The sequence below is a fragment of the Tenrec ecaudatus genome, chromosome 6, assembly GCF_050624435.1.
Source record: "Tenrec ecaudatus isolate mTenEca1 chromosome 6, mTenEca1.hap1, whole genome shotgun sequence".
In the NCBI taxonomy this organism is placed as follows: Eukaryota; Metazoa; Chordata; class Mammalia; order Afrosoricida; family Tenrecidae; genus Tenrec; species Tenrec ecaudatus.
The window spans coordinates 23,185,002-23,473,359 of NC_134535.1; the positions used below are offsets into that span (position 1 = coordinate 23,185,002).

General features: G+C 43.9%; 2 protein-coding genes and 1 pseudogene across 2 annotated transcripts; 2 read left to right on the forward strand and 1 right to left on the reverse strand.

Annotated features, from left to right (window-relative positions):
- Window positions 1–26,754: 26,754 nt before the first annotated feature.
- On the reverse strand, window positions 26,755–27,447 carry ASCL1 (achaete-scute family bHLH transcription factor 1). Its single transcript, XM_075552709.1, has one exon. It carries the CDS (start codon window positions 27,445–27,447, stop codon window positions 26,755–26,757), a length of 693 nt encoding a protein of 230 aa, XP_075408824.1.
- Window positions 27,448–35,927: 8,480 nt separating this feature from the next.
- On the forward strand, window positions 35,928–36,247 carry LOC142450746 (complex III assembly factor LYRM7 pseudogene; annotated as a pseudogene).
- A 26,538-nt stretch (window positions 36,248–62,785) lies between these two features.
- On the forward strand, window positions 62,786–149,528 carry PAH (phenylalanine hydroxylase). The gene is made up of 13 exons (XM_075552710.1): window positions 62,786–62,836; window positions 69,364–69,471; window positions 88,914–89,097; window positions 108,022–108,110; window positions 121,257–121,324; window positions 132,996–133,192; window positions 135,292–135,427; window positions 136,826–136,895; window positions 141,375–141,431; window positions 144,625–144,720; window positions 145,231–145,364; window positions 147,648–147,763; window positions 149,485–149,528. The coding sequence occupies exons 1-13, from the start codon at window positions 62,786–62,788 to the stop codon at window positions 149,526–149,528; spliced, it is 1,350 nt and encodes a 449-aa protein (XP_075408825.1).
- The last annotated feature ends 138,830 nt before the right edge of the window (window positions 149,529–288,358 follow it).

The following is a 288,358-nucleotide window of genomic DNA, read 5'->3' on the forward strand; positions in this document are numbered from 1 at the left end:
CCATAATCGCCCAGAGACCACACGGAAGGATGGGGTTTAACCAGGATTTTTATTTATTTATTTATGCCGCGATTGTTGCTTGTTATTTTTGTTTGGGTTTGTTTTGTTTTCCCTAATCTGAGCGGAAAGAAAGAAGCCGGGAGATCTGGGCTTTGAATGTTGTAAATGAGCCCCTCTCGGCTCCTTGCTCCTCCGCAGCACTCCGCAGTGAGATAAGGCCCAAATGGCATTTGCCGAACTGTTCCCCTATCTCCCCAGCGATCCGGCCCCGCGCCGGCCCCTTGGTAACAGCTTGGCAAATCTGCAAAAGGAATGCGACTATATAGTTTGTGTGTGGACGCGGAGTTATTATGGTTTCCAAATTGCCTAGCAGGTCATTAATCAAAGGCCAAGATAGGCAATCGCAGCAGCAATGGGGTGAAAGCGCCCAGCATAATGCCAAGCGAAATCATCTTTCACAAGCAGCCCTTGCCGGCGCAGATATGGAAGGGGCCGAGAGAAGGGGAAAAATCGTTCCCCTTTTAGGAAAGAAAACTTCTACTTATCTTTGATTTGCATTCAGTCCTCCCTCAATAGTCTGTAAGCCTGTTATTTAATTCATTTTGGTGGCAGGGCCCATCACAAAGCAAAAACCCTAAGCGAGACCTAGGCAGCCTGTGACCTCCAAACCCCCTGTCTTTTCTTGTCAGTTCTATGTCATTTGTGCCGTTGAACTGCACCAATGTGAAACGCTGACCTCTTCCATAGACAACCTTATTCTCCCCAGTGAAAGGAAGCCGAGCCGAACCACTCAAGCGGGAGATGGCAAGAAAAGAGAAAAGTGGTTCACTCCTAAATCAATTTCCACAGCCCACCCAAAACCCACACACGCATCGAATTTGTATAAATTAAATTTTTTTTAAAAAGCTCAATGGTTTTATAAAGAAGAGGGCTCCAAGAACAAAATTTTTTTTAAAAAAATATGAATCGGTGAAGAAGAAGAAGAATGGCCATGGGAAGTCTCCTCCCAAGAGGGCCCCAAGAGAGCTGTGGGGACACACACACCCCTTCTTCTTTCACACCTGGGACTCCCTGAGATGGTTTGAAAAGAAAAGGAAAATGCAGGAATAAAGTCCTGGCCAAGACAACAAAAGAGAAGGCGGGGAGAGGGGTGGGGGTGGGGTAGTGGTGGCCTGGAGGGACCAGACAAACAGGAGGTAAGTTATAGGGCCTGAGAAATGCTCTGCGGGAAGCTTGGGAGTGTATATATGACCCGCTTGCATTGTGCTCTTTGACTCTGTGTGTATGTAGACTTGGGGCTTCTGGGTGCTGTGTCCCCACTGGGCCTCCCCCCCCCCCCAATTTAGGACTCAAGGATACCCTGTAACTTTGGGTTTCTTTCTTTCTTTTTCTTTATTATCTCATGCCATGTGGATCCCTTCTCTTAGGCTAAATTCTTTCCCATCAAAACCACTTATCAAACAAGCACATGATGTTTTTATCTGTTATGATCCTCTGCTATAGATATACACATCATAATCTGTATTAAATTTTCCATTAATTGAGTGCTATCTTAAGAGTTTAATAAATCAATGACAGTAGGTATGAAATGATAGTCCATCTTAAAATGTATTGCATAGCATCCTGCATTCAAATACGCATTTCATTCAACACCTACTATGCTTCTACACTAAGCATGGAGGATATAAAACACAGTCCCTTTCCTAACTACCTAACATGCCTACAAACTGCCAACTACCTAACCTGGCAGGCAAACAGAACACAGAGGCCCTTCTTTCAGAAACAAAACGCAAAAGGACAAACGTGAGCATCTCGTTAACACCGGAAGTCACATCTCTGGAATCTCCACACCCATCATTTCTAGCTATCTGAATTTTCTCAGTGGAGAAGGAAAGTTTCAAGTCAGTTTGCTTTTCGTTATATACAGTTCTGTCTGTTTTCTAGCCTCCCTGGCGGTAATCCCAAGTGTGGCTCAGGGTAAGTGTTAACTGTGTATTAAAGTTTATCATACCTGGAATGCCTGCTAGAGAGATTAAAATGCGTAATTTCCTAAGAATTGCAGGCCTACAAGATAAAACAACAAATTGTATGCAAAACAATGTACCGCTTTCAATTGCTGACATCATTAGACTGCCAGGGAGGTTTAACTTCCTGACATGCCTAAAGAGTTAAAAAAAATGTCTCCTTCCTGTGATCTGAAAATTTAGGCATTCGCCCTATTATGAAGAGCTTGATAATGGATCATTTTGCTTCAGTTAGTGTTGAGGTTGGGGAAACACTGTTCGGAAAGAAAAGATGACTCACACGTTATTAGAGTGGAGCTAGAGGAAGCAGTGCGGAGTGCCCAGCTTTTTCTTCAGAGCTTTGCTTCCGGAGCCGCACAAAGCTCAGTGTAACTCCTCGGGGTCAATATGCGACATTCCCTCCTTTCCAGCGAAATCAGCTTACCAAGAGTGGTTTGGGCCGTTCTGCCTCATTCGAAACACAACGCAAAGGTCTTTTTCATCTTACCGTTTCTTCTTCTCTGGAGAGAAAAGTAAGACTGTGATAGGAGCAATTTTAAGAACGACAGCAGCGTGCATAAACAATCCAGAGAAAATGTGATATGCCTGTGAAGTCCAGAAAGACTTCCCGGAGGAAGCGCCATCTGATGTGGGTTTGGAAGGTACATGAGGACTTAAGACCAATACCCATAGATAGGGCAGGGCAACTGTAGGGAGAGGGGTGGTAAGCAGAATGGGTGCAGAAAGGATCTGCCCTTTGGTCTTGTGAGGTACAAAGGTGGTGGAACTAGGTACTAGGGTGGCTGGAAATCAATCAGGCTGCTCACGGTAGCCAAGGTCCTCAAACCTTTTATCAATCAGTCCTCCAAACTGTAGCTCTGTGAGAATGGCCACCATGATTTCTCATGCACATTGCATCCACCTTCCCTAGCGAAGGATTGCACACATAGTAGGAGCTCCTTAAGGACGTGTGCAATGAGTAGACTCACTACGATTGTGGCCCGTGGGGAACTCAAAGACGCATTTGAAACATGAGAGCAATGCGGCCACATGTCAAGGAGATCTGGTTGGTGGCCGTGGTGTGTTCTGCATGGCTCTTCAGAGTACTCTGGTGATCGCAATGTGGAGGGTAAATTAGAATAATCAGAACAGGAGATTATATAAGAGACAGAGGGCCCAAGTCAGGGTGGGGTGGGGTAGAAATGAGGTCCTGAACAAAATCAGAATCCCTGAGGTTAAGAAAGCAGGAGCTGCTTAAAGAGCCCCCGCCAATATAGACTTCAGGCTAGGAGGGGTAGCTCCTGGAATTCCCCCAGGACCAGTGGGAAGATAGTAATAAAGGCCAGTGGACAGACCTGGAATTATGTATGTTCTTTTCTCTCTTTTTTTTTAATTTTTATTTTTTCAGTCTTTTGTTTTCTTTTTGTTTGGTCTATGTCATTGTTGGTTTGCTTACTTATATAAGCTAGGTATGGGAAGCAAGCTCAAGGAGAAAGCAACATGATCAACAGTCCCAGAGTCACTTGGTGGGGAGAAAGTGGCAGGGGAAGGGTGTGGTGAACAAACAATGCCATAGACAGGGGAACAACCAGGAAATTAAAATCATCAACAAGGAAGATATAGAGGAAGTTAAAAGGAAACAGAGGAATGATCTAGAAAGCAAAGTTATGGATAGAGGTGTAAGCATCGGTGTGTGCATATAGTTATATGGCAATACACTGAGGTAGTGGACAAACTTTGGGTCTCGGATCATGCCCTCCCTCAATACAAGAACACTTTGTTCTATTGACCTGGCATTCTGTGATGCTCACCCTCCTGGTACAACCGCTGAAGACAACAAAATGGTGCATAAGAAAAAGTAGTGAAGAAAGCTGATGGTGTCTGGCTATCAAAGATATAGCATCTGGGGTCTTAAAGGCTAGAAGTTAAACAAGTGGCCATCCAGCAGAGAAGCAACAAGCCCACATGGAAGAAGCACATCAGCCAGTGCGATCATGAGGTGTCATGGGGACCCGGTAGCAGGCATCAGAAGACCCATAACAGATAAACAATCTAACAAACAAAAACACATTGTTGAGAAAAAGGGGTGTCAGAACAGAAACCCAAGCCCCATTTGTAGACAGTGGAACATTTCCCCACAGAGGGGTCACAGGGGAGGGATGAATCAACCAGGGTGCAGTAAAGCATGGATGAAACACACAATATTCCTTTGGTTCCTTGATGCTTCCTCACCCCCCACCATCATGTCCCTAGTCATGCCTCTCATTTCGGACTAGACCGGAGCATGGACATAGGTATAGATAAGAGATAAGAGCTCATGGCACATGGAATCCAGGAAAAAGAATGAGACTAGCAATACCAGAAGAGCAGGGGGAAGTGGGAGACAGGAAGGGAGGAAGGGGGAACTGATCCAATGATCAAAACTTAACCACACACACCCCTCCATGGGGAAGAACTACTGAAACCATGGGGGAAGGGAGGCAGCGGTCAGTGTAAGATATGAAAACAATAATAAGTTATAATCTATCAAGGGGTCACAAGGGTGAGGGAGGGAAAGAAAAAAGAGGAGCTGATCCCAAGGGCTCAATAGAAAGTAAATGTCTAGAAAAGAATGATGGCAACAGATGTACAAACATGCCTGATACACTTGATATATGGATTGTAATAAGAGTTGTAAGAGCCCCCAATAAAAGGATCTTTTAATTTAAAAACAGCAGGGACTGAATGGAAGAGATAAATAAATGCAAGGCATCTTAAAAATTCTGGAAAGAAAGAAAATATGTCTAAACCATAGTACTAGCTACATTTTTGCATCACCTGCTCAGTATATGCTTCCTTCAAGTTCCAGACGTTGTAACAGGCAAAATGTCTCCAAACCCAATGGATCTACTCATTTGTCTGAAGGAAAGAGTTCAATAAATAATTGGAATATTAATTTTTCTCTAGACTTTTCAGATCGCATTTAGCATCTGTCAGATGAGGCGGGGGTGACTGGGTGTGGGGGTGAGGGAGATGGACAGCCTAGGGAGCATATTTGGTATCTGTTTGGGGCTATTGAGTGGGTGACGATGAATATCATGAGCCAAGATTTGGAAAACATATTTGTTTCAACAAATACGTATTCTTTTGATATGTCCTTTTTAACAGATATTTTCTCTGCCCACTAGGTGCTTACATGGGACTGAAAGCCTTTCAAACCAAACTTTAAATTCATTGTCATCATATTGATCTTGACTCATAGCGACCCTTATAGTATAAAGCACAACTGTCCCTGTGGGCTTCCAAGAGTGTAATTCTTCATGGGATCACAAAGGCTTGTCTTTCTCCTGTGGATGGCTGTGAACTGCTGACCTTGCAGTTAGCAGCTCAGTGCTAGGTCACAAGGGCTCCTTTGGAGCCTCTCAGAATAGAAAGAAGAGATGATAGATAGATAGATAGATAGATAGATAGATAGATAGATAGATAGATAGATAGATAGATAATAGAGAGATGTGAAGATGGAGGTGTGGATATGAATATAGATATGGACATGGATATGGATCTGAAAATGCAGTCCAAAGTCCAATACATTGCTAGACTGTGGTCTTCAAGGCAGATACAAGGAATGAAGGGAACTAGTTAGAGAAACTAGTTACAAACACTTTCAACTGGTCTTGAAAGTTTGAAATTCTTTGCATCTTAGGAATGTTACTGAGAAAATACCTTTTGGAAAAATGTGTCCAGCATTTTCTCCACACGTTCCAATCTTTGCTATTTCACCTGGTAGCCATGACAACTTGGGCAAATCATGATCAGCCCAGGGGGTTGAAGAAGACCCTTAAGTTACTTCTACCTTTAAACCTTCAGGCGCTACACAAATTAAATTGATGCCACTGTGCTGAGAAATCTGACTTCATTTTACAAACAAATAATGAGAACTGAAATAATGGGGACCAGATGCAGGCTCTGGGTGTGGCCTCTGAATTGAGGTAAAGTGGTGCCCTGAGCAAAATACATTGTAAAAAAAAAAAAAAGCTTTGAGTCCTTTGAATGATGTAGCTCAGCTCTTTGTTTCTGACCCAATATCCACCCTTCCCCTTTTTTTCCCTTGCAAACAGAATCTTATTTGTGTTCCAAGTAGCAAGATTCCTGGTTTAAAATTTCAATTCCTGACTCTCTTGTCCTTTATGACCTAGTTTGGACCCAAAGGGATCTGAGTGGAACCTACTGGAGGAACTATTGGAAAGTGTTTTAGAAAAAAGGAAGATTCAGCGAACACATACCTTTTATTGTTTATTCTCACCTAGGAGCAGACATGATACTAGAGAGAAAGAGAACGTATTCCTGTGGTGACTATAAGGCAGCATGCCACGTGCTAAGCTTGACTGAGTGGAAAGCCAGGCAGCTAACATGTCCCTGCTAGCATTGTGTGCCATCCATCAGAACCCTACATTCAAACTTCTAGCTCAGACACAGGCTTATGGATCAAGCAGTCAGCCAGTTACCCAAACCCTGCTTCGTACACTCCCATAGGCCGGGTTCTCAACCTGCGCCTTCAGACCTCCTTCTAAGTGGCCAAACCCTCCTTACCATCACACAGTGATGGATACACCACTTTCCCTGGAGCTGCAAACGTGAACAATGACAGTTTCCTGCCTGCTAATACTCACAAAACTAATTGGACATACTCTAGGTTTCTCTCACTCTCCCACTTCCAAGGAGTCAAGGCCGACTCATAGCAACCCTGCAGGACAGGTAGAACTGGCCCTGTTCCTCTGGTTCCTTTCTGAGACTGTCACTCTTTATGGTACGAGGAAGCCCTGCCTTTCTCGCGAGGATTTAAACTGCTGACCTTGTGGACTGCAGCCCCAACGCACAATCACTAGGCCACCAGGGCTCCAACTTTTAGAAATGCGTCCTTGTAGCTGCAGGGTCCAAAAGGCATGAAACACTTAAGAAGCACAATTCCTATGGGCTGCATGAATGTAAGAAGGAAGGAAGGAAGGAAGATTTTTCCATCAGTGGGGTAGTTTTACCTCTAAGATAGCTAGTCTACATCTGGGGAGTAGTCATCAGTTTCCTTGGATTGACTCTTCGGCCTTCCTGAGTCACACAGAACCATCTATCTATAGGAGCAACAGAAAGAAACCACACTCTCTGATGAGTGTGTGATTAACATACCCTCTGGAGAAGAAGCTAACACACAGACTCCCAGAATAGGCTAAGTGTCCTTCTGATGCCATCTTTGCAGGGAATGATGAAGCTTGTCCTAGGTGTCTCAGTGAGGCAGGGCTGAGGACAGGAGCACCTGGGAGATGAGGCATGGGCTTCACGTGAGCAACAGGAAGGCAAGCGATGGAAGAGTGTGCTCCTCCCCACCCTCCTCCACCCATTCCTGCCTGGAGGGCGTCTCAGTAATGCTTAGAGAGTCAAAATAAGATCAGAGTTGACATGTTATTAACCCCCTTACTGGGAGACCAGGAGATCTGGTGGCTCAGTGATTAAACATTCCGTTGTTAATCAAAAGGTTGGTGGTTTGAATCCACCAGCTGTTCCACTCCAGAGAAGCGAAAGCAGTCTGCTTCCATAAAGATTTACAACCTTGAAAACCCCATGGGGCAGTTCTACACTGTCCTATTGAGTTGTTATGAGTCAGAATCACCTTGAAGGTAGTGGACAATTGGGAAACAGCTCCACAGTGATGCTCCCAGTTACCAGAGGCAAGAGAACCAATTGACAATGGGAGAAGATACCTTTCTTAAGCTCAATAGAATGACTGTTCTCTCCACCTTCGTCCATTCCCATGCAAGGGTCAAAGCACCGTTTCCAGTACTGACTCACTGCGAGCATCGGAATCTCTCTAGCGCAAGATTGGCAAACTGTGACCTGCAGGCAAGATCTTGGTTTTTGCAAATAAAGATGTAATGGGCTAAAGCCACACTCCTGCTGTCACATATTATGCTTGGCTGCTCTTGCTCTGGAGCCCTGGTGATGTAGTGAGTTACACATTGGATACACTAACCACAATGTCAGTGGTTTGAAACCACAAGGTGATCCAAAGAGAAAGACGGGACTTTCTACTCCTGGAAAATTTTACAGTCTTGGAACCCTACATGGGGCAGTTCTCCTCTGCCCTATAGGATTGTTATGAGTTAGAAATGATTCCATGGTCGTGCAAACTCTTGGACCCCTATGGCAGAACTACATTAAATCCATATATACTCGAGTATACGCCTCGAGGCACCTAATTTTACAACAGAAACTGCATTAAAGATGTGCTGAAAAGCTCAGCTTATACACACGTATATATGGTATCCATCTGGTCCAGAAGTAGTTTGCTGGTGCCTTCTCAAAAGGCGCTGAACCCTTTTTGATGTCTGTTACTGTTCTGAGCTCGGTTTGGTATGGTTTGTGGTTGTCAAGAATCTGAGGAACTTCTATCTTCAGAATTTTGACAGGAAGGAGAGCCTCGCTGGAGGAGTGCTTCCTCCTGCTGCGGTTGGGGATTGAGCACGTTCTGTAGGTGGCGTGATTCTAAATATGCCTTTTATTCTTTTGGTACTGCCTGTGCCATTTGATCTTTGGCCCATTGAATTCTTCAGTATTTCAACTTGAGACTTGTGTTTCATCTTCAGTCCTTTTGGCCTCAGAAGGACCATGTATGTTCTCTTTTGGTTTTCTAAATCCCGACCTTTGTACATTTTCTTGGAGTACTTTGTCTTCTGAAGCCACTCTTTGAAATTATCTCACAGGTGTTTTGCTTCACCATTTCTTCCATGTTTTAGTTTAAGTGTTTTAGTTTCTACTCTGTGTTCAACAAGAAGGCTAAGAGTCTCTTCTGACATTCTTGTTACTTTTTTCTTTCTTTCTTGGTTTTTTTTTCCCAATGACCTCTTGCTTTCTTCGTGTATGATGTCCTTAATGCCACCCACAACTTATTTGGTCTTCAGTCGTTGCTGAATTCATCAAATCTGTGCTTGAGATGTTCTCTAAGTCCTGGTGGCATATACGACATGAAAATTTACTTTGGCTCTCATAAATTTATTTACATTTTCTTCAGCTTCAACTTGAACTTGGCTTATGAGCATTTGATAGCCTCTAGCATTGTTCAGACTAATAATACCAAGTTTCTCCATCATCTCATTCCACAGATATCACCTCTTGGAATCCTGTGTATGATCTTCAGTGAGGTCTAAATGGAGAGCCATCATTTATATTACAAAAAAGTATATTTACATTGAATAAGTTGTTGGTGCTACATAATTCTCTCATGTTATCTCCACATCACTTATATCAGCAAGGTTTTCTTTTCCAACTACTGGTCCGTTTTGTTCCAGCTTTCACACCCAAATCAGTACCAATGCAGCTTGAATGCATGTTTGATCAACTTCAGTCTGTAGAAGTTGGTAACAATGTTCACTTTCTTCATCTTTTGCATAGTGGTTGGTGCTTTAATTTGAATACTAATCATATTAATTTATCTTCCTTGTATCGATATCTCCCTTCACTGACAATGTTGGATCTTTATTTCAGAAGGTTTCATCTCATTAAGAATATGATTATCATTGGCATCCCATGATGCACACCTTCCTGACACGATCACTGAAGACAAATGTGTGCATAAGAAAAGGTGAAAAAAAGCTGATGGCGCCTGGCTATCAAAAGATATAGCATCTGGGGTCTTAAAGTCTTGAAGATAAACAAGCAGCCATCTAGCTCAGAATCATCAAAGTCCACATGGAAGAAGTGCACCAGCCTGTGTAACCACGAAGTGTAGAAGGGGCCGGGTATCAGACATCAAAGAACAAAAAAATCATATCAGTGGGTGCCCACCTTCCTGATATGATCACTGAAGAAAAATGTGTGCATAAGCAAATGTGGTGAAGAAAGCTGATGGTGGCCGGCTATCAAAAGATATAGCATCCGGGATCTTAAAGGCTTGAAGATAAACAAGCAGCTATCTAGCTCAGAAGCAACAAAACCCACATGGAAGAAGCACATCAGACTGTGTGGACAAGGTTTCAAAGGGATCAGGTATGAAACATCAAAGAACAAAAAATCATATCACTGTAAATGAAGGTGACTGCAGAGTGGCAACCCAGAGCCCATCTGTAGGCAACTAGACACCCCCTTACAGAAGAGTTGTGGGGAGGAGATGAGCCACTCAGGGTGTAGGATAGCAATGATGAAACACACAACTTTCCTCTAGTTTTTAAAAAATCATTTTATTGGGGGCTCAGGCAACTCTTATAAGAATCCATACATACATCCATTGTGTCGAGCACATTTGTACATTTGTTGCCATCATTATTCTCAAACATTTGCTTTCTGCTTGAGCCTTTGGTATCAGCTCCTCTTTTAAAAAAATCATTTTATTAGGGGCTCATACAACTCTTATCACAATCCATACATACATCAATTGTGTAAATCACATTTGTTCTTAAATGCTTCCTTCCCCTACTATCATGATCTCAATTCTACTTTACAAATCTGGCTAGACCAGAGGATGTACATTGGTACAGATAGGAACTGGAAACAGGGAATCTAGGACAGATGACCCCTTCAGGACCAGTGGTGAGAGTAGCAATGCCTGGAGGGTGGAGGGAAGGTGGGGTAGAAAGGGGGAACTGATTATGAGGCTCTACAATAACCTCCTCCCTGGGGGGTGAACAACAGAAAAGTGGATGAAGGGAGATGTCAGACAGTGTAAGATACAACAAAATAATAATAATTTATAAACTATGAAGGGTTCATGAGGGAGGGGGTCGGGGAAGGGAGGGGGAAAATGAGGAGCTGATATTAAGGGCTCAAGTAGAAGGCAAATGTTTTGAGAATGATGATGGCAACAAATGTACAAATGTGCTTGAGATAATAGATGGATATATGGATTGTCATTTGAAGTGTATGAGCCCCAATAAAATGATTTTAAAAATTAAGATCATGAAAAAATATATTTAATTAAAAAAGAATATAATTATGGCTTATGATTTTCTATATATGAACCCAGGATAGGTAAATCTATGTAGACAGTAACCGAATTTGTAATTGCCTAGGAGCATGGCAGGGGTGGGTGGGGACACGGGAGTGAAGTACAATGTGTGCAAGCAGAAAAGGTTGGTTGTTGTGGAGGGAGAGGAGTCAGGATGGCGTCCAGGTAGAATCACCACCCAGTGAGCCTGTTGTTAGACCAGAAAATGGAAGTATTGATACCAGGAGAGTGGGCGGAAGGTGGAATAGGAGGGGAGGAAGGGGGAACTGATGACAATGATCAACACATAACCACCACCACCACCCCCCAGGGAGACAAAGAACAGAAACGTGGGTGGAGGGAGAGTAGCAGTCAGCGTAAAATATGAAAATGATACTAATTTATAATTTGTCAACAGGTCATGAGGTGGGGAGGGCAGGAGGGGGAGAGAAGAGGAGGTGATGTCAAGGCCTCAGCTAGAAAGTCCATGTTTAAAAAATGACGATGACAACATATATACAAAGATGCTTGATACAATTGGTGTCTGGATTATTGTAAGAGCTGTAAGAACTCCCAATAAAATGATCTTTAAATTAAAAGAAGAAGAAAAATGTTCTGAAATTGATTGTGGTGATGATTGCACAAATCTACTTAATATAATTGAATGATCAAAGTATATAATATGTGAAGTATATCCCAATAAAATACAACAAAAAGAAAAAGAATATGACATATGGAAAGAAGTCCAAACTGCATTGAAAAACAAGGCTTTAAGAATCGAGAGAAGAAAAAAAAAGAATCGAGAGAATAGTGATTGAGATGTTGCAGCAAATGGATGCGACACTGGACGGACTCACACACCTGCACCATGCAACTTGAAAAGACAGCCAATGAGAAGAGATCCTTACATCCGTCCATTCCGAAGAAAGGTAATCCAATGGAAGGTGGAATGATCTAGCAACATCCCTAATCTCATACACAAGTAGAAGTTTGCTGAAGATAATTCAAAAGGGTTACAATGGTACATTGATAGGAAACTACCAAAAATGCATGCCAGACTCAGAAGACTCAGAATATGGGATATGATTGCTGATGCCAGATGGATCTTTGCTGAAGGCAGAGAATATCAGAAAGATGTGTACCTGTTTAATTGACTCTGTAAGGCATTTGTGTGGATCATCATAAACTATTGAGAAGAATAGGAATTGCAGAACATTTCATTATGCTCATGTAGAACCTATACATTAACCGAAAGACGGTTATTTAAATAGAATAAGGGAACACTTAACGGTTTAAAATAAGGAAAGGTACTCATCAAGTTTATAACTTTTCACCATGTTTATTCAATCTGTATTCTGAGCAAATAATTTGAGAAGCAGGCCTATAGGAAGAGAATGTAACACCATGCTCAGAGAAAGACTTATTAAGAACTGCAATATGCACGGTACACCTTGTTTACTGAAAGCCAAGAGAATATGAAGTGCTTTCTAGTGAAAATCAGACTATGGCCTTCAGTACGGATTACACCTCAATGTGAAGAAAACCAAAAGCCTCACAACTGGACCAATAAGCAATAGCGGAAAAAATAGAGAAAGCAAGAAATTGTCCAAGGTATCATTTTTTACGTGGCTCCACAATCAACGTCACAGGAGCAGTAGTCAAGAAATTTTCGTTGGGCAGTCTGCTGCGAAATATTTCTTTAACGTGTCAAAAAGCAATGATGGATGGCACTGTGAAGACTAAGGTGCTCCTGACTCAAACCATGGTATTTTAAATCACCTCATATGCACGTAGAAGATGGACAATAATTAAAGGAGATGAAAGAAAGAATTGAATATTGAATAGACCATAGACTTCCAGAAAAAAAAAATCTATCTTGGGAGTACAATGAAAATCCTCCTTAGAAGGGAGGATGCCATGACTTCATCTCACTTACTTTGAACATGTTTTGGGAGGAACTTGTTCCTAGAGGACATGACATTTGGTAAATTAGGTCAGAGACGAAAGAGATAGATTGACATGCTGGCTGCGATAGTGGATTCAAGTGAGGCAATGACTGAGGATGGTGCAGAATCAGGTAGCATTTCATTCTATTGTGTATACATGGTTTCTCTATGAGTCAACATGGACTTGAGGGCACCTAACAACAACAACAACGTCCCCTAGAAGTATAAATACTGACAGTACTAGATACTTCTTTCCCAGTCTTCCCTTACATCTACATTGTAAAATGCTTTCCCAACACCGTCTCAGTAGTTCGGGGCATCAAGAAGCAGAGGCACTGGAGAATCCAGCTTTCAATACAATGGCATATGGGGCTAGAATAAGAAGGAAGATAGAACTTTTTTTTTTCAATTTTACCATTTGATCAAGTTGGTAACTATAATCAACTGGTTTCCAGGACAATGGCACCATGATATGGCCACTTGGGGGATCCAATTTCTAGTGCTAGCAATGAGGAGCCCTGGTAGTGGGGTCATTATGCTCATGGTTGGTAGTTCAAAGCCACCTTGAGAGAAATACTGGGCTTTCTACTTCCATAAACACTTACAGTCTCAGAAACCCACAGGGGTCACTATGAGTCAGCATTGACTCAATGGCAGTGAGTTTCGTTTTGCTTTGTTTTTAGTACTAGCAATGATGGCTGTAGGAAATCTGGTGTCCAGAGATCAGAGGGAATAGTAACTGTTCTGGGGCCAGAGGGATGTCATTAACTTTGGATTTGCAAGCTGCCCAGCGTCACCCTTTGCCACCAATTTTCTGAGCCAGGAATCTACTTCCCTAGTAATTCTGTGAACTTCCCAAAACTCTTTCAGTACATTTTAGTGTTTTCTCCCTATATTCATAAATTAATCCGTTTTTGTTTTTTTTCCTTTCTGTTGTTTGCAAGGAGCTCTGGTTGATTGAGAGTACCTCCCCCTTTTCTTTCAAAAGCTCGGCAGCCGTTTGCAGTGTACAAATCATCGTCACATAACCTCCATCAGTCTTATGTCCCCTCGGTGCAGTGCATTTAATGAGCCCTAGACAGACGAAGCCACTGCAGTTAAGTGAAGTTAAATGATCTTCCTGAGTCAACACTGGTGCTACGGCCTCTTTTCACAGCACTGGGCGGTTCCTTTCTACAGTGGCATCAGAAAGAACTCGCTTTACCACAGCCTGCCCATGTTCATGGCTTTGCCTGATAAATGAAAGACAGCCTCACCCCCTCTTCAGAACCAGCAGAGGGCCCAAAGCGCTGTTAATAATACCTACCAGCATCTTGTCATTTTTTGTTTTGTTTATTTGTTTGATCTCTTTTATTCCAGTCCAGGTGGCTGTGTTTTTTTTGTTGTTGTTTAAAAAATGGCATCACGTCATTCGCAATGCTCTGTTACCTGAGAGTAGGAAGAGGCGTCCCTGGGCCTTATGGCCGAGTTTAATCTACATCGTCACAGTGTAATCCCATTGAAATGGCTTCCCATTGCAATCAAAACCGAATTTCACACTTTCCCAAGACAGGGACCGCTTGGCTCTTCCCCAGACTAATCAAGAGCTCCCCAGGCAGCCCAGGCCGATGGAAATGGCTTTTTCGTCCAGGTCAGCAGCAGGTGGTGGGTCAGGCTAGGAACTCCACATGAATGAGAAGAGGCTGCAAAGGGTGAATCAGAGTCAAAAATAATCCTCCTCCCTCGCCTCCAGCAGACGACCCTGGAGGGAATGCAGCCCCTGCAGCTTTGGAAAAGCGTGTTTGGAAGATCCATGACCTTCACGAGATGGAGGTTTGTAGCCTCTCTGTAAGGGTGGTCAATCAAGTTGCTGGACTGGCTTATCTTTCCCGAAGAACTGCCGTTATAGATCTCGGCCCACAACCTGCATCGTGTGGCCCTGACCACAGAGCCGCTCGAGTATCACCACCCAAAACACAGACCTTAAGAAACCTCCCTCGTGTAGTGTAAGGAGCCTCATGTATTGTAACAAACTGCTGCTATAGATAAATACAAAATAAAAGTTGAATGCCGCTAGTGATGTAAGGCCAGCAGCATGACAGAATGAGATGCCACTTTGTCAGCAGGGCACCGGTGGGTCGGCCTTAGGTTGGTTTGTTTAAAAGGTGATAACACTTTGTGTTAGTAGAGCCTTGGGGAGTCTTGAACTCTAATCACTGCTAATGAATGACAACTAATTGAGCCTTTCCGAATATGGTCAGCAACTGATCAAAAGTATATTTTCTTTGATGAAGTCCTTTTCCTTCAACACATCTTCCCTTAGACCGTCGTTGTGGCTGTGTACAATTGTTTGGGTAGAAGATTTCCTATCACAGGATTTATTCACATCTGGCACAAAACAAAGCAAAACCCCAAAAGCGGGAAGCTTCATGTTAGAATAGGTGAGTGGTGGAGGTACTCTTGTACAGTTGAGAAGCCCGCCCTCAGAAAAGAAAACGCACGGCCAGTGAGTTGATTCCAAATTATCTGACTGCCATCCAGTGGTTTCCTCCTCCTCATGACCCTATAGGTCAAATGTTTACATTCAGCACACATTTAAAATGAGGATGCACACGTATATCTAATGATTCAGAAATCGATGGGCACTCAAATGGTGACTATCATACCCCATGAATTGTAAAGAATAGAGCAATTGTAAAGAAGGTCCACACAGGGATTGGGGATAACTTTGAAAATATGTGCTGAATTAACACGGAATTGGTTTCTGTTGGTTTTTAACTAGAAAAGTATATTATATTATATGATGTTGCCCCTGGGTGGCGAACACAGCTAACATGCTCCACTGCTTACGAATGGCTGGTAGTTCAAGGTCACCCAAGATCATTTCAGTAGAAAGACGTAGCAACTGCTTTATAAAATCAGCCATCAAAACCCCCATGGAGCAGTGCTACACTGAGAAACATGAGCTTGTCGTGGTCAAACCCAACTCCATCACAATTGGTGTCAGATATTGTAAACACTATATAAATAACTGGATGTTTATTATAGTTTTCCCAGGTTGATAGAGTTCTAGATTCTGGCTATTTTTTTCACTTATGTATATTACATTACAGATAGATTGCCCCATTAATAAACACAAATCTACAGCATAATTTAAATCTGCATTATATAGGCCTACCATTATTCCCTTGAACGAATAATCCAAAGTTAAAGTCTCTGATTTTTTTCAGCATTATTAAATTCACACACCCACACACAATACCCATCCTTGGCTGTGTGTCTTGGAAGGTTGTCTGATATTTTTTTCTAAGAAAAAAGTATGTAGAACTATAATGTATGGATAACCATATACATTGGGCTGGTAATCCAAAGGTCAGCAGTTCAAAACCACCAACCATTGTGTGGAAGAAAGACCAGGCTTTCTACTCCCATAAAATGTCACAGTCTCAGAAACCCACAGAGACAGTTCTATCCTATCCTAGAAGGCCGCTATGAGTGAGAATCCACTGGATGGCAGTTGAGTGTGGTTTGGTCTCTTGTCATCAGCAAGGAGCCCAGTAGAGCAAACAGTTAAGCACTCACCTGCTAACCGAAAAGTGCTTGAATCAGGCTGATGGAGGCCAACAAAGCACTTCTCAGAGGAAAGATCTGGCAATCTGCGACCCTGATGATTCCAGCCAAGAAAACCCTCTGGGAAATTCTGTTCTCCCAAATGGCTCAATGGCACCGAACAGCAGTATTTTCATTTGTATAAAAGAAACTGAACTGTGAACGGCCCAGCCTAGTTCTCCCCAGAGGGCTGAGGATTGGGTCTTTTTGTTTTACCCCTCAGGAAATTTCAAGATAAAATAATTGATCACTGGGTGATCCAGAAATCACCGTTGGCTCCATCACTAGTGTTATACAAATTTAATCGCTTTCATCCCAGCTATCTTTTAAAAAAAATATTTGGACTAAGGGGTGCTCATAAGGCTGATGTCTGTTTCAAGTACCGCTTATTTCTGCACTGATTCAGACAATATCAGTTTCGTGAGCGAGTCCACCAGAAGAAGACTTTGTATTTAAATCCCTCCCTATTTTTGGCTAGGTATCTATTAAGTAATGATCATCCAGGGAGGAGAGAATCTCAGTGTACAACGTAGTCGCCTGTCTTCTGGAAGATGAAGAAGACCGTCCAGAGAAGAGGCAAGAAGAGACCTGTGGGGAGATTCTAAAAGAGTCCTGCTGCTGAGCATTCCTGCTTTCTGGAAACCAAAACATCCCTACAAGAAATGGACAAGGAAAACTGTGGTCCAGAATAGCTGAGCAGCTACAGCAACGTGCTTAAATATTCCAGCACCTGTAGCTTTTCTTTCTAATTCTTCCCCTTTCTTTCTTTCTACTTCTTCTTTTTTAATGGGTGGTTTTAGATTTGAAAGGACTTGCTGGTGGGTGAGGTCAGAGAGAGGAGTTGATAACAATCCTGAAAGTTTGAGGGTTGCTACACATTGAAATACTATCACTTATGTCTGATGGCATCCCTTGATTGTTGACTAATGGTTTTCCGCTGTGTGTGTTTTGGTCTTCATTTTTGGTGTGTGAATCTCTACAGAAGACTGCGAGTATACGGTTGCTGGGAGGCAGGACCATGGCCAATTCTAACTCCCTGGGCTTACTTCCTTAGGGGGCAGACTCAACTTCTGTGGGTTTCAATGTTCTCTTTCCATAAAAGCCTACTGATTTCCTCTTGCCTCACCAGGAAGCAGAAAGGTCAAATCACTGTGCTCTTCTTGGAAGCTGACTTGGATTGCTCACTTCATGCCTGGCTATGTCTACCCATACCACTAGAAGTCTCCTGAAGACCTACTTGTGTACCCAGTCTCTTCATGCCTCCTGGCCATGGGAACGCTATAGAATGGTAACATAGAATACTCCCTGATGACGTAGCATGCCCCCTCCCCGGATGTACTAGCATACAAAGCTGCACACAAAATAAAAGACCAACTCCTGCTTCATTTTCAGACACCTTGCCTTGAGCACGCACTATGGCTGGGCACCATGTTAGATTTACTTGCATTGTTTAAAATATTCTGTTCTCACCGAAGCCCTCCCCACTTACATAGAAGAGGAAATCCAAGTTCAACTCTCTAGCTAAATGGCGGGGCCCAGAGAATCCCAAATCAAATGTTTTCTGAAACAAAATTCTGTTCAGAGAAAAGCAAAAGGGCCTTTCTAGAGAAACTCTCCTTCCCTCCCTCCCCTTTTTCCTTCCTTCCTTCCTTCCTTCCTTCCTTCCTTCCTTCCTTCCTTCCTTCCTTCCTTCCTTCTTTCTTCTGTGCCCATAGGATTTATTGTCAAGTATGTAGCAGATATTACTATAAACACTGGGGATACCCTTGCTATGCAAGGAAGATTACAAAAACCCTGCTGGGAAGTGGAAAGCATTGAGGTGGTCTCTGGTTCTTATTGCAGATACTAAGGACAGGATTCTAGTGGAAAGGGGATGGGTTTTGAAATCAACCAAGCTTGAGTTCAAATCCTGGCATGTTCACTAATTACTAAGTAGCCCTGGATAAGTCAGATAACCTCTCTGAGTTAAGTCCTTCAGTTCATTTGTGTTTCATCCATCTGGTAAAAAATGCAGTGTCCCCGTAGAGGACTGATTGCACCGGTTATGATGAAAGAAATGCTTGACACTGTGGAAAGTGCCTAGAGAAGAGGAGGATGTAGCCACTCCTGGGTATCTTTTCACCATTTCCATGGCAGCAAAGGTTCTGCTAAAATGGCCTCCACCTGGGAGACCTGTCCATCTGCCCATCCCCTGTGATCTCTCCCAGATACCCCTGGCTGAGTCTTAGAAAGTAGAAGCTCATGGCATCCTGGGGCCACAAAAACTGCACTTGAATCTCCTTTGGCCTGCACATCTGCGCTTCTCCTCTGGCTGACGCTTCATGGGGTGGAGGGCCAATTCGCCTTGGCAGCTGCTATTTGCAGTGGGCCTGGCGGGCTGCGAGAGGAAGGCCTAATGTCTTCTGACAGGCGACCCCTAATTGTGGGAGCATTTCTTCTGGGCCTTTCTGTGAAATTCTGACTTAGGCAAGCAGCATAACAAAGTGCTAGACATTGAGTGTGGCTTGCGCTAAACTGAGCTGGGGAGGGGGAGGGGCGGGCTGGAGGAGGAGGGGTGGTGGCCCCTAAGGCTTGGCCCAGCTTTATTCATGAAGACTTTCAGCTGTTTTTGTCTTTTAACTAACCTTTGAGTTTGATCAGAGGGTTGGCCGGCCTCCCTTTCTCCAAAGGCCCTGCTGGCACCTGGACAATGGGGACCGACTGTTTTTCCTAGTAAAGAGAGATGGCTGGGGGAGGCCAAGGGCTGTGTGTCCTGGGGGGAGTGGAGAGGGGGCGGCAAGCTATTTGCAAGAGAGGGAGAGCTGACCGGTTTCACTACTGCCCCAATCTTGGAGCAAGGGTGGCTAAAGATGGAATTCCCAACTTTTCCCCACAAGCAGTCACCTGCTCTGACTGACTTCAGGCTGAACAACTTTATTCCAGAACGTGCACCCAGTGGTTTTGCCATTTGTTTTCTAAATACCACGCCTCCTGTCCCCAACTCATCTTCCCTGCCCTCTCTGTCCCCAGCCCACGCCCTCTTTCCAAAGGGACTATGGGCTGGAGCAGGGCCCCAATCCGAAAGAGTTGGAATTTTGAAATTTTTGATTGTTAAAAATTGATGAGGAAAAGGGAGGGGGTGAACACGAAGAAGGGAGCCGAGGACAGGGAAGCACGTGGAAGAGAGGGGGGACATAAGCCGGTGAAAGGGCCAGGCGCCCGGACCTCCCCAAACCGCCGCCCGCTGGCCACCTGGGCGTCAGCGGGGCGGGGCTTCGCGGGGAGCTAACTGAGCCCCAACGCCCCAGCTCCCCCTCGCTGCCTTCCGGGCGGCCTCGGGGTCGCTTGGCGGCTGCTCCACAGGACTCTGGTTTCTGGGCAGTGCGGCGCGTTTCAGGCCCTCGCCCTTTCCAAGGCCCTCGCCGAAAGTGACGCCCTTTAAGGAGGGCGAGTTGGCCCGTTAACGTGTCCCCCAAATAGCCCTGATCGCCCGCGGCGCTTCCACTGTGGCTTTGTGAGCACCGGCACAAGGGACTGGGGAGCGCGCAACGCTCAGGGCGCGGGTTCTCCTCCCGGGTTCCCACGCCTCTGTCCAGGCCCGCTCCCATTCATCCCTCTCCTCCGCGCGGGCGCCTTCTTCCTTCCTCCGCCTTCCTCCTCGCGCCTCTCTCCGCCGCTCCCTCTCTCCTCTGGCCCGTTCCGTAGCCTCAAACTTCCCTTCCTCTCTTCTTTACCCTTTTCATTGCATCTGTCGGTCTGTCTAGGTCTCTCCCCTCCTCTCCTCCTTCCCTCTCCCCCTTCCTCCACCTCTTTCTTCCTCTCACCTCTTAGGACTCACACCTCCCTCCAGCCCGCCTGGCCCGCGCCCCCCAGTCCCCTCCCTCGACCCCTCCCCCCATCAGGTAGCCGGGTCCCTGGCGCGCGCAGCTGACAGCGGACGCATGCCTGCAGCCAATCGCCTGCCCGATGCGCTGCGGCTTGAATAGATCTTTAAGCCTGACACGCGCTCCGGCCCGCGCTCCGCTCGGCAACCTGCTTCCTGCCATTAACCTACACACCCTCTTTTGTAACAACCTAATCTTGTACACAAAGGGCGAAGGAATAGAACTTGGACCTGCGTTTGCGCCAAGCCCGCCTTCGCCTTTGCGCCGGCAATGAACGTCCGCGGCCCTCTTTCACCTCCCTACTCAGCGCTGACTCTGGAGAACTTGGAGTTTCTGGAGAAATCCGAAAAGGATCCTTTGGGGGTCCAGGAGGGGAGAGGGGAAGAAAGAAGCTCAGATGAGTCTCAGCAACCCGAGCGGAAACAAGGTCGCAGACATTTAGGATCCTGGAGAAGCATGCGCCATGTGTGAAGTCCAAGTTCCCATTACATACCCCTGGGAGAGCCCCTTCTAGACCATACAAATTAAGGCAGGTGGTAAAAATATGAACTAAATTTAGCCGTTGGCCCGCCCTTTCTGAAAGCCCTGCGGATGTGGCTGAGGGAGTGGACAGGTGAATGCATGGGTGCGCGGACAGCAGAGACGTTTTTTGTTCTAAATGGTGGTAAGTGCTCACCTTCCCCCCCCCCCCCCCCGCCAGGTTCAGGAAGATCCGAGAATAAATTAGGTCTTGCATTCAGATCGCCAACAACCATTAGCAGATCCGTTGCTTTTCATTCATCTGCTGTGCCTGCCTGTGATACCGGGATAGCCTGGATGCTGCTATGGTGCCCAAATGATGCCACCAGCCGTTCCCATACCTGGCACATAGATTTCAGAGGGTCTTTCAGAATAAGACAGACTCGGAAGAAAGGCCTGGAGGTCTTAAATTTTTTAAGTCAGTAAAAAGCTTATGGATCATCACAGAACACTATTCAATCCACTTGCTTTGAACATGTCATTAGGAGGGGTGGATCTCTGGAGGAAAGCGTCGTGTTTGTTGGACTCATAGAGCTGGCTTGGCACAGCAGCTTCCGTGTCACCAGCCTGGGGAATAAGTTTCGGGCCCAGCAGCATTTCCGTTTGTTGTGCCTACAGTCCTCCTGAGTAGGATGTTACCTGACTGCAGCGCTCTACATCTTTCAGTGATGTTTGTAAGGGAAGGCATTTCTATCCTCAACTCCCAGAAAAGAAGATGTAATTGATTTATAAAGTTTCAAAGGGACCATTCATGAGGCCCCACCCCACCCCCACACAAATAAGGATGTGATCTTTGAGATTTAGGCGCTAGGCAGAGTTAAGACATGAAATTAGCCTACTGCCTAAGAGCCCTCTAAGTCCCTGAAAACGGAACACAAAATGTGTGCATCCAGGAGGTCCTGTTGGGGGAAGAGCCAGTGTCTTGGTCAGGGGCAGCAGGAGCAGAGGGTGCAGTGTACAGGGGTAAGTGGGAGCAGTTGAATGGAAAGACAGAGATGTGGGTGGGTTTAGAGCACCCACATGATTAGCAACAATGATTGCCTTGGACCCCAGCAAGAACTGAGAAAGCTCCTAGGAGAAGCTTCTCATAGACCACAGAACAGAGTAATTGCCAAAGCAACTGAGGGAGAAGGGACATAAGTGCCCTGGTTCATCACCCTTCTGACTTGCACTCTCCTGCTGGTGCCATCCACTGGCCTTAGCCAACAAGAGGCTGAGGGAACCCTAGCTCCCCAAGTAAGGCCAGCCTCCTGGAATGCACAGCCAAGCCTGCAAGGGTGGAGAGAGTTCATCTGAAAGAGGAGAGGTGGGAAAGGGACCACTGGTGCCAACTGATCAGACTGGACCACACCACCCCTCCATCCAACCAATGCATCTGTCCACAGCCTGGGAAGCAACAGATAGCCAAAGCTCCTGCCCTCCCCTGTTGTGTATGCCATCTAGGAGGGTCCATGGACAAGGACCCTGTGGACAAGCAAGCACACAATGCTGTGTGTTCACATAGCAGTGAAATCCAGGCAGGACCCCAAGATAATGGCTAGAGAGTGCCTGGAGGGCGATCAGGGAAGGCTTCACCAGGAAGGGGACTGTGACTTAAGACTACCTGGACTTTTCTGGGTGTCTGTCTTCTTTCTTCCATGGTTCCTGTGTGGAAGCCTGGAATCTCCACTGATCAGAAGGCCTCCACTGACCAATCCTCAGGAAAAATGAAAGACAGACATAACAGCTACATGCACGAACATGTGGATCCAGCCTGTCACGCAGTCTCCCCACAAAGACGTTTGCTCCCTCCTGTAAAGCCATTGTTTCATCTGGGAGCAGCTTTGCACACAGGAACCTTGGAGCTGAGCGGGGAGGACAGGTGTGTGGGACAGTTTCAGCATCCCCCTCCTTGCAAGATAGCAAGATGCGCAGGGTCCTCTCTTTCTCGGATCCCACCCCTTGGATGTTCCAGACTGGGGACTGAAAGGTTTCTACTCTCTTCCCAGAGGGGCTGCTGATCTGAACTTACCTCCCTGTGTCCTTTCTTCCCTCCACACACACCTCTCCCCAAGTAACAAAAAGACTGGGTCCAGCCTGCAGTCAACAGTATTGTATTGAAGGCAGCACCTAATTTTTGCTTTCTGCTTTATCCCCTCTCTCTACTCTTCATCCCCCTCAATTTCAGAGGTGCCTCCAACTTTCACACAGTGGCCTGCAGCCCACTGATTGGCTAGGTTAGGTCCCTCCGTCAAGGAAGCCATTGCTGCTCCTTTCCTCAGCACCTCCACGCCCTCCCAATACCAGGCCTAGGGCGAAGCAGTGATTACTGGCCGCTGGGGTCTACATTTTGTATACTTCGCTGGCTGCCCAGAGCCTGGGCAAAGCCCGCAGCGCAGCCAATGGGCAGCGGTGATTTATGGAGCTGACTAATGCCTGCTGAATGCGGCCTGTCAGGGCGCTCTGAATGGCTTCCCTTCACCGCACAAACCCAGGCTTTGTGTTGCTAAGCGATTAGAGCAGATGTAATGAGATTTTGCCCAATCCTTGCTTTGCCCTTTCCTAGTTTCGGCAAAATTGTGTGTGTGTGTGTGCGTGTGTGTGTGTGTGTGTGTGTGTGTGTGTGTTTGTGAATTTTCCGAGTTTGCCTTCACTTTGTGGAAAACAACAGCTAACTTTGCCTGGAGTTGACTGAGACTGGAGATTCCCCCATTCAGAAGTGAGTGAAAGGACACCTGTCTGTCCTCACAAGGAGGAGAGGAGGGACCCCCCCCCTTTGTAGGGACTACAGCATTATACTAATGTTATGTTCCTAGCCCATAGCCCTAAATGACTCGCTAGACTTTCTTTGCATACTTACCTGGAAACTTGCAGAGGAATAAAAAGCAAACGAAATGGAATGTGCAGGAGGAGCAGGCCGGCCAGGAGAGCCCAGGTCTGTCCTGCAAAGGAGGAGCTGCAATAAGGGCAGGCCTGCCCCAAGCAGGACTTGCCTCCAGGAAGCTCGGGATTGCCTTGGTGCTGGCAGAAAGTCCGATTATTTCTGGCGAGGAGGAATTTACTGATTTTTTTCCTTAATGACGCTCATCTCTTTGAAAGGGATTGAGGTCTCAATGTGCATTCTATAGAGGGTCATTTAGCAAAATGACATCAGACGCTGTGTCGTGCTCTGCGCATCGCGGCTTAAAAAAAAAGATTATTTGGTGCCGCTAAATGGTATAGATGTACCAACACAGACTAGATTTTTAACTCTGGAAGACGTGCTGGCTCCCCGCTCTTTGTTAGGTTTTGTAAGATGCATTTTGCGCTCGCCTTTCCGCTTGGCTGGAGACACGCAGACAGAATCTGCAAGTACTGCAGGCGGCGAGCGAGGAACCCGCCAGAGGCGGAGTAGGATTCTGATCACGTCCCTGCTAACTGACAAGAAGCGAGCCAGCCAAAAAAACCCACTAATTTCTTTTTGAATCTTGGTAATTGGGTACTTTTACACGCAGCTCACGCTATTCGGATAGAGTCACAAGCTTAGATGGGCCCGAGTCTCAAAGAGACCACACATCTCTGGGTTGTTGTTCTGGTTGAAATGCATTTCCATCTAACACCTTCCCCAAGGAATGTATAGCATTCGTGCCTCTTACTGAAAATCAACAGGGACAGTGGGTGGATTTGGAGGTAGGGGCAGAAGATGTGCCTGGAAGTGAGAGGAGAAGAGGACACCCACCACAGGGAGCTCCCCACCACACACACCCCAACTCTACCCCCACCACCACTACCACCCTTGCACCCACCCCAACCTTCCATTATTTCATCCACCCTTTGGCCAGAGGGCACAAGGAGAAACTCAGAATGGGCCCCCACCGGATTGGAAAGGGGTACAGAGAGCCCCTCTCTTTGCCGTTCACGCTTTGGGGGAGGTTCTTTTTTCCCCTTAATGTGCAGTGATTTTTTCAAAGGATGTTGCGACCATTAATCAAGGCCCGTGTATGGTCTTGCTAGGAGTGAATCCGCCAGAAGGCAAAGTTTTGCTTGTTTGGATTATGCCCCTAAATGTACTCATTTGCAACACAAAAGGGAAATAGAAAGTGCTGTTACCTACACATTTTCCCTCTCTACGTCCACGATAGAGGCCTCAGGAAGAAGTCATAGCCTGGTCCTTGTTGCCACTTGGCAAGTTCTGCACCACCCTCTTCTCCCCATCCCTCCCTCCCTCCCTCCCTCCCCTTTGGCCTTTCAATCACAACTGAGCTAGAGTATTGGAGTCAAAGAAGGCTTGGAGGCAGATGATGATTTTCATTTGTAAAAAAGAAAAAAAGTTTTATTATGAAACTAGTTTGTATAAAACAGGGTTATATACTTTGTGTGTGTGTAAGTTTGTAATAAGACAGTAAGGGCGGGGGGGAGGGAAGAGCAGTGATAGAAATTTCCCAAAAGGCAACCCATCAAAACCAACTGGCTGCCACTTTGCGTTTGGACAGTAGCTGCATAAACTTTGTTCTTCTAGAACAGTGTTTAATAACATCATTAATACATTAACAACGTTTCTATAAAGTAAGACACATTGGTGCTGAAGTACATCTGGTGGTCTTTGGACCTCACCTGTGAGGAGAGGTCTTTACAAAACCACGTCCGGAAAATGGCCAGTGTAAAGTGAACTACACATCTAAAATATGCAGAGGTAATAGCATTACATGTTAAAGTATCAAGATATACACATTTTAAGCCATTTGTACAAAAACTTCTATAAATTTTTCTCTCTTTCTCTCTTATGTACAAAAATATCTTAATATATCCCCAAACTGGTTAGGATAGATACAAATAGAGTTCTCTTATAATAAAAAAACCACAAAAGATTGGAAGCATTCTATGATGAAAATGATAGAAAAGATGGTGTGAGGGAGGGCTTGGACTTGGGGTCCTGGAAGAGGAGTAAGATTTCAAAAGACTGAGAGTGCCACATGGTTTCACTGTAGACAGGTGTCCCTAGCTTATTGGGATGAAACACCAACCCATTTCTAGAACTGAGCTTTGAGAAAGGGGTGGGGGGAGAAGTGGAGACCCCAACTAAGTGCTTTCAGCTCTGGGGTTAGTAGTGGGTGGGAGTTTCAGCAGGACACATGCTGCAGCCTTTCCCTATGCAGGGAGCCCACTGGTTTTACACACAGATGGCAGGGTGTGCACTGTCTCTGGTCCCAGTCACTCCTGTTACTCCGTGAATGAATGTTTGAAGCTTGAAGCGCAAAGATGCTGTTCTGAGCGCATCTGTGTCCTCAGAGTCTCGCAACTCCAGCTTTCCTTGCTTAGCGCCTTTGGGGTGGGTTGGCTGTTTTCTGCTGCTGCTTCGCTTCTCCATCTTTTATGTTTGTTTGCTTTTCCCCTTTCCTCCCTCCCAACGTCGCTGAGGCGAAAGCAGGTTCTCTCACCCTATAGCATAAACGAGAAGAACACAACAGGGTGGGTTAGTGTGAACTTAGAGGCCAAGTGGTTGGGTGGGATGGAGGCTTCAGGGAGGGTCTCTCAGGTATCTGGCCTCTTCCCACACCTCCCAGTTCTTGGTTGGGCAGCGTCTCCCCACCTCCACCCTCCCCTCATTGCTCTTCCAGGGAGATCTGGACAGAGGCCACTCTTGGAGGCCACTGCTGAAACTAACAGAGTCGGATTGGAAATCCACAAACTTGGCAACAAATCCTTTACATCAAAATCCCCCTCGTCTCCCTGGAGACAGCCCCATTCCCCGCTCCCCTCCCCCATCACCACACACACACACACACACACACACACACACACACACACACACACTATGGAGGAAGGGAAAAAAAGGATGGAGACAAGAAAAGTTCCTCCAAGCACACCTCAAAGTGCCACCTACCTGCTTCCAAGTCCTGTGGCACCAGGGCCTGGCCAGGCCGAACCCCTTAGAACCAGTTGGTGAAGTCCAGCAGTTCTTGCTCCTCGGGACTGAGCGGGTCGTAGGACCCCTCGTCGGAGGAGTATGAGGAGACCGGCGAGCCGGCCATAGAGTTCAAGTCGTTGGAGTAGTTGGGGGAGATGGTGGGCGACAGGACGCCGGCCTGGAAGGCGGCGCTCACGGCGTCGTGTTCGTCCAGCAGCTGCTGCAGCGCGCGGATGTACTCGACCGCCGAGCGCAGCGTCTCCACCTTGCTCATCTTCTTGTTGGCCGCGCCGTTGGGGACGTGCTCCCGCAGGGTGGCGAAGCCCAGGTTGACCAGCTTGACGCGGTTGCGCTCGCGCTCGTTGCGGCGCGCCACGGCGGCCGGCTGCTGCTGCGGCAGGCTGTAGCCGAAGCCGCTGAAGTTGAGCCGCCGCTTGCAGCGCATCAGTTCGGGCGAGGCCGAGCGCTGCCGCTTGACTTGCTTGGGCGCTGACTTGTGACCGCCCCCCGAGGGCTGGCCGTCGGCCGCGGGGCTCAGCTGGCGCGCGGGCGGCGGCGGCGGCTGCTGCGGTGGCTGCGAGCTCTGAGCGGCCACCGCCGCCGCCGCGGCCGTGGCGAAGAAGCAGGCTGGCGGCGGCAGGAAAGGCTGCGGCGGGGCCGGCGGCTGGGGCTGCTGGCCCGCCGCGCCGCTCTCCATCTTGGCAGCGCTCTCCATACGCAGCGGTGGCCAAGGAGTCGCGGACACGCCGGACGCGAGCGGAGGGCGCGCGGGAGGGAGACACGGACGCGCAACTCGGGGGGGCAAGGACAGAGAGGCAGACAAGGAGAGAGGGGCAGGGGGAGCCCGGAGGGAAAGAGTCAACTGGACCAAGCCCGGGGAGACTGGTCCGCGGGGAGCGAAGAAGGTGCAAAGGCGGCTTCCCTCCTCCCTCCCCTGCGCCGTCCCCCGCCCCTGCGCCCGGCCCGGGTTGGCTTCGGGAGCCTCGCGTGGCGCTCGCGTGTGAGGCTGCCGCCGGCCCCCGCGGCTTGCGGAGGGGGTGGGAAAAGGTAAGGACCGGAGAAGACGCGCACGTCGGTGCCCAGCGCGCTCGGCCCAGTCGCCCGCTGCCTGGCGCCCCCGACGGCCGCGCTCTCTTGCGCCGGATCGCGGCCTCTCCCGCCCTGGCTCCGATGGGTGTTTGTTAGGTTGTGACCCCCCTTTCTTTCTGGGGTCTTCTTTCCCTCGCCCTCCCCGGCCGGCTCCCTGTCGCCTCGCACGTTCCCTGGCTAGGAGTGAGAGAGTGCTGGGCGGCCCGAGGGCGGCCGCCTTTTCAATGGGACACCCAGCCCCACGCGCTGCCCTGGCCCCGCCTCGCCCCCCACTCCCCGCGGCGGCCGCGAGCGCCGGTCGCCCCCACTACCCCCTCCTCTTACCTCCTCCCCCTCCCACCCCCGCCCTAAGCTCCCCCTCCTCCCGCCCGCCCCCGCCCGGTCCGGGAGCCCGCTCCTTGCAAACTCTCCATTCACTCGGGTTTGTTGTTGCAGTGCGTGCGCCTGGCGCGTGCCGGACTCGGGCTGAATAAACAGGCGGCGCGCTCGGGGCGGGCTGCAGCCAGGGGGTGGCTCCCGAAAGCGGGGGCGACGGGTTCCTGGAATTGGGGTGCGTGGGTGGAAAGGTTTGGAGTGGCATGCACGGAACTTGGAGCTAAGCGCAGGGAAGGGTTTGGACAGAGAAAGTGGCCCAGGATTGGTTCCGTAAGGAGGTTAGGGGGACTCCATTTTCCGTTTCCTTCTCCCCACCTTCATTGTCTTGGGGCTGTTCATGGTCTTTAAGGGACGGATGCAATTTTACAGGGTTGGGGTTTAAAAAGAGGAGGGAGAACTCTGGCCAGGGTCATGGGAAAATATCAGGAGTATGCTCAGACGTGAGTTCTAGTCCAGACTCCTCCTCTCCCTAGCTCCGCTGCCCTGGGTTCAGGGATGTACCCTCTCATTCTCAGTTCTTCTCCGCGGTAACAGATGGTTGGACAAGATGGTCCCTAAAGGGCCCTGGTAGCGCTGTCTGGCGAGAGTGGTGGGTTCAGTCCCACCAGCCGCTCTGGGCGGGAAAGACCGGGCTATCTGCTTCTGCAGCGATTTACAAAGACTCTGGCAACTCAGCCTGAGAGCTCTGTGAGTTGCAGTCCACTAATGGCAGTGGGAACCAAACAATGTTCTTCCTAGAAGCCTTGGTGTCGCGGAGAAGAAGCATGCGGCTGCCAACCAAAAGATTGGCGGTTCAAACCCAACAATTGATCCGCGAAAGGAAAATGAGGCAGTCTGCCTCCATGAAAACGCACAGCCTTGGAAACCCTATGGGGCAGCTGCATTTGGTCCTATAGGGCGTCTAAGAGTCTGGAGTCTACTCCGTGGCAACTAGAAGGGTCAATTCCCTTCCATCTCCGAAAACGATGGAGATTTCACCCACAACTGAGCACAGAACTGAGCGCAGTGAGGTGAGAGGTGGTTGTGATCACAAGTGTGTGGGGCCAGGAAGACGTCCATTGGACCGGCTTTCCCTCCTCTTGACCGGCGGGGGCGGGGGTGGGGGTGGGGGGCGGGCCGAGGGAGGGCGGGGAGAAATGGGGGGCTGGCAACTCTAAGATTCCACTAGGGTCTGGCGGCAAAGACTTCTGACTCAGGGTGGGCATACTGGCCCTTGGGGCCCGGTAAAGTTTGCCCCGTGTTCCGCCCAGCTGCAGGCACCTCCGCAGCCTTGGCGCAGCCTTCATCCCGCCCCAGGCGTGTGCCCGGCGGCCGGTGGCAGGCGACTGGGAGCAGAGCCCGGCGGGGCCGCGTGCTGGTGCTCAGAGGGAGGGAGAGAGGGGGAGGCGCTAGCAGCCTTCTCTTGGCTGCTTGGACAGCGCCCTCCCAGGCGCCCTCCCTGGGCCCTTGGCCCTGGTGCTTGCTGGCTTGAGCCCCATCCAGCTACCGGGCGCCTGAGGACGCTGCTTTGTGGGGAAAACAGACCAAGCCAGGAGTCACATCTCTGCCTACCTAGAACGGGGACGTTAAGGCTGTCCTGCCATCTTGCCTGGGGAGAAGAGGGCAATCCTTGACTTGGTTTGTCCAGCAGAAATCGGCACCTTTATCAAACCTGGGCGCAGGGATAAAGGTGGTGCGTTATCCTAGTAATCGCTTCTGACTGCACGTTCCTTTGTAGAGATGGACATTTTCAAAGGGCCCCTGGAGGTAGCACATGGAACTGCCCTGGCTGTGTGTTCCCAGACTTTCCAGCAACGGTACACATGGATATGAATTGCCAGAGCCTACTCCATGTGCACTGCACACCACCTGCCTTCCCCCTCCCCCTTGTGTGTGAGCCTTCATGTGCTAGCATGCACCTACACACACCCTGATTGGGCACACGAATAGAAGTGCCTGTGTATGAAGCCAGGCATGGTAGAGGCTCTAGGTATTGGTTTTAGCCCAGCAGAGAAGGCAGCGGGTGCATGGATCCTCTCAGTCAAAGTCAACATTCTCCTCTGTTCTCCTTCTATGCGTACACTTATCTCCAAGAACCTAGTATTTCTCCTCCCCCACTCCATCCCAACTGGAATAAATTAAAACAATACCCCACCATCACCATCACCACCGTGCTCCCAGACCATCTCTGCCATGGACACCTCCTTCTCACACTCCAAACGAGAACATTCTAGAATTTTTGTGCACTGAGAGAAGTTTCCCACTGGAAGTGGTTTTCTGGTTGTTTACACCAAGCGAAATCCAAGGATGGAGGCTCAAGACCCAGAATTGGAATTCTGCCCTTGACCCTGCCACTTAGAATAAGAGACTTCTTCCTTGGTCCCCTCTGGAGAGAATTGTCCACATGTGCTCCCATGAGCAGGAACATCAGAACCAACCCATCACTGAAACACCTTGCCACATTGTTGATTCGGCCCCATTGTGGCCCCATAGGACGACAGACAACTCTGCCATCATTTCTGAGGCTTTACTCTTTATGGAGCCAGCCTGCCTCTTTTATTTTCTTCTAATTCAGAGTCTCTGGTGGGGTTAAACTGCCAACCTTTCGGTTATTGAACAAATGTGTAACCATGGCACCACCAGATGTAGGTAGGCCTGAGTGACACGTTAGGTGGGATTGGCATGGTGTGTAGGCTCTGAGGGTTAAGAGCAGTGTGAGCTTGAGCAAACCCTTCCCTCCTGGAGGAAGCTCTTGGCTCCCTCACTTCTGCCATGCTTCCAGCTGTGGGACCAACATCAAAGACTTGTGCTATTTCACTGAGGTGATGGATGTGGAGCACCCAGGAACAATTCCATCCACTGCCCTTGACTTATTTCTGACTCATAGCAACTCCATGGGATAGAGTTAAGCTGCTTCAAGCCACCAACATCGGTCCGTCAGCAGTCCAGCACTGTATTCATCAGGCCACCAGGGCCCCTAAATCTAAACACTCCCTTCCATTGAGTTGATTCTGACTCCTATTGGCCCTGCAGAACACAGAAGTGCCCCCCATGGGTTTCTGAGACGGTAACCCTACAGGAGTAAAAAAACCTCATCTTTCTCTTGTGTAACATCTGGTGATTTCTAAGTGCTGACCTAGAACCAGGCAGTAGAGTTGAGACAGCCAAGCTCATTGCTCTAGCTGCTATCCGCTCTCCTAGCACCTGGGGTTGGCGATGCTCAAAAATCCCAGTGATAGACACAGAAACAAAAAATTCAAACCCTAAGCAGAAGCAAATGCGATCCAATACGGATATGACCCAAGCTGTCCACTTGGGAGGACTAGGTGGTGCCACTAGCTCTGGACGCCATGCCTGTTTTCTGTGACCTCTCTGCCATCTGGCAAAACCCACCTGAGCAAGCCCTAGAGGCTTTAGTTGGCCAGGGCCCTTGGCCACCATTCCATTTATCTGAAGTGGGAGGAGCTGAAAGTGAACTTGCAAGAGGAGGGTCTGGTGCTTTCATCCACCAATGAGCACCTTTAGGGAAATGATGCTCCCATTGACCATTTCCCCAGGCTCTTAGGAGGATTAAAGTAGGTGCCATTTGTGGACTCCTGAGTCTACGCAAACACACACACACACACACACACACACACACACACACACACACACACACACCCCAGGGACTGCCTTTTAGTTTCTTCAAGTGAGCACCATCCAGGCAGGAGTTTGTCAGCTGGCCCTTTGATGTACATAAAAATATAGACATTCCAGAAAATGAGGGTTCCATTTGCTTTTTTAATACAACCTGGGCCTTCATTTCTGCACTATCTGAACCCTTCAATTTGTCCACAAATCCTGGGGCTCAGCCATACTGTAGAGCATCCTTCCACAGAAGGATCTGCAGGGGGAGACGACTTTCCTAGGCCATGTAGAAAGCTGCTGCCTGGACACCCCAGACACCTGCATTTCCACTCATAGCTGTAGGGCAGGGCAGGGGCACCTTTGCCCCAAAGCTGTCATCAAGCTCCAGAATTGTGTACAAAATGCCCCTGCCTCTACGTTGGCGATGCCAGCGCACCCAGCAAACCCTTTGGAGAGCAGTTCTTCTCAGAAACGCACAGAAATGACTCCACAGCCATGGGTCAGGTTGCAAGAACTGAGCCCTGAAGCAGCCTGGAGGCATGCTGAGAAGTGAATATGCAGAGTCCCCCTTCCCTGTCCCCTGTACTTGCTGTGTCAAGGAGGGTAAAGAAAGGGGCTGTCTACAGCCCCCAAGCACATTGCGCCCAAGCAAACGCTGCTGCCCAGCCCGCACTGGGTCTGTTCAGGGGCCCCCAGAGACCAAACCACTTTATTTGTCTTGGCTCCGCTTCTGGCTCCCAGCGGCCAGGCCTGCACCTGCGTTGAGGAATCTGGACTTCTAACAAATCTATCCGCTCTTTCAATATGTCTTAAAGAGGGAGGGGGTGGGGGCGGGGGGCGGAGTAGACCTGGGAAAACAAAACAACAAGAAAGCACAAACGATTATTTTATTGTGGCTTTTTGGTTGGAAGGGGTGGGGGCCGCGCGGGTGTGGCTGGGAGATGGGGGTGGGGTGGGTAATTTGCAGCCACCCTGACCAGTCAGTCCTTTTGAAGTTCTCCAAATAAGGAGAAGTAACAGCTAAGTCTTTTGATTATTTTTTCTAAAGCCCCATTTACATTATGATTAAATACCTTCCTCGGATCAGCATAAAGAAAGTCGTTCATCTATTAGCTCTCCAAAGAATCAATACATTCTCAACTTGTGGAGGATTTGTTACACTCAATTTTCTTACAGCAACACAGCTCTCTCCGTCTAGGCACATGGCTCTGGGGTCCCTCCTCCCCCCACCTCCTCTGAGAATGAAAATAAAGTAAAGGTCTTTCATGGTAAACAAAACCAGCTGATTCTTCACAGAGAACCCATGAATAGCTGGAGAAGAGAAAAAAAATTACAATAAATGGTGCATTTTTTTCTCCCTCTACTGGGTCTAGTATTGAAAGATCAGGGCAGTATTCAAACAGAGGCCCATTTTTTGCTCAGCAAGAGAGTTTAGAAAAGAAGCGTGGGGTCCATTCAGCGCTCTCCCCCCTTCACAAGCGCAAGGCTCCGTGAAACCCATCTTCCATGCCTTGTCTGAGGATTCCTGCGGACCAATTAGCGCTTTGTCGCCCGGCTTCTTTGCGGCGTCTTGAGCGGCGAGGACAAGCGCTCTCTGAGTCTCCCCTTATTTTGACCACTACAGTCATTACCCAGTGTAATAATTAATATGACAACTGGACGCTCCCGCCTGTATGGAAACACCGCAGCCGCAGGCGCGGGCGGGCAGTGGGTGGTAGCGAGCGGCACAGCCCAAGAAGCCACACACACAAAAAGGGGAATGAATAGCGTGGAGAGAGCGGAGGGATGAAGATGAAATCGTTGGCATAAGGCACAGGGACATAAAACGGACTGGGAAGGGGAGGGGGGCAATTAGAAGAGGGGAAGGCAGCGAACCTCCCTTCCCCCACCCCAAGAAACTAAAAAACCACCCTGAAAAGGTTAACTTATTTAGAAATTGTAGTTTGTTAGGGATTTTTTTTGTCTATTTTAAAAAATAGAATCGTGGGCGCAAGTCTCCAGCTTTCAATGCAACGCTTTCCCCTCAACTTTTCGGACCCATTTGGAAAGGAGGAAAGAAAGGAAGAGAGAGAGAGAGAGAGAGAGAGAGAGAGAGAGAGAGAGAGAGAGAGAGAGAGAGAGAGAGAGAGAGAGAGAGAGAGAGAGAGAGAGAGAGAGAGAGAGAGAGAGAGAGAGAACAAGAACAGATGGCCTTCCCCAGACTAACACAAACTTTATATTCTCCCTGCAGGTCCTTCTGGAAGGTTCCCCTGATCCTCACGCAGTCCCTGGCCCCAGTTTTTGTCTCTTGCTGGGCCCTCTGTCTTGGGAGATGGCAATTGGAGAGGAGGAGCCTGGCTGGTGTTGGGGTGTCTGCCTCCCCAAGGGCCGGATTCTGGGGTGAAGGTATTTCCTCATTGCCTGCAACTGCCACTGACCGGAAGACCCAAGCACTACCACTCCCCTAGGTGGACCAGGTGCTGTGGGGTTCCAGGGTCAGAAAGGCTGTCCCCTCCAAGCAACCGGTGGACAAACTGGGCGCTGAGCCCCAGCCCTCCCCGGGGGGTCCGGTGCCACCGCCTCTGCCTGCCCGCAAGTGCTCCTGGGGCTTGGGACCCACTCTGAGGCTGCATAATAAATAATTAGAGGGTTTAAGCACATTAGCCACAGCTCATGCTAATGAGCCAGATAAGGGCTCAGGCTAACCTAAAGTGACAGTCTGCATATAGGGGAGGGGACTACTATTTCCCCCCACCTGATAGCCTTCTCAAATTCATAGGTCCCCAACCTTCCTCCCCCAACCTCTGACTTTGCTCTTTTCCAGTCTCACTACCCTCTGCCACACACCCCACATCACCCTCTTTTGACCCTTTCAGGGCCCTCCTTCCCTGCCATTGATTGTGACACCAGGAACACCCATCTCTTCACCCCTGGTACCCAAGGCTAACAAGCCCACAAAGCTAGCTGCCCTCCAAGTCTTTACCTAGGACGGAGGCCCTAAGGCTCCCTGCCCTTGGAAAGGGCCACTATGCCTCAAGGCCAAGGAACTCTGAGAAGCTTGGAGGGACTGTGAGCCTTTAGGTGCTCAAGGGCGTTCTTGGGGGTGGGGGGTGGGGCAGCCTTGGACCTGGGCAGAGCACTCAGGGACCTGGAGCCCTGGCTCTCCTGAAATGCTCCTATGGCCTCTTGAAAGCAGGGGCAGTCTGTGGCAGTGACTGAGGTCAGTCGTACGTCTCCATTGTGTGGCCACGTGCCCTGTGTCCATCACCACCTTCCCAAAGTCCAGCTCAGCCTGACTCCTTGTGGAGGGGCTGGGGAATAACTGGTCTTTTAATGCAGCCTGGTGACCACCTTGACTTAGGCCTGAACACAGGCCCTTAAACTAGGATAGGTTTGCTCTGGACAGGTTAGGGAGCAAGGAGTGAGTGGGGGGAGGGGGGAGGGGAGAGAAAGTTGGGGGAGTGTTTAACCCAGAGTCCGCCTGAGAAGCCACACCCCCAAGTCAGCTGATGAATCCTTTCAACCTTCCCAGGGATTCCTCCCTAGAACAAGTGTTTGAACTAGTGTTTGCAGATTCACCAGAGGACAAGGCTAGTACCTGATTTTCTTTTTTGTTTTTGTTCTTCAAAGGCAAGACAATGCTTTCTAATAATCTTTGGCTATTCACTGACAAAAAAAAATCCAGAAAGAAACAGCAGCAGGGGTAAGATTAAACGACAATATTCGTAAAAGACTTAAAACAGGTCCTGTGGTGAAGTGGATCTGCCTTGGGCTGCTAACTGTAAGGTCAGCAGTTTGACACCGCCAGCCTGCTCTTCAGGGGCTTTCTGCTCCTGTGAAGATGTATGCTGGGTCTCAGACACCCACAGCAGCAGTTCTATGCCCTGTCCTCTAGGGGTCGCTTTGAGCTGGATTCCCCTGGATGGCAGTGTTTTTCGAATTCGTCACTAACCCCACATGGGTACCTGTTTGTTAATCACATGAGAACAAACATTACACGTATGGGCTATTCATCTGAGGGGTTGAGAATGTCATTTATAGCTAAAAGCAATCAAGTTTGATCTGCTCATCGCTCCAGCAAGCATTTATAATAAAAGCCACAATAATCGCCTCCAATAAGAATTCCCGCTCTGCTTCAGGAGAGCCATGGGTCAGGCGGCCAATGTTTCATAGCTCTTCAAAACATTGCGCAGGACCAGACAACAAGTTTTTAAAATGATGTCAGAGCACTAGCAGTGGCCAGGAAAAAAAAAAGATAAATGAAGAATTCTAAAACAATAAAAGGGAGACATCGCCTAAGAAAATAGAAGAGTTCATGAAAATAGGGTCTGCTGTTGAATTGTTACTCAGAAAGTCTGCTATACAAGGTTATTCACGCAGACCACAAGACACTGAAATTGGTTCCTAGAAAAGACCTTCTTGTAGAAAATGTGCCCTGCTGTGATTCACCAACTCAGAAACAGTGACTCTACCAGGATAGGGTCAAGCAGTTGTACTGTGCGATTTAGAAATATAGAACACTGGGGGAAAACCAGAAAGAATTCCCAAGTAGTATCAATAGTCATGCGTTGGATGATTCACAGGAAGGTTAGCAGTTCAAATCCACCTAGAGGTTCCTGGTAACACAGGCATGGTGACCTGCTTTCCAAGGGCCACCAGCCGTGCAAAGCCGTCCAGGCAGCTCTGTTCTGCACACACCTGGGGTCACCATGATTTCAGTCGGGATCGGTGTCAACTAACACCACCAGCTACAATAAACTTGTAGCTTCACAGAAGAAAACAAAGCAAAACAAAATAAAACTAAAAAGAAAAAGATCTTATTGAAACAGTGGGACAACAATAGGACATCCCGCCCCCCCCCATTCCCCCTCCCCTGCACCTCCAGCCACCTACTAAAGAAACACACAAAATCAGCACTACCCTGAAGTCATCCAGTCCCTCTTCCCCAGTAGGTCACCCCAAGCTTCTCCTATATTACAAACCCACCAGCAACTAACAGACGCACAACCTCCTTTAAGGCCTCCAAACGGACAGGGAGAGAGGGAGCCACTTCAGACAGTTCATGTTCTGGAACTTTCTAGCTCTGTGACCTTGGGCCAGTTGCTTGCATCTCTAAAGCAGTTCTCCGTGTACGAAAACGAGCAGGCACAATATCTTTGCCTCCGGGGGGCTCACCATATGGTGTACTCAGTCCTGGCCCACAACACTGCAACAACCCCATCCCCTCCTTGCCTCCCTTAACAAAAAGAAAGACAGAAGTGAAAATATCTTTTCCTCAAGATGGAGCAAATGTCTCTTGCGCAGCCTGCTCTCTTTGCTGTAATAAAAATCATGGCTCCTGGGGGTCAGAAGACGGTGTCATGGATTCAGCGTGCTATTACCCCATTCTGGGTACCATGGCAAGACTTGGGCTGTGGTAGCATCAGGCATTCCAGCGCCCAGAGGGTGAAACGCCTCACTCTCACCTTCTGGCGAGGAATGCCTAGGCAGAGTTTTGCGGGTTGTGTGGGTCGCTCGCCACCTGGCGGTCATTACTAGAACTGCAGCGGTAACTGTGAGCCTCCTTCCTGTCGTATATTCCTGTGAATTCTATTCCATGTAATTCAGGTCGATTATAACGCAAGGAGCTGCCTGATGGCGTCCCCCACGACACATATATTAGAAACATCCGAGGTGCATGTAAATCTCCATCCCAGGCTCGCCAAATTAGACTGGCAACGAATTTGTTAAGAAGTTGTACAGTGCTTCTTGTGTAGAAGGAAGATTAATAGCCACTTTCTTATAGGTGTTTGGGTGATAAGACACAGAGCCCATCACTCAAATATATGAAGAAATGTTCTCTTTTGATAAAGACACCACACTAGCTTGGTAATGGGATGCTCTGCTGGCTTCTGAGGGAGAAGAGATGAGACGAGTTAGAACGGGCATGGTCTTCGCCGCCAGGTGCCGAGGGTGGAAGAAACTAGCAATGAGAAGCTCAGGACAGTGTGAACATCTTTCTCAAGCTCCATCGTGTTTTGCTTCCCTGGTTTCTGTAGCTTGAATCTCCAACCCCAACTTGAGAAATGGGGGCAGCATCTAGAACTCTGGCTCCTGCATCTTATGTCCTCTTCCCCATACTCCGACTCCCTCCCCTAATTCTGACCATCCTCACGTCTGGTGCCCCCCTCCAGCCTTCTTTTCCAAGCTTTATTTCTTCCCACCCTGGTCTCTGCTACCCAGTTTACAAAGATGAATTGATCGTCTCATAAACCGATAACTTAGAAAGTGCTTGCCGCTGTGGGTGGAATAGTGCCTCTCAAAATGTATGTTGGGGTCCTGTTTAAAGAAACTGCTACAAAATTATAAATGAGAAAAAACAGGAAGAAAAAATGAATATGTCATCAGAACAGAAACAAAGGAAAATTGTTCATTTAAATAAACCAAACAAAAAACAACCCTACAAATTCCAGAAAAAGCAGCCCGTGTTTATTAATTAATTGCCTAGCAAAGATCTATCATACCTCTTTCTGTCTCTTTTTGGTGCATACCTTTTGATGAGTCATAGGAAAATTTACTGTGTGTACTGAGAACAGAAAGATAGCATTATGTTTATTCTTCTAGCACATAGTAATTGGGATTTTAAAAAGCCTTGCTAGTTTGGATGCTGAAGCCATGACTTTCATCTGAGTGCATTTGCTATTCGAGCGCCCAGAGGTTTGGGTCATACAACCAGAAGATCCTGATAAATTAGGTTGCACATAATCCTCATTAAAAACAGAACCCCCAAAGGGTAGTCTCTGTGTCTCATGACTGATTATCAAGTTGATTCCAGGCTGTCTGTTCCTGTAAAGATTTACATTCTCAGGAAGCCTACTCCGTTCTCTGTAGTGGAATCGACTTGATGGCAATGGGTTTTTGTGTTTCCTTATTTATTTTCCGGTTTCAGTTTTACATTCCTGGCTGAGTCCCTGAGTCATGCAAATGGTTAAGGCGTTCAGTTCCTAACGGAAAGTTTAGAGGTGTGAGTCCATAGGCACCTAGGAAGAAAGGCTTGGCAATGCACTACTCCTCCCCCCTTCCCGCCCCCGAGATCAGCCATCGAAAACTCTGTGGAGCACAGCTCTGCACCCACACACGCGGTCGCCATGGGTTGGCGTTGACTCCAAGGCAACTGGCCTCCTTTTTGGCATTTATATTCCTGACAAGGAAATAAATTCTGTTTCAGCCAGGAGGTGATGAGAAGAACTGAACCCCTCAAAGGGCACTCTGAAGATCTCTGGCCCTGAACTTTGAGTTAGTGGGCTGGGGGGCGGGGGCCTGCACATCCTCCCTAAACAATGGCTTCCCTATGCAATGGAGTGACAGCACGTGCACCAATATGTCCCCTGCACGGAAACCCAATGCAGCTGCTGTTCCCTGTCTACTTAACTGGAATGCTAAGACGTCGGGGCCGGCAGAGAGGAGAAATGTGATGGAACCAAGAAGTGAGATGGGGATCTTAACCGAATTGGGGCTGAAATATCGTAATTTTGTAATTTTTACAATATTACATGGCTGGGTAGAGGAGTTTCTAGGCTTCCACCAGCGGCCTGGAAAGGGCCCATGTGGGTGCAGGACGTAGCATTTAAGCGTCAGTAACTTCACCATGAGGCCGTCCCAGTGCTTCTTTAGTAGTCTATAGACGCAGGTTGAATGAAAGAAAGGGTGACTCATGCAAGATCAAATTAGTCTAGGACTTACTTGGACATGGAAGAGCTACAAGAGCCGAGGCAATCAATTAAGGACTCTGCTTCTTTCCTCATTTTCAAAATGAGCATAAAAACTCTCACAGATACGCCTGTGAAAATGCCCCGTCAACTGAACAGCAGAATATGTATAGAGAGAGACTGTTTAGAAAGACAGCGCTGAACAGCCAATCTGCTTCTTTGGCTCAGACTAACTACATGGTTCCGTTGGAGCGAGTCCCAGGGAATTCCAGACATGACCACAAGAGAGCAGTGTTGCAGAAGCCATTGACGGGGCCAGGTGTTGGTGGGATCAGTTCACCTGGGGCTGCTAACCGCCCGCAGTTTGAACCCTCCCGTCATTCCACTGGAGAAAGAGGAGCTTTTCTGCTCCTGAAAGATTCCCTGCCAAAGAGGTCCTGTCGATGCCCTCTGAGCGGGCGCAGACTGAGTGGTGGTGAGCTGCTTTGTTTTGCTTTGCTTGCTTGTTGTTTGTTTGTTTGGGGGATTGTGCAATGACCCAGATGTAAATACCTGAATGGCGCAATCGGTTAAAGTCCCCATTATTAAGGGGAAGCTTGGCAGGTCACACCCACCCCAGGCCACCTCAGAAGAAAGATGGAAGGCCGACTTCCTGGTGGTCACAGCCTTGAGGACTGTGGAGTGCAGGTCGACTTTGACTTTGGCTGTGGGGGGTCGTCATGGTAGGGACCGATTTCATTGGGTCCCACAGGGACAGTCCACGTAGGGAAGTCTTCCAGAGGACAGGGTCTCAGGGAGCCAGCGGAAGAGGAAGGAGGCTCGAAAACTCCCAGGGAAGAGGACAAGGGGGTGGGACTTCTGTGCTCCAAGGTGATGTCTGCTCAGTGATGCAGGGTATCTCTGGGGCACAATGTTTCAACGGAGACCAGCATCTTAGAGTGTAATCACCTTTGCTCACTATCACAGCGTCAATGCTGGCTCATAGCGACCTCTTGTGGGCTTCCCCTAAGACTGTAACTGTTTACTGGAGTAGAGAGCCCAGTCTTTCGCCCACAGAATGCTGATGGTTTTGAACTGCTGACCATGCAGATTGCAGCTCAATGCTTAATCAGTACACCACCAGGACGCCATAGATTTTTTCTAACAACAGGGTTGTAACTTATCTCTAATTAGTAGAAGCTGAGTATATAAAGCAGTTAGACTTCTCAGTGGCTACTTATTTGCCGGTTTGGGCCATCTAAACAGTAAGTGGCTGTGTGTTGGTGTTGGCACCTTAGTGTGCCAGAATGAGGACTAACATGTGCCTGACCCAAGCCACAGTATCATCAGTCCCCTCATGTACATGCAAAGGGGCCTTTGGTGGCACAGTGGTTATGAGTTGGGCTGTGAGTTGTAGCCATCAGTTGGTCCTTGGGAGAGACGGGGCTTTCTACTCCTGCGAACAAGTTTGGCCTGGGAAACTTCAGGGAGGTTCTGCTGTGCTCTCTAGAGTCACCACAGTTGGCATTGGTTTGATGGCAGTGTCACTTGATGGAAAGTGAATGTTGGACATTGAATAAGTAAGACGGAAGAAGAATGGAGCAGCCTAGAAGAAACAGCCTAGAATGTTCCTTAGAGGCAAGGGTGGCGAGACTGTCTCATACATTGGACATATTGTCATGAGAGACCAGTCCTGGAGGAGATAATCCTGTTTGGCAAGTCAGAGGGGCAGCGAGGAAGAGGAAGGGCCTCAAGGCTATGGGTTGGCACCAAGGCTGCAACAGTGGGCTCAAGCATAGCAACAATTGTGAGGATGGCATGGGAATGTGCAGTGTCTCGTTCTGTTGTGTTTAAAGTCACTATGACTTGGAGCCGACTGGTGACACTTAATAAGAACAACAAAGAATGGTTAAAAAATACACCCCAAAACCTAGGAATTCAAAAAGGAGAAGTAACTTTTCCAAATGAAGCGAAACACGTATGGCTGGCAGAGGGCCTCACTCCCGTCAAATGACTGCTCTACCTGTGTGGCAGGGCACAAGCCGACGAAACACTGTGCTCTGACTGGAATGCTTGCGTGATGCCAATGGTGAGCACAGCTTGTGGCTAACTGGGAATTTAGTGGAGATTCAAGTCCACCCAGAGGTACCTTGGGAGAAAGCGTGATGCTCTGGCTCTGAAAAATCCGCTATGGGAAACCCTGCACACCTGGGGCCGTCACCAGGAGGAGCCACAATCAATTCAAGGCAACACTTTTTGTTCTCAACAGGGTTTAGCCTGTCGCTCGCTCAGGCAGACAAAGCTGACACAGTGACTGAGACAACCGCTTCTCCAAAGCAAACTGTTCAAGTCACTCTTTGGAGATTGACCGTGTCAGGGTCCCTTCCGTATCACAGGGTTCAAGGTGCCGCGTCGCTGTCGTTCCTTGTTCGGTGCCATCGGATCAGCTCCCGTATCTAACGATCCCGTGTGCAACAGGGCACCTCTCCTCCGGGTCCTGCGCCGTCCTCACAGTGAGTGTTCTGTGCACGTCCGTTGCTGCAGCCACTGTGGTAATCCATCTCGTGAGGGTCTTCCTCTCTGCCATTGACCCGCTCTTTTTACCCAACAGGGTGCCATGTAAGGAGCTAGAAAGCCCTCTCAGGGCCATGATGCCAACATCTCAGGGTTTGCCAAGTTAGGTAGTCACAAAGAAGATGAGGTAAACACAAGGACATGCAAGAGTTCCCCCAAGATCATGTCTCTGCCTCACCAAGACATTTGAGTACCACACGATAGGGTGCATTGTCTGCCTCAGCCATGCTCTTCCTTGAATTATTACTTGATGAGTCATGGTTGACATTACCAAGACTTTGACTTACTGAGGCCTGGGGGGAAGAGGGACAGTGGTCCATGACGGAATCTGTGAGTTTAAACCACCCTTCCCTCCCACAGGAGTCCTGCTGCCTGTTCAGAGCCAGGAAGGAGAGATCCATGGGGAGTTTCCCCAACTCTGTCATGGAGGCCCTCTGGCCTTCTGTCCCACAAGGCCATGTGATCTCAGTTTTCTCACACATAAGCGCAGGGAGGCTAATACAAACTTATTTCATCAGGCAGTGGAAGTGATTACACTAAATAAACAGACAACATACCTCCCCAAACCCACACATCTCACTGTCATCCAGCAGATCCCAACGCAGAGACACCCTATAGGGCAGGGTCAAACGGCCCCTGGGGGTTTCCGAGGCTGTACATCTTTACAGGAGTAGAAAGTCGTGTCTTCCAACCGCAGAGGGACTGGTTGGTTTGAACTGCTGACTGTGTGGTTGCTTGCTCAGCTTGTAACCCACTATGAAATGGAGTCCATCCTTAGGCGTTAACAGCAGCTGCAGAGCTCAGGCTTCTTCCAGAGGGCCTGGGATGGACATGAACAAGCTGAAGGATTTCTCATTTATGTCCACAAAAATACAATATAGCTTTGGACAAAGTTTCCAGCAAAAACAGTGGTCTGTTTCTTGTTTTTTTCTACACCCTAAATGTACACTTAAGTGGAAATGCATCAGGACGGAGCCTCATTCCTAACCCACAATCTAGAGAAAACTCTGAGATGGTTTCCTTTCTTCTGGGCCGTTTGTCTTGTTTGGTAATTGATTAGTCTGCTTGTTTATAGTTGAGTCTCCAATAGAACATGAAATCACTGAGAGGGGCTGCCTTGACTTCCTGCTCGTCAGTTCCTGCAACAGTGCCTAGAGCTTAGCTCCCGACGCTGCACATACTTGTTGAATGACAGCATTCAGCGATCTCACGCTCATGCTGCCGAGAGGGGATGCTCATAGAGTGGCTTTGGTGAATATATATTTATGTTCATTCAGGAAAACGTTGAACACAGAAACTTGATTTAGCAACTGATTTTATTATGACCTAATGCCAAGTCTAAGTTCTGCTACAAATTCCTGGAAGAGCCAGCCTTAAATCATATTTCAATGACATCCATGAGTTCATGCAGCAGTTGCATCTGCTTTGTATGGAGAGAGGTTGATAGGGATCTTCAAATGTCTGTGTGGTCTATGCAGGGAAAATTGTACTAAAGAATATAACATAGAACTGAGATTCTGAAGAAGCTAATGCACTGAGATGATTTTATTGGGTGAAATTTCCTGTTTTTTTCCAATGAGATAATCATGCACGGTTCTCTAAGTTCTGATGGGAAAAAATATAGTTCTCAGGCATATGCATCCATCCCAAATATCATTCACACATTAACTAGATTGTTAGGATCATACTTAGTTATGAGTGGCAGACTATCTAAAATAACAGTGGTGGGTCTTTATTTTTAATTGCTATTTTAAAGTTTATTTTGCTTCTAAGAGAGATTTCAAAAAAAATTTTGAAAAAATTCATTATCTTCGAATTCCATTTTTCCACGAACTTTTGGAAGTCTCCTTGTACACCAGTCTACATTGACACGGCATCTCCTGAAGTTGCGGTGCTTCATGGTGTTAAGAACCAAGCTCCCTCTGTCTTGCTCCATCTCTATGTTTCCTTTAAAAGTAGGACACCCATTCTTCAGTTTACCTCATCATTCAATATGACTGCTCCCACTCCAAGCAATATGTCTCCCATCCCATCCCATCCCATTCCATCCCATCCCATCCCATTCCACCCCATCCCATCCCATCCTATCCTATCCCATTCCACCCCATCCCATTCCACCCCATCCCATCCCATTCCCTCCATGGTTTCCATAAGGAGAACATGGAAGAAAGGTGTACCTTTTTGAAGACCACCTCTGAGATGTTGCATAGACTACTTTTACTTATTGATCAGATACTCTTTATGCTTAGCTGCAAGGGAGGCCGGAAAGTGCAGTGGTTAGCAGGGGAAAGTCTGGGCCTAGTTAGCATGAGGAGCTTCTACCTCCATGCGAGAAAAGAAAGAGAATAAGTTAACTCGGTGCACACACTTTCTTCTTTGTTAGGTGATCAGACAGTCCTAAGCAGTAGCATAAGCACTAGACTGACGTGGTAGCCTTCCATAAACTTGGTGAGTCAGGAAACTCTGAGCACGAGTGAATTTAAATGGCTTAGTCCTCAGGTCACACCAGGCAACTTGAGAGTTAGATTGACAGTAGAGCTCCTTCTTGCCGCAGTTCCATGGCGGGGCTCTGCAGAACGAGCTCCCAGCTGAAGACACTTGCCTGTGCGCCTCTCCACGAATGAGAATAAAAGCAAATCTCAGAAAGAGGAGGGAAACTTTGCTATTTGGAAAATCCTTGGCGATGAAGATGCTCCCTAACTTAATTATTCAGGATAGGAAAAAGCAAGCAAACAAACAAACACCTTCCCTCCGATCTCCAGGGGAAGGTGCCATCTCGAATTCCCAAGGCTCTGTGCTCTGCAACCACCCTTAGAAAGATGGTCCAGGCTAGACAGACTGTCATGGAAAATCGCCCTTTCTAAGTTTTGCATGAATGTGTGAACCTGCTAGATATTTGATGGGATGTCTTCTTTTTTTAATTTTAGAAACGTACCAGTCTAGTTATTATTCCATCATTGGAAATGGAGAATTCAATTGGGGAGGATGCACCCTGTGAAATGCTCTGTCATAGCCGGAAAGGCAAAGAGCTACATTTACATTCAGCCTTCGGAACAGGTTCTAAGAACATGGTTGAGAGACAAATGTAAGAAAGTATGGAATAAGTAGTACATCAACATTTACACCATGAAAAATACATTCACACCCCCCCCTATGCGCACACATTTCTCATACTTTGTTAATTCAAGGCTCAACATCAAACCTACTGGAAGAGTTGCTCTTGGCAAAGAGGATTTGTAATTGGGAATGGAGATGAAAGAGAATGAATAAATAAAACCTAGAGTGGGGCCTTGTAGATTTTGATGACGCATCATAAACCCACAGATTATGATTAACTCAGCCCTCTGGGCTCGATGCTAAATATTAAAGATCTGATAACATGCAGTGATTGGGAAATCCTCAGCCTCCAAATCAATAAATGTTAGCTCGAAGTTTGTTAGGTTTGCAAAAATACACATCCCATGACATGGTGTCAGCTGTGACATGGTCACCGTAGTTTATTGCTCTACAGGTGAATTGTTGAACGGTCCTAGGCTTGCACTAGCTCTCTTCCATTTCCCTAGTGCTCAGCACCACCCTTGTTAGTAATGGGGACACATTCTATTGCATCTACATCAAACAGGAAGATAGTTTACAAATCATCTATAAAAATTCACCTCACCAAAACAACCAAGTCACATTATGTGAGTGCCGGGATGCTCCACGTGGTTAAGTGCTCAGAGGCGAACCTAAATGTTGGAGACTTGAGTCTACTTGGAGGCATCGCAGAAGAAAGTACTGGAAATGTATTTCCCAAACATCAATCACTGAAAGCCATAGGGGACACAGTCCTATCTTGAGTTACATGGGGTTTCCAAGAGTAGGATCCAATATGACAGGATGTGGAACTGTGTTACTTTATTTTTTGTCATCTCCACCATTTGTTGGTCACTTTACCAGACTGTGGTGACCTGCCTGTTGCTGTGATGCCAGGGACGTTGTCATCAATAGTTCAAATACCAGCAGGCTCATCCAAGGCAAACAGATTTCAGCTGAACTTCAACACTCTGAATAAACTAAGAAGGAATGGCCTGTCTCCTTCCAGGGAATTACTCACTGAGAATCTGACTAGGAGCAGAGCATCTGCAGACATAGGCCCGAAGTTGCGCCCTCAGGTTGGAAGACACTGAAGGAACAAGAGAGCAGCACTCTCAGAGTAGAGTCGAGCACATGATGTGGATGGTGTGAAGCTTCGGGAACCTTCATCTGCTGATGAGGCATGACTCAGAATGCAAACAACGACAGCTGGAAACACACATTAATAATCAGAAAGTGGAATGTATGAAGTACGAATCTAGGGGAATTGGAAGCCATCAAAAATGAAATGGAATACATAAAGATTGACATCCAAAGAGCTTGTGGGCTGAAATAGATGGATCTGGACCACTTTGAATCTGAAAGTTGTGTGGTCTACTGTGACAAGAATGAGTAAATTCAAGAGGAATGGCATTGCATTAATTGCCAAAAGAACCCTTCAAAATCTGTCTTGAAGTACCATGCTGTCTGTGATGGATTATTATCTATAGCCCTACAGGGAAGTGCAGTTAGTAAAACTACTGTTCATATCTACATACCAAATACTAAAAATGGTGATGAAGAAATTGCATATTCTACCAACTTTATTTTGAAATTGATCAATGCAATTAAGATGCATTGATCGTTTTATTAGATTGGGTTCCCCAGAGAAACAAAACCAATGACATATATATGTAGATATACATATATATTTGCTTGCATATATGTGTGCTAACACATACACATATATTCACACATACATATATAAGTGAAGAGAGAAATTTGTATCAAGAAATGGCTCACACAATAATAGAAGTGAGTAAGTCCAGTCTGGTTATCCTGGAGGATGACAAACCAGGAAGCAGGAAGACCACAGGCAGATGGATACAGAGGCAGATTAATCCTTGTTTAGCAGGTCAGCAGGCAATATGGTGGGTCATTGGCTCAAATTCAGAGAACTGGAGATTAGTGAGACAGATGCAGGATCCAGACCAAGCAAGAAAGAAGCTACCATTCCCACACAGTCCATCATAGGAATTAGGCCACATCCCCTAGGAAACTTCCTTTCCAAAGTGTCAGGGCTGTGACCTGAGTAATGGAGGGGGGTGCAGTCTACCCTAATCTTCTTGTAACTGCTTGGCTGCTTACAACAGATCCTATTTTGGGATCCATTACATTATGTTGCACAATATTGCGGGGATTACTAGTTTTAACTGCCAAACTACTGCAAATCCTGATACACCTAAGTCGACATAAAACCTAACTCTCCCAATAATTATTGGCGATTGGAATTCAATCACTGGAAATAAAAAGGAAGAAACAGTAGTTGGAAAACATTACTTTGGTTGTCAAAATGAACCCAGAGATCATATAATAGAATTTTTCAAGCTCAGCCAATAATTTCTTCATTGAAAATATCTTTTGTCAGGAACTGAATCGGTGACTGTACACATGGATCTCTCTAGAAAAAAATGTATATAATCTAATTGACAACATATATGGGAAGAGATCACGGAGAAGCTCAATAGCAGCAGACAAAGTGAAGCCAGTGCTGACCGTGGAGCAGACCATCAGCTGCTCATACGTAAGTTCAAGTTGAAGTTGAAGAAAAACAAGAGAAGTCCACAAAAGCTAGTAAGAGTTGAGCATATCCCACAGGCCTTTTGAGAACACTCGAGAGCAGATTTGACCTATCAGACACTAGTGACAGAAGAGCGATGAACTGTGGGATGGCATCAAGAGCATCAGACACGGAAAGACGGGAAAGAAACAAAGGGTCAAAGTGGATGTCAGCGAAGACTCTGAAACTTTCTCTTGGATGTGGAGTAGCGAAAAGGACGGGGAGAAAGGACTAATTAAAAGAGCGGAACAGAAATTTTCAAAGGGCAGCTCGAAAAGGCCGAGTAGAATATTAGAATGACACGCGAGAAGATCTGGCTTGAGAAAGCCCCAAATGAAGAACAACGTGAATGTCTCAAACCGAAAGAAGGGAAAGAAAATAATTCAGACTCTGAGTTACAACACTGAAGAAGTCTATAGGTAAAATCATTAAATTATGCAAGCAGCATCAACAGACAATGGAAAGGATACACAAAGTCATTTACTAAAATGGTTGATACTCTGTCAAATCAAGAAAAAGTCTATGGTCAAGAACTAATGCTGCTGCAGGAAGAAATCCAGGCTGCCCTGGTGGTGTTAGCCAAAAACAAGTCTCCAAGAATTGATGGCGTAGCAATAAAATGTTTCAGCAAATCGATAAAGCACCAGAAGCCAGGAAACTTGGCCAGCTGACTGGAAGAGAACAGAAACTGTATCGATTATAAAGAAAGGTGACCCAACAGGATTTAGAGATTATCAAACACCATAATTCAGATCACATGCAAGTAAATGTTTTTTTTCCTGAAAAATCATTCAACAATGGTTACAGAAGTAGATCAGCAGAGCGCTACCAGAAATTCAAGACTGATTCAGATGTGGATGAGGTGCCAGGGATATCGTTGTTGATATTAGGCGGGTCTTTGCGGAAAGCAGAGCCTGCATAAAAATAGTTGTGTTTTATTGATTATGCAACGCCATTTGATTATGTAGATTGTAACCAATGATGGACAACAGTGAGAAGAATGAGGTCCCCAAATACTTCATTGTATTCAATCAAAATCTGGACAGGGACCAAGAGGCAGTCATTTGTCAAGAACAAGGAAATAGCACCCAATTTAAAACTCAGGAAACGTGTGTGACAGCATTGTATCCCTTCACGATACTTATCCAATCTGTATGCCGAGCAAATGATCTGAAAAGTTGGATACTATGAAGAAGAACATGGCATCAGGATTGGAGGAAGGTTTATTAATCAACTTCCACAAACAGATGACACACCCTTGCTTCCTGAAAGCAAGGACTTGAAGCACTTACTTACAAAAATCAAGGACTGCAGCCTTCTGCATGAATTACAACTGAATATAAGGAACTCACCATGAACTAATATCATGATAAATGGAGAAAAGATTAAAGTCAAGGATTTCATCTTGCTTGGGTCCACAATCAATCTTTATAGAAACAGTCAAGAAATCAAACAATGCATCCCACTGGGTAACTGTCCAGAACAAAAACTCTTTAAAGTATTAAGAGCAAGGATGTCATTGAGGATGAAGATGGACTTGACTCAAACCATGGTGTTTCCTATTGACTCACAAGCATATGAAAGTTGGACAATGAATAAGAAAGACCTAAGAAGAATCGGTGCATTTGAATACTACTGAAAAGTATCATGGACTGCAAGAAGAATAATGACATCTATCTTGGGAGAAGTGCAGCCAGCAGGCTCCTCAGAAGTGAGAATGGCTAGACATCGTCTCAATGTTAGGAGAGACTCGTCTTGGAAAAAGACATCATGCTTGATAAACCAGGTCAGCAAAACAGAGGAAGACCCGAAATCAGGCTCAAACATAACACTTGTGAGGATGGTGAAGATCCAGGTAGTTTTTGTGCTGTTGTACTCAGTGTCACTATGAGTTGGAACTTACTGAACAGCTGTTTAACAACAACATCAACAACCTGCAAACCCAAACCACTGCCCTCAAGTTGATTCTGAATCATAGCGAATCTATTTCATTGAATTTTCAAGGCTGTAGATCTTTCTGAGAGCAAACAACTTTAGCCTTCTGGTGAGTTTACGCACCAACATTGAAGTTATCAGTCCGTTGCCTGTCACCAGTGTCTTATCCCATAGATAAATATCTCTTTCTCTCTCTAATAAAAAGAAGGAAATTGTTTTTTTCTCTGAGGTAGCAGACAGTTCAGTGCGCTCTCTTTTTCAACCTAGATCTGGGGTATTTTAATCTAAGAATGGGATGGATTGATGATTCCATTTTGAATTAGTGTAGAGAGAAAATAGATATGATATCATTTTATAGTGCTGAAAGTCTCTGTGGTCTTCTTTTCAGAAAGGAAAGAAAGGATATTTAAGAGCCAGTGCCCCCGAGTTGGGTGTTACATACTTTGACCTGGGACTTTTATTTAAACACCCATGTTCAGTTTCCTTATCTATAAAAGGGGCATGGGTGTGGTAGTTATATAATCTGGTGTCAATTTGAGAGGATTATGAGTGAAGGGGGGGAGTCTGGCCTGTCAATCAAGATATAACCAATGAGGCCTCTGTGTGGGCATGACCATCTTCTGAGAATTCCTATATTTCCTTCTTGGATGCAGAAGACACTTCTCTCTCTCTGCTCACTCCCTGAGAGACGCTCTACTGACAAGACACATGGTGCTATGCTCTGAGAGCTGGAGAAGCCACATGGACCTACCCTGATTAAACCAGCCCTCTGGATCTGGAGAAGCCATGTAGAGATCCCTGCCAGTGCCGAGATGCTTACAACACCACTGGATCCACAAGACTTTCAACTCAGTGGTCTGTGATCCTCCTGCATTCGGCATCATTGCATGTGTTTCGTGAGTCTGAAGAGGACTTTATGAATTGGTATCAGACATATGAGCTAATGTTGGGCTTATGGATTTGATCTGAACTGGGCTGGGACGTTTTCTCAATATTCAATTGCTCTTGTATATACACCTCTTTCTTACATACACACAGATGTCTCTGAATTTTTTTCTCTAGTCTACCCAGACTAACATAATGGGTAATTCATAGATTTTTGTGAGGAGAGGAAATGAGATCAAGTACAGTCTTCAAAATGTCTGTGGTAATAATGTCTGTGATTACTATATATATCGAGACTAGTCCATAAATTCCTCTTTAGACTCATGCAGCCATGCAATGATGCTGAATGCAGGAAGATCACAGGCCAGTGGGTGAAAAGTCATGGGGATCCAGTGGTGGTGGAAGTATCTCAGCCCTGGTGTGGGTCTCCACATGGCTCCTCCAGTTCCAGGGCTCTGGCTGCTTCAATGTAGTTCCATGTGACTTGTCAGCAGGAAGATGAAACAGAGAGAGTGCCCAGCCTCCAGGGAGGAATACAGGAATTCCAGAATCCTTGGGAGAAGGCCAGGCCCACACGGAATCCTCATGGGCTATGGCCTGATTGGCCGGCTAGACTCCACCCCTTCACAAGTTAACAGGAGATTATGTAAGTGCTATACCATGCATGGGTTTTAAAAATGTTTTGAATCCAAATGAACGCATCCTAACGTGCTATAACATGTCTGAATAGGATCTGGTTTGAGGTCCAAGGAGCGATAAGACGTCCGTTAGAAAAGAGCCTCTCTCAGAACAACATGACTCATGCTAAAATTAAAGCAAGAACAAATATCAAATTTATGATGAAGTGTGAGTGGAAGAATGGTGAAATCATTGATACTTTATAGAAAGTTTATGGGAACAGCAGTTCATTAATGAATAACTCTTTTTAAGAAAGGATAAGATGACGCTGGTGATAAAACTCAAATTGGAATATTGTCTGCACCAATTTTCAAGGGCATATCTTGTTTGTGCCCTAATTGAAGACTGACAACTAATAGCAGAAACAATAGCCACCATCACAGACATCTGAATTGGTCCAGTTTACAGAATTCTGACTGAACAATTAAAGTTAAGCTTTATTCTTGATGGCTTCCAACACTATTGGGCTTCAAACTGTTGGGATCTGCTTAGGATGAGAGTAGAACTTTCTATGGAGATTTAAAACAAGTGGGATAAAGATTCTGAAGCATTTCCTAGAAGAATTTTAACAGGAAAAGAAACATGGCTTTTCCAGTACAATCCTGAAGCCAAATTGCAATCTGGATGATGGTTACCAAGAGGTGGAATTGGTCCAATCAAAACAAAAGGAGACTGGTCTAGGGCAAAGGCCAGAGCAACAGCAGTGTTTTGGGATGTTCAAGGCAATTTTGCTTGTTGACTTTCTGGAGTGGTAAAAAAGAATAACATCTGTTTTTTATGAAAATGTTATTTATGAATGTTATCCACAGCTTAGCAGAAAATCACCCATGGGGACCTTCATCAGAGAGTCCTTCCCCACTAGGGCAATTCTGCTCATGTCTGTCATCTAATAAAGACAACTTTAGGAGCGTTTCAGTGGGAAGTCATTAGATATCCGCCTTATAGTCATGATTTGGCTCCTCGATTCTTTTCTAATCTTAAAAATGCCTTGTTCAATTATAAATGTAAAGAACACTGAATTGACATGGTTAACTTCCTTCTTTAGTGATTGTGATCATTAGTTTTCTTGTGCCAATATGACACCCATAAGAAGATACCGGTAGAGTTTAGCCTGTCAATTAGGTAACAGCTTGATGACTTCATTTGGAGGTGCCACCAAGATAAATGGCTCTCTGGAGGCGGGTGACTGTCTCTTTCTGCTTTCCCCTTCCTGTTGGTGAGCTAAGCTGAGACCTGTTTGAGCCCTGGAGATGGGCGCACCACCAGTGGATCCACAGGACTTTGCACCGACCAGCCTGTGATAGTCTGCATTCTGCATCATCATTGCTTCTTACTGTATGAGTCCGAAGAGGGACTTATGGACCTAGTATTGGACTTATGGACTTGATTTGGACTGGGCTTGGATGTTTTCTTGATATATAATTGTTATTGATATAAAGCTCTTTCTTACACGTATATGAATATACTGAATTTGTTTCCCTTGTCAACCCAGACTAACACATCTAGTCCATTGGGACTGGGGTTCTAGAGAAACAAATCATGAAGATGGGGTGTGGATGCTTGTTTAACTTCTGGTTTATGGTAGTTTTTCTTCATTGGCTAGCTGGAGATCAGATATGTCCATGCAGTTTACTGGGCTGTTTTCTGGAAAGAATATGGGAAGTTAAAGTTGTGATTCTTTCCTTTGGTTGTTGACTTCGGTTATTCCTGTTTGAAATGATAAAAATGAATGTGATTAATGTAAATTTTGAGCTCAGGGGGCAACATTGCTCCTTGAAGTTCTCTTCTGAAACCATGCTGCTTCGTCACAATGGCTGACAGAAGGCCTCACTCTGGCTTGATACAACCAGAGGCCTAAGGCCAAATTTCATATGAATGTGATATTTTAGATGAGAAGGGTTGAATTTGACTGTTTAAGCCTGTGTTTAGCATCTTACTCTACTAGATTTATACTGATTTCTTCTGCCTGTTGTTATGTCATAAAAATGATCATTAGGAAAAATGAAGATAGTTTATAAGCCCATTGCCTTCAATATTAAATTAGAAATTTAGATGGGTGTGGACATGCCCATTTAAATTAAATGGACATTCCTACAAAGAAGGTTCTGAAAATATAAGCCCCACCCAGTGCCTTGAGTTCTCCAGATATTTCCATTTGAAAATAATTGCTGAGAGAGCTGTTGACCCATAGAAGAAAGAATTTTTGAATTTTGAACTAGTGGTTTGCACCTGAAGCTGGAAAATATTTGGAACCATGAAGAAACTCTCCTCTCTAGGACTGAAAGTTAAGAGATCCTGCAGGCAGCCTGAAAAAGCTCACTAGGTTACCACCTGGATCCACTTGAGTGGACTCCGGAGTAAAGCAGCAATAGAGAGATAGGCTTAGTCTAGCCACCGATACCCATGGACCTGGTTCACAGTGACAAGAGTGGGTTGGCTGGTCTGAAGTTCAAAGAATTGTGTGAAACTTGAGCCTATGGCATGACCTAGTCCAAGGGGACTAGGGTTGTGGAGAATTTGTGAAGGGACCCATGGTCAAAGGCAAGATGACCAGTGGGCACCTTGATGAGGCTAAGCAAGGTGACTCACATTGAGTTGACCAGATAGACATAGCATTATTGAATCTGTTAATTGGTACATATTGCTACTGAATTTATGGAAGGTCTCTAATTTGATTTTGCTTATGGATTTGAACTCACAAATTCCAACTGGAATGAAGATTCTCCACATCAAAGAGCATGCTTGTGTTCTCAGAGCACTGGGTTAATACAAGTGGGCAATATAGAAATTAGATACCCCAAATGGGGAGGATAAAGGCATAAAGTGGCTGGCTTATAAAATTTCATGGGTGAGGGGATATTTTGATATGATTATAGTATAGGTGTTCATATTACTGTAATTGTTAGGTATTTTTGTTTTGTTCACTGACAGAATATATTTTAAATAATTTTTATTGGGGGCTCATACTGCTCTTATCACAATCCAACCATCCATCCATCCATCCATCCATCCATCCATCCATCCATCCATCCATTCTGTCAAGCAATTTTGTACATCTGTTGCAATCATCATTTTCAAAACATTTTCTTTATGCTTGAGCTCTTGGTATCAGCTCCTCATATTTCTCCCTCTCTTCTCCTTGAAACCTTGATCGTTTATAAAATGTTAATATTTTTTCATGTCTTATACTCACTGATGATGTCTCCCTTCATCCACTTTTCTGTTGTCTGTCCCCCAGGGAGGGGATTATATGTAGATCATTGTGATAGGTTTCCCCTTTACCCACTACCATCCCCTTTCCCTCCTGGTATGTCTACTCTCAATATTTATCCTGAGGGGTTTATCTGTCCTGGATTCCCTGTGTTTCCAGCTGTTATCTGTATCTGTCATGTACATGCTCTGGTCTAGCTGGTTTTATAAGGTAGAACTGGGATCATGATAGTGAGGGGAGGAAGAACTAGAGGAAAGTTGTATGTTTCATTGGTGCTATACTGCACACTGACTAGCTCATCTCTTTTTGTGACCCTTCTGTAAGGGGATGTCCAGTTATCTACAGATGGGCTTTGGGTCTCCACTCTGCACTCCCCTTCATTCACATTGATATGATTTTTTTGTTTACATAAGGCTGGCAAAGTTTGGCTTGTATGCATTTCAGTTTTATTGTGTTAAGCACAAATTTTACTTTATTATGTCGTTTAAAATTTATATATAGCTAAAGAATTGTGTATAAGTGCCAAGTTGGCAAGTAGTGGACTGTGATCGGTTTTATGTGCCAACATGGCACCTGAAAAAAGATATGGGTAGATTTTAACCTGTCAATCAGGTTACAGCTTGATGACCTTTTTTGGAGGTGTCACCATGATAAAAGACTCTCTGGAGGTGAGTCAATATCTCTATCTGCTTTGCCCTTCCTGTTGGGGGGTTATTGTGGCACCCGCTCAAGCCCTGGAGATACGACCACCACCACTGGATCCACAAGACTTTGCACCCACCAGCCTGTGATAATCTTACATTCTGCATCATAGCTTGTGACTGCATGAGTCTGAAGGGGGGACTTATGGAGTAGTATTGGACTTTTGGACTTGATCTGGACTGAACTGGGATGCTTTCTTGATATATAATTACTTCTTAATATAAAGCTCTTTCTTACCCATATTTGAGTGTCACTGAATTTGTTTCTCTAGTCAACCCAGCCTAATATAGTGATAGATTAAATGATTGGTACCATTGCATACAAAAGTATTTTGAGAGCTTATGTTGAGAAATAAAGTTTATATTTTGTATTTCTTTTGAGTTCATTCCCCCAAGTTTATATTTTTTATTTCTTTTGAGTTCAAGTCCCCTTGTACGTGGAGAACTTGGAATAGCGTGTAACACATTATGCATGTGTATAGGAAGCTATTGCTGTTTGTGTTTATTTATTGCATGCCTTTGTATTGTCACCGTCATTCCTCTCCTAGTTCACCAGCTACTCTGAGGAAAACTAATTTTTGGTCTACCACTTTAGAAAAATACTGGACTCAGATAAGGGTAAAGCTGTCTGTCTGGTGGGTGGAATTCAAGGTCTCGGGTTTCTACATTCAGTAACAATGAGCTTCTGATTACCATGTTGTTGCTGTTGTGCAGTGCGACCAGTTGGCTTGGCCTCATTTCACCCCTAGGAACAACAGAACTACACACTATCTGGGCCTGCACCCTCCTTGCAGTTGTTATGCAAGAGCCCATTGTTGCAGTTACTGTATCAATGCATCTTGTTGAGGGTCTTTTAGTTTTTCACTGGTCCTCTTAGTTTACTAAGCATGGTGTGTGTGTGTGTGTTTACAAGCATCGGATCTCTCCTGATAACATACTGAATACATGAGATGGAAAGTTTCTCCACCGTCTATAGAAAATATTAATCAGAACACTGGCACTCCTTTTGGATAAAAATGATACCATAACTCTCAATGTATTTTCAGCAGCTCATAAGAAGCCTGGTACACTATAGTATTTAATGAAATCTACAAAACAATTCTTCTAATCTGCATCTTAGAGACAAGGAAAACACCACCATAAAGTGCCATTAAGTTACTTGACCAGAGGCACAAGCTAGTCAGGAGTGAAACCAGGAGTTAATCTATTCATTTTAAATCTATTAATTTAAATCCATTCATCAAAATCTGAGGGGTGTGTGTGTGTGTGTGTGTGTGTGTGTGTGTGTGTGTGTGTGTGTAAGCTGGACCATGAGGAGTAATGGGAGGGGAGGGGTGGATATCTAGCAACCTGTACTATTGGCTTGTTTTTCTTCCAGTCCACTACCCACTTCTGGGCAAATATTAGGCAGGCACTCAAGGCCTTGAGGTCCCGGGCTAGTGCAAACAGTTGGCTTCACCCACTGACTGAATGCTTGGCAGCTGGAAGCCACTCAGCAGCTTTGTAAGAGAGAGGACACTGAAAATCCCTTCTTAAGCAGTTTTAGGGTACAACAGAGATCCTATCTCAAAATAATTTAAAGGGAACATTTATTAAGTCTTCAAAAGACAAAGACACAGATATGTCATCCTGATGAGGGAGCAACCAACACGAGTTTAAAACGGCATCCAAAGCCTCGTTGAGACACCAGGCTGGGAAAAGGAAATTAACCCAAAACCATGATTGTTGGCAGAGCAATGCATCACAATTACAGGTGGGACCACAGAAACAAAAGTAAAAACTGGACCATGATTGGGACATGCACATCATCAAATAGAAGGGCTTACAAGATTGGTCCAGGGCCTTCTGATCAAGGAAGTCAGGGTGAGACTGATAGGGCATGCCTCATGACTATGCAACTCCCTGTACCATCTCCAGGAGACCTGGTGGCATAGTGGTTACAAGTTGGACCACTAACTACAAAGTCAGCAGTTCAAAACCACTAGCCAGCTCTGCAATAGCAAGATGGGGTTTTCTGCTTCCATAAAGAGTTTCTGAATCTCACAGGGGCAGTTCTACCCTATCCTATAGGGCTGGTCTGAGTCTGCTGCATGACTCAGTGGCATTACATTTGGTTTGGCTTTTGGTACCTTCCCTTGTAATGACATGCCTAGGCACACTCCTAAGAGAGGCTGGGGCTAACTGGAGGCAATCCTCTCTTCCAGGCATTCTGCCTGAGGACAAGACTGTCTACTTGGTTAAGGCTCAGAAAGTCACGGATTGCTTAATTTATGGGGTGTGGGCCTGCGGGGGCTCTGCAAACAGATTTTCATAGCCTTTTGCAAACCAGGATACTCAGAATTTAAACTCTAATCCAAAACACAGTTCTACTCTGTAATGTCAGGTGGTCATAAGTACGAATCCACTTAAAGGCAACTTTTTTTTTTTTAGGTCAAGACCTTGATACCTTTGTTTTTTCATAGTCTTTTAAAATCACTGGCCTTGCAAGGTTGTTTTATATTCTGTTTTTCCAGATGGAAACTCATTGTCCTCATCTGAAAACGAGGTTGCCAGCACCCTTTCTTTCTACTTGTGGATCTAAGTGAAATGAAATTCTTGGCAACCTTGATCTTTTCTTCTTTCTTCAGGGTGTTGTGGAAGAGGGATGCGCACGAATAGTGCAACAGTGAGACATTGAGGGGATGGCCATAGGGGCGTTGTCGTAAAGTGTGGATGAGCTGTCAAGTGTGATTGAAGTTGTCAGGCGTTTTATTTTTATTTGGATCCATAATCAAAACCCGTGGAAGCCGCAGGCTGGAAATCAAACAACTTATAATATTGGGCAAATCTGCTACAAAAGATCTCTTTTTGATGTCCCCAAGCAAGGGCATTACCTTGAGCACTAACATGGGCCTGACTCAAGGCATGATATTTTCAATGGCCTCATAAGCATATGAAAGATGGACAGTGCATAAGAAACAATGAAGAAGAATTGATCTCTTTGAATTTTGGTGTTGGTGAAGAATATTAAATATAACATGGGCTGCCAGAAGAACAACTCCATCTGTGTTGTGAGAAGGACAGCCAGAATGTTCTACAAGTAAGAATGGCAGGATTTCATCTCACATATGGTTGTCATGTCATCAGGAGGGTGTAGTCCCTGGAAAAGGAGGGCATCACGCTTGGAAAAGCAGATCATTGAAAAAGAGGAAGATCATCATTGAAACAGACTGATGCAGTGGGCACAGTAGTGAATTCAAACACAGAAATCATTGTGAGGATGGGGCAGGACTGGGAAATGTCTTGCTCTGTTGCACTTAGGGTCTTGCTATGAGTTGAAACTGACTTGATGACACTCAATAGCAACAGTAACTTAAAAATGTTTTTATGGTGAGTCAGGGGAAAGTTTATAGAGTATATTACCAGTTTTATACTAAAAAACTCATATACACTTTGTTTCAACTCATCACGGTGATGTCCTCAATTGTACCATCCACTGCTCTGCTTTCTCCCTGTGTTTCCTGTTTCTGTTCCCCCTCCTTTCCTAACTTTCTGAACTTTGTCCTTGGGTAAATGATGAGCCTCTGATCTCACCAAACCAAACTCACTGCCATCAAGTCAATGCTGACTTGTATTGACCTTAGAGGTCAGGGTAGAACTGCCCCTGTGAGTTTCCTAAACTTGAACTGTTACAAGGAGTAGAAAGCCCTGTGTTTTCCCCTCAGAGTGGCTGGTGGTTTTCAACTGCTGACTTTGCAGATCACAGTCCAACACATAACCACTGTGCAGCCAGGGCTCTTGATATGATTGATTATTCTAGAACAAAGTGGGTTTCAGTCCTGACCCGAAAGGACACAGAGGGCCATAATCTCAGAGGTCCCCCACCCTCTCTCTGACTAAGAAGACTGATCTTTTTTATAATTCGGAGTTTTGGTCCACATTTTATCCCACTCTATCTAGGGCCTTATATTAGATCCTCTTTTCAGAGCACTTGGAGCTGGCTGCCTGCCACCAACCAGCTCTTCAGGTCTCAGGCTTGTAGAGGCTGGTGGTTGTGTGGCCCATCAGTTCATTGGACAAGTAATTTCCTTATGTTGTTCAATGTCCGCCATGCTTCTTAGCTCCAGGTGGGGAGAGGTAAATGACCACCCCTTAAGTGCCTGTGCTTGAGCTTTCAAAACCCCAGTTACTACTCACCCAAGTGGATGCAGAATACTTTCTTTGTGAACTGTGGTGTGCCAACTGCTCCCTTGAGAACCTCAAGACTATGATTCTGATCCCCCAGAGCCAATGACTCATTCACCCAAGGGATTTGGATATGTCTATTTTCCTCCAGCCACATTAATGGGACATTTACAACAAAGATAAATACACATAATTATCCTCTGTGAAATATATACAGTAGGTGTGTGTGAGTGTGTGTGTAGGGATTACTTCTACCCTTACACAGCTGCTCAGTCTGTATGTCTGTCTAATAGTTTATCATTATTGCAAGATAGTGAATACAAGTGAGGTAGTTAGTTTATTGTGCCTACCTGGCTGATAAACACATGTGGGATTAATTGAAGGGCGGAGAGATAAATGGCTCAGCAAGCCTTGCCTTTTTTGTCTCTTGCTCTTTGATCATCGGACCAGTGTGCAGCTGCCTTGCTTGTTCTTTGCCTCAATTTGCAAGTTACACTACCCGTGGGACACCTAACCCGTGGACTGTGTCACTGTAATTTGAGGTTCCTTCAAGACCTGCTTTGCCACATCATTGGAATTTACATCTCTTGAGCTGGGAACTGCTGGACCCTGTCATCTGGCTGACTGTTGGTGACCTGCCTTGCTGTTTTCTGCCTGTGCCTGGATAGCCTGAATTGCTCTACAGAGGGCTACCTGGTGACCCTCAAGACTTGAAGGACTTCCAGTGTCTCACAGGAGTGAGTTGCACTGAGCCATTTGTACTGCTTTAGAACTTAATGAATGTTTATTTCTTATGTTATATATCTATCTGTATAAATATATATAAAATTATTAGCATTCTGGTTTTGTTTCTCTAGAGAACCCTGTCTAACACAACAAGAATATTTGCCTCCATTGTCTTTCACTCTTTCAAATTTCCCAATGTCTTGCCCTATCTCCACCTTTTACTTGTTTGCCTACTTCTGTCTAATTGAATATCTTCTGCTTTATTCAAGTTAACATCTTACTACCTGTGAATCACCGTATATACTCGTGTATAAGCCAAGTTTTTCAGCACAAAAAATGTGCTGAAAAACTGGGCTTCTGCTTATACACGGGTCAGTGGTACCCCAGCATGGTGTAGCATCTCGCGGGTGATTGCCATTCCTCCGCTGTTCATTCAAAGCCCCGCTGACACTGCAGGGCTTTGAATGTTTGTTTACTCACATCTAACCAATCAGAGCCATCCTAAGACGTGGATGGCTCCAATCTGCAGAAGCACCTGTAGTGATTCACTTACGCTGGCAGCTGAAATGGTAAGGATGTGTCTGTGGCTGCGCTCCATCTCTCCTCTCTGGTCTCTGTGTTAATTCACATCCTTCATTTCCCACCTTGGGCTTATACTTGAGTCAATCAGTTTTTCTGGCTTCCCAGGTAATAAGTAGGTACCTCGGCTTATACTCGGGTCAGCTTATATTCGATTATATACTGTACTTTCCCTCCCATCCCTCAAAACCAAACTAAAGTTACTGCCATCAAGTCAGTGCTGATGCTTAGTGATGCCCTGAGGATTTCCAAGACTGGGATTTCTACCATGGAGCAGCTGGTGGTCTCAAACTGCCAGCCAAGTGACTCACAGCCCAATGCATAACCACTACACTACAGGGGTTCCTGTCTCTAGTCATTGCTATTGTCTAATGTTTTGTAGCATTCCATTGTACATATTACCAAATGTTTATTGCCCCATTCTTCCACCACGGGCCTTGAGGTTGCTTCCATCTTTTTGGTATTGAGGAGAATGCTGAGATGAACATGGGTGTGCCTTAACCTATTCATGCTGAAGCTTGTATTTCTTGAAAATATATACCAAATAGTTGAGCCCTTGACCCAGTGGCAACCCACTGGCCCGAAAACCTCAGGGTTGGCAGTTCGAAACCACCAGCTGCACCAGATGAGTCTTTTTACTCCTGTCAACAGTTATAGTCTTGGACACCCACAGGGCCAGTTCTACCCTGTCTTTTTGTTCACTGTGGGTTGGCATCGACTCAATGGCTGTGAGCATTTTTGGAGAGGGATTTCTGGGTCATATGTCATTTCTATTGTCAACCATTTGAGTAAGTGCCATATGATCTTCCCCAGTGGTTATACTGTTTCACAGCTCCACCAGCCATGCATGAAGGCTCCACAGCCTTTGGGCCCTCACCAGCATTTGTTGTTTTATTTTCCTTTTTATAGACTTTGTTCTTGGTGCTTTGGTGAGGTGGTATGTCGCTGTGGTTTTTGATTTGCATCTCTGAGATGGCTCATGATTGTGAGCATGTTTGTTGGCTGCCCGAGTGTCTTCTTTGGTGAATTGTCTATTCATGGTCCCTGTCCATTTTCTAATTGGACTGCTTGTCATTTTCTCATTGAGGTACAGCAACGGATTTTTTTCATTTTACAAGGTTTTCTTTTCTTTCTTTTTTTAAAAAATCATTTTATTGGGGACTCATACAACTCTTATCACAATCCATACATACATAAATTATGTAAAGCACATTTTTCCACCCATTGCCCTCATCATTCTCAAAACATTTGCTTTTCGCTTTGGCTCTTGGAATCAGCCTCATTTTCAATTTCCCCTCCCCCTCCCTCATGAACCCTTGATAATTTATAAATTATTATTTTGTCATATCTTGCACAGTCTAACGTCTCCCTTCATCCACTTCTGCTGTCCGTCCCCTATGGAGGAGGCTATATGTAAATCCTTGTAATCAGTTCCCCCTTTACACCCCCCCTCCTCTATCCTCCCCCCTCCTCCTCTATCCTCCCCCCTCCTCCATCCTCTCACTGTTGGTCCGGTTTGGTTTCTGATTCTTCCACTCACTGAGAGTTTAGGTGGCAAGAACTGTTCTAAATGTTTATTGCCTTGCCTCAGGTACCAAATTGTTAAAACAACCCAGCACAGTGACTCTGCCATTCTCCGTTGTTAAACTAGCCCAAGGCCACATGACCGGCTTCCCATACAATTGCTCTCCCCTTTCCTGGCTCTTTAGTTGCTGTGCTCAGCATTCACCAATGTCACCTGTGACATTTTTAAAGTCAAAGTTCAGAAAGACAGTTTGTTTAGTGAACAGAAGGACAATAAAAAAGAAAAGAGAAATTGAATTTTGATTCTGTTTCTATAGGGAGGAGGAGAGGTTGCTTATAATTTACTTATAATTATTATCACCAAATTATGCCAGTTGAGTCCTAGAAGTGCCAAACCTGTCTATTGCAGAAAAAAAATGATGCCGGTGTGCTCACCGCAGGCTTGCAGTCGTGAGTCACTTGCTCCCCTTGGGCACCCCAGAGGGTGTGGTCAGAGGAGGACACAGCTGCCATTCACCCGCCCACCAGAGGGGGCGTTCCAGGGCGTGTGTACATCTGCAGCAGGAAACACTCTGGAAACCTCTCTTCGCCTTCTTAAATCCAGGTTCAAAACCTCAGCACCACCTGCTATTTGCCAACCTTCTGAGGACTGATCCTAGAACCGGAACCCTCACCGGGGAGCCAGCATGTCAGCAGTGGTCCGAGGCTTGGGCAGGAAACTCTCTGACTTCGGCCAGGTGAGCTCACCGCTTGGGGAGGGAGCTTGACCCGAGGGCAAAAAGGTCTGCCGAATGTTGGTGTTCTCAAATTCCGTCAACTCACCAAGAAGTCTGAACTCATTTGAAGATGATGAAATATTCAGGAAGTCGGCAGATAATATATGCGATATGGTAGAAATGCCATATGACCCGGCAATCCCGAACCACGGTTTCCAAGCTGTCTTGTAAGTCTTTCAGGGGGAAAGGGCACTGAGTTTAGGAGTCAGGGATTTGACTTCTGGAGTATCCATGAAGTAGCTGTTTCTGCGGACAAGACATTGCCTCTCTGTTACCCATCATCTCTTCTGAAACCCATGGAGATGGTTCTTAATGATTTGAAGTGGGGATGGAAGTTCAACTCGATCTGATCTTTCAGTATTTGCAAAAAGACGCTCATTCAGGTAGTGAAGTGGCAACATTGTGAGAAACTGTATATTACTTGAAAGAACGCTGGTGGTGGAATAGTTAAGAACTTGGCTGCTAACCAAAAGGTCTGTAGTTGGCAGCCACCAGTGGCTCCGTGCAAGTATGCTTCTTCCATCGAGATGACAGCCTTGGAGACTCTGTATGGCAATGACTCTGCCCTTTATGTTTCCAGTGAGAGGACAACACTGGAGAGTAGCGATGGTTTCTTTGTTGTTGTTGTTTTTATATGCTCCTTTCACCTTTGGAAAAAATCAAGCTGGAAGATTACCAGGGGAGTGAATTAAACTAATCTGAGGGGAATTGAGAACATATTAGCCCCGTGGGATACAAAGTTATTGGAACCTGGAAGGTGAGAGAATCCCACACATGCTCAAGCCCCGGGTGTATTCACTCCTTCGGGATTTGTTGTTCATTTCTCTGTATTGAAATTTGGAGGATAATTTGGCTGCTATCCTCACCCAACCCCTGGAATTGCCCTCCTGGGCTCAGATTGAGATTCACAGCTCATATTCCTGCGGTGCACTGCGTCTGCGGTCCTGTGAATGGTTGGTGAGCACTTCTGCAGAGGAAAGGGAGAGGCTGGTGAGGAAGGGGCTCTTGATCTGAAAGGTACACTATCCAAAGAGACTGCCGAATTTCGGACTGACTTTAAATTTGAGCATCTTGAGAGACAGGTGTCCTTTGAAAATGGTAGGCAGGTGTTTGGGAGGCAGTAGAATTTAGTGTCCAAAAGGAACCACACCGAAGGCAGACCTGTAAAATGGACACGGCGTAGCTGCAAAGGGACTGAATGATCTTTACTATTCTTTCCAGCTTTCACATCCTGCCCCAAATGAAATCCCACACTTTATGCCTACCTGAAGCTCCCCATCCAGATGGATGGCAAACACGGACAGAAGGCAGAGAGTGGGAAGGACCCGTGGTGTACTGAGGGCGTATGCTATGTTAGACGCTTCACACAGAGGATGTGGTCAGCAGCCCTACGGAAGCGTGGCTCAGTCCTTCATCCAGCAAACATGTGCCGAGCACCTGCTAAGAGCCAGGCACATCTGAGAATTCTGTGATGCAAACCACACAGTCTCAGGGAGGAGATAGATGTTAATCAAATGGACATGCGATTTCAGGTACAGATACATGTTGTGAAGGAAAATAGAGCAAGGTCAGGCGATAGAAGATGAAAGGAACTTGGAAATCCCAAGTAAGCAGGATGAGGTCAACAGTCAAGGACAGATCTGACTCCAATACCTGCCCTTGCTTTTTCCCTTAGTGGCTGCCTCCTGTAGATAAATGCTGGAATACAGTGAGGTACACTGTGCCCTTGGCAGGCTGTCTTGTCTTACACAGCAGAATTGTGTTTGTGCTATTGCACATAGCAATATGCACCTCCTACCCCGGCCCCCTCCAAAAAGCGCTTGAGTATCAGTGCCCTGAGAATGCAGTTGCCCAAACAAGTGGTTTTTAAATCTTGAAAATTGCTCTTTCCCACAGGTAACAATACATTTGCTAGACAGCACCAAGGAGAGTACACTCCAATTTAACTACATTGCTCAATGATAAACACAACATAACATTTTTTCTTTCTTGCTTCAAAGGAGAGCTATTTTTCCCTGCTTGAGTTCCTTGTCGCTACCGTTTACCTATCCTAGATCTACCTGTGTTTGTAAGTAAACTGTCTGTGAAAAACAAATACTGTCTAGATTATTTGGGCCAATTTCTTCCATTTTCTGGGAGAAATTTGCCCAAGAGTCCACGAGTGGCTGGATCAAGGCCCCTCAGCCAACTTCCATGAGTTTCTTTTTGTTTTAAAACCCTCAAGCTTTGAAAAAGGGGTCCCTAGGAAACTATCCATGCTGATTCGAGCCCACCAGACGGGTCTTGAGAGAAAAGTCCAGCAATCCACTTCTGATGAACCAGCTTCTGAAAACCCTATTGCATGTAGTTCTACTTTGGCTCTACTTTGTCCCACACAATGTTGCTGAGAGTTGGAATGAACTCTGCGGCAACTGCTATTGTCCTGGTCCAGTCTGTTAGTGGGTGATAGAGCAGGGGCTTTGGACTTATTGGAACTGGATTCAATCCCAGGCACTGCCATTCATTAACTATATCCTTGGGTAAGCCATTTAATTGCTGAGCCTATTTCTTCATTTACAAAGGGGACTAAGAACTGGACCCAACTAATGGGATTATTCTGAGGACAGAAGGAGCTATTATTACATGTAAACCCTTAGAATGGCAGTGTCACCAAAGAGAGTCATTAGTTGTAAAAATTCCAGCTATGAATCCTTGCAATTCGTGAGTGCTCTTTGAACAACCAGCTCCATACTGACTATAAATAATATAGCAAAGAGCAAAATATCATCATCTGGGAAATGTGAGTTTTCAGACACATTTGGGGAAAATTATAATTGAAAAAGAAATAGGCCACGCTTTTCAGTGGTTCTCAACATTTACCAGGGCTCAGAATCATCACATTCTCTCTTGGGCCCTTGTTTGCCAATCTGTAAAAGAAGACATTTGGGTTAGAGGATATTCTAGAAGGACATTTCTAGCTCTGAGAGTCAATGATCAGTTCCTGTGTAGGCGTCAGAAACCAGACGGAATGCATGGATAAAGGAGTGGTTGAGAGCACCTAGACCAGTGTTCTCAACCTGTGGGTTGCGACCCCTTTGGGGGTCAAACGACCCTTTCACAGGGGTCACCCAAGACCATCGGAAAACACATATTTCTGATGGTCTTAGGAATCAAGACACTGCTCCTCTATCCTTCGCCAGGCAAGTCCGCCCACATGCAGATATGCCCACATACAAGTACCCAGCGTGAAGACTGTTACCCATGCTACACCATGCTTCAAGACAAAATTTCATTATTTGTCATTAGAAATAAATATTGCACAATATAGAAGGATATATCATTTTTGTGATGAATCACTATGCTTTAATTATGTTCCATTTGTAGCAATGAGAATATATCCTGCATATCAGATATTTACACGATGATTCATAACAGCAGCAAAATTGCAGTTATGAAGTAGTAATGAAAATATTTTCATTTGGTTGGGAAGGGGGGGTTCACCACAACCTGAGGACTTGTATGAAAGGGTCATGGCATTAGGAAAGTTGAGAACCACAGACCTAGACTAAAGAGTAGGAAGGTTTTCTAAGAACCTTAAGACCCAAGGATCTTTGAGGAAGGAAGGAATCCTTGAGTGACGCTTGGGAGAATTCTGAGTAGAAGACTGACATAAATGATAGGCCCTTAGGACTGGATCATTGAATTCCACCCAAAGCTGGTGTTGAGTGGAGGCAATAGGGGGTGGGTGGGTAGGGGAGAAAGTCCCAACTCCAAGTTATTCCTGGAGACTTGGCTGTACATGCACAGAATTGTGAGTTTCCTACCACAGGTAGTATCTATGAAGGTACATCAGGAATATATTGCCTTTCTTAGAGGTCAACTCCCTCACTGCCATTGATTCAATATTGACTCATAGCGACTGCCCTGTGGGTTTCTGAGACTGTAACTCTCTATGAAAGTAGAAAGCCTGGTCTTTCTCCCAAGCAGCTGCTGGTGGTTTTGAACTGCCAACCATGCGATGGTAGTCTAATGCTTAACCATGACACCACCAGGGCTCCATTAGAGGCCAACAGGAGGAAAGAATGTTTCTAAATCAATCCGAAACAGGGGAATTGTTTATTACTTCAGGAAACTTGGAGAGGAAAACTTGGAGAGACTAAGGGCTGACTGTTCCATGGTAGCTGTGAGGTACCAATGAGTAGGTTCCTGCATAAAAGTCCTGGACACAAAGGAACGAAACAGTGTAGGGCCTCCACCGCTCTCAGCCGTCATTGCTCCTTAGCTGGAGCCATTGTTACAGCCCTGGTGTCAATCCATCTCCTTAAACGCCTTCCACTCCTTCACGGCCCCTCTTACTTTACCAAACATGGTGTCCTTCTCCAGGGACTGGTCTCTCCTGACATCATGTCCAAAGTATGTGAGATGAAGCCTCACCATCCTTGCTTCCAAGGAGCACTCTGGCCATACTTCCAACTTTCATATGCATATCAGGCCACGGAAAACACCATGGCTTGGGTCCTAGCCCTCAAAGTGACATACCCCTGCCTGCCAGCAGATTTACCCAGTGCCACGCATCCCTGGATCTCTTGACCTCTAACTGAAGTTGTCAAGGAGTTTGTCTTGCTGGGCGCCACAATTAGTGTTCGTGAACGCAGCAGTCAGAGTTCTTGGGTAGGCAGAAGAACACTAAAGGCAGAGACATATCTGCGCCTCTCACGCGGTTCAGAACAGGGAGAAGGGAGCTAGGGTCTGACATAGGCTGGGATTTAAATACAACACGGGCAAAACAGACTACTGGTGTCACATGACCTGGCTTCAGAGGTTGGCTACACGTCTTACTATCATTTTGGAAAAGTCTCTTACCTCTTCAAAGCCTTACTGATTTCATCAATACAACTGGTGACTGGGTAGATGATAAAACCGACTCCCTAGGAATGCTAGAAAATGTCAATGAAATAATCCAAGTCAAATGCTCGTTATAGGGCCTGGGACGTAGTAGGCCTCTAATAAAAGGTAGACTTGAATTTTTAAAAAGAATGACATCATGATCCAAATAGAGTTCACAGTCCTGATTCACTTAAGGCTCTCCGCCATCACAATTGCTGAGAATTTTAGCCCTTTACCCTGCCCTCCCCATTTCCTGTGAGGGCCTGCAGAAAGTGAAATGTTCTGAATTGAAAAATAGTTTGTCTTAAAGGTCATCGATATTCGTGGGGCGCTGATTATTCTGTGCTCATGAGAGTCTGCTCAGCAGAGCCTCTTCTCATGGAGAGATGTCGCAGCCATTCTATTAACTTCATTAACTTGATCACAAGAGAGCAATTGTTATGGGTATGTCCTTCCTTCCTGGTTGTAGGCACATCCTGGCTATTTGTATGCACACGTAGATTTCCAAATACTCCTTTAAGACGTTCGCCCCATGTCTAGAAGCACGCGTGCACGAAGTGTTAGCCCCTTGACACCCTTGCTCTTTCATTTAAGGCGTTCACCTTATGGTGTGCTATTTGTTTAATTTTATATATGTGTGACTCTTTTTTCAAAAATTAGTGTATCCACATCTGAGCACATGGGAATGTGCTTAAGGCTTTTCTGAGATATTTTTGTCAACGACCAAGACGGCTTCCTGTGTATTAATCATATGCCAATTATTTTTATTATTTCTTTTGAGTTTCTATTTAAGACGTTTTTAATCTTCTTCTTTTTAAGATTTCAGTACTGTTTTGATAGGTCTCATTCTTAGTCATAGGAGCCCTGGTGATTTAGTGTGTTGGGAGTTGGACTGCTAACCGTATATTCAGCAGTTCAAACTCACCACTAACTAACTCTGGGGTAGAAAGGTGAGGTTGCCTGTTCGCGTAAGACTCGCAGCCTTGGAAACTCCAAAGAGTAGTTCTGCTATGTCTCACCACGTGGTTTCTGTGCGTTGGAATCGCCTTCCTGGCAGCTATTTGTATAAGGAGGGTATCAGCATTCTTTTACAGACTAGGAAACTAGAAAGGTAGGCGCGTCACTCTACGTGGCCCAGCTGGTAAGTAGAAGAGGATTCCAACCCAGGTCTTTGGTTTCAAAAGCTGATGTGTGTTTCCATTTTGAACACTTTCTGTACTGTGTTTCTCAGTGTTTTCCTGGGATACTTTTTGAATCAGGTCATAGCACTCTAAAGGATGTTTCTGTAGTTCTCAAGTTTTTTTGTGCATCTAACTATTAAGCCATGTTGTGAGTTTCGGTTGGGTGAAATATTGTCTTATTCATCTTTGTATTTTTAAAAGGCCTAATAGTGCCAGGCACTTGGTCAATGATGACTGAACAGTGTCGAATTTAATAGGACTGGCGGGTGACCTCAGTGAATAATTGAAGCTACCTAACATTGAAAGTCTGACCTTGAGGGCCAATGATCCATGGGTCACTTCTTTCCTCTCAGCACTTCGGTCCTTCTTATAGATCACCTTCTTGGTGATGTCAGTGACAGGCATGGTCTAATTTCTAACCATGCCCCTCTAATCCTGTAGGAAACAAGCTATATAGAAGACCACTCCACTCAGAATGAGGCCGTATCATTAATCTTCTCTCTCAAAGAAGAAGTTGGTGCCCTGGCCAAAGTCCTGCGCTTATTTGAGGTAAGTACACTATCCGTCCTTTGCTTTGGATACTGTGTTATTTCATAGTTAGACACAGTGACAAAACCATAGGATTTGGTGTTGGAAGACATCATTTTCCATCTGGGCTCTTACATCCACTGGCTGCACAACCTTAATCACCTCAATCTGTCTGAGCCTCACTTTCTTGATTAATAAAAAGGTGATACCTGCCTTGGCTACTTCAATGGGGTTTTGCGATAAGAGGATGTGCTTTGCAAAACAGCAAATGAGGATACCTACTTTGCTTATGACCGTCGTAGAAAGACTGGAGAAGCAATGGTCACTCACCAAAACGATATTGATCATCTGCTTTATGAGAGGCTCTGGTGGTGCAAACAGTTAAGTCGTTGCCTGCTACCCCCAAAGCCAGCAGTTCCAACCCACCGAGCGGCTCCATGTGAGCGAGAGGGACACCTGGCAAACTGCTTTGGTAAAAGTGACAGTCGAAGCTCTGTCATTTACTCAATGGCATGGGGTCCCTTTGATGAACAAGTGACCTGACAATAGTAACCCCACCAAAGTCCCTGCCACTGAGTTGATGTCAACTTATAGCGACCCTGCAGGACAGCCTAGCAATGCCCCTGTGAGTGTCCAGGACTGGAGCTCTTTTCTGGAACAGAAAGCCCTCTTTCTCCCGAGGAGCAGCTGGTGGTTTTAAACTGCTGACCTGTGGTTCACAGTCCAATATGTGACCAGTACACCCCCAAGGCCCAGATGTCAAAGCATAGAATAAGAAGTAAGACAGTTCTTTACTTCAAGAAGCTCAACGTCAAAGTGTATTCAAGAAAATAGTTAATGTTCTTTGTGACTTTGGTAAATATCTTATAATTAAAGGGAGGCCATGGTGAAGTAAAGGTGGAAATCTTGGGTTAATGTCATTTTATTGTCCTTTTGATTTTGTCCGGTTGATTGTTGTAAGGCGTGTATACATCCGAGATGTTATTCTTCCCCTCCAAACCTGTGTATTGTTGGGTTTAAAGCTAAGTCAGAGGAGTGAGTACATTTCCAGGAGGGAAGAGTAGCTAAGGGCCATAATCTTGAGATTCCAAGTTTCCATCAGACCAGGAAACCTGGTCTCTTTTATGATTTGGGGCTTTGTTCCACTTTGTTCTCCCATCTACTCAGGACCCTCTTTTGTGACCCCTTCCAGAGTAATTAGCAGTGGTAGCTGGGCACCATCTAGTTCTTCTGGTCTCAGGGCCAAGGAAGCTGAGTTTCACTGTGGTCCATTTGTCCTCTGGATGAATTGTTCCCATCAATCTTCTATTTTCTTCACTCTTATTTTATGGTGCTTTTGTGCTGCCTACGGGGACTAACAAAGTGCATGCAGGTGGGGCGGGCACCACCGGCATCTGGGTGGACACTCTGCTGCTCAGCCTGGGTGTGATCCAGAAATAACAGGTCCAGTTCTCTTTTGGGCACTGGATGTTTTAAGAGACGGTGCCTATGTGCCATGCAGAAGTCTGGAGGTTCCTCTCCCCACACTAGTGGGCCATGTCAGTGAATTCACAGTACAGGTAGCCACATGGTAAACCATAATCGTCTGGTCCTGCACTCAGCTCCGATCAAATCAGATTTTCCACATTTAATTCAGGCAAAAGGCTTATTTCCAGTGCGCCATCTGTGATGTGCTGTAAGACATCGCGTCTGGCTGAAAGCTTCCCCGCACTCACCACAGACATGGGGTTTCTCTCCCATGTGAAATGTCTGATGTGCTGTAAGACATCGCGTCTGGCTGAAAGCTTCCCCGCACTCACCACAGACATGGGGTTTCTCTCCAGTGCGAGTGTGTAGATGAGCGCTGGGACGTTCTGTCTGGATGAAGCCTCTGCCATGTTCACCACGGACGTGGTGCTTCTCTGCAGTGTGAGTTCGCCGATGAGCAGTGAGACCACTTTCCTGGTGGAGCCTTCCCCACATTCACTGCACACACAGGCCGTCCCTGCCTCATGAGTTTTCTGATGCTCCTTGAGATGTGGTTCACTGTGATAAGCATTGCCACATGCCAGGCATGGAGATGGATTTGTCCTTGATGAGCTGTTTCATAATGTGCAGTGAGTCTGAATACTTGTGGAATTCATGCCCACACCGACTGCACTCATGGGTCTTATCTAGAATAGGAATGAACTGATGCTCACAGCGGAAAGAGTTGCTGATGAAGGTTTTCCCACAGTTATCACCTATGCCTGGTTTCTCAATTTTGTCAGATTCCTGATGCTGAGTGCATTGTGCCTTCATGCTACTGGGTTTTTCACACTCAGCGATTTTCATTTCAGTACAAAATTGCTCTTGTTCAACGTACAGAAAGGTTTCTCATCTCCATTGAGCACAACTGACTTCTTTATTTTGCTGCTACTGCTCCGATTTAATGCCAGAATGATTAAATCCGATTTAACATTTTTTTTCATGCAAGCCAAGTATGTCATCCATTAGAGGAAAATTATTTTGGTGCCGATGAAGAGTATTTTTCAATGTATTAAAGTTATAGCATTGTTAGGCTTTGTCCACGCTTCTTTCATGTTGCCAGTACTCAAGCAAGTGATCATCAGCTTTCTGGATCTCAATGGAAACCACGTTGCTATAGTTTTCCAACATCACATCCTGATAGAAAGTCTTCTGAGCAGGGTCCAGGAGCTGCCCTTCCTCCCAGGTGAACTTTACCACCACATCATTGAATGTCAGTGATTCCTGAGCCTGGGTCATTTTCTTTGGTCCTCAGGATATTGCAGGCAAGTGGGACGCTCTATGTTTGTCTTATCTCGATCAGCTCTGATGATAGTCACAAATTTCAGTCTCTCATGAGGACAACCCAGAAATAATAACAAAACCAGGCACTTCTTCCTCTTTCCTCTAAGCTGTTGGTGATGCACAATCTACAGGACTTACTTCCCAAAGGTCCTACAGCTCCACCAGTGCACAGAATCCTCTTCAAACTCTGGATTCCTTTTCTTAGTCAGCACATCTATTCACATTTTGGAACACAGTCTGGGAAGTGCTGGTTGAACTTTAATCAGACATCTGACCTTCACGTAGCTGCAAACAAGTTTCCTAACTCAGCTTTCTCTGTAATCCTTTGCTCATGATTTGACTGGGCTGTTCCCCCTGGGGGACAAGTTGTTCATTTTTTATCCCTATAGTCAAATTTTCAGCAACTCCTATTGGTTAGAATCAGGGTTAGTTTGTTGGTCAGAACTGTGCAAGCAGAGAGCTCAGTAAGGGTTTGGCTATGGGATGTGGCGTGGGACATGAGCTAGGTATAATGCTAGTCCGCTTAGAAAACTATGTTGTTCTCAGTACTCTGTGTATAAGGAAGAGGAGAGGCATGGCTGGAGCTGAGAGTGGAGGATGCACAGTGGTTGTAAGAAGAGAAATGTCATTTTGAGGATCCAGTGGGACAAGCATATTCTCTGAGCAGCCATGATTCTCGTAGGGAGCAAGGGCCGAGGACGGTGACATCTCTCAGTGATAGGGCATGTATAGATATCACCTCAGTCAACCCCATATAATATGTTGTTGTTGCTAACTGTTAGGTGCTATAGAATTGGTTGCGACTCGCAGTAACCTTTGCACAATGGAACAAAGCGCTGCCCTGTTCTGTGCCATCCTCACAATCAGCACTACGCTCGAGTCCATTGATGCAGCCACTGTGTCAGTACATCTTGTCCAGGATCTTAGGGGGCTATTTTCATCATTCTTGTTTCAGAGAAAGAAATGAAGGCTTTGATAGGTTAAGAAATTGGCCCAAGGTTATGCAGCTAGGAAAAATCCATCCTGAATTTGTTGTTCGAATTCAGACCAGAGTCACAACATAATGGACTGAGCTGAGTGAAAAATGCAAGTGTGAGTCCTCTTGTTTAATAAATGCTGTTAAATTTCAGTAATATAAAATATTTCCTTTCTAAAGCGATCTCATTCTCCACTGGCCATGGTGGCTTTTGTTTGCTATTTAATGTCATTCGCCCTTCTCTTGGGCACGTATACAGCCTTCCATCCTCCCAGTTCCCCTCCTTCTGCCTGCTGCTGAGTCATGATCCTAGAGATGAAGCAGTCTGTCTCCCCTTCTCATGGGTCTAGCCACTCATCCCTTTACAGGGGACCCTCAAGTGATTATGAAATGCATGCTGGGATATACTAGGTACCTGAAGGGGAATGGGTGAGAGAGGGCTCTTGCTGAGTCGCCACCACTGAGTCAGTAACCATCATTAGTTATAGAGGGTGGCTATAGAATATGGCTTCCCACTTAATACTCATTGCGTCTAATCACTGCTCGGGACAGAGGGGCATGGCCATGGTCCCAGGGTGCCAGGAGTCTCAAAACCCAAGAGCCATGCTGGGAATGTGGGGTGGCAGCTCTAAGCTTCCAGCACATACATCATTATCCCATTGAGTTTAATAACCATGAGTACAAGAATGAAGAAAATACTCTAAAACTGATTGTGGTGATGATTATACAACTCTCCTTCATATGATTGAATTATTAAATTGTATGATTTGTGAATGATATGCCAATAAAACAGTTGAAAGAAAAAATAATTGCAAGACCATGACTATAGAATGTGGAACTCTAAACACAGAACTCTCTGAGCCCATAAGGCCAGCTCTGGTTTCGGACCTTTCACCAAGTCTGCTTCGAGTTAATTGCTGTCTTCTCAGAAATCTTCAGAACTTTAACGATAGCATAATTTGCTTTACTAACTAGGCCAATTTCTCTTTCTTTCTTTTGCGAAAGCCTTTTCTTGCATTTTTATAACAGTGGTCTTATACAATAATTGCCCTTTTATGATTGACTTATTTAATTCACCACACTGTTCTCCAAGGTCATCCATGTTATGTAGATCCATTGTTATTCCTTAATGTTTATTGTTTTCCATTGTGTGTCTTTACCATAGTGTGTTTATCCATTCTTACACTGATGGCCATTTAAATATTTCCGTCTCTTGTGGGGTTGTGATGAACATGATGTGCATGTATGTGTTGAGGCTCTTATTTCTCAAATATTTATGCCAAGCAGTAGGACTGCTGGATCATATCGTGCTTTGATTTCCAACTTTCGTAGGAATAACCATACCATTTCTACTTCCAATTTTTGTAGAAAGAAGTACAGCGGTTGAACCATTTTTATTAAGTGTGCCCATTTCTCCTCTATTCATGAGGATAATATTTCTTATAGATAAAGACACTGTCTCAGTCATCATTATATTTTCTTTTTTTAAAACTTGAAATACAACTTTATTCCAAGGAAAAGGAATGGGAATGACAGTTAACAAACAAAACATCACCACTGAATATTGTGATGTGACTGTAGCGGTCTTGTATTTGAATTTCAAGAAAGAAAAATACGTTCCCAAACAGCTAGATATGTGGGTCCAAACAAAAAAACAAACAAAAATGGTTTTTAACTGCCACACTCACTTCTAAGCCCATTCATCTCCTTCAGCATCCTAAAGATGAGCACATTCTGCTTAGCTCTGTAGTAAGAGCGGCAAACACGCTACACCACGGACCTCACAGGACAGTTGCCTACAAACCAGGCTTATGACGCTGGCCTCCAGCTTCGTCCTTTCACAGGTTATCATGTTCATCTGGAAGAGTGGTTGTCTGTGCAGCTTCTAAATCATGCTCACACTGTACTGCCAAAGCTGGGTCCCTAACAACCTTGGGGGGGTGGGGGGTGGGCAGGAGCAGGCCTGGCAACCAACTCCAAGTCAGGCTCTCCAATGAGTTTTCCAGCAAGCCAAAGGAAGGGCTTGTCAAAGCTGTAGTTACCTTTGGTAGAGATGTCATAGGACCTAAGGTTCTCCTTTCGGTGGAAGACAATGGATTTTGCCTTCACTTTCCTGTCCTTAATGTCCACTTTGTTGCCACCCAGCACGATGGGTATGTTTTCACATACTAGAACCAGATCCCTATGCCAGGTAGGCACATTCTTGTAGGTAACCCTTGAGGCTACGTCGGACATTATAATGGCACACTGGGCTTCAATCTAATAGCCATCTCTCAGTCCTCCACATTTCTCTTGACCAGCTGCATCCCACACGTTGAATTGAATAGGTCCTCTGTTCGTTCAGAACACAAGGGGATGGGCCTCAACACCCAAGGTAGCTACATACTTCTCAAATTCACCGGTCAGGTGACGTTTCACATATGTCATTTTCCAGTACCACCATCACCCACCAGTACGAGTTTGAACTGGTCTTGGGGTTTTTCTTGGGTGGCCATCGTGATGGGTCTTCCAGAAGCATCTCTGGGTCACATCTGACTGAGTCATCATTATATTTTCTATGGGTCCAGAGTCATATATATGTATGTGTGCTTCAGAAATCATGGAAAATTTTAATTAAAAGCTAATGCAGTTTATGTATACATATACACACATATTTGACTAAGGTGTGCGTGACCCAATATTTATATACAATCATGTATGTCTGTATGTATATTAGGATCTCTGGAGAGAACAGAAAGAATCCACAGAGTCACCGTAGCATAAAGAACTGAGTGGTACTCCACCAGTTCAACGGCACTGAAGGGAGCAGCTGCACTGAAGCCATTAGTCCCAAACCAAGGTTTCAGGAATTGATGAAAGACCAATTGAAATGTTTAAATAAACTGATAAAGTACTGGAAGCACTCACTCGTCTTTGCCAAGAAATTTGGAAGACAGCTTAACCAATGATTGGAAGAGATTCGCATTTGTACTTATTCTAAAGAAAAGTGACTTAACGGAGTGTGCAAATTATAGAGCAATATCATTAATATCACATACACGTAAATGTTGCTGAAGATCATCCAACAATGGTTGCAGCAGGGCATTGATAGTGAGCTGCCAGTCGTTCAGACTGGATTTAGAAGAAGATATAGAATAAGGGACAATGTTGTTGCTGATGGCAGATGGATCTTGGCTGAAACAGAAAATACCAGAAAGATTTTTTTAAAACATTTTATTAGGGGCTCACACAACTCTTATCACAATCCATACATATACATACATCAGTTGTATGAAGCACATCTGTACATTCTTTGCCCCAATCATTTTCAAAGCATTTGCTCTCCACTTAAGCCCTTTGCATCAGGTCCTCTTTCCACCCCCCCTCACTGCTCCCCCCTCCCTAATGAGCCCTTGATAATTTATAGATTGCTATTTTGTCATATCTTGCCCTATCCGGAGTCTCCCTTCCCCCCCCTTCTCTGCCGTCCATCTCTCAGGGAGGAGGTCACATGTGGATCCTTGTAATCCATTCCCTCTTTCCAACCCACTCACCCTCTACTCTCCCAGTATCGCCCCTCACACCCCTGGTCCTGAAGGTATATCCACCCTGGATTCCCTGTGCCTCCAGCTCCCATATGCACCAGTGTACAACCTCTGCTCTATCCAGTCCTGCACGATAGAATTTGGATCATGGTAGTTGGGGGGCGGAAGCATCCAGGATCTGGGAGAAAGCTGTGTTCTTCATCGGTACTACATCACACCCTGACTGACCCATCTCCTCCCCTAAACCCTTCTGTGAGGGGATCTCCAGTGGCTGACAAATGGGCCTTGGGTCTCCACTCTGCACTTCCTCCTTCATTCACTATGGTATATATATATATATATATATATATATATATATATATATATATATATACACACATATATATATATCAGAAAGATTTTTTGTTGGGTTTTATTGCCTATGCCAAGGCAATCAACTGTGAAGATCAAAATAAACTACGATAGGTCTAGAAGAAAGGGAATTCCAGAGCATCTAATTGTGCCATCATGAGGCAGCTGTGTGAACAGAACCAGGGAATATCACATGGTTTAAATTCAAGAAAGATGTGCCTCAAGGTTGTACCCTCTCACCATACTTACTCAATCTGAATGCTGAGAAAATACTCAGAGAAGCTGGATAATATGAAGAAGAATGTGGAATCAGGATCGAAGGCAACCTTATCAATGAATTGTGATATGCAGACGATACAACCTTGATTGCTGAAAGTGAAGAGGACTTGAAGCACTTGCTGATGAAGATCAAAGATTGTAGCTTTGATTATGACTCAATGGTAAGAAGACCAAAATCCTTGCCACTGGGCCAATAGGAAACATCATGATAAATGGAGAAAAGGTTGACGTTGTCACGGCTTTCATCTTGCTCGCATGCACAACCAATGGTCATGGAAGCAGCAGTCAAGCGATCAAGCAACACATTGCATCGAGTAAATCTACTACACAACACCATTTAAAATGTTGAAGAGCAAGGATGTCATTTTGAGAACCAAGGTGCACCTGACCCACACTATAGTATTTTCAGTCACCTCATATGTGTATGAAAATTGGACACTGAATAAAGAAGGCCAAAGAAGAGTCAATGCATTTGAATGATGGAGCTGAGGAAGAATATTGAAAGCACCATGGAGTGCCCAAATAACTGACAAATCTGTCTCAGAACCAGTACAGCCAGAATACTCCTTGGAAGCAAGAACAGTGAGGTTTTTTTGGACACATTGTAAGGAGAAACCAGTCCCTGGAGCAAGCCATTATGCTCAGTAAAGTAGAGGGTCAGTAGAAAAGAGGAAGGCCTTCAACAAGATGAATGGACACAGTAGCTGCCTCAATGAGCTCAAACATAGGAACAAGGGTGAGGCTGGCATGGGCAGGGACAATGCTTCCTTCCATGTGTATAGGGTTGCCATGAGGCAGAGCTGACTTCATGGAGCCTAACAACAACGGATCTCTGGTGGTGCTCTGAGCTAGATCATAGACTGCCAAGAGCAAGGTTGGTGATTCAAACCCTCCCGCCTTTCCAAGGCTGGGACTGCCTGCTCTGCTAAAGATGCATAGCTTCAGGGTAGGGTCCCCATGAGTCAGCATCAACTCCATGACTGTGGGTTTGGTTTTTGGTTCATGAGTGTATGTTTATATGTAAGGATCCCTGATGATACAGAGGGCTAAGTGCTAATAGACATACTAGCCATTGCAATCCACCCAGCCCCTATGCAAGAGAAAGACCTGACACCCGGCTCTCATAAAGATTAGACTCTGGATAGCCTCCTGGGAAGTTCTTTTCTGTCACGTGGGGTTGCTCTGACTTGGACTTGAGGGCACCTATCTATACACGCATATGTATAACATATATTCATGCATATCATTATATATACTTCTATGTAGTCCTCATCCCTATAGTGTTCAATCGAGATGGGAATTAGATTTAAATAGGAGCAAATGAATTATGAAGTTTGGATTGTTTTATTCACCTTTCCTACATTTATAAAAGAAGTATTGTGTTTGAGTCAATAACTTTTACCCTGAGGTTATTAAATTAAATTTAATCTGATTTCTCAATGGGAAATAAAAAAAATCTGCTCAGTGATGAACAAGCAGCTCATCTGAACAGAATACTTTCTCAGTGATAAGCTGTTTATGAGAAAGAAAATATTAATAAAGTGCTGCTGTGTAATTGTTTAACCTTCCTACTAGACAGCTCTTTGACATTATCTCCTTGCGAAGTTGCCCTTTAGACCCAAGTCATAGTTAATAAAAAGTAAATAGCAGGTTTCCAACCTAATAAATAAACAAACCACAAGTAACTAAGTTACCAAGGCAAGATGAAAAGCACTCAATAGCTGTGTGTGTGTGTGTGTGTGTGTGTGTGTGTGAGATCTGGCACGCATTGCTGCTGTTAGGTGCCATCGGCTCCTAGAAACCCTAAGTACAGTGGAGTGAAGCGCTGCCCAGTTCTGCACCTTCTAGCACATAGTAAGAGCCAGGTAGATGATTGTTATCCCTACTTCTTTGTGCCATTGTTTTAGGGGGTTGTGAACCAACCTTTGATAGACTGCCATGATTGGTGTGTTGCTGTGATTTTTGGTGGTTTGCAGGAAACCATGCCATTGGTATTTTAAATTCCAGTAGGTTTTCCCAAGATGAACTGGTTTCAGAGGAGCTTCCAGACTAAGAGCAGACCTTAAAGAAAGAGTCAGCAGTCCACTACCGAGGGATTGGTCACTGAAAACCTATGGATAGCAGCCCCAAACAAACAAACAAACAAACAAACAAACAAACAAACAAACAAACACACTAAAAACCCCAAAACCATTGTCCCTGCAAAATATATAATAGCAGGTAAAGTGGAGAGAGAGCAAAAAAGAAGAAGGCCACCAAGGAGATGACTGATACACAACACTGGGCTCAAATATAACAGCGATTTTGAAGAGGCACAGGGCTAGGCAGCACTTCATTCTATTGGACACAAGGTCACTGTGAGTCAGAACTGACTTGACAGCACCTCTCCACAACAAAACAGCATGAAACACCAGGGACCCTTAAATTCTTCGGTCTTTGAAACATAGTTGAAGGACTATGATTATTTGCCTAGAAGAGAGAAAGATAAGGCGAGGGCCATAAGGCTGTTCTTGTATGTCACTGAGTCAGTATTGACCCTACATGTCAAAATCGAACTGCCCCATGTGGCTTCCTAGCTTGTGATCTTTCTGACAGTATAGCACACTGGTGTAGCAGACTAAACGTTGGGTGGCTAACTGCAAGGTTGACAGTTCAAACTCACTAGCCACTCTTTGGAAGAATTATTTCAGCCTCAGAAACTAGGGCAGTTCTACTCTGTCTGAAAGGGTTGCTATGAGTTGGAATCTACTCAAGCAAGTGGGTTTAATCCTTATGGCAGCAGGTCCCAAGGTCTTTGCTAGAGTCCAGCAGCAAGTGGTTGGCAGTCTAGCACTTAACCATTGTGCCACCAGTGCTACTTGAGGGAACAAAACAGTTTCATGGAAACATTTAAAAGGCTGCCATGAAAGAGGAGTCCTACTTCTTTTCTATGAGTTCAGATGCAAAAGGACTCTGAGCGGAAATTACAGGGAGGTATGTCTGACATCCCTTAAAGGTAACATCTCCCCTGTAGGAGGCTGGAAGGCATCAATTTCAAGTGCTGCTCCTGCCAAAACAAGCAACAAGCAGCAGAGCAGAATCCAAGCAAAGATCATTGTAGCAATAAGCTTTCCTTAGTAGTGACAAAGGATAAAAAATAAATCTAATTCTTCCAAGGTTGGCAATGGTGGGTGGTAGGAGGGGGCGGGGGACCATTCCATCTGAGGGAATCCCCTGCCTGCTGCAAGGGTGCTAAGTACTGCCACAGTTACCGCTGCTTACCGGCAGGACCAGAGGGCTCTTCCGTTAGTCCTCTGCAGCACAGCAGTGATCTAACCAGGACAGTTAAGCAAGCCTTACGTAGAGTCACTAACAGCAACAGCCATGGGAACCTACACCATTCAGCCATACCAACTCAGTGCTAGGTGTGGAAGCTTTCCTAGTCCTCATGGCCAAGAGCACATACCAATGCATCACACATAGGCATGCATCACTGCTCCGCAGAGGAGGAAAGACCACTCAAAAAGTGGCCAGCTTTGACATCTGCTTGAAAGTCCTCTTCCTGGCATGAATGGCATTGAATTCACCATCCCATGAAGAGACAGTGTTGTCTGTCATGGGAACTGTGGCCTTATAGACCTCAGCTGGGAATGGTGTCAAAGGGAACCATACGACATGAGCTTTGATCTTTATAAAATATCATTGGGACAATCCTTAGGAGAAGAGATATAAATATGTGGTGTTGACGTGGGCTGGGTGATGGGAAGAATGAAGCAGATATTCCAGTGAATTGAAGTCAAATGATTAGAAAAATACCCCAACCCCTAAAACTGGATAATCTGCAAACATCCCACTGCCCCTCCTGAGGTGTTCCAACCCTCACGTCTATGACCATTTATGTAAACAGCTTGTGTAGCTCTGTGTAATTGTAGCCTCTACTAGCTCATGCTAGCTAGTATTCATGCCTTACACTAAGTACATCTGCCACACTCCTTAAATGTTGAGAACCTAGCATGTTGCTTTGAGGTGCACTTGACCCAAGCCAAGGTATTCACAATCGCCTCATGTGCATGTGAAAGTCGGACACTGACTAAGGAAGACCAGAGAGGAGTCGGTGTATTTGAATGATAGGGCTGGTGAAGAGAGAGCTGTAGATGGCAGAAAGAACAAAACAAATCTGTCTGCATAGGAGTACAGCCAGAATGCTCTTTGGAAGCAAGGATGCCAAGACTTTGTCTCATGAACTTTGGAAATGTTATCAGGACCAGTTCCTTGAGAAAGACATCATGCTTGGTAAAGTAGAGGATCAACCAAAAAGAGGACAATACTTAACAAGATGGATTGAGACCGTGGCTTCCTCCTGGGTTCAGCCATAAGAACAATTGTGAGGCTGTGGCAGGACTCAGCCACGTTTCATTCTTTTGTACACAGGGCCCCTTTGAGTCAGATCCGACTGTACGACGACAATAGCTCAAGCATCATGCCTTCATAGCAGAAGAATCTCCTGGGAGTTTTTGTTTCTTAGGAATAGGCGATGAAATTAAAGGAGGCGTCTTAGAGGAGGGGTGGTAAGTTGCAAAAAAGAGGTTTTCCTTTCTCTGCCCACCTCCACTAGCACCTTCTGATAGATTCTCTCAGAGAAGGAACAAAGCTCTGAGCATGTTTGAGATCCAAGGATATAATCCCTCCTTGTTGTTATTGTTAGTTGTCATAGAGTAGGCCCTGACTCACAGCAAAATTGTGTGTAACAGAATTGGGCAACCATGCTAAGGGAAGAAACCATGGTGTCCGTGAAGAACATTGACAGTGCAGATTTCAGAAGAACAAACAGATCAGTCTTAGAGCAAGTAGAGCCAAGAGCAAGGATATGAAGACTTTGCCTCGCTTACTTTGGACACATCATTAGAAAGACACCCTGTTAGACAGATACACCATGTTTGGTAATGTGTCCGAGAAAATATAGGGGAATTCTCAGTGAGATGTACTTATGCAATAACTCTACCAATGGAAACCTACCAATGATCATGAAGCGGGCACGGTGTGAGGTTGTATAAATCACCGGATGCTCCTCTCTGTGTACATGAGGCTGATGACTTGGAACATTCTCTCGTGTGTCTTCGAATTATCCCTGGCTGTTAGGTGTCGTTATGTACCACCAACACAGCACCTCCTGATCCTGCACCATCTCCACACTTGTCATTGTTTGAGCTCATCGTTGCAGCCAGCCTGTCGACCCATCTTGCTGAGAGCCTTGCTCTTTGTGATGGCACTTCACTTCGCAAAGGGAGCGCCGGGGTGGAGTGGTTATGCGTTGAGCTGCAATCCGCAGGGGTTGGCATTTAGAACCCACCAGTAGCTCCGCGGGAAAAAGACTGGGCTTTCCACTCCCGTCAACAGTCACAGTCAAAAACCTTCTGGGGGTCACTGTGAGTCAGCATTGACTCGATGACAGTGAATTTGGTTTGGGTTTTTACTTTGCAAAGCATTGTGGTCATCTTCAAAAACTAGTATTTCCTGATAATATGCCCGAAGTGAGTGAGACAAAGTTTCTCTGTTCTTGCCTAGTATAAGGATAATTCTGGCTATATTTCTTCCAAGACAGATCAGTTTGTTCTTTTGGCGGTCCAGTGTACTTCTGAAGTTCTTACCCAGAATTATAATTCAAACACGTTGATTCTTCTTTGTGTTCCTTGTTCAATGTCCAGCTGTCAAATGCGTACGAGGCCATTGAAAATACGATGGTTTGGGTCAGGGGCACCTTAGTCCTCAGAGTCAACTCCTTGCTTTTGAACACTCCAAAGAGGCCTTTTCAGCAGATTTACTTAATGCAATGTGTATTTTCATCTTTTGACTGCTGCTCTCATGAGCACTGGTTGTAGATCCAATCATGACCAAATCCTCGACGACGTCAATGTTTTCTTTATTAGGATGTTACCTATTGGTCTAGTTGTGAGGATTTGGGTTTTCTTTACAATGAATTATAATTCACACTGAAGGCTGAAATTGGTGGTCTTTATCCTCAAGTGCTTCAAGTCCTCCTCCTAAGTAGATTAAGACATTTCCCCCAACTTATTTACTACAAGGTAACAGCATGTTTTGGCCTAGGAAATTCTCTCTCTAGCCCAATCCCATCTTAAGATTTGTTCAGTTTTCCCTCACCACTTTAAAAACATGCTCTAAAGAAAAGAGCTGCAAACATTTTGGGCTAAAGTCAACATTAATGATGCGTAAAATTTAATGTGGGGCACTTCCGGGAAGATGCGGCTCTATGTTCAGGGTTGGGAAGCACAGCCTACTGAGTGTCCATTAATAAAGCTGACGTGGTGCTTTGTGACCTTTGCTCTTTTGAACGAGGATGAGAGGGATGGAAGCATTGTTATCCGAGGTGTCTAGATCTCACTCAGACTCGCTGTCATTGAGTTGATCCCCACTCACAGCAGCCCAGTAGGACAGGGTGGACCCCATGGAGGAGAGATCTCAAAAGAGAGGGTCACTTTTTGATATTTTAATTTTATAAAAGTTTCTTCAGTTTTGTAGCAATTGTTTTTTTATTTGCCCTCCTAAAAGAATAAAAAAAATTAAGTTGAACCACGCAAAAGAAATGACAGCAAACAGAAAGGAAACCCATCCTTAGGTACATTACCTAGAGCCATCCACGGTGCACAGAGCTTGAATTAACACCTGTGCACATTGTTGCTGTCACATTGCTGTCATATGCCTTCATAATCTTCCTCTGGGTGATTACACTCAACCCCCCCTCCCCCCGAGTCCTTCCTCCATTGTTGGAGATTTAGGTCACTTGCAAAGTGTGATGAATGACTTGTCAAATTTCCCCAGTCACCATTTGCCATTCAGTTGATTCCTACTCATGGTGACCTGTGTATCAAAGTAGACCTGTACTCCATTGGGTTCTTGATGGCTGAGTTTTGGTGGGAGAAAATGGAGAGTAGATCACCAAGTCTTTCTTTCAAGATACATCCAGATGGGTGCACTTGAACCTCCAACCCTCCAACTTTCAGTTGGTTGAACCATTTGTGCCCTGTCTCCTCCCCCAACTGCTGACCCCACTCCAGTTAGATGTCTACAATGAGAAAGACTGGATCCTGGGGCATAAATGACTCTGTGCCAGTTTCCCAAGTGTGGCGCTTCTCTCTGGAAGAGGCGATTTCAAGGGGTGGAGTGTGGGTGGGGAGCGCTAACAGCCTATAGTAGCTTTCCAGCACTTCCTCAACCCCAGTCCCCTTTCCAAACTCTTCCACAAATAAACACCGAAGAGGGACAGTCATCCTCTGTGCCCCCTGCTCCATAAAAAGCAGGGAGAGGTTAAGTCATAGTTTTAAAGTTCCGACTTAGGTAAACAGCAGGTGAAAGCTAGCCCCCCCCCTTTCTTCCTAAGCCAGGAAGGATGACACTGCTCTTTGCGTGGTTAAGGCAACAACCTCTGTTTGCCAAAGAAGCTGCCTCCCCGCCTCGGCAGGTTCTCTCTCGGCAGGACCTTGCTTCGAATTACCTAGTGGCAGCTCCCAGGGATGTGTTCTCAGTTGGAAAGTCCTGAGGCAATAACTGCATCGTGCACACTCAGGGTTGATCTGGACGAGCCAGCAGGAAGGAAGCCTGTTTGGGCTTGAACGATCTCTGGTGGTGCAGTGGATAAACCCTCAGCTGCTAAACAAAAAGTGGCCAGCGAACTCACTGCAGCTCCACGTGAGAGAGTTCTGGCAGTGAGCTTCTGTTAAGATTAGTCTCTGAACTGCAGCGAGGGGAGTTCTATGAGTCAGAATTGACTAGATGGCAGCGTGATTACTGATTTTATGCTAACCTGGTGGTGGTTGTATGATGCCCTGGTGACGTAGCAGTTACGAGTTGAACTACTAACCACAAACTCAGCAGTTCGAAACCACCAGCTGCTCTACCACAGAAAGATGAGGCTTTTTACTCCTTAAAGAGTTAAAGTCTCAGAAACCCACAGGGGCCAAGTTCTGCTCTACCAAGCATGCTATCCTTTTCCACGGACTTGTCTCTCTTGTCAAGTATGTGAGATGAAACCTTGTCATCCTTGCTTCTAAGAACCATTCTGGCTGTACTTCTTCCAAGACAGATGGATTTGTTCTTTTGACAAGTCCATGGTACCTTCCCTGTTCTTCGTCAGCACCCAACACCTAGAGGTGTTAATTCAGAGTGCTTGTTGTTATTGTTAGGTAGCTCCAGTTCACACTGGCTCATAGCCACCCCAAGGCTAATGGAAGGAAACCCTTCCCGGGTCTGTGCTATCCTCACAATTGTTGCTATGTCGGGGTCCCTTGTGGCAGCTTCTGTGGCAGCCCATCGTGTGACGTGGACCATCCATCTTGTGGGTTGACATTCTGCTTTACCAAGCATGATGGCCTTCTCCAGGGACTTCTCTCTTTAAACGACGTGTCCACAGTGTGTGCGTGTTTCTAAGGCTGTACATACGCTGCCTGGACTCCCCCTGACACAGATTTGTTTGTCTTTTTGGCAGCCCGTGGAATATTTCATATTGTTTATGGACACCCCCATTGGAAGGCATCAGCTCTTTGGACTCTTGCATGTATATGACAATGCCATGGTTTGGCTCAGGTGCACCTCAGACCTCAAAGTGACACCATTGCATTTTAACACTTGAAAGAGGTCTTTTGCTCAGACTTGCCCTGCTGCTTCCATGGGTGTCGATTGTGGATTCAAGTATATTTCATTCTATGACAACGTCAATCTTTTCTTCTTTCATTGTGATATTGCTTATCAGTCTAGTTGTGAGGTTATGACTGTTCTTTATCTTATGCGGGTAATCTATCATACCGAAGGCTCTGGTCTTGGATCTTCATCAATGTTTCCCATCCTCTTTGCCTTCAGCAACGTTGTATCATCTGCATGGGTTCTTGATGACCCTTCCTCCAATCCGGACGCTGCATTCTTGTTCACATCATCGAGTTCCTGGAATATTTGTTCAGCATACACGTGGTATAAGTGTGGTAAAAGGATACCACCCCGATGCACACATTCCCGATGTTAAAGCAAGACGTTTCCCCTGGGTGTTGCAATAATTGTCTCTTCCATAAATGGGCCCTGCATGTGCCCAGTGAAGAATTCTGGAATCCCTGCTCTTTGCAAACTCTCCATAATTTCTTTTGAGCCACAGAGTCAGATGCATTCAAAATTCAATAAAACATAGGTAAGTAGCTTTCTGGTGTGAGGGGCTTCCAAAAGTTCATGGAAAACAGAATGACCAGATGATGTCATCGGGCGCTCCAATTTGAGGGCTAGCCTTCTTCTTGTGATTTGTCATCAAGGGCTCTGGCTCAGGGCAGCCCCATGAGTGCAGAACAGAACTGTCCCATCGGAGTCTCAAGGTAGGTGGCCAGGCCTTTCCTGCGAGGTGCCTTTGTGTGGGTTCTCAGGGACAACCTTAGAGCTAACAGTTGAACACTTACCCACGTGCGCCACTCAACGACTATTTAAGAACCAGTCATCATTTTACATAAAGGAGCCAAACCTGCAGGGGTTAAGTACCCAGCTGTTGGCTGAAAGGGCAGCACCTGGAATCCCCAGCCACTTCCCAGGAGAAAGATGAAGCATTTTGCTTCCTTAAAGATTTACAGCCTTGGAAACCCGATGGAGCAGCTCTGCTCTGTCCTCCGGGGTCATTATGTGCTACCATGAACTCTTCTGAAATGAGGTTTTATTGTTGTTGGTGAAGAGTTGTCTTGAAGCAGATGTAAGGAGCGCTGGCGGCACTGTGGGCTGCCGTGCAGACTCAGCAACTGCTTGAAGGGAGGACGATGAGGCTGTCGGCTCCTGTAAAAATACACAGTCCTGGGAACCCCATGGAGGGTGGCCCTGAGTCAGAATCAACTTCATGGCAGCGGGTTAACTGTGTGTGGTTGAGCGTATCAAGGATGCTTTCAGGAGAGACCAGGCCCCGGAGAAGGACATCATGCTTGGTAAAGTTAAGGGGCAGGGAAACAGAGGAAGACCTTTGACAGGCTGGATTGACACAGCGGCTGCATCAATGCGCTCAAACATAGGAACAACAGTGAGGGTGACACAGGGCCAGGCAGTGTCCCTTCTGCTGCACAAGGGCTGCTAAGGGCCGGAACCGACTTGATGGCACCTACAAAACAGAATAAAGGGTGCGACTGCTTTAGCCGGTGAGGCTTCTCATTCTGCTTTCATGCTCATTCTATGACAAAGCTTTCTTTTCTTTCTGGTTTTTTTTGCGGTGAGGTTTTCTGAGTGGGAAGCAGTTTTGGTTTTCCCGCTACATTTCCCCAACATCTGCAATGATTCCCTGACTTGCCTCCACCTTGGGACATCTCTGACCTTGTCTTCATCCCCTCCTGCCTCAGCTTCTCCATCCTGACCATCCTGGCCTCATCGCTGTCCCTTCTATTAACCATCTGAAATACCTTCATCTTCCCAATGAACCCTCACATGACTACCCTGTCTAGTACCTCGGCTTGCCCCACCCCAGAGCCCCCACCTAGTCCCTCACTGACGATTAATTAGGGCGCATCACTCTTTTGGTCCTCCATTGCTGTTGAGTCGATTCTGACTCCTGTGGGGCAAACCTGTGGGTGCAGACTGGAGCCGTCCCGTAGGATCTTCAAGGGGGAGCCCATCAGAAGCAGACTGCCAGGCTTGTCTTCTGAGCTTCCTTCCTCTTGTCGGATTTGAACAGCCAGCCTTTCACCTGCTAGTGGAGTACTTCGCCAACTGTGTCTCCTAAGGAGTCTTTACTGTAATATATACAAGAGTTATTGATTGTGTTTGTCACCTGCCCTCTCACACTTGAGTGTAAGCATCTTGGTCTGTGCACCCCAAGTCCCAGAGAGTGGCTGGTGCCCAGTGAGTGCCGGCATGCATGTGTGTTAGCTAACTTACTAAAAAGCAAGTATATGAAACTCCTAAGGACGAGTGCTTTCGATCACACAGTGGCTGAAAGGATGGCACGTAGGGTTGCTATGGGTTGGATTTGACTCAATGACAACAACAACAACAACAACAACACACTAGGTCGTTTTTACTGAGCATTTACTCTGTGTGTGTGCCAGCCAGGGTGTTCACATCATCTCTTCCAACGTGCCCCGCAAGCTCTCAGAGCAGGAATCATTAAGACCATCAAAGACTAGAGAAGGAACCGAGGGTTGGAAACATCAGAGCAAATTGTTCTCAGGGCTCACAGTCCATGTCACTTAGGGTTTAGATTTAAATGCAGGAAGCTGACTTCCGCGGACCCATTCAACAGGTTCCACTCGTGCGTCTGTAGACTTGATCAACTCTATGGCATTTCATTTGGGAAAAGGATGCTTGAACTATGTCTCTCACCTCCTGCCTTTGTCTCTTGGCTTTGCAGGAGAAAATGTAGACCCCCTTTGCCACCTCACGTGTTTGCCTTGACTCCTAGAATGAGCCTGCCTTTTCGATCTCTTCATCTCATTTTTAGTGAGCTTTCCTCTGGCTGTCTCCTTTCATGACTTCTCCCCTCTGTGATTCCTCCTGATCACCCTAGTGGCTGTCCCATTTATGCTCCCAATTTTTCCTTCCAGGAGAATGACATAAATCTCACCCACATCGAATCCAGGCCTTCGCGTTCAAAGAAAGATGAATATGAATTTTTCACTTTTCTGGATAAACGCAGCATCCCTGCTCTGGCGAACATCATCAAGATCCTGCGGCACGACATTGGTGCCACTGTCCACGAGCTTTCCCGGGACAAGAAGAAAGACACAGGTGAGAATTAGAGGAGCTTACTGACACAAGGACTCTGTCTTTTTTTTTTTCATAAAATAGTAGCCCCATGTACAGATCAGAGCTCTCGACATATGGAGTCCAGGACAGATAAACCCCTCAGGAACAGTAATGGGAGTAGCAATGCATGAGGGTTGGGGGAAGGTGGAGGGAGAAGGAGGAGAAAGGGAAACCAATCGAGATGATCTTCGTGTAACCGCTCCACCCCAGGGGGACAAACAACAGAAACATGGGTGAAGGGAGACAGTGGACATTGTAAGATATGAAAATAATAATAACTTATAATTTATCAAGGGTTCACGAGGGCGGGAGGGTGGAAGAGGGGGGGAAAGAGGCACTGATACCAAGGGTTCAAGTAGAAAGGAAATTTTTTGAAAATGATGGCAACATATGTGCTTGATACAATTGATGTATGGATTGGTATAAGAGCTGTAAGAGCCCACAATAAAATGATTTATCTATCTATATAGCTATATATCTATATATATTTAAAATAATGGCCCAAATGAATACCAAGCCCCGAAGACTATTAAAATGTTAAGAAGATGTAGGGAAGGCACCCAGAACAGCGTTTAACATGTTATAGTCACTTGTAAGACTAGCAATTGACCTTGATTTGGTCTCATTCATGGCAGCCCCATAGGTGGAGACTAGAAATGCTCCATTGGTTTCCATGGCTGTGGATTTCTGGAGCAGGCTACCATGCCTTTCTTTGGAGGCACCTCAAAGGGACAGCCTTTCAGTTAGCATCCAGGGGCTAAACTGCGTACACCACCCAAGGGATCGCAGAGAAGTCATACCAAACCCACTGTCATCAAGTAGAATCCTACTCAGAGTGACTCTATAGGACGGAGAACTGTCCCTTTGGCTTTCTGAAGCTGCAACATCTTCGCGGAGCGGAAAGCTTCATCTTTATTCCCTGGAGAGGCTGGTGGTTTCAAACTGCTGACCCTACAATACCACCAGGGCTCCTTGGTGCACAGGGCGGGCTGAAGAAATGACAGCATGTCCTTGTTGTCACCGTTGCAGTCACCCTGAGAAGGATATCGAAGGACAAGGTGGCTGCACTTTTATGACTGAAACATATTCAGACAAACTATTTTTTTAATCTAAATAACCCAATCGTTAGCATTTCAATTTTAAAGGCAAATATTTCTTTAAAAAAGGTTGAAGGCTGTAGGGCAAGAGATCGTCAGTTTCTGTCACTAAACAGAGCACATGAATAGGAAGAGGTGCTTTAAATGGACACAGGTGCCACTTCGTAAGCAGGCCCCTGAAACAGTGTCTTGAAGGACAGTTCCTCTCCTGCCTTTGTCTTCCTGTCCCCAAGGCACGGAAGTCCAGCCCGGGATTCTGCCTGAGCTGAAGGTGAAGGGCCAGCTGTGCAGATGGGCTCTGGTCACTGGGGGGTGAGGCCTGGGGATGCCCAGGCAAGTCCAGTTTCCCTGTTTTTCCCCCTCAGCCTCCTAAGCTGCTTCCCTGATGACTGCCCTCGCCTGATTTTCCAGCCACCTGCTCCCAACAGGGGCAGCAGGGCCTCCAGGACAAAGGGCTAGCCAGATCCTGGGGCCAGCTCCGCCTGTGGTTGGAGCAGGTGGGACCCGGCGGGCTGGGGCCCAGGGGCCAAGGAATCAAAGCAATTGACTGACAGGCAGGTGGTGTCTTGGGGAGCCTTGGAAGGGATAGACAGATTGGCTGAAGGGCTGGAGGGTATGGAGGGAGATTCCTCAGGGGGCTGTGGTCGAGCTCAGAGCCCTGAACCACAACGCTCCACACTGGGCACACTTTGGGGCAATTTTCTGGAATTCTAAGTCTGCCACTGTATACAACAGGAAGTAACAAGAGTCTCCGCCCTATAGGTTAGATGAAAGAACACAAGTACACCACCGAGTTCAGTGCAGAACATGTTTTAACGACTTAAAGGATGCGCTCTAAGCTTACCTTGAATTCTCAGTGTTATAAACAGTGGTATGTTGTTCTTGTTAGGGGCATTCGAGTTGGTGCGTAGCGACTCTACGCACAACCAAAGGAAACCCTACTGGGCCCAGCACCATCCTCACCAGTGGCGTGATGTTTGACCCCTTGTTGCAGCCACTGTGGTCATCCTTCTCATTGAGTGCCTTCCTCTTCTTTGCAAGCCCTCTACTGTAGCAAGCAGGATGTCCTTCTCCAGGGACTGGTCTCTCCTGACCACATGTCCAAAGTATGTGAGACGAGGTATTGTCATGCTTGCCTCTAAGGAGCACTCTGGTGTATAATGATCCGAGTGCCCGTAAGCAAACACAGCTCAAACCAAGAACCTGTCAAGTCCAGCTCACAAGGCCCCCGCGTTGGCACAGAGTGGAACTGCTGCAGGTTTCTTGTCTGAAATCAATATGAAGAAGATGGCCAATGCTTTCTTCCATGGTGCCAAAGATGGGTTTGAACTGCCAACCTTGAGGTTTGACATCTAGGTGCTTGCACCACCTTCCCAGGGACTTTGGTGTGAGCCTAGGGATCCCCCCGCCCCACCCCAAAAGCCACACAACTACTTTTGCATAGAGTCTGAGATTGGGAAAATTTCCTCAGAAGTTGTGTGGCCCCAGGAAGTTTTCATGAGATGAACCAAGACCATGATTTGCCTCGAGGCACAGTGCAGCTGGTGAGCAGTTTCCAGACAGTGCGTGCTTGCTGTGTTCCAGGCACTGTGGTAGGAGCTTTGTGGGGAGAGGGTGAAAATGGCCTGGGTTTAAAGAGCCCACGGTCTGGCAAAGGCCCCTGAAGCCAGGGCTGAGGGACTTGGTATCCGTGGCGACGTCCACCAGCTAGGCTTCACTCTGAGGGTACACAGCATCCTGAAGGTGCCTAGAGAGTGAGTGTAGCCTCCTTGGTTCCCTGGCAGGGTCCCTCTCCTCTGTGCTCAGAGTGGCAGTGCTTTTGTATCTGAAGCTGAGCTGGGGTTTTAACTACAGATGGAAAAACTGCGGAGGCTGCTCCTTTAAAAGTACTTATGTTCCCCCCACCCGGGTTTTGTCCGGGTGATTCCCATCTCATCCCTTAATGGTTGCCTCTGTCTGTGGCTGCTTTGCTGATCTTATTTTACCAGCTATGTCTGAGGGGCTGCTGACTCATCATGGCTCCCCACCTTTGTCAGAGAGAATTAAATATATGTATTTAATTATTTAGAATGAGATATCAATTATATATTTAATCTATATTAATTTAATCAAATATATTTATATGTATATTCAACGAATCATTGGCCTCTCCAGCACTCTTCAACGCTCAGTTCAGTGCTATTAGTGATGTTTATCCTGTGGTTTTGGAGGACTGGGTTTGCTTGGGGAACTTGGCCACCAGGTCTTTGTCCAAGGTTGGAAGGACTTGCACCAGGACACCTGGAGGACTTGGCCCTTTAGCCTCTGGCTGGCAGCCGAATGTGCTACCCATGTGCAACACGCGAGAACTGAGACCTTAAGTCGTGTGTAAGTGAACTGCTGCCGAGGCATACGCGTGGCTGACCTTCCAGCTGTGGGGAGGCGGCTCATTGGGTTTTCGCGTATATTTTGTGAAGGGGAAATCTGGTCCGGGGATGGATCTTTTATCGGGGGTGGCTCGCTCTTTCCCTGGGACTCTGCGGGAGAACGATTAGAGGAAAAAGCATCGCGGTAGAGCTGAGCCTTTGATTCTTTCTCTGGACAAAATGCTCTTTATCTTGAGGTGCTCCGATCCCCAGGCAGGTCTGACAGTAGGTTGACGGGAGAGCTGGACCCCTCCAATCGATGAGGCGAAACGACTTTCCATTCTCATCTTTAAACCGTTCAAAAGGCCGCATGGGTGATAGAAAATGAAAGTGTTCAGTTTCTTAATTGCTAAAGTTCCCCACCCAAAACAGCTTAAGGGAAGGTTAATTATGGTGACATGTTAAAGAAACCCCGACCTTCTCAAGTGCCTCCTGGAGAGGCTGATGTGGGTTTAATAGGATTTTAATCCAGAGACTCTTTGGAATACCCGAGGTCTATTCTCCTGATGAAATCAAGTCCTTCCTTGACCCGACATGAAAGAGCATTAATATCTTCCGTCGATCGATCTGCTAATCCCTTTACCTTTTCCTTTGAGTCTTCTGCATGACATTACATTGCGCGCGCGGGGGGCGGGGGTGTGGGGTGCAGTGTTGGTAGAAAATTCCTACATGGAGCAGATTGCAGCCAGGACAAGCCGACGGTAGACAAGGGGTATAGGAGCGTCACTTGCTGAGGAATTTCCAGAAATAAATGGACACTCCCTGCTGAAGTGTGTGTGTATGTGTGTGTGTGTGTGTGTGTGTGTGTGTGTGTGATTATAAGAAAGCTTTGGTATATAATGCAAGTGAGTTCAGAGTGCCACTGTCCTTCATGCTCTGTGGGGAACACAAGAGGGAGAGAGAGACAGAGAGGAAGCGGGGAGAGAGAGAGAGAGAGAGAGAGAGAGAGAGAGAGAGAGAGAGAAACCCTTTGGGACACAGTTTCCATGAGTCAGAATTCATTCAGCAACCATTGGTTTGGGAGCATGCATGGTTTTATTTGCCTGTTTTATTTGAATCAGTTCATGGAGCAATGACTTGAGGGGAACATACTGTGAAGAGATGGAAAGCAGCATCATATAGTCAGTCCTTCCTTCGTCCTGTCCCTCTTCCTTCTCAGACTTCTCAAACTTCCCCTTTCCTTCTTTGACGTTGCTGCCCCAAGGGAGAGTTGGCCTGGCAGGGCTGACGTTTCGGGTCAACAGGGGCCCTGAGGGGTCTTCCGTGTGGTGGAAAAGCTGCTGGGGCCGTGAGCCACATGGTAGGTGTGCATCATACAGAGAGAAGATTTTCTGAGGGACCGTGGCTTCCCAGCTGTTAGCCCTCAGAGACAGCCTACTCAGAACCACAGGAGGGAGCCACACTAGGGGTAGGCTCTTGTCCCATTCCCCCCCCCCCTTTGTTCTGAACTTTTCTCCCTTTGGTCCTCTGAGTTATCTTGTTTTTCCGTGTTCTCTTTGCCCCTTCTCTCCCAGGTCTACGTCTTCTCCTTCGCCTTCTGCGTTGCCAGATGTGCACCTTGTCGGGTGACAATGGCTTACGTGATATGATTTGTAGAACGTGTCTGGCATATAGCAAACGAGAAAAATGTATTAGTAAGCTTATCTTTGAGTCTTTGTATGGATCCCCTAGGAATCTTTTGCTTGAGCCAAGACCAGCATTTTGAATTGCATTGTGTTTCCCCACAAGCTATGAGTTGGAATCCTTAGCCTATACCTGTGCATGCACTCCCTTTGGGAAAGAGAGTTTCTTTATTGTGTTCACGAGACCATATCCAGATAGGGTGTGTCTTGAACCTAGCCCCCTCTGAGGTAGAGAAAGAGCAGATTGCACACAAAGACAAGCAAGTTCACATTCAGGACGGATAGATACCATATGGAGATCACCAAGGGACTGAGGACTGTTGGCCCAGAGGCATTGAACCTGGGGTTTTGTTCAGAAAGTACAGAGAGAGCCTTCCATTAGAGCTGGGCCCTGAATCTGGATATCTAGGTTCCCAAACGGGGGTGAAATAAATGTCTGTTTGTGAAAGCCACTGCTTCAGGTATTTCTAGGATAGCAGCGCCATCTAACAAAGACAGCTAGGCTCCCTACACTTCCAGTCTTTGATAAAGCAAGACCACCAAGGTATGCTCCTTGAGTCTACCCAAAAGATTGTGAAACTCAAAGGAACAAAACGGAGGTCACTCTTGCTCTGTGCGTCCTGTGGATTCTTCTCCAGTGAAGGAGGGGCTAAGGGGCGGTGATGTGATTGGAACTGAATGTGGCTGGAGGGGAGTCCATCACAGTCACTCTGAAAGAGTGATCAGGGTAGAATCTGGAGATCAGAATATATACCCCCGACTCACACCCCACCCCAGTTGGATTTGAATCCCATCTGACTACTGACTAGATGACCTCTCCGTCTCTTCTTTCTCATGCATGAAATGGAGCTAAGAACCACGCTGCTACTTCCTAGAGCTTCTAAGACAACCATGCTTGAAACTGTGTTCAGAGAGTTGATGTTTTGATTTGAAAGCCTGGAAATTAAAAGGGCCCTTTCTTTTACTAACCACAAGATCAGAAGTTTGAAACCACCAGTTACTTCAAGGGAGAAAAATGGGACTTTCTACTCCATGCAGAGTTACAATCTCAGAAACTCACAGGGACAATTCTGCCCTGTCCTATAAAATTGTATGAGTCAATATTGAAATTGGCAGTGAGTTCGTTTGTTTTTGGAGTTGGTACTAGATGTCCTTAGACCTCAGCAGGTGAACATCTCTATAATCTTTGAACCCCATCCATTTATAACCATAATCGGCTAGATTGAATGGTATGGACACTGGCAAGGTGAATGATATCTAGGGAGGTAGTGATATCTCATTGGGGCCAGCCTTGCTCCGTGGCTAGGGAGCCAGCTTCTTGTGTGAGATGCGAGGGAACCAATGAATAGTCTCTCAATTCCAAATATTGTTTTTGCTGTGCTGTGAGGTGCCATTGAGTGGGCTTCGATCCATGGCAACCCTCTGCACAACTGCACGGAGCACTGCCAGTCCTGTGCCATCCTCACAATTGCTCCTATGCCAAATATGGTTTCCTATGAATATGGCTTTGAAGTTTAACATTATCCATCATTACATTGGAAAAGCACTGGTGTAGAAGGCAGAAGACTTCCCATCATGGAAAAGAGAAACTAAGTCAGTGAGCAAATAAATATACAATTTCACTCAGTCATGCACTCTGGCTACGAAGGAAGCTAAACAGAGTTGTATGATAGGACGAGAAGGTGACCTTGGAAATGAGACCTAAATGATGCAAAGGGACCAGCAGGCACCGAATGACTGCTAACTCAGTAAAGGGATCAGGGATTGGTTCCTGCACAGTCCTGGGTCTCATGTTTTGTTGTTGTTTTCTGGTACAAATGAAGGACTTTAGCGATCATCTTCTGTCATCCCCTCAGATTTAATTGCATTAGGAATCCTTATCTCATGGAGAGAACATTCTCCCCTAACACCAACAGCCACTTCCCCCAGAGTCTGCATTTCTTACCCATTCAAGGATTCATGGACAATTTTACAAGTCACATTCCATGTTCTGACAGCCTACACACTCCTTGGCTTTAACTATTCTCATTTCTCATGCATCTGCTCTCAAAGTTCCCATCACCCAAACCAATAGCCTTTGTATGGTTTGTTTTTCATCTTCTTGGACATCTGGGTGGCACTTGACATCATTCCCAAACACAAACAAAATCCCAAGCTCAGTGCCATCGAGTCAATCCTGACTGCTAGCCACTTTGTAGGACAGAGCAGAACTCCCCTGTGTGTTCCCAAGACAGTAACTCTTTACGGGAGTAGAAAGCCTCGTCTTTCTCCCTCAGAGCAGCTGGTGGTTTCGAACTGCTAGCGTTTCCATTAGCAGTCTTAACAGGTAACCACTGTGCCCGCTTAGCTTTTTATAAACTAGGCAGCTCTTACTTTTTGAAACAACTATTCATGGTCTCTCCTTAGTTCTTTGCCTATTGCTCCTAAAAGCTTTGAGCCAGCTCAGCGTTGACAGCTTCTTTCTCACTCACCCCAGCTCTGTACATCAACATTCCTGATTGAGCACCACTTCAGAGTCAGCACCAGGGTGGTGACGGGGTGGTTCTGACTCATCACAGCCCTGTAGGGCACAGCAGGAATGTCTCCATGGTAGAATTTCCTGGGCTTTAATGTTTATGGGAGCAGATTGCCAGGTCTTCTCTCCCTTCGACCTGCCGAGAGGTGTGACCCGCCAATCTTTCCATTAACAGCGGAGTGCTTAACCTCTGCACCACCAGACTTCCTTTGTGATAGGGATACACTCGTGAAAAAGACATACACGGCGCCGAGAGGATGTGACTTATAGCCTAATGAACAAACAAACAAACAAACAAACAAACAAAAGCCATGAGTTGATTCCGACTCATGGCGACTCCACGTGTCACCCCCCCAAGCAAAACAGCTCCATAGTGTTCCCTTGACTGTTATCTTTATGGAACCAAAGCTTTCTTCCACAGTGCCACTGGGGCAGGGGTTTGAACTGCCAGCCTTTAAGTGACTAGATGAGTGTGAATCCCTTATGCCTGGCATGAGCCATACAGTCTAATAAGGCAGGGAAACATGCAAGTGGACAATTAGGACAGGACATAATCTATGCAGGGAGCAGACTCACTACCATTGAGTTGCTGCCGACCCTGAGAAATGTGATGGTGCTCACCAGGCACTGGGTCTTGGTGGGTGGCAGAGTGGGTTCTCCGGGAGTGGCAAAGGCTTCCCGTGGAAGAGCCAGTCCTGCATTCCATTGGGCTCAATATAGGTTGGCCATCACTCTGGTGGTAAGTGGCAGCCAGCCAGACCTCAGTGCAATCTGAGCTCTCCGAAAACAGACAGGGTCTTTTAGGATGTCCTGGGCAAGCGGCCAACAGATATGGGTATGAGATACCGAACATTTCTGTATGTGTGCTGCTCATTGAAGTACTTCGCATTCATTGGCCTGCTTAGTACTCCCACACGTCTTAGGAAGATTTTTTAATATTACCGCCTTTCTCAGAAGTAGAACTGGGACCAACGACATTAATGAACTGGCCCAAATACTCAAAGCTGCAAGTGGCAGGGGTTGGATCCAATCCCAGGCCATTGGTCTCCTGACCACAGACTTCACTCCAATGTGACTGCCTCTCCATCTGATGGCACTCTGATGATGGCACTCTGATGAGCGCCTTATTCCAGCAGAACAGGGTCTAGCTGGTCCTGAAGGGGGCAGAGAAGCTCAATAGGACCAGTCTTTAAGCTGGGAGAACATGGCAAAGCCCGGACATTTACCATAGTGTTAAGCAAATATATTACGTGGTTTCCAATGTTACCAATCCCTGAGTGGTGTTGTTTTCATAAATGCATTAGATGCGTGGCCCCTTAAATGGGATATTGAGAAGGCAATTCTGGTGTAGGTTGATGGCAGCACTAAGGACCCCTTAGGTCATTATTTTGTTCATTTATGACTTCACTAATTTGCCTTCAATCACCCAAACATTCATTCATTCCAATCTACTTTTAGCCTTTGCTGCCTATGTTAAAAGCAAACTTACTACCATTGAGTTGATGCTGACTCAGTGACTCGATAGGACAGGGTAGAACTGCCCCTGTGGGTTTCTGAGACTGCAACTCTTTACAGAAGCAGAAAGCCTCATCTCTCACCCATGGAGTCTCAGTGATTTTGAACTGCTTACCTTGTGGTCGGTTGCCAGCCCCCACTCGTAACTCACTAGGCCACCAGGGCTTCCCTTGCACATGCTGTCATTCATTTGGTCCCAGTGTTCCCATGTGAACACGTGGGCAGAGAGATCCATGGCTTTGCCCATCGTGCCGATGATAAGAGGATCACGTCTGACTTCTCTGCCCAGGAGGCTGAGGATTCAGTTTGGCACTGTCAACCAGCATTTTGTCCAGCTGCTCTTGCTAAGTCCTGCCTTAAGGGCACTCCCTTCTCTAGAAGGAAGGTACACACTTGTTCAAAGGAGTCACCCGCAAGAGCTTCTGTCCTTCTGTAAGCCGCCACTGTCCCTTTTGGGGTGCTCTGGGGAGCAACCAGGCAGGGTCTGCGCTGTGGGGCTGCGGGAGACAGTGTGGAGCCTGGGCTGTGTTGCTCTTCCATTTCGAACCTCAGCAGTGGGGGATTTATTGCTCCTCCCGAGACAGGCTGGAGACAGCCATTGGGGGCAGGCGGGGTGCCACAGTGGCTCAACCCTGCAGCTGATGAACGCTGGATGGAGGGAGGGGGGTGAGGCTGGACTCATCCTGTCCCATGCACCGCTATCACATGAATTGGCCTGTGCCTGACCTGCCGGCCAAGAAGCCGGCTTGCGCCAGGCCTGTGGGGTTTCCGCCCGGGAGCATCTTGAGCCCACCGCCTCTTGGTGTCCTGGTTGAGCCGCTGACCCCATCTTAATGGGACAGCAACATGGGTGTCCAGTGCCAGCTCTCCAGCAGCCTGCCTCCCTTGGAGACAAATCAATATTTATTAATGGTCTGACCTCCTGAGTCCCTCTGGCTCCACAGAGGGTCTCTGTTCTACCAGCCTGGCCAAGTCATTCATTAACCACCCAGCTCAGCAGTCCTCCAGGCCCTGGAGGCCAGCCCACCGAGGGGGTATTTTGAAAGGTCACGAAGGATGTAATCTGATTTAACTGTTCAAGACAGAGGTCTGGGTCACCGAGGTCGGTCTGGGCTGCCGGCACTGTGAGCGAGACCAGGGTGGGGGTGGGGTGGGGTGGGGCTGTGACCTTCACAGGGGAAGAGAAAGGCAATGTGAGGATGTGTTTGAGGAGCTGAGGGCTTAGGTGCTAAGAGGGGACCACCTCTCACTCGTGGCTGGGGACTTGGACACAAAGTGAGTGTGAATCTAGGCCCAAGGGGTTTCTTCCAGAGCCCTTTAGACTTCTTCTGCAGTATGTCTCCATTCCTTGGAACCAGTGGCTGTGGAGTGGGCTGCGCATCAGGGGGACCCCATTTGAGTCCTGAGTGGACCTGTGTTCCTCAGGGGTTCAGACATAGATGGTCAGGCCCTTCTTCTGCATTGCCTCCGTGTGGACTCAAGCCACCAGCCATCCTTTGGGGTGAACTCTCCAGCCCCCCGCCTCTTCCCGCCCCAGTGTCCTGACACTGCTGTCGTGCACATACCAACACAGAGACCTGATTTCCTGATACAAGGGACCCGGTGGTGTAGTGGGTATGCGTTCGGCTGCTAACCACAAGGTGAGCGGATCGAAACCTCCAGTTACTCTGCCTGAGAAAGATGGGGCTTTCTCCTTCTGCCAGGTGTTCCAGTCTGGGAAATTCACAGGGGCAGTGCTACCCTGTCGTGTAGTGTTGCTATGAGTTGGCATCACTGGGTGGCAATGAGGGTTATTATTTTTTGTGGGTGGGGCTAGGGGGTACAGTGCATGATTTCCAAGAACAGAAATTAAGCTTTTCATAATGCTGAGGGTTGAAAGCCCCACTCAGGGACTCGGCCACGGTGGTCCTTCCTTATAAGTCTTCCCAGGTGTCCCTGAGCTTCTTGACTTGTGAGTGGCCCTCTATGTGTCCAATATGCTTGATAAAATCACCCAAAAGTGATTTGAGTAACAAAGAAAACCCTGCTTCAAACAGGAGTGTGTCCGCAGCGAGAAGAGTGAGCATTCCAACACATCTGGGGTGGAGGTCACTGACTCCCCTCCACAGCTTGTCCTTGTCACCCCATGCCCTCTCACGGTGGTGGGAGAGGAAGTGGCTAGAGCCTTCACTTTGCATGCAACCTGCACCACACTGTAGTGACCTGCTCAGTTGGCCAAGGTCAGATTTCAGCTCAGCCAGTCACTAGCTTGGGGGTCCTGTAGTGCATTACTCTCAGGTCATTAATCATGAGGTCAGCTGTTTGAATCCACAAGCTGGTCTGTCAGAGAAAGATGAGGTTTTCTGCTCCCATAAAGATTGACAGCCTCTGAAATCCACTTCTGTGGAGTCACTGTGAGGTGGAATCCACTGGATGACAGTGGGTTTTAGGGCTTTCTTGGCTCCTCAGTGATCTTGCACTAGGGGCCTGCCACCACCTTGGGTCTGCTTCTCAGCAAAACAGAAAGTTTCATGTCAACCTACTCGGATGGGCTTGAGAATTAAAGGAGACACTAGCAGCAAGCAGCTTAACGTAGTATGTGCTCCAAAAAATTTAAAGAAATCAATAAAGGGGAATGCTAGCTTTAACTCCTCTGTGTCCTGGAACAATCAGAAAAGTACAAGTGAAGACCTTGCTGAGGGCCATCTGGGATGGTGGGGAGGGCCAAGGACATTGTGGACACAGAGGGCTGTGCTATGCTGCTGCTGTTTCTCAGCCCAGCCGGGGAGGTGGCCGGGGGCTTGGATGCCTCATCCCTTCCACACATGGGATGCTAGGGACTCCCACCGTAACTTGTTCAGAGTGGTATGCTTGTGGATGGGGGAGACAAAACTTGAACTCAGGCCTCTGCCTCCCACCCAGGATGACATGTCAGGTCCAAGGGCATGCGCTACACGATTAAACTCCTGGTGCATGGTTTGGACTGGCGCATCGGTGCTGAGAAAGGAAGGCCTGGTGACCTGCTTCCATCGAGAGCCCAGTCAAAGTCTACAAAGCGTGTTCAGTCTGTCAGGTCCAGCGTGCAACACGATGCGTCAGAGTGGACTCGGGGGCATTAATAAAACAAAAACTATAAGGGTTTAGCCGTGATTTTCTTTTGGGGTCTCCTTCTGGGTCCCGGCCATTAGGACCTGGTGGTTTCTTGTGGTTTGCTTCACAGCTCTGCTCAGGTCGGCCTCTGACCCTGCAAAGGAGCCATGCCAGGGCCTTCAGGGCCACGCACCCCAAACCCCAGCACTTGCTCTCCTGCCTCTCGTTCCCTAAACTTCACCCCTCAATCAGACTCTGCCCAAGGGCCCTGGGGGACTACGCTTTAACCTCAGCTGAGGTCCGGGGATAGTATGAGGGAGGTCCAGGGAGGGTATGAGGGAGTGGAGTTCAAGGTAGGTCGTGGGGGGCCACTCCCTGGAGAATGTGTGTGTCAGGCCTGTCATCCTTATCACCTGGACTTCTATCATGATTTGCACTGTTTCCGACTCATCGCAACTCTATAATTTTATGGGGTATACATCTTTCTATGAGCAGATAGCCGATTCTTTCTCCTTAGGAGTGACTGGTGGGTTTGAACTACCCATTCTGAGGTTCACAGTCCAACATGTACCCCGCAGTGCCATCAAGGCATTTCTTTTATCACTAAAAATGCCCTCAAACTCCCTGCCATCGAGTCAATTCCCACTTACACACACCCTGTAGGATAGAGCAGAACTGGTCCTGTGGGTTTCGAAGACTAACTCTTTGATGGAGTAGAAAGCTTTGTCTTCTTCCTGGTGGAAGAAGCTGTGGGTGACCTCCAACTTTTGACCTTGTGTCTGGCTGTCCAACCTTTAACTACAACACCACCGGAGCTCTCAGTAATAATAGGAACAACAATAGTAACTAAATACTTGTATAGCACTATTATCAGTCTTACTATTGTTAGGGACCATTGAGTCAGTTGTGAATCAGAACCATCCCGCTGCTTAGAGCTGAAGGACACGCCTGCCCTGGGGCCATCCTCACCATGGTTCCGTGTGAGTCTCTTGTTGCAGCCATTGTGCGGATCCATCTCGCGCTTAGTCTTCCTTTGTCGCTGTCCTTCTCCTTTACCAAGCACCACGTCCTTTTCCAATGACTGGCGTCTCCTGATAACAGGCCCACAGTACATGAGACAAAGTCTGGCCATCTCTGCTTCTAAAAGAATTCTGGCTGTACTTTTTCTAAGGAAAATTGGTTTGCTCTTTTGGCACTCCATGGTACTTTCAATAGCCAGTACCCAAATTCAAATGCACCGATTCTTCTGCCATCCCCCGCCCCTTCCAACTTTCACAGGCGTCTGAGGCACATTTTCCTTCTCTTAGCCCCTCTGAAGTGGCATTATGGTTATGTCTTAACCTCTCGCTCGCTCCCCCCCTGACAATTCACAGTGACCCTATGAGGTTGGGCAGGGTTGCCCCTCTGGGCTTCCCAGGCTGTAACTCTTTACACGAGTAGAAAGCCTCGTCTTTCTCCCATGGAGAGGGCTGGTGGTTTCGAACTGCTAACTCTGTGCTTAGCAGCCCAAGGCATAACCTACTATGCCACCAGGGATCCTAGGTAGAATGTCGAAACTGTTGTCATATGTGATTGGAGTCCCGGAGTTCTTCAGGAGGGGTTGGCTTTGAACGCCCCCAGAAACAAACACCATGAGCCGCAGAAGAAGGGCCTAGCCCCCTGATTCCGAAAGGTCATGTCCTTGAAAATCCACTGGAGCAGGGGTTCTTCTCTGTCCCCAGGAAGTCACCATGAGTCAGGACTGGCTCTCCGGCAACTCTCCGGAGAGCAGCATTGGATATTCTCATTACACAGCGTCACGTGTTCCATCACGCTGGCCGTTTGAAGGAGGGTTGGTGGCTCAGGGGTTGAGCGCTTGGCTGCTAACCAAAAGAACCTATCCACTGACCCAGGGGAGACAGATTTGGGGGATTATAACCATTTCATGGATGGGCAGACAGAAGAAGCACAAGGAGGGGAAGGAATCTGCCCAAGTTGCAGAAATGAGGTTTGGGCCCCATCAGGCTGGCCCCAGAGTGAAGCGCCAGGCTCTGTTGAGGAGGAGGCGGCGTGGCTGGATGCACGGAGAGGCCCCGGGACTCTGGGGGATGTGGGCCCGGGGTGAACACTCCGTGTGCCCACTGTGATTCCAGCCACCTCGGCTCTGTCCAGCGCTGTGGAAAGGTTTGGTCCAGGGTTGCTTTCACTTGTGTCCCCTTTTCGTCAAGAATCTCCTGGCTCTTTGCAACGCTCTGTAGTTGACCCTGTCCCTCTGAGCAAGAGGTCTGGGAACAACAAGCTAGGCTGCATAGCCCTTGCATGCACATCAGGGAACTCAGAAAGCCAGGGCCTAGAGCTGGCGTTCGGCGGATTCTGCTGACCCCTGGCGGTTCCTCGGGAGGTGGCGACCCTGCATCCAGGGGAACCGAAGGCCGCATGCATCTGTGTCCTCTAAGGGACCCATGATGTAGTGGTTACACGTTGGCCACAATTTCGAAATCACCAGCCAGATCTTCAGGAGAACGATGAGGCAGTGGCAGTGCTGCCGAGCCGCTGGGCTAGTTCTACCCGTGTTTCAAAGGGTCGCTGTGTGTGTTGGTGGAGTATAGCTTTGGGGGGGGGGGTGAGAGGAGCAAAGAAAAAGGCACCAGGATGTGCGTTTGGGATACAGGACAAACACAGGGATGGCACTTCCAGAAGAAACGAGGTTGACTGAGCCATGAGCATCCTTTGAGACATCCCCTGGGCAGCCTCCTCCTCTCGGCGACTCACATGTCTCCGACTTGAAACACAAGAGGGACCACAACAAGCCACGCGTCCGTCCGGCACTTTTTAAGCAGGCGATGACCGAGGTCCAAGCATTAGAAAGTCTGTTCATGGCAGAGCTGGATGGAAAACCAGGTTCTGACTCCCGTCCTCCATACCCCTAGCCCTCCACCCCCAACCCACCTGTGCCCTGTCTCTTCTTCCTCCTCCAGCTCCTATTACTATTGCCATCAGCCTTGTGGCTAAGGTGCCTTTAGCGGGGCATTTCCCCTGAGCCAGTCACTATACTAAGGTGTACCACGTGTGAGAGAGCGTTGACTTCAGGCAACCATGTAGAAAAGTCATTTTGTAACCGACACGGAGGTGCTAAGAGATGAAACCTTTGCTCCATGGTGCGCAGCCAAATAAGTGACAGGCTTCTTAGACAAGGTCCAAGACTAGAGAGCCTGTTCAAAGCAGAGCCGGTTGGGGACCAGCTTTTCTGGAGGATGAGCACGTTTTCTGTTTGTTCTGTTCTGTGCTGCGTTGAGTGATGGGCAGTATAAAAACAAACACAGACAACACAGCATAATCAACCCGAGGAGCTTACCACCGAACCCTGTGCTGGGTACTGCTTTTAGCAACTCGCATGTATTCACTCATTTCACCTCAAATGGATCCTGCCTAGTAGAACCACGATTGTCTTCATTTTCCAGACGGAAAGGGTACGGTCCAGAGAGGCTCAAGCAGTCAGTGTCCTGGGTCTTGGGGCTAGGAAGGACACAGGGAGGATTGCACCCAGGGACTCTGGCTCCCTTGTCCAGGCCCTCATCCGACTTCAGGAGACATAGCTCCACCAGAGTTGACCTAGGGACTCGCGCAGGTGTCCCATTGGACCCAGGGGGTGGAGGTGGGGGGTTGTTTGTGGTGGTTCTTCTGCAAGGTGGTGTCAAGTCACGGGGACCCACCCCCTGAGTTCTAAAGCCATATTGTTGTCACTTAGGTGCCAGGGAGTTGGTTCTGACCCATAGCAACCTTATGCACAACGGCACCAACCACTGTCTGGTCCTGCGCCATCTCCACAATCATTGCTGTGCTTGAACCCGTTGTTGCAGCCCCTGTTCCGCTCTTTCCCTGTCCGTCCACTTGACCCAGCGGGATGTCCTTCTCCAGGGACTGGTCTCTCCTGACCACATGTCCACAGGATGTCATATGAAACAGTTTTCCCATCATGGGACATTATTTTTCTTCAAGAACGCTCAGGCTTTTAAATAGACTTACAATGATATCTCCCGTCTACCCTAACCAGAATGTGAGCGCCTCACAGGTAAAGACTCAATTTCGTCCAGCCCCCCATGCTCACTGCTTGGTACAGTATGGGGTATGTCTCAGCACCTATTTGTGGATTCTCTTTCTAAGAGTCTTGGGACTCCATGGCTCAACAGGAGGTGAAGCAAGAAGGGCTCTCACCTGGCTCAGCTGTCAGACTGGGATGGAGAACTAGATGAGGAAGGGGTACCTGGGAAGTGAGATGATGGGCTTATCCCTGGTGCTCAACCCACAGGCAAGGACAGCTCCTCTTCTCCAGGCCAAGGTCGCCCTCCAGTGGCCACATTTGGGAGAACGTTCATCTAGGGCAGTGGTTTTCAACCTTCCTCATGCCCAACCCTTTCACACAGCTCCTCATGTGGTGGTGACCCCCCAACCATAAAGTTATTTTTGTTGCTACTTCATCACTGTCATTTTGCTACTGTGATGAATCGGGCGACCCCTGTGAAATGTCATTCGGCCCCCCAAAGGGGTCATGACGCACAGGTTGAGAATCACTGCCACAGGTGCATGTTCTTCCAGGAGGCCCTGAACTGGGATGGACTGACTACAAAGGGATCTCCTTCCCCCATCCTTCCGCACCTGGGAACCAGACCCATTTCCTGTGAGGTCGTTGTGTAAGGCAGATGGGCTGGACAAAGGGAGGACAGAAACCGTGAGCGGTTCAGAGGGGGCGGGGGGCGGGAAGGCAGGGTCAACTCTGTGTGAGTGGAGCCTGTGAGGCTCAGCAGCTGGTGGCTGGGACAAAGAAACTTACCTCCACCCCATTCCTCAGCCTTGCCATCTGTCAAACTGGATTATAACGGGACCTACCTCGTAGGGTGGTTTTGAGGGCTCAATGAGATCGTATGTATAAAGTGCTTCAGACAGGAGATAAACATGAGGAGCATGAGGACCTCTAGTAGAAGTTGAAAAGGGCCATCGTGCGGTAGGTTCCTGCCCATTCCCCTCACCTGCCTGCTCAGCCAGCTCTCGTAAGTGGCAGCATGGATTTGAAGACCAGTGGTCGCGAAGGCAGCTGGACTCAAGTTTGAATTTAGATTTCACGATGCCACACAGCTTGTATTGAACTTGTCCCTTCACCTCTCAGTGCCTCAGCACCCCCATTTCTAATACGGGACTAGGAGCCCCACATGGGAGCAGTCAGATGTGTAAGGTTGAGGTGCAAACCCACCTGCGGCCCCAATTAGAGAACAGGATGGTGATCTGGGCCTGTAAAGGTGAACTCAAACTCCCTGCCATCAAGGTGAGCCTCATGCACAGCGACCCTATAGGGCAGAGTAGAACTGCTCCTGTGAATAGTCAACTTAGAAAATCCCATGGAATAGCTCTGCATGGACATACGGTGCCCCTATGAGTCATACATGTTCCAGGCAATAGCATCTTTCAGCAACAACCCAACGGGGATACTGACGGTACTGCGTCACCGGTGACCCCCTTGGAATAGCTTTCCTTTTGTTTCGATTGTTAATCTGGTGTCTCGAGGGACTGAGTTCAACACAGGTAAGACGACGTAGGAGACAGGTATAAATTGCTGGTGATCTATAGTCTATCACACAACTGTTAGTCAGCACAGCAAGCAGCAATAGAGTAAGAAAAGGGGATAAGAGCTGCGGACGGTGCTGGTTGTGCTAGGTTATGTAGCGTTCTTAGTGGGCGTTCTTTCAGTTCATGTGTTTTCCAGATAAGTCTGCCCCTGTGGGGGTGTTTTATCTTAGTTCTAGTTCTTGTGAGGCGACTTGAACGCTGAGCAAGACAAAGTCTATATTGTAAATGTATATGCTCTCTACATCTGGGCTGTGGAGAGCATAAGTCCGTCAGATATGGGAAAGAAGTGGCCTTTACGAACACTGCTGAGATACACTCCTTGCTATTTGGTGGAATGTTTTACACCATTGATTTTTTTTGTTCGTCGTGCTTCTATCATAAATAACAGTTCCTAAGAGTGGCCAGTAGATGGCATACGTGCTCTTTCCTGGCCCGTCATAGGTCACGCTTAACTAAATCCAAAAGCCAGGGCCATAGAGTAGATTCTGATTCATATTGACTCTGTAGGACAGAGTAGAGCGGCTTCATAGGGTTTCTGAAATCTTTATGGAAGTAGGCTGCCTCTTCTTCCACCTGAGTGGAGTATCTGGTGGTTTGAACGGCCGACCTTTCAGTTAGCATTAAGTCGGATGCATGGCGAGCTCTGTGGTACACACTGGGCTGCGCCCTTTGCTGATCATCTCGTGTTCTCCTCACAGTACTCCTCAGACTAACGGAGATCTGCTTCCATCCATGTTTCACCCTCAGGCACCCTCACCCTGTGGAGCAGTCTGACTCTGTCCTGTAGAGTAACCGTGAGATCCCAGCAACTGAAAAGTGATGGGCTTATTCCATGATGGGTGGGAAAGAGAATCCTTTTGAGGAAATTCAGAGTTAAATGTCCAGAGAAACACACCGTGTTGGGATAAGTTCCCAAGACAAATGGAGTGTACGTTTTGAGTGATTGTAATTTGGGGGTTCTCTGGGACCCTCCTTGCACCCCTGACTCAATTGGTGCCAGTTCCTTGCTTCTGATCTTGGAGAGGCCTGTGACCCTGTCCTGCCAACCTGCCCCTCAGGACTCTGCCTTCTCTGTGTTACAGTGCCCTGGTTCCCAAAAACCATACAAGAGCTCGACAGATTTGCCAATCAGATTCTCAGCTATGGAGCCGAGCTGGATGCAGACCACCCGGTGAGTGGCCCCTTTGGACAATGCTCTGTCCCCTTTCCTGTCACACTGCCTCCTCCCCTCCTCACACACTTGTTCAACAAACACTTGGCTGCTGCCTACTTTTGCCAGCCCTGGGGAAGCAAAGATTAATGTAAGGCATTACCATGATCATGTTCGTTGTTATTACTGCAGCAAGTACAAAGCACAGTCTTGCAATTATACATAATATAGACAAGTAGCTAGGTAGCTAGATGGTAAGTAAGCAGGTAGGTAGATAGATAATAGGTAGGTAGGTAGATAGATTATGGCTATATCGATGGTTGATAGGTAGATAGATGATTGGTAAGTATGTAGGAAAGTAAATAGATGATACATAGGTAGGTAGATGAGTAGATAGATGATAGGTAGGTAGGTAAGCATATAGAAAGGCAGAGAGATTAGGGATAGATAGAAAGATAGATAGATAGTTGATAGATAGATGATCGGTAGGTAGGTAGGTAGGTAGGTAGGTAGGTAGGTAGGTAGGTAGTTTATGGGTGGGTAGATAGATGATAGATAATAAGGTAGGTAAGCAGATAGATAGATGATGGGTAGGTAGATAGTTTATAGGTGGGTAGATAGATGATAGGTAATAAGGTAGGGAAGTAGATAGGTAGAGATATTAGGGATATAGATAGTTGATAGGTAGGTAGATAGTTTATGGGTGGGTAGATAGATGATAGGTAATAAGGTAGGTAAGCAGATAGATAGATGATGGGTAGGTAGGTAGGTGAATAGATAGGTAGAGAGAGAGATGATAGATAAGGAAGTAAGTAAGTGGATTGACGAGGGGTAGGTAGGTAGATGGGTAGATGGATGATGGATAGGTAGGTAAAGAGAAAGATGGGTAGTCAGATGATGGGTCGAGAGATAATTCCTGATGGCACCGTTACACGTCAGGCTCTAAAGGGCTGTGAACTGAAAGGTCGTTTGTGTGAATATACCCTGGGGTGCCTGGGAAGGCAAGCCTGGTGAACTGCTTCTGAGGGGTCCCACCCTGGAGAGCCCCGGAGAGCCCAGTTCTATTCTGCACCTAGGGGTCTCTGTCCGTGGGATTTAACTCAACAGCAACTGGTTTTATATGACCACATACACACACGTCACCTTCATGTCAAATTCATGGGCAACTGTCTGCAGTACCACTGGCTCTGCCAGGTCAGGGAGAGGCGGTGGGCCGTGGGAGCAGGGGCATGGATCTTAACCACGTAAGTAAAGGGAGCGCCCTGAGGGCTGTGAGAACGGTATAAGCCAAGGCTCGCAGCGTTGAAAGTGCTCGGAGTGGTTCGAAAATGGTGGTTGGAGCGTTTGGTGGTAAGAGGAGTGTCGCAGAGGAGGCCGAGGCCTGAAAGCTGGTTGAAGAAACCAAGGTGCTTAGTCTTTGCCCTGTGGCCCAGGCACAGGGTGCTCTAATAGCCCCAGAGGAGAGTGCTGCACAGGGGGCTCCGGCCATTCATCCCCTCTGCTGGGGCGGAGGACCTGAGGAGCTAGGTTCCCTGGGTTCCACCAGCTTCAGATGCCAATGGCTTCCTGTAACCCACGGGCAGGTCTACCTCTGCCCAGGAGGCGGGTCCCTGCTCACCTCTTTGTGGGTCATCACAGCTGACAGGGGACTCTAATGATGTCACTTCTAAGAAAAACAAACCTCAACTCGCTGTCATGGAGCTCATTCTGACTTGTGGAGATGCTACAGGACAGTGTAGAACTGCCCCTGTGGGTTTCAGAGACACTAGCTTTTTCACAAGACTACAGAGCCTCTTCTTCCTCCTGAGGAGTAGCTGCGGGTTTTGAACTGCTAGCAGCCTGTGGTAGCCCCATAATCTGCTGTCAATTTGGGACTAAGAATGAAGGGGTGGAGCCTAGTCTGCCCATCGGATCATAGCCAATGAAGCCTCTGCGTGGGCATGGTTTTCTCCTGAGAATTCTGGGAAATCTGTTTTTCCCTCCTTGGAGTCAGGAGAGACTCTATTTCCTCCCTGGAAGACACTCTACGGACTAGACACATGGAACTACCCTAGTGCCCTGAGCTGGAGAAGCCACATGGAGACCCCTGCCAGCGCTGAGATGCTCCAAAGACTTCCATCCCACTGGTCTGTGATCTCCCTGCATTTGGTGCCATTGCATGTGTTTCGTGAATCAGAAGAGGACTTTATAGATTGGTATCAGACATATGGACTAATATCGGACTTATGGCCTTGGACTGGACTGGGCTGGGCTGTTTTCTTAATGTACAATTACCCTCTATAGAAAACTAACTCTCTCTTATACACCTATGGGTTTCTATGGATTTATTTCTCCAGTCCACCCAGACTGACACACAGCCCCACTTGCAACCGCTGTGGCACCAGGGCTGCCCCTTGTCCTTCGCAAAGGCGTCTTGCCGAAGTCAGCAAGAAGATGCTCCCATTTCATCGGCAGACCCATGTGGCCCTGTGAGGATGAGTGACCGTCCCTGGGAGTCCCTGACAGTGCAAATGGTGACTACACTCCGAAAAGAGAGGTTGTAAGTCTGAGTCCCCTCAGAGGGACCCTGGAAGAAGGGCCTGAGAGTCTGCTTTGGAAAAGCCAGCCATCGGAACCCCTGTGGAGCACAGGCCCATTCCGGCACACATTGGGTGTCCATGAGTCCAAACTAAATAGAAAGCCCTGTTTTATTTCATGCTGAACCTCGGGTTCCAGGCTCTGCACTCAGCACTCACCAGGGCCTGAAGACAAAGGTCTGGCTGGTGGCCCAGCTCCAGACCTTTCCGCGGAGCCAAAGGGAGAGTGGCTCCAGGTCAGGGACACACTGGACCTTTTAAAATATGAACAATTTATGCTTGTTTTGTTGCTAATTGCAATAGTAAAATTCCTTTTAGGAAACTTGAACATTCAGAAAGGTCTGAAGAAGACACTGAAGATCCTGCCTTAGGTCTTTCTCTCTGGGCTAGCCTGTGGTTCACACACGTCCACAATGAGAAAGTGTTCCACAGACAGACATAAGGGTGAATGCTTCTTCTCCCGACCCCCAGCCTTCAGAGCAGAATCCCCCTCTCCCACCCCCGCAGACTGTGTCTCTCCAAACATCTGACTGGCCCCCAGGGACCCAGCCTGTGGAATCAACCCATTGGATGTGTTCTGTAGGGTGTGTTTTTACCAACAACCCTGGCGTGGTGGAAACGGTGCTATGAACCTGAAAGTTGACAGTTCGAATCCATCCAGCAGCACCGAGGAAGGAAGGCCTGCCAGTCTATTTCCCGAAAGGCAGCAGTCAAGAAAACGGTGTGGAGCCATCCTTCGTTGTAGTGCGTGGAGTCACCAGGAGTTCGACTCTGACAGCAGGGGGTTTGGTGGTGCTGGCGGGTCCATGTTGGATGGCTAAAGGCAGGGTCACCAGGAGTCAGAATGGATGGCAGTGAATATTGGGGTATCTCTTTTCTCCTCTAACAGTTGCTCCCCCCATTGAACTTGCTCCCTGCTTCTTTGGGCTAGTAGGAGAAGAGGCTGGTGTGAGATGCCTTCCTTCTGTCTTGTGTTAACAAGTCTGGCTTGGTGTGTGGGTTGAGTGTGGGGCTACCAATTGCACAGTCAATGGCCTGAACTCAACAGTGGCTTTGAAGGATAAAGGTGGAGCTGTCTGCTTCCAGAATGATGTACATCCACCAGAACCTCATAGGGAAGTTCTACTCCGTCCTATAGGGCAGCTAGGAGTTGGAATCAACTGGACTGTAAGGTTTGCTTTGGGGGCGTCGGGGGTAGGGGGAGTGGGTGGTTCTTTGTTAGTTTTCTCTTCAGATCCCTTTAAAGGCCAACAAGCCGGACCTGACAGCTCTCTGCAATTCATTCCTCTTGAAGCACTCACCCCAAGTGTTTGGTTCACAGACCTCCCAGCATCAGGAATTTTTTTCATAAAAATGCAATTTATCAGGTACATGGTCCCCTGAAGAAGAGGCGCCAGGCTCTCCCTGTTCCTCTGTTTTCTCATCGGGTCCTGGGCCAAGGACAAAGAAAACCTGCCAGGGTGCTTCCCCATGGCCCTTGTCCTCCGCGTGGAGACTGCAAACAGATGCGGCCGAGCGGTGACAGGGATGTTCTTTCCGAAAGGACCCTCTGTTCCACCCTGTCCCCTTGTGTCCTGTATGACCTCCTCCCACCCATCCATGGCTCCTGCCCTTGGTCAGACAAGACTGAGTTGCTCACACAGGGACCTTGACAACAGCCCCCCTTGGAAAATGAGTCAGGCAGAGGGCACCTGCCTGCCCGCGTTAGCTGACTGGGTCAACAAAACTGGGGGTGGGCTGAACTCTGCCCATCCCTGCTATCTTCTCAGCCTCCCTAAGGCCCCCAGGCCCTCCCCACTCCACAGACAGGTCTGACTCTCCGAATATGAGTAGCTAGTATGTCCTAAGCATGGGCAGTGTGCTTGATGCTTTACTTGCACGGTCTCTCTCTCTCCTTTCGACTTTAAAAGGACAGAACTTTACATTCACACAGTGATCAAGGTCAAAGGTCTAAAAAGATAGCTTTCCAAACTTACGTGACCTACCACCCCCTTTACAGAGAAAAATTACTCGGCACCCCCCCCTTGGCAATGAAGGACTTTGGTCCTGTAGCCCATCGCCCAGGCTGAAGTGTAGATACCTGCTTTTTCAGCCCCCCCGATCCTTCCAGTGCCCGGGAGCTCTGCCGTGTGCACTGCTTCAGTATGTGTGGCTCTGGGTATTCCTTGAGTCCTCAGAGTTGAATTCCCTGTCTATCTTTAGTCTCACCCCATGTGAAGTATCTCCTTGTTGCTTCTCTGAGTTGCAAACCAGGGATGAGATTTGGAGTCCACCCTGCTGTGTACAGTCAACTTAGCATATCAGAGAAAATCTTATTTCCTGTCGAAACCAGGGTATCGTGGTCACGATTCCTGCACTTCTTCTGGGGGATCCAACTTCATCTTCCCCTATTCGTCTGTCAGATTGTCATACGGCGGTGGCTCACCTGTTGCTGTGATACCCAAAGCTGTACCACTGGCATTTCAAATGCCAGCAAGGTCGCCCAGGAGGAACAAGTTTCCATGGAGCTTCCAGACCAGGAAGAGCCTGTGAAAAAACAATAGACCCACTTCTGAGGAATTGCGTCAATGCGGACTCCTTGCGACCCTATAGGATAGGGTAGAACTGCCCTTGTGAGGCTCTGAGTAGTCACTGTAAGCCTTCTGAATAGCAGCGGAACATTGTCTCATATAGTACCCAAAGTGAGCCCCTCAGATTGGATGACATTAAAATGTTGACTGGCAGAACTGCCTCCTCAAGGAGGAATCGGCCTTAATGAGGACAATGGAGTAAACGTTTGGTACCTTCATTGGTTAATGGGACAAGACTCAAATAAGGAAAGAAAAACTTCAAAAATTCATTTATATTCAAAATTTGGAATGTACAGCATATGCTTCTAGGAAAATTATAAATCATCAAGAATGAAATGGAACACCCGAAGATTGATATTCTAGGTACTTGTGAGCTGACATGGACTGATATCAGCCATTTTGAATCAGATCATCACATGGTTTACTCTACCAGGAATGACAAATTAAAGAGAAATGGTGTTACAGTCACCATCAGTAAGTGTCTACAAAATAATGATGGCAACACAAGTACAAATATACTTCATTCAATTGAGGTATGGATTGTTATAAGCATTGTAAGAGCCCCCAATAAAATGATCTTTTAATTTTAAAAAAGTGCATTTCAACATATGTGTTGGAGCACAAAGTTGTATGTGATAGGATCAAATCTAAACGGCTACAAGAAAGGGCAATGAATCTAATGAAGTCCCATGGGCTTCCAGAAGGATGACAAAATTGGCTTGGAGCAAGCACCGAGCTATCAGAATGCTCCTTTCAAGTGAGGAGGCCGAGACTTCATCTCAGGGACTTAGGGCACATTGTCAGGAAAGACCAGTCCCTGGAAAAGGACACTGTGCTCGCTAAAGGGAAGGTCAATGAAAAGGTGGATTGACACAGTCAGGGTACCACCAGGCTCCAGGATAATGGCCCTGCGTGGGGATGGGGTAGGACCGGATAGTGTTTCAATCTGTTGTCTAAAGAGTTGCTCTGAGCTGGATCCGAGAAGCCGGTTTATACGAAGCTGAACGCAGCAGATACCATCATGATCAATGGCGAAGAGGTTGACGTTGTCAAGGATATCGTCTTGCTTGGATCCACAGTCAGCGCTCATGGAAGCAGCAGCCAAGAGAGCAAAATATGCATGGCATTATGTAAGTCTGCCGCATCAGGCTGCTTTAGAATATGGACAATCAAGGATGTTATTTTGAGGACTAAGCCACGCCTGTCCCAAGCCATGGCATTTTCCATTGTCCCATGTGTACGTGAAAGTGAGACATTGGAGAAGAAAGACATAGAGTTTGAATTGTGGTGCTAGAAAAGAATATTGACAGACTGCTAAAAGGACGAATCGATCTGTCTTGGAAGAAGTCCCACTCGAGTGTTTCTTAGAGGCAAGAATAGCAAGACTGTGCCTTACATACGTTGGGCATGTTGTCAGGAGAGACCAGTCCCTGGAGAAGGCCATCGTGCTTGTTTGTAAAGCAGAGGGGCAGGGAAGAGAGGAAGGCCCTCAAGGAGACGGACTGACACCGCCCGTGGTTGCAACGATGGACTCAAGCATACAAGCCATTGTGGTGAAGAGGGCACACGGTGTGTGCAGGTTTGTGTTCTAGGGTCGCTGTGGGTTGCAACAGACTCATGGCCCCTAACAACACCATACGTTGGGTTGTGCTTGTGGGCCCCTGAAAACAACAACGTAGGCGATAACACAGGAGAGTCTGTGCTGCATGCTTCCAACCGTACTTTGAAAAACCAGAGCCTTGAACGCTTGATTCCCCCCTCCCCCCTTCCATTAGCTATGCCCACTTTTACAATGCAATTCAAACTTTTGAAATGGGTAGTTGATCTCAGGGGCTCGAATGGGAAGAGAATGCTTTAAAAATAATGATGGCGGCATATGTGCAAATGTGCTCGACACACTGGATGAATGTACGGATTGTGATAAGAGATACAAGAGCCCCTAATAAAAGCATTTAATAAAAAAATTTGTGTATTTGCTGTGCTAAAATAACGCATGACATAATTTGCCTGACTCTTTTCAAGTGCGGAGGTTAGCGGCAGTAACGATGCTCACAGTGTTGTACAGCTACCAGTTCTGCTGTTTTCTACAGCATTTTCATTGCTCCCAACAGAAACCGGGCATCCATTCAGCATAAACTCTCCATTGCCCCCTTCGTAACCTATTGTAACTACTACTCTGTTTTCTATCTCTGATTTGTCCATTCTAGATACTTCATGTAACTGAGATCATAGAAGACTCTGGGGGATATTTTTTTGGTTTGAATTTTAAAGATGGCCTTGGGCCAATAGTTTCAGGGGCTCATGCACTTTCTATGGGTCCAGAAATTTTAGAGCTCATGGGAATCATACTGTTGCTCAGATTTTTCTGTAGACAATTTGATCCAAATGTTTAGTAGTGGTAACCACATACCAACACATTTTGATCTCATAGCAAAGGAGGAAGGTGTTTATGGAAGCAATTAGTCACACACGTCATATCCTCCCCTATACCTGATTCTTCTTCCTCCATTGCTCCAGATGATACGAGACCAGTTGTTGTATCTTCCACACCACTTGTAAGCCTTTAAGATCCCAGACATTAGGTAATTAACTAGCATCAGGGACAGAAACACTAAGCATCTCAGGTTAGCTTCCTGGGAGCACCATGAAAACATGGCCTTAAATCTCCAAACCAAGGAATTAAATCTCAGCCTTAGTAGTTTTTCTTTTATTTTTTTTTTTGGGGGGGGGTTGTTTGTCATTTTTGTAACTATATATATCACACAACAGATGGCCATCAACAAATGCACTGTGGTCCAGGCATCCAATGGAACCCTACTCAGTAGAGAAATGAAGTCTGGCTGTGTGCTAGAACATGGATGGAACCTGGAGACATTATGTTGATAGAAATTAGTCACAAAAGGACACATATCGTATGATTTCACTTCTAGAAAAAGACAAGAAGAGGCAAATGTATAGTGACCGAGTGACTAGTTACCAGGAGAAGGAAGGGGAATGGGAAAAGCATGATTAAGGTAGGGTTTGTGCAGCTCATTTGTAGTTGCTGTCAATAAGCTCCACACCTGTAAAAAAAAGGTGCATTTACAAAACTTGTAAGGAGCCTTTTTTGATTTTAATGGAAGACCTGGGATACTATTGTTAATGGCAGCATTCCAGGAAACACATGGGTTACCGTATATACTCGAATATAGGTTGACCCTAATATCAGCTGAGGCACCTAATTTTACCACAAAAATGGCATTGAAAATGTGCTGAAAAAAACTCAGCTCACACACGAGTATATACGGTATATTTAGTGGAACCATAACTCAGAAAAGTGCATCATTAGACACCAGATTTAATAAGTCAGACAGCTGGTGCTCTTAGTTGTGAAGATGGAGAGGCCACGTGGACTGGATGTGTAAGGAGAGTTTCTTGAAAGAGGGAGATCTGAGTTGAGCCTTCTAGCAACCAGGGTGGAAAAGCTGCTTCTTAACAACCAAGCCAAAACCATGGCCATTGAGTGGATTCCAATTCATAGTTATTCCATGTGTTACCAAGTACAGCTACTTCAGAGAGTTTTCTTCCCTGCAATCTCATGGAAGCTAGGGTTTTATTCTGTGCTGCCTTTAGCTTGTTTTGAACCGCTAACCATTACGTTAGCAGCCGACTGAAAACTGCTTGCTCCACCCAGGGAAATCAACCCTTCGATCTCCATGGCCCATCACAATAAATGTTTATTTCTATTGTGGCTCAAGTGAACAAACACTTGGCTCTGCACAGTCAGAGAGCAAGTCTCCCACTGCCCTCTCTGCCCTTCTCCACATCTTTGGAGTCTATTCCATTCTACCAGGACATGAGAAAGGTTGCTGTTGGTTGCTATTGCGTTGGTTCTGACGCATGGTCTATCCCCTTGTGTACCAAGTCGAACTGTTCCATAGGGTTTTCATAGCTGCGACCTTTAGGAAGCAGATGACCAGGCCTTGCCCTTCCAAGGATTTTGGTATGGGTTTCATCTGTCAATCCTTGCCTCCCAGGGACTCCTCTGGGGAGAGGTGAGGAGTGCTCTTGTGAGATTCTTGTGGCCCAGCTCTAGAGATGACTCATTCCATCACTCAGATTCTACTGGCTAGAACTCAGTACACGATCACTGCTAAGTGTAACAGGGATGGGGACAAGTAGTTTACTGATGCATTCTGGAAGAAAGGAGAGGACAGATCTTGGAGAGCATTGAGTAGCCTCTCCTACACATACCCTAATCACAGAGCTAGCTCCCTGTTACAATGAGTGGGCCTCCTGTAGCTATGTCGAGATTGAATATCAGCACTTTGCATTAGGGGTCTTGTAGGGGGAGGAGGGAAGATTTTGGTAGGTGAAATATGAACAGACATAACTGGTCTTTTGTGTTTATTTCTACTTCTTGATCCAAACCTCTCAAATGGCTTTTCTGTCTTCCAAGGTATGAGGGTTGAGTGGTCCTACCCTCTGGTAAATTTCTCAAGGATCGATCAACACCCCCCCCCCCCAACTGCTTGGGGTCTGCTCCTCTTTGTAGAGTAGCACGATTCCTTTGGGGTTATGCGACGGCCGGTTTTTATGGGTGTAGACAGTTTCTTCTTTCTCTCGTGGATCAGCTGGTGATTTGAACGGCTGTCGGCACTCTTCCACTCTATGGATTTGCACGTCTTTCATCAGTGTCTAAAGGATTCAATGGCAGGTATTTGACGATACCAGTTTAAAGTACTGGCCCCCTTTAGAGCAGCCCCCCCCCCGCCAGTGGTTGGCATAGGTTGCAATAAGCTTACTTTGGGCTTAGATGAAACGTAAATAGCAAGGCAAGCATGCTACAGATCCTTCTTCCAAAGCCCGAGAGCAGATGCTGGAGCTCAGAGTGACACTGAATAGACTCATTAGCTTCTGGATTTCCCACCATTTCTCACAATGTATTATTATTTTTTGAGTGCTTGCTATGCACCCAGGCTTTTGCCTGATGTTCTTTCTAGTCCAACCACATGGCACTGTGAAGGAGGTAGGATTAACCACCTCGACTTGATGAGGAAACAAAGGCTGTGAGAGGTGAAATGGCCAACCTCATACTCTTCATAAATGAATGGGTGCATTTTTTCACCCAGCCAGTTGGGCTCTTGATCTGTGTTCTTCTTCTTCTTCTTCTTGGGTTAACGATGGCATTTCTAAAGTTTAACCTCAGCCATGATGTCAGGAAAGGATGGAATAAATATCACAACCTAGGAGACTCTGCAAAGACTTTCCCATGCTACTCTCTCACTAAAACTTTCACAAAAAACAAAAGCCCACTCTTTGATATCTCTACTGTTTTGCAAATAATGAAACTCCCAAGATTGAGAAAAGGGTTGTGTGTAGATTTCAGGTGCCATAATAACCTTGCATCCTGTAGAAACGGCTCTACTTTTTCTCATCCTTTCCTCTCCATCATGTGTCACCAACGGTAGATTTTCCTGTCAAAACATACTTGGTTACATGCTGGGCAACCAAAATTGCTGCTATTAGCTTAATTGAGATAGGGTGATTATAAATAAATTACACGCAGTGCTACCAAAATTGCTGCTATTAGTCTAAATGGAGGCAGGGTGATGAGTCATTCAGTACTGCCGCTTACCAAATTTTTACTCAAATAATACACGTACTCTACTTTTTCTTTTTTGGTGCAAACCACGCAAGCCCCTGATGTGTTAGTCTCCTGTGTGCATGTTGTTTCAATGTATGGTTTATACAGGAAGCTGTATCCCACTTGCCCACAGAAGCCCTGTAGGCATCGGCAGCTCAAAGGATAGATGCCAAGCCCCCAACATAGCAGCTTTATTTGCTGCCTAGTGACTAAAGAGCAGCATTCCTTGAAATTTTGTTGCTGGGGTGTGTACTTCCTAGAAGATAATAATGTTCTTCTTAATATTTAAAGCTGGAAAAGATCCTGGTTAGAAACTTTTCCACGTGGAAAATCGGTGTAATATATTGGTAGACGTGTGTGTGAGAGAGTGTTTCTTGATGTGTTAATTTTCTACCTCTTTCCCTAAATGATTTTGGAGACAATCAGAAAACCTCAAAATCAGAAATAGGGGAAAAATAGCCCCCCACTTTACCATGATGGAGTGACACCCTGTGATACCCAGTCTGGTGTATCCCTTCCATCATTTTCTATATAATATTTGTATACTTTAATAACTTTATATATATATATAAGTAACTATATATATAGTTATGAATGTATCTCAATGAAGTGTGATGATGTGTTGATGCAGTGGTTACAACAAGGGGCTCAGAAATAGCAAAGCTGGGAAGGATGGTGCAGGACCTGATAGTGTTTCATTCGGCTGTAAATCGGGTATTACATATTGTAACACTCTTGACAGCACCTAGAAACTATATAAACACACACACAAACTTCAAAAAGTTCATGGAAGTATCTCATTATCTTTTAATTTCATTTTTCCAATTAACTTTTTGAAGCATATGTATTAGAGTACATATACAGTTCTGCATAACCTACCCGGACAAGGCACATTAAGCATTAAAGGGGAGAGACTAAATGGAGAAGAGAAATGATCCTGGATACCCCATTCCTGGAAACGGGATAATGAAGTGGAAATTCACTGACTAGGGGGATTTCTGTTTTTGTCTCCCCTGATTTCCTGACTCAGTCCTCAACTCACCATTTGGGGTAGAGCCAGATCAGCTGGCTGGAGGGCTGTGGGTGGTTGGGCCTGCGGACTCCCTGTTCTTGTTCTTGATTAAAACATGGCACCAAGTATTTTCCGAGGTTCCTTTTGTATGCAGAAGTATGCATGTTCTACTTACTGTCACTGTTGGATGCAACTCTGTAACAACTCAGAGCAACCCGTGTGACAGGGCCCAACTGCCATATCCAGTTTTCTAGGTTTTGATCTCTGTAGGTGCTGGTCTTTCGTCCCCTCCCCACCCCCAACCACTGCATAAGTCCCCAGAGCCTAACCGAGGTGCTATCAGGGGTCCCCACCAGTCACTACTGAGTGTTAAAAAAAAAATTGAGATTGTTAGCTGGGGATAACTGTAACAGCCAGGCCTTACCTACTCCCTACTTACACCCTGCACATGTGGCTAGACAGGTGCCCAAAGAAATATCCCTTGGTTACTTCAGTAGCTGGGTTCCGAAATGTTAGCCTGGTTTGAACATTTTCAAAATGCTGCCTTTCTTTCTTACTAAATCATCCCCCAATCCTTTACTTTCATGGCTCTTTGCACCAGTAGTATTCACTGCCACAGAGACGATTCCAATGCCTAGTACCCTGGAGGACACGCTCGAACTGCCTCTGTGGGGTTCTGAGACTGTAACCATTCCTGGAGTGGAAAGCCACCTCTTTCCCCAGCGGATCAGCTAGCTGTTTCTGAACTACTAACCTAGTGGGACCCAACAGCAGCTAAATCCTCAGATTCCTAGCACAGGCTGTCAGACAATAGCAGTCTCTTTCTCTCTCTCTTTTTAAATGGCAATAGCTATAGCCATGTGCCTGCTTGTCTAGCTACACACACACACACACACACACACACACGGTTGGAATATGGGAGAAGGACGAGGCTGGCCATATCTGTAAAGATTTAAAGTCTCAGAAACCCTATATTGGCTTTCTTTGAGTCATAATCAACTTGACGACAATGGGTCTTAACACCTGGACTGGATGATCCAGGTATAAAGATCCTAGGCAGTATATAGATCCTAGGCCCTGGACAGTAAAATTAGTTAACTGGCTTGGCTACTAATTGAAACATTAGGGGTCCAACTCCACCCAGAGGTGTGTCAGAAGAAAGCTCTGGTGATCCACTTCCATCACACCAACTACGGAAACCCCATGAAGCTCTCCCCTCACACACAGGGGGAAACCGGGAGTCAGAACGGACTAGACGGCAGGAGATCAAGTGATGGAGAGATGCGGTGCTGAGTTTCACAAAGCCCCGTCCTAGGCGCTCATAGACACACTCATCCTCTTTCTCCAACAGCCTCCGAGAATCAAGTGTCTCTTTTCTCCTAGGGCTTCAAAGACCCCGTGTACAGAGCCAGAAGGAAGCAGTTTGCGGACATTGCCTACAACTACCGACAGTGAGTGTGCTGGGCTGCTTATGGGGAGAGAGAAGGCCACGCCAGTAGCCTTCTTACTCGAAGGCCGGGGGTGGGCAGAACTAGGGAGGCGAGGACCTCCCCGTGGCACTCTCAGTGTGGGGTGTGATACCACCGTGACTGTCTATAAGTTTTCTGTGCAGTGTTTCAAAGAGTTATCTTTTATTCTTTAAAAAATTACATTTATTTATAACCATGTAAACGTGTTTCTTTTTTTACTTTTGCATGCTTTTTTATTTCTGAATTTGATAGAGTAGATGTATTGTTTTTTCCCTTTTTTATTAATAGATCTTTTTATTGGGGCTCATGCAACTCTTATCAAAATCCATACATGCATCAATTGAGCAAAGCACCCTTATACATTCATTGCACTCGTCATTCTCAAAATTTGCCTTCCACTTGGGTTCCTGGAATCAGCTCGGTTTCCTTCCCACCCTCCATCCCCACTCCCCCCTTCCTCCTGCTCCCTTAATAGTTTATAAATAATTATTTTATCTTATCTTAAATGCTGCCCGGCATCTCCCCTCACTCACCTTCCCATTGCCCATCTCCCAGAGAGGAGGTTACACATAGATCTCCAAGATCGGTTCTCCCTTTCTACACCCCCTTCCCTCCTGGTGTCGCCACTCCCACCGCTGGTGTTGAGGGGTTCATCCGTCCTAGATTCCCTGTGGTAAACGTGTTTCTTAGACCAGCTTATAAGGATCAATATGCCTCTGAGGCTAGTTTTCTCTTTCTTTCCCATTCAGCAATTTATACACACCTCCACTCTCAACATTGGTTGCATCTCCCTCCATGTAACAGCGCCTTCTCCACGCCCTCCCTGGGCTCCCTGCTTCGATTGGTCCTTCTTTCCTTTGTGGGTTCTGAGGTTGATGGTTTGAGGAGTAGCCCCCCACACAGGGTGGTTGTTCTCATTGAAGCTCTCTTGTTTGTCTGAAGGTGACCTAAGGGGAGTGTTCAGGGCCAGGTTTGGAGGGTGACTTTTCTAAGTGCCCTAGCTTCAAGGATTCGACCAGTATCTATCAGACCAATATATTTGAGAGCCTGTTTGGAGGTTCTAGCAGGGGAGTGCAGCGACTTGTATACCCTTGACCAAAGGACGGTCCTCCTCCTATCAGAGAAGGGCGCCGTCCTGTTCAAGAGGTGTGCAAAGCTTCAGGAGGGACGGACATGAAGTGGTGAGGGAGGAAGGGGACACCTACCTAGCCAGCCAGATCAGCGGAATCAACCCTGGCAATCAGTGGGGTGACATGTTACAAGTCCGATTTCGCTCACATTCGCAGACCATTACGTGTGGACTGTGCTATGAATCTGGATTTTGCTCTAGCCTTTTCTCCCGCTCTGCTTATAGGGCCTTCTGTTATGATCCCAATCAGAAGGGCCAAGTAGTAGTTGTTGGGCACCATGTAGTTCTCCTGATCTCAGATGACTTTCGCACGCTCCTGATGCGCTCCTTCGGTATCTGACAATGCGTCAATGCTCTCTGAAGGTTTTCTATGGCTCATTCCTCCTGAGTGGGTAGCCTATCCCGTCTTCGTAGTCTGTAGCCTGTTTTAGTCTGGAAGCTCTGCTGAAACCTCTTCACTTTGGGTGACCCCGCTGGCCTTTGAAATGCTGGTGGCAGAGTCTCCAGCATGACAGCCACACACAGCCACCACAGTACAACATACAGAGCAGCGGAGGATGGCGCAAGACTGGGCAGTGTTTGGGAGCTGACTCGGCCCCTGGCACCCGCGATGCACTCCAGTCAGAGCTGCTGTTCATCCTCTCTTGGTCATAGACTTTCCGCAGCACCGGTGGCGGCAAGCACACGCTGCTGTTTTCAGTGACCTTGCCAAATCTCCCGGTGAGTTAGCTGCAATCTTGTGGTACTTAGTGCGTGGGAATCTGTTTCGCAGACTTTCTTGAACTGGACGTAGCAATGGAAGCAAACGGAGGAAGAAACATTTGTAAGGGGTTTCCATTCAGTTCCTAATAAGGTCATGAACTATTAACACTGCATCCCTACGTAGGAAGATTCTACAAAGCAATATTGTTCTTGGTATTCAGAGAATCATTCATCTCACTTGATACAGTAGTGGGTTCAGTAAAAACAAAGAAGACCCTTTAGATTGTTAAGGTTTATTGTGCCAACCTGGCTGATAAACACATGTGGGATTAACTGAAGGGCAAAGGGCAGAGTGATAAATGACTTGGTGAGCCTCGCCTTTCTTGTTCTCGGGTCTGTTGCTTTCTGATGGTCGGACCAGGGCGCAGCTGCCTTAGTCCATCCCCTGCTTCAGTTGGCAAGGCTGATTTCCTGCAAGACATCCCCGAGAAGAAGCCACATGGACCTCCCCCGATACAGCCCTGGGTGCTGGAGCAGCCATGGGGAGACCCCTGCCAGCTCTGAGATGCTTACATGCTCACTGATTCGGATTTCCTCCTGCAGTTGGCATCATTGTGTCTGTTTTGTGAGATTGAGGAGGACTTTGTAGATTGGTGTCGGATATATGGACTAATGTTGGACTTATGGACTTGGAAAGCACTGGGTTGTGATACTTTCTTAATGTACACTTACCCTTTATATAAAACTCTCTCTTATACATATGAGTTTCTATGGATTTGTTTCCCTAGTTTACCCAGACTAACACAACCCTCCACAAGATAGTTTGACACAATGGCTGTTATGAGGGGCTCTGTGTTAGTCTAGGTTGACTAGAGAAACAAATTCATAGACACTCATGTGTATAACATAGAGCTTTATATAAAAGAGTAATTGTACATTAAGAAAACATCCCAGTCCAGTCCAGATCAAGCCTACAAGTCCAATATTAGCCAAAATATCTGATACCAATCTATAAATTTCTCTTTAGACTCACACACATATGTAATGACACTGAATGCAGGAAAATCACAGGCCAGGGGATGGAAAGTCATGTGGTGGTAGAAGCATCTCAGCACTGGTGTGGGTTTCCATGTAGCTCTTCTAGTTCCAGGGCTCTGACTGCATGAGTGTAGCTCCATGTGTCTTCTCAGCAGGGAGAAGAAGTAAAGGGAGTGTGTGTTCCACCTCCATAGCTCCCTGTGGCTTGTCAACAGTAAATGTCTCACAGGGAGATGAAGCAGAGAGTCTCCTGCCTCCAGGGAGGAAGGCAGGAGTTGCCAGAATCCTCAGGAGAAGACCATGCCCACACAGAGTCTTATTGGCTATGGCCTGATTGACAGGCTAGACTCCACCCCTTTATAAGTTGACAGGAGATTATGTAACTGCCACAGGCCCAAACAAAGCAATTGTGAAAATAGCAAGGATCCCATAGTCTCTTTCGTGTGTGGGGTGCCTGTGAGTTGGAGCTAACTTGATGGCTCAAGTAGAAAGCAAATGTTTTCAGAATGATGATGGCAACGAATGTACAAATGTGCTTGATACATAGATGTATATATAGATTGTGATAAGAGTTGTACGAGCCCCCAATAAAATTATTGGAAAAAAACAAAAAAGAAAACCCAATGGAACATAGATCTACCCTATCATACCTGGGCCTTTATTCCTGTGTTTGAGGCAGAAGAACACACAGGAGCAAGGAGCCACCACCAACAAGTCGATGTTGATGCATAGATATATATTTTCAAGATTTGTACAACAGTATATATTTGAAATATATAGTAACACATTATGTGAATTTACAATTATTGTATACATTAATCATGTGGTCCTTTAAAGAAAACCATCTTATTGGGGGCTCTGACTCATATTAACCCTATAAGACAGAGTAGAGCTGTCCCTTTGGATTTCTGAGGCTCTAAATTCTTATGGGAGCAGAAAGCCTCGTCTTGCTCCTTAACACTGCTGACTTTGTGGTTAGCAGCCAAGGCATAAGCCCCGATGTCACCGGGGCTCTTGACCATGTGCATGCGGGAGCCAGAATCTTAAAAGTTGACTGGAACAATGAAGTAATAAGACTTTAAATTATATAGAGATGCCGGTGGTGTTAGAGCAATGGCAATCTAGGTGAGTGAAATTACTAAGAGGCAGCAGAAGGGCGAGCATGATGGTGGGGTAGGAGGAAGGTAAATGGAAACAGAGGAAAGAAATAGGGAGCAAAGCTATAGATAGAGGTATAAACACAGGTGTGCACTTATGTAAATATATTAATTCATAAAAATAGAGGTATTGGCCTGTGTACATATATTAAGTGACAATGCATTGAGGAAATGGATGGACATTGGGCCTCTGCCCAAGCCCTCTCTGAATGCAAGAATACTTTGTTCTAACAACCTGGCATTCTGTGATGCTCACCCTACCAACACCATCCCTGAAGACAAATCAGGTGCATAAGCAAATGTGGTGAATAAAGCTGATGGTGCTGGCTATCAAAATACATAGCATCTGGCGTCTTAAAGGTTTGGAGTTAAACAAGTGGCCATCTAACTGAGAATCAACAAGGTCACATGGAAGAAGCATACCAGCCTGTGTGGTCATGAGGGGTTGATGGAATCAGGCAACAGGCACCAGAAGACCCCAAACAAAACAAAACAACAAAAAAAACCCATGTTGTTGAAAATGAAGGGGGTTGGAGCAGAAACCCTAAGCCCATCTGTAGACAAAAGGACATCCCCTCCCCCCACAGAAAGGCCACAAGAAAGAGATAAGTCAACCAGGGCTCACTATTGCACTGATGAAACACACAATATTCCTCTGGTTCTTTGAGGCTTCCTCACCACCCCACAATCATGACCCCAGTCCTGCCTTTCAGTTCTGGCTAGCTGGAACATGTACACAGGTACAGATAAGAGATATGACACATGGAATCCAGGTCAGATGACCCCTCAGGAACAGAAATTGGAGTAGCCATAGCAGGAGGGTAGAGGAAATGTGGTGGGGAGGAGGGAAGGAAAGGGGAACCGATCGCAATGATCAAAACATACCCCCACCACAGGGGGATGAACAACAGAAATGTGAGTGAAGGGAGACAGTGGTTAGTGTAAGATATGAAAATAAAAATAATCCATAATTTATCAAGGGGTCATGAGGAGGGAGGGAAAAAGAGCTGATACCAAGAACTCAAATCAAAAGTAAATGTTTAGAAAATAATGGTGGCAATATATGTACAAATATGCTTAATACAATTGATGTATGTAAGAGCCCCAATAAAAATTAAAAAATAACTTTACATGAAAAGTTTTAAGGTATTAGGGAGATACAGGAGATGATGGATGTGGTCATGACATAATCTGTTGTCAATTTGAGATTTACAATTGAATGGGTTGGAGTTTAGTCTGTCAATCAGTTCCTTGCTTGATGACCTCATTTGGAGGCTGTATTAGTCTGGGTACTTTAGAGAAACAAATCCACAGAAACTCATGTATAAGATAGACTTATATATAAAGATTTAAATGTGCATCAAGAAAACATCCCAACCCAGTGCTGCCCAAGCCCACAAGTCCAACATTAACCCATTAACCCATGTGTCCAACACCAATCCACAAAAACATCCTCCATCTCACAAAACAGAGGTAATGGTGCCGATTGCAGGAGGAAAGCCGAGTCAGTGAATGTGTCAGCATCTCAGCGCTGGCAGGGGTTTCCACATGGCTGCTCCAGCACCCAGGGCTGCTTTTGGGTAGGTCCATGTGGCTTCTCCTTGAGAATGTCTTGCAGGAAGTCAGCCTTGCAAGTTGAAGCAGGGAACTGCTAAGGCAGCTGCACCCTGGTGTGACCATCACAAAGCAAGAGACCTGAGAACTAGAGAGGTGAGGCTCACAGAGCCATTTATCCCTCCGCCCTTCAATTAACCCCACATGTGTTTATCAGCCAGGTTGGTACAATAAACTAACTCAGAGGCACTAAGGAGATAAATAGCTTGCTGGAAGAGGGACACATGCACACTCCCTCTGAGCCATTTCTGTTGACAAGACATATGGAGCTATGCTACAGTCCTAGAGCTGGAGGAGCCATGTGGAGACCCACACCAACAGTGAGATGCTTACATCGCCAGTGGATCTACTCAACCTTCCACCCACTGCCCTGTGATCTCCCTGTATTCAGCATCATCGCATGTGTTGCATGAGCCTGAAGAGGACTTTATAGCTTGGTATCGGATGTATGGGCTAATATCAGACTTAAGGGCTTGATCTGGACTGGGCTGGGATGTTTTGTCAATATTCAATTGCTCTTGTATATAAAGCTCTTCCTTATACACATTTGAGTGTCTATGAATTTGTTTCTCTAGCCAACCCAGACTGACACAATGGAATTTAGTCCACTGAATCTATGTTGTTGTGGTGATGGGTCATCTGCTTGCTCCTAAAGGACGGAGTAGAACTGCCTGGCAGAGTTTCCAAGGCTGTAACCTTTATGGAAACAGACTGTTACATCTTCTTCAGTGGACTAGCTGGTGGCTTTTCGGCCAATACCCAGTGCTTAATTTTCACACTAGCAGTAGTCTTTACTAACCACATTGTTAGCTTCAGAATGGAAATAACTCCAGGGGGTGGAGGGGGGAGTCATTTAGCCAAATGATGCTAAAGAGTGGTTGGATTAAAACTTTGTTGATTTTGGTCAAAAGCTTCAGGGTCTACCTATGTCTTAGCCCATGTTGAACCGGAATTATAAAATGTAGTAACTTCTCTCCACTGCCCCCACCTTTGCCCCAGCATGCGCAGGGAGATAGAACCAAAACACATACAGGCAAGAGTCCTTCTTAGATTGTCAGTCAGAAATTCTGTTTGCTACATGTTGATGGCAAAGAGCAACCTTGACTGTATCCACCAGAGCAGATTTGACACATGGAATGTGGAGTGACCTCAAGATCATAATACACAAAGAAACAAAAGATCATTAAAAAGACAGTAACTAGAGAAGGGCCAAAGTGGACATCAGAAGAGATTCGGAAATTTGCTCTTGAACGTAGTAACAGAGCTGAGCACCAAATTCCAAAGAGCAGCTTGAGAAGACCAAGTAGAGGGTCCCACTGAAGTGTCCAAAGACCTGGAGTTAGGAAGGAAGGAAGGAAGGAAGGAAGGAAGGAAGGAAGGAAGGAAGGAAGGAAGGAAGGAAGGGAGGGAGGGAGGGAGGGAGGATATGTTGAGCATATCTCAAGCTGAAAGAACTGGAAAAAAAAAGAAAGAAATCCCTCCCGCTTCTCTGGCCACCTGCCACAGGGTGTTTTAAGACATTTATATGAGGAGGCGTGGCCATCACCATGGTGCAGAGCACCAAATTATTTTGCTTCATAACAGCTACACTTTGTGGGATGGCTTGGTGTAAAATTAGACCATAAACGAAAGGCTGGTTTGGACTCAGGAGTGGCCTTGGAAGTCATGTTTGTCCAGGAACAGCAAATTGTACTTTAAATGGTTTTCAAAAACGTTTTGGTTGATCTTTGCTGGTTCAGGTCATTGACTAGAAATCTCTTTAATTTCTAGATAAATTGGTACACTTCTTACAATATCTTAGTGTATTTTATCTAGTGACTTCACAGCCTGATAAATACAATCGATGCCTTCTTCACCGAGCGAGTATGTCTCAGTAGAAGGTAGAGGGGACACAACCCTCTGGATTTCATTCCTTCATAGACTGTCGAGGTGATGTGCATGCAAAAGCAGATCTCAAAGTAAGTTTGTTCTCCTAGGATTGGCTCTGTGTTCCTCAGTGGTGGGGAAACTCTCATGTATTGATTACCTATGAAAGCCAGCTACTTTGACAGGCACTCCACACACTGTGTATTTGACCTTATCAACCACAGTAAAAGCTTTGCTTGTTTTTGCAGATTAAACAAGGAGTGGGGGGATGGGTGGGATGACCTCAAGAGAGCCAAATACTTTCTCAAGGTTTCACAAAGCTAGGAAGCTGCTGAGGGTGAATTCAGACATCACTGGAAGTCCCCCTGCCTTCCCCCAGGAAAACAGGGGTCCCTGAACCCCTGAGGTTGGGTCGAGACAGCTAGCCTATGACACAAGTAAGGGGCATTGGACTGTCACTGCCCCAAACTGATGTACTGACTGATGACTGAGCAGGAAAATTGAGTAGCCATGCCCAGACCAAAAGGAAGAATCCCAGGTGAAGCAGTGCGACCTCACCTCCTTAGCGGAGTCTGGCTTTATTCAGACGCTCTGTTCTCAGCCAGCCTTCTCCAGAGCCTGAGGCGTGATTGCAACACGCCCCTGCCCTGACTCTCCTTTCACCCGCTCTTCATGGCACTTATCGCCACATAACCGAATAGTGCTGAATTTCGGTCTCCTTCTATTTGGTTCGCTGCCATGTTCCCAAACCACTGTGGGTACTCAACAAGTATTCGATCAATGAATAAACCCAAGAAACTATGAGTGTGAATGTTCAAAGTGGACACTAGGGGGTGGGGTGGGGTGGGGTGGGGCTGCAGAGTCAAGAATTGGGTCTTGATTTCATCCAGAAGGCAGTGGCGGCAGATTTTGACTGTTACTGGAAGTTTTCTCTGGATTCTTGCCTCATCAGCATGTACATTTATCAGCTGCAAGGCGACATACCCATGAAAGAGAATGTACTTGGCTCCTAACATGGGAAGTTTAAGGGAAATGCTTTAGGCATAGGAGGATGGGGCTCAGTGTCTCCATCTCATCTCTCACTTGGATGTATTTTGCATTGACTTGTTCTTAAGCGTTGGTGAGATCTCTCTTGGAGGTGGACCCTAGCATCTCCGGGCGGACATCTCAATCCTATGAAAGGTTCTGTCTCTTATCAACAAAGTTAACCCAAGGGCTGCAGTTGAGTCTCACTGTCTGATTGGTTGGGCTCATTCAGCCAATCACTATGATGAGGGACGTGAGGCATTCTAATTGGCCAAGTCTGGCCAATGACCACCTCTGAAGATCAGGCCATGGTCACCACTCACCAAACGCTCTGAGATGGAGAGGGAGAGAAAAGGGGCTTAAATAGGAGAATGGAGAAAGCGTTTGGAATAGCAAATGTCAATAAGGGGGTCAACCAATGCTCAGGATATTACCATATCTTGAGAATTTGTTGCAGAGCCAAAAATATCATTTTTGGGGAGGGTTGTTGATATCCTTCTTTTTAAAATTAGTCTTAGTTAAAATGGTACTTATTCAGAATGCTTATTATTTGCATACATATTAGCTACTTTATTCATAGTATTTTACCCAATTCTACTCCCCATTATGTGTACACCAACTTGTTTGCTGTATGTTATTGCTGCATGGACTGAGTCCTGGGGAATTTATTAAAATGGCTGGGGAGATTTATCAAATTGGCTGAGACCACCCAGCTTACAAGTGTTGAACCATGTTAAATCTGTCTATCTATCTATCTATCTATCTATCTATCTATCTATCTATCTATCTATCTATCTATCTATCTCCAAAGATCCATTCACCTCATCAGTGTTTAGCTGTGAAATAAAGCTGCTTGCTTATGTACTCACTCAGTGCTATCGAGTCGATCAGACCGATAGAAACCATATAAAACAGGGTAGAACTATGTTTGGGGGGTCTCTGAGATCATTTATGGGAGTAGAAAGCCCCATATTTCTGAGTTTTCATGCACAGACTTAGCTAGTTTTCTTTTCACCACCCCTTCTGGTCACCACAGGGCTCTCTGGGGTTGACTGGCTTTCAATTCTGAAGCAAACAGCCGCCCTAACCCCCAGTCCCTAGACAACAACATTGACCTTACTCTCATGTCCTTGGATAAGCTACAAATCTGAAAGGTCAGGAGGCCCTCCTTTGGTGATGGTCCATAACTTCACAGTAAACAGGCCTGCCTTGTCCCACACACAGTGTACCCTGTTAGGGATACAGGCCTGGAGCCCAGGGAACACTCGCTGGTCTTTTATATCAGGCTCTGGTTTTCTTTGTTTTGCTTTTGGGAACGCAGATCAGTCTTGGGTGATTCTGAGAATGGTCTTTCGAACTAAGACTCTGAAACTAAACTACAGTGTGCATCAGAAGCCCGTGGGAAAGCTTTTTGGAATCTAAATGCTAGGGTCCATCTCCCCCTCTTCAGAAGCAGGACCTATTGGCGTGGCTCAGCATATGAATTTTAATGTTGTTGTTAGGGGTCATTGAGTTGGTTATGACTTATAGTGACTACTGTGCACAGCAGAAAGAAACACCTTCTGGTCCTGTAGCATCTTCACAATTGTTCTTCTATATGAGCCCACTGATGCAGCGATTGTATCACTCTGCATTCCTCCTTATTATCTCTTTACTGAGCATAATGTCCTTTTCCAAAGACTCAACTCTCCTGACGACATGTCTTCCCATCTGCCTCTAAGGAGCATCTGGCTTCCTATGATTCTGTTATGTCCAAGAAGAAGAGGCTCAATAAATGTACTTTGTATCTAGAATACATCAAGATATCTTGATAACTTCCCAGGAACAGATATAACAGATTCAAGAAGTGAACCGCTCACTAAACACAAGGGTCTCAAACTCATGGTCCATATATTGAGAATCTCCTTGAGCCCACAGAGAGCATCACTTTGGTTGACCTAACATAGAATTTTGTTGCTTTTGGTGAACTTGGATACCTTTGTTTAGAGAGCTCATTTCTTCAAATCAGCTCAACTTCCATCCTGCTGCATATCCCCAGGGTTCTAATTGGAGAGGCAGGAGAACAGAAAGACTAATCGATTTTCCCAAGAACACAGCAAATCCTCAGTACGACTGGGGAGATTTGCAAATTGTATTGTTCCATCTTCCTTACACATACTTCTTTCCATATTTATGTAGCCCGCCTGACCCTGAAGGTAGGTGAGTTTCCACTCTGGATAAAGGATCAAAGAGCCCACCCTACACCTGCTGCGGAGTCCATTCTAACTCGACAAGTCTAGAGGACGGAGCAGAACTTCTCCATGGGATTTCTGAAACTGTAACCCTTTATAGGAGTAGACACCTTTCTCCTAGAAATTGACTGGTGGACGTGAAACTCCAACCTTGCTCATAGCAGCCCTGTTCCTAATCTGCTGCACCTCCAGGGTGCTAATTGATTTCCCCAAGAACACAGCACATGTAGAAGAGCACAGGAAATCCTCAGTCCAGTCCAAAATATACAAGTTGTATTCGTATTGTTCCTTAGCTACATCAACCCTCTACAGGGAACACTGAAGCGTGAAGGTTTCCTATATCAAGAAGTGGAATTTCCCCCTTGACAGCAATAGTTTAATCCACCAGAGTCTGGGCTGCTAAATACAAGGTCTACAGGTCAACAGCTTGAATCTACCTGCAGCTCAGAGGTGGGAAGAGGAGGCCGTCTGCTTCTGTAAAGACTTGTGGCTTCCGAAACCCTATGGAGCAGTTCTGCTTTGGGTAGCAGGCAGCTCTAAGTTCGAGTGGACTCAAGGGCAGTGGGTGGAGCCTGGGTAAAGAGCCACGGTGGTGCAGCAGTTAAGCACTTGCCTGCTAACCAAATAGATTGGTTGGTTGAAACCCAAGGGACTCCTCAGAAGAAAGACGGGTGATCAGCTCTTGTAATGGCAATAGCCTAGACACCCTCTGGGGCAGCTCCACTCCGACACCCAGGGTCGCTGTCAGTCAGAATTGACTCCGTGGCACCCACCAGCAGCAGAGTCTGGGTGGTGATCCACCCGGTAGCCTGTCTACCTTTGCTAATCTCACCATCTCCTTCCTCTGCGCCCACACTGCTGAAGACCTCTGTTTTGTGCCTGTCTTCCAGCGGGCAGCCCATCCCTCGTGTGGAGTACACCGAAGAGGAAAAGAAAACGTGGGGGACCGTGTTCAAGACCCTGAAGTCCTTGTATAAGACCCATGCTTGCTATGAGCACAACCACATTTTCCCTCTTCTGGAAAAGTACTGTGGCTTCCATGAAGATAACATTCCCCAGCTGGAAGACGTTTCTCAGTTCCTGCAGAGTAAGTCCGGGCCGGAGCCAAAGGTCCTGCGGACAGTGATGAGAAAGGTCAGGAAGAAAGGAGAAAGGGGAAGGGGGAGGAAAAATAAAGCAAGAAGGGAAAAAATAGTGAGTGAGTGTGTCTGTGGCAGCGCATGCAAGGTGATTCTCCCAGGGATACTCGGATCGATTGCTGCACCCCATCCCCACACCCCACCCAGCCCAGAGAAGGCATCAGCATGGGTTTTACCATGCACACACCCATGACAAGCGTTTTCCTTCATAGTCAAAACCCTGGATGCCCAGTCGGGGTTCTCCCTGCAGCGCCTGCTGGGTTGTGATCTGGCTGTGGTGTGTGCATGTGCTCAGTAAGGGTGCCACTTGTGGGGCAGTGCCCCAAAGCTCTGGTAGAGCTCTAGGTTCAGGGGTCTGGTCTGAATTCTGCTCTTGAGCCTCTCTTGTTAGGGGAGCCTGCCTCAGGTTTGTCATCCGTGAAATGAAGGCCATGTCAATCCTCTAGCTTTTCTCATGGGGAACGTGTGAGGATGGAGGCAAAACAAAACAAAACAAAAAAACCACCGCAATGCTGAATAGACAGCAGGTGCTGGATAATTCTGGGCCAGACTGGGAGCTGAGTAATTCAGTGGACAAATAGGCTCTACGAATGCCGTACCTTGCACGACATTTCCAGGTGAGCCCATTATATTCCTTATTTCTAGGAGAGTTTTAATTCCGGGGGAAATAACTGACATTCAAGCATTTGGCTGCTAACCAAAAGGTTAGCAGTTCAAACCCACTCAGCAGCTCCATGAGAGGAAGACTTAGCCATACATTTTTAATGAAGATTACAGCTTAGAAAAATGCAATGGGGCAGCTCTATTCTGACACGTGTGGTCAGCATGAGTCGGAATCAACTTGAGAGCCCCTCAAACAGTGCAGGTGTTGAGCACCTGCAATGTGCCAGGTAGACGGAAGGAAATCTGAGAGATGACAGATGTGGAGCAATGCGGAATTCTCTATGCAGCAGGGGTGTCAGAATATGTATGTGTGTGTGTGTATATATATATATATATGCTACATGTTATATATAATAAACATAATGTTATATATTACATCTTATGTTATATACAATATACAGATATAGTCTACTCTGAAGTGAAGTTCTAGGGAAACTACATGGCAGGGAGGAGAGTGATAGATTGAGGGTGGGTTATTCAGGTCCTTTCCATTTAGAGGATCTTTACTTCTTAGACAGAGAGGAGAGACAGCATCCCAGCAGAGTAAGCGTCTGTCTGAAGAATCAGGAAGCAGAGATGGAGGATCAAGGGGGTCTGAAGAATTTTCTCTGGCTAAGAACCCACACTGTGGTGGTCAGTAATAAGAATAAGAAACAATAATGCTGGCACTTGAGGGGATCTTAGAGCAGGAATTAAGAACAAACTTGAAGGTCAGGTCACCTCTTCCTAGCTTGAGACCTTGGACAAGAAACCTAACCTCTGTGTTTCAGCTTCCCCTTCTATAAGGGAGTATCAATCTCCCAGTGCTACTGGGAGAATTAATGAATATTGTAAAGAGAACAGTGTCTGATGTAAGGTAGGTAAAAGTAATAGATGGATTGCCTATTAACATTATGATTATCGCGATCATCCTCCTCCTTCCAAATCTGGAACAAATAGAGGGACAGATGAAAGCACAAGAAAGAAAGTGATAAACATGTCAGTTTTACTATAGATGAAAAGGTATTTAGAGAACACGCCATAAACACGCAGTCCAAATACACCTCCTACCTGGCTAGCCCTGACTTAGAAGACTTACCTGCTGGGTCACTGCGCTGGCACAGCACCGAGTCCTTGGCATGGCCAAGAGCAGAGTGGCAAGCAGTCCTCTCTGAGAAAGCTCCAGAGAGAGAACCATTCAGAAAGAGTCAAATGAAGAATATACACCTCTTCCTCCCCAACATCCCCATCAAGGAAGTCACTGCTGCTCATGGGGTGGACTGTGTGAGGCTCAACATGCTCCTCTCGTCATCTTCCTTACTGGTAAATGTGGTGACAAGGTCCCAGGCCCCTCTGGCTCCACCGTGATGGAGCCTGAGTGGTCTTTCTGCTCTGTGTCTCTCAGCTTGCACTGGTTTCCGCCTCCGACCCGTGGCTGGCCTGCTCTCCTCTCGAGATTTCTTGGGTGGCCTGGCCTTCCGAGTCTTCCACTGCACACAATACATCAGGCACGGCTCCAAGCCCATGTACACGCCCGAACCGTGAGTACTGAGCCCAATGGCCAGCCGCTGCCCCTGCCCACTGCCGTGTAGTCAGGTCTGACTCAGAGTGAGCACCACGTCTCCCTGCCCAGCTGTGAGGCTCCAGGCCATTGGGGCTGGTTCACAGGGATCGCCACACGGATGGTTCAGCTGTGGTGTCACATCCCCACACAGAGGATGAATTTTTTTTTCTCTGTCAGACTAGACGAGACTGACTGGAGAATTGGGAATCTGATGCTGTGAACCGAGGGAGTGGCCACTGAGGTCTGAAGGGAGCAGGACAAGGTAGCAGGATCACATTCTAAGCGGGGAGAGGAAGGAGTGGTGAGCCTGCTCCCTTCAGCCCCACTGAAGATATGGACATCTTATAGCTACACCGTCTGTCATTCAGTCCATGCTGACTTGAGGCAACTGCCCGATGTGGTTCCCAAGTCTGTGATCTTGACAGCAGCAGGCTGCCTCATCTCTCTCCCACAGAGCAGCTGGTGGATTTGAGCTGCCAACCTTCTGGTTAGAAATTGAGCACTTAAGCACTGCACCACCAGGGATCCTTGGCTATGTGAATATATGATTTGGATCTATGCCTGGATTTTTCTGTGGTTGAATTTAGGGAATAGCAGGCCACTGCGTTTCATTCTTTGGTGTCTGGGCACCTTCTTTGCCAGATAGAACATATGCCATCGAGTGTCCTCAGTTGTGTTCCCCTGCCCACAAAGTTCATCGCTTCAAGTCAGAAAAGACCTGCTTCCAGTGGACCTGGCACATAAAGTGGAAAAGAAGTGTAGTATTTCTTCCCTGACGCCTCTGTCCCTCCAGATTGGGGGAGGCACAGCACTCTTTCCCTAATTCCGTTGGGAATAACTGAATATATTGTATCTGCTTAGGGATGGGAATCCAAAGGAGAAGATGGGATGGGAATTTCACCCAGATGGGGATAGCCTTGGCTGCCTTGCCCCAGACCCCACAGGACATACTTCTAAGACCCCCTGGCTGCTGTGTCCTGACTTGTTCCTATCGTCCCTTCCCCTTTTCTTTCTTTCTCTGAAACCAAACCTCATCTCACTCCAAGCTCCGCAGAACAATTAGGTTAGTAACTGAGGCCACTAGCCTCACTGATATAGTGCCTTTGTATAGACAGAGGGTTTCAACCTTTGGGTCGCCACCCCCTTTGGGAGTTGAATGACCCTTTCACAGGGGCCGCCTGATTCCTAACAGTAGCAAAATGAAAGTTATGAAGTAGCAATGAAAATAATTTTATGGTTGGGGGTCACCACAACACGAGGAACTGTGTGAAAGGGTTGCGGCATTCAGTAGGCTGAGAACCGCTGGTGTAGGAAGCTGGAGTCTTTGAACTTGTAACCTTCCTCCTCTCCAAGCATTTTACCTTCTGTCTTTCAGTGACATCTGCCACGAGCTGCTGGGACACGTGCCCTTGTTTTCAGACCGCAGCTTTGCCCAGTTTTCCCAGGTAAAAAACAAAGCTCTTCGGGTTCCTAGTTACAGGCTCAGGGTCTGGATTGCTCAAATCAACAGAACCCCAAGGAGGGTCGGGCCCCTAACACTCTCTGCAGGAGTGAACTGAGTGTGGTGCGGTGAGACTGTCTGAGATGGGGGAGGCTAAATATCGACGGCACGGGTCTGCAGTGTGTAATCAATCGGTGGATTAATCACTCTCTGAATCATGTGTGCTGTTGAATTTTCCTCTCTGTTTGGTTCTAGCAGGCACACTTTAAGAGGTCTCTCATCTAGGACACCTTTCCTGATACCTACAGGGAAGTAGCCTTACCTTCTTCTAGGGCCTCCTAGTCATTTTATCCTCCTTTTGGGGTACTTTGTGACTTTCTACTTTGCTGGGGAGTATTTTGTCATTATTCCCTGGTTAAATGACGTGTCATTTTTTTTAAGGTTCAATGTCAATAGCCTACTTCGTGCTCGGCAAAAATAAAGAGCCAAATGTCTCATTGCCAGCATCAAAGCATTGGTTTAGATTTCAGCTTGTCTTTGCCCTGTTCACAGTGGTGAGCCAACTCCAAATAGACTTTATGGATGAGTGGAAGAACTCAACCAATTCTCTTTGGGCACTGAAGAGCAGCCCAAAGCTATGGTTGGGTAGTTGGGATCAAGGGAGAACTGGGGGATAGCCCTGCTACACACATGCATCCCCTTGGTGCCACTAACCAGCTCTGTGACCTGAGAACGTGGCTGGTCACTCTGTGCGTCCTTCTGTCGTGGGTCAGTAAAAACCCTCCCTGCCAGTTTTTGTTTGTCCTTTCAAGGGTGAATGAGGAACGAATAGAAAGCTTCATGAGTGAATGCTGGCACGAGACACCATTCTTACCAAAGGAGGCATTCCAGAGTAATGGGGTGATAGAGTTTGTAGTCATTTCCTCACAGCTGGAAAAAATAAACAGTCGGGCTGAATGATAGGACTACAACTTCATATGTGGCACAAACAAACCAAATTTGTTACTTGCTACGTAACAGAGAACTGAACTTGTAAAATGCATCCTCTCCAAATGAAACAAAGCAAAACAAAATCGCTGCTGCTCTTATGAGAGGAGCCCTGGTGGTGTAATGGTTACACATTGGGCTGCGATCCTCAAGGGCTGCAGTTCGAAACCACCAGGTACGCCCTGGGAGAAAGATGGAGGTTTCTACTTCCGTAAACAGTTCCAGTCTCAGAAACTCACAGGCACAGCCCTGCCCTGTCCTATAGGGTTGCTATGAGTCAATCTAGACTCAATGGCAGTGAGATTGAGAGGAAGCTCTTATGTGGGGTTTTGCAAACAGCAGCATTCAGAGAGTTGATCTTTTAGGAGCAGCAGGCTTTAGGGATCAGCTGAATTTTAACTGCGGCAGTGACACTGTTGGAGTGAGGCTATTTCTGAGCATCAGACTTCCAGAAGCTTGCTGACTGTTATCAAGATGCCTTTGCGTATTCCTGGTGGGTTTAAAACTTGTAAAGGTGGCCAAAGAACAATCACACCCATTCTCACCACCATAGCTATTGTCCCGCCCAGAGCAAGTGGCAATCCTCCGTTCGCCATTTCCACTTAGAGGCAGCTCCACCAAGGAGTGGACAAATAACTAAGCCAACAGATGGGAGCTACTGAACGTCCATGCCACATGGTCCCAACTTTAACCTGCACAGTCCCACGTCAGGAGAGCAGTTTGAAAGTTCCCCATGTGTACCCCTTCTTGTTCCAAAGGCAAGACTTGCTTTCCACTGTGCTGCAGGATGGTCTAGGGATTGAGCACAGGAAAATCTTGGTGTCTTGTTTTAGGAACACTCTGGGCTCACAGGAAAAATGGTGTCTAGGGGAGCAAGGCACTGTATTGATTTAGCAATGACTTGGAAGGGTGAATGGAGCAGAGATAGGGAGTAGGCAGGAGAGTAGAACTAGGTTAAGGACAGTAGATGAATTTGCTTCTAAATCAATATTGTAAAGCATTGGGCATCAGCTATTAGAAAAAATAGCATCCGAGATCTTAAAGGCTTGTATTTGAACAAGCAACAGAAGAAGCACACCAACCTGTGGGATCCAAGGATTGTGAATGGTAAAATCCAAACCCGAAGGAGGGAATGGTATCAGAACTTAAATTGTGAACACCCAGTTTGCCGAGGGCTCTGGATGATGGTGCGAGCCGAAATCCATTCACAGAGTCCACACGTGGATTAATCCTCCAGTGCGTACCCTCTTACCATAAACTGGGGATAAATTAAATAGCAGTCATCAGACAGAGTGCAGTGTTTTCCCCCTCTATATTTTTATTTCTATGTTTTGCTGTATCTAAAATCTAGGAAGGGTAGAGCTATTGAGTCAGCCACGAATTTTTGCGGGGGGGGGGGGCGCAGAGGGGGAGGAATTATGGAGGAAGAGGCTGGGGGGAGGGAAGAGCTGATGACACAAGAAAGAAGTAAATGTTCTAAAACTGATATTTGTGGGGGCGGGGGGAGATGATAGATACACAGATAGATGATAGATAATAGATAGATGATAGATGGATAGATAGATAGATATATAGATAGATAGATAGATAGTAATTAATGGCCAGCCATTACTCTTGACTCAGATGGACACCATGCTACCTCTTGGTGTTCGGATTTCTGATCTCTGTTTGCACCAAATCTCCTAGTCATCTCACCCAATGACATGGCTTTACATACCACCTCTATTCTTATGGTAAGCAAATATCCCTCTCCAGACTGGACTTCAAACCCTAAAATGCAGACTTGCCTACTCCTCATCTTCACTTGGATGTCTGTTCATCCTAGCCAATATTTCATCCAAGACCTTCCCTCTCAGATTTTCTCAACCCATAACCAAGCCTGAACCCAAAACTGTTGAGTCTGATTCATAACATACCTGTGGGACTGAATAGAAGGGCCCATAAGACAACCCTTTCCGAAGCTGACGCCACACCTTTTTCCTGTAAAACAGCGGCAGCGTTTGAGCTGGCGACTTTGGGGTTAGCAGCCGTGCTGGAATCACTGCACCTTCAAGGTCCTTTCTATGTCCCCTTTGGTACTTCATCCTTCCTGTGACTCACACAATAAAAGTCAGGTGACATCGTTGACTCTTTTTTCCCCTCCCACACGCCCTACAACTAATCTTTAAGAAAATGGAGTATATTCTACCTTTCAAACTCTAGCCACTTCCCACGTAACCATTTGGGTAAAATCCAACAATATCTCATTACTTCTCTAGCCACCCACTTGGCCTCACTCTTGTTTCTCACAAGAATGATGACAACAGCCTCTAGTGGCCATTGATCCTTTAATAACCTGTTCTCACATGGCAGTCAGGTGCAGTCTTTGATAACACAAGTCAGATAATGTCATTTCTCGGCTCAATCCTCTCCAATGGCTTTTTACTAAGAGTAAAAGCCCAGCCCCTGATTTGCCCCCAAAACCCAAGATCCCTCGTGGATATCATCCACCCCTCCTCCATTGCTTGTTAATTTGTTCAAGCTACATTTGTCTCTTCCTCTTTCTGAACCCACTCATAGCTGTCCACCCAGCATGTGGACTTGTTATAGCATTGGTCTGCAATACTCAGATGTCACTAGAGCCACCAACCTGATCTCCTATACGTCTGGGTTGAAGCATCACCTCACTTTCCCAGTGACGTGCACCCCGCAGGTGTATTCAAAAGGTTAACTTTCCCTTCTTTCCCTGGCACTCTGCACCAACTCCCCTCATCTTTGGAAAGAAGAAATAACACCTGTGAAAATACATCTTTATAGGCTGATTGTTTATTGCCTGTCTTCACCCACTCAACTTAAAATACCACCAGGCAAGGATGTTTTCTGATTTTGTATACTGCATAATCAACACTAGCACATATAAGGCATCTAATTCTTTTTGAATGAATGAATGCATATAGTAAGGAAGATAAATATAAATGAATATGAATGCATAAATAACTGTACAAGGCAGCTTGGGTAAAGTGCTGTGAATGAGACCAATGGATTAATTTTACTCTTGGAGCTGTGCTGAGAAATTGACCATGATATTTCAGTCCCTGCAGCTCTGTATATATCTGACTGACTATCAAACACTTCTGTGCAGTTCTGTGATATTCTTACCTGGCATGATTAAGACCCATACACTCCAGGAATGCTCCAGCTATGCTGTGGAGGGCTCACCCCTGGGCTGGAGGGACAATGAGGTTTCAGACACTAACTTACTGCCAGATCTTGGCCATTCTCTGAACCTCAGTGTTGTCATATGTAAAGTCAATGCAAGGTTTCCCCTGTTCTCGAAATCTGTCATACTATAATTGTGAACAAGACAAGCATGACAAAGCATTCAAGGTCAGTGCTTCCACAGGGCTCTGGCCACAGACCACTTTCTTGGTCAAGAGCTGGTTTGGTATTGGTGGTAAAGGTTGAAGATGGGCAAAGCCTAGGCATGCCAGTAACTCTTGCTTCTCCACTGTTATAGGAAATTGGCCTTGCCTCTCTGGGAGCACCTGATGAGTACATTGAGAAACTCGCCACGGTAATTCCGAAATCTCTTCTCTCTCTGGATGGATGGTGGGAGTCCTAGCCTTCAGATCTCTCAGCCTATTGCCCCTCCCCGGGGAGGAAAATGTCAGAAAACTCTGGGATGCGTTGTCCAAAGTGAAGTTTCACATCTGGATGTCCCTTTAATGGATTCATTTTGAAACTAGATGCATAACTAGATGTACATGTAATTTTAAATAGAATGGCTTCAAAACACAATAGGCTATAATAGCCGTTGAGAACTTTCAAGCATAAAGCACTTGTGCGATGTAGTCTGGTGTCAGTTTTGTAGTGGGAATGTTTCCATCTCTGCCTCTGTGCTGGAGCTAGACTTAGGGTCTTTTGTGACTCAGGTACCAAAGTGGGAAGTGTGGGTGAACTTCTTACCTAATATGCCCCTCTCAGGAGTGATTCGGATAGGACTCGTCCACTGAAGTAGCAACTCTAGAGAGCTGGTAGTTACCTTTTTCTAGGCTTCTCTCCAATCAGACCACATTACCCTCCAATCTCTAGACCATATTACTAGAGTTGGATCAGCCTGGGAGTTCAAAAGGAACAATAAAGGATTCTTTTGTATCGGAGTTTGAAGCTCAAATGAATCATTATGATGTATCAGCTTGGAAGCTTACAAATGCAAAACAACAGGAAGACCGAACATTCCCAGAAAATTCTTCCCCTCATCTCTATAAATGAGTTATTGTTAGGTGCATTGGGTCAGTTCTAACTCATAGTGATTGTGTTAGTCTGGGTTGACTAGAGAAACAAATGCAGGGAGACTCAGATGAATAAGCAAGAGGTTTACATAAAAGAGTAATTGTATATTGAGAAAATATCCCAGCCCAGTCCAGATCAAGTTCGTGAATCCAATATTAGCCCACATGTCTGATACCAGTCTATAAATTCCTCGTCAGACCCACACAACACATTCAGTGGCACTGAGTGCAGGAGCATCACAGGCCAGTGGGTGAAAAGTCTTGTGGATCCAGTGGTGACAGAGGCATCTTAGCACTGGTGTGGCTCCTCCAGCTCTAAGACCCTGGCTGTCATCAGCATAGCTCCACATGGCTTGTCAACAGGAATATTTCACAGGAAGATGAAGTACAGAGAGTGTCTCCCACCTCCAAGAAGGAAGATTCAGGGAGACTCCCCAGAATCCTCAGGAGAAGGCCATGCCCAACAGAGGCCTTATTGGCTATGACCTGATGGACAGGCTAGACTCTACCCCCTTGCAAGTTGACAGGAGATCATGTAACTGCCACAGTGACCCTATGTACAACAGAATTTGTCTCTATTAACAAAACACTGTCTGGTATGGCCCCTCCTCACAGTTCTTATGTTGTTGTTCTTATGTTTGAATCCATCCCTGCAGCCACTGTATCAATCCATCTCAGTGAGGGTCTTCCTTGTTTTCTCTGGTCCTTTACCTTACCAAGTACGATGTCCTTCTCCAGGCACTGCTCGCCCATGATAACATGTCCCAAGTATTTCAGATGAAGTCCCACTATCCAGAAATATGTCTTCCAAGACAGATTTATTCATTCCTCTGGAAGCCCATGGTATAGTCAATATTCTTGACCAACATTGCAATGTGAACTATTAGAGTAACTCATACCGTGCCCATCTCAAACCTTCATTAGGAGGATTTAAAGGATTAAGCATTTGTGAACATGATTTTTACAATGATAGATGTTGTACAGGAAGCTGCTTTCAAAGAAGCTGCAGAACTAGATCAAATTCCATTTGTAAGAACTCATAGCATTGTATGACCTGCCGTGATAATGATCAAAGTACCCAGAACTCACCTTACTTCCCACAAAAGGAATTTACTGAACTGGAACCATCCTGGGTTGGTCCTTGCTTGATCTTTAATTTGCTGTGTCACCTTATGCACACACTACACCTCCCTCGACTGAAGCCTACTCACCTGCCATGTCAGAAGGTCAGACCCACGGAGCTCTGGCAGCCTTCCCAAGTTTAGCACCCTTTAGCATAATAAAATGAGGCATTGGTGATTCAGTGCTAGAATTCTTGCCTTCTATATAAAAGACCAGGAGTTACTTTCCTGCTCAAGCACCTCATGCATAGCCATTACCCCACCAGTCAGTGGTGCCTTGCCTTTATAATTGCTGAGCACATTTCCAGGGAGCTTCCAGATTAAGATGAAAGAACAAAGAAGACAGGCCTTAATACTTATTTCCAAAAACCAGTCTCCGATCACAATGGTTTGATTTTCAACTGATCATGTGGACAGATTAGGACCAAGCAATGTTTCACTCTGTTGTGCCTGGGGCAAGTATATGTCAGGGGCTGTCTAGATATCAGCTAGCAACACCAGACCAACAGATAGACCTAAGTAATAACCCAACACTTATTACCCAAGAATGTGATTGGTTCCAGCATCTGATGGGTCTGTGGGATTCTCTTGGCCTCAGTCAGCAGGGGTTTGCCAGGATTTTGGCATCATCCAAACCAGGACCAAAAGTTGTTGAAAGAAAAGGGCTTGCTTATTTTGAGAAGTGATTGGCTAGTGACTGGCAGGTGGTATGTCAGAAACACCGCACGGTTTAGCATGAACAATGAGATGTTCCCTCCTTAATTCTGTCAACAACTCTCCCCCCCCCCTTGCATTGCTGAGTCTGATGGGAGTTCCTGATAACCCTGATCAATTTAACAGGATACCTTGTTCCAGCTCAGCAGTTCTCAACCAGTGGATCGTGACCCCTTGGGGATCAAACTACATATTCACAGGGGTTGCCCAATTCATAACAGTAGCAAAATGACAGTTATGAAGTATCAATGAAAATAACTTTATGGGGGGGGTCATCATCACATGAGGAACTGTATGAAAGGGTCGCGGCATTAGGAAGGTTGAGAACCACTGGTCTAGTGGAAGCTACTGACAGGAAAGCAAAAGGGATGGAAGTTTTCCTGTCACACATAGAGGAAGGTGTTAGGGGTGTCCTTAAAAACTCGCTCATCAGCCCCTTTCATGGCCTGCTATCACATCTTGCATTCAGCCAATGATGGATGATTTAGCAGGTAACTCCGTAGGACGAGATTTAGAATCCCGAGTAGCAAGGCTAGGTAATACTGACTCAGAGAATGGCCCTGCGTGAACGCTCATGTGGACAATACAGTCTTTGCCTAGAACACCTGCTGCCATCTGATTTCTGGGATGTGTGTTTCAGATCTACTGGTTTACCGTGGAGTTTGGTCTTTGCAAGCAAGGGGGCGCCATCAAAGCCTATGGCGCGGGGCTCCTTTCGTCGTTTGGTGAATTGCAGGTATGGCTACAGGAAGCAAGGCCAGATTTGTAAAAGGTGGGGAGAGTAAACTACTGTTTTCTTACTGCTCTTGGGATCCCATGACATCCATTTTGAGATGCACCCAGACGTCTTCTCCCCCAGAGAACCGGTATCCTAGCAGCTGAGCTTTGGTCATGACTATGGCTGCTAGAGGTAGAGGGGCCCAGTGCACAGGTCTCCATGGCAGAGGGCCCCCCGATCCCAAAGTTGGCCTACTCCTAGTTATATGCAAACGCATATGAGAATATATAATGCACCCCCATATCTTCCTTGAGAATCGTTGAATCTCTTCTACCTTGGCTTCTGTGTTTAGGTAGACTATGAAGGGTAGGGTCTAGGACATGCAAACTAATTTAGTTCAGTACCTTTGGGTTGGGATGTAGGAAGAATAAAGGTGACATGGGAAAAGGTGTACGGATGGCCTATGGGAGGGTTCGGGCACCACCAGCCCTGATTTAACTGCAGAAACTTTCTGTTTGGGACCTACAGTACTGCTTATCGGAGAAGCCAATCCTCCTCCCCCTGGAGCTGGAGAAGACAGCCATCCAGGAGTACAGCGTCACCGAGTTCCAGCCCCTGTATTATGTAGCTGAAAGTTTTAATGACGCCAAGGAGAAAGTGAGGTAAGGCAGCAGCCAAGTTGGCCGGAGGCTATGTGGACCTCCCAGCTGGTTCTGGTGCCAGGTCCCCAGGCCCTGAGAAACCCCACAGATCTGCGAGTGTTTGCTGAGGAGAGTGAACTCCAATGTCTACAGCAATGTTGAAGACTAGTCAGAATTGCTTTCCCTAGCTTCCCCGCCCTTGACCCTTTCCACCCTGTTGGGAGGTATCCCTTAGCTGAACCTCACTGCTCAGCTTGTTGGGTGGACATGGTGACCCCTGTAGACACACCCCACCCATCCAGACTCAATGTAGCCACCAGGTCACAAAACCTCTGTGACCAATATGGCCATATAAGCCATTACCCTGCCCACAATCCGTCATTGTTGTTAGGTGCTATAAACACGGACTCACAGTGACCCTCTGTTCAACAGAAGGAAACACTGCCCAGGCCTGCGCCAGCCTCACAAGTGCTCATATGCCAATTGTTGCAGCCACAGCGTCGCTCCATCTTGTTGAGGGACATCCTCCTTTTCACTGCCTTTCTACTTTAGGAGTCCCCCAAAGCATTGGGCTGCTAACTGCAAGGTCAGCAGTTCAAAGTCACCAGCTTCTCTAAGGGAGAAAGATGAGGATTTCCTATTCCCTTAAAGAGTTACAGTCTCAGAAATCCACAGGGGCCAGTTCTACCCTGTCCTCTGTGGTCCCAATGTGTTGGAATTGACTCAATGGTAGTAAATTTGGTTTTGCAATCTGGCAGAGGCAACATTTGAGCCCAGACAATCGGACTCCAGATTGTGAGGTTTTAGCCACTGTGCTACACCACTCTTTCCCAAAATGGTGAGCCCTACTGCCAATTTCCCTTATGGAGCCTTGGTGGTAGGGTAGTGGTTACGTGTTGGACTGAGAGCTGCATGGCCGGCAGTTTAAAGCCACCAGCAGTTCTGTGGGAGAAATAGTGGGCTTTCTGCTCAGAATCAGTTACTATAACCTCAGACACTACAGGGAGTTGCTATGAGCCAGCGTTGACTCAATGGTGGTGAGATTAGTCTCACCCTTGTCTTCTCAGAATGTCAGCTTCTAGTTCCACCATGGACCAACTCAGAAATGGAATTTATTATGACTTTGCATTTGACAAATCATTTTGGAATACTTGGCTAACTCTATCATTCCATTTCCTTTACATAGTTCCTCATGGCAAATTCTTCCCAGAGCCAGGAATAGCGGGCTGGCAGGGAAGTTAAGAGCCCAGGTCAGAATCAAACCACTTGGTCCCATCCCAATTTACTGACCACGTGGTCTTGTTGATACACTCTCCTTTTCTAAGGCTCAGTTTCCTTATCCAAAAAATTGAGAATATAGTAATAGTAGCCTCATTATAAAGTCATTGTGAGAATTAGATTGGTTATGATATATTTTTAAAATTTTTACACTTTTGGTAATTATATTTGTAAAGAATATAGAACAGTTAGGATTTAACCTAGTTCCTGCTAAATACCAAATTTCAGTATTAACATGGCATTTTCCTTAACTTTGAGAGTTATTTCTTTCTTTGAAATAGATTTTCAGGAAATCTCTTAACTTTTCTCTGTTGTATTCTTTGGATGGATTTTAATTAATCTTGATTTTATTTGATGACCACAGTTGTTTACATTATTTTAATCTTTGCTTTATCACAATCATTTTATAAATAAGTAAATCAACAACAACAACAAATAAACTCATTGCCCTCGAGATGATTTTGATTCATAGGGACCCTATAAGACAGGGTCGGACTGCCCTGTGGACTTCCACCACTAGCTCTTTATAAAGTGGAGCGCCTCTTTCCTCCAAGGTGGCTGGTGGTTTTGAACTACTCCCTCAAGTACATAAACATGTGCTAATGTAGAACACATTCAGCTGTTAAACAGAACATTGGAGGCTTGAAACTGCCTCAAGGTGCTTGGAATAAAGGTGTGGTGATCTACCCCTGAAACATTAATTATTGAAAACTCTTTAGAACACAATTGTACTCTAACACACATGGAGTCTCCAAGAGTCAAAGTTGACTTGATGGCCCCTAGTATTGGTCTATATGCATGTTGTGCGCGCGCGCGCGCACACACACCCACACCCACACACACACACACTTTCCAAAAGGATCTCACTAAAACTCCATTTCACTCTCAGTCCTGACTTTTGAAGCCTTTGTTGTAGCCATGCTTAAGTGCTACTACGAATAGCAAAGTGCCATGCCACCAAGATCCCCTCCTCAGTCAGTTTCTCTCAAGAGTGCCTTTCACTCAGGTCTGTGGTTTTGGTCTCAGGAACTTTGCTGCCATGATCCCAAAGCCCTTCACAGTTCGTTATGATCCGTATACTCAGAGGATTGAGGTCTTGGACAACACCCAGCAGCTTAAGATTTTGGCTGACTCCATCAATGGTAAGTAATACTCTTTGATATCACGCTTTCCCTGGATTCGAGGGCTAGCTGTGTTTTCTGGACTTCACTGCAGGAAAAATAAGAAGTTTGTTAAAGGTTGGAATAAGAAGAAAAGCCATCTCCAGGCCAGCAACAGGCACACCAAGGGAGAAAATGTTGACCAAAAAGCCAGAACAGTCTTACGCATCCTTTTCCCTTCTATCTTCCTGGCGTCTACTCCTTCCCTACAACCATTCCACTGTCCTAGCTTGGCTTTCATTGACACATCCCGTTTTTTCTCTTGAGTCTTGCTTTAGTTTCCTAGGTGTTTCATAATAAAATACCACAAAGGAGGTGACTTATAACAACAGATATCCGTTCTCTTGTGGTTCTGGGGGCTAGGAGTCTTTTAAAAGCAAAGTGTCACCAGAGCCACGTTCCTTTTAAAGGCTCTATGGAGAACTCCCTTATATCCTCCTTGGTTCTGGTGGTTGACAGCAACCCTTAGACTTCCTGGGCCTGTAGATCCACCACTCCAATCTCTGCCTCTGTCCTCACATGGCCTTTTCTGTATCAGCATCTGCACATCTTCTCTTCTGCCGAAGGCAGCATTCATTTCAGGTTTAACACTCACTCTCATCAGGCATGACTTTATCATCTCAATGATTACCCATGCAAAACCCCTAATTTCCAGTCAGATCCCAGTCACCCTCTCCAGGTGAATTTATAAAAATACTGGTGGACTATAGTGCCAACCTACATTTGGGTGGACACCATTCAAGGAACAATATCTCTCCATCCATTTCCTCTAAGTGTCTGATTTATATTGTGCTTCCTGTCGTCTCATCCCCTGAAATATCCATTCTCTCTGCTTTCTCGGCCATGGAATAGCTCTTATATGCTAACAAGACAGAACGATTGATCTCTCCATATCCCTGGGTGGAACAAGTGGCTTGTGCTCCAGACCATGGAAGAAAGACTTGCCAATATTCTTCTATAACAATTACATCCATGAAAACTATGAACTCAGTTCTACTCTGTACCACACTGATCACCATGAGACTCAGTCAACTTGATGGCTACTGGGATTGACCTGTTAAGTCTCCTATACAGTGAGGCTATTTAGGTCTCTTCCATTTCTGCGGACAGCCTGGGTTCCTATGGCCCCTTGCAAACATGGGAAGATAGCTCAGATGGCAGAAACATCACCAGACCTTAGTCCGGTGGTCCAGCAAGCTAGACAGAGTTATATGCATAGACAAGGCATTCTTAAACTTTAACGTGCCTTGGAATCACTTGGAGAGCTAGTTCAAAAGTAATAGTCTTGAGCTATAGCCCCCAGACTCAAATGACAAAATTTGTGATAAGGTTTGGGAACTTTTAATAATTCCTCAGTGAATCTGAACCACACTTTTAGATTCTAGGGTTTGACTCCTTGCGTATATAAGCGACACAGAGGCACTATGATTTCATGGGAGAGAAGTCTGTTAATGCCTTTCCTGAAACAGTCTCGTGCAAAGAGGTAGTTAATTATATAGCATTTCCAGCATGTTTTAAGTACCTGCCCCATGATTTCCAAGACCTCATTTCCATGTGAAAGTTATATCCTTCTTAGAAGTTAGGTGGCGCTAGCTTATCCAACTATTCCATCAATGCCCTAGTGTTTGCACACTGTGAACCCTTAAAGATTGCCTACTCACTATCTAAGTGGCCTGTGATGATGGTGGTGCTTTTCTTTGCAGGTGAAGTAGGAATCCTTTGCAGTGCCCTGCAGAAAATCAAGTGAAGTTTGGGCAGAACCCCTTCTGTCAACTGGTGATTCTGTTGATGGAAATCCAACTGCTTCCTTCATTTCAGCTGAAAAAGTCTGAAAAGACAAACCTTCATATAAAATAACAGGTTTAAATTCTTTGGGGGACAAGTTGACAGATCAACAAGTAAAGCAAAATAATTTGAAATAGTTTCATATTAATATATACCCAAATAGTCCTAAGGGTAGATGAGATGTGGCGGTCTTTGACTTGAAGATGGTAACCTCATACTCACAACTGATTTTAAAATCAATGAGAGATCACATCCCATCAAGACTAATTAAACTTGTTTTGTTTTTTGCCATGGAGAAATCCTAAGGGAGCATATATGATTAAATGTTAGTCACAAAATTGTTATTAGAATTACGTTTTCTGGTTTAATGTGTGCTAACACTCAAATTCATTATCTACTTGAGTTCACTGTAATTTCAATCACTGCTTTGGTATTTTGCCTGTTAGATTACCTTTAATTTAAGAACCCATTGAAAGAGTTACAAACATTAAAAGCTCTGTAGCAAAAAAAAAGTCTCTGTATGTTTTATTGCAATCAGAACTACTGCTGAGCAAAGTAATGTAAGTCCTCACCGGATCTCTACAACTTACAGTGTCATGATCCAATAAATGTCAAGTATGCTTGGGAGGCGTTTTGAAGGCCCCTCTGATATAATGGATGTTAACTAAGGTTCTGGCTAGTAGATATTCAGTAAATATTTATTCAATGAATAAACAAATACATTATTGAAGAATGAAAATCTACAATGAAAGTAAGAATTTAAACCATGTTTTAAAAGCCTTAGTGATTACAGCATTTTGCAGTTTCCAATATTACTTGGAATGAAATATGGTTTGGGAATATGCTCCTCATATTGCGCTTGAGATACCAAACCTAAACCAAACTCACAGCCATGGAGTCGACTTCAACTCATAGCAACCCTACAGGATGGAGAAGAAACCCTCTTGGATTTCTAATGTTATAAATCTTCACAGGAGCAGAAAGCTTCCCCTTTCTCCCATGGAGTGACTGCTGGGTTTGAACTGCTGATCGTGAGGTTAGCAGTCCAACATGCATCCCACTACCCCACCAGGGTTTCTGGTGAACCCAATAAGAAATGCTTGTTCTAAAAGTGGAAATGGACCTTTTTTTCCGGTGTTCTTCTATATCCCCAAACACTCCTAAAATGGACTATTTCAATAAATGTCTCTTTACTTCACTTCAATGTTAGAGAAACTACTGCCTCTGGGACTTGAATGTTATATTTTTAGATGGAATATTTTGTTGAGTAGTGACTTTTAGTCCAAGTGAGGACATTTTGTTTAATGTATTGGAAGTTAAATTTTGGTTTAGACTGAATTTTCCCATTAAGAATTTATATACTGAATAGAAGATTGTCTTTTAATAATTTTAGTAGTTCCATAGCTATCTTTGTGTATCTGGACATAAAGCCCCAATTTGAATCGACTCAACAGGAGCTAACAATCACAACAGACAAAGTCTGAGCTACAGCATTGGGATTCAATCAGTTTCCAGTATCTATCTATCAAATGAGCAGTCTTTTACAAATAATAGTAACATTTCAATGACAGCTGATCCTGATGTTCCCAAATGAAAATATATGTAAAGTCATAAAGACTGTCTCTCCAACTAAGTTATTTTGAAAAGAAAAAAAAACTTTGAGAAACAACTAAATTTGCAATTTACCTTTTCTTTAATCAGCAATTTAATTATTGTATCTTAGTCTAAACTATGATTTGAAAGAGCAAACAAGGATACTCCTAGTGTTCCATTGTGTTTAGATTATGCCTAGCTTATATTCACACTCCTTAGGCAATACTAACCTACCAGGTGTGCCTAATAAATGTCTGTTAAATGAATAAAGGGACCAAAATTGCATGAACTAAACCTTGCAGTTGCCCATAGTGGGGCTGGAATGGTTAAAAAAAAAAAGCAGAAACCTAACAGTTGAAGAAACCACAGACATAAGGAGATGCTACCACAGGAAGCACAGCAACATGGATAAATGGAAATTCAATGAATGTAAGTCAGCTTCAATTTCAGTCCTTATTTCCACTCAGAGTTCAGGGGCTTGGTGGTTCTGCACTGGGCTGCTACCCACAAGGTCTAGGTTCAAAACCATCAGCAGCTCATCAGAAGAAAGATGAGACTTTCTAGCTCCTGTAAACAGTTACAGTCTTGGAAACCCACAGGGCCAATTCTACCCTGTCCCACAGGGTCCCTATGAGTCATCATCGACTCAATGGCAATGAGTCTTTTTCTTCTCATTCTTAGTAGGTAGTCCCAAGAAATGAAGTACATAAGCATTCTTCATTGAGGTAATTGAAATTGGTGCATATTTTGGATGCCTACGGTTACTCTGCTAGAAGTAGAATTTATCTAAGGAATGCCTATTTAATAAGAAACACAGTTTCTTCCTTGTGGGCTCTTTATTCCTCAGGGTTCTCAACCCATCAGCAGGATTCTGTCCTTGTCTGCAGCCATCTTGCAGGTGGAGGAGGTGGTGCCCAAGGGCTGATACCTACACTTTCTTGTGCACCATCTTGGAGCAAGGCATTTTGACTTAGGGAAGGATAAGAAATACGTACCTTTGGGTCTTTACATTTCTCATTCATGTTTTTCTTTACAAAAGTATGGCCCTTGGGTTTCCTTGAGATATAACTCATTCTAACACACTCCCTCCCCCATTTCTTGGACCTCTAAAATACTTTGATGCAGTGGTGCTCAACCTTCCTAAGGCCATGACCCTTTAATACAGTTCCTCATGCTGTGGTCACCCCAACCATAAAATTATTTTTGTTGCTACACCATAACTGTCATTTTGCTACTGTTATGAATCGGGTGACCCCTGTGAAAGGGTCTTTTGATTCCCAAAGGGGTTGCGACCCACAGGTTGAGAACTGCTGCTTTAATATGTAACCGAGTTGAGGAAGCTGCCAGTGGAATCACAACACACCTGGCCCTTTCTTTAAGTCCCTACCCTGCCATACACGTGCTGGGGCAGAACATGTTGTAAAGATACACCCAGAAAATGACTCACCATTGCACTGCCTGGAAGCTGAGAACACAACCAGAACAACCTCATTCCGTGCAAGATGTAAGTGTTGGGCTCTGAAGGGTTCTCAGCAACTTCAGCGCCCACATACTCCTTGTAGACACCCGCCCTCACCCCACCCCTGGAGCCTGAAGGGCCTGAGGAGCTCCATTTTCGTGCCCAAACTAATTTAATGGTGGAAGAGGAGCAAGCAAAACCTTTTCCAAAAGTTTCTGTTCCCAAGGTGCATCTGGGTTCCTTAGGAAAACTGAGATGGTGAAGGGTTCCCTGCGAGCCTCTTTTGAGGGGGAAACAAAACAATACAAAGTTAAGCCCACTTAGTTGCCCAGAGCGGAGGGCAGCCTAAGAGTAGGAAACTGGTGGCAGGAGAAAGCGAATGAGGCTGGACACCAAAGAGAGAGAACTGGGCCATCCCAGGGTGGAGATCTCAGTACCGCGGACAGCACCCAAAATAGCCAGGGATACCTTAGGCTGGGCAGGGCAAGATGAAGTATCAGGTCGATTCCCTTTTACTACAGGAATCCAGGTGGTGCGCGGTTAAGCATTGCGCTGCTAACCGTACGGTCAGCAGCTCCAAACCACCAGGCACTCCAGGGAGAAAGACCAGGTTTTTTTACTTCTGGAAAGCTGCCAGCGGCAGGTCTATGCGGTCCTGTAGTGTCACTATGAGTCAGAATCAACTCGATGGCAATGGATACAATTTCTTTCACAAAGAAGCCCTGGTGGTGTAGTGGATTACGACTTGAATTGGACGAAATATTGAGCTGTTAGCCACAAGGGGAGCAGCTGCACTCAGGGCACAGGTGAGGCTGTCTGCTCCCGTGAGGATTTCCCTTCAGAGAAACCCAGAAGGGTAGTTCCACTCTGTCCCACAGAGGTGCTGCGGGTAGGAATTGACAAGATCACTGTGGTGGTGGTGGATTCTTCCACAGTGGAAGAGAAGGGAGTGGGACAGAAGTAACTTGTAAGTCAATACAAAGATCAGGAAGCTACATTGATCAATTTCCTTCTTGATGTAGGATCAGAAATACATTTGACTGAATAAATGGAGGATACAATGAATAAGTGTGAATTTATCAATCTCGAGGACAAGGCACAGTGCCTTAAGCTTCAGATAGACAAACTTCAAGTGAGAGCATCATCATATTGTTATAATGGTACTTTTCCATCATGTAATCATTTGAAATCCGAGTGGGTAGCATCTCTCAAACCCCTAATTCAAATGTCTGTCTATCCCTAAAGATGAACATATCAAACAGACTCTTACTCTTTCTGAGTCTCTACTTCTAACTCCGGAAAATGGAAAAGTCATATACCTACTTCTTCTTTTTCTTTTTTTTACATTTTATTAGGGGCTCATACAACTCTTATCACAATCCACACATATACATACATCAATTTTATAAAGCACATCTGCACATTCTTTGCCCTAATCACTCTCAAAGCATTTGCTCTCCACTTAAGCCCTCTGCATCAGGTCCTCTTTTTATCCCTTCCCTCCCTGCTCCCCCCTCCCTCATGAGCCCTTGATAATCCACAGATTGTTATTTTGTCACATCTTGCCCTATCCGGAGTCTCCCTTCCCCCTCTTCTCTGCCGTCCATATACCTACTTATTAAGATGGTCACACATAGCAATTGACATATTGTGTAAAGAGAAGAAGCCTTTCATCTACAGTCCCATAAAACATGTTGAAGGGTTTACTCTGCTGATATGAAGTGCAAATGGACTTTATATTCTGATCAATTTAGCTCAACAACACGGTCCCAATTAGCCCCTCTTTACAAAGAGATGAGATAGTGATGAGGGAGATGTGCATGAAGCTCTTTTGGTTTCTGTTTGCAAAAAAGGCCTCATGACAGCCCCATTCAGATTTTTCGACAAAGCCTAAATATATAAATATATAAATTAATGTTATTCCTTAGGATAAAATTGTATCTTGGGAAAATGAAGTTTAGAAGCTGAAAACTGAGGTACTGGTCGACCTTCATTTCTGATGCACAGTTGTCATTTTATAAGTGTCTTTTCCTCTTCCTCCTGCACACCCTTCCTGAAGCTGGTAATGCTGTGTTGTGCACCTTTCTGAAATGGTAGATATAAATGAACCCAAATCCCCAAATATGATTTACTGAAGACCTACCACAAGGAAACATTATGTGTTTGTCTCACTCAGTTTTTTTCAATGATTGCCTGTGTTTTATTGACTATTTAGTGACATTTGATTATGCACTTGTCAATAATAAATGACAAGTAACATTATGGAGAATGGTAATTACAGAGTTCTGCTCATTTTGCTCCTATGGAGCCTGTCTATTGACTAGTAGGCAGCCAATACATTAGAACACATGAACATTGCGTGATTTAAAATTAAGAAAAGGTTGGATTCCTTCACCATACTTCTCCAATCTGTATGCTGTCCTGCTCAGTTTTAATTTCTCCCTGGCTACTTCAAGCCACAACTATCTTGAGCAGCGGGCTCCTAGAAAGATCTCTGTTGTTTTTAGGCTTGCACACTTTACAAACCAATCGCAAATGAGGTAACTTGTGACAGTCAGCAAGGTTCAGGCATGAAAACACGTGGATAATCAGGACTGCACAGCAAAATGTTTAAATTCACTCCACAACAGCTGTACTGTCTTCAGGAGAAGCAGATGGTGTCCAGGCTTTCAAGTAAAGGTCGCTGGTATTATGGTTTTGGTATTTCCCCCGCGGAACACTACACTCAATCATTGGGACCTTGAAGAAGACAGTTTCAGAGGCAAAAGGAACTAATGATTCTTTCTAAATGAAGTAGGTCAAATCAATCCTTCCAAGGTGTGGCAGTGATAAGAAGCACCATTCCTCCAGGATCATTGCTCCAGTCCACTCACCAAAGGACTGAGGAGTAAACGTTATTAAAATATGCCACATGGCTGTTGATGGAGGAGGAGGGAAGGGGAAAACTGGTTGCCATACTATGCTTAAAAATGCAATTAATTGCACCTTCTTAAAAATTAGGAGTTAATACATATGTCATATTATTCTGTGGTTCAATCACATCAAACTGCACTGTACAATTGCTACCACAGTTTCCAAAAGTTATTTTCCTTCCTGGTCTCATTGCCATTGTTTCCCCGCCCCCTCGCAACTGTACCTACCCTCCTCTACACACACACAGAAACCCTTTTCCACTTGCTGTCCCTCTAGGCTCATCAATCCTGGGTTTCATATACTGAAAAGCAGAAAAAACATATAACAAATTCAAGAGGGTGACCCCCAATAAAACCTCTGAGGTAAACTCCTCTATGAACAAACCAAAAATAAAACAACAACAAAATTACAGAAATGTTGAAAACCAGATCAGGTCCAAGGTGCACCAGAGGTGGGGAATCAACTGACAAGGTTTTAACCATTCAAGTCAGGTGTATCCCTTTGATCTTCTATACGCATCTGTCTTAGTTACATAATCTGTTGTCGATTTGAGAGGATTAAGAGTGAAAGAGTGGAGTTTAGCATGTCAATTGGCTCAGAGATTCATGATCTCATTTGGAGGCACAAAGGAGATAAATAGCTCATTGGGGGCAGGATACAGGCTCACTCCCTGGAAGACACTGCAGTTGACAAGCCACATGGAGACGGGCTGATGGCAGCCAGAGCCTCTGAGCTGGAGAAGCCACATGGAGACCCCTGCCAGTGCTGAGATGCTTGCACCGTCCTGCATTAGGCATCATTGCATGCATTTTGTGAATCTGAAAAGAAATTTATAGATTGGTATCAGACATATGGGCTAATACCAGAGTAATTGACTTGATCTGGACGGGGCTGTGATGTTTTCGCAATATTCAATTGCTCTTGTATATAAAGCTCTTTCTCTTTTTTTCTTTAAAAAAATTTTTCAATATGGTACATATATACACATATATACACATACATATATTCTTTTTTTTGCATGATGCCTTATACCTGGTCCCTTGGGCACCTCGTGATCGCACTGGCTGGTGTGCTTCTTCCATGTGGGCTTTTTTGCTTCTGAGCTAGATGGCTGTTTGTTCACCTTCAAGCCTTTAGAACCCCAGACACTATCTCTTTTGATAGCTGGGCACCATCAGCTTTCTTCGCCACATTTCCTTATGCACCCATTTGTCTTCAGCGATCCTATCATGGAGGTGTGCAGCCAATGATATGATGATTTTTTGTTCTTTGATGCCTGATAACTGATCCCTTTGGAACCACTCGATCACCCAGGCTGGTGTGTTCTTCCATGTGGGCTTTGTTGCTTCTGAGCTAGATGGCCGCTTGTTTATCGTCAAGCCTTTAAGACCCCAGTCACTATCTCTTTTGATAGCCGGGCACCATCAGCTTTCTTCACCACATTTACTTGTTCATCCACTTTGGCTTCAGCAGTTGTGTCGGGAGAGTGAGCATCATAGAGTGCCAATTTAATAAACGAAAGTATTCATGCATTGAGGGAGTGCTTGAGTACAGGCCCAAGGTCCTTCCACCACCTTAATATTAAACCTATAAATGTAGACACTTAGATCTATTTCTTATTCACATATGCATCTCTCTGGATTTCTTTCTCTAGTCCTCCTGGACTAACACATCATCTCTCTGATGCACTCTGTTTAGTAACCATTTTCGTCCCATCACTCAGTTATGGATAGAGGGAGATCACCAGATGCATGCATTCTGTGTACTTCTCACAGTTGTATCTTGTGCTCTCACTGCCATCCATAGCTTTCTGCAAGCCAGATTTTCCAAATTTCAACTCTGATCCTATTTCCTCCTTCGACTTCAGATCACGTATGATTTGCAATCCTTCAGAGACTGATGCTGGTTTGCTTCTTCCATGTGGAATTAGTTGCCTTCTCACTTAGATGGCTGCTTGTTTGGAGACAAGTCTTTAAGACCCCAGATACTACTTAATCTGATGGCCAGACACCATCTAATTTCTTCACCATATTTTGTTATAGCAAAATATGTGTTCCCTTCCTGAGGTCAAGTATTGAGCAGGGCCATGATGTAAGAACTAACTCTTCTTAAGTTGGACCTGGTTTTAGTATTGCACTTGTTTTACAGATGACTTGAGGGTCTGCTTTGTGCTTCTTACTTTATTCCTGCCAAGGATGGATGCAAGGGCCATGTGAAGGCATCTCAGACTATCTAAGGCTGGGCTACGCTCCCTTGCTCCTCTTCCCATGACCTCGTCTCTCCTTTCTCCCAGACTTGGCTACTGGAAAGGGTGCGGCTTCTTCTAAGAGAAAGGTGACATCAGTTCTGGCTCAGATGGAAATTCAAGCAACTGCTCCCTTTTAAGAGGCTAAAATCCCATTGTTCTTTAGAACAAGTTCCTATTGGTTGAACTTAAAGCATCTTCCCTGACATACAGACCAGGCAGGGCCCAGTAGCACAATTCCATCCTCAACCTTTCTGGAATTATCAGGGCCACCCTGGCTGCTGCAGAGACTTCGATGCTGAGTGAGGGCCCTCCCAGGAACTTCGATGCCAAGCGAGGCTCACTCCGCACTTTTCCAGGCCATTTCAGGAGCTGAGACTGGCGAGACAAACCCCAAAGAGGAACTAAATGAGAGAGTGGAGTCATCAAAGTCTCTTAAGCTCTTGAAGGATTTGTAGTGGAAATTCAAATCCTTCCAGGCCCATGTGCCCCAGAAAACATGGCAACAGGACTCTCAGACCCTGCCTGTGGGTGGTTAATTCAAATAAACGCTGGCTGGGCACCCCCTAGCCCCTCCCATGGTTTAGAAACAGGTGGCTTGTCTACAGGCTGCTCCGAGTCTTAATACCCAGGAGCTGAGGTCCGCCAGGACCGGGGACAGCTCCCTGGCTCCATCCATCCCTGCTATGGGCTGTTTCACCCTGGAGAATGAGCAGTCTGTCCCCTCCCATCTGTCTCTCTGGGTCAGTGGCTGGGTTGCCAGAGTCTAGTGTGGACCTAGGCACGCCTGGCGTGGTCAGAGCTGAAGAAGGGGCCTGACTCGGACCTCAGCTTCTCTAATGGGAAGGCAGCGGCCTGGGAGAAAGTGGACCTGGTTTCGGAAGAGCACAGGGCAGAGGTGACCATACTTTTCGCCAGAAGTTTGTCAAAGGCAGCGTAAGTCTTCAAGATATCGTTGTCCCTTGGGTGTCGCTTCCTAGTGATGCTGGCAGCGGGGTGCGCAGCTGCGATTTAGGAGGACAGCAGGAGCTTACATTGTCCAGTTTCTCCGCTCCACCCTCTTCCTAATCAGCACCCCCTTTTCCATATCCACCCACCCTCTAGCCTGTGGAGAGAGTGAGGAAAACCTGAAAGGGTCAACAGGCTTTGGCTGGAGTTAGGACCTGGGGATTCTTCCCTTCTATTGAAAGGAGGAGGGACTGTGAGAACTTCCCATTGGTTGATACCCCCCAACCCCTTTTGGTTTATATTATGGCTATATGGTGTAGTGGTTACACGTTGGGCGGTAATCCACATGGTCAGCATTCGAAACCACTAACAGCTCCATGAGAGAAAGACTGGGCTTTCAAGTCCCATAAAGTTACAATCTTGGAAATCCACAGGGGGGTCAATATGTGTTGGCATTGACTGGATGGAAATCAGTCTGGGTTTTGGTTTGGTACGTTATTTGGGCCCCTGTTAGTCTAATCTGAATGGTGGTTCACCCATCTGCTCTGTAGAAGAAAGATCTGCCCAGAGAATGCTTTGGGGCAGCACATGGAGATGCTGTGAGTCAGAAATCAACTCCACAAAGCCTAGCAACAACAAAACATGCTCTGATCCCAGGGTGAAGAGCTAGCGGAGAAAAGTCTTCCTGTTTCTGCAAGGCTGAAGAAGCTTTTTCAGATGCAGCTTTTGTTTAAGGAACCTGACTTCTCTATCGCTGTCTCTGTTTCTCTTTGCCTGTCTGTCTGTCCTCTGTAGCAGTGGAGTCACATTTCATGTTAGCTGAGCAACAACTTCCAGAACTTTGGTCTCTGTGAGCCCAGGAAGCACCAGGGTGAAAGACTGAGTCTAGGAGATGCTGGGGAGGATGGGGAAGCCGGAGGAGGGAGGGAGGTGATACTGAGTAGATTTTCTTGTAGGATTCAGAATTTAGCTCCTGGCTGCTGATTGTGGGCATCTGAACTAGAAACAGAAGCAGGAAGTGTGGGTGGGAGAGTCTCGAGGGATTTGAAAGCTAGATTTTCAAATCATCAGCCAGACTCAATGCAGCCTGCTCAAAGAGGGAAACCCCGGTCATCTGACGTCTGTGAGCAAGTGCCAAATTCTTTGGGGGGGGGGGAAAGGTAAGATATTAATTTGGGAATATGGGAAAATATGCCAAGATGATCTTTTGTAGCATCTGTGCATTGGCAAAATGTTGAAACAACACAAGTGCCCTTTAATAAGAGCTTAATGTACAGAAATTATAACAGGAAAATGTACAGGAGATAAAATTAAAGAATGTAAATCTGTACATATTGCCAAGGGAAGTTTATGTGGTGTGACGGGAAATCATGATGTTTTCTTTTTTCACACAAAAAATATGTTAATAGAAATTATGTGTGTATGTGGTATGTATGCACATTTGTGTTAACTGCAGAGGGGAAAAAAGACATGAAGAAAAGTATCAGAATTTTGACAGTGGTTACTAGTAGGACTGAGTCAAGAGCACTGTGATTGTTCTCCATATTTATCTTATGCAGTGTTTTTAAGAGAAGAAAAACACCCTAATGTAATTAAAGGTAACTTTAATTTAGGAAATATTTTGCTTTTCTTTACTTCAACATTTCTAGAATAAACAAACACCACCCAAATAAGAAAATCTATTTTTACAAATAATAAAATAAAGAATATTTTGACTAAAAAATGACATTCTCAAGTCCAGTGTCAGTCTTTGTATAGATCCTTTGAAGAAAGTGCTCAGAGGTGTGCATGCATACCAAGGAGAAAGAAGTGCCATATCTTAGTATGTGCCCAGCTTCAACCCGTCTGAATGAAAACTGAGTCGAGATGAAGTTCTGCCACTTAAACGGGTTGTCTATGTTCCCTATCCTTGTCTCAATCTAAAGCCAGTTCCTAGAATCACCAAAGGTGCATCCTGCTAAAACTGGGTTCTCCCAAACATTTCTGATGAAGGACCTAGCAGAGCCTGTGACTAAGCCAGGCCGTTTGAAGTTGGCCGGAGCCAGAACTCCCCCATTCTCTGAAAAACATGGCCTTGAGCAAGTGATGTACCTCTTTGGGCTAAGGTTTCCTCATCAGTAGTGTGGGGATAATAATAGTATCTCCCTAAGAGGGGTGATGACAGTATTAAGTAAGATAAATCCATTAAGGGTTATTCGTAAGAGTGAACAATTTCTAGAATGTAGAAAATCAGGAGGTATTAGAGACCAGTCCAAAGTAACTCGGATATTCCCCAGATAATAGAGCAGATGAGAGGCAAGAGCAGATGTTAGTTGGATACATGGGAACCCCTTAAGGAGCCTGAAATCTCAAACTTATTTGACATAACATGGTAGATTTTAGGTTCAGAACACTTAGTTCAACCATTTAGTATGCTATTCACTGTCCATAAGTAATCAGGCTGCCTCTCTGTACTTTCTGCTACCCATATGACCCCAATATAGCAACAGTACTCACTTCCCAAGGAGACAACCAGAATTAAGTGGATTCTAAAAATTATGTATTACCTATTATTTGCATCTAGCCTCCTCAAAATAGCATTGCTTCAGATGCTGAGAGTGATGTATCCCCATTGTCCTTTTCCCTTCAGTGCAGGATGGCTGGCTTCCAAATTCCAGCTCCTGCTATTCTCTCCCAGAGCCATCTTTTCGTCCTTAGCCATTTTACACACAGATGAAAAATCCCCACATCAACCCTCTACCAAAGGTCAAGAAAAGTTGATGTATAAATAACCCAGTTCCCTTGAGTTTGGGTTGGAATAATTTTAAGCTTTACTTTGCTCACTGATTTCCACACGTTCATCAGGGGACTGACTGAATCTTACTTGCCTACAATAATAGTTGACCGACAATATTCTTTTGAATGTTATCAGGAGAGTCCTGGCCCTGGACGAGGACATCATGCTTGGTAAGGTACAAGGGCATGGAAAAAAGAGGAAGGTCCCTGACAAGACGAACGACAGTGGCTGAAACAATGGGCTCAGACATAAGAACAAGTGCGAGGCGGTGCAGGTGCAGGCAGTGTTTGGCCCTGGTGCGCATCGGATCCCTATGAGTTAGAACTGACTTGATGGCATCTAGCAACAACAACAGTGATTATCTGACCGTTTCTGATTTTCTCTCCTGCTTTTGGAAGATTCCACACACAGTGTTTTGATGGAGGTGGTGGGGATGATAGTGGCGACTCTATGTGTTGTTCATATTTGTTTCTACAGGCTTTGCTTATAAGGACCACATCCATAATACCTTATCCTATGAAGTCATCAAGTTTTATGTGGCTTTGCCTTCTCTGAACTCAGATACCTTCAGTTCTATTTCTCACAGCTCCCTGGTTTCCAAGAAAATACAAGATCCCGACAACTGCCATCATTTGGTAACCAAATATACACCTGGTTTGAACAATTGCTACCTGTGAGTAAAATGCCCTCATTTGGATTCTCTTCTGTAACTTGCAAATGTTTAAAAGGGGATTTCAGGCATGCTTTTCATCGGCACTGAACATAAGACTATGATGTCACTTCTTGGCAGAAATCTGACAGGCTGATCTATCTTTCCTAAAACTCTGATTGGAAAGTTGCATATGGATTTACAAGATATGTAGTTGTTGTAAGATGTCCTGGTGGCATTGTTGGATAAGCATTGGATTGCTAATCCCAAAATTGGTGGCTCAAATCTAGAAGCTACTCCCCAGGTGACAAATGAGACCATTTGATTCAGTAAGGTCGTATAGACTTGAAAGCCTTATATAGGGTATAAGTAGTAGTAGATTTAGGATGGATACATGTTGTTCTGCAAATACTTTAACCTGGAGCATATACATACATTGAAGCCCCTTCCTTAGCAGGAGCCAATATTCATAGTAGAATGGGCAACATGGAACTAGTAAGTGGGCTCACATTCTGTCTCCTCTATGACTATCTCTTAAAATTTGGGAGATTTTTCTACTATCTCTAAACTTTGCTTTCCTTGTTTGAATATTAAGCACAATAATGATACACACATACCTTATAGGGTTTTTTTCAGTATGAATGAAATATACTGAGAAATATCAAGTAGTATCCCAATCACATATAATCCACCCCACCCCAGCCCCAGTCAAACTCACTGCCATCAAGTTGATTCATACTCATAGTGCCTGTAAGTGCTGGGCAGAACTTCTCCTTTTGGTTTTCAAGGGTGGGAATGCTTACGGGAATAGAATGCTTCATCTTTCTCTTGTGGAGTGGCTGGTGGTTTCCAACTATTGACCTGGTGTTGAACAGCCCAAGAGGTCACCCACTATAGGAGGGCTAACCAGTGACATATAGTAAGTGCCCAACAAATGGGAGCCTTTATGACTACTATTGATAATAATAATAACACCAATGCGATTTGGCTATGAACCAAAGGGAATCCACAGCACCTCCTGAATCTGTAAGATCTGGAAGCTGGGAAGTGACTGTAAATATCCTGTAGCACAGCACACACTTAACTAAGACCAGGTGCAGTGACACTCGAAAGGGTACACACTTAGTCTCGGTGAGTGCATGGAGTTGAATAATTGCTTACCACGTGCTAGATCTGGTTGTTGGGATTAGTGTTGTTACTGTATGTATTAAAATGGAAGAGATGGTTGTGTGGAGACATTATATGTACAGGTCATTTCGGAGTCAATCTGCTCCCCTTTAGAAGGTGGCAACATCTAACAGCAGCTGAACACAGGAAATGACTTCTCTGCTCCAGGCCAAAAAATACACACAGGACCCTATCAGTCCTAGAAAGGTAGTTACAACCTCCTCAGTGAAGTCTGCTGAGGAAAATGTGGCTTTTGTGTCCCGTTATGCAAGATTGACACTAAATGAGAACAGAGAAAGATCGACGGGAGCATGGATCTGTCTAGATACTCTCAAGCGGGTTGGACAGATTGGTCAATCACAATGATGTGAATGTCCCATCATTTCTAGGGACACAGGGTTGCATTTGTCCTAGAAGGCTCTGGCACTCCTTCATTTTTTTGCAAGTGATTTTATTTATTTAATTAAAAATCATTTTATTGGGGGCTCATACAACTCTTATCACAATCCATATATAAATCCATTTTGTCAAACACATTTGTACATTTGTTGCCATCATCATTCTCAAAATATTTACTTTCTACTTGAGCCCTTGTTATCAGCTCCTCAATTTGTTTCCCTCCTTCCCCGTTCTCCCCTCCCTCATGAACCCTTGATAATTTCTAGATTATTATTTTTTTTGTCATATCTTACATCATCCGATGTCTCTCTTCACCTACTTTTCTGTTGTCCATCCCCCAGGGAGGAGGTTATATGTAGATCCTTGGAATCAGTTCCCCCTTCTTAAACAACCAGTCTGGTGGCCTATCCAGACAGAATGGCTGGAAGGTTTGCAGCAAATAGAATCTGAGTGAAGCGGGGCTGACTGGGCATGATCTCATCAACATATTGCTTCTTGAAGAACCATTCTAACAGGAAAGACACATTGTTGAGCAATTAAAAAATTTACTGAGTGTTTGGAAAGAGAATCTAAGGCAGTGGTTCTCAACCTTCCTAATGCCATGACCCTTTAATACAGTTCCTCATGTGATGACCCCCAACCATAAAATTACTTTTGTTGCTACTTCATGACTGTAATTTTGCTACTTTTATGAATTGTACTGTAAATATCTGATAGGCAAGATGTATTAGACAACCCTGGTGAAAGGGTCATTCGACCCCCAAGGTGGTCATGACCCACAGGTTGATAAATGCTGATCTAAGGGAAATTTCATACCAAGAAAATGCCTGGATATTTTCCTTCATACATTTGATTTCCCTGAAGATGTCAGGCAAGATGCTCACAAATCCATTTCCCTTCTGGCCCCCAGTTTTTGTTAGGTCCTGCTAAGTGAGATCTGTCTCACAGTGACTCCGCATACATCAGAATGAAATACTCCCTAGCCCTGCACCAATCCTTCCTAGGCTAGCGCCTATTTCTGCAGCTACTGCCATGTGTCGGGTCTTCCTTTTTGCTGCCGCTCTGCTTTACCAAGCAAGGCATCCTTTCCAGGCACTGGTCTCTCCTGAAAACACGTGCAATGTAACTGAGACAAAGTCTTGCCATCCTCGATTCTAAGGAGTCTTCTGGTTGTACTTCTTCTAAGATGGATTTGTTGGTTCTTTTGGCAGTTCACGGTACTTTAAATATTCTTTGCCAACATCATAATTCAAATGCAGTGATTCTTCTTGGAACATCCTTACTCTATGTCCACTTTCACATGCACATGAGGCAATTGAAAATACCATGGCTTGCATTAGGCATTCTTTAGTCCTCAAAGTAACATCCTTGCTTTTTAACATTTAAAAGAGGCCTTGTGTAGCAGATTAACCCAATGCATGTGTCTTTTGATCTTTTGACTGAAGCTTTTGTGAGCACTGATTGTAGATCCAAACAATATAAAATCCTTGACTTTAATCTTTTCTCCATTTATCATGATGTTACACATTGGCCGATGTGTTTGTCCAGGTTGACTACAGAAACAAATCCAGAGATACTCATATGTGTGTAAAAAAAGCTTCATATAAAAGAGCAATTGTATATTGAGAGAACATCCCAGTCCCAGTCCATACCAAGTCCATAAATCTGATATTAGCCCATATGTTAGATATCAATCTATAAATTCCTCTTCAGACTCATGCAACACATGCAATGGAAGATCACAGGTCAGTGGGTGGAAAGTCTTGTGGATCTAGGGACAGTGGAAGCATCTCAATGCTGGCAGGGGTCTCACATGGCTGCTTCAACTTCAGGGCTCTAGCCTAGCTCCTTTTGTCTTGTCAGCAGGAAGGTGAAGCAGAGAGTCTCTCTGTGTCCTGCCTTCAGTGAGCTATGTATCTCCCTAGTGCCTCCAAATGAGGTCATCAAGCTGTGACCTGATTGACAAGCTAAACTCCACCCCTTCACTCTTAATAGTCTCAAATTGACACCAGATTATGTAATTATCACCGTCCAATTGTGAGTCTATAACGTTTGTTTTGTTCATTTATCTTTCTATCTTCCTATTTCTATCTCAGCAAATAATGTAGAGTTATGGTTCATAGTAAGATCCCTAGAAACAGATCAATTAGCTTTGGACTCTGGCACAGCTACTGTTGGTTTGTTGTCTTGGACAATACTAGTTGACATACATTGACCTTTTATCTTGTGTCAGGCAGATATTAGATAACTTGTTTAAGGTCGCAGAGTCAAGACTTAAACTCAGGCAGCTTGGTTTCAAAGTCCACTCTCTTCAAGATTATAATATTCTGCCATGATTAAGTCACAGATTTGAATAAGTAGTAATAATAATAATACCCTCTCATGACAAAGATGCATGTAGATCAAATAGATAGGATAAAATGATACAGATCTGATGAATACCTTGCTTAATTTAAACCATGAGCTATGTTATCCCCTTTTGGATTATGTACAGGCTCAACATAAGCATAATTAAGTGTTCTGGAATTCCAATTCTTTGCCATGTAATCCATAAGTTATTAGGATCCACACAGTTTAATGTTTTTGCACAGTTGATAAACTCAGGCAAACATCACTCTCTTTCATTCAAGATCCATCAGATGTCAGTAATATCTCTCATTCCACACCACTTTGAATCTGATTTGAACTTAATTGTGTTCATGTGGAACTTGTACACAAAAGAAGTGTTTTTTTTCCCTGACAAATAAGGACATAGTTTATGCTTTTAAATCAGGAGAAGTATGTATCAGAATTTTGTTTATTTTTGTTCTTATTCAAACTGTACACTGAAAATATAATTCACAAAACTTGTACATATGAAGAATAATATGACATCAGGATGGGAAGAAGGTTCATTAATAATCTGAGATATGCAGTTTGCACAACCGTGCTTTCTGGAAGCTGAAGACTTGGACTGATGAAGAACAAAGACTATAGTGTTCACGCAATATAATACTTTAAAACCTTCATATGTGGATCAGACAATTTCATGAGCTAATCTTGTAATATATGATATGGACTTGGCAGTAGAAATGAAGCTGGAGCTCGCACAATGGAATTTTGCAAAGCCTCCAGATTTAGATGATAGATTTATAATCCAAAGATCACACAGACTGCTGTGCTTCTGCCATGTGGACTTCTACGCATCCAATCTTCCTTTCTGATAGAACCACTATGGGTCCAAACTCTCCAGGTGAGAGAGGACACCTCAGTCATTTGTTCAACAAACATTTTGTGAGCATCTACTATATTCCAGGTATTGTTTCAAAGAATGTAGGCAAGATTCCTGTTTCATGGAGTCCCCATCCTGATATAGAGTGTGGAGAGGCAGAACTTATTTATGTTTTAAATAAATAGTTAATTTGTGTAATAAGGGCTGTGATTTCATCTGATGGCTCATTGAAAAGAATTTTAATAAGAGATCATTATGTACTTTTAGCAAATGATCTGAAGATACACAGAGAATTGAGCAAAATCAGTATAAAAGCGAATATTTCTCACGTAGTAGTTTATAGCAATGAGGTTTCTCCTTTCCTCTTCATTTGCTCATGATCAGATGCACCCAATTGAAGTAAAATTTTAAAGAACCCACAGGAGTTTAAAAACTTTCCATTTCATAAATGCCTTTCTATTAAAAGGTTACTTATTGATTAATTATCAAAATTGGTAATATGCTGTTCTGAAGAATTGCATGCTAATAATATTCTTAATGATTACACAATATAAAACAGATATTTTAAGGACATTAAGGTCCTGCAGTTAATAAAATAGATTTATTTTCAATTGATATGCACAGTTTTTCAAAGACAAAATGTTCTTAGGAATAAAGTCCTAAGAACCTCACAGGACAGAGTAAAATTGCACCTGTGGGTTTCTGAGACATACATCTTTTTTTTTAAGACATACATCTTTACCAGAGTACCAAGCTCATCCATCTCCCAGGGAGCGGCTAGTGGTGCTGCACTGCTGAGTTGGCTGTTTTCAGCCCACTGCATGACCCCTCTGCCACCAGGACTTCTGTGAAGTAGAACTGATTAAAGAGCAGTGCATTTGGTTTGTGTGTATTTTTTAAAAAAATTGTACTCACATTTATTTTTCTTTCTTTTTTTCTTAATTGTTTTATTAGGGGCTCATACAACTCTTATCACATTCCATACATACATCAATTGTGGAAAGCACATTTGTACATTTATTGCCCTCATCATTCTCAAAACATTTGCTTTCCACTTAAGGCCCTGGCATCAGGTCCTCATTTCCACCCCCCTCCCCGCTCCCCCCTCGCCCATGAGCCCTTGATAATTTATAAATTATTATTTGTCCCTGTCTGACGTCTCCCTTCACCCACTTCTCTGTTGTCCATCCCCCAGGGAGGAGGTCACATGTAGATCCTTGTAATTGGTTCCCTCTTTCCAACCCACCCTCCCTCTACGTTCCCAGTATTGCCACTCACACCACTGGTCCTGAAGGGATCATCCACCCTGGATTCCCTGTGTTTCCAGTTCCTATCTGTACCAGTGTACATCCTCTGGTCTAGCCAGACTTACAAGGTAGAATTCAGATCATGATAGTGGGGGGGGTGGGGGGGGGAGGAAGCATTTAGGAACTAGAAGAAAGTTGTATTTTTCATCATTGCTACATTGCACCTTGACTGGCTCGTCTCCTCCCCTAGACCCTTCTGCAAAGGGGATCTCCAGTGGCCGACAAATGGGCTTTGGGTCTCCAGTCTGTACTTACTCCTTCATTCACTATGGTAAGATTTTTTTGTTCTGATAATGCCTGATACCTGATCCCTTCGGCACCTCGTGATCACACAGGCTGGTGTGCTTCTTCCATGTGAGCTTTGTTGCTTCTGAGCTAGATGGTCGCTTGTTTACCTTCAAGCCTTTAAGACCCCAGATGCTATACCTTTTGATAGCCGGGCACCATCAGCTTTCTTCGCCACATTTGTTTATGCACCCATTTGTTGTATCATGGAGGTGAGCACACAATGATATGATATTTTGTTCTTTGATGCCTGATAACTGATCCCTTTGGCACCTCGTGATCACACAGGCTGGTGGGCTTCTTCCATGTGGGCTTTGTTGCTTCTGAGCTACATGGTGGCTTGTTTACCTTCAAGCCATTTGGTTTGTGGTTTTTAAGGAATTCAAACTGTTACATTCAGATGAAATTTTTTGTGTAATCTGGAATGGGAATAGGATTTCAAGAAAAATGAAATATGTGTTTCTAACAATTAATTAAAAGCCAATTAACTTCCTCAATAACATGCTAATGATATCTCTAAAGTAGATGAGGGAAAAATATAAACTGTGGATATATGAAAGGATCTTGAGTGTGCTCTTATTTGTAACCCCCAGTATAAGATTAATTACTTTTTATGACTTGGGTGTACTGGATACTGGCTTTCACGATGGTTGCTATAGCAAAATGTGGTGAAGAAGTCAGGTGCCTGGCTAGCAGAAAGAATAGTAAGGCGGTCTTAAAGGCTTGTTTTAAATCAAGAAGTCATCAAAACAAGTGGTCAGCTAAGTCCACACACACACACAGACACACACAAAACACACCAACCTGTGTGATCCAAGGATTGCAAATAATACAATTCAAGACTGGAGGAGGGAATAGTATTACAGCTTAACTTCTGAGTGCCTAGGTTGCAGAAGGATATAAATAACAGTAAAAGTCAAAAATCCATTTGTAGAGTCAAGAAGAAGTTTGACAATTGACCAGGGATGTCAATAGCCTTGTGATAAGACAGAGTGTCTTGTAGAGTGGATTAATGCAGATTCATAAAGTTAAAATGTAATACCTTATCATTTGTTCTCCCTTTGAACTTATTTTAAATTTATTCCAGTCTTTAATATTCTCTGCTTTCATTTGGTTAGAGATTTTTCTGTGTCTTTTTGCTTTTACAGTAGGGGGTTGTATGATTTTCTTTATATGAAATCTAGGATAGGTAAATTTATAGCGAGAGTAACTGAAATTAATAGTGTCTTACGGTTATGGCAGGGAAAGTTCAGGGAAGTGAGAGCTAATAATTATAAATACAAGAATGAAGAAAATGTTCTAAGATTGATTGGTTTGATTTCACACAACTCTTCTTAAATATTTTAAACCACTGACTTGTATGATATATGAATTATATGACAATAAAATTGCTAAAGTAAAAACGGCTAATTCACAATTTAAAACTGAGCTCTGGTGATTAACAGATTACAGTGAAATTTCTATATCATTGATTAAAGATGGATAATCTAACTGTGCTATTTCATTATGTACTTAAAAATTAGATGACAAATTAAAATATGTGAGGGATACACAGTAGCACAAATTATTTTTAGGAAGTATGTAAAGTGGAATTCCATTATTTCCTAGCTCATGATGACTCAAATATGTGTACAGCAGGCTTTCTAACTGGTCTACTAAAACTCAATCCCCTGCTGAGAATTTTCTTTTCCTCCCCAGGAGGAAAATGAATCAGAATCTATGGTAAGATCCCCAAGTGATTCTTGTAGATTGTCAAGTAGATATTTATAAATCTTGTACTGTTAGGTACAATCTAGTTCAGTAGTTCTCAACCTGTGGGTTGCGACCCCTTTGAGGATCGAATGACCCTTTCACAGGGGTCTCCTAAGACCATCGGAAAACACATATTTCCTATGGTCTTAGGAATCGAGACACTGCTCCTCTATCTGTCTCCAGACGGGTCCGCCCACATGCCGGTATGGCCACCTACGAGTACCCATGCTACCGCATGCTTCAAGACAAAATTTCATTTATTTGTCTTTAGTGATGAATATTTCGCAATATGTAATTACATATTGTTTTGTGATTAATCACTATGCTTTAATTATGTTCAACTTGAAGCAATGAAAATATATCCCGCATACCAGATATTTGCACGACGATTCACAACAGTTGCAAAATTACAGTGATGAAGTAGCAATGAAAATAATTTTATGGTTGGTGGTCGCCAAAACATGAGGAACTGTCTTCAAGGGTCGTGGCATGAGGAAGGTTGAGAACCCCTGATAGTTGGTTCCGACTCATAGCAATTCTATGTACAACAGAAGCAAACGCTGCCTGGTCTTGTGCCATTCTCACAATTAATTGCTATTTTCTTTGAATGCATTGTAATAGTCACTGTGTCAATCCATCGCATCAAGGGCCGTTCTCTTTTTTTCTGCCTCTCCACTTAACCAAGCATGGCGTCCTTCTCCAGGGAGTAGTTCCTCCTGATAATATGTCCAAAGTAAGTGAGACGAAGTCTCACCACCTTGCCTTTAAGGAGCATTCTGGATGCACTTCTTCCAAAACAGATCTATTTGTTCCTTGGAAGTCCACAGTACTTTCACTGTTCATCGCCAACACCGTAGTTCAAATGCATTGATTTTTCTTCGATCTTATTTAAAATCCAACTTTCACATACATATGAGGCAATTGAAAACATCATGGCTTGAGTCAGGTGCACCTTAGTTCTCAAAGTAACAGCCTTGCTTTTCAACACTTTAGAGGGGTCTTGTGCAGAAGATTGACCTGAGGCAATTGAAAACATCATGGCTTGAATCAGGCACACCTTAGTTCTCAAAGTAACAGCCTTGCTTTTCAACGCTTTAGAGAGGTCTTGTGCAGAAGATTGGCCTACTGAAATATGTCTTTTAATCCCTTGACATGCTGCTTCCAAGAGCAGTGACTGGATCCAAGCAAGATGAAATCCTGGACAACTGTAATCCTTGCCTCCATTTATCGTGTTACCTAGTAATTCCAATTTGAGAACTGTTGTTTTCTTTACATTGAGTTATAATTCACACTGAAGACTGCAATCCTTGATCTCCATTAGTGATTGCTTCAAGTTTTCCTCACTTTCAGCAAGCAAGATTGCGTCACGTGCATATAGCAGGTTGTTAAGACTCCTTGCAATCCTGATGCAGCATTCTTCTTCTCTTGCTCATACAGATTGAATAAGTATGGTGAGAATATAACTATAAAGGACACCTTTCTTAATTTTAAACCATGCAGTATTTCCTTTTTTGTTTGCAAAACTGCCTCTTGATCCTTGTATAGGTTCTGTATGAGCACAACTAAGTGTTCTAAGGTATGTATAAGAATCACCTGCAGATACTGTAGATCTAAATTCAGTTTATATGGGCTGGAAAGGCAATTTCTCAGCAGCGGGGTGGAGTGGAATCAAAAGGTACAAGTTGGAAATCCTGGTGCGGAGTTTAATAGCTCCACAGCATTAAAGAAGAAGTCTTCTCTCCCTGTCACATTCCTCCAATCCATTTCAAAACCAAGAAGCCCTCCTGTCTAGCAGCACCTCTACTGAAAATAGTGCCTGTGGAAGTTAAAGCTTTCTATTCCAAACGGTCCCTCACAGCTGGCATGGACACTGAAAAGGTGAATAGAAGCTGCTCGTGGACACTCTCCCTCCACCCCCACCTCCAATGCGCCCAGCAATGCCCCAAGCTGACAGACTCTAGATACGTCTCTCCTCGTGCCATGTCCTTGAGTGCATGACTGCTAACCCAAAATGATGGGTTTCTGAGCCAATTGCTGGATATGTGGGTGCTGTGATTAGATTAGCTTGTTCACGGTCCAGCCCTTGAAACTGGGCCTGTGAGTAGCACAGCACTGTAGTTAAGGTGCCAGCAGGAAACAGATTGTATATTTACATGTGTTAAGTGAGGAGAACTTAATAAACTCACTAGTTTGTAGAGAATCAAAGGCAACATGTAGGGAATTCCACAAAGGATAGTGTAATAGATACCCAGAGTCTAGCCATAACCAAACCAAAAGCTAAACCCACTTCTGACTCATGTGTGTGTTAGGGGCCGTCAAGTCAGTTCTAATTCATAGTGACTGTGTTAGCCTGGGTTGACTAGAGACACAAATCCAGAGACGCTCATGTAGAAGATAGCGCTTTATATCTAAGAGTAATTGTATATTAAGAAAACATCCCAGCCCAGTGCAGATCAAGTCCACAATCTGATATTACCCCATATGTCTGATACCAGTCTATAAGTTCCTCTTCAGACTCACGCAGCGCGTGCTATGATGTCGAAGGCAGGCAGATCATAGGCCTCTGGGTGGAAAGTCTTGTGGATCCTGTGGCAGCATCTCCAGAGCCCTGGCTGCCATCATGTGGCTCTATGCGGCTAGTCAACAGGAAGGTGAAGCAGAGAGGGACTGTGTCCCACTTCTTGGGAGGAAGAAGTTCCCAGAATCCTCATGAGAGGGCCACGCCCACAGAGAGGTATCAATCAGACTGTGACCTGATTGACAGGTTGGACTCCACCCCTTCATTGCTTTATCAAGTAGGCATAAAATTGTGTAGCTATCACAGTGGCCGAATGTACAACAGAACAAAACACTGCCCGGGCCTGCGCCATCCTCACACTTGTTCTTATACTTGAGCTCATGATTATAGCCACTGTGCCAATCTATCTCCTGGAGGGTCTCTCTCTCTCTCTCGCTGACTCTCTACCAAGCATGATGTCCTTCTCTGGGGACTATTCTCTCCTGATAACATGTCCAAAGTAGGGGAGACCAAGTCCCACCATTATTGTGTCCAAAGAGCAATCTGGGTATGCTTCTTCCATGATTGATTTATTTGTTCTGACTCATAGGAGATCATTAATGTCTCAGTGTGATCAGCAGGATTAGAAAGTAGCTATCAGACACACCAGAGACTCAGAGAATCATGGAGAGAGGGCCGTCCAAGTGGGCTTTTGTTCACTGATAGGATGCTCTTAGCCTGGACAATAAATACTCCAACTTTCATCCCCCTCCCATTTCCTGATTTGCTGCTGAATGCCACCGCAGACAGAAGCTTTGTATACCCATCCCCAGGTCAGAGACGCGGGCACTAAGTCTGAGTGGATTTTGAGGGGCAGATAAGAAGGCCCACGCACACATGAGCAGCACCAAGGAGGACAGAGATAGTGAAAAGGAGCCAGGGTCGGCAAAGAAAGAGAAAAAGGAGTCAGGGGCTGGAGGGAGATCTGAACAATCAGTTCACCTGACTCTACAAACACACCTCTCGAAAGAAAACCGCACGGCTTCTTTTTCAAGCCTAAGTTATCTGAAGTGCTGACTTTTATTTTTTTAAGTAAGTAAAATGTAACCTCCAGTGAGTTGCACAAGAAACAGCAAATACTTTTGAGCTGCCACACCATGATGAGGGATACCCTGGTCTTTCGGGAAACGTGAAGAAATCCTTTGCTGGCGGGAATGGCCAAGGGAAGTGGCTGTTCCGTTGCTACAGCCAAAGAGGGCAAATGGAATGAGGCCTAAGCCAGTTGTGTGGGGTGATTTACTGAGTGTGGCTGTCTACCCTGCCATGTTTCAAGACAGTCTTTTGCAATACACGATATGATTCGTCGGGAAGAGAAGAGACGAAAAAGAAAGACAGACTTGGATGTTCCCATTTTCTGAAGAAAACTTGACTAATGTTAGCAGTAGAGGGAAATGTACTTCTTGGAATGTCTCGATTTTTCTATGCAAAGTAAACGCTGTCTCGGCCAGAATTGAAACAATGTTGGATTACCTGGCATCTGAGTTCTGAACGAAATGTCAGGACAAACCAATTTAATGCCTAAAGATCTTGCAGCGCCTCCATGCAGGGTGGGGAGAATCTGCCTCCTGGTCCTCAGCCCTGGTTGCACATGAGACAATTGTTAGCTGCCCTTGAGGTGATTTTGATTCGTCATGCCTGCAAGGAACAGAGCAGAATGGTTCCACAGGGCCTTCCAGGCTGTGATCTTCACCATACTGGATGCTCTCAAACTCTTTCGACTCTTCTTGTCATGGAATCGATTCCATGGCATTTCCTAACTCCAGAGGACAGGGGAGAACTGTCTTTGTGAGTTGCTCAGACTCACTCTTTCTGGGAGTAGAAAGCCTTATCTTTCTCTCCCCGAGTGGCTCATGGTTTTGAGCTGCAAGCCTTGCATGGAGCAAACCAATGCATCACCCCCAAGTTCCTCCAGGGAGATGCTGGGTGGGTTCAGATCAATGACCTTGAAGTTAGCAGTGGAGTAGCTAACCATTGTGCAACCAAGACTAATGTCCGTACACCTAGGACCTACCTCAGAACATTTTAGTAAGGATCTCTTGTCATGAAATCCAAGCACTGATCATGGCTAAGTGGTACAAACATACTTTCAGAATTGAGAACCTCTGATCCGAGGGCTGGGGGGTATCTATATCCAAATTGGTAGCAGCTGGTATCTGTAGTCTGTGACTGATTTGCTGTGCCTTTCCGGCAGATATTGAGGAAGTACTTTGAAGGAGCAAAGAACAGAGATGGCTAAGAAAAGGAGCTCTGGGGCCAGGCTGCCCATGTCAAAATATGACTTCATTCTTTCAAGCCTCCTTTTCAAGTGGAAATGGGAGGAACCATAATGTGGAGTTGTTTTGAGGCAGAAGTATAAAATGTTTACGAAGCTCTTAGTGCACCGAGTGCTCGGTACAAAGTGAACCTTCAATAAACACAAACTATGATCCTGTGTCTACATTTAAGACCCCCGGGAGGCTTAGAAGGATTTCTACATGCCTGTGCACTGGCTTGATGGAGTTGTCTCTGATATGGGGATGTGTTGAAGCAACTAGCTCTTTGAGCCCTTTCCAACTTGCAACTTAGGGTTCTGAGAGATGTTTTGAGTTAGTCTACATGTCAAGCAAGAGCATGAACAATAAACACAACTCCAATCGCTGCCAGTGAAACAAAAACCAACAAACAGTGACCGTTAAGCTGATTCCAACCAGTCATGATGTCATGTGAGTTAGCTGAGAGCGGTGCTCCATTGAGTTTCCCAGGGCTGGTTTCTCAGGAAAGGATTATCAAGCTTTCCTTAGAAAGAAAGTCCAGAGGGACACACATCCACCATTTGCTTTGTATCCAAGCTTATGGACCCTTTGCACCCTCCACGGTCTCTGTTGCCCATGTGTTGTCAGCGGGTGCCATCAGGTCACGTTGAACCCGCAGTCGATTTAAGGAAATTTGCCTGGTCCAGTACGACTCTCAACAATCATTCCTCTGAGCCAAATGTTCTAGCTACTCTATTAGTCTCACTTATATCTCTAACGGCCATTAGCCATTGTGGACCAGGTACCATGCTAGATATTTTCTATCTTCTCTCAGAGATTACCCATAAACCCAAAACCAAAACTCACTGACATCTAGTAGATGCCTCCTTCGAATGACTCAATGGGACAAGGTAGAACTGCCCCGGTGGGTTTCCTCAACTGCAGCTCTTTAAAGGATTTGAAAACTTAGTCTTTCTCCTGCGGACCAGATGGTGGTTTCAAACCGCTGACCTTGCAGCTCATAGCTCAATGGGTAACCACTATGCCACCAGGGCTCTGGGGATTATGCACAAGAAGCTGACTTTACTGATGGGGATCCTTTATCTCAGGGAGGGTGAGCAACTTTCCCAGGACCACACAGGTAATAATGCACTGAGTGGAGAATGGACCTAGAGGAGCAAGTAACAATGGTCAGCTCACATCGGCCCTTAACCAGTCATGTCCTAGCTCCCTAGAATTTGAGATTGGAAATATAGTGAGAACGATGGAGGAGAAAGAGATGTCACTTCACTTCTGGCTCGCTCTGAGTCTGAGTCTGCTTGATGGCATTGGTGCTTTATGCCTTCATTCCCAACCGATTCAGCAAAACAATCTCATAGTTAGTGAGGATGATTATGATAAGAAGAAGAGGAAGAAGAAAGAAAAGGAGGAGGAGAAAAGTAGAAAGAAGGGACCCAAAGAGGAAAGGGGGGGGGAGATAATGAGTAGGAGCAGAGGAAGAAGAGTAAGAAGTAATAGCAAAGATTTAAACTTCTTAAAAAGCAAGAACACTTGTGGCTTGGTTCTAAGGAGTCCTAATTTACATGTCTGGCTGCTAACTACTCAGAAACTCAAAGATGCAGTTCTACTGTGGCCTATAAATATTCAAAACTCACTGTCACGGAGTCGATGCTGACTCACTGAACCCTACAGGACAGGGAAGAACTGACCGGGGGGGGGGGTGTTTGAGACTGTGACTGCTTATGGGAGTAGAAAGTCCCTTCTTTTTGCCCCTGCTGTGCTTTAAGGTCACTATAAACTGGAGTCAACTTGATAGCAGTGGGTGTGTGTATGGTTGTGGGTGTGGTCCCATCTTTAACTTTTGCCTTTCTTTTTGTTTGTTTGTTTGATTGTTTAGTTTGTTTGTCACTAAAGACTCCAAGTCCATTTCAATTGTACGTTTCCTCTTTTTTTTTCCCCCAAAGCACAATTAGGCTTGAGGGATAAGGAATCACTTTTTTGTTTGTTTGTAAAGAAACATAAACATTTATACAGCCCATCTCAAGAAATGAAATCAACAACAATATCCTATTAAATTCTCTGTATATGTCTCCCCTTCTCAAGTTTCTTCTCAGATAAAAATGCTTTTATTATAGAGTTGTAATTTTTATAGAATAGGTTATTTTGTTTAACTGAACATCTGAAAAATCTGATTGACTGAGTTCAGCACTTTGAGATTTTAATGCTCTTTGACATCTTTGCTAAAATACCATTGGCTTGTTAGGCTTAAAAAAATCATTACAACAACACAACTCGGTCATCAAATCAATTCTGACTCATGATGTCCCGATAGGACAGGGTGGAACTACCGTGTGGGTTTCCATGACTGTAACTCTTTGTGGGGGCATAAAGTCTCATCTTTCTCCCGCAGAGTGGCTGGTGGTTTCGAACTGCTGACCTTGTGGTTGGCAGCCCAATTCATCCTTGAGACAAGGTTCTGAGCCATATTGCCTGGGGTGTTATGAAAATCTACAGCAGTTTCCTGAGCTCTCCATTTGGAGAAACACCATGCAGTAAGGTTTTCTGGCCCTGCCTGTGAGAAATAAATTAGTCAGCCTGTAAACATTTACTAATTACTTACTGTGTTTCTCAACCATAAAAAGATAACAACTTTTCATGGTGAACAACTTCCTGTCCCTTCTTTCCAGTAACAGTTGTTTTTATACTTACCATTTTCATGAAAAAAAGCTTAAAATTATCTAAACACATCTTAACGGGAAAGCCATTTGTTTGTTGTTTGTTCCACTTTCTTTTAATTACCATCTGCAGAGAGCTTGTGCAAACATAACGTGACTAGCCAAAGCCTCTGTCCACCTGGGGGCAGCATATCTCTACACAGAAAGTATCTGGAATGAGAACACGCCATTTGAGCACCTAGCGTCCAAGCACAAGCCTTCAGAGCAGTGTTGCCCTAACAACCGACCCATCTCGCTCAACGCTGAAGAATTATACGTAAAGAAAGACTTCCACGGGACAATGAGCTAGGGAGACCGTGGCTTAAGTAAGTCTCAGTGAGTCGGTTCTGACATCTCTCTCACTGTCACCGGTGGATTCTGATGTACAGAGACCCCATGGGACTGAGTTGAACTGTTCTCAGACTAAAACTTTACAGGAGTAGAAAGTCTCATCTTTCTCCCCATGGGGTGGCTAAAGGTTTCAATCTGCTGACCTTGTGCTTAGAGGCCCCATCTCTAACCTGTTATGCCCCCAGGATGCATTTTCTTGCATTTTGTTAAGTGACACTATTCAATGGAGCTTCCTGGGATTTTGGAAGTATTCTATATCATGTGGCCTTTGATGAGGTTTCTGAAGCTGTAGGTCTTTAAGGGAGCAGACAGCCCCATCTTTCTCCCATGGAGCGACTGGTGGGATTGAACAGCTGGCCGTGAGGTAGCAGTCCAGTGACTGACTCACAGCATCACCAGAGCTCCTTAGGCAAGGGGACGGAGGTGGCTTCACCTCAGGACCTCTCAGAGATGTTACTAAGTGTTTACAGGACCACAGCAGTACGGTAGCATGCCTGTTCTGTGCCTGGCACTATGCCCAGGGGTTAATTCACCTTCACCTATGGAATCTTAACAACAACTTTATGCATCAGGCTCTGTTATTATTTCCTATTTTACAAACGAGGAAACAGAGGCACAGGGCTCATACATGGTAACTGGGATTCAAATACAGGCCATTTGCTGCAGAATTTGCCCATTTAACCACAACGATAATTGCAACAGAGGCGCCGGCGGGGGGGGGGGGATGTCATATGTAACGTTTCCCAAACTTGTCTGGCATTAGAACACTCTTGTTCCTTTGGCTCAACCAGAGGGCTAGCGTTTAATGGAATAGTCTTTGGAAAATGTTTCCATAAAATGATGACTCATGCTAACGTTCTTCAAAATGGAACCCGAAATGTAAGTGCACGGGCCTGTTGTTGAATTAACCGATCAGTTAGTTGAATTCTGATTAGATGGGAAGACTCCTGTCAAGTTAGCCTCTTTTCTCCCCTTGAATGTTCCTGAACCAAGATCATTCATTGCACTGAAAAAAAATCTATGACATACCAGTCAGAAATGTCTTCTTCTCAGGAAGAAAAAAATGTGTGGGTTGGAAAAGTAAGGCTGGAAAGACATGAAACTCAGCAGGAAAAGTCGGTGTGGTGTGGTGTGTCATGTGGTGGGGAAGGGGGTCCCCAGGGAGTTCACAAGGAAGACCGAGGTTCAAGACTGTGGTGGACAATTAGAAGGGAAAAAACATGGCACTTCTAGTACCGCAAGGCCTCTTTGGCATAAAGTCAAAGACTGAAAGAGCTAAGAGGTGATGTGCCAGGAACTCGGATGTCCAGTAAGCCCAGCCCATGGTTACTAGAAGTATTTTCTTTATTTCCCTCATTTACTGTCTTCCTTCATGATTTTCACTCCCTCTATCAGGATGCCACTATCACGATTAGCCTAGTGTTTTCTTCAAATTGTCTTATGCTTTTGTTTAAATTAATTTTTACAAACAGGTAGATATCTGAGAATTCCCAAGTTTGAAGGAATAATCCAAATACACCCACTGAAAGAAGGTGTATGTGTTTTTATAATATACACATCTTTAAAGGAAATCATTTCAGTCCGTCTGAAGTGTTATATGTTCCATGTTGGGGAAACATTTCCCTGCCTAGGTGGTGAAAAGCTACAAAGGGATCATTGAGATGAAGTTAAAGAAGGTGAAAGTAATGTGGAAGGGTAGGACTGAAAGGGAGAGATGAAACGCATCCATCTCTACATCTATCTCCATGCCGAAGTAAAATGACAACTTATTTTCAAAACTTGTGCAAACAAATCAGTGGCTCTTTTGCTTACATTTAACACAAGGCTTGAGTAAGCAGAGTACCAAGTGTCATTTGTGTTTGTTCTGTCTGATTGCTGCATCAAAAACACCAAATGTAACTGAAGTAAACGCTCGCCCCCCAAAAGAGTATTTACATAGGAGATATTTAATTCATACTGTGGTTTTGGCTTAGTTTGTATGGCTATTTTAAAATCAATGTTCAAATTTTTGCAACCCATATTTTGTTTCTAAGTAGTCAAAGCTATGTAACTCTATTATAAAGTCATCATCATCAAAGGATATTTCATTAATGGAACCAAGCATTCTTTCATATCACTTGTCATAGGAATTGAAACACAAATATTGAAGCCAGTTTCAACAAAATATGAATTAGTAAGTTATTTCATGGGAACAAGACATTTTCTCAAGTGACGCTATTCAATAGAGCTCCTTGTGATTATGAAAGTATTCTAAATCTGCGTTATCCAATTCAATAGCCTTTACCATATTTTTAGGCAAATAACACATTCCTGTATTGATTTCTCAATGGTGCCCTTTCCCCTGTGAGGAATTTTCATAAGCAGTTCTATGTCAATTGCTTTTTTAGCTATTGCTGAAAACAACAACAAAAAAATAATAAAATATAGCCAATCTGTAAGCTATTGGACATCCCATTACAGAAGGGGTGTGGGGAGAAGACAGACCAGTCAGGGTGCAGTGTAATGCCGATGAAACATACAGTTTTCCTCTGGTTCTTTAATGCTTCCTCCCCCTGTACCCCAACCATCATGACCCTAATTTTACCTTACAAATCTGGCTAATCCAGAGCATGTACATGGGTACAGATAAGAGCTGGAAGCACAGGGAATACAGGACAGATAATCTCCTCGGGACGAATATTGAGAGTAGCCTTACCAGGAGGGTAAGGGGAAGGTGGGGAGGAGAAAGGTGGAGCCGATCACAATGACCTATCTATAACCCCCTCCCAGGGGAATGCACAACAGACAAGGGGGTGGGGGGAGACATCAGACAGTGAAAGACATGAAAAAATAAGAATAATTTGTAAATTATGAAGAGTTCATGAGGGAGGAGGGGAAAGGCGGGGAGGGAGGGGGAAAATGAGGAGCTGATACAAAGGGCTCAAGTAGAAAGAAAATGCTTTGAAAATGATGATGGTAACATGTGTACAGATGTGCTTGAGACAGTGGATGTATATATAGATTGTGATAAGCATTGTATGAGCCCCCAATAAAATGATTAAAAAATAAAACTAAAACATAGCATATTTATGAAAATGCTTCTCGGGAGGATGGCAGGATTAGCAAACAAACTTCGAACATATGTATTATTAGGACAAAAATATAGTACTCACCTGAACACTTGAAATGTAACTGGTACAACTCACAAACTGAATTTTTAATTTTATTTAATTTTAACTAAGTTAAGTGTAAGTGGCCAGCTTGTTAAAAACAAAAGAAAAAGCAGACCAGTTGCTATCAAGCCAATTCTGACTCATGGCAACTCCATGTGCATTAGAGTGGAATTGCACTTCATAGGGTGTTCAATAGCTGATCTTCAGGTGTTCAGGTGCTTCTTCGGCACCCTCCCGTATGTAGACTGAAACCTCCAACCTCTTGCTTAGTTGCCAAGTGCTTAATTGTTTTCATCACCAGGGATTTCTCATAGGTGGCTACTATATTGGACAGCATAACCCTGCAGAGTAGTAAACAGTACATCTAAGGCAGAAAAGTGGGTGAAGGGGGACATCGGACAGTGTAAGATATGACAAAATAATAATAATTTATAAATTATCAAGGGTTTATGAAGGAAAGGGGAGCAGGAAGGGAGGGGTTAAAAGGGGGAGCTGATATCAAGGACTGAAGTAGAAAGCAAATGTTTTGAGAATGAGGATGCCAACATATGTGCAGATGTGCTTGACACAATGGATGTATGGATTGTGATAAGAATTGTATGAGCCCCCAATAAAATGATTTTTTAAATTTTTGAAAGAAAAAATATTCATTCTTATTTGATTCCTTTTCTTTAGAGAGGAAGTTATACTTATTCTAATTTGGGTTTAGGGTAATGGTTTTAACAGTCTAGCATAATAATTAGTCTCACAATGACTGCTCGCATCCATTGAGCTGATTACGACTCATGTCAACCCAGACATGCATCGTGGAACTACTCCACATGGCTTCCAGGGTTTCCAGCTTGCCAGGCCTGTCTCTCCAGCTTCCTCAGATGGCGTTCAAACCACCCACCTTTTGGCTGTTCATGGAGGATCTAACCATTTGTACTAATGCGTTAATCTGGGTAGACTAGAGAAACACATCCATAAAAATTCATATGTGTATAAGAGAGAGTCTTACATAAAGGGTAATTGTACATTAAGAAAGCATCCCAACCCAGTCCAGTCCAAGCTCATAAGCCCGATATTAGCCCTTATATCCGATACCAGTCTGTAAAGTCCTCTTCAGACTCAGTAAACACATGCAATGACACTGAATGCAGGACAATCAGAGGCCAGTGGGTAGAAAGTCTTTGGATGCAGTGGCATTGTAAGCATCTCAGTGCTGACAGGGGTTTCCATATGGCTTCTCCAGTTCCAAAGGCCTGGGGGTCTATCAGCATAGTGCCATGTGTCTTGTCAGTAGAGAGTCTCTCAGGGAGTGAGCAGAGAGAGAGAGAGAGAGAGAGAGAGAGAGAGAGAGAGAGAGAGAGAGAGAGAGAGAGAGAGAGAGTCTGTCTCCTGCCTCCAAGGAAGAAATCCAGGAATTCCCAGAATTCTCAGAAGGTCATGCCCTTCTCATTTGCTATGATCCTATTGATAGACTAGACTCCACCCCTTCACTTTAATCCTCTCAAGTCCCAAATTGACAGCAGATTATGTAACTACCACAACTACATAAACCCCCCAAAACAAGGCCTTATCTTTTTTCTCCTTCAGAGGGGTTGGTGGGGTTGAAACACCAAACTTGCAATTAGCAGCCCAACACTTGCTAGTACCACTAAGGCACCTTTTGCATGGCCAAATATACTTATTCAAGAGATATCATTTCAAAATTTATATATACATCAATATCAGCACCTTCCCCCCCAATTATCATTTTCCCTTAAATAAATTTAGACATGGCTTTTTAGAACATTCTTTATTTAAGGTAGCTGGATTTCTCTGAAAGAGTCCTGGTGATGCAGTGTTTAAAGTGCTCCCTGCCACTAGGGCTCCTTATAAATCGAAATATCTAGTTATACAATGGCTTGCTAACCACAAGGTTGACTGTTCAAAACCACCAGGTACTCTGCAAACATGTGAAATGGTTGACATGTACCACCCCAAAGACAAGCTACTTGTATTTCTACCAAGCAAACTCACAAGTTTCCTCGTTTGTTAAAATATTGTATAAAAATAAAATAAGAACAGTTCAGCCATTAGATACTAAAAACACAGCATCTAGAACCTACATTGTTTTAGAGCTTATAAAAATGTCAGATCTGAAAAAAAATGTCTAGCTTCAAAACATAAAAAGGAAATAATGAAATCACAATTAATAAGTATTTTTATTTATTTATCAGATGCCTACTATATGTAGCAGGCAAACCAATAAACTGAAATCAAACTATTTTGTAGTTAATTTAAGCTATATTTACTTTGGAATGTAGGTTATTTTAACATGATGGACAGATTTAATGTATTTATGAAAGTCAGAGTAGCATCAGGAGACGCAGATGACAGTGAAAGAGGAGGCAATACTGATGAGGCTCAGGGATTATAGCCTTCAGTATAGACTCATTGTAAAGATGACCAAAATCCTCACAGATGGACCAACAGATAACATCATACTCCATGGAGGAAAGATTGACGTTATCAAGGATTTTGTCTAGCTTGGATCCATAAGCAAAGCTCATGGAAACAGCAATCAGGTGATCAAAAGGCACCTTGCACTGGGTGAATCTGTTGCACAAGACCTCCCCGGGGAACTGAAAAGTAATGATGTTACTTTGAGGACAAGGGGTGTATGCACGACACCATGCTGCTTTCATTGCCTCGCATACATGTGAAGACTGGACACTGAATAATAAGACAGAAAAAGAATCAATGTACTTGACCGATAGTGCTGGGGAGGAATATTGACAGTACCCATGGACAGCCAAAAGGACAAACAAATCTGTCTTGGAAGAGGTGTGGCCGGAGTGCTCCTGAGAGGTGAGGATGGCCAGACTTCGTCTTACATACATTGGACAAGTTGTCAGGAGAGCTGTCTGTGGAGAAGGACACCAGGCTTGGTAAAGTGCAGGGGCAGCGAAAAAGAGGCAGGCCCTGGATGAGATGGGTCGACACACTGGCTGCAGCAATGCACTCAGACATTGAAATGATCTCTTGTGCATTGAATCACTAGGGGCTGGAACTCACTGGTGGGCAACTAACAACAACAACAGCACCGAAAGCCCTAAACAGAATGATCATTTCATTTCTGGATGCTAGATTGTGTTATCAACCTGCTAGCTTTCAAGCTCATGTGCTCTGATAGCAAAGTCGCGCAAGTGAATGAGATCAGTCTTCCTAGCTATGCAGAGGCATATTGTCAACTAACACTCACATCGGTGACTCCTGCGTGAAAGCTTTTTGCACTCACGTTCCACCATAGCCCTTGGATAATCTGCATCTGACTCATCAGGGGACTTGATCAGATTCAGATTTCTAGGGCACATTACAACTCTACTGCTTTAGAGTCTGTGGTTCTTGAGGCCAGGGAGCAGTATTTGCTAACCACGAACTGTTGTCTCTAATTCTACTTCGTTCTGGCCCAGTGAGTTAACTTATTTCCAATGAGTTTGTGATTTGAACACAATCAACCTGTTCCCCGAGGATAGAGCATTGACACAGATAAGTGGCTTTTTTTTTTTTTAAAGGCCGTGAAATGGAGGAGTAAGAATGGTTAGGTACTTTCCTAAGCCAGGCCATTGGATACGCTTTTTAGAGCTCTCTAGGAATAAGAACTATGATTCTGCTGATCCAAATAAGAAAACCTATCTGTGAAGGAAGAGATCAAGACACAAATGGAGATAGTGCTTTGGCTTAAGCTCAGGGCAAATTGCTGTACCCACTCAGTTTTGTGGTTTCTCTGCTTCTTTGACTTCGTTTTCAAAACATATTCATTCAAAATGGCAGATCTGAGAGGGTATCTCATGTCAACTGAGATCAAATGGTCAAGGGAGGCGAAGGGGAACTTTTCAACTGAGTGGCTGCCATGTAATTCTATGATGAAGTCCACGCAGACAGGTAGACAGTCCTATGAGGGGGATGATGGAGACTGATGGGAAAAACAACTCAGGAGAGGGGAAAGCGAGCAAGCCTGTTGTGGGGGAACACAAGGCATGTCCATTGGTGGAAGAAGAGGGAGAAAGTGACTGAAAATGCTTTGGGGGACACTAGGGATGGGAGAGTGTCTTTGGTGGCATCTACTGAATTGGCCACGCTGACCTGGGCTTCTGGGTGCATCCTGGGGGCCAGGCTGGGTGCCGTGGAACGCTGGGACACTGAATCCTGGATCTTCAGGACGCATAGCATGCTCCAGAGGCCGCATCAGTGAGAGCCAAAGTGGAAACTCCACTGGGTGAACTGAACACTATTTCAGACACACTTGTAAACTGAGGACTTAAGTTGGAAAATACCTGGCGTCTGAGGAAGCGGAAGACAGCTGTCCCAAGATTGTTGAACTGTTAGCAAGAGGACAAACATGGTCTTGCTACATCAATGCCCTAGGGTGTATTAGGATATGTCTTATGGATTCCGGCAAACCCGAAACTGCTATTCTCAGGGGTTATTATTGTAAACTCCCCTCACAATTAACCCCCATTGTTTGTGGAAAAAGTGTCCAACCACTAAAGGATTGATCCTATACAAGTGAATAATTCAGGTACTCTGATATAGAGCTAGCCTGCATTGACCCAATATCCTTCTCTCAACAGGTTAATAAAAAAATAGTATCATGGACAAATCAGAGACAATATTAATGGAAGATTGTTATGTCCCACGAGGATGAGTGATAAGACTTTTGTTTTTTACCATAAATTAACAAGGAGGTTCTGAAAGGGAGCCAAGGCAGATAAAAAAATGAACACCACCAACAAAAACAAGCTGTCTTCTCCACATAGGCCCACCCATGGGTCCATGGGCCCAATGGCATCTTTGCTCCAAATTCGCTCTCATGCTCTCTTTGAGAGAGTCATGTCCTTTGGGTTGTGATGGTTCAAGCAAAGCCCCCAGGGAGCTGTGAAACCCACTGCCACCACCTCCAAGGGCCTTCAGAGAAGTGGATGGTGCTTACTTTATACAGGGTCCCTGGCCCCTTTATGTAGAAAGCATGATCCCATAGTTCAAAACAAGCCCAGAGCTAAGGTAAACTGTGGTAGAGGGGTAGCAGGAAGAAAATGGAATCATACTGTGGCAATAACATAATTGCCTGTCAACTTGAGGGAGGGGGTAGAGTCTAGCCTGTCAATCAGGTCATAGCCAATGAGGCCTTGGTGTGGGCATGGGCTTCTCCTGAGGATTCTAGGAACTCCGGTCTTCCTCTGGGAGATGGGACACCCACTCCCCCTGGGAGACATTCGTGTTGACAAGTCACATGGAGACACACTGATGGAGCCAGAGTCCTGAAGCTGGAGGAGCCAGGTGGAAACCCACGCCAGCATTGAACTGCTTCTACCCCCTCTGGATCCACAAGACTTTCCACACACTGGCTGTGATCGTACTGCATTCAATGTCATTGCATGTGCTGTGTGAGTCTGAAGAGGAATTTATAGACTGGTATCAGACATATGGGGTAATATGAGACTTATGGACTTGATCTGGGCTGGGATGTTTTCTTAATATACAATCATTCTTGGATGTAAAGCTCTTCTTATACATATCTGAATGTCTATGAATTTGCTTCTCTAGTCAACCCAGACTAGCACAAAAACCCACAGAAAAAAAGGAGGCCACCAACAGTGATACATCTATGGATACGTTTTTATCCACTGGCAACACCTGAAAAAACCTAACCAAGTCTTGGGACGGGGGTGGTGGTGAATATTTATGAGTGTTGTTGTGCTCTTCTTGAATCAGAACTTTGATTAGTTGCCATTGAATCAGAAAGTTCATCCTTGTTGTGAAGTTGAAGTCTCCCTGCAAGTATCTTATCAACTCATTTCATTGAAGGTCGCACCCATTTTCTTTGGCCATGCGCATTACCAAATGTGATGTCCTTTCTCAGCAGTTGGTCTTTCCTGATGATGAATCCACAGTAAGCCATTTGAAGTCTTACCATCCTAATTTCGAAGATGCATTCTTCTGAGATTGATGTGCTCCTTCTTCAGCAGCCTACAGTGTATTAAATATTCACAATGATTAAACTAGTCTACAGTACACCCTCTATATTCTAGGGCAGTGTTGTTAAGTGCTGGTGAGTTGATGCTGACTCGGGGTGACTATGTACAGCAAAATGAAACATTGTCTGGTTCTGCCCTATCCAGGCAGTGCTTTGTTTGAGCCCATTGTGACAGCCAGTATGTCTATCAATTTCCAATTTTTCTCAGCCCTTCTACTCCACCAACCACGATCATCTTCTTCTGGGCACTGGTCTCTCCTGATAACGTGCCCTAAATACATGAGCGAAGTCTCCAGCCCGTTCTCTTTGGAGGATCATCTGGCTGTACTTCTTCCGAGACAAATGTGTTTGTTCTTTTGGCAGTCCATGATACTTTCAATATTCTTCACCAGCATCATAATTTAAATACAGAATAGCAATGCATCATCATTGTATATTTAAGCAACATCTATTGGCTTTTTATGTATTTGCATCAATATGAGAATTGGGGAAGCACTAATGAGTGTTTTCTGTGGTACATACAGTATGGCTAGGAGAGACAGAAAATAAAATATTATATCTATATCAACATCAGCATTTCATATACATAATGTGTAATATTTTGCACCATGTGCAGAAACGAATGAAATGGAAGCAAGAAAGGTTAGGGAATAAAGAGAGAAAAGACTGCTTCTTGCGTCGGGGAAGGCAGAGAAGCTTCCTTGACTGAGGTGATATTGGAATGAAGCCTTAAATGAAGGGATGGGGTGAATCAGGCTGCTATCTGTGGGGAAACAAACAAAAACATTCCATGTGGTAGGAATAGCTTAATCTAATGTCTGCCAGGGACTAGCTCCTATGCATTCTACACAAAATTAGAAATGTTTGCTCAATTAGTTATTATATCGTGAGGTAGGTGTTATTACTATTTCAAAAAATGGAGGGGCAACCGGGTTACGTGATATTTGCAGGACTACATGGTAAGTTCAGTGGCTTGAGACTTTCTCGGACTTACTGTTCCTGAGAAAGGACATTCCTAAATGTCATTTCAATCTGGTTTGATGCTGTTTCACGTGTGAGGCGCTCCTGCCCACCACCCTCAGCTTCAGCCATTGCCATCGGAGAGTTTTGAAACTTGATGCAAATTCCTAGGAACAGAGCTTGCTACTAATAGTTAAATTCCCAAGGAGTCCCTGAGAAATAAGCTGAGGCACGTGCCCAAAGATTTCTGGGTCTGAAAGCACCTGGAGGCAGCAAGAGACTTCGTTCTTTGCGACTTTCCCTCATTGCAGGGCCAGCCTCTCCCCGGCACTCAGAGAGGCTGCTCACTCTGAGGGCCGATGGCATGCCTTTCTTTCTGGGGAGAGCTGGGTGTGGAAGGGGTGTCAGTTACACCCACCCTGACTAAGGACATGTGCAGAATGGAAAGACAGCCATTACCCCAAGCTGGCCATTGCCTCCTTAGCAACAATAGGAGTGTACACATTCACACACAAACACTGCACCCAAACAAGCAAAGGTCACTCTTGCTGGCCACTTCCAAGAATGATGTCAATTTTTCATAAAACAATGTTTATAAATTAGATGGAACCCCAGAGCAGTCCGGGAATAGAAATAACCATTTTACAAGGCTTCCTGCCATGACATTATTGCTTGTTTGCTTTGAATTAGCAAAAATATAGTGTGCAGTTGACACTTTCCAAAGGCAAAGACGTCCAGCCAAGTGGCCTGGATGGGGAAGTAACTCTGGTACAAGCAGTGGCTACCATTTAGGACTTTTTGACTCGAAGCATCTGAAAGAAAGGCTGTGCCTTTTCTCTCTTGCCACCCAAGTACCTCCCATAGTTACCAGCACTGCGTAAACACTTAAGAAATGATTCTTTTATTGTGCAACAAGTGGACGTGTGGATGGATTCATGAGTAAGAGAAAGACAACATGAATACTCTGGCCTCCAGTCGGGCCAGCATGAAAGGCAACGAAACCACTGAACAAAGGCCACCAGCACCTTGGTGCCCATACTGCACACCCTGGGCTAAGAGCTTCGCATGCAGGTGATTGCTTTGAAGAAACATTTGGCTTCAATGGCTTCTCGTACTCTTTTTGGTTTTCCCTTGGCTTCTTCATGTCTCAGTGCTGCTTGCTATAGCTCCCTTACAACGGCGAGTCTTCAAGTCCAGCACCAGAGTTTATTTTTGCTCTTTACTTATAAAAACTGCTACTAGTTTGCCATAACTAGTTAGCACGGAGAAATAAATCTGATAAACTCTGAGTGTAGGAGAAGAGGCAGACTCTAAAGCAAGTATTGGCGTGCATGGAGTTTATGATGCTAGACAGATTGGAAAGGGAGACCATCAGTAAACCAGGGAAGACGATGGGCAGCTGGATCTTCATTCCATGTGACAACAGAAAAAAACAAACCAACCTGGTATGGAAGACATGCCACAGACTCACAGAGATCCCACCCAAGGGCAAGAGCAGCTCTTCCTGACAGCCACTGGTTGATGGATGCTTCTGCGATGTGTTACTTCTCTGGCACATCTAGGCTTCCTTTCCCACATCACCAGATTGGCCTTTCTTGGTTTTAGGGAAAGCTCGGGTAAAGCGGCGCCGATACCTACAGTTGGGAGTGACCTTTGATTGGTGAACTTGAGGGAATGTGCAAGGGAGCATCAGACACCTCAACTCTCCTAGGGTGAAGCCTCTTATCACTTGCACCACAAATCACCCCCTCAGCAGCATATGACTTTCAAAATGTGGGCTTGAATGCGACCTGGTGCCTTCAGTCCAACAAACCTCTTATGTAGGCTGGGGAGTAAGAGGCTAAGTAGAGATTTGGTGGTAGGAAGGGAAGAGGAGTCCTCCTCTCAAACGTGGCAAATGGATAAGCTGTTCTTGCGATTCTGAGTGAGGTTAACTTGTCCTCTATAAGTGAGTGTTAATAGAATAGGCTTTCTTTCCGAAAGAAGAGTGTAACAGAACAGAATAACCTTATTTTGGCACATGCCTGCAGGCAGTCTGCATGTCTTTCATGTAATGTTCATGTTCTGGGTTTGCTTAGAGGGCCTCTTTAAGCATCAGGAGAGAGGCACAGTTTTCAGAGGCCAGCTTACCGTGGCTTCTTCCCCTTCTGATTGTTCACAAATATCTGAGAGCACACTGGACATTTCATTGAGTTTTGCTGAGTGTTAAAATTAGAAAGAAATTCAGAAGTGACCTTTTTCTGTGCTTGTTATTTTATACACAGTGGAAGTTGAGACCGAAGATGAGGAAATCTCTTGCCCCACATCACGTAATAGTTAGTAGAAGACTATTCTTATAAGGTAGGATTTAACTTGATTTAAGGAAATCACTCAATGTATCTAAGCAAAAGGATTTAGCACAGGGAATTAAGTGCTTACAAAGTCACTGGGCGGGCTAGAGAGGAGACAGTCCAGAGGATAGCCGTTGGCTTTGAACTCGTAGTTAAAGGTATGCAGGCATCATTGAAAGGGTTGGCTGTTTGGAACCAGTTGCTTCCACAGGTCTGGGACAGATACATTGAAAGAGACCACTGACAATCCTCAAATCAACAGATCTCCACATCTACCGCCGTTTCCAGAAGCAGATGATGACTGGGATCACACAGGCAGACTATAAATAACACTTAGGCGATCCTTGAGGCAAGGGGGCCAGAGAAATGAGACTGGAAAATGAGTAAAAAGTGAAAGAAGGAGAAAGAAATGCTGATTGCCCCACACAAAGCACAACAATACCTAACACTGTGCGAGTCTCTGCTTGTAGGCATAAGTAGGAATCTGGATAGTTTAGGGGATATCTGCTCAGTAGTATATTCTTTTATCCAAAAATGAGTTGAGATAAGGGTAGGGGCAACCACTGGGTAGATTTCTGTACCTGGCCCCAACATTGGCAACAGTTTTAGAGACACATGAACACCTCTAACAGCATCATTCAGTCAATTATGCCCACTATCTTTGTTATTAATGGCTCTCCCACACTTGTTAGTTATACTGCTGGGACAGGAATATGTAGTAATATATCTCAGGGAAGGTTGGAGATTCCAGAGGGCCTGTGGTGACTGAAAGGCGAAGGCCTGGCTATCTGGGCAACCCCACCCCTCCATTGGTGGGACCTCAGAGGTCCTGCAGGAGCTCTTGTCTGCCCCTAACTGGTGTAAAGACATTGGGAGTGACATATCTTGTAATGCCTGTTGAGTTAAGCTAACTTCAGATTTGCCATACACTTTTAAGGAACACTCTTAAGTGTTCCTGGCTACATTATCTACTTTATATTGTGCTTCTCACATTCTAGTTTCTTCCTAGAGAAGTGTATTTGTAAGATCAAAATGGCGCCCTCAAAGGAAAATATGACAGAGGCGTTGCTAACATCTGGATCTTCCTATTGGAAGGATCCAGTTTATGTTTAGGCAACCCCCTCCTGTAGGCAGCTCAATTTTCATTTATGTTAGGCGCATTGTTTCACAACTGCATGAGTTAGAATCAACTCAATGACAACTAACAAGAGCATGCAGATTACAAACAAAGGAGACCGCATGAACCAGAGTGTGCAGCGTAATTGTGCATTTTCCATTGGAAGCTTGGAACCCTGTGGTTTAAAAAATCCACGCACTTGACTTTAACATAAGACATGGAGAATGAAAATGACTATTTCCTCTCAAGCATCCCATGCGCTCCTGCTGTCTCCAGGTTGCTTAGAACTCTTCTCCAGGGAGACATCCCATGTTCACAATCTTTTCTCACCAACCAAAACTTACTCTGTTTCACCCTTTCCTACAATTTGTTCTCTGTTCTGAGAGTGGCGTGAGATAACCAAAATCCCCACTTGTTTCCTTATTTATTAAAACATTCATCTGCTCTCTTCTTTAAAGAAGAAGGATTTGTAGGTAGAAAATATGGCTTTGGTTACAGAAACAATTCTGGAGTTCACATGACAGAATTTTGCAAGACCTGCAACTTATTAATTAAAAACATATTTTTCACCAACATCAATGACAACTATATACGTGGGCCTCAACAGAATAAATACCCCCAAATCAAATCTACTACATCTGTGAAAAGAGATGAATAGAAAGTTCAGTATTATCAGGTAGAACAAGCCAAGGGGCAAATTGGAACCAACTACCCATTTCTCTTCTGTAAGCTCAAGTTTAAGCTGGCGAAAATGAACACAAGTTCAGGAGAGTTAAAGTATAACCTTGAGTATGCCCCACCTGAACTTAGAGACCATCTCAAGAACCCCAAACACTAATTGCATCAAGGATATACATGAAAAGGGAAAATGACTTTAAAAAACACCCCAAAAATCAAAGGCTAAAATGAGTATCAGAAGAGACTCTGAAACTTCTATTGCTGGTCGAGTAGATAAATACAAGAAAGAAATGGTGAGAAGCTGAACCCAAAATTTCAAAGTTCGGTTCAAAAAGACAAAACATTGTGGTGAAAAAAAGTACAAAGACCCGGTGTTAGAAAAGCAAAAGAGGACAACATACTCAACATTTCTCAAGCTGAAAGAAGTAAGAAATATAATTCAGGCTTCAGATTTAGTGGAAGAATCTAATGAGCAAAATATCAAATGGTACAAGAAGCACAAAAAGAAGCTGGGAGGAATAGACAGTCACTGTGTCAGAAATATTAGCTCGACTTTCAACCATTTCAGGGGGCAGCATATGATCCAGGCTGGTGGTTTTGAAGGCATTGGTGAAAAAACAAGCACCCAGGACTTTGTGGATACCAGTGGAGATGTTTCAGCAAATGGATGCTACTCTGGGAGCTTTTACTTGTCTATGGTGGGGAACTTACATGACAGTTACCTGTCCAACTGACTGGAGGGAAATTATATTGCACACATCTAGAAAAATTTTAAACCATACAACAATGTCATCAATATCACTGTATCATATGCAAGTACAATTTTGTGGAAGATCGTTTTTAAATGCTGCAGCAGGACATTCACAGGGAGCTGCATTAAATTCAGGTTAGATTCAGAAGAAGATGTGATACAAGGGAATCTTTGCTGATGTTAAATCAATACCAGAAAGACGTTTACTTATGTGTTATTTAACATGCAGAAACATTCCATGGTGTGAATCAAAACCATTGTGGACAAATTGTAAAGGATGGGAATTTCCAAACAAGTATTTGTGCCTATGCACAACCTATATATGGACCAAGAGACAGTCACTCTAAGGGATACTGCGTGTTTTCTTTTTTCTTTAAAGTTTATTGTGCATTAGGTTACATCCTTTTATCCTATGTTTTGAATGTGTATGCAAATAATCTGAGAAGCTGGTCTGTGATGAAGAATATGTGTGATGTGATGAAGAATGTGACTTCAGGGTTGGAGGAAGACTTATTAACCACCTGTGATACACAGATGACACAGCCTTGCTTGCTGAGAGGGAGGAGGACTTTACACCCTTACTGACGAAGATAAAAACCCTACAGCCTTTAGTATGGACCACACCTCAACATCAAGAAAACAAAAATCCTCACAACTAGACTAATAGTCAATATCATGAAAATTCAACATTACCAAAATTTGATTTTCCTTGAATCTATGATCATTACCCATAGACGCAACAGTCAAGAAATTAAAGGACATATTCCATCGGCAAATCTGCTGTAAAAGGCCTCTTTAAAATATTAAAGAACGAAGGTGTTACCTTGCACATTAAGGTTTGCCTGGCCCAAGTCATGGTATTTCATTCACATCATATGCATGTGAAAACTAGACAATAAGAAAGGAAGAGTGGGGAAATATTGATGCTTTTGAATTATGGTACCGGTGCAGCATATTTCACCTACTACGAAACTTCCAAGAGAATGAACAAGTATCTTTGGAAGGAGTACAACCATATTGCTCCTTGGAAACAAGGATAATGAGACTTCACGTCACATATTCTGGATATGTTATCAGGAGAAAGCAATCCCTGGGTATGGACATCGTGCTTGGTAAAGTAGAGGGTCAGCAAAAGAAAGATCCTCCACCAGGTGGGCTGACAGAGTGCTTGTAAGAATGGACTCCAACAGAGAAGGTTGTGATGGCACAAAGCTGGGCAGTGTTTCTGCTGTGCGTGGGTCCCTGTGAGTCAGAACCAACGAGGCAACCCCTACCAACACCACGTTACCTCATCTACCTGATGGGACAGTCTAATCAATCAAAAATGCAATGTTTGTAGTGGGGCACTGTGAATATTGCTATTGTAATGATTAGTGAACTACAAATTTTGTTATAACTATGAATTATTCCATAGTAGCTATCATTTAATAATGTATGACTTATTACGGGTGATAAAAGTTTTATCTTTGCAGAGATTTTTGTGATACTCAAATTGCTTTATGATTTTGCTGAAGATCATCCAACTGAGGTTATGGTAGTGCTGGAAATAAAACTCAACTCTCTTGACTTCCTGCCTGTACTCTTTGTCTTGCAACTAAAGTACTACTGGAAAGGAAAGCTTGTAAAGTCTCACGGAGGATAGACTGACTGAAGTGGGTGGGTGAATTAACTTAAAGGATCCATAGTTCACAGTGTGGTGTTACATTGGCCTACAGTCTTCTACTGCAGAATGCCCATCTGAGTATAAGAGCACGTAATTGGCCACAGGGTTGTCTGATTTCTGAGTTTTGGAGGTAGCTAAAGGTAATTTTATCAGCATGTGTTTCTGAACATATCCATCTGGGTTCCCTGCTTAGAAAGCATGACCAGAGGTGTTAGATCTTTGTGTAGACTGGACACTGCATAACCTCAGGGTGTTGTTATGTGACAGGGGTTGTTACGTGGTAGGACCTGCATATTTATTCAGTTATACAATGTTCTACTTCACGTAAAGCCAGTGTTTGTCTGGGACAGAGTCTAGGGTCTAGACTAGAGAGATGAAAGCTATGGAAGGTGAATGTGGCTTTTGTGCTTCACTCATCCATTGACCCAATTAAACAGTAGACTTCCCATGATGCCTTGCACTAAGCATTATGGCAGCCATCGCTCAGTCTACTAGGAGCATCAGACAAGAGATTACATGCTCTCTAGTGGCATAGTTTAATGGAATCCCAGAAGCAAGAAACAACCAGTAGTGAATGGAAGGAGGACAGAGTGTAAAAAAGTCTATTTCCTGCCCCGTGTCTCATGGGGCGTGTCAATCAGAAGGAGCAATATGTGCAAAGTCTTGGGGATCATAGACTGCATCTTCAGCATTTGACATGTATGAAACAATGTAAACTTAATAAGAACACTGTGAGGCAGATTGAAATTGTGCCTCCATTTCACATATGGGGAAACTGAGGATCAAAGAGATTAGTTAACTTGCACAGGGTTACAGAGCTGATACAGACCTCCCATTCAAACCCACAGAATCTGCCTTCAGACGCCACACTGTGCACTGGTTCATGAAAGAAAGCCTGTGTGGTGTGAGGAAACCATGGATACTTTGGTTTGGCAAGAGTTCAGCATTCAGATCGGAGGTAGTGAGGTTCGAGGCTAAAAGAGGGTACACGCCTGAGTCACAGAAAGCTTTTGTGCCTGAGGGTGGTTTGATTGGGGGCTGGTTGTAAGAATATGAGCCTCTGTCTTCTTTAGCTCCATCTGGTGACTCCACATTTCTCCCAAACTGATTCCTGGAATCCACTGCTAGGCTCCCAAGGGGAATGTACCCCCCCCCCCCAAAAAAAAAAACTGTAAGGACCCCTGGTAATTACTCATCTGACACATTCCAGTTCTGTACTGATCTAGAGACATTTTTTCCAGAAGTTTCTTTGTGAATTCTTTAGCTAAATTTTGTCCACTTGTCTTGTTGCTATGAGGCCATTTTCGCTAAAGGTTGAGTGATGGGAAGAATGACCTAAAAGTTGAATTCCAGTTATTTGAGGGCTCTGGTTTAGATCGATTCCAGTTAATTGTGAGTTTACACTAATGTGTTATTGTATGATTCACATTCCAAAAAAGCTGGAAAGAATGCATAAATTTCAAAAGATCTGTTACTTGCCCTCTTGGAACTTTTGGTCAAGTTGGTCAGAGACAAAATTTATCCTTGAGAGATCATTAAAATAAATTAAATTAGAATTAAGCTGGAAAAATGAACTTAATCTGTACTTATGATAACTGTAATAGCCCATTACAATCACAATGCTGGTTCTCGTCACTGTTTATAGACCGTGGTGGAATGAGCAAAGGACACTTTTTTTGGGCAGGTTATGGGGGTTGGTGGGGGGAGCAGGCAGGTAGATGATGTGGTAGTTTAAGTGATGATTTAATTACCAGGCGCTCATCGCTCAACCAGTAGAATACTAGCTCATTAAACACAAATTACAAGATATTTTGGCACCACCATCTGTCAGCTGGTCATACCGTGATGACTTGAACATGGCTGAGGCCTGAAGCCATGCCTCTAATACGACAAATAGCAGTAGGGCTAACTCACGGCAGACAGCTTTCAAGGGCATCTCCTAATTGAGACAGATTAGGAAGAAAGACCTGGTGATCGATGGCTGAAAATCCGCTAATGAAAACTCTGTGCATCACAACAAAACACTGTCCAATCTAGTGTTGGAAAGTGAACCCCTAAGCTGGAATGGACTTAAGCATGTTGGTGATCAGGAGGATGGCATGCGACTAGAAACGTGTCCTTGTGTTGTATATTGGGTCAGCAAGAGCTGGGACAGAGTCAGTGGCAAGTACTAATAACAATAGAATATCTCCATGGACTCGCTAGACAAAACGTCTTGGCAAAACATCTCTCTTGAGACCAGTTAGGTATGGGTGTTTTGCTTCTGATCATGGAAACTAAAGACCTTTCATTTGCTATACGAATTTACTCCTCTGCTTGAGAGCCAGTACATGTGGTAGAAAGGAAACTGGGCTAGACCAAAATTTGGGGTGACTAAATTGTAAGTCCAGCGCCACCATTAACTAACATGGAAAATGACTTCACTTTGTAGGCCTTGGTTTTGTCTTTAAAACCAATTTGAATATATGATCTCTGAAAATATTTGTTCTCCCAATTTTGTAGTGAAACAAGACTGAAATTGGAATACTGTTTCAGGCCAGGTAGATTAGAGAAACAAATTCATAGACACTCATGTGTATAATAAAAAGCTTTATATACAAGAGCAATTGAATATTGAGAAAACATCCCAGCCCCCTCCAGGTCAAGTCCATAAGTGCGATATTAGCCCGCATGCCCGATACCAATCTATAAAGTCCTCTTCAGACTCACACAATAGATGCAATGACGCCGAATGCAGGAAGATCAAAGACCAGTGGGTAGGAAGTCTTGTGGATTCAGTGGCATTTTAAGCATCTCAGCGCTGGTATGGGTCTCCACGTGGCCTCCAGCTCCAGGACTTGTGTAACTCCATGTGTCCTGTCAGCAGGAATGTCTCACAGGGAGTGAATAAGTGGCGCGCCTCCAGCAAGCTATTTATCTCCTTAAGGCCCCTCCAAATGAGGCCAACAAGCTGCGACCTTATTGACAGGCTAGACTCCACCCCTCCACAAGTTGACACCAGATGATGTAACTACTGTAATTACTCTGCTGTTTCTCGGGGTTCTCAGGCCTAACTCACAGAGACCTGATGTACAACAGAACAAAACAGTGCCCATCCTGTGCCATCTCCACAACTGCTGTTATACACTTGAGTCCATTGTTGCAACCCCTGTGTCAATCCTTCCCTTCGTGGTATTCCTCCCACACACACTCCCCCTCCCCCCCCGCCCTTCTACTTTACTAAGCATGATGTCTTTGTCCTGGGACTAGTCTCTCCTAAGAACAATTCCAAAGAACCTGTGATGAAATCTCATCATCATTCTTGCTTCACAGAAACATTCTGGCAGTACTTCATCCAAGACACAGATTTGTTTGTGCTTTTATTCCTGGTATATTCAATATCCTTCCCCAGCACCATGATCCAAATGAAGCCATTCTTCCTCTGACTTCTCGTTCAATGTCCAACTTTCATTTCTTCGTTCAATGTCCAATTACATCTGAGGTGATTGAAATGGGTCGGGTGCACCTTAATCCTCACAGTGACATCCTTGTTCTGTGACATTTAGAGAGGTCCCTGTGCAGCAGATTGGTCCCAGGCAACGTGTTGTTTAAGAGCTGGACTGCTGCGTCCATGAGCATTGATTGTGAGCCCACACTCAATGAAATCCTTGACAACCTCCAACTTCCCCCCATATTTTGTGATGCTGTTTGTTGCTTTCTGTATGTACCATTTTGTTGTACCACAAACTGACAGACAAGTGGTGATACTTAAGATTTATCCATCTTTATAGTGTATATAGATATATGATGTTATCTGTTAGTGTTGATAGACACCAATCAATATCATCATCATCCTTTCTCTCTCTCTCTCTCTCTCTCTCTCTCTCTCTCTCTCTCTCTCCTATAGGGATAGATAAATTTTGGGCAACACCATTGTTGGCCAACTTTTTCTCTAAAAGTTCACATAGCAAATACTTGAATGTTTGGGGGCTACATTTTCTTTGTTGCAGCTATTCGACTCTGCTGTGATAGCATGAAAGTGGCCATCGATAACACAGATGAATAGGTGGGACTGTTCTAAGAACATGGTTTAAAATGGGACCAGACAGCAGACACTGGCAAAGATTTGGCCAGTGGGGTCTAGTTTACACATTCCGGAGGATAGGGGCAGCGGTAAGCAAGCTGGACAGAGCCTTGGCCTAGCTCAGTGACCTGATTCAGATGCAGAGGGCACAAGATCTGCTACAAGACACCCTGCAAAGGTCACAGAGCCACTGAGCCCATGCCACTTCCAGACTAAAGAGCACTCTTGGTGTGGTACTCCCTCGAGATGAAAGAGTTAATAAAGGAGGCAGGGCAGACACCACTGATTCTTTTCCAGGGAAACTGTCCCGACTTGGGAATTGGCTCTGCTGCATACTTCGCTGGAAGCATCGCTGCTATGTTTTCTAAAGTTAAAACGTTTTACGTTCTTTTCATTTTTATTTCGATGCCCGGGAAGTTGTCCTTGAGACGCCCTGGTGGTGCAGTGGTTAAAATGCTCAGCTGCGAATCAGAAGGAACCCAGTAGCAGCTGCACTTGCAGCAGAGCGATGTGGCTGTCTGCTTCAGGAATGATCTACACAGCCTTGGCCGCACCTAGGGACAGCTCTGCTCTCTCCGGCGGGATTACTATGAGTCGGAACAGACTCAAAGGTTTGGTTTGGGCTTGAGGGAGACTTGTGCTTACACTACTACCTCTTCCCAGTTGGCCTGTCCCCAGGCCACCGTTCTCTTCCCAGGCATCTGGCACTTCCTGCTTCTCCTGCTGATCTTCTCGCCACCTCACCTCTCCTCTCCCTTCCTCTTGTGTTCTTCACACACCACTCATCCCTCTGGAGCCCCTCTGGCAACTGAGTGGCCTTCTATTCGTGACATGGAAGATTGCATAACTGAACAAAAGAAGCATTCACTGTCTTGTTAGCTAAAATCCAAAAATGCTAATATTGTAGGTGGATGCTAGAATCCCATACCCAGACTCTTTGAGGAAAAGCACAGGTTTGGGTGAATAAACGACTGAAAGTCAAGTCAACATACCAATTTAAAAACACAGAAGTAAACATATTCTGTCCCCACCTTTCAGGTGGATTCAGACAAAGGAGGGGTTTGCCTGGTGTACATGATGGAAAGCTCCTTCATTGGAAGTGAAACCTTTAGGTTATAACCCCTAGGTAACTAGACATGCCTGCCCTTTATCCTTTACTTTTAGGGAAAAAAAAATAAGGAGTAAGGAATCACCTGGCATTGGAACTTGATCAATACAATTCTAAAGCCCACCTCCTGCAGTTAGAGCCTCTGGGATCCTATCAATAGGCCCAATCATAGCCATAGCAAGCAAAGCGGGTGGCACTGCCCTCTCTGGAGGGTGGGGGGTAATGGATCAACCCCGGGGCTTACAAAAGCAGGTCCACCCCAAAGCCAGCTCAACACCTTCCAGCTGCTGCTGGCTCATGGTGACCCATAGCAAAGGTTCAGAAAGACAAAATGGCTTGCTCCCTGACTCATGGACACCACGCAGCAAAACTAGGATGTAGGACCAGTCTGGCTGATGGAGAAACCCATGCTCTTAACCTCTGTGCTCTGGGGTGAAAGAGGAGACAAATAAATGAATTTGAATCAGAAACCTGGATACTTGTCAAAATTGGCCAAGACGCTCAGCCTTACAGGCAAGGTTTGTCCCAGATTCGCTGGTGTGTAGTGGTGACCTGGGACAATGTGTGCACAGGTTTGTGCTTCCTCTTTGCTACATTTGACCCCACCCAGGACAGCTGTCAGCCTAAGACATCCTGGCCAGCCTCAGTTTCCATGACTCCGGAATCATGCCGTACCCCATGTGCCCCTCATCTCCCTGTCCCTGTCTGTCTTGAGTCTTTTTCTGACTGTGCATCCTCTCAAGGTCTGTAAAAACTCACTTAGGAAAAGCCAAATGCCTCGAAGGTCACCAGTCAGAGCTGTCATTCAGCAAAGAGCCAGGGTCGAGCCACAGCAGTTCTTGAAATATTGATTGACATAAATCTTACATCTTGGTAAAAGCACCTTGTCTGAGCTCCCTGTTATTGTTATTGTTAGATGCCAGCAAGTGGGTTCTGACTCATAGTAACCAATGGACAACTGACAGAAACACTGCCAGGCCTGTCCCATCCTCACAATTGTTTTGATATTTGAACCCATTGTTGCAGTCACTGTGTCAATCCATATTGTCAAAGGTCTTCTTCTGTTTTGCTACCTTTCTACTTTTCCAAGTATGATGCTGTTACTTGACAGGGCCTAAGCTTCCCTGAGGACATGCCCAAAGCCAATGAGAAAAAGCCTTCTATAGAAGAATAAACATCCATCTCACAATAAACGGGGAGAAGCATAGATAGTTGGAGGGAGGGCAGGCCACATTTAGGGAGGTACATGAGAGGCCAGCATAAAGAAGGAGAAGTGGGGCAGGGGGAGGGAGAACCAGGATGGGGAGAATCCGAGTGGATGGTGTGGGCAGGGGGAACAGGTCACTAACCCACCTGGGGGAGAGTATTGGTTGTGTCCCCACAGAACTGGAACATGCATATGGACCCCACCATGACACACCAAAGTAGGAGGGCAACATAAAGTACAGAGGACTACACAAAGAGACTGGACCATATGCTGGCCCAATCCAGAATTAGCCCGACCCCCACATTCGAAGGGAATACCACAGAAAATGAAAATAGATCATCTGGTATGGGAAAGGAACTGACCCACCACACCACATCCAGAAGGAAGCTGAAACAAAGGAGAAAGGACATAGTGGAGTACACCTGGGCCCACCACGCCTACAGGACGGTAGCCTAGCTTGAAGGGCCAATCGTACAGAGAGGACCATACAGCTGGCCACACTGTGAGATGCAACATCCTGCACCAACCCAAGACCCTACACAGGACAGCACTTGAGACACAGTGGGGGATGTGCCACTGAGCTGACCCCGCCACACTGAGGCAAACACTGGGGGAGTGCAATGGAGCAGCGGGGGAAGCAGAACAAAGAGATCCCGAGGGAGTATAAAGGATGGACTTTGGGGTCAGGATGTGGCACCCCACAAGTTTCATCTGGAAAACACTCCTAATGGCCAACAAACAGACCTCGAACTACTAGCAATTTTTTTTCCTTTTTTCTTTTTTGCTATCTTTTTGTTTTGTCTTTTTTCCCCCTTTACTTTGTAAATGTTGTATGTTAGTGACTTTTCTGCTTATCAGTGTGTCGGTGCTGCTGCTGTCGAAGCCATGTTCATATGTGCCACTTGGGCGCTGTCAAAGTCATCTGCATTTGTATGCACATATTACTATATCAGCAGGTCCACCTAGATAAGATAGGGTGGACAAACAATCAGAGAAGAAAATAACGGGGTCAATGGTCCTGGAGGGACATGAAAGTGTGGGAGGGTAGGGGAAGGGAGGAGGTGTTGGCCAACCCAGGGACAAGGGAACAATGAGTGGTTCAAAACCAGAGGAGGGAGGGGATGGGAGGACTGGTAGGGAGTGACCAAGGGCAAGGTAACTGAGAGAAATTACTGAAACCAGAATGAAGGCTGAACATGGTAGTGGGATGGGAGGAAAGTGTAAGGAAATAGAGGAAAGGAGTAGGAGGCATAATGCATACAGAGAAGCCTAAATACAGACATGTACATATGTAAATATATTTATGATTATGGAGCAATAGACCTATATGCATATATTTATAGGTTCAGTAGTAGGGTAGCAGGTGGACATTTGGCCTCCTCATGCACACTTCCTCAATAAAATAGCACCTCACCCAGCTAAACCGTCATTCCACGATACCCACCTTCCTGACATGATCACTGAAGAGATACCCACCTTCCTGACATGATCACTGAAGACAGACGTGTGTGTAAGCAAACGTGGTGAAGAAAGCTGATGGTGCCCGGCTATCAAAAAGATATAGCATCTGGGATCTTAAACGGTTGAAGATAAACAAGCATCCCTCTAGCTCAGAATCAACAAAGCCCACAGAGAAGAAGCACATAGCCTAAGCGAATACAAGGTTTTGAATGGACCAGGTAGCAGATACCAAGGAATAAAAACAATCATTGTGTGATCACCTTCCTCACATAAGCGCTGAAAACGAATGCGTGCATAACCAAGTGTAGTGAAGAAGGCTGATGGTGCCCGGCTACTGAGAGATATAGCGTCTGGGGACTTAAAGGCTTGAAAACAAACAAGCAGCCATCTAGCCCAGAAGCAACAAAGCCCACACGGAAGCAGCACACCAACATGGGTAATCGTGAAGGGCAGAGGAGACCAGGTCTCAAACAACAAAGGCGGGGGTGGGGGGATCACATCACTGTGAATGAGGGGGAGTGTGTGATGGGAACCCAATGCCTATCTGTAGACAGCTGGACATCCCTTGCAGAGGGGTAGTGGGGAGGAGATGAGTCACTCAGGGTTCAGGGTAGCAACAATGAAACTCAAAACCTTCCTCTAGTTCTTGAACGCTTCCACTCCTCCCAATTATCATGATCCCAATTCTACCTTGCGGACCTGGTTAGACCAGAGGATGCACAGCGGTGCAGTAGGGATCTGGAAACACAGGGAATCTAGGACGGATGAACCCCTCAACACCAGCGATGGGAGTGGCGACACCGGGAGGGAAGGGGGTGTAGAAAGGGAGACCCGATCTTGGAGATCTATGTGTAACCTCCTCTCTGGGAGATGGGCAATGGGAAGGTGGGTGAGGGGAGATGCCGGACAGTGTAAGATAAGATAAAATAATTATTTATAAATTATTAAGGGTGCAGGGGGAAAGAGGGAGTGGGGAGGGGGGGAGGGAAAAAAAAGGAAACCGAGATTCCAGGAACCCAAATGAAAGGCGAATTTTGAGAATGATGAGGGCAACGAATGTACAAGGGTGCTTTGCTCAATTGATGTATGTATTGTGATAAGAGTTGTATGAGTCCCAATAAAAAGATTTATTAATTAAAAAAATAATATAAAGAGAGCCCTTATCGTGGTACCAGAAAAGAAATAAGAAAAAAGCCATGCTTGCTTTCCAGGGGCATTCTGTACCTTCTTCCAAGGCAGGTTTGTTTGTTCTGTTGGCAGTCTTGGCAGTTTGAATAGTCTTCACTAGCACCATAATTTAAATGCACTGAATTCTCCCTCCATTTCTTTATTCAATGTCCACATTTCACATGCATATGAGGTCATTGAAAACACCATGGCTTTGTCCACAGCACCTTAGTCCTCACAATGCCACCTTGCTCTTCAATAATTTAAAGAGGTCACATGCAGCAGGTTTATCCAGTGCAATACAGCCTTTGATCTCTTGATTGCTGCTTCCATGAGCATTGGTTATGGATCCAAAGTAAGATGAAATCCGTGTGAACTCACATCTTGAAAGCATTCTGAGTGAACCTTACGATTTAGCCATATCCCTGGTTTTCTCAAACTGTCTGAGAACCAGCAACTAAAGCACGCATGCCTGGTCCAGTCAATGCTCTGGGCCACTCCTACCAGCAGGGCTCATCCTGCATGTCACTGCTCTATTCAGTAAGTACTTTGAGGTTACCTCTGGCCTCAACTTATCTGCATTATCCATGGTCTTCTCTGAAAAGGTTGTTTAAGGACATTATTTTTCTCCTGATAATTGCTCCATCTGTTTAATGCATAAAATCAGGTAAAGTGTTTCTTACTATAATTAAAAGAGTTGTAGGATCCATTCATTCATTTATTCAATCAATCAATAATTCATTCACTCAATCAAGCATTCAGTTATTCATCCACCAGATATTAGATACACCCCGAATATGTATCAAGTATTTGATTAAATGTTTGTTATGGACTGACTTGTATCTCCCAAAAGTACCTTTCATGGAGGTCTAGACAAAGACATGTACATGCAAATATATATAGGAGGTTGGGGAAATAGATCTTTGTGTCTATATTTATAGGTCAAGTATTAAGGTGGCGGAAGGACCTTGGGCCTCTACTCAAACACTCCCTCTATGCATGAATACCTTCTTTTATTAAATTGGAACTCTATGATGCTCACTCTCCCGACACAACAGCTGGAGCCAAAATGGGTGAACAAGTAAATGTGGTGAAGAAAGCTGATGGTGCCCGGCTATCAAAAGAGATAGTGACTGGGGTCTTAAAGGCTTGAAGATAAACAAGCGGCCATCTAGCTCAGAAGCAACAAAGTCCACATGGAAGAACACACCAGCCTGTGTGATCGAGTGGTCCCAAAGGGATCAGTTATCAGGCATCAAAGAACAAAAAATCATATCATTGACTGCACACCTCCATGATAGGATCGCTGAAGACAAATGGGTGCACAAGCAAATGTGGTGAAGAAAGCTGATGGTGCCCGGCTATCAAAAGAGATAGTGTCTGGGGTCTTAAAGGCTTGAAGGTGAACAAGCGGCCATCTCGCTCAGAAACAAATAAGCCCACATGGAAGAAGCACACCGGCCAGTGCGATCACGAGGTGCCCAAGGGACCAGATATAAGGCATCATGCAAAAAAAAAAAGATATAAGTGTGTGTATGTATGTGTATTTATGTGTATATGTATATATGTATGTGTATATATATATTATATTAAATGAAGGGGGAAGTGCAGAGTGGAGACCCAAGGCCCAAGTGTCAGCCAATGGAGATCCCCTCATAGAGGGGCTTAGGAGAGGAGATGGGTTAATTAGGGTGTGAGGTAGTATCGATGAAGAACACAGCTTTCCCCCAGATCCTGGATGCTTCCTCCCCCCAACTACCATGATCCGAATTCTACCTTGCAGGGCTGGATAGGACAGAGGCTGTACACTGGTACATATGAGGGTTGGAGATACAGGGAATCCAGGGTGGATGATACCTCCAGGACCAAGGGCGGGAGGGACGATGCTGGGAGAGTGGAGGGTGAGTGGGTTGGAAAGGGGGAACTGATTACAAGGAGCCACATGTGACCTCTTCCCTGGGAGAGGGACAGCAGAGAAGGGGGGAAGGAAGACCCCGAATAGGGCAAGATATGACAAAATAACGAGGTATAAATTACCAAGGGCATATGAGGGAGGGGGGAAAAAGGAGGGAGGGGGGGAAAAAAGAGGACCTGATGCAAGGGGCTTAAGTGAAGAGCAAATGCCTTGAGAATGATTGGGACAGGGAATGTATGGGTGTGCTTTATGCAGTTGATGTATGTATATGTATGGATTGTGGTAAGAGTTGTTGGAGTCCCTAATAAAATGTAAAAGAAGAAAAAAAAAGAAAAAAAAAGAAAAAGTTAATCATAAAAAATGATGTTTTGATTAAAAAATGTAAAAATCCTGTGTAAAAAAAAAAATCCTAACCTTCAGGTCCATGGTTTGGAAGTAAAATGAAGATTTCTACTCCTGTAAGTATTTTAATGGCCCCAGAAACTCAAAAGGGCAGTTCTCTTCTGTCCTGTAGGGTTCCTATAAGTCCAGTCCACTCAATGGTGCTGAACTTCTTTTGGAGAGTTATGGTTAAAATCCCATTGAGGAATGGGTTCTTTGTTATGTTGCTAATAAGGATTAGTGTGGCTGTGTCCTGAGTGAATATATATCTTTTGAAATTGAAAAGAGATTAAATAAATAAACAAAATAGAAAGTAGGGATGTGGGTAGAGAAACACCGAGCGCCATGAAGATTATGCTGAAGCAAATGCCCAGAAGAGACAAGGACGTTCCTCCAGAGTCAACAGAGGAAGAAAACCTTCCCCTTGAGGCAGCACCCTGAAGGTGGACTTCTAGCCTTCAAAATGGCAAGAAGATAAATATCTGTTAATTAAAATATTTATTTGAACCACCGTCCAGCTCTGGTTTTCTGTTGTAACTAAATCATTACACACTAGATCATTAAGACAGTGTTAAATACAAGTTCATTGCGTTTGGGTGTGCCCACATGCACAAGGTATAAATGTGCCATGTGTGATGTAATATGATGAAGACCTGAGGGATATTTAGCAATAGTTATTAGCTCTTACAATGTACCAGGCTCTGGTCTAGGCACTGAGGTATTTGCACCCAAGTGATCTCTCCTATTCTGGAGCATACATGCAAAAACAAGTAAATGAATGCAATAACTGCACAGAGTAGTGATCCTGCTGAAGAAATTAAAATATGGCTAGGGAATTACCTGGCAAAAGGGATTCAGAATTCAGACTACTCAGGAAAGACTTCTCTAAGTAGCTAACATTTGGAATAAGGGTTTAGTAGAAGGAGGACATCCGACAGCAGCAGCAGCAGGGTGGGGTTTGGCATGTCCCAAATGCTGCCTAGGGCCAGTTTCCCTTAATTCACTGCAGCTGAGGGGATTCCAACTCATAGGGACCCTATGGGACAGGGTAGAGCTGCCCTGGTGAGTTTCTGAGACTTCAAATCTTCACAGAAGTAGAAATCCCAGAATTTTCTCCTGAGGAGCAGCGGTGGGGGGGTTTCAAAATGCTGATCTTGTGGGTAGCAGCCCAGTGCATAACCACCGTGCCATCAAATAATTCTGCCTGGGGCTGGGGCCACATAAGGCTGCCAGGCGAAGGTGGCTTCTATTTGGATTTTGTCATTAAGGATGGTTGAAGTTGACCAGGTTGGTGGCCCAATGCATACTCCCAGCACCACCAGAGCTCCTTAAAAGAAGGCATGCAGGATTTAGACGAGGAACCACAGAAGGAGGCTCTCCTAGGCTGATTCTCCTAGGGGGCAGGGCACAGAATGAGCGGGAAGTTTTGTTATTGTTAGGTGCTGCCAAATTGGTTCTGACTCGGACAGATCTTATGCTCACCGGAACAAAACAATGCTTCACAATTGTTTGTACCCCTGGGTCAATCCATCTGTGTTAGACAGGGTTCTCTAGATAAACAAAACCAGGACACTAATAATGTTGTATGTATTTATATAGATAGATACATAACACAAGAAATAAACAGTTAACTAATCGATAAAGCAGTACAAATGGCTCAGTGCAACTCACTCTCGTGAGACAGCTAGGACACCTGCAGTCCTTCAAGTCTTGAGGGCACCGGGTAGTACTCCGTGGAGCAGTTCAGGCTCTCCTGCCACAGGCAGCAAACAGCAAGCAGGTCACCAACAGTCAGCCAGATGACAGGATCCGATGGTCCCCAGCTCAAGAGATGTGGCGAAGCAGGTCGAAGGAACCTCAAGTTACAGAGACACAGTCCACAGGTAGGCATCCCACAGGGAGTGTAGCTTGCGAATGCAGGCACAGAACGAGCAAAGCAGCCGTACACTCATCCGATGATCAAAGAGCAAGAGCGAGAGTGAGAGAGAGGGGGGAGGGCAGGCTTGCCAAGCCATTTATCTACGCCCTCCAACCGATCTCACATGTGTTCATTGGCCATGTTGGCACAACTAACCTCCCTATCACACCATCTCATTGAGGCTCTTCCTCTTTTGCGTTGTTCACCTGCTTTAACCACCACTCGTCCATTTGTCATACTGCGCTGGCTTGCGTGTGGCTGTGATGCTGGAAGCTAGGTCATCGGTATTTCAAATGCCAGCTGGGCACCCAAAGTGAACAGGTTTCCGCAGAGCTGAGATCAGACTGTAAAGATGTCAGCGGTCCACTTTAGAGAAACTAGCCACTGAAAACCATGGGAATATGTCAGAAACTGAAGGCCTAACTACGAGAAGCAGAACATGATCTGAGACAGCGCCAGAAGATGAGCCGCTCAGGTTAGAAGCCATTCAAAATCCGATGGAGGAAGAGGAGCCTTCTCAAAGTCAAGTTGACCACAGTGATGCGAAGGGAGTCAAGGTGGTGGGAGTCAAGCTTTGGAAGCTCCATTTGCTGAAGGCATGCAGCTCAAAATGAAAAGCATTGGCTGCAAATTTCTATTAAAAATTAGAACGTGGAACCTAGAAAATTTGGAAGCTGTCTAAAATGAAAGGGAAACACACTGTCTGTGATAGGACTATATCCATATTCAAGGAAATCTTATCAACACAAATATTAATTCAAATTTATTCACCAACTACTATATTTTCATTTCATATACATCTAACAGAGACTGTCTAGATTCCCAAAGCAGACCATGGTATATTCAGTATGCTTCCCAGCAACATAGTTCAGATGCACTGATTTTTCTCCATCTTCTTTATTCATTATGCAACTTTCACAGGCATATGAGGCAGTTGAAAATATGATAGCTTGGGCTAGCTGCACCTTAGTCCACCTTATCCTTGCTCTTCAAAACTTTAAAGAGGTGGTCTCGCATGGCATGTTTGTCCCAAGCAATACTCGGGAGCCCATGTGGAAATGGCCATGCTGCTGCTGTTGTTAGGTGCCATCAAGTGAGTGCTGACCCACAGTGGATTTCTGCCCTGTCCTATGCCAACCTCACATTCCCCCCACTATGCTTGAGTCCTTGGTTCCCAACAACATGACCAACATATGTAAGATGAAGTGTCCCCATTTTGCCTAAGGAGCACCCCTTCTGAGACAGATGGGTTTCTATAGTTGCTATGATATATGCAATCAAATGCCTTTGCGTTATTAAGAAAACACAAGTAAATATCTGTCGGGTATTCTCCGCTTTCAGCCAACAGCCATCTGGCATGAGCAATAATATCTCTTGTTCCAAATCCTCTTCTGAATTTGGCCTAAACTTCTGGCACCTGCCTATAAATGTACTGTTGTAACCATTAATGGATGATCTTCAACAAAATTTTACTTGCATGTGATATAAGTAATAATGCTCTATAATTTGAGAATTCCGATGGGTTACCTTTCTATGGAATGGGCACAAATATGAACCTCTTCAAGTAAATTGGCCAAGTAGCACTGTCTTCCAAATTTCCTGACATATACAAGTGAGTGCTTTGTCAGCTTGTTGAACCATTTCAATTGATATTCCATCAATTTCTCATTCTTTATTTTTGGCTAATGCATTCAGTGCAGCTTGACCTTCTTCTTTCAGCACAAATGGTTCTTGCTCATATGCGAGCTCCTGAAGTGGTGGACAGTTAACTAGTTCTTTTTGGTACAGTGACTCTGTGTATTCTTTCCATCCTGATGGATCCTGAGCATTAGTCAATATTTTCCCCATAGAATCTTTAAATATCACACCTCAAGGATTAATTTTTTCTTGAATAATTTCAGTTTCGGATATACTGGGCATGTTCTTCCTTTTGGTTTTCTACCCAACAGAAATGTTTTGCAAATGTCAGTGTGATATTTGGCATTGTCTTCTGGAGCTACCCTCTGAAACTTTCTACTCAACTCTTTGACATCAGCCTTTCTTCCATTTGCATCCTTTCTTCCATGGCTACTCTTATGCTTAAGAGCAAATTTCAAAGTCTCCACTTTGATCTTTTCTTTCTCGTCTGGCTTTTAAATGACCTGTTTCTTCTTCATGAATGATAGTCTTGATGGCCTCCCACAGCTCATTAGGTCTTCTGTTATTAGTGTGCAATGAGTCAAATCTGTTCTTTGATATTCCTGAAATTCAGGTGGGATAGACTTAAGCATGTATTTTGGCTCTTGTGGAGTTGTGATAATTTTCTTCATCTTTATTTCTGAACTAACATATGATCAATTGATGGTCTGTTCCACAGTTGATCCCTAGTCTCCTTTTAGCTGCTGATATTGAGCTTCTCCCTAATGTCTTCTCACAGAATTAGTCAATTTGATTCTTGTGTATTCCATCTGGGGACATTCATGAGTATAGTTTCTTTTTGTGTTGTTGAATAAAAGGTATTTGCTATGAACAAGTCTTTGGTTTTTTGAAAAATGCTATCATGTGATCTCCAGCTTCGTATCTACCACCAAGCCCATATTTTCCAAGTACTGTTCCTTCCTCTGTGTTTCCAACTTTTGTATTTTAATCACCAATATTTATCAATGCATGCTGATTACATGTTCAATCAATTTCCAACTGAAGTTGATAGAATTCTTCCATATCTTCATCACTAGTTTTTGTTGTTGGTCCATAACGTTGATTAATAGTTATATTAATTGAACAGATACATATAATCCTATCACAGGCAGCTTTGTACTTATTATTGATTTTTCAGTATCCTTTTTTGACAATGAATTCATTACCATTCCTTATGATGCTGTTATTCCAGGCATAGTAAATCATATGATTTATGACCAATACCAGCCCCTTTCAGCTCACTAAACACTAGGATATCAATCTTCATCAGTCCTTTTTCATTACTGGGCTTCCAATTTACCTAAATTCATATTTGGCACAATTTAAGTTCTGAACATTACTAGATTTTCCAGCTGTTTCTCCTTACTATGAGTGGTGTCCCATCAGCAAATGTATATCCAGAAAGCTATACTCCCACAGGTTTTACCCAACTGAAGTCACCGTGGTGGACTCTACTCTGAGACATCAGCTCCTTTTCAGTCACATATTGAAAGCCATCTGAACAGAGGTACCCGGCCCCAAACACCATCTCTGACAATGTTCTGCTTTCCACTCATTAGGATTTCAGTGTCTTCCGATGTTCTGGGGCTAGCCATAGGTTCTCAGGGGCTCCTTCCTCCAACATGGGAAGCCGAGTCCTTCTTTGTTGTCTGCTCTTAAGAAATGGTGGTATCTAATTTATATTCACATGAAATCTGCTGGTGCTGCCACTCTGAATGGTGTGACTACTTTATGCTTGGCTACTCACTGCACTGCTGGAGGTCCTGTCCCACCCAGAAGCAACTTGGAAGAAATGCTTGGCAAATTGCTTCCATAAAAATTACAACTGAAAAAACACTATGCTACAGTTCAACTCTGTAAGACCTGGGTTGGCATACATCAGGCCATGAGTCAGAATTGACTTGACAGTAATAGGATTAGTGTATAATCTAAAACATGAAATGTGTCTGCTTACTGGAAAGATCTTATTATTTGGTTGTAGCTAATCATGATGTTGTCATAATTTTAAAAATAATAACTCTGTTGTTCCAAAATTTGAAGCAAATTTACTGAATTTTTTTTTTAATGAAAACTGGTCAATACTATTGTTTACAATCTGATCAGCCAAAGAAGAGGAGACTTATTTCGAAACTACTGAAAGTCTCAGGGCTAGTTCCATAAAATGTCGGGTAGAAAGCCCCAGTATTTCAATAATCAGAAGGCTCCCTTTAGTACCCCTTTAGTAGTCAGCCTTGCTTGCATTGGATCAGCCAAAGGGAGTCCAATTCAGTTACCCTACCTTAACTTGGGAGGGGATTTGAAGTAGAGGTGAGCTTTGGCATTTCTGACTGTGAATTTGATTTTATACATACCCATTAAGGACAGACTTCAAGGATCTGGATTTCCAAAGCAGATTTCCTGTCCAGAGTTTCCCATCACGTCTTTGGGAGTTTGATGGGAAGAGCATAGATATGAATCCATTGGTTGTCTGGGACTGTTTGGAAATGCTTTTATTTCTCAAATGTTCCTTGGCTACAGGTAAAGCGTACTGCTGGGCAAGGCAGGGTCTAGAAAAACTCGTTTTATGCCAACAGACTTCCTGCTTTCTGAAAATACCTGAGATTTTGGCTGTCGGTAGAAATGGACATTTCCTCTCGAGGCAAACTTGAAATGGACTCTCTTTCTTAACAGTACCTATTTTGAGCTGATGGGAAAATATATTCGCTCACGCAGGTGAATCTAATAGTCTATTTTTATAACATGCTGAACCAAATGTATAACCTAATCAGAAGTGTCTTTTATTTGAATTATGTATTTCATTTGATAAATATTGGAATCACTTAATAAATCATTTTTGAATGTCAGTTCTGTGCGAACATATTTTCTAGAACAATGACCCTCGAACTTTATGATCTCCAGATTCCTTTATCTCTTAAAAAAATCTATGATCTCAAAGACCTTTTTATATGTGGGTTATAGTTATCAATAGTTACTGATTAAAAATATTAAGATATTAATGGATTAATATGAACAAACACATGTTTATATGGATAACATATATTTATAAAAAGTAACTTGATCATTCAAACAAAAAATTAGTGAGAAAATTCTTCTGTTTCATAGTTTTAGAAATATCTTTAATGTCTGTCTTACTAGAAAGTAGTTGAGTTCTTACATCTTCTTCAAAGTTGTGTGTACATGTTGATTTATATATAAAAAGAAAATCTAGCTTCAGATAGCTATGCAGTTAGAAAAGGTAAAATATTTTAATAGCCTTTTTGGTTAATTATAGATAGCCTTCTTTAATATTAAAGTTTGTTAACAATAATTTCTCAAAAGTTTTTTTCAATGAGGCCTCTGAAATCATATTAATGGAGTTTTCAAATTCTGGCACATTAAAATCCATTGTTCTGTCAAGCCTTCAGAACAGACTCAATTCTTTAACCATGACCAATTTTTAAAATTTACGCATGGATTATTTGGAAAATATCAGTTCATTGAATTCATTCAGATAATCTATGTTGACAGATTGCATTATGTTTTTGTGGTTAGGTATGTATTCTTGGCTCTGACTCATAGCAATTCTATGTACAACAGAACAAAACTTTGCCTGATTGCCATCCCTAAAGTTGTGATGCCTGAATGCCTTTTTGCAGCTATGGTGTCGATCCATCTTGTCCAGGGTCTTTCTCTTTCTCCCTGCCCCTTCACTCCTTGGAGCATGATGTCCTTTTCCAAGGACTGGTCTCTCCTGATAAAAAGAACACGAGATGAAGTCTCTCTATTTTTCCCTCTATGGAGCATTCTGCCTGTAATTCTTCCAAAACAGATTTGTTTATTTTGACAGTCCATGATACTTTCAATATTTTTCACCAGCACCATACTTTAAATGCATCAGTTCTTCTTTGGTTCTCCATATTCACCATCCAACTTTCACATGCAAATGAGACAATCAAAAGTATATTACATTATAGGATATAAAAAGTATATTTGAGAATGATGATGGCAACAAATGTACAAATGTGCTGGACACAATGGATGGATGCATGGATTGTGATAAGAGTTGTATGAGCCCCCAACAAAATGATTTTTTTAAAAGAAAGTATATTTGTTAATTCCACTAAAAATTTCATCAGAAAGTCCTTAAATATTGGAAAACCTGATCAAATGATTCTAGGAAAGCAAGCAAAATGATAATATTTGCTAAAATTTTCTAATTAATTGTGGACAGGATACTGTCAGTGTTTGTTTTTGAGATTATTTTTGATTTATTAAAACATAGTAAATATACAGAGAAACCTGTGATAACCAGAACTGATGAGACTGCATTGTGTCTCTAGAGATCAAGTTATTGCCTTTGACCAGGTGCGGTTTTACAACTTTACTAATACTGTTAGTTTTTCTTTTCTGGTAGGTTTCTGCCTTATACATGTATTAGAGCATAAATTCTGAGCACTCTGGCTTACAGAAGACTACAGTTGACAGCATTTTAATTATTATTAGGGGCTATTAAATAGGTTCCAACCCATAGAGACACTATGCACAACAGAATGAAACACTGCACTGTCCTGAGCCATTGTCACAATTGCTCCTATGCTCTAGCCCATTGATACAGCCACTGTCAATCCATCACATTAACCACCTTCCTCTTTTTCATTTCCCTTCCACTTTACCAAACATGATGTTCTTCTCCAGATGCAGGTCTCTCCTGACAATATGTCCAAAGGATGTTAGAGAAAGTCTAGCCCTCCTTACCTATAAGAAGCCCTCTGGCCTTACTTATTCCAATACAAATCAGTTTGTCCTTTTAGCAGTCCATTGTACATTTAATATTCTTCCCCAGCACAATTCACATGCATTGTTTCTTCTACAGTCTTCCTTATTCACATGCATATGATGCCATGGAAAATACCATAGCTTGGGACAGGCGCATCTTAGTCTTAAAAGTGACATCCTTGCTCTAAAGAGGTCTAGTGCAGTAGAGTTTCCTAATGCGATATATCTTTGGGTTTTTGACTCCAGCTTCCATGAGCATAGATTGTGGATCCAAGTAAGACAAAATCCTTGCCAATTTCAGTCTTTTATTCATTAATCATGATGTTACCTATTGGTCCAGTTGTGATAATTTTTGTATTCTTTACATTGAGTTGTAATCCACACTGAAGGCTACATCCATCATCTTCATCGGCAATGCTTCAGTTTATCCTCACGTTCAGAAAAGAAGCTTCTGACATCTGCATACTGCTACTTATTAATGAGCCTTCCTATAATTATGATGCCACACTCTTCAAATAGTCCAACTTCTCTGATGATTTTCTCAGCATCCAGATCGAAAAGTTTTTTGAGAGATATAACCCTGATGCACACCAAACAGAAAGACAAAAACCAAATGCGCAAGAGTCATAATATGACCTTAAGTCTACCACACCTGAATTTTGAGACCATCTCCATAACAGAATTGAGGCATTTAACACTAATGACAGAAGACATGATGAGTTGTGGGCAAGGACATCCAGACCTTCTTCCACGAAGATAGCAAAAGTCCATAAAAAGACAGGCAAGAAAGATCAAATTGGATGTCAGAAGAGGTTCTGAAATTTGATCTTAATTGTAGAGTAGCTAAATAAAACAGATGAAAGGTGAAGTCAAGGAGATAAACAGAAAATTTCAAAGGGAAGCTTGGGAAGACAAAGCCAGATATTATAATAAAATGTGCAAGGATTTGAGCTAGAAAACCAAAGGGAAAGAACATGCTCAGCACATCTGAACCTGAAAGAATTCAAGAAAAAAATTAATGCCTCGAGCTGCACATTTAAAAGTCTCTCTAAGTCAAATATTGATTGATGCAGGAAACAACAAGAGAAGATGGTAAGACTACACAGACTCAATGTACCAAAAAGGACTAGTCCACATTCCATCATTTCAGGAGGTAGCATAAGAGGAAGAACCAATGGTACTGAAGGAATAAGTTCAAACTACATTAATTGCATTAGCCCAAACCAAAGTTCCAGGGATATAGGGAATACTCATGGAAATGTTTCAGACCGCTGAGGAAGCACTGGACGCACTCGCTCATTGACTCCAGACAATTTGGAAAACAGCTACTTGGCCAACTGACTGGAAGAGATCCATAGGAGTACTCATTAAAAAAAAAAAGATACACCCCCCCCAAAAAAAAGATAACCAACAGAATTCTCATACTATAGAAAAATGTCACTTATATTGTGTACAAATAAAATGTTGCTGAATTTCTTCCAACCACAGTTGCTGCAACACATCGACAGAAGTTCAGGATGGATTTAAAAGGGGGCACGGAACAAGGGATCTCAGTGCTGATGTCTGAGGGATCTTGGTTCAAAGCAGAAAACACCAGAAAAATGTTTACTTGTGCTTCATTGACTATACGTTTGACTGTATGGACCATAATAACCTGTGGATGACCTTGAGAACAATGGGAATTCCAGAACACTTCATTATGCTCATTAGGAACATGGATCAAGAGGCAGATGTGTGACTAAAACAAGGGAAAATCAGGAAAGGTTGGCGTCAGGGTGTGCACAACAGGATGATATAAACGGTCCTGTTCTGTAGTTTGAGCATTCTGTTGGGTAACTCTACTTTGAAATGGTCACAAATATGAATCTTTTCCAGTCGGGTGGCCAAATATCTTTCAAATTTCCTGGCATTGACCATGTGAGGTCTTGCAGTCTTCATCGGTGTGCTGAAACATCTTCAGTTGTGATATAGCAATGTCTGTGCTTTCTTTTGGGTTAAAACCGTCAGTGCAGCTTGAACTTCTTCCAGCAACACCATCGGTTCTTGCTCATATGCTACTTCATAAAATGGTGGAATGTTGCCTACTTCTTTTTGATACAGTGACTGTGTAGTCTTTCTAACTTCTCTTGATGCTTCCTGCATCATTCAGCATTTTGCCCATAGAATCTTTCAAGATTGTAACTCAGAGTTTAAATTTTTTTCTTGAATACTTTCAGTTTCAGACATACTGACTGTGTTCTTCCCTGTTGATTTTCCAATTACAGACAATAGTGGGCTGAAATGGACAGGCATAGGCCATTTTGAATGAGAAAATCAAATGGTTTACTATACTGAAAATGAAACTATCAAGAGGAAGGACATGGTGTACCTCTTCCAAAAGCACAGTTCAAGATCTTTCTGGAAGTACAATGCTCTCTGTGGTAAGACAATGTCTATTTGCATTCAAGAAAACCCTGTTAATACAACAACTATTCATATTTATGCCACAACCACTAAACATAGTGATGCAGAAATTCTATAAATGTTTTCAGTCTAAAACATGCCCTCAATATGCATTGATGATTATCAGTTATTTGATTGCAAAATTTGGAAACAAAGAAGAAGGAAGAATAATTAGAAAATATGGTCCTGGTGTTACAAATGAAACTGGAGCTCACATGCTAGAAAACCACGACCAATGACTTGTTCGGAGCAAATACATTTTTCAATGATTCAAATAGCAACTATACACATGGACTTCTCCAAGTGGAAAGCACAGAAATCAAATTGACTACATCAGTGGGGAGAGGCCATGGAGAATCTCAATATCAGCAGCTAAAAGAGACCAAAGACTGCCTGTAGAAGAGATTATCAATGTTCAAGTTGAAAAAGAGGAAAATAGAAACAAGTTCATGAGAGCCAAAATACAACCGTGCCTACATCCCCTCTGAACTTTGACATCTCAAGAACAGATTTGACACAGTGAACACTGACAGAAGACTTGATGAGCCATAGGATGACAGCAAGAACATTACTTACATAGTGTACGCTCATGAAGGGATCACTGAAGATTTGGGTGCTATAGCAAAGTGTGATGAAAAAACTAGATGATGCCCAGCTATCAGAAAGAATAGCATCTGGGGTCTTACAGGCATGTCTTCAAACAAGTAAATTTGAAGACATCTAAGTGAGGCATCAACTAAGTCCTTGTGAAAGAAGCACACCCACCTGTGTGATTCAAGGTTTGTAAATAATATACTCAAAATCCAAACGAGGGACTGGTATATGAGTTTAAATAATGGACACATGAGTTGCAGAAGTCTATCGATGACAATGGAAGCCTAAAATTTATTTTCAGGGTCCACATATAGGTTAAGCTTTTGGTGAATCCTCTCTGACCATAATCAAAGGATGTGATTAGCCTGGTTATCAGAGAACATTGTAGAGACACTTATAATAGATATAGTTAGGTTAACATGCAACATCTCATTTGGTCTCCATTTTGACCCATTTAAAAGAAAGCAAAAAGTTATGAGAAAGACAGGAGAGAAAGAAAAGATCAAAGTGGGTGCCACAAGAGACTGAAACTTGCTTTTAATCATGGGGTAGCTGAAACAAATGGAAGAAATGATGAAGTCAAAGAGCCGAATAGAAACTTTCAAAGGACAACTTGAGAAGACAAAGTAAAACATTGTAAGTTCAATGTGCAATGATTAGAATTGATCATCAGAAATGTGTGGTGATCCGAATTAGAAGCCCACAAAGGGTCAGCTTATCTTTACCTGAAAAACTAAAGGAAAATTCAAGCCTCAAATTGCAATATTGAAAGATTCTATCGGCAGAATATTGGATGATGCAGGATTCTCTCCATCAAAAGAAGATGGAGAGAACACACAGAGCCACTAGACCTGAAGGAACTAGCTAAGAGTCCATCATTTCAGGAGGTAGCCTATGAGCAAGAATGATGTGAAGGAAAAAGTTCAAGCTCCACTGAGAGCATTAGCCATAAACAAGGTTCTAGGAATTGTTGGAAGAGATCCATATTTGTACCCATTCCAAAGAAATGTGACCTAACAGAATGCTCAAACTATAGAACAAGATCACTGCTATCACATGCAAGTAAAATTTTGTGGAAGATCATCCTACAATGGTTGGAACAGTGCATTGACAGGGAGTTGCCTGAGATCCAGGCTGGATTCAGAAGAGGATGTGGACATCAGATGGGTTTTGACTGAAAATAGAGAATATCAGAAAGATATTTACTGTGTTTCACTGACTATGCCAAGGCATTCAATTGTGTGGATTGTAACAAACAATGGACAGTCTTGAGAAGAATGGGAATTCCAGAACACTTCACTGTGCATTGTGGAACCTACACATGGATCGAGAGGCAGTCGTGCAAACAGAACAAGGGAATGCTGCATGCTTTAAAATCAGGAAAGTTGTGGTTCAGGGTTATATCCTCTCATCATATTTATTCAATATTTATGCTGAGAAAATAATCAGAGAAGCTGGCTTATATGAATAATAATGTGATATCAGGATTGGAGGAAGGCTTATTATCAACAGGAGATATGCAGATCGCACAACCTTGCTTGCTGATAAAGTAAGGAGGACTTAAAGCACTTTTGCGTTCCATTCATCAATAACAAATATCAATTAATATCAATGCATCTTGATTGCATGTTTGATCTATTCCAGACTGCAGATGTTGACAGAATTCTTTAATTTCTGCATCACTAGCTTTGGTGCTTGGTAGATACATTTGAATAATAACTGCATTGACTGGGGGGATTTCCTAGTATGTGGATAGATATTATCCATAGCATTTTACTTCATGATGGATCATGCAATGTTCTCTTTAACAGTTGAAAACAATGCCATTTCTATTGATTGTGACATTCCTGGTAGAGTAACCCAGATGATTTTTTATTCAACATGGACAATACCAGTCCTTTTCGGCCATCACCTAGAATGTCCGTCCTTATGTGTTCCATTTAACTTTTAATGACTCCCAATTGTCTTAGAGTCAAACTTGATGCACTCAAAATTCTAATTATTCTCATTTTGAGTCATCAATAAAGGAAGGTCCTGGAGGCATTCCCCCGAAGGCTTTACTGCATCCACGTCTTTGGGCATGCTGCTCTTCCTCAGTCACATTTTGAGTGCCTTCCAACACGAGGGCCTCATCTTCTGGCATTAGCTTTGACAATATTCTGCTTCTTTTCAGGAGGTTTCCAGTATCTGACAATGTTTCGACTCTGTCTATAAGGTTTTCAGTGGTGAATTCATCGGAATTGGTCAGTCCATTCTTTCTTCATCGTCTGTTCTTAGTCTGGAAGCTCTTCTGTAACCTGTTCACTGTGATGGCCCTGCTGGTGTTTAAAATACCAATGACATAACTCTCAGCATCACAGTGATGCACACGCCATCACAGTATGATAAACTAGCTGGTATTGACTATAGACTTATGTAAATGTAGGTTGCTGATATTACAGGAAATTTAAGTGACTTTAGGTCTGCCATGAATTGTTTTATGGTATACGAACTCATTTTTACAAATGCAATAATATTTTTGTGTGCATCATTTGTCTTTTGAGAAAATATTACTTAAATGAGTTTTCAGGTGTGTTGCGCTGGAACTATTTCTGATTAACAAAACAAATTGTATTTAGCTTTTTAACATAGATACCTTTATGCTGCCATTCCTACATGACTGTACATAATATTTATAACCTCTTGTTTCTCTCTTCTATAGATGGTTATCATGAATTATTGGGTCATATTCCTATATTAGCATACAAAATGTTGGCTAGCTCTCCCACCAACTATTATCTTTCTGGAGTACTGGATAATGAGTTGGACTTATAACCACAAGGTCAGCAGTTTGAGAACACAAGCTGCGCTCAGGGATGAAGATTAGACTTTCTGCTCCTGTAAAGATTTATAGCCTTGGAACCCCCTCTAGGACCATGTCTACTGTATCTTATAGGATCTCTATGCATCAGAATCCAATCAGGCACAGTGAGTTTTTGGTTTATTGTCTAGCTAATAATTTTAGAATAGCCAGACTAGGCATTTTCTGGGGGAAAAGATAGTAAGCTATGATCAAATAAGTTTGAGAAGTAGCCACTTAAGCAAAGTATAGTATCATTTACTTACTGCAGAGCTTCTTGAAACCTTTAATAAAATAATCTCTAAGTATGAGCTATAGTATGAGATGTAAAACACTGAACAATAAAAAATGCATATACCTTTTATTTCTAAAACTAGAATTCATTAAAGCTGCCTTGGAAGAAGTTTTATTAAAATTGAATAAAATGATTGCATAGCTCCCATGCATGTCACAGGTTCTCCTGTCATCCAGTTCATTTGCTTACATATCCAATCTTGTGTTATAGAGGTGCCAAGTGAGGCATATCCAAGAGTTTACTATGGTGAGGTAATTGCGTTTCCAAGAAATGATTTCTGGGGAAACATATCTGGAGTCCCAGACTGAGCATGGTCCAGCAGTCAGCCCCCCTCTATCATCAGGCCCATCATCACTCCTTACTCCAGGAGAAAGCACACTCCCATATGGCTTTTAGACCATATGTATAGACAACAGTTTCCCTACCAATTTATTACTTGACTTTTCTAGGGAGAAGAAATTTACATTTTGCTCAAGACCCTACTTTTTGAAAACACATTTTATTCTAATCTAGGCCTAATCAAGTCTAGTTTCATAAGCAAGAATCCTTGGTTTGTTGGCACATCAGGGTCCCATCGCAACGCTCTGACATCGTGTGGACAGGGCCTGGCACGAAGGTCTTCTGATGTCAATGGGGGGTAAGGGAAGGGAGGGAAAAGTGAAGGCGCAAGTGGGACAAATGTGAAAGAAAAGGGGGAATTTTTTGATTCTAGGTTATTGGAAAGACAAGTGCAAATGCCTATATTAGCAATGCTTATTCTCTTATTTTGCTCACTGAATTACTGGTTCATATGATGCTATTTAAAAATTAGCAAGAGGATTTATATTCCATACTCATGGTTTGTTTTATTCTCATTTAAGGAAACTAGGTAAGAGATACTTTTCACAAAAGCTTACGTTAGTCATAAATGGGCTGTCTCTTTATATAAAGATGGTATGTGAACAAACTATCATACAAGGAGTTAGAATTCTCAGTTGAAGTCTTATTTTATTACTGGTTTTATTACTATTTTAGGGTAAAATGAGACTCCAATCCCAAATATAGTTTAAGGAGAACATTATTGTCTTAAAAGAAAAACAGACAACATGAAGACATCACATCATCTTGATGAGGGAAGCCATTAACATACTGTCATGATAGTGTGCAAGGACTCACAGTCAGGATGCCAGTTAAAGGCACAGAACAAAGGAAACCCACAAATTCATGAGCAGTGCCAGATCAGTACTTCTCAATTGTAGGTGGAACTACAGAACTTGGAACAGGACCATGACTGGGACCTGTCATTGTGTTGGATAGAAGAGCTTACAAGATTGGCCCAGGGACTTCCAATAGTCAGGGCACAACTGATAAGGCATGACTCATGCCTATGGAATCCCTTGCACTGTCCCCAGTATGGTGCTCTCCATCAAGGACACACCCACGAAAGGAACTAAGACAGACTGCCCTTCCCTGGGCAGGCTGGAGATGGGGTGGAAGTAATCTACTCTCCAAGGTGCTCTGTGTGAGGGTGAGATTGTTTACATCTTTGGTTAATGATCAGTATGAATTCAATGGTGCGTAATCTACATGGGGATTCTACATTATATTTTGGGTACTGTTGCCCATAGATTACTTTAAGAAGATCAGTTAATACATCACTGATTCCCAATAGTCTCTTGGTCACTTTAGATCATTGTGCCTCGATTTCCTTTTCAGTCCCAGAAGAAATTCTTCATCTAAGGGGCGGGAAATCTTTTTTATGCCAAGGTTTACTTAGATATTAATAAGATTATTCTCTGGCCATACAAAATTATTAATTTAAAAATTAGCCTGCTATATTTGGTCAAAGATTTCATTAATTCATCCCAAATGTGATGGCTGGACCTGTTTCTCTTTGATGAGGCATATGATGATAGTTGGTATTGATGATTGTGTGGGTCTTATATGGACTGCAGGCTAGACTCTCCCCACTCCTGATCTACATTGACGTAAATGAGGGATCCTTCAGCGCAGGCAGTTCAAGTTTCTGTAATTCAGGGTCTTTCTATTCTTAAACACTCACCATTTCTCTATTTCTTGGACGTTCAAGGCCAACATACGTTGTCTGTTATTCAAGGTTTTTCATGTCTACTCCCATCTTTCATTTTCTCTTTCACTAGCCTATGCAAACTACTCGGGCAATGAACCACAAGGTCAACAGTTCAAAACCACCAGCCTCTCCACAGGAAAAAAGAAGAGAGATTTACAGCCAAAGAAATCCACAGGAGCACTTTCCCCTCTGTCCTATAAGGTCACTTTGAATGGGGATAAACTCAATAGCAGTGGACTGAACCTGAAGCTCATTTTAACTATTCTTGTTCAGAAAGTGCTCTACCTTTCTGATATTATTCTGACACCTACTTCTGTGTCTTTGGCTTTTTAAAATATTTTATTGGGGCTCATACAACTCTTATCACAATCCATATATACATCAATTGTGTAAAGCACACTTATACATTCATTGCCCTCATCATTCTCAAAATTCGCTTTCTGCATGGGTTCCTGGAATCAGCTCATTTTCCTTTTTTCCCCTCCCCCTCCCTCCCCGCTCCCCCTCCCTCTTGAACCCTTAATAATTTATAAATTTTCTCTTATCTTACACTGCCAGGCATCTCCTTTCACCCACTTTTCTGTTGCCAATCCCCCAGAGAGGAGGTTATATGTAGATCCTTGTGATCAGTTCCCCCTCTCTATGCCCCCTTCCCTCCCGGTATGGCCACCCTCACCGTTGTCCTAGATTCCCTGTGTTTCCAGTTCCCATCTGTACTGCTGTGCATCCTCTGGTCTAACCAGATTTGCAAGGTAGAATTGGGATCATGATAGTTGGGGGGAGGAAGCGTTTAAGAACTAGAGGAAGGTTGTGAGTTTCATTATTGCTACACTGAACCCTGAGTGATTCATCTCCTCCCCACTACCCCCCTGCAAGGGATGTCCAGTTGTCTACAGATGGGCATTGGGTCCCCATCACACACTCCCCTCATTCACGATGATATGATTCCCCCAGTCCTGCCTTTGTTGCTTGAAACATGGTCCCCTCAGCCCTTCATGGTCACACATGTTGGTGTGCTGCTTCCATGTGGGCTTTGTTGCTTCTTGGCTAGATGGCCGCTTGTTTACTTTCAAGTTTTTAAGACCCCAGATGCTATATCTTTCAACAGCTGGGCACTATCAGCCTTCTTCACCACACTTAGCTATGCACACATTCGTCTTCAGCATTTATGTGGGGAAGGTGATCACTGATGGTTTTTGCTCTTTGGTGTCTGCTACTTGATCCCTTCAACACCTCGTGTTCACACAGGCTTGTGTGCTTCTCCTCTGTGCGCTTTGTTGCTTCTGAGTTAGATGGCTGCTTGTTTGCCTTCAAGCCTTTAAGACCCCCAGATGCTATATCTTTTGATAGCCAGGCACCACAAGCTTTCTTCACCACATTTGCTTATGCACACCTTTGTCTTCAGCGATCATGTTGGGAAGGTGGGTATCATGAAATGGCCATGTAGCTGATTAAGGTGCTCTTGTAATTAGGAGGCCCAATGTCCACCTGCTACTCTACTATTAAATCTATAAATATATGCACATAGGTCTATTTCCCCCATAATTATAAATATATTTACATATGTATATGTCTGTATTTAGGCTTCTATGTATGCCCTTTGCCTCCTACTCCTTTCCTCTATTTCCTTATGCTTTCCTCCTGTCCCACTACCATGTTCAGTCTTCATTCTGGTTTCAGTAATTCCTCTCAGTTACCTTGCTCTTGGTCACTCCCTACCAGTCCTTCCATACCCTCCCTGCCACTGGTTTTGAACCACTCATTGTTCCCTTGTCCCTGGGTTGACCAACACCTCCTCCCTTCTTCCCCTACCTCCCATGCTCTCATGTCCCTACAGGACTGTTGGTCCCATTATTTTCTTCTCATACAGTTTGTCCAGCCTATCTTATCTAGGTGGACCTGCAGATATATTAATATGTGCATAAAATTGGGGATGGCTTTGACATCACCAAAATGGCACATAAAACATGGCATTGATGGCAACAACACCAACAAGCTAACAAACAAAAAAGTCACTGACATACAAAATTTAAAAGAAGAGGAAAAGAAAAAAAAAGACAGAAAAAAAGCCTGCTAGTAGTTCAAGGTCTGTTTGTTGACCTTTAGGACTATTTTACGGACAAGTCTGATGGGGTGCCACGTCCTGGCCCCAAAGTCCATACTCTCTCGGGACCTCCTTGTTCTGCTTCCCCTGCTGCTCCATTGCATGCCCCCAGTGTTTTGCTTCAGTGTGGTGGGGTCAGCTCAGTCACACATCCCACATTGTGTCTCTGGTGCTGTCCCGTGTAGGCCCATGGGTCAGTGCAGGATGTTGCATCTCACCATGAGGCCGGCTATATGGTCCTCTCTGCACATTGGACCCTCCGAGTGGGGCTATCGTCCTCGGAGCTTGGTGGGCCCAGGTGTGCTCCGCTCCGTTCTTCCTCCTTCCTTTGCTTCAACTTCCTTCTGGGTGTGGTGTGGTAGGTCATTTCCTTTCCCACACCAGACGATCTATTTTCATTTTCTGTGGTACTTCCTTCGATGGTGGGGGTCGGGCTAATTCTGGTTAGGGTCGGCGTATGGTACAGTCTCTTTGTGGATCCCTCCACAAGTTATGTTGTCCTCCTGGTTTGGTGTGTCATGGTGGGGTCTGTATGTACGTTTCAGTTCTGTGAGTACACGCCAATACTCTCCCCCTGGGTGGGTTAGTGCCCTGTTTTCCCGTGCCATCCACTCAGTTTCTCCCCACCCCACTTATCCCTCTAACTGCTCCCCTTCCCCTTCTTTATGTTGGGCTCTCATGTACCTCCCTAGGTGTGGCCTGCCCTCCCTCCAACTATCTATGCTTCCACCTGTTTATTGTGAGATAGGTGTTTATTCTTCTGTTCTTGGCATGCTGATTGTACTTACCTAAGGGGACTCATGTTATACCTGCCCTTTTGAGTTTGGCTTACCTTGTTTAACATGATTCCTTCCAGCTCTTCCCACGAAACGATGTGTTTCATGTGATCATCCATGCTTTTCAGTGCTGCATTGTACTCCATTGCGTGTATGTGCCAAAGTTTACTAATCCACTCATCTATCTATGGAAACTTAGGCTGCTTCCAAGTCTTTGCGATTGTGAATTGTGCCGCAATAAACATTGGAGCGCGGATGACTGATCGTGTTTTATTTGTTTCTTCCACTGGGTATATGGCCAGTAGAGGGATGACTGGGTCATAAGTAGATCAATTTCTATTTTCTTTAAGTATCTCCAGATTGCTTTCCACAGTGGCTGTACAAATCTACACGACCACCAGCAGTGGAGGAGGGTTCCTACTTCACCACAGCCCCTCCAACACTTGTTGCTCTCTGATTTGCTGATTTGGGCTAGTCTCAGGGGTGTTAGGTGGTATCTCATGGTTGTTTTGATTTGCATTTCTATTATGGCTAATCACCTAGAACACTTTCTCATATTCTTACTGGCCATATGGGTCTCCCACCTAGCGAAAGTTTTTTTTTTTCAGTTCTTTTGCCCACTTTCTTAGAGGGTTAACTGTCTTCCTCTTTTTGTAGCTCATGATGGTGTTGTTGATTTTAGTAATGAGCCCTTTGTCCGATATGTCATTACTAAAAATCCTCTCCCAGTCTGTGGGTTGTCTTGTCACCCTCATGGTAAAGTCTTTCAAGGTACACAGGTGCTTTATTCTTATTAAATCCCATTTGTTGATTTCCAGTTCACCTGTGTGTGTACCCTTCCCTATTGCAGTGAGCCTATGAGCTCCCTGGGCCAGTGCTCTGAGGTTAGTCCCAATTCCCTCCTTGATGGTCCTGATGGTTTGAGGTTTAACTGCTAGGTCTGTGATCCACCTTGAGTTTATTCTTGTGCATGGGGTGAGGTAAACATCTTGTTTCATCTTTCTACATGTGGATATCCATTGTTTCCAGGATCACTTGTTAAAAGGGGCATCCATTTCCCCCTTGATGTTTTTGGCACCCTTGTCAAAGATCAGGTGTCTATATGCTGAAGGCTTTATTCTTGGGCTTTCTATTCTTTTCCACTGGTCTGCGTGTCTGTCGTTGTGCCAGTACCACACTGTTTTGACCACTGTAGCTGTGTAATAGGCATTAAAATCGGGTAAGGTGAGTCCTCCAACTGTGTCCTTCTTCTTGAGGAGTTCTCTGCTAATTCTGGGTTTCTTCCCTTTCCGTATGAAATTGGTTGTCAGTTTTTCCAATTCTTTGAAGAAAGTTGATGGTATTTGAATTGCTATAGGATTGAACTTGTAAAGTGGTTTAGGCAGGATTGTCATCTTTACTATGTTAAGCCTTCCAATCCACAAACAGGGGATGTTCTTCCATTTGTGGAGGTCGCTTTTGGCTTCCTGTAGTAGGGTCTTATAGTTTTCCTTGTATATGTCTTTAGTATTTTTTGTTAAGATATTCCTAGGTATTTCAGTTTGCTCTTAGCTACTATGAAGGGTACTTCCTTCTTAATTCCCTCTTCCATGGTCCTCTCCGATGGGTATAAAAAACCTACCAACTTATGTTTATTGATCTTGTATCCTGCCACTATTCCATATTCCTCTATCACTGTAAGTACTCCAGCTGTGGAGCTTTTGGGGTTTTCAATGTACAGGATCACATCATCTGCAAATAGCCATATGTCCTGACACATCTAATCATAATGATATAATGTTATTTCCAACCATTGTTAGATTTTTTTATTCGGGAACTGGAATAAAAATTAGAATTTTAGATTTTGTTTCTGTGCCCGGTGAAACTTCTGAAATAATTTTCAGTTCCATTATTAATATTTTGCAAAAAACAAAACAATTTAAAACATAAAATGATTGCATGTTGTGCAGACAGCACAACATATTAAAATATATTCTTATTTCTATATATACACTATTCATGTTGAAATGCTTAAAGAATTTTGTGAAACCGCGGAAGTGGAATATCAGTAAAATGTGCTGGTTAGCTCTTTTGCCAGCTGTCGAAAAAATTATGAAAATAAATGATCCTTTGAAATCCTGCTTTCTATCACAGGATAAATGTCCTAGAATTTTAGAAGAGTTTTTTGAAAAAGAATCTTCAAAATTTTGGCTAGAGTTTGTACACAATAAACCAACTCTTTTTCAAAATGCTATAAAACTTATTGAAGGTGACAAAATTTAGGTAATTGAAGTAGCAAATGAAGTTAATAATTTAAAATTTCAGCATCAAGAACAGTTAGAAAATAATTTTCTTCTGTTAACTCTCTGTAATAGTATAAGCCAGCTAGAAGAACAAGGTGCAATAAATCGTGCAAATATCATGAATCACGTTAAAATGTTCTATAGCAACTGCCTAGATTATTTAGAAGAGTGGATGGTACATTACAATGACATTGAACATTTTCATTGGGTTACATTTAAATAAGAACTTAATTGGAATGATGTGAAAAAATCATTGATCATATTACTCAAAATTTCCCATATAGTAATATTTCTGAAAGTGATCTATTTAATGAGGTATCATTATTAAAAATATATTGTTAAGGAAAAGGTTAAATTTTGGGCATCAGCAAAAATCACAATAGAGAACAAATGGTTAGAAATATTTCATCATTTTGAAACAAAACATGTTCCATACAATAATGCACTAAACATTGTGGAATATGTGCTGTCCTTACCAGACTAATGCTGCGACTGAATGTGTTTTTTTTCTACGGTAAATGAAGTGTGGACATCAGAAAAATCACAATTAAGTGTTGAGACTTTGAAAGCCATTTTATGTGTGAAATATAATTTAACAAATTCTTGTGAAAAATTTCATGACCTTTTAAATGACAGCAATCTACTAAAAATTCATTCAAATGAGAAATATGCCAAAGAATAAAATAATCCTACACATAATTTTAATGTATTATATTTGTAAATTGTACTTATTTTGAAATTAAAAAATTATAGATCACAATACTATTTTTGCGTTCTATGAAAATTGTTGTTGCTCCATATAGACCAAATTTTTAATCAAGAACTCCCCCTCCTCCTTCACTCCCTACCCCCTTCAGTGGTGTCCCGCTTTACCAATGTTAAAATCTGGTCACCTTAGCCTAGCGCCCAGAGCCCATGATCACAGGTCTCCACAGTGACCGGGATAGAAGCGGGATGGGTTCTGGCTGCAGGCCTAGCTGGCGGGAAATTCTCAGCACAGGTTCCTGGGCCAGGAGTGAAGCTGGAGCTAAGATGACGGGGGCAGGCGGTCAGCAAACTGGGTGCAGGTGGAGAGGTCCCAGGCAGCAATGGGGGTGGATGGTCCCTGTAGGGGTCTCCCAGCAGCCCCCGGTAGATTGCAGGTCAGTTACCCGGGCCTTGGATGAATGGAGGGATGGACGCAGGCCCAAGGGCAGATCGCTGCCGCATGGGGAGAGGGGAACCGCGGGAAAGGGAAGCTTCTCCCCTGATGGGGTGCTGTGAGTGGGCAGCTGCTGTAGGGGGTCCCGTGACTGTTGCAGGTGTCTCATCAGAGCAGGCAAGCAACTATGGGTATGGGTCCTGGTCTGGGGATGGGGTGGGGCTATAGCTAGTCTTGGCTGCAGTATCTGCAGCCTAGTGACCTGAGATGTCCCATGAATAGGTTCCTGGATCACCGAGGCCCGGCTCAGGACAAATGCGTGGGGTGGGGATGGGGTGCTGTCCAAGGGGGATATTTCACTCACCAGACTCCTACTACTCCGCTACTCAGCCACCCACCTTGTTCCAAAGAGCTCTCAGAGTATGCAGGTCCCCTGGCCCGCCATCTTCCGAAGTCCATGGTTACAATTCAATGTCATTAATTATATTCACCATGTTATTCAGCCAACATCATCATATATTTTCAAAATCACCCTTAAGAGTCGATGTGTCCCTCTAAATAATGAGTCTTCCTTTTGTATCTTTGGCTTTAAAGTTTATCATAATGCATGCTTAGTTTTGCTTTCCCATGTAAATGCTTGTGCCCGTATGTAAAATTTATGTGGTGTTTTAAGTTTTCAAGGTTTTTTTCCTGTTGTTTTAACTTCAAACCTTGGTAATAAAGAAAAGATTGTAGAAGTTCATAAATCCATGCATATGATTGACAATTTGATATTTCCAGTTGCTTTTAGCCATTCTAACAGGTGCCAATGTGTCACCAGTAGATTCATTCATTATGAGCTGCAAGTCTTCATGCTCAGCAATCAAGGTGGTGTAATCACAAGTTGTTGACGAGCCTTCCTCTAGCCCCGATGCCTCCTTCTATATAGTCCAGATCCTCGGGTATTTGTTCAGCCTAGACTGATTAAGTATGATGAAATGATACAACCATGATGTACCCTTTTACTGATTTTAAATCACACAAAATACCCTTGTTATAGTCAAATGTCTGCTTCTTGGTTAGTGTACAAGTTGTACATGAGCACAGTTAAGCGTCTTGGATGTCCCATTCTTAATCTTATAGATAGTTTATTAAGATCCATACAGTCAAATATCTTTGCATAGCCAATGAAATAAAAGTTAACGTCTTTTTGGTATTCTTTGATTTCAAGCAAGATGTATCTGATGTCAGCAAGGATAGCCCTTTAGTTCACATTCTCTTCTGAATCCTCCTCAAATTTCTGGCACCTCCCCATTAATGTACTATAGCAACCACTTTAAAATTATCTTCTGAAAACTTTTACTTGCATATAAAATTCATAATATTTTGTTGATTTATGCATTTTATTGAATCATTGTCCTAGGTTTTATTCTCCAAAGGAGCAAAACCATTGCGTTTATGTGTGCGTGTGTGTGTGTGTGTGTGTGTACAGAAATTTGAAAAAAAATATGGATCAAGTGTAGAGGGAAACAAGTCCAAGTTTGGTCCAGTTCAAAGTCTGTGAGTCAGATATTTGTGGAGCTGGTGGATTCTCCTGACTCATGTAGTCACAGGAGCTGATGAACCCAAGACCCACAGGAAAATGACACACTTAAGGGCAAATGAATCCAAAATCAGCACATCAGGCTTGTGGACACAGAAGAAAATTAACCCCATGGTGCCAGGTCAGATGACAGGCAATTTATTACTCCCAAGATTGGCAGGGAATAGTGGCAGAATATGTCTGAAATTCAAAGCACAAGTCAGTGAGCTGGATACAGGATCCAGAACCAGCAAAAAAGCAAGCAAGCTTATCCATAGCGTCTATTTATATTGGAAGTGCAAGTTTCCCCCAAAGAAACATGCCTAAATTTGATTGTATCAGTACTGTGATCTGGGTAAAAGTGTCCCATCCCACTCAAATCTTAAATTGACGGGCTACAGAAAGCAGATCAAATGATAGCGGTGACTACATTATGTTAGATTATGCCAAGGGGAATTACTATGTTTTAACTGCCAACTCAATGAAAATTCTGGCTCAGAAAAGTTGAATACAAAATCTGATTATCACAGTTACATTTCTTTGTTGTTGTTAAATGCCTTTGAGTCAGCTCCCACCCATATCACAACAGAATGAGTTACTGCACGGTCCTGCCCCATTCTTACAATTGTTCCTCTGCCTGAGCCCACCGATGTAGCCTCTGTGTCAATCCATCTTGAGGAGGACCATTCTCTTTTTCACCATCCCATACCATTTACCGAACATGATGGCCATCTCCAGGGACTGGTCTCTCCTGACAATATGTCCAAAGTATGTGAGATGAAGTCTTGCCATCTTGTCCTCTAAGGAGCACTTTGGCTTCACTTCTTCCTATAAAGGCTGGCTTGTGCTTTCATTAATCTTCTCTAGCTCCACAACTCAGATGCATCTATTCTTCTAGGGAACAGTAAAAATGGATCACATCTAAGAGGTTGGCCAGGTGTCTGTCTTCCAAATTTTTGACATAGACGTGAGTGGTTCCAGGGTTGCATCAGTTTGCTGAAACATTTCAATGGGTATTTTGTCAATTCCTGAAGACTTATTTTTCACTAATGCCTTCAGTGTGGCTTGGATGTCTTCCTTAAATACCATCAGTTCCTTATCATAAGGTTGCTCTTGATCAACCTTCTTTGTGAAGGTCAGAAAGTCAACATATTCTTCTTTCTCTTTCTTCCATCTTATTTTGAGGCTTCCTGCATCATTTAATATTTTCTTTATGTTGCTGAAGAGGGTAATTGTAATGAGGAGGACATTGGCCTTGAACAATGCCACGATGGAATCCCTAGACTCATTTCTTTCTTTCTTTTGAAAACAACCAGAGAAAACTTTACTAAACAAAATCATCAACATGTGAACCTATTCTCAATGGAAGAGCATAGAATTCTCTCTCAAAGTTTTTTTTGCCGTCATCATTTTCTTTTTTTAAAAAAATGTTTAAAGGTCTCACAATCCATACATGCATCCATTGTGTGTCAAGCACATTTGTACATTTGTTGCCCTCCTCATTCTCAAGACATTTGCTTTCTACTCGAGCCCTTGGTACCAGCTCCTTATTTTTGCCCCTTCCTTCCTGCTCTCCCCTACCTCATGAGCCCTTAATAATTTATAAATTATTATTATTTTGTCATGTCTTACACTGTCCAAAGTATCCCTTCTCCCCTTTTCTGTTGTCCATCTCCCAGGGAGGAGGTTATATGTAGATCCTTGTAATCAGTCCCCCCTTTCTACCTCACCCTCCACCCTACTGAACTTCCACTCTTACCACTGGTCCTGAAGGGATCATCTGTCCTGGATTCCCTGTTTCCAGTTCCTATCTGTATCAGTGTACATTCTCTGGTCTAGCCGGATTTGTAGGTAGACTTGGGATCATGATAGTGGGGGTGGGTGGGAAGCAATTAAGAACTAGAGGAAAGTTGTATGTTTCATTGTTGCTACACTGCACCCTGACTGGCTCGTCTCCTCTCCGTGACCCTTCTGTAAGGGGATGTCCAGTTGCCTATAGATGGGCTTTGGACCCCCAATCTGCAACCCCCTCATTCACAATAATATGCTTTTTTGTTCTGATGATGCCTGATACCTGATCCCTTTGACACCTGGTGATCACACAGGTTGGTGTTCTTTTTCCATGTGGGCTTTATTGCTTCTCAGCTAGATGACTGCTTCTTTACCTTTAAGACCCCAGATGCTATATCTTTTGATAGCTGGGCACCATTAGCTTTCTTCACCACATTTGCTTATGCACTCATTTATCCTCAGTGATTATATCAGGAAGGTGAGCACACAATATGATTTTTTGTTCTTTGATGCCTGATATCTGATCCCTTCGACACCTCATGATCACACAGGCTGGTGTGCTTCTTCCATGTGGGCTTTGTTGCTTCTGAGCAAGATGGCTGCTTGATTACCTTGAAGCCTTTAAGACCCCAGACACTATAGCTTTTGAAAGCCGGGTAACTTTTGTCTTCAGCATTTGTCTTCAGCACATTTGTCTTCACATTTGTCTTCAGCAATCATCTCAGGAAGGTGAGCATCATGAAATGCCAATGTAATAGAATAGAGTGTTCTTGCATTGAGGGAGTACTTGAGTGGAGGACCAATGTCCATCTGCTACTTTAATACTAAACCTATAAATATATGCCCATAGATCTATTTCTCAATCATCATATATAAATATATTTACATATGTATATGCCTGCAATTAGACCTCTATAAATGCCCTTTGCCTCCTACTTCTCTCTTCTATTTCCTTTTATTTTCCTCTTGTCCTGCTATCATGTTCAACCTTCATTTTTGTTTCAGTAATTCCTCTTGGGTACATTGCCCATGATCAATCCCTACCAGGCCTCTTACACCTTTCTTGCCACTGATTTTGAATCACTTGTTCCCTTGTCCCTGGGTTGGTTAACACCACTTCCTTTACCCCACTTCCCCCTCTCTCACGTCCCTCTGGAACCATCAGTCCCATTGTTTTCTCCTCTGGATTGTTTATCCAGCCTCTCTTATCTAGATAGACCTGCAGAGATAATAACATGCACAGAAAAACAAGACACAGTGAAAAAAAAACAAAGCGACAACAAAAAAACCAATGCCCCCTCCCCAAAAGCCTGTAGATAGTTCAAGGTCTTTTTGTTGACCTTTAGGAGTGTTTTCTGGTCGAGTCTAATGGGGTGCCATGCCCTGGCCCCAAAGTCTACTTTTGGTACTCCCTCCCTCGGGACATCCTTGCTCTGCTCCCCATGCTGTTCTGTTGCACGCCCTTGGTGCTTTGCCACGGTGTGGTGGGGTCAGATCGGGCCCAATTCTGACACTGTGTCTCTACTATTGTCCCCTGTAGGGCTATGGGTCCATGAGGCATGTCATGTCTCAAAATGGGGCCGGCCATATGGTCCACTCTGTACATTGGCTGCTCTGAGTGGGGATATCATCGTCAAGGTTTGGTGGGCTAGGATGTGCTGCACTCTCTCTTCCTCCCCCTTCATCTGCTCCTGTGTGCCCTGATCAGACATGTCCCTTTTCCTGTGCTGTAGCTTCAATGCTGTCCTCTGATGTAAATTCTTCTGGGGGGGAGGTCTCAACCCCATTTTTATCACCAAGGCCATAGTTTCCAATTTCTAGTCCTTCATCTTTGTTTCCAACTTTCACATTCCAATTACCAATAATTATCAGTGCCTCTTGATTGTATGTTTGAACAATTTGATACTGATAAAGTAGGTAGAATGCTTCCATTTCTTCATCAGTAACTTTATTGGTTGACATGCATGTTTGAGTGGAGCTCTGATGGCATAATGGACTACACTTTGGGTTGCTCACCATGATGGTCAAATTTTGAAGTCGCAGTCACTCTATGAGAGAAAGATGGGGCTTTCTGCTCCCATAAAGATTTGTAGTATCAGAAACCCACAGGGCAATTTCTAATCTGTCCTATAGGGTCACTATTAGGCAGATTTAATTCAGTGGCAGTGAGTTTGGATTTGGGAGTTTAGTATACACCTGAATGATAATTGTATTAAATGGAAATTTCTTCTTGTTTGTGTAGATGCCATGGAGCCGGTTCTGATCCATAATGATCCTATGTACTACAGAATGAAATGCCGCCCAATCTTGTGCCACCCTCACAATTGTTATACTTTCACCCATTATTGTAGCCATGGTGTCAATTAGTCTCATCAAGGGCTTTCCTTTCTTCTGCTGCCCTTCTATTTACTAAGCATGATGTGCTTTTCCAGGGACTACTCTTTCCTGATCACGTGTTCAAAGTACATAATAAGTTGTTGAATTGGAGAATGGTTTGTTGTGTATAGTTTTGCCACATTGAAAAAATAGTTACACAGATAATAATGAGTAAAATGATGTTCTAAAATTGATTGTAGTAATTATTGAACAACCCGCTTTGATGATGTTGAATTATTGAATTGTATGACATGTAGATGAAGTGACAATAAAACTTAAAAAAATAATTTTAGGAGGGAAAAAGGATGTAAAACTTAGTCTCACCATTCTAGCTCTAAGGAGCATTCAGCCTGTGAATCTTCTTAGTCAGATTTATTTGTTCTTTTAGTAGTCCATTGTACTTTCAATAGTCTTCACCAATACCATAAATCAAATACATAGATTTTTCTTCAGTTTTCCTTATTGAATGTCCAAATTTCGCATGCATCTGAGATGATTGAAAATATTATATGGTATCCTTGCTATTCAACACTCTGAAGATGTCGTGTGCTGCAAATTTACCCAATGAAATGAGTAATTTGATTTTTTGATTGCTTTCTCTATGAGCATTGATTGTGGATCAAAGATTAAATACTTGACAACTTCAATCTCTTCTGTTTGTCATGATGTTACCTATTGGTCCAATTGTGAGGATTTTGGTTTTCTTTACATTGAGTTGTAATCCATTCTGAAGGTTTCAATCTTTTACCTTCATCAGCAATTGATTCAAGTCATCCCCACTTTCAACATGCAAGGTTGTGTCATCTGCATATCACAAATTATTTATATGCTGATGCCAAATTCATCATCATACAGTTCAGCTTCACTGATTATTTGCTCAACGGGCATATTGAATAATAATGGTGAGAGGGTACAACTCTTACACACACATTTTCCTGATTTAAGTCATACAGTATTCACTGGACCTATTGGAATAACTCTTTAAAAACTGTTTATTGATTATAATTCACACATGATATATTCAATAGTCTAAATATATTAAAGAGAGCTTTGAATTTATCAACACAATTTTAGAAGACTTTCTTCATTCCCGTGTCTGCTATTATTACCTAACTTCCCATTTCCCCAGCCTCTTTTCATCACTCCGAGACACTATTAATCTTGTTGCTGGCTCTATACATTTACCTATACTGAATTTATTATAAAAATCATACCACAAAACTCCACAAGCAGAATAAAAATAGGAAAAAAACTTAATCCTAAAGATAGTAGAAAGTTCAAACAAACAAACAAAAAACTAAAACAAGTTTAAAATGTGTCAAAGTGAAAAAACAAATGGCAAGGTTCTAAATTTTAACTTACTGGTAACTGTCTACATTAGTCTCCTTTCCAATGCATGCTGTCTGAGGACAAAACAATTCACGACCTTGGTCAGTTGGGGAATTTAATGGAGGCTTAGTCTAAGTGATAGCTCTGTACATGGATTTTGGGCTTTCACTGTCGTCACAGAATTCTGCGAACCTGGTGTGCTGAACTGAAGCTCTAGTGCAATGTCCCCTTATGAGCTTTGGTTTTATTGTTAATAATCCTTTTGTCACATTGGCTGGTGTGCTTCTTCCACGTGCACTTAGCTCCCATCTCTCTTAGAACACTACTTGTTTTAAAATAAGCATTTTAGATCCTAGATTCTATTCTTTCTGATATCTAGGTACCTTCTGATTTCTTCATCATACTATAGCACTTTATCTTCAGTAATCACTTCATCTGGCAAGTATGAAGTAGGGCTACATCATAAGAACTAATTGATGTTAGATTATGGCTTGAAATTAAATGTAAGCTAGGAGCCCATTACCATATCTATGACTTATGCATATTCCAGGGACACTTTAGAGACAAAATTATGTCTTTTGAGAAATAATATAAATATTCCAATGGGACATTTGGCCATTCCAACAGTAACATTAATTTAGTCAGTGGTAGAGAATTTAAATACTATTGAGAATAGGACACTATACACATATAGGTATATGTTTTTAAACTAAAATACATGACTTCTTGGCGTGTACAGATTAAACACATGACAGACATCGTTTAAGAACACAATCAGGGTCAGACACAGGCAAGCTTTTAAAAGGTGCTCATTCACTAAGGCAAAACTATGTCTGCAGGGCTAAGACACACCCCAGAAGCAAAGAGTATGCAAATAACAAATGCATGGTAGTTTAAACTTGCCAATTATTGGGCACCCACAAAAATCAAGATATTTGAGCAATAATCCAGTGATTTCCAAATCCATGACATTGGAATAGAAGGCATTTGCCTCTTCTCTCACTAAGCAGTTTAGCCGAAAGTCCAAAGAAGTAGTTCAATGGAACAACTAACTTCTGATCAATGTACAGGTCCTTCATAAGCATAATTAAGTGTTCTGGAATTCCTAGACTACTGACCTCTCAATTTCTTGTATCGTGATGGCTTGCATGCTACTGTACTGCTGGAAGCTTTGCTCCTGGCATTTCAAATACCAGCTGGGCCATGAAGGTGTCAACTTCTAGAGAAATAGCCACTGAAAATGTTTTTAAAAAATAGCAGAAAGCAATCAGATACTGCAAAGTTATAGGAATTCCTTGCAGTCATGCAGATACCATTCTACCAGAGACAGCAATTCAAGGCAGAACTTGAAATGTTCTTTGTGATGTTTTATGTGGTGCCATTTGTTTTGAGTTTATAATTTTTGGCACAGTAAATGATATGATTGTGTGATTCAAAATTTCAGCTCAATAATGACTAGAATTGAAAAATTCTACTAAGGACTTCAGTTGGAAACTGATCTAACACGCAATCAGCATGAATTGATAGTTATTGGTGATTGGAATGCAAAAGTTGGAAACCAAGAGGAAGGAACAGCAATTGGAAAATATGAACTTGGTGATAAAAATGAAGCTGGAGATCCCATGATAGAGTTTGTCAAAACCAATGACTCATTCATAACAAATACCTTTTTTTCAACAACACAAAAGTACACATGGACTTCCCAGGTGGAATACACAGAAATCAATTTGACTACATCTGTGGGAAGACATGGTGGAGGAGCTCAACATCAGCAGCTAAAATCTGATCAGGGGCCAACTGTGGAACAGGCCATCAATTGCTCATAGAAAATTTAGGATAAAGATGAAGAAAATTAAAACAAGTCTATCCCACTTGAACTTCAAGAACTTCTCAAGAACAGCTTTGACTCATTGAACACTAATGACAGAAGACCTGATGAGCTACGGGAGGACATCAAGACTAACAATCATGAAGAAAGCAAAAGGTCATTAAAAAGATAGGCAAGAAAGAAATGATCAAAGAGGATGTTATACATTATTATTAACTTGCCTTTCAGTAGAGTAGCCAAAGCAAATAGAAGAAAGGATGAAGTCAAGAAGCTGCATAGGAAATTTCAAAGTAAGCTTGTGAAGACAAAGTAAAAAAATATAGTGAAATGTGTGAGAACAAGAACAAGATAAAGGTGTAAGAATGAGAACTAGAAAATCAAAAGGGAAGCACACACTCAGCAAATTTGAAACTGAAAGACTTAAAAAAATGTAGCCTCGAGTTGCAATTTTGAAAAATTATATCGGAAAAATCTTGAATGATTCAGAAAGCATCAAGAGAAGATGGAAAGAATACAGAGTCCCTGTACCAGAAAGAAGTAGTTGACAGCCCACCATTTCAGATGGTATCATATGAGAAAGAACCAATGTGCTGAAGAAGAAGTTCAAACTGCTACTGAATCCATTAGCTAAAAACAAGGATCCAGGAATTAATGCAACGCCCATTGCAATGTTTCAGCAAGCTGAAGAAGCACTGTGAGTACTCACTTGTCTATGCCAGAACATTTGGAAGACAGCTACTTGGTCAACTGACTGGAAGAGATCCATATTTCTGCCCATTCCAAAGAAAGGTGGCCCAACAGAATGTTCAAATTGTAGAGTGATATCATTGATACTGTACACAAGTAAAATATTGCTTAAGATAACCCAACAATGGTTGTACCATAGATTGACAGGGAACCACCAAAAGTTCAGGCCAGATTCAGAAGAGGACACGGAACAAGGGATACCACTGCGAGTGTTAGATGGATCTTGGCTCAAAGAAGAGAATATCAGAGGATGTTTACTTGTATTTTGCTGTCTATGCAAAGGCATTCAACCATGTGGATTATAATAAACGGTGGATAACATTTAGAGGGACAGGACTCCCAGAACACTTCATTGTGTTCATTTAGAATTTGTATATGGGTCATGAAGCAGTTGTGAGATTAGAACAAGGGAATGGTTTAAAATCAAGAAAGGTGTGTGTCAGGGCTGTAGCCTATAACTATACTTGGTTAATCTATATGCTGAGCATATTGTCAGATAAACTGCATTATGTAAAGAAGAGTGTGGCATCAGTTTTGGAGGAAGACTTATTAACAGTCTGCAATATGCAGATGACACAACTTTGTTTGCTGCAAGCGAGGAGGAATTGAAGCATATCTTTTTTAAAATAAATTTATTGGGGCTCATACAACTCTTATCACAATCGATCCATCCACCCATTGTGTGTCAAGCACAATTGTGCATTTGCTGCCATCATCATTCTCAAAACATTTGCTTTCTACTTGAGCCCTTGGTATCAGCTCCTCATTTTCCCCTCCCTCGCTGCTTCCCCCTCCCTTGTGAACCCTTGAGAATTTATAAATTGTTATTATTTTGTCATATCTTACACCATCTGAAGTCTCCCTTACCCCCTTTTCTGCTGTCTGTTCCCCAGGGAGGAGGTTATATGTAGATCCTTGTAATCGGTTCCCTCTTTCCACCCCACCTTCCCTGAACCCTCCCAGTATCGTCACTCTCACCACTGGTCCTGAAGGGATCGTCTGTCCTGAATTCCCTGTGTTTCCAGTTACTATCTGTGCCAGTGTCCATCCTCTGGTCTAGCTGAATTTGTAAGTTAGAATTAGGATCATGATAATGGTGGGGAGGAAGCAATTAAGAACTAGAGGAAAGTTGTCTGTTTCAACATTGCTACACTGCACTCTGACTGGCTCATCTCCTCTCTGTAACCCTTCTGTAAGGGAATGTCCAGTTGCTTACAGATGGGCTTTGGGTCCCCAGTCTACACTCCCCATCATTCACAATGATATGATTTTTTTGTTCTTTGATGCCTGATACCTGATCCCTTCGACACCTCATGATCACACAGGCTGGTGTGCTTCTTCCATGTGGGCTTTGTTGTTTCTCAGCTAGATGGCCGCTTGTTTACCTTCAAGCCTTTAAGACCCCAGATACTATATCTTTTGGTAGCTGGGCACCATCAGCTTTCTTCACCACCTTTATTTATGCACACATTTGTCTTCAGGGATCATGTCGGGAAGGGGAGCATTTCTTGATGAAGATCAATGATTGTAGCTTTCAGAATGGATTACAACTCAATTTAAGGAAGACCATAATCTTCACAACAGAAGCAATAGGCGATGTGCTAAATTAAGAAAAGATTGAAGTTGTCAAGGATTTTGTTTTACTTGTATCCACAATCAATGTTCATAGAAGCAGCAGTCAAGAGATCAAAAGATGTATTGCATTAGGTAAATCTACTGCACAAGACTAGAGCATTGAAGAGCAAGGCTGCTACTTTGAGGACTAAGGTGCTCAACTAATTGATGCAAGCCATGGCGTTCTCCATTGCATCATATGCATGTGAATGCTGGATTGAATAAGGAAGACTGATGGAGAACCCATGCATTTGAATGGTTCTGCTGGAGAAGAATATTCGAAGTACCATGGAATCCTAAAAAGACAAACCTATCTCTGTTGGAAAAATAAGCCCCGAGTGCTCCTTAGAGGCAAGGATGTCAACACTTTGCCTCACATCCTTTGGGCATATTCTCAGGAAAGACCAGTCCCTGGAGATGACCATCATGTTTAGTAAAGTGGAGGGGAGATGGGAACAAGGAAGCCCCTCAATGAGCTAGATTGACACATGGCTGCATCAGTGGGCTAGGGAATAGGAACAATTTTGAGGAGGGCCTTGCAGTGTTTTGTTCTGCTGTCCACAGGGTCGCCATGGGTTGGAGTTGACTCGAGGGCACCTAGCAACAACAATAATGTCTGGGCTATTGATCCACTTCAATTTCCAATTTTCCTGTATTCTCATTATTAACGGATGCTTGAAGCCATTCCCAGTTTGAGTTGTGCTCCAATGAAGAGGAAGCTCTTTCCCAGTCGTAGTTTGAGTGCCCCAACCTAAGAAGTTCATCTTCCTTTGCTGTATTTGATAATGCTTCGCTGCTACGAATAAAGTCCTCGGTGGCTTTTCTTTCTGAGATGGACTTCTTTGTGGTCAGTTTTTTGTCTGGAAGCTCTGTCTGTCCATCGTGTGTGGTCCTGATGGTATTTGAAATACTGGGGTATAGCGTTCAGCACCGCAGAAATACCTATGCCACCACAGAATGACAAACTGACAGATTAGTGGTGGGGTATTTTTGTTACATGCCATCAAATCTGCTCCAAATCATACCATCTTATGAACAACAGAATGAAATACTATCTGGTCTTGCACCATCCTCCCAATCACTGCTATGTTTGCACCATTGTTGCAGCCACTTGTCAACCCATCTTGATGCTTGCATTAGTTAATTTTTTTGGTCAACTTCGTTGGAATGGGATTCTCAGTTTGGCAGTTAAGACCTAGTAATCCCCATGAGGAGATCCCCTCCAGGGTGTGGCCTATTTACAACATAACTTGGAAAACTTTTCTAGGTCCTACATCTGACTTGTCATTCAACTTCCAATTCTTTGGACTTTCGCCAGCAGCTTTCTTTAGTGCCTTCTGATTCTGGGAATCATCAGCAATCTTCATTTTATCTGTCAGCCTTGAGTACATTTGTTTCTGCAGTAAGAACCCTCCATCTGACCAGCTAATACTGGGTTCACCAGCACCTGCAATTACATGACTTAGGAGGGAGAAGTCTGTATCCTGACATCTGACCGGTAGACTTAGAACTTACCTGCCTCTGCTACTGTTACCTATCTCTACCTATCCATCTCTATCATCCACCTATCTATCTATCTATCATATATCTCTATCATTTATCCATCTCATCTATCAATCTATCTATCTCTATCATCTATCTAATCTATCTATCTATCATCTGTATATCATCAATCTATATCTATTATCTATCCTACCATTGATCTATCTAATCTATCTAATCTATCTATCTATCTATCTACTATATCATCTATTTATCTAGTCTATCCATCTATCTATCATTTATCAATCTAGCTATGTATCATCTATCATCATCACTAGTTTTTGCTGATTTTGTGAACCCAGCCTAAGGCCAGAGTCTTTTTCACTGATCTCCTTTACTAAACATTATGTCCATTTCCAGGGACTGATTCTTTTTGGTGTCATGTGCAAAGTAAGATAGGCAAAGTCTCACCATCCTGTGCCTGTACTCTTGTTGTACTTCATCCTCAACAAAGTTATTATTTATTCTTCCAGCAGCCTATGGTATAGTCAATGTTCCTTAGCAACATCATAATTCAAAGGCACGATTCTTTTGTTCTCCGCATTCATTGTTGAGCTTTTGCATACATACGCGGTATTGAAGATACCACGGGTTGGGTTAGGTGCACCTTATTCTCAAGATGGTGTCTTTTCTTTGAATGTTTTAAAGTGGTCTTTTGCAGGTTCATTCAGTGAAGTCTGTTGTTTTATTTCTAGTGGAAATATTCCCATGGAAATTCATGGTACATTCATTATTCTTTGTAAATACCACAATTAAAAAATGAGAATAATGCACATGAAGTACCTAGCACAGTAAGACACATACTGGTCAATAAAAATATTACTTTAACCTTCCACACAGTCATTAATGTTATCATTAGACAAATGAAAAGAACAAATGAATGGTGAAAAATATTTGCATTTACTGACCATTTACTGTATGTCTAATTCTAAAATGTTCACAATGATAAGTGTTTTCTGCTCCTTAACCCAGAATATATACAGATTGGAAAAAAAATAACTCAGACATCACAAAGAAGCAGTGAATAAAATGTGTATTCAATGAGTTGGTACAGTGATATATCCCCAAAAGTTTGGAATGCATCCGTAAACTCTTTAGGTTAAAGTATAGACTAGCACTAATATTTCATAAACCATTCCTCAGTTAATGTCAGAGGCATAACCTTGGGTGAAAGTTCAGAGGTCTGAGCCAAGGGGCAGCTCTTATATGAGTTAAGAGAAAAAGTACATGTTCAGCATCCGGTAGGTATACAACAGATGTTAATTTTGTATGCCTTGGAGATGTAGGCCCCAAATTTTCAGGGTATTTTAAAAGCTCCTCTTTTCACAGAACTCTGTGTTTTGAAATATTTTATTTACCAAACCTCATATTAGGTAACAATTAATTTGTTTCAAATGTGTACCACTGATTCTCCATTTCAACATAATGATGATTATAAAAACAAAACACAAAGTTATAAAAACAAAAGTGAGCAATTATTGCCTGATAATTTCCATATGGCAGGGACTGGGCATTGTATTATTTATGCTTCTTAGGAAGCCTTTGAGTGCTATGATCATTCTCACTTTCCATTGATACAATGGAGACAAAGAGTAGTTCAGTAGGGTGCTCAGAATCACACAGCCCGTTTGCATGGGAATGCGCAAGACTTTTATAGAACTCTCTGAAATATCCAGCGTTGTTTCCAAATCCTTATTACTGCCTTTATGGTCTCCAAGGGAGAAAACTAAGACACAGAGAGGTTCTGAGATTTCCCCAAGGCCACATAACTACCGAGAGATAGAGCCAGGCTTGAACTCAACTTCTAAGATTACTTACAACTACACTTCAGTGTCTAGTATAAAGTCTCTCTTTTCAAAGAAATCTTGAAAAAATGTCATGATGATGCGTGAACACCACAATAACACAACTAGTGTCACTGAATTGTTCATCTGCAGAAGGCTAAATGCGATGTAAGAAAAAGCCACATTTTATTATTATTTTTCTCTTTAAATCAAAGCTACTTTAGAATAGAAGACTTATGATAAACTTATCATAATATACCCCCATTAGGAAGTTCAAAGTTAAAGCCAGGTAAGTGATATACTGAACCAACACATATACATACATAGTATGTTCCATGATCACACACTGGTGTTCTAATGACTAAGCTACATCCAAATTTGAATGCATATATATTTGAACAGCAATATATATTTACTCAGGGGTGTGTCCTGCTTCCAAAATATGTGGATATTAGTTGACTGCTTGACTTCTTTTTAATGGTTCTGGGTTCCGTATCTTGCTCATAAACCCCGGTGATTTGGACTTGAGCCAACAGCCTGCCATATTGCTTGTCATCCTGGGGTTCCTCATAAGACAGCTCATCTTTACAGTCACAAGCCGAGATTCACTTGCCTCTGCAGCCATTAGTCTGTTGTCTTCCTATGAATCTTAAGATTATCAGCTTCTGCAGCTATGGAAGTCAAGAGACTTCCTATATCCTAACATTAGACTTATGGGCTTGGAATCTGTCTGGACATGGATTTGCTCACTTCTATAACTGTGTGAACCATTTTATTGATACAAATTTCTCTCTCTCTCTCTCTCTCTCTCTCTCTCTCTCTCTCTCTCTCTCTCTCTATATATATATATATATATATATATATATATATATATATATATATATATATAAAATCTTCACTAGTTTTACATCTCTAGAATACCCAATATAAGGCTGGACCACTATGAACCAGAACTGGCTTAACAACACCTAATAGCACATTTCCATGAATCCGAATTGACTCAGTGGTAGTGAGAATAAATAACACATAACACCAATAAGTACTTGTAAACTAGCTTAAATAAAAAGGGGTTGTTATGAGAGAGGGCTATGTGAAGTGAGTAGCTGAGATGGAATGAAAGAATTGTCAGTGGTAAAGAATGCAAAGGACTGAGATGGCAGAGTACTGAACGGGTTAACAGTGTAGAAATTGAAGTTACCAAGAATAATGACAGAACTAGAGTAGAAAATGAATGAAACCATTATGAAGGGGGCAGTAGATGATAATAGGAGGACAGCAGGCTATACGAGCTTCAAAGAAACCGGGTTTTTGAAAAAGGAAGGCAAAATAGCATAACATTAATACTACCAAATAGAGAGGATATCTATGCCATATTTTGGTCTTGAGTTACTCAGGAAATAGGAGAAAATCTTATATTTGAGAGTATTGGAGAACTGTTTATGGGCATATGAAATATAAAATAAAATTTAAAATAATTTTATGAGTAAGGAGAGCTGGAAGGACATCATAGCAAGTAATCTACAACATAACATGATTTTCCCCTATGTGCTATGTAAATAAGGTCCCTGAGAAACATAAGTGATTTGTGATCAACTACTAACCTAAAGGCTGATGATTCAAACACACCCAAAAGTGTTGTGGAAGAGAGGTCTGGTGATTGGCTTCCATAAAACTACAGCCAAGCAAACTCTATGGTGACATTCTACTTTGTAACTCTAGGGCTCTTCATGAGTCAGAATCAACTTGAAATCATCTTTGGTTATTGTGTGAACATCTTCAAGTATCTTAGTGCCTATATGCTGTAGGCATCTATTTGGTTGGGGCCAGATATTGAACCTCAAATGTGAATGTCCTGGTTCAAATACAGAAAGCACTCAGACCCAGCTTGTCGCTGTCAAGACTTATTGGTAATGTCAGTGAGAGGCATCCATCCCCCCAGAGAGAAATTTCACTTCACTGGGTGGAGAGACGTCACTCAGATGTATACAAACACAAGCCTTTCTCTCTTTGGGGCTGTGTAGGACCTTCCATTCGTCCTAGCAATCAAGAAGATCACCTTAGACCTCAGCTTAGGCTTCAGGTTCTCTGGGTCTCCAGAATGCACTGACCCTGACACAGTGTGAGCTGGGAAGTCCCAGCCTGGTTGCACTTGGGAGCATGGTTATTGGCTCAAGGAAGAACACCATGTGTGCAAAACAGTTTACACTGTAATGAAATTCTCCTTGGTTACGTGGGCTTGGATCCCCTGTTATTTAGAAACAGGTGGAAATATTTTAAAAATAAAAGTATTATTAAAAATGTTTCAGATTACCTTAAACAAGCATTGGTAGATGGCTGGCTCCTGCCCACACAGCCTAGCCATCTGGTATGACCAAATCGTTCCATGTTTTCAGCTGGACATACCTTGCATGAAGTCACTGACATGGCAGCTATGTAACTGACTGTGCCAGCCCCGACAGAAAAAGCCTGGAGAATTTACCCCCATGTGTGCTTGCCGAAGCACTTAATTTAAGGTTTTGGTGAGCAATGCGCTATGCCCCAGGTCACCCCAGACCTAGCAACACACAATCATGCAAAAACACAGAGGATCCCCCAAAGACCTTCTGCAAGAGCGCGATGACCAAGTGCATTTTTGGCACCAGGAATCCAGACCTCGGCTGGAAAAAGTTTGCTTGCTACCCACGCTCTAAAAAGACTTAGGGGATAGGGCCAAGGTTGTTATTGAAAAGCAGCCTTCTCAATTCTTACTTCCATCCTCCCAAAGGAGAGAATGCCCAAGAACTAAAATCCACATGGCACCACCAAAAAAGGCTGCCCTGTCTTCCACAGCCTTCAGTCTCCTGTATTCCTTGTATGTGGTCCTCGGGCTGGCAGGGCACTGTAGTCACTGTAGGATGGGACGACGAGTTCAGCGCTGTTTCTAGGACAGCAACTCTCAAGGGGACATGTTCGCTTATTTATCTTTCCACAAATAAAGTGCAGATTAAATCCCAGTGCTCAGAGAGATGACATTACTGTTATGCCCACAGAAGCATGACGGTGACAGCAACCGCGGCAGCAGTTGAAGAATCAGACGTTTGTTTCTCCTTCCTGTTTCTTCTGTGCCAGTTCAAGACCGCAGCTAAGCCTAAGTTTTCAGTCTCCGTTCTGGTTTAGTGCACCAGGCTTATGGGTCTCTCTATGTGAAAAATTAAAACATGGACCTCTTTTGATCTTGCTCTTTGCCTAGAAGCCCCAGGTTGGGATTCTTCGCAAGGTTAGAAAATGCCATATCTTCATTTCTAGAGAAGCCTCTCTTAAGTGACCACACTTTTTAATTTTTTCAATTCAAAACGCTCAACAGACTTAACGTTTTCCCAGGGTACCTACTACATATTAGCTCTCCACATGCCGACACTTTGCTCAGCATTTTGAGAGCAGAGCGTAGCATCTCTGTAAAGCAATTTTCCATTTTGAGCCTATTCCCTTTGAGTAGAAATGGATCACACTTTGTTGCTAGTTAGACCTTGGGTCTAACTTGGGTTTGGACCCTATTTCTCCTTCTAGGTGGATTACCTCCATTGGTTGTGTGGCTTTGTGGAAATTCTGTCACCTGTGTCCTGAGGAGAAGAATCCTTAGCATTCTGAATGTTTTAAAATACTTGTGCGTGTCAAACGCTTGATGGATAAGTAGGAGGCACATGAGGAAAGGGCATGGTGGCCACATCTGACCTCCTCACACTCCCAAGTGTGAGTGGCGCAGGGAGAGGTTAGACACACCTCTATGCTCCAACCCTTTTATCTCTTGAGACACCAACTTTACTTCTGTGGCTGAGATGGAAAATTTATTGCAGTGACCACGCAGAACTCACAGATGACTCTCATGATGGGGTTAATTAAGGAAAATAACCGGTTACAATTGAGATGAGAAATGCGCAGGATACAGTTGTTCAGTCAAGACAGTTTCTGCTTTGCCATTCACAGAGACACGCTATCTCTCAATCACTTGGCTCGGCAATATGACAACGTTCCTTTACAGCTGCCAATAAGTACCCAAAGGGCATGCTATTCCACCATAAATCTCAGCCGGAAGGCATTCGGCTCCAATTTTATCAGACATCAAACTCAGCCCCCACAATGAGATGCCCAGCGTGATCCCACTCCACATCCTGCCTCCTGGTCCAAACCACTCACCTTTATTTGCTCGGTGACTAGGAGTCTACTGCACTTTCATGTGTAATCGCCATTAATCCTGTTATTCATCACTCACAGCTGATTAATATTATCCAACGAGTGTCTTACTCTACCTTCTACTCCAGACCATCAGAAAATGATGGCTGTTTGGTGAGGGTAACACAGGCTATAGTTAGAAGAACACCATATTAAATAACTTATTGCAACGCAGCACTTAATGTTGTAACTTCAAGAGTGGAGTTACATTTAAAGTATTCTTTTGTAATCTGATGAAAATTAAAGGTGTTTACATGAAGCAGTAGCTAAACATTTCAGAAGTAATTATCAGAGTATTCCACAGGTCATATTTAATGGGGAAAAATACCCTATCTTCATCAGCAAATGCTTCGTTTTTTAAAGTTTATTTTTTAAATCATTTATTGGGGGCTCGTACAATTCTTATCACAAACCATACATACATCCATTGTGTCAAGCACATTTGTATATTTGTTGCCATCATCATTCTCAAGAACTTGGCTTTCTACTTGAGCCCTTAATATAAGCTCCTCATTCCCCCCCTCCCCGCTCCTCCTCCCTCATTAACCCTTTATAATTTATAAATTATTATTATTTTGTCATATCTTACACTGTCCAACGTCTCTCTTCACCCACTTTTCTGTTGTCCATCCATCAGAGAGGAGGTTATATGTAGATCCTTGTAATCAGTTCCCCTTTTCTACCCCAACCTCCCTCCACCCTCCAGGTATCGGCACTCTCACTACTGGCCCTGTACGGGTCATCTGCCTTGGATTCCCTGTGTTTCAAGTTCCTATCTGTACCAGTGTACATCCTCTGGTCTAGCCAGATTTGTAAGGTAGAATTGGGATCATGAAAGCTGGGGGAGGAAGCATTTTCCTCCTCACTTTCATGGACTCTTCTTCATTTCCTGATGGTGCAACCTTTATAGAATTCATCTTTTTGTATTATTTGCTCAGAACATAGATCAAGTATGGTAAAAGAAACACCTGAAAATATCTACTAATAATCGGGACATAGAATGTACAAAGTATGAATCTAGGAAAATTGGAAATTGTCAAATGTGACGTATAAATATTGATATCCTTGACATTAGTAAGTTGAAATGGACTGGCATTGGCCCTTTGAATAGAAAAAATATATGGCCTACTAGACTGTAAGTGACTAATGGAAGAGGAATGGCATCCCATTCATCAAAAAGAACATTTCAAGATTGTTTCTGAAGTTTAATGCAGTCCATATGTCTACAAATTAGAGCAGTTTTGGAACTATCATTCAAATTTAGACACCATCAAAGCCAAAGAAGAAGAAGTTGAAGATTTTTGCCAACTTTCATTGTCTGCAGTTAATCATTCAATCAAGATGTACTGATAGTTGCTGCTCACTGGAATACAGAACAAAGAAGAAGCAATGGTTGGAATTCCTTTTTGATAGAAATGATGCAAGGGATTACTTCATAGAATTTTGCAAGACCAGCAGCCCCTTCATTGCAAATATCTATTTTCAACAGCAGTGACTGGACACATGAACCTCACCAGATGAAATATTCAGAAATCAAATAACGTCATCTGTGGCAACAGATGATGGCGAACCTTAATATCAGCGGTCAAAACAAATCCGGGTGGCCAGTGCATTAGGTAGTGTTCCTTGGAGAAGCAGATCTAATGGCGCTTCTAAGGGTATGTATATCAAAAGAGTTAAAATTTAAAATAAATGGAAATGATGCACACAATTTTGGAAGTAGGTAAATTCAGTCCTGTTCAAATTCATCATTCAGATGTAAGCTGGAGGCTTCTTTGACTTGTATAGCTGTGTAGGTTGGCCAATATGAAGGCTGATAATGAAGCAGGAGGGCCAGAGGCTGGTGGATGCAAAGGGGAAAAAACATCTAAGTTCAGTTGAATGAATCCTGGCACCAGCAGGTGACAGAAAAGAAAATCCATGAAACAGATGCAGGCACCAGCTTCAGCAAAAGGCGAAGAGGTAAAAGAGAAATCATCTATGAGTAGTATCCCTCTTCTACAAAAGGCCACAGCCTGAAGGAGGCGTCATCAGCCTCTGAGCTGCGGACTGTGTTGTACTCTACCCCATCATCACTCAGGAGCGTCCGGTTGACAAAAACTATAACTGTTGTGGAACAGACCAACAACAGCACATGCACAAATTCAAGTCAAACTTAAAGAAAATGAAAACAAAAATCCAACAGAGCCAAGATACAACCTTTGTGCATCACACTTCAATGTAAATACCATCACAAGAACATATGTGATGCTCTCAACCCCAGTCAATGAAGACAAGGCATGTTGTGGATGGACACCATACATGAAAAACCAAAGGTTATTAAAAATCAAGCAAGAAAGGGGACACCAAAATTTATGTTAGAAGAGATTCATAAACTCAGTCTTAAAAACAGAACAGCTGCAGCAGAGTTGAGGAGGACCAAGGAGGTGGGTGGGGTGGAGGGAGAAGGAAGCCTGCTCAAAGGGCTGGGATTCTGGCGGGTTCCTATTAAGGGAGGCTGAACTGGAGGATCCCAGGGTAGAGCGATTGCCTTCTCCCTCACTTCATCCTCAAAGTAAAACCCTTGTTCTCCCACACTTTACAGAGGACTTGTGAGCAGACTTCCTTGATGCAATGGGTCATCTGATTTCTTGTCTGCTGTGTCCATGAGCATCCCAAGCAAAAAGAAATCGTTCATGTCAATCTTTTCTACATTTATTGTGATGTGAGGCTCTTGATTGTCTTTACATTGATTGAGCTGTAATCTACATTGAGGGCTGCAATACTTCAGCAGCAGCAGCAGCAGCAGCAGCAAGTGCTTCAAGTTCTCCGCACGTTAAAGCAAAAAATTTGTGTCCATTGCCTACCGTCGACTGTCAGTACACTTCCCTCCAATTCTGATTCTTCGTTGTCTAGGTCAGCTTCTCCAATTATTTGCTTAGCATATAGATTAAATGTGTGGGTTGAAAGGATGCAAACCTGATGCATCCCACTCCTGATTATAAATCACACAGCACTCCCTTGTTCTGTTTGTATGGCTGCCTCTTGTTCCAGGTACAGATTCCTTCTGAGCACAGTGAAATGATCTGGAATTCTCCTTCTTCTCAATGTTATCATAGTTTGTTATGATCCACACAGTCAAATGCCTTTGCATAGTCAATGAGCACAAGTAAACATCGTTCTGATCATCTCTGGATTCAAACAAGACCCATCTGACGTCAACAATGATCTCCCTCATGCCTTGTCCTCTTCCGAATATGCTTGAATTTCTGCCAGCGTACTGCTGATACACTGCTGCAGTGGTTGTTGAATTGTCTTCAGCAAAATTTCATTTATAAATGAAATTAGTTTATAATTTCTGCATTCTGTTGGGTCATGTTTATTTGGAATGAGCACACATGTGGATCTCTTGCAGTTGGTTGGCCAGGTAGCTGTCTTCCAAATTCTTGGCACAGACAGTGAATGCTTCCAGTGGTTTGGCAGCGCGTTGAAACATTTCAATTTGTTAATTCCTGTTGCCTTGGTTTGGATAATTCTTTCAGAGAAGTTTGGACTGCTTCCTTCAGTATCATTGACACTCCTTGAAATGACTGAATGAGAAACAATTCTTTTGGGCATTATGATTCTTGCCATTCCTTCCATCTTCTTTCGACACTTTTACATGGTTCAATGTTTTGCCTGTAAAAGGATTTATGCTTGACTTTTTCTCTAATTCTTTTATCTGGAAATATGCTGAGCATGTTCTTTCTTATTGGCTTTCTAACTCCAAATCTTTGCACACTTCATTGTAGTGCTTTATTTTGTTGGTGGAAAAGATAACATACTTAGGAGTAATTCCAACTAGAGAAACAGAAGATTTAGACAAAGAAAACTATAAAAGACTTCTCCAATAAACTAAGAGAAACTTACATAAATGGAAGACTATCCTCTGCTGATGTATAGGAAGACATAATACAAGGATCTATTACTGAATATTACATAATATAGTACAATATTACTGAAAATATTCCATGAATTCAAGGCTATTTTGATACAAGTCCCAGCACAATTTGTCAAAGAAATGGAAAACCTAATAACCAACTGTATGTGGAAAGGAAAGAAATCAGGGTTAAACAATAAAAAAGGACACTATTTAAAAGCAACAAAAACCAAGTAGGAGGGGTTCCCCCCTGATTAAAAACCCCATTCTACAGCCACAGTAGTCAAAGTAGGTTGGGGCTGGTGCAAACAGTAGATATGTAGACCAATAGATTAGAACAGAGAGCACATGAATATAACCAAGCACACACAGACACCTGATATTTTATACAAAGCTAAAACACACCATGTTGGGAAGAGATAGCCTTTTTGATAAATGGTGCTGGAAAAATTGTGAAAAAGAATGAAATAGGACTCTTAACTCAGACCAAGTATAAAAACAAACTCAAGATTAATTAAAGAACTAAATATAAGCCCTAGAAAAATAATGATCAGTGACAAAACAGGGACAAATTTAAGGGCCCTAACACAAGGCATAAACACACTACCAATGATGACGAAAAACATCTCCCTATAAGAGACAAATAGAGGACTGGGATCTTCTAAAAACACAACATTTATGTGCATCAAAAGAGTAAAAAGAGATCTCACAGATTTGGAACAAAAGTAGCAATGAAAAGCAGATAAAGGGCTAATTTTTAAAAATCTATAGAAACTACAGCACCTTACAAAGAAAAACAGAATCAACCCAATGAAAAACTGGGTACAAGATATGAATAGATGGTTTAGTGAGGATGACACCCAGGTGGCCAACAATCATATGAAGAAATGCTCGTGATCATTAGCTATGAGAGAAACACAAATTAAAACAATGACAAGATACCACCTCACAGAAACATTCTCAGCAAAATTCAATGAAACAGAAAACAATAGGAAAGATGCGGAGAGATTTAAATGCTCATCCATTGCTGCTGAGATCACAGAATTGTATCCACTATGGAAACAGTATGACAATACCTAAAACAAATGTGAATAGAAATACCATAGATCTCAATATCTCGACTTGTTTTTTCCGTAAAGAAATAAATAACAAAACACAGATTAAATACACATGCATGTGTATTGAAGCAATTTCTACAATAGCAAAATGATAAAAGCTTCATCTGCGGAAGATGGATAAACAAGCACTGGTATGTAGACACAATGGAATATTATGCATACTTAAAAATCAATGACAAATCTGTTAAATACCTAATGACTTGGAAAGAATTGGGGAGGCATTATGCTTAACAACGTTAGTAAATCTCATAAAGATAGATATTTTATGACATCATTATTTGTAAAGGAAAAAAGAAAAAATGTGGTTTTCACACTGAAGGAAAAGACTGTGAAGATGGTGATGAGGCCAGGGGTGGGGAAGTGGTTAAAGGGGAGGGACAGGTAGAAAATGTTTTTAAAAACAGCCGCAGCAGAAGAAAGAACTGCATACATGGGAGGGTATACTCCAGGTTGTTGAGACTCTTCTGATGCCGTGGGCTATGCACCTCTGCACAGTGTGTTTTTCCTGTGTTCTTTTCCACAAACAAAAGGGGAGAATAATGAAAAGACATTTAAAAAGATAAAAGAGAGCGACTCAGTTAAAAAACAGACAGACAACATGAAACAACGGTTTACCAAAGCAGATAATCAGGTGGTCAACAGACATGAAGAATGCTTGTGGTCACTAGCCATCCAAGAGGTATGACTCAAAAGAAAGATGAGGTACCATCTCACATCAGGATTGACAGCAAAGTTCTAGAAGGCAGAAAACAATAAATGGTGGAAGGAATGTGAGAGAGCTGAACCCTCACACACTGCTAGTGGGACTGTATAACAGTATGGCCAGTGTGGAAAGTTGTATGGTACTTCTTCAAACCACGGAGAATGGAAATATATATCCCAGCAATTGCGCTATTTAGTATACTCCAATTAGAAATAAAGAATATAGCATGACCAGATCTATGTGCACGAATGTTCACCTATTAGTCACATTAGTAAGAAGGCACCCTGAATATCCCTCAGTGGAAGAATCAATAAATACATTTTGGAAGATGCACATAATGGAATAATATGCATTGTTAAAGAATACGGATGAAACTGAAACACCTCATGGTATGGACGGATCTGGAGGACATTATAAAGTTAGTCAAACACAAAAGAACAAATGTATGAGACCACTGTTCCATTTTAAGAAAAGATTTGTAAACCAAATGAAACAGACTTTGAGGGCCATGGAGGGTGGAAAGGAAAAGCCATGGGTGAGAGGGTAGGCAGATGTTAACTTGGGTGAAGGGGAAGATATTATACTATGAGGGAGGTGGGAAGTGGGGGAATCTATGGGCTTAAGTACCCTTGGTACAATATATGGAAGGTGATTGGCTGCTGGGGTGGGCACACCTTGGATGTTCACAGTAGGGAAGCATCACAGCTGACAGGTATACCCTAAGTGACAGACTTGGCTGGGTGTCACCTGTGCCCTCATTGGTGCGGAGGCACTGCTTAGTGTCACCTATGCCTTCCTTAGCAGAGAGGCTTTGCTAAGCATCAGGTAGGCCAGTGGCAGTGCAGAAGCTTTGATATCCAACAGGGAGGTCAACTGATCAAGTATCAAGTTAAATCCACCATAATCAAAAGGACAGTGATTTCTATTTGATAATAAGGCTGTTTGAGACTCTTGCCTGTGGCTAGAGGGGATCTGTCAGCAGATTATTCTGACTCGATACTCTGCAGTTGGGTTTGGGGCTCCAAGTCTTCCATAGCCTTCTACGACCAATTGGGTGTTCATAATTTTAGCTCTGATACTTATCCCTTCGTTATATTAGAATTTTGTTATTGTTTTATTTGTTATTTTATTAACAAATGAAGCACACACAAGCTGGTGTGCTTCTTCCATGTGGACTTAGTTGACCCTTCGCTTAGATGGCTGCTTGTTTGAATACAAGACCCCAGACACCATTCCGATTGATAGCCAGGCACCATCTGCTTCCTTCACACACTTTGCTGTAGCCTCCTTATCTTCAATGATCATTTCATGAAGGTGAGTGGCGAGCAGGGTCATGTTTCCAGAACTAACGGTTCTTGGATTGGGGCTAGAGTTCTAGATTTAAATGGGATCCCAGAATCCATCTGCTTGTCGATGGGATATACACGATTCACGAGTACTTTGGCAGTCATATTTTGACAAAACCCAAACCCCATAAGAGCAACTACACAACAACATCCAACAACCCAATGAGCTAACAAGCTAAAGGAAGGAAAACAAAAACCCATAGAAACAAAAATATACAACATTGTCAATCACTCCCCTAGGGTATAAGGCCATTGCACTGATAACATCATCAATTTTCCCAATGACACATGAATAGTCTAAGTGCGTACAGTGCCATCTTGAGCCACAACCCGTGGATTATTGCCCTACACAGTGTGATCTCCCATTCAATTGAGCTCTGTTTACCTTAAGTATGGGAATTGGTGCCAGGGGGGAAATTACTGGTTCAGTTTTTCCAAGTGTAGATTCCTGCCAAACAAATGAAAACCTATCATGTCACTGCAGGGAGGGGCCCATAGTACCTAATTTATGGTGATTCTGGGTCCCTTTCCATTGGACCCCTACTGAGCCAAGGGTTCCTTCAAGGTCCAATGACTGCCACAGTCCCTGCATTATGCCATGCTGCCTGCGCGGTCAGCATCCAGGGTCATCCTGGCTAGGAACATAAAATCTGGTCCATTGTCCCCCTAGGTTCCCTACGACCATTGTTTAGCATCCCTTCCCAATGTGAGATTACTTTTCCGCAAACACCCACCATTCTCACCAAGAGAACTAGCAGCATCTCCTCCAAAAATGTAGATGTTCCCTTCTCCTCCTATCAGATTGATTTTCCAGCAAGGTTTTCCTTCCATTTCTGTGGAGGGCCCACTGATTTGTCCCAGGCTTGTCTTGAAGTTATATAGCTTCTAGTGGATGATCATTTTCCATTTCCCCCCTCTTAAAGACAATGTCAGGTCTCCTTCTTAAAATTGGCTTTTGACCCTTCACTTTTTAAAAAAAAAGATAGCAATTTTAAAATGGGTCAAAAGGGAGATCAAATGATATATGTTAACCAAACTACATCTGCTATAATCAATTTTAGAATGCTCTCTGTATGAAAACAAGCCTACATACTTGGACTATGATTAGCAGGAATTCACTGGAGGCTTAATTCACGGTCATTCAGAGCCCACTGAAGACCAGGTGTTCACAATTTTGAATTTGAAGTTTATTATTTACAATCTTTGGATCACACAGGGCAGTATGTTCTTAGATGGGTTCTTGTTGGAAGACAAGCCTTAAAGACTACAGATGCTATTCTTTCTGACAGCTGGGCACTGTCTAGTTTCTTCACCATCATTTAATATAGCACACATATCTTCAGTGTTCATTAAACTTTTGAAGCATATATATATATATGTATATATATATATATATATAACCTTTTGAAAGTTAATTCTCATAGCCTTATGTGTTAGTCTAGAGAAACAAATTCATGGACTCCCATATGTGTATAGCAAAGAGATTTATATATAAGAGCAAATGAATATTGAGAAATCATCCCAGCCCAGTCTAGATCAAATCCATAAGTTCAATATTAGCCCATATATTCAATACCAATCTGTATAGTCCTCTTCAGACTCACAAAACACATGCAATGATGATGAATACAGGAAAATCACAGGCCAGTAGGTTGGAAGTCTTGTGGGTCCAGTGGCATTGCAAGCATATCAGCGCTGGCAGGGGCCTCCATGTGGCTTCTCCAGCTCCCAGGGCTTCATCAGGGTAAGTCCATGTGGCTTCTCCTCAGGGATGTCCAACAGGGAGTGAGCATAGAGAGAGTCTCTCTCTCACCTTCATGGAGGAATACAGAGTTCCCAGAATCCTCAGGAGAAGGCCATGTACACACAGAGGCTTCATTGGCTATGATCTGATTGACAGGCTAGACTCCACCCCTTCACTTTTAATCTTCAAATTGACAAACAACTATATAACTACCATACCTTACTTTCTTCATTTGTTAAAATAGGGAAATAATGTATAAATATACATATATACACCACCCCCCATTTTACTGAATTTTACTGAACAGGTTGTTATTGGATGTGAGATGTCATCAGGTTAATGGAGAGGTGACCATGAAGCTTATAGATTCATTTGTCAATAAACAATAATTTCAAGGGCGGATGTCTCAATTGTTCACAACAGTCAGCCTCTGAGGCCTTAATAAATATAGGTTTTCCTCATTTTCCTTCTAAGGCTGGAGAAATAAATTAAATATGATTTTGCCATCTAAAGGAAATTAGAAACTTGAAAACCAAATCCACTGCTATCAAGTCAGTTCTGACTCGTAGAAAGTCTGCAAAGAGTTCCTAAGAGTGTAAGGTTTTACAGAAGGGGATCGCCTCTCTGTCTCCTGCAGAGCAGCTGGTAGGTTTGAACCACTGAATTTACAGTGACCAGCTCAATGCAACACCCGGGGCTTTGGAATGAAAGTGCATGTTTGATGAATTTCAGACTAGAGAACTTGGTAAAATACTTCGTTTTTTTTTTCTTTCATTTCTAGCTTTAGGGGTTAGTGTACAAATTTGAATTATACTTGTGTTAACTGGACCTCCTTGTGAGCATATAAGTATTTTCCTATCACAGATGGCATTATACTTCAAGATATATATTGAGATGCTATTTTTGATGATAAATGCAAAAATTGAATTTGTTATTACCAGCATAGTAAATCATACCATGGTTTGACTCAGAATGGCCAACACTAGTCCATTTCAGCTCACTAATGCCTAGGATGTTCCATTTTATTTTTGATGACTTCCAATTGCCCTCGATTCATGCATTGTACATTTCGCGTTACAATGATTAATGGTTCTTTGCAGCTGCTTCTCATTTTGAGTTGTGCCCCATCGGCAAATATATGTCCTAAAACTTTACACCATCTCCATCATTTCAGGTGACTCTGTTTTGAGCAGGTAGCTCTTTCTTGGTCCTGCTTTGAGTGTCTTCTAACCTGAAGGATTCGTCCTCCGGCACTACATCGTTCAGTGTCCCACTGCTCTTCATAAGATTGTCAATGGCTGCTCCCGTAGAAGTGGACAGACTAGTCCTTCCGCAGAGTCTGTTATTAGTCTCCATTGAAACCTGTTCACCCTGTGTGATCCTGCTGGAAATACCAGCGACATAGCTTCCAGCATCACAGCTACACATTAACCACCCCAGCACAGCAAACTGATTGAAAAGTGGTGGCAATAAGAAGTAGCCTTAGGAATCAGGTTTCCGTTCAACATATAGTAGCCTTTCCGATCAGCTCATTTCAAAGAGACAATAAGTAGCACTCAAGCTGCTCAAAGTATGATTGAGTTTTCTTGCCCATCCTGTGGAGCGCTTGATAGGGATATTGTAGAGATTCCTGCATCAGGTAAACCGTTGAACCAAGTGACTTCAGGTATCCAACCCGGAATGTTTGGATGGTAACCCAAGGACTAGGGGTTCTAGTCTACCCAGTGGTGCTTCAGACGATAGGCCTGATTACCTATCTAAAAACAAAAATAAGCCACACAAAATAAAAAAACAACCCAGCCCGATTCTACTCTGCCACACAGGGAGATAGACTGGGGATATGAGTCACAGTGAACTCCAGTGCCACTGGCCTGGTCCCATTATTGTGTCTCTCCATCAAATCACACTAAACACAATGATTCCCAGTCTCTTGGTGTCAAGACAATCTGTTGCTTGTTTTGCTTTATTTGGAAATTCCTGGGAGGAAATCACGGTTGTATTATCAAATGCCCTGGGTTCTTATTAAGTTGGTAATGATTGCCTTCGGGGTGTTTATTTCAGAAAATAGCCATGCTACCCATCTCCAGCTGGGACACATTAGGTAAAACTCATCACTTCATTGGTCTCATTAGTTCAGTCTGGAAAAGAAGATCATGTTCCCCAATAATAATAATGGGGTGTGGAGAAATAATTAAATTTATCCTAAAAGGAGAAAGAAAATGTGGATGTATTCTTGGGCCACTGGCTCCTTACTATCTGGACAAATTACTTAGTATTTTCTTATTTCTCTTTTCCTCATTATAAAATGGAACTCACAATATCAAATTCTGTGGCTTCTAGGAAAATAACTATTATATAGTATGCAAGATCATCTTTATTATATTGCAGGCGCTCATTAACTCATAGGCATCATTTATCAGCCCCTCCTTTCATTATATATTTTACTTATGTAGCAAGTGGAGTTTCAGTGTGAATGCTTCTGACTCATTCTTTCAATCATTAATTCATTCAGCAGCATTTCTGAGGGAGTCTATGAAACTAGTCACAATGCCAAGTAGGCATAATGATATTCTTTTTCCATAGATTGAAGGATAAGTTGAAAGCAGTACTGTTGGTGGGCTGTTACAAGATAATAATGCTCTACATTTTCTCAACCTCACATGACACAAAATATTTTCATACAATATAATCTCACTGTAATCTTCCCCTAAATGCTGAGGCATTGTAAGTTCCATCAGGCACAGCCGGTGTCTTGTTTGTACCAAATTTCAAGTCCCTGGCACAGTCTGGCATGTAACAACCACTCTTTATGCCCCAATGGAAAGAAAGAATTAAAGAGATTTATTAAGCAGATAATTAAGATAAATCAAATAAAATGAATTCATCAATAAAATTGGCCCAAAAGGTAGTTATACCTACTCCTCACTTATTGACTATTCCCTGACATTTTGCATTCACAACAGCAGTAGTTGAAAAAAACAAACTACTGTATGACTACTTTGTGTATTTTTTTTAACCTGGCAGTAACAATGAGGTGTAGGGCATGAATACCACTGGCTTTGATGATTAAGGTTATGTGTCAAATTACTTGGACCATGGCTTTCAGTGACTTGACAGTTACTCAATATGGAATAATGGAGCAGTTATTGGACGCTGTTGTTTGGCCATTGCTTGATTTAGACTTATGTAATGTCATCATCTTCCATTTTCACATGATGCTGATTTTTGAGGAATGGTTTGCTTTCTAGGACCGAAGGATGTCAGTAAGTTAGGGATGAGTACAGTGCTGCAAAAAACCTCATTTAAGTATAAAAGGGCAAAGTTACCACTTTGAGAACTAAGGTGTGCCAGACTCAAGCCATGGTATTTTCAATCACTTCGTGTACGTGTTAAAACTGGACAAGAATGAGGAATATAAAAAAAAGAGTTGATGCATTGGAATTGTGTTTTCAAAGGGCACGGAATATGCCACGGACTGCCAGAAGAATGAACAAGTCTCTCTAGGAAGAAATACAGTCAGAATACTCCTTAGAAACAAGGATGACAAGACTTGGTCTCACATACTTGGGAAATGTCCTCAAGCAGAGGCAGTCCTAATAAAGTAAAAGGTCAGAGGAAAAAAAGAGCGGCCTTCAAGGAAATGGAAAGACACATTGACTGCCACAGTGGGCTCACAAAGAACAACGATTTCATAAGAGGATGGTGCAAGGAACAGATAACTTTTTATTCTGTTGTGTATGGGATCACGACGAGCCAGGGGGTCTCTTCAGCACTTACCAATGATGCATATTGCTACTTACCAGTCAGCAAGGCATGGGATAATTTCACCAATTAAACTATCTGTGGGGAAGAGAATCATCCTCCTACATTTCTTGTACACAAACAGCAAATGTGAACGATGTATTGCAAAACAAGTGCAATATATCATAGCAATGATAGTAATAACAACAGTAATAAAATCTAACATTGCTAGAGTATTTGCTATGTGCGTTCAGACTGTCCTATAGGAATTGTGCACGATCATGGTGAAAGCCCTGCTGGATGAGTTCTTTAAGGCGATACTTACACAAAGGATGATTTATCTCCTGGGTCCTTCCTTAGAGCAGATTCTGTGCTATTTCCCCTTCATCGTGTCCTCTGCTGGTAAAATGGTGAGTTCCCCTTTTAGATTTGTATTCCCAGCACTGCCACACATATGACACATGTTCCTGCATGTCTGGTGAGTACATGAAAGGATGAACGAGTGGAAAGGCAGGGGAAATGCTCAATGAGGCCCAGAGAAATAGAAAAGAATTAAAGAGGGGAACAGTTGAACTAACCTTCAGACACACTTGAACTGTCGTAGACAATGAAAGGGGTCTAGACAGGAGTGAGCAGGAGAATTGTAGAGAAGTTATGCTTGAAGATCTGGCTGGGGAAGGTACAGAGGCGGACAGTCTCTCCTCCTCTCACGGGATATACTCATCCTAGGAATCACCCAAATATTCTAGTTTAATCACCATCCTACTTCGGGGCCCTGCTATGCCTTAGTCAATTCTATTGGCTTCCTGTTTACCTTGCTGGCTGCCGGTCATCAAAGCCTATGGGACAAAGATTTTTATTTTTTTCTTTCTCTCACACAAGGAGCTAAGGGTAAGAGCTTTTTGTGGATTTCCTTCGATCATCATCAAAAGTGTGCCCCGGAAGCAGTGGCCCGAAGAGGTGACATGGAATTGTACGAGAAAACAAGTGCGCAGTGGTCCAATGTGTATGGGAAATGGAGTTTTATGACTGCACAGATTTTCGCCTTCACTGTGAGCCTATAGTGAAAAACCCCGAGTCTGGAACTCAACGGTCGAGAGCACCGAGCTCAGTGTTCTTCACGTACTGAGCTGCGGGGCCTTTGAGGGCGTGGGTGGCTACAATACCACACAGCACTAGTTCAAATGATCTCTTGAAAGTTCTATTAGAAACCTATTACACAAGTGTTTTGAGATTTCTTAGAAAACTTTGATTTTTATTAAGCCCTGGTCTTTCTGAAGAAACAAGAACATTGTAGTTCTCTTACCTTTTCCAGTCTTTTCCCAGATGTTCTTGGTCAAGAATGCTCTGAGTGGACTATGTCCAGCCACTTTGTACACTAGAGGGTAGTGTTGAGCCTGTTTAGAATTTCGTGCATTTGGGACAGAACCAAACCAACCCCACAGACTTTGAGTCTAGTATAATGAAATTGTCTTTCCTTTTAATATGAATCAGGGTAAACTGAGTATCTAGAAGCTGTTGCTCTTACCATAAAAATCATTGTAATGGGCAGGATTTTGTTTAAAATTCCTATCAAGAAGTTCTCGAAATCCTTAGGTCAACTCTCCTCAGAATTTCTGTATCTATACTGCCATATGTAGGAGGATCATGTTCTCATAAAGGCATAAATAGATATAAGAAATGAGAGTGTACAATTTTTAAAGTTCCTTATAACTTGTTTTGGCTGAAGTATTACAATTGTTGGAATGATACTGAAACACCCCAAAAACTGCAGTCCCAAAGGAATTATACATAAACATCCACTTTTTAAAAGCCAGCTACCATCACATTGAATCCAAATCACAGCAGCTCCACATATGCAGAGCAGAATTGAGCGCCCTACAGTTTTCAGGAGCTGGTCCTCCAAAAGCCGATTGTCCGTCCCTTCTTCCAAAGTATATCGAGGTAGACTTGAACTTTTCAGTGAGTGCATCACTAGCTGCACCACTCAGAGACTCTTCTCTGTTCTCAAAAGCAAACTTACTGTCATTCTGACTCTTCGTGGCTCTATAGCCCACTGCTCCTTGGGGGTTTCTGAGGCTAAATCTTTATGGGAACGTACAGTCTCATCGGTCTACTGCAGAACCCACCACCTCACCACGGTACAGTCTTTGTTCAGTCCCCACTTAATCCATTCTGCCTATCTTCGACTGAGTAGAATCAAGCTAATCTTCAAAACTCATTTCAAGCTCCACTTGTTTGGACAATTCAAAATTTGAAGGAGTCACTACCTCTGAAGTGATATGCTCACTTCTGGATGATTACCGTACAGTTTTCTTCTTCTCGTTGGACTAGCTACTGAGGGTTTTCCATAGCGGCCCCAGAGGAAACACTGCCTGTTCCGGCTCTATTCTGACAACCAACACTATGTCTGAGCCTATTGTAGCCTGTGTTTCAATTCATCTTGCCAACAGTCCTTTCTCAGTTGTTTGGTCTACTCTCTATTTCACCAAGCATGTCATTCTTCAGAATCTGGTCCCTCTTGATCCAAGTCAATGGGATGAAGTCTCTCTGTCCTCTTTTCTAAGGAGCATTCTGTTTACATTTCTTCCAAGACAGATTTCTTCTTTCTTCTGCCAGTTTGGGTTATACATGATATTCCTTGCCAACACTATAGTTCTAGTACACCAATTCTTTCCCCATCTTTCTTATTAATTGTCTAGTTTTCATATGAATATGAGGTGATTTAAAATGCCATGACCTGAGTCAGGTGCACTTTAGTCTTCAAGGGGCCAGCTTTGCTTTGCAACACTTTAAAGAGACCTTTTGCAGCAAATTTTCCCAGTGACATTTATAGTTTGATGTCCTGTCTGCTGCTTGCATGAGTGCGGACCGTGAAGCCAAGTTAAAGGGAACCCTTGATCATTTCACTCTTCTCCCTATTGATAGTAGGCTATTGCTTATGGAGACAGTCATGAGAATTACTGTTTCTTTATGCTCCGATTTGATTCTTACTGAACCCTGCAGTCTTTGGTCATCAGTGCTTCCAATCCTCTCCACTTTCATCACGTTAGGTCACCTGCCTGTCTCAAGTTGGTGATGGGTCTTCCTCCAATCCTGATACCAAATTCTTTTTCAGATAAGCCAGCATCTTGAATCATTTGCTCAGTTTATAGATAGAGTAAGCGTCATGAAAGGATACAATTCTGATCCCTTCTGGTTTTAAAACAAGCAGTATCCCCTTGTGTCCAAATGACTGCTGTTTAATTTATGCAAAGGCTAAACATTCTAGAAATCTCTTTCTTTGCAATGTCATTTATGGTTTGTACAGTCCACACAGACAAGTGTCTTCGCAGAGTGAATAAAAAACACAAACATGTTTCTGGTATTGTCTGCTTTTCAGCCAATGTCTACCTGATCTCGGGGATGATATGTCTTGATCTACATCTTCTGAATCTGCTTGGATTTCTGGAAGTTCCCTGTTGATTTATTGCAGCAAGTATTTAAAAATAATCTTCAGTAAATTTTTACTTGCATGTGATATTAATGATACTGTTTATTAATTTCTGCACTATGTTGGTCACCTTTCTTGGGATGGGCACAAGTATGGATCGCTTCTAGTTGGTTAGCCAAGTAGCTGTCTCCCAAATTTTTTGTCATAGTCCTTCCATCCCTTTGTTGAAATGTCTCAATTGGTATTCTATCAATTCCTGAGGACTTACTTATTTTTCATAAATGTCTTCATTGATGTAGATTTCTTAGTTTAGATTTCTTCTTTCACTGTCATTGGTTCTTAATCATATGCTACTTCCTGAAGATGAGTGAGCATTGATCAACTATTTATTTATTTGTTTAAAATCCTTTTACTGGGGCTCGTATAGCTCTTATCACAATCCACACATTCATTCATTATGTCAAGCACCTTTGTACATATGTCGCCATCATAATTTTCAAAACATTTTCTTTCTACTTGAGCCCTTGATATCAGCTCCTCATTTCTCTGAATTATTTTTTATAGTGACTCTGTGTATTCCTTCCATTTTTTTTTAAACTTCGGTGCCATTCAGTATTTTGCCCATATTGCTATTGTTGTTAATTACCATCAAGTTGGTATTTGTTCATCCTGACACAAGACACTAAAGAATGACAGAATGCTGGACCTGTGCCATGCTCCCAATTGTACTATAAAATTTGTCCATTGAATCCGTCAACGTGGTAGCTGACTTTTTCTGGTTCCTTCAGCATGAGAAAAACAGATCCTGTCTGTCTCTTTTCGTTTTCTAACTCTAGATTTTGCACACTTCATTGTGATAGCTTACTTTGTCTTCTTGAGCTGTCCTTTGATGTTTTCTATTCAGTCACGTGTACTTCATCATTTTTCCATTTGCTTTTGCTGTTCTAAGTCAAGAGCAAGTTGCAGAGTCTCTTTAGACATACATCTGTCTCCTCCATTTTTAATGGCCCTTTGCTTTCTTCATGCATGATGTCCTTGATGTTATTATCCAGCTTGTCTTGTCTTCAGTCATTAGTGTTCAATGTGTCAAATCTGTTTGTGAAATTTCTATACCAGGCTTTCTGAATCAGAAACTTTAGGGGTATACCCTATGTTTCAAAAATTCTAAAGGTGAGTTGGAAGCATGCTAACATTTAAGCATCATGAAATGAGACATTAACTTGGACTTGGATAAGAAAGACCTAAGAAGAATTGATTCATTTGAATTATGGTGTTGGTGATGAGTATTAAAAGTACCATGGATTGCCAAAATAACAAATAAATCTATCTTGGAAGAGTACAGTATAGCCAGGATCCCCTTTAGAAGCAATGAAGGTGAGACTTCATCTCACGTACTTTGGACATATTATTAGGAAATAACAATCCGTGGAAAAGAATATAATATTTTTGGTAAGTAGAAGGCAGCGGAACAAAGAGAGGAAGGCCCACGACAAGATGAATTGACACAGTGGCTGCAACAATGGGCTCAAACAAAGGAATAATGGTGAGGATGGCGTGGGGCCAGGCAGTGTTTGGTCTGGTTTTGGGTAGGATCGCTATGAGTTGGAACTGACTCAACAGTACCTAACAACAGCAATTTAGAGTCTGCCAGAAATTAGGTTTCCATTTATTGAGCTATGAAGTAGCTAGACTTTTCTGGAAAGGAGAGATTCTAGCTAAGGTGCTCCAAGCAACAACAGAATTAACTTGTTATGCCAAGAATATCCAGAGTTACAGTATCCCAGAAATCTTGTACCACAAGAAAGCTTAAAGGCCTCTATTTAGTCTGGTTGCAAATCTGCATTTAATATGCCCAAATGTGTTTGATACAATTGATGTATGGATCGTTATAAGAGCTGTAAGAGCCCCCAATAAAATGATTTATTTAAAAAAATAATAGTTTAATGAAAAATCAGAAAAATTTACATACAAATCCTTATTCCCATTTTCTCTTAACAATTGAGATTTGGTCTCACTGGGGTCATATCCCCATCCAGCCACAATGGACTGCAGGGAAGTATCAGCTGCCCACAAAATCAGCATAAAGCCTCCGGCTTCCCCTCCACCCAGTAGGCCAGCTTCACTCATGGACACAAAAGAGCTTCAAAGAGTTCATGAAAAAAATTCGATTATCTTTTAATTTCACTTTCTCATGAACTTGTTGAGGTCCCTAATGTTGGTTTCTTGCCCTCTCCTGGTTCCCCTTCCAGACTTAGATGCTGCGTGTTGCTTCAAGCTCAGGGCTGGGGAGCTTAAGCGAGTTGCATGAAGTATATGGCCTAAGTTCTGGACATTACAGGGGGTGGGGTGTGGGTGTGGAGCCTCTTTATGAGCAGAGTTTAAATGGAGAAAGAATTTGGGGATCTTTTTTTTCTCTTTTACATTTTAATGCCTTTATTTAATATAATAAATTAGCCTATTTCTTTGCATTTTATTTACAATGCAAGCCCATTCCCTATTCTAAGAGAAAAGACAGCCCGGTCATTGGCTTTTAATGTGGATTTAAGGAGCCATGGTGTGACAATGGTTAAAGCACTTGGCTGGTAGCCACAAAGTTGATGGCTTGAGCCAACCAACTGCTCTGAAGGAGAAGATGAAGTGGTCTGCTGCCTGAGTCATGGATGCCTGATGGGGCAGCCTGACTCTGTCTTTCAGGGCTGCTACACATTGAAATGGACTCAACAGCAGTGAGTTTGAGATGCATAATTAGGAAAGCTGAATCAAAATCCGGCTCTGTTCTAGGACGACTCTAGGATACATGTTTTGATAGAATTGGGATCACTTTTTAAAAAGAAAATTATGAAACTCTGCAATCTATCTGTGAGCACTCCATCTAGAGTCATACAGGGAAGCTTTCCCAGTGTTTTATGCTACCTCTCCTTAAGGAATTTGGGGATCTTGTCAAAGTTCCCAAGCTTTCCTGTGTATCAGGATCATCTGGGTTAAATGTTAACATCACTTTCCAGAGCCTACTAACCTGCTAGTTTATTAATGTTGGAGGTCGGCATGGAAGGTTCTGATCCCAAATATCTCTATAATCCTGAAGACAAGTGTGTAGAAAACTCATTTTAAGAAACATGGGGTTATTTGGAAAATATTCCATATGTTCTAGGTATGATCTCCATCTTGGATAGGAAGGAGATTTGGGGAAGGACAGTATGAAAACAACCCAGGTCATGCGCACAGAAGCGGGCCTCGTGCAAGTAGAGAGCTGTGTAAAGAGATGGAAGTGGCTAATTGAGCTAGGTTCTAATATTCTGAGCCATTTTGATCCATAAAATGGAAATGCCATTCAGGCTACCACAGAATGGTGACAGAAAATAAAGAGCTGTGATGGCAAAAAATTGGAGAAAAAGTCCCCAATAAGAGTGGACAGTGAGTTATTAGGGTTGAAGGGTGAGATGAAACTCTGAGGCCAGTGTCTCATGTAAGGCTTAACTACCAGCTACCCTGGACTTGACTCAGGTTGGATCCATTCATAGAAACACCATGAGTATCAGGGCAGGGCAGTGCTTCATTGCATTTTCAATGGTTGATTTTTAGTTTTAAGCAGGTTACCAGGCCTTCCTGCCAAGATGGATGGACTGGAACCTTGACCCCGTTGGTTAAGAATTGAGTCCATTAATCATTTGCAACTCTCAAGTACTCTCTTTCAAAGCTCAACGGGAGATTTGTATACATACCCTCTGAAGGATACTTTGACCATCTTGGAGTCAAAAGACCGAGAACAAGAGAGAGTCCTAGTCTATGGCTTGCCTGCCCTTCATGCTTCTCTTACAACCTCCCATCCACGCTGCTGTCTGCCTTTGGCCATCCAGGTATAGTCCCCTGTCCCTTCTGCCCTTCCCTCTCCAGCTCTCCTCGTACCGCTGCCTGCTGGGCCTTTGCTTCTCCATTTCTTTCTCTCTCTCTCAACCCTTCCTCTCCAAAATACAACTCACAAACCACACAAATAGTCATAGTATCAAAGCATGTTCAGGGGGGAGAAATCTATCACCATGCAAGGCGAATCCAGGAGAAGAAACCAAACTCCTGAAAACTGTTTCTAAAGCAATAAGTCTTCGTCAAATTCCAACCACCTCGTCCTCCAAATCGCAAGGCAGAGGCATTCTCTCCTATTCCAAAGGCATGAGCAATGTCCTCAGAGGCTCTTCCATCCCCACTGAGACGTTTCCTTTGACGATAGCCGTCAAATGTGCTTTATCATGCTGTTTTAGCACTCGGCCTGGCTCGTTTCTGTGTGTAGTAAAAGCTAATGAACCGTATGACTTTTGGCAGGACTGGGCAATGTACATGCTCCATTTGGACGCGAGTAAGTCCTTGGAGTCTACAGCTGTGTGAGCAACTTCAGGCTGTGTCCTGTGTTTCATGGGTCTGTAAATATCCTAGCGGTGGTCACTGCGTTAGAATTATTAATATTCCAGAGACCAGCTTTGACTCTACCCCTTCCAAAGTAGACTTTAGAAACACACAGCATCCCCTTGGGCCCCCATTCAGTTGGCATTGATGACAAGAAATGAAGAAGACCCCAATTGTAGCCACGTCTGACCTTTATTCCACAGCAAAAACATAAGGGCACTGTGGCATTGTTCAATTCAAAGTCTATTTTTTTGTGTGTGCTCCTAATATTTGCTTCTACCACTTGTCTGTCAGTTTGTCATACTGTGGTTCATTGTGTGTTGCTCCGACTCTGGAAGCTACGTCAATGGTATTTCAAATATCCGAAGGGTCCCTCAATGTGAACAGGTTTCAGCAGAGTTTCCAAACTAAGAGCAGACTATGAAGAAGGAATCAGCTGTACATTGCAGAGGAATTAACTGCTGAAAACCTTCTGCATAGCATCGAAACATTGTCAAATCATGCCGGAACACACGAGCCCTTTAGGCCAGAAAGCAGCAATCAAATTATGACTGAGGAAGAGCTGACTTCTCGAAGTAAAGTTGACCATAATGGTGTGAATGGAGTAAAACCCGTGGGACTTTCATTTGCTTAAGAGGCATTATTTGAAATGAGAAGAAACAACCTGCAAAAGTCTGATAATCAGAGCTTGCAATGCATGAAGTGTAAATCTAGGGAAAGGTGGAAGTTATTAAAAATGAAATGGAACACATGAAGATGGATATATCCTAAGCATTAGGGAGATGAAATGGACTGGTATTGGTCATTTTTTAATCAGAAAATCATATGCCTTACTATCCATGGAGTGGCATAATCAAGAGGAATGACATTGCATTTATTTTCAAAAAAGGACATTTCAGGGTCCATCTTGAAGTAAAGTGCTTTTTGTGATAGAATTATACTTATCTACATTCAAGAAAATCCAACCAATATAACTATCATTCCAATGTATGCACCAACTACTACAGCTAGTGATGAAGAAATTGCAAATTCTATCACCATAATCAGTCTGAAATCAGTCACACATGAAACCAAAATGCATGCATAATTATGGCAAATGGAGTGCAAAAGTTGGAAACAAACAGGAAAGAACACTAGATAGAAAATATGGATCTAGTGACACAGACAAGGTTGGAGATCACGTGATAGAATGTTGCAAGACTGATGACTTCTTTATGGCAAATACCTTTTTCAACAGCACAGTGACTGTACATGCGGACTCCTCAAGATGGAATACACAGAAATGAAACTGATGGCATATGTGGGAAGAGACAGTGGAGATATGCAATGTCATCAGCTGAAATCAGGAAGGGCCTGACTTCTCTGTCTAAACTGCAGGAAAATTAAAACAAGCCCACAATAGCCAACATAGGGCCTTGTGTGTATCAGCCCCAAATTTTGAGATCATTTCAAGAACAGAGTTCAAGAGCAGTTGATTCATGAAACACTAATGACAGAAGACCTGACAAACTGTGGGAGGACATCGAGAACATTATTCATGAAAAAAAGCAAATGGTCATTAAAAAGATAGGGAAAAAAGATTAAAGTACATGTCAGAAGAGACTCTGAAACCAAATGGAAGAAATAATGATGTTAAGAACTGAACTGAAATTTTCAAAGGGCAACTCGATATGACAAAGTAAAATATCATAATGAAACGTGCACACACTTAGTTAGAAAACAAAAAAAGGAAGAACATGGTCAGCATATCTGAAATGGAAAGATCTGAAGAAGCAATTTAAGCCTCAAGTTGCAATATTGAAAGATTCTATGGGCAAAATAATGAATGCTGCAAGAAGCATAAAAGGAAGATTGAAAGAATTCATTGAGTTATGGAACCAAAAAGAACTAATTAACATTTCCTTATTTCAGGAGTTAGCCTAGGAGCAAGAATCAACAGTACTAAGTTCAAGCTGCACTGAAAGCATTAGCCAAAACCAAAGCCAATTGGAATGCCAATTTCTATGTTTCAACAAGCTGATGAAGCACTGGAAGCACTCAGTCATCTATGTCAGAACATTTGGAAGACAGCGACTTTGCTAAATGACTGCAGATCCATGTTTGTATCCATTCCAAAGAGAGGATACCCAACGGAATGCTCATATTATAGAAAAAATATCATTGATGTTACATGAAAATAAAATATTGCCGAAGATCATCCAACAATGGTTTTAGTAATACATTGACCAGAAGACACCCAAGGTTCAGGCCAGATTTAGAAGAGGATGTGGAACAAGTAAATGTTTTGAGAATAATGTCAACAAATGTACAAATGTACTTGACACAATGGATGGATGTATGGATTGTGATAAGAGCTGTATGAGCCCCAATAAAATGATTTTTTAAAATCAAAACAAACAAAACAGGGTTATCGTTGATGTCAGATAAATCTTGACTGAAATCAGAGAATATCAGAAAGATGTTTACTTATCTTTAATTGACTACGCAAAGGTGTTTGACTGTGTGGATCCTAACAAACTATGACTATCCTTGAGAAGAATGTGAATTTCAGAACGCCTAACTGTGCTCAAGTGTAGCCATTTGAACAGAACAAGAGAATGCTGCATGGTTTAAAGTCACGGAAAGGGGTGTCAGGGTTGTATCCTCTTTCAATGTGTATGCTAATCGCATAACCAGAGAAGCTGTATTTTATGAAGAAGAATGTGTCATCAGAACTGGGGGAAGGCTTACTAACAACCTGCAATAGCAGATGACACAACCCTGCTTGCTGAAAGTGAGGAGGACTTGAAGCACTTGCTGATGAAGGTCAAGGATTGCAGTCTTCAGGGTGGATTACAACTCAATTTAAAGAAAACCAGAATCCTCACAACTGAACCAATAGGGACCATCATGATAAATGGAGAAAGATTGAAGTTGACAAGGATTGCCTCTTGCTTGGATCCAAAATCAATGCTCATGGAAGCAGCAGTCAAGCGATCAAAGGAAGCACGTGCTACGTAAATCTGCTACACAAGACTACATTACAGGCTGAAAAGCAAAGATGTTGCTTTGGAGACTAATGTGTGCCTGACACACGCCGTGGTATTTTAAATTGATTCATATGCATGTGAAAGGGGGACACTGACTAAGGAAGACTGATGGAACAAACACCCATTTGCCTGTTAGTTTTTCATACTGCGGTGGTTTGTGTGTTGCTGTATTACAGAAGCTATGGCAGTGGCATTTTAAATCCCAGCAGGGTTACCCAAAATGAGCAAGTTTCAGTGAAGCTTCTTAACTAAGAACAAACAATGAAGAAGGTATCAAGGTACCTACATAGTACAAATGATTAACATTTGGAAAGATGGTGGTTCAAATCCACTCAAATGTACCTCCAGAGAAACACATGTATATTTTCTAAAAAAATTATCCATTTAAAACCAAATGGAAAATAGCTCTACACAGAGCTTCCTGGAATTACCATGTGGCAAAACTAACAGGAAGTAACGAACATTTTACTATGCTAGTAGATTCCAGGTTTAGCCCTTGGTCGTTTGTGATAGTTAAGGTTTTGTGTCAACTTTGCTAGGAGAGGATCCTAGTTAAAACACAGTAATCTCTCATGGCGAGACCTAACATAACATACTACTAATCTCCGTGATGAGATCCCCTTGGAGCAGCCAAACGATTGGAAGGAAGTTTCATTGGGGTTGCGGTCTGCACGCAGTATAAGTGGATGCCATGGAAAACTTTGCTTTTTACTGAGTTGGGATCCTGCATCTCGTTTGTTAGCCAGCTTTCAGGTCTTTGGACTTGAGCCAGCAACCTACCGTATTACCTGCTTATTCTGCGAGTCTCAGCCTTCCATCTCATATGCTGACCGTAGGTCATTAGCCTCTGCAGCAACATGAGCCAAGGAGTTTCCGGCCTGATTTGGAACTCTCTCAACTCTACAGCCATGTGAGCCATTTCCTTTATGAAAAACTGGCATGAAAGTCATGTCCAACCTCTTCCAGCTTCGACGGGGGAAAGAGAGTGCAATGACACAACTGCCCAAGGAAAAGTCCTGTAAGGCAGAGATCAGACCTCCCTCCTTCTTTATTTATCCAATCCTCACACGAATCACCCCCTCCATGGCAAACTTCTGACCTGATGAGTTTGATAAATCAGTTTAACGACCACAGAGCACTCACAGAAAATATTCACAGCTGTAGAGTTTAACAGGGAACAGGCCAACATCTGAAAACGGTAAGGCTCTTTTATCCCTGGTGCCTCTTCTCAGCTGTGATAGCTGGTACAACTCTCTCTGATCCTCGGCCCATAACGATGCCTTAAGGTCTCAGCCCTGCTCCTCTGCTTGTCTCATGGTCTCAGTTCTGCTCCTCTCTTGTCTCTCAACACAGGGATGTGGGACTTCTGCAGCCCTGGGCCTTATTGGTTGGTGGTTGTAGGATGATCATTCGTCCTATTTCTGCGATGGCTCACTCTGAGCAATGGTGAACACTGTCCTCCTTGGAGTCCTCTGCACCTTATTTGTATTCTCCCACCCAGTCAGTCAGTTGTGGGAGTTACAAGAGGATGACTAGAAGCGCCATACCAGGTAATTTCTCTTTCACTATAAAACCTCTCTTTATACATACATTGTGTATACTCGTGTATAAACCGAGTTTTTCAGCACATTTTTAATATCGTTTTTGTGGTACTATTAGGTGCTCGGCTGATATTCAGGTCAGCTGACACTCAAGTATATACGGTACATATACATGCTCCACTGGTTTTCCTTTGCTAGAGAGCCTAGCCAAAGACATTCTTTTTAAGAGAAAAGCCCTCAGTCTTCCTGTTGGCTGCCCTGATCCCGTCCTATTCAAAGTGTGATCAGTCCTCTGACCAATGACAGCGTCTTGATGACTGGTAGAAATTCAGTGCTCCAGCCGCTGTAAGAATCTACATTCTTATGTGAGACACCTGACCTGCCTTTTCAGGTCTCGATAGGTTCAAATATCCCCCGGTGCACCCTCTCTTTCTTTCTTAAGTATCGAGAGAATGTTTTAACCATCCATTTTGGGGTCTCTGATTTAGAAATTCTGACACACTTGGTCTGATATAACTCAAAACTAACTGCCATCGTGTGGATTCAGATTCACAGAAACACTGTAGGACAGGGCAGAGCTGCCCCTGTACGTTTCTAAGATTGTAACTCTGTAAGGGAGTAGAAAGTCTTCTCTTTCTATCATGGAGCCTGGTTGGTTTGAATTGCTGCCCTTTTAGTTTGCAGCCCAATTCTCCATCCACTCTGCCACCAGGGATATAGGGGCAGCAGCGCTTTCTTATAAGCACTCTGCATAATTCTGATGTCACTGAATTGTACACTACTATTTGGCAACTATCGTCTAAACCTGTGATTCTCAAAGTTGGCTGAATTAGCTGACCATTAGAGGCACCCAAAGAGCTTCTAAAATTCTGGATGGCCAGCCTATCCTCTGAGCAATTGCATCAGAAACTGAGCGTTGGATGGCGGCATCAGTACTTGTAAAGATGATGCAACAGGTAGAAGGCCGGCTGCTGATGGACAGGTCAATGTTTCAAGTCTCCCAGCTGCTGCTCGGAAACGACCTGACGGTCTGATTGCGTGAAGGCTGCAAGCAGTCTAGGAAACCCTAGAGGCGCCTCCATTCTCTCCGATAGACTAACTCGAGCCACAATCTACTCCATGGCACAAAAATGACGATTCTGAGTTTCCAGGTAAAGTGGTGGACCAGTGCTTTCAAATGCCACTCAAAAAAATGAGTGTATATAAGAATCAATCTGACAAAGATACCTGGACCCCAGCTTTAGCAATTCTGATGCTGTAGTTCTGGGGTCCCAATTTGAAAAATACTACTATAAGTAATCCAGAAGGCGAAGGCATCCCATTGTGTGAACCATAATAAACTATGGATAAACATGAGAAGATTGAGAATTCCAGAACACTTCATTGCACTTATGCAGAAACTGCCTATGAATCAAGAGGCAATTTTGTGCCCAGAACAAGGGAATACTGCATGGTTTTAAAGCAGGAAAGGTGCATTCGGGTTGTATCCTTTTACCATTCTCATTCAATCTGTATGATGAGCAAATAATCAGGGAAGCTGGTTTATATTCAGAATAATGTAGAATTAGGATCGAAGCAAGGCTTGTTAACAACCTGAGATATGGATATGACACACGTTTGCGTGCCGGAAGTGAGGAAGCCTTGAAACACTTTCTGATGAAGATAAAAGATTGTTACTTTCAATATGGATTACTACTCAATTTAAGGAAGACCAAAACTAGACCAACAGGTAACATCATGATAAATGGAGAAAAGGTTGAAGTTGCCAAGGATTTTGTCTTGCTTGGATTCACAATCAATGCTCATGGAAGTAGCAACCAGGAAATCAAAAGATGATTTGCATTAGCAAGTAATAACTTTTTAGAGTACTGAAAAACAAGGATGTTACTTTGGGGACTAATGTGCACCAGTCCCATGCCATGGTATTCTCTATTGCCTCCTATGCATGTGGAAGTTGGACATTGAATAAGAAAGACGGAAGAAGAATCAATGCATTAGAATAGTGGAGTTGGAGATGAATACTTAAAGTATCATGGAATGCTAATAGGAAAAACCAATTTGTCTGGGAAGAAGTACAACCCAAGTGCTCCTTAGAGGCAAGGATGGCAAGACATCATCTCACAGACTTTGGACATGTTGTCAGGAGACACCAGTCCCTGGAGAAGGACATCATGCTGGGTCAAGTAGAAGAGCAGTGAACAAGATGAAGGCCCTAGGTAAGATAGATTGACACAATGGCTGCAACCATGGGCTCAGGCATAGAAACAAATGTGAAGATGGTGCAGAACTGTGTTTCATTTTGTTGTGCACAGGGGGCAATATGGGTCAGAACTGACTGTATGCCACCTAACAGCAGCAACAACAACAATATCACGAGTGAGTTCTCCTGGAAAAGGAGTTAAGGAGTTCAACTCAGTTGAGCGAAAGTTGAAACCCAATTTAACTGATCCTTACACAGGGCATTTCTCACCTGCAAAGCTGCCAGGCAGTATACTGAGTGATACATTGAGACTGCCTGAATGTCTAGTGTGCAGTCAATTAAGAAAGCCTAGACTCAACTCCGTAGACCTAGTCCTTCTGGGTTCATAAGACAAGGACTTCTTCCCTCTCTTGTTCTTCAGGGTAGTAGCCCCACTCTCACAAGTCTTCCAAGATAACTGTCATTTCCCGACTACACTTACTTAGCTCTAGATGTAATGACTTTTCTTTTCTCAAAGGCATCCTACTCCTTCCACCCCAGAGCTTTGCCACAAGCTGTTCCCTCCACCAGAAATGTTCAGCTTCCTTCTCTCCAGGTACTTTCTGCAAGAAAACCTTCCATAAGCCATCCCTCAATGAAATCAGAGCCTTCCATTTTATAGCTCCCCATACCTTTCTTTCGTTACACATGCCACCGTTTGTAATGATACAGTCTGTTAACATTTGAATAGTTTCTCCAAATAATTTCAAGTGAGACAGGTGCACTTGCCTCTCTTATGCTCAGAAATGCATTCCAGCTGCGTTCACTGTGTCTGGAACCCAATTAGGACAAGGGAGCACTGGAATAAGTGACTACATGGAGGTGGCATGAAGTCCACCAAAGGCAATGCAGACAGGCTAGAAGGGAAGGCAATGCATGCACCTAGTATCTCAATCAACATATTAAAAAAATTAAATTACTACTAAATACTCTCTTGTCTGCTTTTGGGTAAGGGTTGGACTACTCACTCAAAGATTAGTAGGTTCAAACTCACTAGGTGCTGTGTGGGACAGAGTTGATGCCATCTGCTCCTGTAAAGATTTATAGGTTTCGAAACCCTGATACAAGGTCAAAATTAGTTGCAATTGGCTATGCCAGGAGGGGTGTTTTTGTTGGTTTTATCTGCCAGACAATTGATTTTGGCACTGGAAACTTCCTAGCAGGTGTGACATAAGACATGTTCATTAATTTCTTCAAGAATTAAAATGCCCATATAGAAGATGGGGAGTTACAATGAGTATTAACTAAGATAATATATGCACATGGCTGGGGTTCAGTGAAAATGAATTACTGCTGCTCACCTTGTGTATGTTAGAAAAATAGGTGTGGTATTGCCGTGATGAAATAATGCTTCAAATTGGATATAAAGAAAAATGCAAAGGCAATAACAATCGCCCTTGATAGGAGTCGAAGCATGAGTCTACGTGGACAGGACTCATGGTGCCCAGGAGGCACACCAACGTCAGAATGGCTAGAGGAAGGGAAATTTAAGATTTAAACTGAGACAACAAGGGTGAGTAGTCATTAACAATACCCACCCCCCAAACCGATTCACTAATAGCTACTCGAAAGGACTCATGTGATCCACTTCTCAGTATCCTGTGGATACCAACAGAATCTTACCCAATAGAGTTCAAAAGGATGAGCCCCACGGGTTGGAAGGCACTCAAAATTCTTAGCAACCATAAGAATAAGCATTGTGAAGACGGGCTGAGGCTGGGCAGTTTTTTACTCTTGTACATTGGAGCCAAGGAACCAAGGAGCATTTGGCAGTGCAGTGATTTACGAGCTGGGCTGCTAATCCCAATGACAGAAGTTCAAAACCACCAGCTGATTCCCGAGATAAAGATGGGACTTTCTGCTTCTGTAAAGATTCACAGCCTGGGACACACAGGAATTGTTCTACTGTGTCCGATGGGATCCCTGTGAATTGGAATCAACTTGATGGCAGGGAATTTGACTTTGCTTTGACATGATGTAGTGTGAAGTTGGAGCCAATTTGATGGCAACTAACAATAATAGTTACTCAGTTGAAAAGGAAGGAAGTAATAAGGGAAGGGAATCCAGCTAAAAGAACTATCTTATGAGGAAAATACAGAACAAATAGAGACACGTTTATTCCCCACTCTCTATATAAACGACGCATTTATGAGAAAGAGATTAACATTGGAATCACTCCCACTGCCATTGCCATTGACTCTCTTCCGACTCTGAGCCACCCTATGTAACAGAGTGGAACTGCCCCTTTGGGTTTCTGAGACTTTATACAAGGGTAGAGAGCCTCCGTTTTCTTCCGCAGAGCCACTGGTCAGTTCGAATTGCTGACCTTATGGTTAGCAGCTTGATTTGTAGCCCACTACTCCCCCAAGACTCCTCCTTGGAACCCCTCAGAGATCTTTGAAGAATATTGATGCCAAAGCCTTAGGTCCAGAGATTCTGAATTAACTGTCAGCTAAGCAGCCTGAACACTGCGATTTCTAAAGGCTCCCCGTAGGTGACCCGACAAGGTCTTTTCACAGTACAAGGTCCTGGCTATTAGTATACCAAACTTTAGTTGGGTCAACTGTCATTAATTCCTAATCAAAGATACCAGAATGTTATGAATTTCATAATTGCTATGATAATTAATGTCATCAATATCATTAATGATGAGCAAGCTCCCAGTTGATGCTGATGTGACTTTGGGTTGATCAGACTTTGGGTAGCAAGGAGCTACACTTGATGCTTTCAAGTATTGCCAAGTTTGGAGTTCTAATTTTTGTACCGATTCCAAATTCTGTAACGAGTGCTGGGAATACAGAGAACAATACTGCACGCCTAATCCCTTTCAAATGATACGCCCCACTTTACAGAGCCTACTGACTAGTAAGTTTACTAAGAACCTGATATAGTTATCATATGTAATATACTCGGTTTAATAATTTTCTTTCATTAAAACACCCATGTGGATTCCTCAAGTCACCTTTAAAGCAAGGACATTCGATACCGGTTTATGACAATTATTTTTTTGCTGATTACACTTTGGTTTTTCTCTTATAGGTTACAATGTTTTGTGGCTCAAGTCAAGCCCTCCTGCATATGAATGTGATGTCTTTTAACTAAAAGTCCTGAAATCCTCTCAACCACACAGTCCGATTTTCCAGCAATGGCCATGCTTTGTAGACCTGAATCGGGTTTAGAACATCATGTAAGGAGACATTCTCGTCCCAGAGACTGTCAAAGGCTCTCCCAATTTTGCTGAACAGATAGCCCTTCAATCAAGTGCTGGGCACAAAGCACTTTGTAAACACTGCTGCAGGAGGCCCCAGTTATATCCAAATTGCATCCCTTATGTCTGGTGTCCAACAGCACTTTCTACAAAAATAGAAAGGTTCTCTGTCTGTACGCCCGAATAGAGTGGTCACAAGGCACATGTGGCTATTGGGTCCTTGAGATGGGGCTAGTCTGAATAGGAACTAAAATTTATTTGATTTGAATTTTATTGGCCACAACACAGTATTACAGCATGTTAAACCCAAACCAAACCTGCTGCTGTTGAATTGATTCCAGCACATCATGACGCCGTGTGCTACAAGCACTCTTCCAGGGGATCTTTGGGGCCACACTCGTAGTGGAACTAGATCGCTAACTATCTGCTCTGAGACCTCTGGGTAGGTTTCAGCCTCCCGCTTTTAGATCCGCAGTTGAACGCAAACTGTTCGCCTCGCCTAGGAGAAGGCATTTCACATATCACACAATATCCTTGTAAAACAAGTAATATACAATTAGCCCCGGGTGAGAAAATAGTCCATCACTTTGGTCCTAACCTAAAGTCCAGCAGTTCCTCCCAACTCCCAGCAGTTCCTCCCAACTCCGCAGCTTCATGCAAGAAAGCATCTGTGCCCTGCTCCTGTCAAGACTGCAGCCTAGAAACATACCCCTACGGGATGGTGTCACTCTGTCTTATAAGGGTGCTATGGACTCAATGGCACCCAACAACAAGCTTGTCCTTTACAAAAGAATGGATACAGTAAGGCAGGACTCATGTCTCTCTCTCCAATGTCCCTCCCCGCTGTTTTTCTTCAATATCAAATGGCATAGCATGGCGCTGTGCTGTTATCATAGGCATGGAAGTGGAGAAGCATAGCTGCAAAATCATTACAAGCTTCATTTAACACAAAATATATTAATTTACACTTGGTCAACACATCCTCTATCTACGTATATGAAGTTCTGAAGGCAGTTTTTCTATAACTCGACCCCTTCCCTGAAGAATTCTGCTCTTTTCGATTTATGTCACACCCAAAGGGAAATCCTGGCATTTTTGAGTGACTCAAATCAAATGCTTTTTTGAGCTGAGAGAACAAGAAATCTGAAGAGGGCAAAATCAGGGCTGTAGGGTAGACTGGGTACAAAATTCTATTAGGACAATCCTTGCTATTACCCTCAGAGGACAAGCAGGCACATTCAATTTTTGAAATGGAAAAAAAAAACAATTCCTGGGGCAACTTTCCTAGTCTTTTTCTCATCAATGGAGGTTCCCCCCCCCCCACATTCTTAAAACTTCTTCATAATAAACTCTCAGAATCATGATCTTTGACGAAATGATCTATTGGGATTTTTATATCCCCACCCCCCCCCAACCAAATAGTTGCCATACCTTTTGGACTGACCTCTCTGTCTTGAATTTGACTGGTCTAGAAAATTCCCTCAGAAGCGACTGTTGTAACCAAACTTACACTTGTTGGAATGCACACTAGTGAGACTAAGGTGAATGCATTTCTGTGAGAATTTGTCTGTAGCCATACACTGATCATTGAAGCATATTTTGAGGCATATTTAAACACATTTTATTTGGAATAAACTGGTGCATTTACGAAGGAGCTTCCAAAAATTTGAATGAAAAAATAAATAGACTTTTCTCATGCATTTTCTAAAGCATCTTAGAACCCTAGTTTTGTTGGTGGGTGACATCCAGTTGGTGACCCTATGCACAATAGAATGAAACACTGTCCAGTCCTGCACTATCCTCCATTGTTTCTGTGCTAGACAATTGTTTGGGTCGCTGTATTATTTCATCTCATTGAGGGTCTTACTCTCCCCCGCCCCCCCCCCCCACCACCACACCTCTCTATTTTAACCAGCAGGGTTTCCTTCTCCAGGGACCGGTCTCTCCTGACATGTCCAAAGTATGGAATAAGGCTGCACAGACAACTGACTGGAAAACCCCAGTAGCAGTACTTTTTTTTTTAACGTACCCAGGTTATCCTATTACTCTTATGAAAGCTCTCATAACTAAATGTGACTATCGACAGGTATTCATTGTTATCAGGCAGATCATGACTCATAATGACCCTGCACAGTGTTTCCAAAAGTATAAATCTTGACAGAAGCCTCACCTGGCTCCCTAGGAGCAGCTAGCTGATCGGTTTGCAATGCCAATCTTGTGACTAGAACCATAAGCCCTGAAGCCATCCTCTCCGGCCAACAAGTGTGGCTCACATGATTTATACCTGGTAGAAAAATCGCAGTGGTTTACAGTTAACCCAGCAGCACGTCTCCCCGGAATACCCTTCAGGCTAGATTGTGCCACTGCCTAATTGCTTATTCACCGTTCCCACTGAGACAACAGTAAAAGACCTTAAACGAATAGTCAGCCATCAAAGCCAGCAGGTAGTTTGGGGCTACAGTCCATTTCTTCCAGCAAATGTGAGGTTTATAGATGTGCTTTCCTCAGCCACACACACACACACACACACACACACACACACACACACACGAGTCATTTCCCTTTTGAGCAACTTGTCTGGTTACATCTTGTAGTAATTTATCTGTGTGCTTCCTGCCAACTGGTTTGTAGGGAAAACATGTTTGATGCATAACAATAGATCACTTGGGGATAAATCAAACTCTTTATGCAGCTCTGCTTCTTTTCAGCCAGGCATTCCATGCAGAAGACCCTTGGCGGTGGGGTAGGGGCCTCTGGGGGCTCGAGGAAAGGGACTGTGGGTGCCTCACTGTGGGAGAGAAGTAGGTGCGTAGAAAACCTGTTTTTCCCAAGACAATTCTAATAATACAGCATCCCTGGGCCCCTTCTCGTGGAGTCCACTGCAAACCACTGAAGTTGGATTGGAGACCGGAGCCCGGAGACAGTTCATATTAGACCTATGTCTGGAAGAAATGAGAGATCTATTTTGCCCAAAGCCTCACACTTTCCTTGGAGCTGTGCCATGACCGCCCACACACGCTGTCTTTCTTGGTTCCTGTAGGAAGAAAAAAGGTAACGCGAGATAGAAAGTCATTTATTTTATTTAAAGGGGGTATGGAGGAGTCCACTGACCTGCAGACCTCAAAGTCAAAGGAGGGGAAAAAATAGGGAAACACTGGGGATGTAAGGACAAGGAATGAGAGAAGAAATTCCCCATGTTTCCATTTTAAACCATACATTCCATCAGTGTGACTGGCAAACTGCATGTGAGAGCCTGCGTATACCAGAAACCCTGCTAGGCATAGTCACAGTGCTGAGTGCCCAAGGGATTCAGGAAATAGTAGCTCAATCCCCCCATCGGGGATGCTACCTGAGTTATCCTGAGATGCTACCTCAGTCCTGAGGCTCCCAGGCAGTGCCCGGTATGAATGAGATCCATTTCCTAACTCTTTCTTTAAGGATTTGCAGCTGAGTCAGACCAGGTGCGTCCATGGCTTAGTGGTCCTTACCTGGATGCTAGAGAGATGCGGTTGTCTGCCTCAGTGAAGATTTCCGGTATGTGGAGAGCCGCGATGCGTCGGAATTGACTCCACAGCCGTGTTCATTTGCTCATTGGTTCTTTGGGGCGTTTTAAGGTCAGAAAGGCCTGGAAGCCTTTTCATTATGTAAAAACTGCACACACAGCAAGCAAGGGTAATTGTGATGAAGAATTTGTTGGGAATATTACTTGGTTAAATAATTTCAAAGTGAGGGTAAATTTACATATATTAAAGGGCAAATGGGACTTGTCTAGGGAAGTCGGAGGGATGTCTCTATGCCCTAATTCATTACTATTTTATTCTGGATATCTGGAAGTGGGGGAGTCAGGGACTGAACAGGAGAGGGAGAAAGGCATTATGGGAATGAGTGTCAGAATAACTGATTTGAATTGTTTCATCTTATCGGCTTGTCGTCATTTGAGGACATGCATCACCCATAGACATGCTGGAAGGCCAAGGAAAATACATCTTGTCTTTTGATTTGAACTTGTGAACTCCCCCTGGGAGACTTGTTGGGACTGGTATATGTTTTTCACTGACTTGGGGTGCAATTAAAGTTAAATTCTATGGCTCTCTGCTAATGAGAAAAATGAGCTATGTGGGTGCTGTTCTTTAGTGAAAGGAGGAACTTTTTCATCAAGGCAAATCCTATCCCTCGTCTTCTCTGGCTCCCACTGCCTCCAGGACCAAGTCCAAGTCCTTTGTCCCGAAATCCAAGGCTTCCACAGGCTGGCTCCAACAACCTTATCATCGTTGTTTTTCCATCCCTCTCCAATGTGAACCCTCAACTCCAATAAACCTGATCTGCTCATTACCTTCATCATCTTCAACCCGGCAACCCTGAAAGCTTGCCACCTTCAAGTCTTCTACCTTGGCTCTTGGGATGCCTTTCATCTCAAATCCTCTTGCCTCTCAAGCCTTTCGGAGTCGTATGCAAACTTCCACTTCCCAGCAATCAACAGTCGCCTTGGGAAGGATGTCTTCACCATCCAAATCCCATGCCACATTTCCTTCTCCGACCGTTCATGTTTCTGCCCAGTGTTTCTGCTACATTGGGGGCTGGGGTGGTGGTGGTAGAGAGTCAAACATTGTCATTCAAGATTTTTCTCTCTGTCCTGCTGTGTTTCTAACATTCATCATTGGGTTGTATTCTTTGTGTGTTTCTGCCCTTTGTGTTTACCAACAGTGTTTTGTTGTAAGTGAAAGCCAAACCAAACCAGGGGCTGTTGAGTTGACTCTTATTCATGCCACGGCCATGTGTGTTCATCTAGAACTGCGATACACAGGGTTATTAGTGGAATACACCCCTAGACCTTTCTTCCAAAGTACCTAGCATTGAGCCCCTGACATTTTGGTTGCCAGCTAAGTGCACGACAGCCCCCCCACTTAATTGCTCTCCATCGATCACTTTTACTAATCAATGGCTAGAAAGCCACAAAGCCAAGCTGGGTCCCATCTAAATTGCAACAAATCACTCTTCTTTCTGTCAAGGATTCTGAGGACCTGCAAATATTTATTGAAGTGTTTACTTCATTCTGTTGTACAACTCTCTGAGTGAGCTTTTTGTCTTCTCCAGTAGCAGGCAAGCATCTTGAAAGCAAAGATTGTGATCCTCTTTGTTTCCCTCTCAATATTTCAGTAAAAGCAAATACAATGTGCCTTCATGGTTATTAATGGCTCTCAATTCTAACTTAAACATGGGTAGAGCAGCTGACTAAAGGCCTAGAGAATTCTCATCTGACTAAAATCATTTCTAGAGAAACAGGGAGCATCTCCAATGTTGAAGGTACAGGTCTTCTCTCCATAATGAATACATTTAATTCTCAGATGGACTTCTCTTTCTCACCAGAATGGCTCCAGTAAGGAAATTCAAACTATTATTTCTATAAGTAGAAGGCTGGATGTGGACTACTTGAACAATTTTCCCGGAGCTCAATGCTATCCAAGGATTGGAAACAAAATAGATCAAGTTTCACCAGAACTAAACTTGTGAACAAGATCAAGTGGACAAAGCTGTCCTCTTGGGCTTCCAGGGTCACCTGATGGTTTAATTGCTGCCTCTCCTGATGCTTCAGGTCCAGTTTCCTCTCTAGATCGGCTTTCTCCACCACACAACTCATGCAGCGCTTTGACTTGCTGTGATACGAAATGCGTTTCACAATCTCTCCAATTTTCTGTCCCCTGGGTGAGCAAGAGTTGCTCTATTTTCTAATTCCAAAATTTCAAGTGAAAAACGTGATTACCCTGGCTTGATTTTCCATACCAGGCTGGGATTTCCTGGCAAACTTCAGGGTGGGCCACCTTTGAATCCAGTGCCATTTCTGGAGGAGTAGAAGGATGGGTACGGGGCTACGTCATAAAACAATGTTTGCCCAAGTCTATCCTATTAAGAAAGCATGCAGGCAGGTACAACTCCCCTTTCATAGAGCCTGCTTGCGAAAACACACTTTCAGGACAGGAAGAAAGTGCAGATGCCTACAGGGCCAGACACGTGCACAGGGATGCAGATCTGGGGTCAGGCAGTGAGAAGAAATGGCTTTGGCAAATTGTTAACACATGGAATGTTGCCCAAACTTTCAGTTCTTAAAGAGAGATCATAGTATGGATTTTAGTGATAAATTCCCATGTTGTAAAAAACACTGTCCAAGCCAAACCAAACCAACCCGTGGGTCCCATTAGATCTGCAGGCTATCGGTTTATGAGTGCTGCTTTAGAAATTAATGTACAGGAAGATATTCCCCCAAAATATAAGGTAAGTGGCATAGGAACAAAAGGTCTTCGCTGTACTTCATTTCCTTTTACTATAGTTATTTGCATATTAATTCCTCAGAGGTTTCTACAGTCTAACTTTTTTTGGGGGGGGGGAAGGTGTTTGCTTTGAATTACTCTTAGATTAGTGTTTGAATCATTTCAGGTCTTCTCCAACGTCTTGCTCAAGCTGACACGACACTATTTCTACCCTATGCTACAGGGCTCCCTAAGGGAAAGATAGGCTTTGGTGGGATTTTAGCTAGAGGCTGTATGAAACGTCACATTGGAGAGATGATCCTATGTTAATGACTCTCTCCTCAGATTTCTCAAAGACCACCCAGTCCTCTGGCTGGAAGATGACGCTCTGAGTAAGAGCCAGCAGAATAATGGGGAAAAACCAAACCTCGTGCCTTGGGAGTTGCAGGAGGTAGATTTTTTGCAAGGTTGGTTACGAAAGCCCCAAACAATAGGCATGTCTGTGTGTCGTGGGGTGAATAGATGGAGACTGGAAACATTAGTTTCACCACATTCCTCAAAGGATTGTTCATGCTTTGTTGAGAAATCTCTGTGATGCCCAATGGTTAAGGCAAGATTCCAGAGACAACACGTCTTGGCTGTTCTTCCTGATCATGAACAAGCCCACCGTACGAGACTGAGTCATGCCTGACTATCTGTTCAAGAGTAAAGTGGATAAGGCTTGGGGGGTATTTTTTCCAGATATACCTGGATGTGGAAGGATTAATGTCACACGTATTTACCCAAAATTATTTTTACACCATATGGTTAGAGAAAAGGGAATCCATAAATACTAGTTGAATGCCATATTCCAGAGATGAGCCTTGGCTATGGAGTCAGGAGTTTCCTATGAGTTCTCCCTAATTTATTTATAGCCACGCAAACCTAACCTAGAAAATACCTATGGCTATGGTCATTTGCCTTATTTGTAAAACTGCCCAATGTATGTGCATGTCCATGTGTGTATTTCATGAAATATAACATTCACATAGAAAAGAACGCACATTTATTAAATGTTCTGCTCAACAAATGATCACAAAATGATCATATCCACCACTCAGGTCAAGAAAAGAACACAGCAAGCACTTCAGAAATTCTTCGACCATGTCCCCTCCCAGGCAAGCACCCCTCACGTCTCAAGGAAAGCCACATCCTCCTTTCAAATACCATAGATCAGCTTTGCTTTTTTTAACTTAATACAAAATTATATTGTACATAATCTTTTGTGTCTGCATGTTATAATAGTTCATTTTTATTAAAGTCTTATATTCCATCATATGAATGCAGAATATTTTAACCATTCTATTGATAAAAACATGATTTATTGCTACTTTCAGACCACCACCAATAATTCTCCCAGGAACATTCTTATTTAGACTGTAAGAACCATTATGCATTAATTTCTGTTTTCTCTATTACCTAGAAATGAAATGCTTCAGTGCTAGAGCAGCTGTGTTTCAATGTAGGTAGATACTATCGTGTTTACTTGTGTTTCATTGCCTCTGAAAATGCATTCAACTGTGCGGATCATAACACACTGTGGATACCCTTGAGAAGAATGGAAATTCCAGAATACTTCACCTTGCTCGTTCGGAACTTGTACATTGCTAAAAAAAAAAAAAAAGGCAGTTGTGTGAACAAAACATGGTAATACTGCATGATTTAAAACCAGGAAAGGTGTGTGTCAGGGTTGTATCCTCTCACCATACTTGTTCTATCTAACTGTCTGCTGATAAAATCACCAGAGAAATTGGATTCTATGAAGAAGAGTGTAGCCTCAGGACTGGAGGAAGGTTTATTAACAACATGCAGTATGTAGATAACACAACATCACTCCCTGAAAATGAGGAGGATTTGAAGCACTTGCTGATAAAGATCAAGCATGGAAGCCTTCCATGTGGATCATGATTCCATGTAAAGAAGACCCAAATCCTCACAACTAGACCAATAGGTAACATCATGATGAACGGAGAAAAGATCAAAGCTGTCAAGGACTGCATCATGCTTGGATCTACAATCAATGCTCATGGAAGCAGCAATCAGGACATCAAAAGACATATTACATTAAGTAAATCTGTTGCACAGGACCTCGTTAGAGTACTTAAGAACAAAAACAAAGACGCTGCTTTGAAAACGAAGTTGTACCTTACTAAACTATGGTGTTCTCCACTGCATCATGTGCATGTTGTGGTAGTTACATAATCTGGTGTCCATTTGGGTCGTCAGAGGATTAAGAGTGAAGGAGAAGAGTCAATCAGATCATGGCCAGTAAGGTCTGTGTCTGGGTATGGCCTTCCCCTGAGAATTCTGGCAATTCCTGATTTTCCTCTTTGGAAATGGGAGAGATTCTCTCTCTCTCTGCTCACTTCCTTTGAGACATTCCTGAGGAGAAGCCACATGGACCTACTCTGATGCAGCCCTGGGAACTAGAAGAGCCATGCAGAGACCCCTACCAGTGCTGAGATGCTTACAATGCCACTGAGTCCAAGACTTTCTTTCTACCCACTGGTCTTTGACTGTCCTGCATTGAGTGTCAGTGCATGTGTTTTGTGAATCTGAAGAGGACTTTATAGATTGGTATTGGACATATGGACTAATACTGGACTTATGGGCTTGAACTGGATTGCATTGGGATGTTTTCTTAATGCACAATTACCCTTTATATAAAACTCTCTCTTATACACATATGAGTTTCTATGGATTTGTTTATCTAGTCTATGTGGACTAACACATGCAAAAATTGGATATTGAATAAGGAAGAATTTAGAAAAATTGATGCATTTGAATTGTGGTACTGAGAAGTACATGGAATGTACCATTAACTGTTAAAAGCACCAGCCAATCCATAATGGAAGAAGTAAGGCCAGAGTGCTTCTTAGAGGTATGGATATAGCAAGACTTTGTCTTATAGATTTGGGACATATTGTCAGGAGAGACTAGTCCCTAGAGAAGGACATCATGTTCAGTAAAGTGGAAGAGAGGCGAAAAAAGAGGAAGGACCTCCAAGAGATGGCTTGACACCATGGCTGCATCAAGGGGCTCTGGCATCATTTGTGAGGATGGTGCAGGACTGTGCAGTATGTCACTCTCTTGTGTAGAGGGTTGTTATGAGTCAAAGCCACCTCAAAGGCACCTAATAGCAAGAACAACAACAACTATTCATCTCTATATTCATATCTTAGTGATGCTATCATAGAAGTACTACAAGTAGGTGGCATCATTAACAAATAGGAATTTATTTTCTCATTTCTTAGGAGACTCATTCACTGTCATTGAGTTGTTTCAGCTCATATTGGCCCTATAGGAAAGAGTAGAAATGCCCTTGTGGGTTTCTGAGACTGGTAGTCCTTCCGGGAGTAGAAAGTTTTGTCTTTCTCACATGGAACCAATGGCTAAACTGCTGACCTTGTGGTTAGCAGTCCAATAAGTAACCACCAAGAGGTCTTCATGAGGACTTCATCACTAGAGTTCCTCTTTAGGAGACTCAAAATCAAAAACAAAATTCATTGCCATCCAGTCATTTCTGACTCCCAGTAATCCTATAGGACAGCATAGAAATGCCCCTGCTATTTTCTGAGACTGTAACTCTTTACTGGAATGGAAAGCCTCATGGAATAAGCGTGCTTTCAAACTACTGACCTTGTGGTTAGCAATCCAACATGTAACCACTAAGCCAGCAGGGCATTGGATTTGTGGACACACCTCTGTCAACTGTAAGAGAAAATCGAGCCAGAGTTTGCTTCCCACAATCTTCACCTGGTACCTACCTTATCCCTGGCTATGCCTAATCTGATCTTTTTCTCTCTCTCAAGTCATTACGTTTAAGATACATCCTACTCTGATAATTGCATTATTAACATAACAATGAAAACCCTATACCTACCTGGCATTGTACCACACGTGTAGGGGTTGAAATTTCAACAC

Coding starts and splice junctions, on each gene's coding strand:
- ASCL1 (XM_075552709.1), bottom strand. CDS start 27,447: ATGGAGAGCGCTGCCAAGATGGAGAGCGGCGCGGCGGGCCAGCAGCCC.
- PAH (XM_075552710.1), top strand. CDS start 62,786: ATGTCAGCAGTGGTCCGAGGCTTGGGCAGGAAACTCTCTGACTTCGGC. Junction 62,837..69,363: donor AACTCTCTGACTTCGGCCAG/GTGAGCTCACCG, acceptor CTAATCCTGTAG/GAAACAAGCTATATAGAAGA. Junction 121,325..132,995: donor ATTGCCTACAACTACCGACA/GTGAGTGTGCTG, acceptor CCTGTCTTCCAG/CGGGCAGCCCATCCCTCGTG.